General features: G+C 40.6%; 11 protein-coding genes across 19 annotated transcripts; 5 read left to right on the top strand and 6 right to left on the bottom strand.

Annotated features, from left to right (window-relative positions):
- Positions 1-46,336: 46,336 nt before the first annotated feature.
- Positions 46,337-78,273, bottom strand: si:dkey-92j12.5 (multiple PDZ domain protein). Its single transcript, XM_026360059.1, has 44 exons — positions 78,138-78,273; positions 77,145-77,239; positions 75,357-75,523; positions 73,862-74,089; positions 73,472-73,540; positions 73,144-73,266; positions 72,732-72,815; positions 72,158-72,265; positions 71,848-71,950; positions 71,642-71,733; positions 70,997-71,210; positions 70,738-70,812; positions 70,024-70,103; positions 69,681-69,827; positions 68,573-68,758; positions 68,245-68,406; positions 67,695-67,904; positions 66,487-66,657; positions 64,737-64,851; positions 62,475-62,673; positions 59,051-59,377; positions 57,554-57,754; positions 56,794-56,971; positions 55,874-55,984; positions 55,560-55,631; positions 55,324-55,395; positions 54,761-54,860; positions 53,170-53,378; positions 52,705-52,796; positions 52,456-52,585; positions 52,155-52,247; positions 51,537-51,611; positions 51,098-51,445; positions 50,879-50,962; positions 50,230-50,423; positions 49,725-49,872; positions 49,559-49,630; positions 49,301-49,424; positions 49,111-49,154; positions 48,667-48,789; positions 48,107-48,211; positions 47,502-47,605; positions 46,717-46,840; positions 46,337-46,483 (listed from the first exon to the last, which is right to left on the bottom strand). Exons 2-44 carry the CDS (start codon positions 77,158-77,160, stop codon positions 46,337-46,339), a joined length of 5,826 nt encoding a protein of 1,941 aa, XP_026215844.1. The 5' UTR covers positions 77,161-77,239; positions 78,138-78,273.
- Positions 78,274-79,491: 1,218 nt separating this feature from the next.
- Positions 79,492-183,284, top strand: adgrl3.1 (adhesion G protein-coupled receptor L3.1). Of its 7 annotated transcripts, none has more exons than XM_026359774.1 (26): positions 79,492-79,890; positions 90,774-90,863; positions 105,948-106,113; positions 113,354-113,567; positions 128,206-128,315; positions 134,896-134,910; positions 136,043-136,831; positions 147,717-148,136; positions 148,576-148,673; positions 149,495-149,680; positions 151,183-151,221; positions 156,676-156,859; positions 160,424-160,546; positions 160,684-160,889; positions 162,707-162,877; positions 163,865-164,074; positions 167,557-167,777; positions 170,338-170,404; positions 171,463-171,554; positions 174,014-174,182; positions 175,536-175,715; positions 176,251-176,344; positions 178,630-178,668; positions 179,418-179,435; positions 180,116-180,418; positions 180,553-183,284. In XM_026359774.1, the coding sequence occupies exons 3-26, from the start codon at positions 106,059-106,061 to the stop codon at positions 181,191-181,193; spliced, it is 4,644 nt and encodes a 1,547-aa protein (XP_026215559.1). In that variant the 5' UTR covers positions 79,492-79,890; positions 90,774-90,863; positions 105,948-106,058; the 3' UTR covers positions 181,194-183,284. The 7 variants fall into 7 exon arrangements, with proteins under 7 accessions (XP_026215559.1, XP_026215561.1, XP_026215557.1 ...); XM_026359776.1 differs by having other exon boundaries at positions 162,707-162,883; positions 175,536-175,664; XM_026359772.1 differs by having other exon boundaries at positions 162,707-162,883.
- A 32,693-nt stretch (positions 183,285-215,977) lies between these two features.
- gtf2e2 (general transcription factor IIE, polypeptide 2, beta) lies at positions 215,978-227,151 on the top strand. The gene is made up of 8 exons (XM_026359134.1): positions 215,978-216,190; positions 216,859-217,023; positions 223,017-223,099; positions 223,683-223,790; positions 224,217-224,399; positions 224,945-225,038; positions 225,435-225,550; positions 225,706-227,151. The coding sequence occupies exons 2-8, from the start codon at positions 216,864-216,866 to the stop codon at positions 225,823-225,825; spliced, it is 864 nt and encodes a 287-aa protein (XP_026214919.1). The 5' UTR covers positions 215,978-216,190; positions 216,859-216,863; the 3' UTR covers positions 225,826-227,151.
- smim18 (small integral membrane protein 18) lies at positions 217,033-223,009 on the bottom strand. Its single transcript, XM_026359136.1, has 2 exons — positions 221,629-223,009; positions 217,033-219,227 (listed from the first exon to the last, which is right to left on the bottom strand). Exon 2 carries the CDS (start codon positions 219,220-219,222, stop codon positions 218,908-218,910), a length of 315 nt encoding a protein of 104 aa, XP_026214921.1. The 5' UTR covers positions 219,223-219,227; positions 221,629-223,009; the 3' UTR covers positions 217,033-218,907.
- A 155-nt stretch (positions 227,152-227,306) lies between the features above and the next one.
- Positions 227,307-229,751, bottom strand: LOC113161520 (dynactin subunit 6). The gene is made up of 7 exons (XM_026359135.1): positions 229,664-229,751; positions 229,410-229,474; positions 229,141-229,246; positions 228,919-229,004; positions 228,751-228,798; positions 228,497-228,639; positions 227,307-227,588 (listed from the first exon to the last, which is right to left on the bottom strand). The coding sequence occupies exons 1-7, from the start codon at positions 229,690-229,692 to the stop codon at positions 227,496-227,498; spliced, it is 570 nt and encodes a 189-aa protein (XP_026214920.1). The 5' UTR covers positions 229,693-229,751; the 3' UTR covers positions 227,307-227,495.
- A 1,587-nt stretch (positions 229,752-231,338) lies between these two features.
- hgsnat (heparan-alpha-glucosaminide N-acetyltransferase) lies at positions 231,339-238,441 on the top strand. The gene is given in 19 exon segments (XM_026359133.1): positions 231,339-231,666; positions 231,668-231,800; positions 232,678-232,793; positions 232,909-233,045; positions 233,434-233,552; positions 233,687-233,756; positions 233,994-234,063; positions 234,173-234,276; positions 234,632-234,708; positions 234,858-234,888; positions 235,232-235,392; positions 235,555-235,670; positions 235,968-236,089; positions 236,229-236,355; positions 236,556-236,642; positions 236,767-236,844; positions 237,022-237,092; positions 237,793-237,905; positions 238,111-238,441. Coding segments are annotated over 19 exon segments (1,962 nt in total). The 5' UTR covers positions 231,339-231,618; the 3' UTR covers positions 238,293-238,441.
- Positions 238,442-240,242: 1,801 nt separating this feature from the next.
- On the top strand, positions 240,243-248,578 carry LOC113162037 (recombining binding protein suppressor of hairless-like). Its single transcript, XM_026359994.1, has 11 exons — positions 240,243-240,278; positions 241,529-241,573; positions 241,733-241,828; positions 241,929-242,094; positions 242,515-242,689; positions 242,843-242,980; positions 243,207-243,319; positions 243,927-244,067; positions 245,498-245,653; positions 245,782-245,885; positions 245,971-248,578. Exons 1-11 carry the CDS (start codon positions 240,259-240,261, stop codon positions 246,311-246,313), a joined length of 1,497 nt encoding a protein of 498 aa, XP_026215779.1. The 5' UTR covers positions 240,243-240,258; the 3' UTR covers positions 246,314-248,578.
- An 870-nt stretch (positions 248,579-249,448) lies between these two features.
- Positions 249,449-259,851, top strand: stim2a (tromal interaction molecule 2a). Its single transcript, XM_026359993.1, has 12 exons — positions 249,449-250,004; positions 251,823-251,953; positions 253,238-253,349; positions 253,448-253,559; positions 253,659-253,774; positions 254,136-254,313; positions 254,402-254,579; positions 254,673-254,834; positions 254,974-255,074; positions 255,169-255,422; positions 255,659-255,845; positions 255,992-259,851. The coding sequence occupies exons 1-12, from the start codon at positions 249,881-249,883 to the stop codon at positions 257,421-257,423; spliced, it is 3,087 nt and encodes a 1,028-aa protein (XP_026215778.1). The 5' UTR covers positions 249,449-249,880; the 3' UTR covers positions 257,424-259,851.
- Positions 259,852-263,914: 4,063 nt separating this feature from the next.
- Positions 263,915-265,640, bottom strand: LOC113162318. 2 transcript variants are annotated; one of them, XM_026360384.1, is made up of 5 exons: positions 265,590-265,640; positions 265,050-265,436; positions 264,637-264,774; positions 264,379-264,443; positions 263,915-264,273 (listed from the first exon to the last, which is right to left on the bottom strand). In XM_026360384.1, exons 1-5 carry the CDS (start codon positions 265,624-265,626, stop codon positions 264,226-264,228), a joined length of 675 nt encoding a protein of 224 aa, XP_026216169.1. In that variant the 5' UTR covers positions 265,627-265,640; the 3' UTR covers positions 263,915-264,225. The 2 variants fall into 2 exon arrangements, with proteins under 2 accessions (XP_026216169.1, XP_026216170.1); XM_026360385.1 differs by having other exon boundaries at positions 264,379-264,440.
- Positions 265,641-268,923: 3,283 nt separating this feature from the next.
- Positions 268,924-271,452, bottom strand: LOC113162295. 2 transcript variants are annotated; one of them, XM_026360356.1, is made up of 5 exons: positions 271,389-271,452; positions 270,841-271,269; positions 270,233-270,367; positions 269,996-270,057; positions 268,924-269,807 (listed from the first exon to the last, which is right to left on the bottom strand). In XM_026360356.1, the coding sequence occupies exons 1-5, from the start codon at positions 271,423-271,425 to the stop codon at positions 269,688-269,690; spliced, it is 783 nt and encodes a 260-aa protein (XP_026216141.1). In that variant the 5' UTR covers positions 271,426-271,452; the 3' UTR covers positions 268,924-269,687. The 2 variants fall into 2 exon arrangements, with proteins under 2 accessions (XP_026216141.1, XP_026216142.1); XM_026360357.1 differs by having other exon boundaries at positions 270,841-271,257; positions 271,389-271,451.
- A 7,793-nt stretch (positions 271,453-279,245) lies between these two features.
- LOC113162397 lies at positions 279,246-280,995 on the bottom strand. Its single transcript, XM_026360491.1, has 5 exons — positions 280,956-280,995; positions 280,390-280,797; positions 280,069-280,215; positions 279,797-279,852; positions 279,246-279,506 (listed from the first exon to the last, which is right to left on the bottom strand). The coding sequence occupies exons 1-5, from the start codon at positions 280,990-280,992 to the stop codon at positions 279,393-279,395; spliced, it is 762 nt and encodes a 253-aa protein (XP_026216276.1). The 5' UTR covers positions 280,993-280,995; the 3' UTR covers positions 279,246-279,392.
- Positions 280,996-288,358: the final 7,363 nt, after the last annotated feature.

Here is a 288,358-nt window from a genome sequence, read left to right as displayed (position 1 = left end):
GTCTCCATTTAAACATTGATTATGTCATTTCTCTGCTGACCCTAGGACCTTAAGCTCTGACACAGCAGAAAATAGATGCTTAATGTGACCTCACACCGTAAGGTTGGCTCACCCTGTTGAATACCGGAGGTTTAAGAAAATTTATGATGCTGTCTTTCAACTGAGGAAGAGACGACAGCAACTAAACACAGTCATCTTCAGGGCTGGATGCTCTGAGCTTCTCATGTGAAACACACTGTTAGTTGTGTAACGTCTTTGGTCACCCCAGTGTCTACCATCTGTGCTTATGCTGCTACTGATTCATTATTATTAAAGGTGCAATCAGTGAAAAGAAAATGACGATGCAGGTTAGGCCTCTCCAACATCAGACATTATCTATGATCTGAATAAAAGTTTGTGTTGTCACGCAGACAAAATGAAGCAATATGCCTTTTTAAACAGTGACCTGAGAATTATCGGTCAGGTTTCCCATTGTACTTTAACCTCTAATTGTGTATAAAAGACATATGATGCCTGTCATCCGTACAGTAGGTTTATACATACTGTCGTCACAGGTCTCATTCATCTCATTTTCTTCATACGCTCATTATTTTGTCTACCATTGTTTCAGACTCAGCCCCTCCCCTCTTAACGCCTGTGATCTTCCCTCTAGTGTCTGATTCTCCCGCCCTGCCCCACCTCCCACACACACCTGCAATGAGCAGCATGTCCTCGCTTTTTGCCAGGTTGTTCTGTGCGACTCCGGTCTTCAGACCCTTCAGCATCCTCTTCACCTGCTTCTGCTGTCCCTGTTTGTCCTGGACGGCTCCTGCATGTGTTCCTGCTTATGGAACTACTGTGCCTTGCTAAGAGGTTTTATTGCCGTGCTGAGAGACCTGACTAGATGCAATCCCTGTTAATATGTTGTTACTTTCCTGTGACATTAGCTAGTTAGTCAATCAGCTAGTTGAGTTTATCACCCTGTCTGCACATGACATTAAAATAACCATAAATGTTAATATAAAGTTAAAATATATATAATATAAAGTGAATCGGCTGCTTCACTTCAGCGCCCTAGTATATGAACAATGGCTTACTATTACACTGTGATGATGCTTAAGTAACTTGTTCTCATGCTCTGGTCATCAACAGGATCATCATTGATGCTATTAGTTTCAGCAGTGCTTCCCTGGAATAAGTCAGATTTTCTGTTATGAAAAGGGTTTTTTAGCACAAAGCACATGTGGTTCTCACAACATGAGGTTTATCTATTGATTGGATGCCTTTTTCTCTGCTTTGGCTTTTTCCAGCTTAGACACCGCACACAATCGGGCCAAATTAAAGTACAGCAGCCACTAATTTTAACAGACAAAATAAATGATTTTGAAAAGCTGTACTTGCTAACCCCTGCTGATACGCAGCGTTGTGAAAAAATATTTGACCCCCTCCTGATTTCTTCTCTTTTTGTGTGTATCTCATACAAAACTGCTTCAGATTTCCAAACAAAATCTAAATCAGGGGGTGGTCGAATACTTCTTTTTCCCAGCACTTAACTATTTTGTGAACAAATATCCAACTAGCCCTCCAACCTAAATAATCACAAGTCGTTTGTACTGCAGAGAAATCTCTGTGATATACAATGTGAACTTTTTCATAATTACTATGAAGGAAGGAACATAAACATCTTGTTTTTTGGGCGCATACTGGTGCCGTCTCACACAACTGTGAGTTGTTGCCTAGAAGGCAGGCACTCTGAAAATATCTCTACTCAATATTAGTATTGTGTCTTTTAAAATATAACATGACACCACTGCTATTTATTGAAAAGCTGCACATTACTTTATAAAAAATCTCAATAAAAGTTGCTGCTTATCTACCATTAGGATCTGGTTAAGAATCATGTGAATACAGTGTGCGTTAACATGTACGTTGACAACATCGGTGTAAATGGACCAGGGTTAGTCAGCAGCCAAGATGCACTTGTTGTCCCAACGCAGCTACAAATGATAAATGATAATAAGCATTAAACAATACAACCAGACAAGCATAAAACTTTACAAACAAGTTAATCCATCACAACATCAGAGCATGAGGTTCATACTGAGTGACTTTGCAGGGGAAAGAGCTACTATATCCAACACCAACATTCAACACTAAAGCAGTTCTGTACAAAAGGCAATTACTATGTAGGTTGGTGAAACATTAAAACATTTGGACCTGTGTTGGTGGTAGGTTGTGTAACATATTAAACCTTTTGATTGTCGGGATCCATATTCAGTTTTCAGATCAGTAACACCACCACTACCATATTAAAAAGCTTCTACAAAACCAGTTTTGTAGCCTCACTGTTAATCTCACAGAAGGAAAAAGTGTTAATAAACGCTTGTGCTTTAACAATGTGCACATTTGTTGAACTGAGCCACTTTAATATTGTTGTAGTGCTGTATTATTGTTGTTAATGTGTGTAAAGTGAGACCTAGACTGAACTAACACTGCGAATGTCAATGTGATATTCTTATCCTGATTTGGCATCAAATAAAATTTCCACTGACCAAACATCATCAAGAATCTTTCAAAATTTGCACTTAACACTTTTGTTAAGGGAAAATGACCCAAAGTAAAAGAAATGACCAATAGTTGTTAGCAGTGTTTAACTGTAAGAAGTAATGCCACTGACTGCATGTTTATCATACACGCATGGTCACATGCAGTTAAACTGTAGCTGCACTAGAAGTCATTTTATCTGCTTCATATGTTTTGTACCACAGATCCACATCTCTCAGCCATTACCTTTGTCAAATCTCCAAACCTGCTGTGCTGTCAAAACCCAGCATATGTTTGCATCATGATGGGATAGGTGTGCCGATGCCGCTTGCCACCTCCTGCCAAATAATAAAAACATAATCTTTTCTGCTACTGTGTAAATGACGAGTGGCTCAAACACAAAGCTGTTTCAAACTAAATGAGTCGTTACCTCTATGAGGGTACAAAGCACTTTGGAAGAAAAATTAGACGGCACAAGAGAAAGTGCTGGAGAAGGAGCAGATGAGCACATTGGAGCTTGTCTTTGGGGCCTAAGATATCATGTATTAATTCTCTAAGGGCGTCGAGGGTCCCGTTTTCCCATGTTAATTGATTTCCCCATTAAAGACATGAGCAAGCTACGAGAGGAAGAGCCAGAGCCAGAGAGCAGAGGAGTTACTGCAGGGTGGATTCAAAAAGAGAAAGGATAGCAGGAAGGTCAGGAGGAAGAAGACAGGGTGCAATAAGAAAGGAAACAATGCACTGTAAGGTGACCCCGAATGTTTAACGGTTAGTTTTTGAAGATAGGTGTGCAAATGCTTCAATAAATGTCTAAGTAAATAACCCATAATGTATATCTGTGTGTGTGTGTGAGAGAGTGAGAGAGAGAGAGAAGACCAAAGGGAGCAAAAAGACAGAAAGTGTGCTTATTGGCTGACAGATCCGCTCTCACCTAGGTTGTGATGAGTCACAGTTTGCGGGGCTGTTAATTACGCCGATGGCTGAATCAAAACTCGGAGAACGAGAGCAGCTGTCTGCGCATTTACATATCACACAGCCTACATGGAGAGGGAGGGAGAGAGGCACGAAAGAGAGGGAGCGGAGGAAGGTAGAGAGGGACTGAGGGAGAGGAAGGCAACTGATACAGAGGAGGAAGAGGGAAAGAGAAGAGGAACCGAAAAAGATTCAAAGAAAAATTGGAAATCAGGGAAAGGGGGAAAGCTAGTTGAAGGGAGGTGCACTGAAACAGTGACAGACCTGAAGTGATTAGAGGAAAAAAGCAGCGATGATCACCTCATCTGCACCAGTTATGGGGTTTTTACCTTGATTTCTGTGTTGGAGATTTTCTCCAGTTCCTTTTTTTTTTAATCATATAAAAGTCAGATAAGTCGTTTGGACATCTTCAATAGGTCTAAATTTTTTATTTTATTTTTTTTTTTCTGGACCAAACCTGCAGTAAGAATGTCAAGTAGAGACAAGCTTTTAGCACGAGCCCTATAATGACCACCTGGCACATAGCTTACTGAGTCTTATCCAAGATCTCCATTTTGTCAATATCAATAATTAAATTTGGTTTATTTATTTCTTTTTTTTTTTTTTTTTTTTTTTTTATCTGCATTCTTTAAACCGACAGCCTGGAGGCCAGCACTGACCAGAATAAGACTTGCTTTGATTTTCAAAGTCACAAACAAGGCAAGCCATTAGCATACAGCTGCCAACAGGCTAGCCTGCAGCTGCACTTAAAGCCTTTACTTTCCTTCCAAAAATAAAGCAACAAAACAACACAAGAGGCACCACACCATACCCAAGTGGCTGCTTTGCATTGGTCTACCATTTGAATACAAAATACACAGCCTACATTAATACAAGTAGCCGCTGTATGTGGTATCACTGAGTACACCAACATTAAATAACAGTGATTTGAATCACAGCTGCTGAGTCTTTCACTTCTAAAGGCTGCGTTCTGTCCCTAATAAAAGTTTGTTCTTCTTTTTTCTTTTAACTGGTTAAAATTGGTTCAGTGGGTTTGGGAACATGGAGTTTTCTGCAAACAATGTGCCATTGATGCATTGTTGATGGGAAAGCTTTTAAGCCATGATAAGAGAAACAGTACAGTTTCACGCGTTTAGAAAGCTATGAGCTGTGAGTCAGTGATGTTGGTTGCGATTCGCCACCGGGAACAAATTTAATCGAGGTGATTTCTAACTCCAGCTGAAATTTAGAAAGCCGTCTCCGGGAACACCTTAAAAATCGAGTTTATGATCTGCTCTCATCACTCTCATCAGACTAGGGTCACTGCTTTTTGGCCACGGCGTTGACTGGGCGTGAGCTGAAGGCAGATGAGATAGCTGTGTCAATCACAAAGGCTTCGTTCATGACAAGCAGGTGGCCGTGGTGGTGGTGGTGAGTCTCTAGTGAACAGTCTCTCTCAGTCTTAGTCACCACAGAAACTGCACTCAGCTGAGTTAGAGAGAGAGAGAGAGAGAGAGAGAGAGAGAGCATGGCAAGTTAAAAGACATGGGGCCTTGAAACTTAATTGATACTTCCTTTATGCAGGAGATTTAATGCGACATATTTAAAGAACATTCAACAACAGGAACGACAAATAACAAAACATATTTCCATTATTAACTGTTAGACGTCCTTTATTACCTGAGTTGCAAATCTTGAACTACTAACATAAATGTTTTTCTTCTGTCTTTTCTCTTTCTTTTAAGTTAGTCAGGTGGTTTTCCCTCAATGTAAGGATACTGGTTCAGTTATATTTGGGGTCTGGTATTCACTGCCTAAAATTGGCTGAAAAAAAGTGCAATTTGATGACATCAAAAAGCACCTTTAAATACAATGACCTTCCACACACATTGTTCGAACTGTACAAAACGCATAAACATGATTCATTGAGTCCTGAGGCTGGATTCACACAGACATTGGCCCTGTGTGGAAAAAATGCAGCCCAGGAGACGCGCACCACGGGTGGCAGCGCGAAGATGACGCAGTGAGCTGAAGAAAATAAAAATAAATAAATAAAAACAAAATTAGATTTGGTTCAGCATAGTCAATCACTTACAGTACATGTAAGCATGCATTCCTTGTGGATTAGTTTACTGAGCACCGTGTTTCTGCTGTTTAGCTCCAGAACGTCATGGCTGAATAGAAAACAGTTGCTGCAGGGATTACGTTCCAGAGTCATAAGATCTATAATCTCTGTGAGTATTACAAACAACTGTGCTGTGTTTTGGTGTCTAATAATACTTTTTCACACACATAAATCCATCCCTCCAACTGGACTTCCTGGATTATATTTCATTATCTCATTTGCACATGAAAAGACACATCTTCATCTGAATTAATACAACATAATTAAGACAACTGTGTCTTCATTTTTTTAAGACACAGTTGCTGCCAAACTGTCCTTGAGTGAAAAAAAAGCTACGTGATAGCTAAGCACTGTACAAAACAATGACATTGAAAATGTTGAATGAAAAAAAAAAAAAGACATGTTGACTATGTCTAATTACAAGTAGCTCAATTTAAAAAAGCGTTCATATCTAATACCTTGTCACACTCCCTTTTCAAAGACAAAATAATATTTGTTGTTTTAAAGTTTTCTGTTTGTGTGTAATAAAAAAAAACAACTTAAGTATACTATAAATAGTTTTGAATATTTGAGAAAGCCAGGCTATTTCCCCTTCCCTCCATTTGTGTTACAACAAGCTAATTGCCTCCTGGCCCCAGCTTCTAACCAAAGGGCATGAGAGTGATTGACATGTATACTACATGTGATTATACTTCAAGTTAACAGGTAACTATTGTGATGATCAAAGGTATTATGCTGATCTTTTTAATGCTGCAACACTGGATACTTTTCCAGGACTGTGACTGAGGAACAGTAGTGGGATAAATCTCTTCTGATAAAACAAAAAAACTGAAATGACAGAAGATGATGATTGTTATAATGATATTCGAAAACATCAGCTTTCATATAAAATCCTCCAAAAGACCAAATAAACTGCTAAATCAGCACTGTAAATCATACATATTAAAAGAACTGCTTAGGTTTTACTTTCCAGGGCAAAAAACAGATCCTTTGCTGTGAAACTCAGATGATTTTTGGGTTTTGCACTCCTGGATCTAATTTTTTTTTGTTGAATGTTACTTTGGTACCATCACAGCCCTTATGTTTTTTCAGAAGACGTTCCATCTGTTCAGTTTGCTTCTCATCTCTTTGAAACTGGAGCGCTGATGTAAACCCTTTTTGCAAATGATATGCAAACACAATCCATGAACTACTAATCGGGATTTTTTTCTTTTTGTAGACATTATAGTTTTGCATCCATATTTTCACTGATACTGTTTACATTCTGTAAAATCTGCTTTGTTATTCAAGCAATTAAAATGTAAGTTATTCATGATGACTGGTTAAGAGTTGTGGAAATTCACAAAAAAAAAAAAAAAAGCCTTGAGGTTAGCAGTTTTATATTTTTATTTTTTGAGACTGCATCATATAAGTTCATGTATGTTTGACACTCTAACATCCATAAACACAGCCCAGATAAACCCACTACAGAATGTGCAGGTGTAGCACACACTTAACACATTCAACAACTGTTTGTATGCCAAGTAATATTTAAAGAAATAACCACCAACAAAAGGGAAAAACAAAAGTAATAATAAATATACTAAAATTAAAATTTGATGTTGCACACCACCCCTTTTTGCCTGACTCCTCCTCCTGGACTAGGGCCACAATGGTAGTAATGCAGCTGTAAAACTAATTAGTAGTAAATATCTGGACTCATAAAGACCAGCGAAACCAGTGTGCACAAACAGATTATCCCAGAAGAGGCCAGTTTATACCAATGCAAGGCTTTAACCTCAAGGAAACCACAGGTTTAACTAGTACTACATACTGTAATGCTCCACACAAATGAAAGTCAGCTAACATAGTGACCTATGACTATGAATGTCAGGAACAGCTTTCTGGTCATAATTAAGTACATGTTAGAACCCATGAACAGAATCACATTTAAACTCATGAACAGATGAACATTTAAAAAAAAATCTCAGTGATATAATCAAACAGGTTCTAGATAGTTTGGTAATCATTTTGGTCTATTTCTACATTGTAAGTAAAAACAACACTCGCTTGTAAAGAAATCAATCAATCTCCACCCTCATGCTGAAAAAATCCATGTCCAAGTTATTAAAAACAATAAAACATCAAATCAAAAGACCACAAATGTAAAGAAATTGTCTATGTCTTAAATTGTCTATGTTCACAATAATAGTAAAATCAGTTGACTGGATGATTATTACAGACTCACATTTACAACTAGTAATAAAACAATTTATATAGACTTTTACTTGGCTTAGGTTCCTCATACATAATCTATAACAACTAGGGGTCATACAAACTTTGAAATAAAAAAATTCAGCCTTTAAATCAAATAATGTTCTAAATCTCTCCTGAAACTTACTCATTTTAATGAGCTTGAATCTAAATAATTTCTTTACTGTGGGAAGATGCCCACAGCTTGGTAGAGGAAGCCAAGAACGATAATTACAGGAGTCAGGATCAGCGAGAAGAACTCATGGCATGTATGCAGTGAGCTAGATAATGACTTAAGTCAGACATGTGGGTTGTAAATAAAGGGTTCAGATGTAAAGGTTCTTGCAACTTCCTAAAGTCAAGACGAACAGGAAGCAAAGAATAGAATAGAATACAATAGAATAGAAACCAACCACCACTTATTACTTTTTTGAGTAGGTAGTAGTGATGGGAATAACAGCTCTTTACGTGGTTCTTGCTGTTCTCCAAGAGCTGTTCAAAAGCACAACTCATCTCGTTCTTTCTCCTTTTTTACCAGTAGACCATAGAGCAGACAGGTGGATGAAGACTGTACCTCAGTTCCAGAGGTGTGGTCATTCAGCTTTAGAGTGCAACTTCAGTAAAAGAACCATAAAGAACATTTTATTTCTGACACATTCCTCTGTTCTAGCTAATGTCGCTGCCTTGCTTCATTCACTGCTTAAGTCGCTCCAACACCACACTCTAATAAAGCCAGGGATGAGGTGTGGTTCAATGAAAGCAATGGACAATTCATAATCTGCAACGTGTCTTCTCGTAATTCGCTAATTCTAGATGTTCAAGTAAAGCAACTTTTTTAAACAAACAACAAAGGTTCCTCTCTTGGCTATGCTTTCAACCTTTTTAAAGTCACAATGTACTGATTGAAACATCAAATGAACAGATTTGAATATAATACTTTTAAAGATGTCTTTAAAGATTATTCATCCATCTTGTTTACATATTTATTCCTGTCTATAATTTAAATTTTAAACTGTGCTTTTCTTCCCACTCCTATCTTTATTCTCTCTTAAATGGGTCTTGTCATATATATTAGTTGATCATTTGACACTTAACAGTCAACACTTCAATATGATGCTTAATATTCTTTGTCATTCTCAAACAAAACACTTCAAGCTAAATCTAAATTAGATTTTATACATGGTTTCATTATATTATATATCCTTAGAATCAACCAGCTCAGAAGTTTAATCTCTTATACTTGACATGGCCCCTCATAGATGATGTCCAACCAGCTTTAAGTGTCCTAAAAGCTAAACACCCTGTGACTACAGATCCTTACAGCTGTTCTTAGATAAAGGTTTTGAGGAGATCCTTATAGATCCTCTGTGTCCTCTGCCTAGGTCTACACACGGCAAAGGCTCGGAGACCGGGGATCAAATTGTACCACCATGATTTCTCAGAAAATTCTCACTATACTCCATGTTTGCTATTTGTTTGAACACAAATATCTACAGTACAGTAATAGACAGTATCAAATATAAAACAAAATGAATAGTCCACACATGTAATGAAGGTACTCTGAGGGCTAAATAAATTCAGTAAACATAAACCTCAGTTTATGAGTATAAATCATCTAAAAATGACTTGCAAAAAACAGTGAGGTATGATCTTAGAGTCCACAATGGGCATTAAACATACACTGTTTCTCTTAACCTTTAGGAACCTCCGTAATCTGCACGTTTGACATTTGTATGAAGTTTGTGCAAGAATAGGAGGATAGAGCTGTAGCAACAAAACTTTAGATGAGCAATACAGCATTCACTAACATTTACTAAACACTTAATGGATGAACAAAACCTTTGAGACTTTGAATAAGATAACTTTCTCTTTTTAGGCCTCACTGATCACAGTGATAGAGGATAGTTTTACAGCCATTTTGAAATGGAGGAGAATGTGGAAAAGCACACAGTAATAACAAATGTAGGAGCTTGGTCTCTTGAGATTAATGCCCCTATAAGTGTGAGAATGAGTGATCACAATTTAAGGAATGCAATTAATCAATGCAACAAGGGTTATTGAAATAATGAAATTGATGAAACTATTGTTAATCATTCCTCTGTCCTCACTGACTTAGCTCTCGGAATAACAAGCCGGTGGTAAACCTATGGAACAGTTTCCAAGGAAAAAATATTAATAATGAATACAACAAGACAAGCACTGTTGAAAACCCATGCACCAGAAAAAAAAACTTTGTCTTAACAGTAAAGTGCATGTACAATAACTTAGATTGCTAGTACATTTACTATCAGGCACTTAAAGATGTTCGGATTGCCCAGCTGGAAAGGCATAGCTTTCAGACAATAAACAATTAATCGACAACAAACCGCGATTATACACTGTTGTTCCGAATGTTTTCCATAAAAACATATGCATGTGTTTTTTCATGGAAAGAACATTTAATTTCCCCAACGTTTTGAATGGTAGTGTTAGTATGTCTGTTACGGACACAAATGAAATGGCACATAAATCAACTCCATATCCTTTACTATGCCTTGGTAATTATGTTTTACTGTCAAATGATAAATGATCATATCATTGCTGTTGTGTGAAAAGCATGTGCTGTATCAGATATCACCGACTTTGGTGAACCATGGTGCTGTTTCTTGAAATGAAGGATTACACGTGACTGTGAGGGGAAAGAAAATTCTCTGCTGTCTGGGGTTTGTGAAGTACTTTAAGACCTATAGACTGAGGTCAAAATTTCATCAAGCAACCGTGTTTTTTCACGATTTAACTAATTAGAGATGCAAGGTTGTCAGTCAACAGCAAAAAAAAAAATGCACCCAAATGATGAAACAGGTCATTAAAGTATGACTTAAAGGAACTACTGGAGGGGGAGAAGCTGCAAACTGCAGTCTCCGCATATCAAAGTCGTAAATTTTTGCACGTCCAGCCACCCACCCCAACTGCCTCCCTAAGAGGCTTTTGCAATACTGTAACATAACAGGTCAAAAACAACAAAATACATCACTTATCCATGTTCCCTAGAACACTGTTCAATGTATTTTTGAAGCACTTTCTCAACTGACCCCAATGACATCATTTCAATCAAGAAAAACAGCATTGAAAGTGCATCTTGTAAAGTGCTGAATCTAAGTTTCCTGACATTATGTGTAGATTGAAATATAAGAGGAGCATTTTGTGGTTGGACCCCATCAGTTTTAAAAGGCAATGTCAGGCCATGAGCACTACATGAATACCCCCTCTTTACCCATAGTTTTAGGTAGATTGTATAATCAACAAGATGAAAGTGAATCATCCTCCCCAGTCTCCTGTGCTGACTTTGTTGCTGAAAAACGTCACCTAATTTCCTCCTCTTGTCAATATTACTATGGTAACTAGAGGTTTGTCTCTTATTATGGTGCATTATGATATTATATATTATGATGCAAAATATCTGTATTTACATTATCCATGAACACAGAGTCTGATTGAATAGGGGTGAACATGGTTGTGAATAGAAGCATTTTTGTTATAAAACAAAATCGAACCTAATGAATAATACAAACTACTGTGCCACAGCTTTCCTGAAGCAATGGCTGGAGGTGGAGGAAGTGGATAATCAGTAGCAAGTGGTAACAGTTTCAATTAAGAGCAATAGGTAGAGAGATAGCACCTTTTCAGGTGGCAGGTGAGGGAATGGAAGGAGTGATAGGAGTGATCTAAAGCCAAAGACACAAACACTTCCAGACAGACTACACCAGGTGAGTAGTGTTGGGGTTATATCGCAATGCAATGTAATCTGTCTTTTCCTCTGAAATATAACAAGCATGATCCAAGGTCATGCACAAGGTCACAGCCTCCAAGTAAACAAATCCAAAAATCCTCTTTACTGAGTGACAAAACAGAGTTCAAGTCAAAATCCGGACTTACAGTACCAAAGGAGTGGACAGAACGCAGAGGACAGGATGTAGAAAAACGACCTGATTATCAGGGAAGTCCAACAATCAGGAGCAGCAGGCTGGATCACAAAGCAAAAGCAGCAGAGAAGCTTAAATACAGTAGCTCAGGTGACAAGACACACGTGCAACTCATCAGGAGCCAACAAACAAAGAGAAAAAAGCAGCGGTGAGATGATGGTCTGTTGTGAAAACAGGAAGTTGGATTATCCAGACAGGAAGTCCGACAGAAACAGTAAGTTAAACCAATAACAAAGAGAATTGGAGAGCAGAGAAATAATTATTATGTTGACTCAAGTAGGAAATGCTTAGCTTATCATATGAAACAATATTAAAGGGGACAAGCACATGTGTATAAAGTTATCAGTTCACACAAAATGCTCCTCCACTGACCCAGAACTATCCGATCATTATCGACTTATTGAAAAATCTTTTCAGTGCTGGGAACCAAACCTTATCTATCATGTGCTGCCTTAAACTGGTCAAATGACAATATATACTGTATGTCTTTTCTACGTCTGACTATGTTGTATTCATGTTTACAATGTTGGAGTTGTGTGGTTTTTAGAATAAACTCTTAATTCACCCCAGTTTTCAAAGAAATATCATGTGAACTGCTGTTTGTGCATGGGCAAAATAAAAATAATATATACAGTACATGGGAAATAAAAGATTTAAAAACTGAAATGGTGAATACGCCACACAGATGGGCTCTTTTGAGTTGCAGTACTGTACAGCTGCCATTAAATCCTTTACTAGTTAAACAGGCTCAGATTGCCAACAGCAAAGAGGCACTAAAATTATAATTTCATTGCTCTTCAGTGGGACAAAAAAAAAAAAAAAATACGAGAACTAATATGCTTCTAAGAAGTGTATTTTCATGAATACTTCCACCACATCACTCCATCCTCCAACATTATATTGTCCCCAGATAACCCAGATAGCATGAATTTTACAAATAGTGAGTGCTCTCAGTACTTCAGTGTGTGAATAATGTGAGTAGAAGGTTTATGTTGTTATGTTATGTAGTGGTTAAGAGAACAGACATCCAATAAGTAAAGGGCAGAAGTAAATTTGTGTTGTTAATTGTTATGTGTTATTTTAACATATTCAGTTATAAAAACTAAAATCTCCTCAAACATACGTTTATGAAGGTTAATTTTAAGTTCACATTTTTCACGCTCAGAAATCGTATGAAGCATTGAGGTAAATAAGATAATAAAATGTATAAATTTGTAGATGTTCGCTCACCGAGAGCGTTTTGTGGAATTGCCAAGATGGGGAAACAAGTAAACACACACATGCTGAGTGGGAAGAATGAGAAAGCCTCTCTCTTGTGGGCAGTAAGTTTCACTATTTTCATCATTATTATTATCTTGTCAGGGTTGTTTACACCTACATTACTGTTTTCTTCAGCTGCCACCACTAATTTATGACAAAGATGAGTTACATTTCAGTTAAAAACTCCTCCTGAGAGATCAGTGTGTTCAACTTTTGCCATTAAATGTAATGATGAGTAAAGAAGATGCTAGAAACTTTGGTTCCTAACAAACCAGAAAAGATTCATTTCAAATTAGCAAGCGGCCATAATCAACCTTGTTCTGATCGCGATGTTGTTATAGAAGCTCCAGTTGTGGTCTGAATTAATTGCAAATCAAATTTTTATAGCTAGGCAGAACGTTTCAATCCCTTCATGTCTGCACCAGCCCAACATTTTCTACCATTTCGACATGTCAGAGTAGTTGTAATAAAACATGTTGGGCCCCGGAATTGTGTATGCTGTTTTATCTGTATGATTTACTGGCACCGTCATTAGTGTCACAAGCTACACATGTATGTGACCTGTATCCAGGATGAGGTAGGTGAACCTAGTTGGGAATTACATCACATCACCATCAGGAGAGTGAAGGAGATGTCAGTGATCCATACTTACCCACACAGTCCCGTGAGTAGGGTTAATCACGCAAAATCCAGAAGCCGAAACACCTGCGTGGGAATCCCAAGGGTGTGCAGCAGTCCTGCTTCTTAGAAATGATGTCTATATAATACTAATTTGTTTTCCAGATTTTCCACTGCTACATTCATGTACCACACTGGGGAAGTCATTAAGGTGGATGGTGGGTGTACAAAGCACAGGACTCTGACACCAGGTTAACGTCCCCATCCTGTCTGTGGTTATATTTAGGCAGCAAAAGCACAGTCAGTAAACATTTCCCAATATGTAATCGGCATGTAAGGAAATATATGACGGAAGATACATTACCATCATTATATTTAAAAAACAGTAACAGGACAGTTACCGTATTAGCAAAGCTGAGCTGCCATTATTCTAACTCAGATAGAGAAAAGCTCTTTATAATTGATATTATTTTGGTAGTTAATATGCATATGTTGTGAAACCCTTTCTTCTCCAGCAGCACTGCTAACATCCCATTGTCTGTCTTGGTATATCTTACCAGGGCAAGTGTTCATCATGCTTCTGCACCCCGGCCAACTCTGTCAAACACACACAATAGCCCACCCCCTTCAGAGCTTGAGGCTAAACAAGCCCTTTGCTATACATTTTTTATTCTAGTTTTCCTTTCATTAATGATAAACTCTGGGTGGACTTTAACAATACAGTAGATTTATCTTTTGTGCATGATGAGACTTGCTAAAAAATGTTCTTGTTAACATTTTAAACAATGTTTAAAAAAATGTTCATCTGTAAATTAAAAATAAGCGAATAGGGTAAAAAATGTGCGACCAGATAACATCAGCCACCAGCTATTAAATTTACACACAGCCAAATCTGGTGCAAATTGATAATGTGGAAGAGCCTGCATGTTAAAGGTGTCATGCACAGTACAAAAACTCACAAAAACCCTGAAGGCAATTAAGCCGTAGATGGTCTCAAAGGCCGTTTGACAAAGAACTCCCCTCTCTACTCCACTCACTACCTCGTCGAGATGTAGGCAGTGGTAGGAGGACCCTGCATGAAGGAAAGAGAGTAGGCAACAGTGAAGAAGTACTGGGTGGGTTGCATGTAATGCTTCAGGAAAGTTTCTGAGTGGGAGAAAGTTGAGCAGTTGCCTGAAGAAATGCTCATTTCAGCAGCCATTAAAATGTTCCTCGGGTTCTGTGATCTTTAGATTTACAGGGCTCCTGGAGGGGAGATAGAACTGGAGAACTCAACAGTCTGAGATCCCAGAGGCAAGACAGCAACCAGTGTAATTATATGATTCCCATTAGATGAGGATGTGTAACACTTAGCTGGCTGGAGAATCATTATGAATCATTGTAATTATTAGCATGTTACGGAGACTTCTCAGAGAGCTGTTATCTTTTCAGCGTGTTTTGTCTGTGGGCGCCCAGGTAAACTTTGAACAGCCATCGACTCTCCCTGGAAAAATTAGTGACACGACCTGAACCTGACAAAAAACTGTTTTTATTAACAATTGTAAAGCAAGATTTGACTTTCATCCCTGTGAAAAACATTTCTTATTTATTGATTTGAAAAAGTTTACATGTTGTTTTGTAGTGTTAATAAAGCTTGATAACCTACACCACATAACCTTCCTACTGACAAAGAAGCCTTGTTCATTGCTCCACCAGGATCAGGTTAATTTAACTTCGGATCCCCCAATGCAGCACACAACAGATCGAGAACCACTGGGCAAAGGTGACTTTCTGTGCTGTTATTTTTGGTGTGTGCTCATAAATACTTCATAGCAGTTAGTTTATGCATGGTGTGTACCGTTACACAGTTTTCTCAGCACTGAGAAAGTGCATTTCCTAACTAAGTGGTGTTACTGTGTTGAAACCTGGGACCGGCATCATCTACCAAGTTAAAATCCCTTATATGATCTTGACACATTGATTAGATAAGAACAAACAGGAAGCATGGCTGACGTTCCAGTGTTTTCTTGTGCCTTAGATTATTTGTGAGTTGTTGGGTTTTATTTTAGCAGTTTCAAGAAGGAACAGCGGAGAGAAAGTGTTCCACCTGTCTGACAACCATGTTTGCTCCTTTGTGCCGCTGTGTTTTCCCACCCTTCCAAACATAAAGGCAGAATCACCACTTTCATGTTCACTCTGAGCATCTCATTTTGTTAGAAAGATATTATTTAAATATTACCTTATTTAAAATGTAATGCACCAAACATGCATTTGTGTATTTCTCAAAGTTTCAAGTGTGACAGGCCTTTGATTTGCTGAGTTGACAGCTAACTGGTTTACTTTTTACATGTAAGTGATCCATTAGGGACACTAGTCAAACACACACACACACACATAGAGCTACATGCACAAATAGAACGGGCACACACCGAGACACACACGCTGATGTCAGTGCTGCACAACAGTGAATACTGTAGGGAGGGGAGAGAGTGACTGATTGCTTAATTTTTTTATCAGAGGAATTTTAGAGAGAGAGAGAGAGAGAGAGAGAGAGAGAGAGAGAGAGAGAGAGAGAGCAACAGAAGACGAGAGAACTGTCATCGCTCTTCTGCCGGTGACGGGGTATAAATAGCAAGTAGGTTCTCTTAAAAGTCGAGATGAAAACATTTGCTTTGTTTCCAGTGCATAGCTGTAACGCGGCTTTGAAACCTGAAGCAGGGAGAAGACACTCCTTCATGTCTTCCTCAGTAAGCTGGAGAATAACGAACAAGAAGCCTCCTCTGAAATGCCTGACCTAATATTTGACAGATAGTCAAGACATGTGTATCCAGGGACCGAAAACAGATTTAAGGCAAAGATGAGCTCATATTGTATTTTATTGTACAATTTTATTAGGTTGTTGTGTCTGAATTGCCAGCCTGAAAGGGAAACTGTTTCCTTTCTTCTTCTTTTAACAGAAGAAACTCGAGTACGTAATCAGTTATAGTGCTGTGTAATTGTGTGAAACTCTGTTAGAAGATAGAAAAGCACTTTTTTTACTTAGTGGAAAATGTCATGTATACCCCACAACGAGGACGCCCATCAGTGCTCATGACATTTCACAATGGACGATATGAAGTATGTGTCACTCCAGTGACATTTGATATTGTCACTTACTTAGAGGTACCAATAGGCTGTTAAAAGTAAAGGGAACCCTCTCAGAAGAGTAAAGGTTCGGTAGAGGACGTTATGATATTCATGAGCTCCACCACAGTTTTCTTATCATACTCCCTGTTGTGTAATGGGCTAATCAACATCATCCACAGCACCAGTCTTTGTTCTCTGGCTAATGTTTTGTGATGCGTTCAAAGGCTTGGAAAACAGCAAAATGAGTGAGTGAAAAAAGCAAACGTGAGCGAGTGAGTGTGTGTGTGTGTGTGTGTGTGTGTGTGTGTGTGTGTGTGTGTGTGTGTTTGTGTGCAACGCCAAGTGTCAGGAGACCAATTACATTTCCAACTTTCACTTCAAATGAGACACAATGAAACATTGCCCTTTCCTGATTTGGCATTGGAAAAAAAAAAGAAAGAAAAGAAACCACGGTTATATTTCATGCATGCAACACATACACAAACATGTAATTTCTCTACAGTAACTCATCTGTTCATTCTGCTGCGCTCCATGCTGAGTTACATAAGGTCTTTTCCCTGTGATGGAAGATGCTTTGCTTAACAGGTGAGGATGTAACAAAAATATTGATTCTGGGCAAACAAATAGCTACCGACTCACTGACTGGGCAGAACTTGCAAGTAAACAGAATAAAAAATGCCCAATATTGATTCTAACAAACAAATAGCCACCAACTGACTGACACCGGTGCAACTTTTGAGCAAACACCACAGCACGATTCAAATTTGAAACTGAGGGGTAGTATCTCGACAGTTTGTCATTTGTCCATTTAGCTTTGCTGACTAATCTTCCCCCTATCGCATACTGTGTTTGATGGGCTTAAAATGCCCCAACTCTTTGTGGAGGTAATCTCAAGTAAGTGCGAATAATCTTTAAGAATATGGAGGGAGAAAGTCCCAGCTACATGCTGTAAGAACAGTGTAGCCATGCTTCCATTTATCCTCGGTACTGAGTAATCCCAGTGTGTTTGTATGTACTGGGCTAATCTCTCTCTCTTTTACGCTCTGGGACTGAGGAGTAGGCTTCCACTTGCAGGTAAGCCTCATTCCCATACCTCGGCCACAACTGCTAATCCCACTTCCAGATACTGAGGAGAGAAGATGGGATGAGAGAGAGAGAGAGAGTAACTCCAGTGTGTGTGAGTTCGTCAGTTCGTTTGTGTGTCTGACAAGTAGACAACACATTACAACCAAATGAAAGCCCAACTCAGTGGTTGTCAGCAGGTCAGGACCTGTTGGCACCAGAATTCATTTTTAATAATCCCCATACAGAGACTAACACCAGTAATTTCAGTTAAAGTATTACATTCTCCAACCTGGAATTACTTTTGTTGTACTCTGTTGTCAATCACAAACTATTAAAAACACATCACTGAGACTTTGAGCTCCACCGGGTTGAAATGCTTCTTCATTACAGAAGACGTGACCCAAATATGTTGCAACAAAGGCTCGGGATGGCCACAGGTTTTTACAATATCTGATGTAAGCAAACGTCAACGGCACATGTGTAGTACTTCACTACAAGGTAGGTAGAATGAGCCAATTTGTGTTGGAGACATTACCTGCGAGCAGAGGTAATTGATTGTTGGTTTTATTGTCTGTATAGTGACTGAAACTAAAATAAATGTAAATTTAAAATTGAGGCTTTTTCATGTTTTGCTTATAACACTATCAAATTTACACATGCAATTATCTTATCAGCCTCTCTTTTTCATTCAGCACATGTTCCATATGATTGGTCTACTTTAATATCTTAATGAAGTGCATTAAAAACCTCTGTCAAGGTCTCAGTCTAGTTTTAGCCCAATTATTTTTACTTGATAAATAGGTGAGGTGTAGTTCTAATTTCTCCTGCCTCCATGAGGAGATCATGGGTTGGGGTCAAATACAGACATGACTACTGTATATTTACAGGGCAGATGTATTGTCAGTGGCCCTTGGACACAATTCACTCTTGTATTACATTTAAACACAGCTTTACCAGTTTTTGATCTTTGGGACTTCATGCTGTCTTTAATTAGCGCCGGAGTTTCACACTATTCTATAAAAATGCCATCACGCTTAATGGATATTAAATTCAAGATGGTTTAGATTTTACAAGCGTATAGAGATAGTTTATAGGTTTATGGTCACAGTGGGTTTTATTCTTCTAGGTCATTCCCTTGTCTGTAAATCAAACAGAAACTCTGTGTTAATTTGAATATTGCAGAGATCATTCGATGTTAAAATATCATTTTCACAGTCGATACTTGATTTGTGTTTGTTGTGTTTGATTCATTTTCATTTCTTGCTGTTGGTTGCCAGTCAAATGACTTTTACATCTCATGGACATTGTCTTGCCCCACTCAGGTCGTGTGCACACTATGGTTAGTTTAATCCAATCACAATCATTAGTAGTCTATTTAGTGACGCTAGTGCTTTGAGTAATTCTGTGCAAGATACGTTGACCTTTTAGTCCAACTGACAGACAGAGAAAGAGAGAAAGGCCAGTCTTTCTGACTCTGGGGGCCCTGAGGCTCTGTGACCTATTTCTGCCCGGCAGTAGCTGCTTCATCACTGGCAGACACCAGCCACTGCTGCACCTGGATGGTGCATGTGTGAGTGTGAGACGAGGCATTCTGTGTCTCTCAGGTATTATTGTACAGCTCTGTTTGGTGCTTGCTGATGTGAATGTACACTTACACCCTCCTCCCGTCTTCTTCTCCACCTTTTCATAGAGCAGCAGTTTCCCACCACACACACACACACACACACACACACACACACACACATACCCTCTTTCCCTTTTCTCAATCTCTCTCAGGTGCTCGCCCGCTGCGATGTCCAGTACTGAGTGTTGCTGTATCTGCGTTCACAGCAGGACTCGCAGGCTCTCACACAAACCCACACACGCGCACACACCCACACACATCCTGTTACACTAAATGTGTTCACAGCAGGGTAAACTTGATTCAAACAGCTAGTGAGAAAGTCTAATGATTGATGATAAGACCGGAATATCTGCAGCCACAGCAAAATCACACAAACAGGTTATCTGGGACCTCCAGGCGCTGAACTGCTTTCACATGGCAGAGGAAGAACGCTTGGGATCATTAGCCCACACACACACATAGGCCTGTAACACTCCCCCCCAATCCACACTCACATATACACATGTATCAATAAACCTGGGCATGGAATATGCACAAAAGCCTGTTCATGCCAGCATCTTCGCCACCCCCCACCCTCCCTCCCTCCAGTGTACCAACTCACACTCTGCTTCTGCCTCTTTTTTTCCTCTCCCCTTCTTTGCGTGTACTTTGAGACAACTTTCTGCTGAGGAGGCAGGCAGGTAAGCAGGCACATCAGCAGCGGGGCAGAGGTGCTGTTAGTCTGATGAGCAGTAAAGCTGTCTAGAACTCCAGAATAGCGATGAGGAGCTGAATTTGCTCTCACGTTTACATCCGATCCTCCCTGCCTTCAGAACGCCCCTCTTTATGCTGCGGCATCTACTGTACATGTAAAAACGTGACGCGCACGTCAGTTACGCTCCAATCTCATTTGAACCGAAGCAAATGTCGTACACCTTCTGCGGTGTTGAGAGCTGTTAGGAGTTGGAGGACTGCATGCATGTTGCTGTGTGATAGCATGATGAAGGTGTTGCTCCTGTACCAACAGTGTGATTGGAGTTTTTCACACTGACGTAAGCTCGAGAGGAGTATTCTCATAGAGAACAGTGATGTAATGGACTGTGAAGGTACTAGTCAGGCTCCTTCTTTTCACTCCCTCCTCCTCTCTGTCTCACTGTTTCGCCCCCCTCCTCTCTCTCTCTCTCTATGTTCCCATCTCTGTGTTTTTTTTTTTTTCCTCTTTCTTTTTTGTCTTGGCAGGCTACTGGTTTACTCCTCTGGGATCACTGAATTAAAACCCAACAGCTCCCTCGCTCGGTCACAGGAGGGAACTACAGTGCTTCCAGAGATGTCAGCTGATGATTGTGTACTCCCTACTGTATCTCCATAGTCGCATTCATTCCATCTATACATGAATATGTTGGACACTCCTCCTTCCTGTCTTCACTCAGTTGCTTGTCACCATGCTATGATACCCAGGTCGATGCTTGAATGCTTTGTCAGATACTTTCTAGACACAGACGGTTCTTTTGTCACATTAACTGTCAGAAACATGAAACATTTATTAGACTCAAGTCCCCACTAAGGAGTCCCACAATTGTGCTCCTCCTCCTCCTCTTCTTCTTTTCTCTCCTTGTTTGCTGTCTTCTTCAAAGTAGAACCACCAGCTCTGTCTGGCCCCTGAGAGACACCACAAGACAGATAAACCTCCCAGCTCTACCCTCTGCTGGACCATCCCAGCGTGAGGAGGAGAAGAAGAAGAAGAAGAAGAAAAAGAAGGAGAAGAAGAAGAAGAATACATAAACATAAAAATGACTTATCCATCAGTACGCACATTCCGGCAGTCTTGACTCTCTCCTGTGGGGGGCCCTCCTTGACTTTCAATGTCCAGCGGGGATTCAAACTAACATGCAAATAAACATACACACATACATTTGTCCTGTATTGTATTTCTCTTTTTCAATGAATCCCATGTTTAGCAGACTTTCTTCTTTAAGAAAACTACAAAGCAAAAGGAGAAACACATCATACAAACATAAAAGCCAATGAGCACATGTAAATGCACATGATCAGGCATGCACATACATTAATGCACACATTCTAACTACAGCGATGCATGAACTGCTTGCTTCCACAGTATTTCTTCAAATGTAACACTTGTCATTCAAGGCAAAAAGATCCACTTTGTCCTTATCGCCCACAGAACATTGTCCCAGTAGCCCACTGGCTTATCTACATAGCCATAAGCAAACAGTGGGCAGGTAGCGATGTTCTTTTGGTGAGTAGTGGATTCATTCCTCGACTGGTGGAGTCTGCTATAAGAGATTTTATATTATTTTGTAATCTTGTTGTCAAGCTCAGACTTGTATAGTGAATAACCTAGGCCAAACTTGCCTGTCATCACATTGATGGAAACAGCAGACTCTAATTGGTAATCCTAGAGGTTCACATATTTTTGCCACACACACACACACAACTACTATATGTAATATTGGATGATAGCTTTGTTATGCTCGGTTCCGTTTATCTAGTTTTAGGATTTGCATGAAAATCTGGTTATATTTTAGGACTTATTTATGCAGGAATCAGTTTTATCAAGTACAGACAAACATAATTGTTAAGTTCATAACACACAGACAAGTCTTCCTTTCACCGTGCTGTGGAAAAAGTTAGTAACTGGTCAAACCTCCTTTTACAATATTAACCACAAACAAGTACTTCTGGTAACTACTCAAAGAAATTCAGACTATTCTTTATACAGCACCAAGAAAAAGTATTTTAGTTTTCTGCATTAATCTGTCATAAAACATTAACAAATGTAATGTGCCTAAGATAATATTCTTAAAAAATATTCTGATATTTTATGTTTACATTGAACACAACCATTAAAACCTCATAGTGGTGATGGAAAAAAATAAGATACCTGTAAGATTCCTCGTTAAACTTTGGAACTCATATTTCCACAGTGGTGACACTGACCAGAAAAATAAAAAATAAAAAAAGGAAATCATGACACAACCTCCACTGTACGTCACTGTTTGGATGATGTTTATATTTGTTTGGTACGCGATGCCCTACACAACGCATGTTCTTCGCAAACAATTCAGTCTAAGTTTAATTAGTGCACATAACGTTTTTCCCAGTAGCAGTGTATGTGCTGTTTGGTAAATTTCAAATGTTTTATTTATTTATTTATTGCTACTTTCACTTAATTAACTCCATGTTACACAGCAAAGGGTCAACACCATTCTTCCAGCTGCCGATGTTTGAATCAAATATTCAGTACAGACAAGAACAACGCAATGGTTTGTGTGTCATCAGTTAAATAGGTTGTGTTTGTTCCTCATTGTGAGTTAGTTGAGTACCGATCTGCAAATTTATACATAAATGCAGGAAATTCCAAACAGTTCACTATTTTTTATTTCTTGCCACCTTATGTACTATACATACACTCACATACAAAAATACCAAAGTGCAACGGGGGTTTTGAGCGAGGAAGCCCACAACATAAATATCCAATTACCAAAGACATCAAACGCACAGAGGATGAAATATTGATAACTTTGAGACATTTATGTAATCCACAATGGTGTCTTATATAAGTGTTCCATTTACAAGGAGAAGCAGAAATGTGCACGGAGGTATTGTTTTCTTTTTTTAAACACCACGGAAAAAGAAAGAAACTCTTTTGTATGTTGGCAGACAATACTGTGAGCATATGAGAGTAGTGGTTAAAAGCAGATGGACGATGTCCTCCCTCTCTCTCTCTCTCTCTCCTCTCTCACACAGAAACACACATGCACAAACACACCTTTAATGCACACAAGAGGATAATTCTTTGAGGAACTCAACATTACCAGTATCACGCTGTCTGAACAAAAATGACAACAAATGAAACTAAAGGAAAAGGAGCGATAAGCGCTACCAGAGCCTCAGTGTATATTCTGATGTTGGACGTGCATTAACGAAGGAGAGTGACTGGGGTGTTTCATTTGGCAGCTCTTACGCAGCTGTCAATCCTTCAGTGATAATGGCTGTTCCAAGTATATGGAGCTTTGGGTTCCTGTCTTCACTGCGCTGCTTTGAGCTGCAGATCATAGAGCCCCCCCAAAAAGCAAAAAGCATAAACAAGCAAGGAAATATGGATTCTTTCTAATTAATTGTAAATTGTCACAGCTTTAAGTGAGGATGCTGAGTGATGTGTGCGCGTGCAGGGTGTGTGTTTGCGTTTTCAAGCGAGAGAGAAAATAAGAGGGAAAAACAGAGGGGATGGCTGAATAATTTGCCTTAACTTTCGTGCCTTATCAACAAGCCACTCTCCGTGCTTTTTTCCTTTGAAACTGCGGTTCCCCACTAAGGCCGAATAAATTAGAACTCTAAATAGGAATAATAATGAGAGCATACATTAATTCTGTTGTTGGTACTGGTTGATGTTGTTGTTGTTTGTGTCGGCAGGAAGGCTCAGATCTCCATATATGCAAAAAAGGTAACTTCTCTGCATGTTTTATAAGTTTGGAGGATCGTTTTAATGGTGACCCAAAAACATGTCCTACATATTTGGGGAACATCCTTTTGAAAAATTCCTGAAACTACAGGCAGCGAGACAGAGAGCACAGAAGAGCAAAGGAGGAGGAGGGAAGACAGAGAAAGAAAAGAGTAGAGGGAGAGATGAGATGAAATGGAACTCCCTTATTGTGAATGACATATTCAAACATTTTTCTGCTACATCATTCAAAGAAAGGGTTGTCTTTTTACTACAAAGCCGTGTTTTTACATTTTCAAATGTTAAATGTTCTGGAAACACAGCACGGCTGCAATTAATATTAGTAATGCCTTGAGACTCAGACGCAGTCATTGCTGAGTGTGAATGATTGGAGAATAGTTTTAACCATTATAAACCAAACCAACAAATTATTAGATCCCATTTAGAGCCGAGAGACACCTCTGCTGACATTTGACCTCAACCTCAAGAGCCTCTTATTCTCGGTGGGTTACACTGGAATACCGGCTCAAGAAGATCATTTTAACTTTGCATCTTTACATCAACACAGGGGAAATTCTCAGTTACTCCTCTGATAAATCGAGTGGCCTTTTTAACTCTTAATTCTCTAAAGTGCTCCCAAGAGGCAAACTGTACCCAGTATCAGAGGCAGGGTCAGAAGGGGGCAGGGAAATCAGGAGGTGGTAGGTACTTAAAATGAATGTACAAACTTCAACAAAAGGAGAACTGACTGAATTTGAGGCTAAAAGTAATATAGTAATAGTATTATTTATAACAATAAATATTAAGGGACAAGTTGATGTTATTAATCATTAAGGCTGTAATCATGTTTTTCTCACACCACAATTCTGTAGCAGTTGCAGAAACCACGCCAACAGTTGGTGCAGGGGATGGGATGTCACCTCACCCCTAGTGTCAGAAACATGGATGTTTTTCACCCCAATATTTGTGCATAAATTAGCAGGCAAATCATCTGAAGAGGAACACTGATTTATTCTCCCTACATGTCCCTGAACACATACACACTTCTATCTATCTATCTATCTATCTATCTATCTATCTATCTATCTATCTATCTATCTATCTATCTATCTATCTATCTATCTATCTATCTATCTATCTATATTCAAATATACCATAATCTATTGTAGTTGTTGCATTATAATTACATTTACCTGGTGTGGTTCTTTGCAAATTCCACATAGCCACCTAGATTTTGTTCTCTCTGAGTTCTCTTTTTGAATTGTGTCAACAAGTCTAGTCCCCCCAGATTAAAAAACAAAACAAAACACCAACACCTGCATGGTATCCACAGTGAACTTCTGCACAGCCATGCAAATTACTGTGTGGTATTGCAAAATAACAAAAGAAGACAGAAATAAGGCACAAAACGCTTTCAGTCATTGACTGTCTACTATATACTATATGCTTGGGCCGTGGTTCTAGCTGGTGATGGTGAGTACACCCAGTGGGCTAGGCCAAGGTAGACATTGTGTTAGTTGCTTACCTCCAACGCCCTCTTTTCATGGAGAGCACATCTGAAATTCCAACACTGTCATGTGAAATACAGACAGCAAACCCTATAGCCTCACAGCACAGCCCAGCACTGCTCTGGGGATTGCTCCGCGCTGACCTGACCATCCAGCAGAGCCCCTTCAGAAGCTGCACAGCATGCACCAGTTTTACTTTTCACAAACTTTTTACCTTTCATTTTGTTTGACAAAATAACATTGTTAGGATGATCAAGGGTGACTGTGGCCGAGGAAATCGAGCAGTCATCCACCAATCATGAGGTAGGTGGTTCATTTCGCAACTCCTCTTGTAACGTGTCCTTGGTCAAGACACTGACTGCATCAGGCCAGCCTCATTTCAGCCCCCTCTGAGAGCCAATCCAATATAAAAGCGCTACATAAGCACAGTCTATCTGTCTGACTGCAGCGGTACCATGAATATGCATATGCTCCAAATTTATATTACACTCTTTGTAATAAAGGTAAAACATTTACAAATTACGGACCAACATGCAACTAGGCCACAGAAAGATTTGTGTGTAAAATTCCACTTTGATTTAATTTTCTAATACAATAGAGTATGTGTACTGTAGCAGGAAGTGTTCCAGGGTTTGTGTGACTTAGTAAGTGTATAGGTGTGTGTATGTGTGTGATGGTGAAGTGGCAGTAACCCCTCCAGCCCAGTCACAAGCCAAGAATGAAGGGCCATGCCTGGTAGCACAAAGCACAATGTGAAGCTCATGTGACTGTGTTAACCTTTCAGACCTAATCTCCTGCAGTCACGAATGACAGAAAGGAAGGGAGATTAGCGCATTGAAAGTGAGACAAAAATCAAACAGAAGAGGATGAAACAAAGTAAGCAGAGGAAAAAAATGATTCAGATGTGTTTTGTTGCTCCTCGGAGCCCTCAAGTCAAAGTTTCTATCTATGGTTTGTTTTGAGATGTGAACAGAGACTGTTGATATGCATAAGTGCAGATTCGGCACTGAATTGTCAAGCAAATCAAATTGAAGAAAAGATCACTGTGCGACACCCCCTGTGGCTGCAGAAACAACACAAAGGCCACAGAGAATAACACTGACAAGTTCTTATACCAACATTGACAGCAAAAAAAAATCCTCTTATTTGCATAGTTGGTATCATAGCTCAGAGCAGACAGTCAGTGATCCTGCTGAGGAGCCAGCAAGATATTAAGCTGATAGGTCAAGGATTCTCACTGGTTTCATGACAAAGGTTTATAGTTTTGTCATGCTGGTCTTTTGGCACGAGAATCAATGGAGCCTTTGGTCGGGATCATCTGATTTCATTGAAAAGCAGCATAAAGGAAGGCGTCCAACAAGGGGTGCTATTATTGGGCAAATCACAGGGCAACTACATATGATCTATCAAAGGCACATTCTTTTTCCCAAATTGTAGTAGGCCTGCAGACATTTCATTAATGTCTTTACCAGGACAGACATACAAATAAAAACATAAAAATTGCACATTTCAAATTAAGGTTCCTGCTAAATCAATCAAGGTTGCACCAACGTCGCAAAAGCCCTGCACGTTTTGTTGTATCTGTGGCAGGATCACTTTGAAAGCACAGATTTGAAGTGTATCAGCAATCATAAAGAAGGCGTTTGAGTGGTACCTGTGTGAAACTGGTGAACGGGTTACTCATATATGTTGTGCATTATTTAAAATAAAGAAAAACTAACATTAGATTTAGAAATGGTCTGAGCTGACCTGGCTCACCAGTGGCAACTTGGGGTTCAGTATCTTACCGAAGGACACTTTCACATGTGATAGGGGAATTGAACCACTGAACTATGACTGCTCTACCTCCTGAACCAAATTTTGCAAATGCTTTTATCCTATAAGTAAGGTGAGGAAAACATTACAAATAGTTATTTATGTTCAGCACTTAAGAAAGTATGGTTTGACCAAAAATTGTATTGGAAACAACATTTTCCTTAAATTTTGTTGACCAGTGTCTGAACAATATTTCATGACAACCCACCCAATAGTTGCTGATATGATAAGTGATGCAACAGTAGAACATCCCTAGAATGACAAAGCTAGCATGACAGAAAAACCCTTTTAACACCTCATTCCCATTAGCTCTACTATACTGTATGTATACAGCTTTTTGTTTTGTCACGGATCTGTCCTGTTACAGCAACGATCTACATGGTGTCACACACGTGTAAATGCATTCATATTTCCAACATGCAAGGGGAAATTGGTGATTAGTAGTGAGAAAGTAGTCTTTCATAACTAGCTGTATCCACAGAGAGAACTGGAAGTGGTTGTTGTGTACGCTTGGGATGTCTCAGAGATGCTAACCTGGATATGAATATAAATAAACTGCTACACAACAAGTCAGCTGGGGATTTTTCATTGCCTCTAGCAATACGGCACAGCTGACACTGTACATTTACAGATAGATCCCAATTAACGTAACACCCATCGTACCTCCAATTTCCATGTATTCCTACACTAACCGTGCCATTATGAGACTGAACAGGGACATACTCAACATCCATATAACATAGACATTTATTGTATTACATAACATAATAGGCATGGATGTCTTTGTTTGATAACAGCTGGAAACTATCAGGCATTACTGTGCTGTTTTAATTCTAGTTATGGTCATGAGACGACTGTGTCGTGTAGAAGAAAGAAAGGCTATTAAGCAATTAATGAAAATAAAACAAATACAGGAAGTCATTTCACAGGTTGTGCCTGAAACTCAGTGAAATATCCATATTCTGGTGTAAATGTCAGGTGCATTGTGACATTAATTATGGACTTTCGTATTTTGGTGCTGCACTCAGTTCTTCGTTCTACAGTATGTCAGGTCCTAATGGTAGCATCACTCACTCCTCAAACTAACAACCCATCTATAATTGCTCCTTCAGAGTTCACCGTGTGTGTGACATGCCTCCCAAGCTTCACCACAGCCCTTGAAAGGGTCTCAAAAGCATTTAACATTGAAGTGCCACTTTACCCCACGCCCACCTCCAATAGAGACACCTGCTGGTGCAAAGACCCCTCGAGGTGGCAATATTTAACATGGCAATGCTCATTTTTTACCCTCCCTCGTTTCAGCGTCACTTACCAACATCATCATCCCTGCCCAGGCCCAATTTACTGTCCAACCGTCCAGAGTTTACACACTCGGTGAATGTCTTGTGGTAGTGTGCACACACACACACAAGATTGACAGAACGAGAGTAAGTAAATAGAGTTTTCCTAAAAGAGACGGGGTTTGTTTTGGAGTATATTTTTGATGTTTTCTCTGACAACATGGACTACAGCTTTTTGAATGGATTCTTGGTGGTTTTGTTGACACAACACTGCATATGTCAAGGTAGGGTGGCATTTTACAGAGGTTTGATCATTACTATTATCTGATAATAACTATCTAATTTCATGAAAACAAATGCAAACATACCGACTTCAAAACCCAAATTTAGTTGTTTCTTTTAGCTTTGCATCTTCATGTAGTATGCTATGCTGGCAAAAAAAATCACGAAATAAAATGAGCAAACTAACAACTAAGAAGGAATCAATGCATATTTAATCAGTTAGTTGGTGCTAAGGACACTGAATGTCAATACATATGGTGCTAGACTGGTATTAATATTAATAATATTAATACTAATAAATGTACTTATAGAGCATTTTTCTAAACCTGTGTTACAAAGTGCTTCAAATAAGAAACAAAAAACTCAGGTAGCCCAGGTAGGCGTTCAAATACACCATCATTTGTCTTGTTTCCTGTCAGTCCTTCATCAGAAGCAATATATCTAACAAGCACATCTGCTACAAAATACAAAAATGCTTTCCTTCTTAGATCTGCCCACTTCAAACCAGTCCTCATCAGTGGTCAACCTTCAAGATGGCCAGGCCTCACCCCAAGAACCAGAGGTGCCTATTACAGATGTTGTGTCCATAATGGCCCCTTCTAGGCTGAAAGAAGTGCAGCAGGTTATGCAAGAAGCATCAGAGAAAGCGGAGGGTCACAGGGCAGAGGAAGTGCTGAAGGAGCTGTTAGAGAAAGTGGTTGATGCAGCTATGGGGCAGGTGGAAGGAGGGGGTGAAGCAAAAGGAGATGAGGCAGCAGTACAGGAAGCAGTCACAGAGGATGCACTGGGGGCTGAAAATGGAGAGGCTGACACAAAAGCAGAGGTGTTGGAGCAGGGAGTGGAGGAGGAGGGAGAGGGTGAAGCAATGGGTGCCACGGGAGGAGATACTGTTGTTGGAGGGGAGCAGGTGTTTGCAGAGGTAGGTACATTTAAAGATGTAGCTGAGGAGGGGGACGGTGTTGTCAAAGGGAAGGCGGTGACTGCAGCTGGATCTACGGAGGAGGCCACAGCAGGTGTAGAAAATGGACACAGAGATGGAGTGGAGATTGTCAACGAGTACCTACGCACAGAAGTCAGCCAGGTTGTAGAGGAAACAGTAATTGCTTTGGAAGAGATGGGAAGGGATTTAACAACAAGCAGGACAGAAGAGGAGGAGGACATCAGTGAGCAGGCTGTAGTGTCAAAAGAAAAAGGAGCAGCTGAAAAAGAAACACATGAGACAGAGGAAACTGTTGTGAAGGTGGCATTAGGTGGAGAGCAGGAGACTGTGGAAACATCCGATCCTAGCCTGGTGGTGGCTAGTGTGATAGAGCAGATAGAGGCTATAGGGGGAAAGGAAGAAAATCTGGTAGAAGACACTCAAGTAGACAGTGATGACATAGAGACCACACACACTGTATTAGGAGAGCAGGTAGAGGAGGAGGAGGAAGAGGTAATCCGAGTGAATCATGCTGAAGGATCAGAGGTAGAGAACAAACCAGGTCCTGAAATGGTGGAGGGAGTGGTGGCTGGAGAGGAAGTCGTACAAGGTACCATTGTGGCAAAAGCAGCAGGAAGGGACAGTGAAGAGGACAGTGAAGCCAGTGAGAAAATGGTGCACGGAGAGGGTGAGCAACGAGCAAGAGAAGAGGCACATGCTGCTTTGGAGACATCACAAGGCACTGAAACGGAGAATCAAGGTGAGCTACGGAGTTGCAAAAAAATGTTGGAAAGTAAGCTTACAGCATGGTCCTCTGAACTGCACAAACAATGCCTGAAAGATCCCCAACAGATCAAATGGACTAAATACCAACTGCATTATTTGACATTCTAATCTATCTGAAATGCTGAATAAGTAAAAGCGGCTAATAAAATCTGCTTGTGTCACAAAAACTAAACAGCAACAGTATTTGTGTTTTATTTTTTTTCATTTAGTTGTAATAGACTTAGTAGCTTTGGGTGAACATTTTTAATCCATTTTAAGGAAGAAAAGCTCTTAAACGGAGATTACAGGCTCCTATAATAATATAATTTACAAGCACATGGCCTGAAAAACAAATCTAAAAACATAATGTATTAGCTGTGCAAGACTTTAACATTTTTCAGTATCAAAATATTCCTTTTTCAGAGAGTACTTGGTGGAAAATGAATCATTAATCAGTATCATCTTCTAACACATAACTCTACGTTCCATAAGTCAGTCTGACAAATCCTAAACCCCGGCCTCTTGACTTAATTTTCATGTCTGTGTCACATACCAAACTCTTCTTCTAGAGGTGCTGGTGATCTCTGGTCCAGCGTCTGAAGATGGTGCTGAAGCCTTCTCAGAGCAGAGCCCCGAGAACCAAGCTCCCACCCAGAGTTCATCCTTAGGTGGAGTGGAGGAAGGAGAAAATTCCCTTGGAGATGATAAATCCAACCATGGCAATGAGATCATCACCCCCACCGACGACCTTTTGCCACACGACCCTGCTGAGGCCCAACCTACGCTTGATAATGTCCTAGTTCAACATCCTGTGTCAGTAATGAATGAACCAGGGGAGACCAATGAGCTGGTGGAAGATACTGCTACAGGTAAACCAGAAGGAAAACTGTGGTTCTCATGCATTTCACTTCTTTTCAAAACTACAATTAATATGCACAATAGTTCTGCAGGGCAATTTTAGAACTGGCTATAAATGAGTTTGAGTACATAACAGACTTTCACTTGGGTAAAGAAGAAGTAAACAGATCATCACCACGATTCTGCCAAAATGTGCAGGTGGCCAAGTTGATGTTGCATTTGAATAAGCAGTGGAGCGGGAAAACTAAACACTCTGACTGGTGGGGGGGGGGATGACCATCCAGTGACAATACAACACACTATTTTATGCCTCACTAAAGTGGAAGAGAAGTAATTACCTCATATTCTTTCTGTGCCCCTATTCATCACACACATGCCTCTCTGAGCCAGCGTAATGTACAACAGCTGCAAGGTAGACTGTGTTAAATGATAAGCAAAAAGGTTTTTTTGACACTAGAGGATGACGAAGAAAAAAATTGTAATGTGATAGTGGAGAATAGATGGATTGTCAAAGTACAGCTTGTTCTTTTGTGCAGTTGAGGGACAGTTGATTTAGTTGTAGCAAAGCGTAATGCATCAGATTTCATTTTTTTGAGGGGAAACTTTCCGTATATTCACCTCTAAATCCAATCCGTCTCTCTTCTTCTGCTCCATCTCTGCCTCGACGTATGTGTTTTAGAGACAAGTAAGCTGGGCCTGGAGGCATGGAAGATTGGGGCAATATCTGCTGCAGTCCTCTTGGTTGTAGAGACAATTGTCATCATTTTGTATATCCGCAAACGTCATAACAAAAGCAGGTAGGTGCATTAGCATCAATTTCTGTGCACTTAAACTTCAGAAGAACTTATTAAAATGTTGTCTCAGAGCCCTAAATCCTCTAGTAGACTTGAGGTACAGACCAAATATTCAATATTTAATAATACTTATGTGCAATATTTGTTTCTGTAGCCGAGCTGCATAATCATGCATCGTACAAAAATAGACTGACATTAAAACATAAAACCAAACCTTCCTGTTCTACAGTATGGCAACAGTTTGTATTCTGGCTCAGCATTTGTAAAGCAGACCCTTTCCCTCTTTTTATCTTTTAGGAATGGGGATCAAAACAATACTTTTACAAACATTCCCACTACTACCAACCACATCCAAAAGCTTCATCTCTAACAGCTGAAATAAAACATCACATTGCTGTACTTTCAACAGCACTGCAATCACAAATGGGGCTCAGAGCAGCGCTGATACCTGATTGCTTCTGATGATGCCTGAGCTGCAACTAACATTTCTGAATTGATAAATGATGAAGTCAGAGGATGTTGAGCACAGTATTGCTTCAGTATTTTTCTTCACAAGACCAGAATGGTCTTCTTTCTGTAATATGCTGAACCAGTTGTTGTTATTTTTCCATGTGGCCCAACTCAACAAGCAGTTCGTTTGCAGCAATAAAGCTGTGAGCGACAACAACAATATCTGAGATTTGGTGGGTTTGCTTGTGTGTATGTGCGTGTGCAGCGCTCCGGCTCTTCAGCGGGCGTGTGAGGAGGGATGCGTTGAACCAGAGGAGGCTACTGGAGGAGACTGCAGCGATGACACACTGCCGGCTGACAATGGAGACCTTAAACAGTATGTTCCCATTTAACAATATCTATAATGGTGGGAGATACACTACATACATATAGACAGAGAGTGCTAATACTGATGACCAATTCAAGTAAAGAACAACATTAAGTGTAATAAATAAAAAAAGCCTCCATAGTTTTTAGTTCTCCGTGACCATTATCTGCCAGGTCTTTGAAATTTGAAAGAGTTTTTCTTCCAATACATATTTTCCCGTTTACTCTATGTCCTGATGTCTAGATGTCCATGCTGGGGCCATTTAATTTTAATTCACTGATAGTACTGGTATTCAAGGAATATAAGGAAAGACAAAGACCCAGTTGTGAGTCTTCACCAAACTTCATCATGATGGGTACAACTATCTCCAAATGCTGCTAAGTTAGATTTATTATGAGCTATAAATGTGAGGTGCAGGTCATTTTAGGTCATTTAAACTATCTGAAAGGTTTCATGATCTCACTGAGCTCCTCTCTTCTAGTCTCTTCCCTCCTCTCTGTCAGATTTCCTCCTGCAGTCTGATTTTGTGCTACCGCCAAACAGACTTCGGTAGTATCAGTCTACTTGTCACTAACACTTGCTGGATGTCAGCCCCATTGTCAGCCAACTAAAAGTGGTGCACTGACCTGGAAAGCTGTGGTTCACAAGAACCACCCCGGCTGTGTGCTTCTCAGCTGATGCCCTTCTGGCTGTTTTGTAAGCTATGCGCTCAGGAAGCTGCTCACTGTGTCACGAGTGCGTGAGTCCTATAAACCCAGTGCATTACTGGGTAATACTGTTATTTTTCCTAATCAGGCAACGAGCAGCCTTGGATCAATAATAAGCCAAAGATGTTGCCTGTGCAAGTGAAAGTGTGCACAAGCCACAAAATGAAATCTGATGCGTGCCCAGAACAGACGACAACAAGGCAACGCTGAATTATTTATACCAGTCGACAGAGTCATCTGGAAATGTGTCCTTGTTAAGAGACTTTACAGCAGCCGTGACAATCCAGTTGTCATTTGGTAAAGAAATGACTAAATTACTGCCATCAACAACTAAAGTCACTTTTAGAATCTACGAGTCTAATCTTTAGCAGCAGCAGCAGCAGCAGCAGCATCTGAATTAAGGCACAAAGAACGTAAACCGTGGACGTAAAGGCGTAAAAGCATTATGCACATCGTGCACAATTTGGTTCTTTAGCAGTATGTGACAAGCATTTCAAAACACAACTGTGTTCTTAGGCTACTGACCCCAAAGCAGCCCATGAGTAGGTCAATGAATATTACTTAAATGCTTAAAACGTCTTACTATACAAAACATGATTGTACTTTACACTGGAGTTCTTCGTGGGCCTCAAACTACCCAACACTGGCCTTTTCTTTTAGACTAGATCTGTCAGAGCACTTCCAAATTTGACATGTAGCGTGTTACTAGACGGCTTTCATCATGTTTTACAAGCCTTGTCAGGCTAAACGTGATGCACTGGCCCCTTACTTTTTCCTCCTCTCTACTTGCAATACATTTGGTCCACATGCATGGGCACAGACAGCAGGGGACACGTGAACTTTCTTTATAAAGTAGATTTGAAAATAACAAAACATGAACCAAACCAAACCGTTTCACATAATACAACCTCGCTCAGAAACACAGTAGAGAAAGCAACAAATGGCAACAATGCAGTCTGGGTAACGTGCAGCGTTTCATCATACGTGGCTCGTACATCTGGAATGACATGAAGATGGCGATTAGGACATCCTTGAGGATAAGTCAACTAGGGCATGTAAAATGTATTCAGCCCTTGTTGAAATTCTTTCACCCAGGACAGCGTCACCTGCAATTAGTCAATAATGTCAAGTGATCTATTTATATCTTGGTGTGTCATTGCCTCCCAGTGTATCTCCTCTCCAACCCCAGTTTATAAGCTTCTCCATCTGCTGTGCAAGTCATTAAATAAACAGACCTCACGGTGAGAATATTACCATTTGCTCACAGCGGCGTATTCAGCAGCAGTTTGACAGCCATTATGAGCACACCAAATTACACTGTGTTTGGATTTTTACTGGTACCTTAAGCGCTCCATAAGAATGAACCTGTAATTGTTTTCACGTAAAGCAAAACGGATCTTTTCACCATTTTGGTCATGAAATACAGCAGCTTTTCAGGGATTATTCCTGCTCTCCTGCAGTCTAGTTTTCTTCCTGTTATCCATTACAACTATTAAATCTCCAACAACTGCCCCTCTGTCCTCTGTACCAGGATAGCAACACTTGACCCACCTGATGTGACTTCAACCCACAACAAAGAGCATGCAACAGCCATGTCAGACTTCCCATCCACCTCCACAGAAGAGTCGGCCGACACTGGACCAGGGCCAGACTCCTCACAAGACCTCAGGACTTCTATGCTCTAGGGGTTCAACTGTTTGGCTGCTCCTGTTGTATCTAAATAAAACCCAGACAGCCACTCTCAACCCCTGCACCCAGTCCTAATTCACCCAGACATCCAATGAATTACCCCAAATTCTCAATCCCCCTAATTAAATCCAACACAGACTGCGTGGATTCTGATTGTAATAACTTTGTGTGTGTAACCCATTTGTATCTGGTGCGTATGACCGTGCGAGTGCATGTGTAATGTGAAAGAGAAGCGACACTGAAACACATTTGGCATGTCAGATGAGCAGTCTTGTGTGAATGAGTGGAACAGGAAGAGCATGTTTGAAAATGTGCATATTTGTGAGTGTGAATGGGACAAATGGCATGAGTTAAGTTTGACGTCTTTAAGCTCTTTAGGATAGTATGTTCAGATGCATGTTTCATAGAGACCAAATCAGTCAAAATGTACAAAGCTGTTAAAAACGATGTAAAAAGGGGCAACAACAATTTTCCAGCTTTATCAACGATTTTTTATTTTACACTACATTTATTTTTGGCCGTACCATGCTGCTTTGGTACTGCAAGAATTATATTTAAAACACATTAAAATGTACTTTACTAGCCTTTAAGAGAAAAAAAAGTTTCATTATTGAGATCAAAATGTGATGTGATTTTGATTCTAAATACCTTTACTGTATATCATTGTTTTTGATTTTACTGTTGTTGTACCAAATAAAAATGATATTATTGTCTCCCAGTACTTATGATTTTTTTTTCTGCAGATGCTCCAGAGGTTAGGGTTTAAAATCTTTGATAACTCTTTGATGACTTCACAGATCAAAAACCATTATCAAGTTGTTACTTGACTGAAAGTGACTAAATTTAGGCACGACTTAAACAAGGGGGCTATCTTTTAGTTAAGTCTTTTATTGCAGGACTAACCACTCAGGCCAGAGTCATTTGGTTTATGATCACAAGGGATAAGAATAAGAGTTTGAGAAAGCACCCTCAAGAGTATCCATGAGTTCTCTGTGTGTATTGTGTTATTAAGTATGTGTGTGTGTGTGTGTGTGTGTGTGTGTGTGTTATGTGCTTACAAAACCCCACAGAAAGGTCTGGTCATGTGCTTAATAGCTATTTAATCCAGAAGAGGGGAATGGGCTGACTCTTGGGGGGGGCTGCAGGCAGAGAGGAGCAGCATGCAAAGTCAGAGGTAGGTAAAACGCGTTCTGATTTGTCACACAGTGAACGGTAAAATGTTTTACAACTTGAACGATAGTTTCAGGGCGCCACTGCGGTGTGGTGATTAGCACTGTCATTTCTCAGCTAGAAATCTGACTGGGTACCTTTATGCGGAGTATGCATGCTCTCCCTGTGCCTACATATGTTTTGTCTGCGTACTCCGGCTTTCATCCACAGTCTAAAGGGATGCAGTTAGGTTAGGGTTAGGGGTTAGTTGGTGAACCTAAAATGTCCATTGGTGTGAATGTTTGTCTGTTTCTGTATGGCCGCCAACAGCCTCTAGTGCACAGTTTTTAATTACTAACTTTTCTTGGGTGGGTGTCTCTGTTTCACTAAAGAATGAGTGCTCTTTTCAAAGTATTAGTATGTCCTCCATTCATTCTTATTCGGCAGTCTTCAAAAGACAAGTAAATCTAATCTAAAAGGTAGAAGTTGTCTATTTGAAAGCATTTCTGAACTTGTACCAGTTGAAAGTTAATGGCTTTGTGAATTATGAATTATGACTCATACTGTCTACAGGGGCATGTAAGAAGTGAAGTTTCAAAGTAATGTTAAGACACTAACTTCAACTGGAAAGAAAAAGTGTGTTGCTCTTGAGCTTAACTCAAGTGCATGTCTTCAGAGTATTGATCTTTTTTTTTTTCTTTGTCTTTTTACCAAATGTGTGCTGGAACGGGCTCCTGCCCCAGACAAACCTGAACATAATAAGTGCTTTAGAAAAAGATGTAACAGTCGTTCTCAACATGTAAAGTGTGTCGACACTCTCTGTGTTTCTGAGATTCCAGTTTCTTAACCTACTTTGATCTGACCATATTGTCCCAAATAGCCTCACACACCTAAAATACTCCCATCTTTCTTTTCTTTTTCTTCTCTGAACTGTGTTAGCACGTGTATAGTGGGTCTCCTGGTGGCGACCCTGTGTGCCACCCTAACCCTGGCTCAGTTCCCCCGGGAGTGTGTCACTCCCGCGGGGCTGCAAAGTGGCCAGTGCTGCCCGTCCCCTACTGGGCTGGTAGGAGATGAGTGTGGCTCCAGCACGGGGAGGGGCCAGTGTGTGACCATCAACGCGGACAGCCGGCGCCACGGACCCCAGTATCCGTATGCTGGGCGTGATGACAGAGAGAGGTGGCCGCTGAGGTTCTTCAACCGCACTTGCCAGTGTAATGGGAATTTCACTGGCTACAACTGTGGCCGATGCCGACACGGGCTGACTGGTCCGAACTGTGATCAGAGGGTCCCTGTGGGTAAGAGAATGGAGGCTGTCTAAACTCAGCATTAGTGACATAAAAATTCAATGTCTATCATCCTCTGCTCCCTTCATGATGTCTTTGGGCCTCACAGACACAGAAAACTACATCAGCCAAGGGAGTGGAGGCAGCATTTATTGTTGTGGAAAGGAAATGTCTGTGTTAATTTTTAATTAGGTTTTCTTTTCTTGACTGTCTTCCTTGGTTCCTCCCGCACCTCAACAAACCCCAATTCTCTCTCTTCTATCTCCCCTGTATTTCTCCACCCCAATAACCTCTCCCCAGTAAGGAGGAATGTCATGCAAATGAGCACAGCGGAGAAGCAGGCATTTGTGAACGCTTTGGACCGAGCTAAGAAGACCGTCCACCCCGACCTGGTTATCTGTACAAGACGGTACATGAGCAAAGCATTGCAACAACGTTATACTGTATAGGCTTGATTGTAAAAGCACGATGCCAGGAATGCATAAAAATAGATTGAATGAACTAATTTCGAAGGAAGACTGATCTTTTATCAGTTTTTGGTCTTGTTTCAAAAACCGAGGAACAGACAGCCAAGCTTTGCCTGAGGAGCTGCAGGCTCAGCCTAGCTGAGTCTGGCACTTGAAAGCACAGTAAATTACTGTAGCTATGGGTGAACCCATGCTGTGTTTTGAAAATTATCTGTAAAATCGTAAGATGTTTTATGCAGCTTTCTGTTTAAGCTGCAGGTGGAAGAGCAAATTATCAGTTTAGGCAGCAGTAAAGGGATTCATAATCTTTTAAGTAACAGCACATCAATCTATGAATAACCTCCTTCCAAGTCAAAGGAGTGTAGAAGAACCATTTTAACCTTCTTATCAAATCATCACATTTCTCCTGTAGTAATGGCCACACAGGTTATTCGCCACAGTCCCCCATAGATACCAATATGAACAAATACACTGTACAGTACACACAATCTCTACGCTTTTATACATTTATGATAAGAGGATAAGCAGGCTATTTTAGAGCAGTGTGATATGAAAAATCCCAAATTGGTGTTTGTTCATTCCCTATTTAGATACCAGGAGGTGCTCGGGCCTGATGGCAACACCCCACAGTTTGAGAACATCTCCATCTATAACTACTTCGTTTGGAGCCACTACTACTCTGTTAGTAAAACCTACCTGGGGCCTGGCCAGACAAGCTTCGGAGGAATAGACTTCTCCCACGAGGGCCCGGGTTTTGTCACCTGGCACAGATTTCATCTGCTGCAACTGGAAAGAGACATGCAAGTAAGTACAAAACAGGGGGAGGAGAGGGAGGGGGGGTCATGAAAAGGAAAAGCAGAAGCAGGGGAGGCTTTTGGGCTGATGCAGCGATGGAGGAAGTGAGGATGGGAGAAGGGATGATAAGGGGAGGAAGGAAAGATGCGTTTGGGGATTTGAGCTGTCCTAGAGGAGAATCAGGGAGAAGGGAAGGAGGAACAGATAGAGGTAAAAGAGTAATACACTGATGGAAAGTGGGACAAAATACAAAATGAAAATGAAAACTGTTTGAACTACTGAAAACTGAGATCTTTAAATAGCAAAGAAAGTGATAAGGAGTGTGAACATTAGCTTGGGAGAAGTGCCTTTATCTTTACACAGACACGCCGCATCAGATTGATACATGAACACCTGCTTTTCTTCTGTTATTCTGCACAGGACATGCTGCGCGACCCCACTTTCGCCCTGCCCTACTGGAACTTCGCCATTGGAGGCAGCGAGTGCGACATCTGCACCGACGACCTGCTGGGAGCCAGGAGCACCTTCGATGTGAACTCCATCAGTTCCAACTCTGTGTTCTCCCAGTGGAGGGTCATCTGCGAGCATGTTGATGACTACGACACTTTGGGCACCATCTGCAACAGTAAGGACTGTCGCAGAGCCACTGTATCGCACCGAGAGCGGTGTTGATATACAGCACAAGTCTCAGCTGCATCTGAAAAGAGGGCAAAGAGCTCATAAAGAGAGAACGTAGAACATAAGCCGCTATAAATAATACCTCACAGCTGTTGTGCTGCATTTAATATTGCTCCCTATTACTACACTTTGTCTGAAATGACTACTGGTAAACACTGCTTGCTGTGTGCATCTTCAGTACTGCACACTGCATCTTAACACACTGAAATGTGAAACAATTCACAGTCTGGGAGCCTGATTGTTACAGCAGTCATTTTCCAACATTAATTCCAATTGTCCAAGCTGTTTAGGCTGAAATAAGAGACCTCTGTGTAATGCTACAATAGGCTAGACTTTAGGTGATCAGATTTGCAGGGATTGGATCCAGTTCCGCCGTGGCACCAGATTACAACCCCCAAATCACCACCTTTGCTTGAGTTTTCAAATAGACCTCATTCATTCTGCACTTTCCTCTCTTTTTACCTGGAATTGTGGAGTAATTAAGAGTATAAATCCACAGAGTGTAGTGCTCTACTATAAAAGCATAAAAGTAGGTCTTTTTAAAAAAAAAATCCTACACACACACACACACACACACACATATATATATATATATATATATATATATATAAACACACTGAGGGAATTTGGTAACAGGTAGAACATGTGAGCAGCCAACGTGTGAGTGATCTGTCTCATTAATCTCCTTAGAGAGTCATGACAGGCCCGGTATTTCCTGCATCAACAAGCAACATCTCCTTAAATGGGTTACGGGGGGTGGTCTCATTTGTGCGTGTGCTTGTTAAGACAGGAATCTAGCAGTCTACTGATCCCTTTGATCTGAGGGAATAATCATCAAACAGACAGACAACTCAGTTATGCATCCTTCTGTTTGTGTGCTCGCGTGTTACGCGTGTAGGAGAAAAAGGCACCAATAAAGGAAGAAAGAGAGCCGTGCACGGCAGGGAAAAACTTCTGTTCAGTCACAAAGCTCCCACTCACTACTGTTGACTTTTAGTGAATAATTAAAAAATAAAACTGCCATTCTGTCATGTTTCAGACGGATCAAACTAATCTGGTCTCCCACACAGAATTAGAAAGTGGTTAAATAATACAACATTTCTAATGATCTTTCTTTCCGTTCCAGTGGGGACCGCAGAGCAACAAACTGAGTGCTCCGCTAATCAAAACAGTCACTTTATCTTTTGTGTGAGTGTAAAGATAATTCGTCGGCTCTGATCACCCAGGCACAGAGACCGGCCCCATCCGGAGGAACCCAGCAGGCAACGTGGCGCGGCCCATGGTGCAGAAGCTACCAGAGCCCCAGGATGTGTTGGACTGTCTGGAGCTCAGAACCTTCGACACTCCGCCTTATTACTCCACCTCCTCCGAGAGCTTCAGGAACACCATTGAAGGTGAGCAGTTTGTGTGTCACAGGCGACAATCGAAGCCAAAACCTAAGATTCGACAGTCTCAGATGAAGCAAACGGCCTCACTCTGCACCAAAGAGCTGCTGAGGTACCATGTGACGGCACAGCCAGAAATACACAGACACACACTAGATCCTCCACCCACGAGCACATATGGCCTGATCCAACACGGCACTTGTTGTTCCTAATTTTGGTAAATCAGTGCTTTCTTTTAATGGCTTTGTTGTTGTTGTTCTCTATTTTCTAGGCTACAGTGCCCCCCAGGGGATGTACGACCCAGTGATCCGCAGCCTCCACAACCTCGCCCACCTTTTCCTCAATGGGACAGGTGGACAAACTCACCTCTCCCCTAATGATCCCATCTTTGTCCTGCTGCACACCTTCACGGACGCAGTCTTTGATGAGTGGCTCCGCCGGCACCAACCAGGTACAGCCGGACAGAAGTAGATGCAGTTGCAGGAGAACATGAAGGATGGCCAGACAGATAAACTTACTATGTTCTGCTCCAGGTGAAGTAGTGTACCCGGAGGAGAACGCTCCTATTGGGCACAATCGCAAATTCAACATGGTTCCTTTCTGGCCTCCTGTCACCAATGCTGAGATGTTCGTCTCTGCCCCAGAAAACCTAGGATACTCCTATGAGGTCCAGTGGCCATGTGAGCAGCAGCAAAACCACACACACACACACACACACACACATCCACAAAACCCAATAACCCCTGTTCAACTTTCTTTTTCTCTATAGCTCGTGGCTTCACCCAGTCTGAGATCATCTCCATAGGCATTATTTCTGCAGTACTGGTAGTGGTGGTATTCGGCGCCATCATTACCTGTGTCCTGCGTGATCGCTCCTACCGCTCAGCTGAGGCCCTGGAGCCGCTGCTGGGCGAGACTTTCCGACGCTACTCAGAGGACAACCGGAGGTTGGACAAATCACAGTCTGTTGTGTAAATCCTTGCCTTTCTAAAGAGGCCTTAATATGTTGATGCATTTGTTTTGCTTTTCTTAATGCCCCAGTTTCTTCTAATAAATTTGAACTGGTTTCAAACCAAAAGTGTGTCTATCTGTGTTTTTCTCTAAATTGTAGGGCTGTGTCCATGAGGTCAGACTGCCTGGAGCAGCTCAGCTTATGATAATAGCTCTTAAAAGAGTACAAGCAGTCATTTCTTACTGTTGGATATTTGAAGTAATTCACCTGACATCTCTTACATTAATTCTTCCCCTACATTGTCACTTCTTCATACTTCATACACGCATCATCTATGAACAGCAATCATTGTAAGCCGCACAAGAATCCTTTTTCTCTTCTGCATGTGAACTAGGCTTATTCCCATGTCAATAATAAACTGTAACTGTATGAACAGACCACAGACAGGTCTGATTACTAGAGGCCTTTTGCTGCAGGCACATTTTTGCATGTCTGAAGCCTGAGGGTAACTAGCAAAATCACACCAGTTGCTTGTGATCCTTTTGAGTCAAATCAAGAACATGCAAATCTCCTTGTGTTCATTACAGTACACATACTGCCCTCTTGTGGATTGAACACATTATTACATAGGGTTCCATTGTCAAGTAATTTACCATTGTGCATTTCAAATTAGATTAGTCACACGTTACTGCAGAAGTGCAGAACACCGGATGCAAAGGAAATAATGAAGCATGACTGAGGAATGTGGAAAACCACTTTGGAGGAGCATGATCTTAGAGTTGATGGTTTAAAGATCATATCACCACTTAGACACCTCAATGGAATGACTACCCAGCAAACAGACTACTAACTAGTGTCTACGTTATGCTGTTGCATAAAATACAGTCTGCGACAAACTGTCTATTCTAGTTGAGAATAAGCAGGGTCAGAGTCCTTCCTATTAATGTCAGTTTCAAGTTTGAGTTACATTGCACAGTTTAGTGAATGATGGTACTCTCTCTGGTTATGTGTAAAGTATTTTACTTTCCCTAAAACATAGTTTATTGAATGAAGTAATTATCCTTTTGATCCAAATTAAATGAATGACATGATTAGACCACGGGTGTCTTGTTTGAATGGACAGAGCAGTTTTAAAGCTCACAACCTCATGAGCACGGCATGTCCTGTCCTGCTTCTCTGCTGTAGCTGCATCGTTGTGTCTAATTATTTCATGCTTCAGGCTGTGCCACTGAATAAAACACCTGACATAGGCATGAATCCTCCTCTGTGCCAAATGTCCTATCAGTCCAGCTCATTTGCTTGTGAAAAACTGCACTCAGCATGAGGACATAAAATTGGTGACATTTAAATTAAAGCTGCAAGTAGTGCAGTTACCTACAGTATAAACAGTTTTTACATTAAATCCCCTGAGATATTTTTTTATCTTGCTTTAGGGAAAGCAATGAAACTGGAAAGAATTACTTGGGATTGGCATTTTGCAGTGTAGACATGTATCTTGAAAGGGAATCTCATGGGAGTGGATGGAGAAAAAGAAAATACTTTTTTTTTTTTTTTTTGGATCCACCTTCATTTGGCTGTTCTCGCTGTACCAGCAGGTTACACTGACAGTAAAAGGCACAGTCTTGTGGATTTATTAAAATGGAGAGATGTGAAAGTCACACGCAGAACAATCATTTGGCCACTATTACCTTCCCAAGAGAGAGGATCATTTGTGCCTTTCATGTCATCTTATTTTCAACAGCGTAAAGCTGCGTCACGCTTTTGCACCCACACCAGCGAGGCCCGCACTTTTGCGGGGTGAAAAGGACGGCAAGAAAAATTAAAAAAAGGTCCCCGAAGATTGTGGCCTACTGGCACATTCTTCATAAATGTTTGAGGGAAAGTGAATTTGAGCCTGGGTGTCAAAACCAGCACGTCAGTTTTCTCATTTAATGAAAGGGAACAAATGCGTCCTGCTACTTCCACAGGAGCTGTAAGGAAATTCGGTGTTGACACGATTAAAAATAATAACCTTGTATTAAAAATATGTGTATTTCATTTTGGAGAGTTTTGTTTTTCAAATAAGAACTATAATGTTGCAGAAAACAAGTTAAATGCAACAGAACTATTATTTACATACATATTTCTGCATTTATATATATTTCTCCATCTTAAAACCCTCTTCACTCCAGTCTTTAGGCAAGGCAATTGTTCATCTGGAGAAGGATAAACCAGACTGTGATGGCTGAGTTTCAATAAAGCTTGCTATGTGAACAGATGGCTTTGATTAATGTGGAGGCTCCAGACAGGAGCTCCCCAGATACCTCCTATTTCCTAAATGAGACATTTGTGTGCAAATGTATTGTTTGTCAAGTTGTCACCAGTATCACCACGAATTAAAGTCAAAGTTCTGTGCATTTACAGAAAATGGCGCTGGTTCACTCTTCATGGATGTTTCTCTGACGAAGGCTGAAAATGTATTTTTCAAAAAACTATTTTTCCATTCTCCTCTGCTCCCTGAGCCCTGCTAATCAAGGAATCAAGGAATCAAGGAATGACTAAATCCATGATTTAGTGCTGCCCTTGATTTACTGCCTGACATACACACACACACACACACACACACACACACACACACACACACACACACAGCATCTTACCACCTGACTAAACCTGAGTGATTCTCAATATGCATTGTTCCACAAAGACTGAGAGGACGAGCGAAAGATAAAATACATAACCATGACAGGCAAAAAAGCAGCTCACTGGTTTGGAAGTAGATGCAGGAATATGCAAAGATGTGCAATGCAAAAAAAGAGAATTTGTAGTTAAAAATGTGACTTCGGGCCCAGATGTCCTTGTTTAACAGTTATGGAATCAGTTTTTTTTTTTTTTTTTCATTCTGCTCTGCGTCTGTGTGCTTTGAAAGTCAAACAATGTGAGATCACGGGCTTATCTTACTTTTCTTTTTCAAAGACACATCAAAAAGCCTGAAAAGAAAGATTCTTTAGTTTTTGTCATTCATCATTAAAATATGGCCATTTTTGAGGTGACTACTTGTTTCACTATGACATTTTACACAGACATACAATATGACTGTACTGGATTCTAAAAAGTTCTGGAGACAAACTCTAATAAATGAGCATTTAATGGTATCACTTACAGTACATTTAGTTGTACACTGTTACGTGATGCCAACCACACAGATGTGTGTCTTCTGGCTCTGAGGACTACTCACATACAGTAAATGAAATAAAATACACAACAGTGAAGAAAACATAAAGGTCACAGTATAAATAAAGTCATAAAAAAGAGAGGGTTCCTAAATAAATAACTACACCTAACACTATAACAGTACAACTCCCTTGAAATCCTAAAAAACGCTGATTAAAGATTATGAAAACAGGTAACAGCTAATATTGCTTTTGACAGATGTCAGATCGTTTCTTAAAATCTACTTCGTTACCATAAGGTAGCACTTTGAAAGCAGGTGTTTAATCATCAGCATACAACATTAATAAGACACCGACTATTCACAGAATCATGACACATTTCTAATTACTCGAATGTGAGAATGAGGACTCAAGGTAAAAGAGACTTTCTAAGCAAATGTCCTAAAACCTGAATGCCATACAAAAGATTGGCAGAAGCACTTGGCATGTTGTGGGTCTTAGGAGTTGATCACAGTAGTAAATCTATGTCATATTGGTTCTTGAGAGATCTTTCTGCTGCATTCGTTTGTGCAGTCATCAGATTTCGCTGTTTGGAGATGGTAATTTATTCATGAGTGTGTTTACATAGGAAATGATGCATGTCAGAGCCTAACTAGATATACAAGACACAGTCCTAGAGAGAGTGGGGCCGAGGAGGACGTCCACTGCGCGATCATGGTTTCTAATAAATCTTATATTGTAAATATGTTCAGCAGAATTGCTGAGACACGATGTAACATAATGAGTTGGCTTATTTACTATGTACTTTTGGTCCTCTTGTTGTTCCATGGTGAATTCAGAGGTATGTGCGATTGGTATATGGAAATGAATGAAAACACGAGTTCACATATCAGAGTTACAGGAATTTATATTAGGAATACTGTGTGTGTGTTTGTGTGTGTGATGCAGCAACCTCAAACTACATGAAGATAAATGTGCACACACAGTTTCTACTCTTCATATGATTTTAACATAAGTACATGTCCACGTTTACCTCTGCAGGTCTGTGTACAGCAGTTCTAATTGTAAAACAGCTACAACAGCTGCATCGCTTCGAGGCCGCTGTACTAGGAGACAATCAACGGGTCGCGTCTCAGGAGAGCACGGTGAGGACTACAGTTCCTTTGGTCTTCTTGAGAATGTCCACAGCTTCGGCATGAGTAACACCCTCCAGGCAGTGTCCGTTCACAGCGATTATCTGATCTCCACGTTTCAGCCTCCCGTCCTCTACGGCTGCTCCCTGCACAGTGCAGAGACAAAATGTCAAGCGCCACGCTCAGATCAACAAGATATCATAAGACAACATAATAAGACAACACTCTGTGCCAAATAGTGCAACAACTAACATAAAATGTGTGGCAGCGGGTTTAATATTTAATGCAGATGTGTTAAGTGCAGATGAACATTTTGCCACTATAACTAAACATTGATGTGCTGAGATTAGATTTCAGGATGTGGAGGACGTTCTCTCACCTTGTTGAACACAGTTTTGATGTAGATGGGCAGGTCTCCGTGAGGGCTGCCAAACCCTCCTACGATGCTGAAGCCCAGGCCCGAGGAGCCTCTCTCCAGAGTGATGGTCTTATACATACGAGCACTGCGGGGACAGAATGCAAAACTAATTTGGAGGGTTCTTGGGCATACTATGTGCATGCTGCTAAAATAAAGAGTTCTACTAGTTCTGTGCCGAGACAGGCTTTGTGTTTGTGTGAAATGTGCGTGTCTGTAACAGCGGCTTCTCATCTCACCAGCACTTACAGCACATTAGGTTAGAGAATATCTGCTGCGCAGTTAAATGTGATGAATCCTTTAATTATTTTACAGTTTCGACACCTTGGCAGAACTAAAAAGCCGTACTGATGACCACACGTTCTCAATATCGGGATGGAGGTTGCTGTTATATTGCCTGTTTTGTACTTAGCATTTTAGACTGATACAGGTTACTAGTGTCTCTTGAATAGTATTAAAATGTCAGTACCAGATAAAGTCGCATTATTTCTCAAAAACCCTGACACATGATGTTCACAATGAAGCGAAACGAAGACATTTGTCTTCCACATGCTGAGAAACTTGTTAAAAACAGCTGAAAACAGAGCACGTTCATCCCAATACTTTCAACACAGTGTCTGCACTTTGTCATTATTGTCAAGGGGGCCTGTGTTTGCTTTTATCCTTATTTAGTGAATAATCCAGGAGGGAACCAAAGTAAGATCATGAAGTCCAACAGCAGGAGACTATCAGTAAACTCCGAGTCTTACCAGAGGTTGTTGTGAAAACAGGGCAGGCTGCTTGGGTGGCCTAACGACTGCGGATGGACATCGCTGTGGTCCTGTGCATCGCAACCACCAGAACCAGATGCCACCTAGACACACACACACACACACACACACACATGCATATAACCCTTCATTAACCTGGTCATGAACATGTTGGACAGCAGTAATAAGAGGTGTCTGCAATATCGCCTTAATTTGTTCCTAAATCACACACTTGCTCTTGTCAAGAACAACTGACAATCGGTTTCTTACATATTCAGCACATACACACATTCTTTTCACTCTTGCAACAAAAAATCTTTCCAGAATCTTATTAGCATAAAGACAAAGAGTGTGAAACCAGTATTAGAGACATTATTCTCCTGAAATTACAGCACAGCGTTGACGTGCAGAAACTCAGGGACTGTCGAAACAGTGAAATGTCTCATTTAAATTCCTTGATGTTTGTGTTGTTGGCTTGTTCGTAAAATTGTGTCTTGCTGACTTTAGGACACTAACATAAAGCATTTTGGAGAAACTTTCAGCCTTTTTTTTCTGACAACACTGAACAAAAATGTGCTATTGTTAATGTCCCACTGTCAAATTACCAGCAAACTGATGTTTCCAGTGGCGTTCAACAGCAGGGCTCCAGCCTCAACGTGAGTCATTCCCTCTGTGAGCACATCATTGATACTGAGGATCCTGTCTCCTGTCTGATGGACACACACAAACATAAACATGTACTTATTTGGCTGAAGTAAATGCTCGTTCTAAACTATAATTAATACTTGTGTCCCTCAAGCTTTACTTTAAAAGCTTGTAGACATGACTCTGAGCGGATATATTAAAGAGATCTATTCAAACTGCAACATATGAACACAAACCCTGCCAGAGACAGCGTTCTCAAAAATAGTCTTAATAAATATATAACAGAGCTAAGGAGATGTGTGACTTTGGTTCATTTGTGCCATAATTCCATCTAATCATAATTGTGAATTCAGCTCTGGAGACAGATCTTGACCCTAACATAAGTGGTTACACATGGGGACCAAATATTTGTTCCCACGATCTCCTGTAATCATCTTAATAGATAGATAAGTTTGTCCCCACAACATAATGAGCATATAACACACACACACACGGATGTGTACACACAGGCACTCCCCACCTGTAATTGCTGTGTTTTGGCAGCCAGTCCATTGGTATCCATGGCAGCAATAAAAAGAGGTGCGTTGCCATGGGGACTACCCACTCCTCCTGCTACACTGATGCCCAGGGAGTCAGATCGACCCTGTGGTGATACCACACACTCTTTATAAACCCTGTTAGACAATAGCAGTAAATCACAGGGCAGCTTGTGCACCTGACAATAACTCCTATGTTATATAAATCAGGTGTCTAGACACGTAACAAGGTTATATAATATATATAGCTCCAATATGGAGCTTTTCATTTGAAGTGAAAAGAGAAAAAAGGGGGGGAAAATGGGACAAAGAGCTAAATTCTAACTTTCTGAAAACATCACAACATTGAAGTTTAGTTTCTCTAAAACTAATAAGGCACTGATAAAACAATGATATACTTTATTACAACACTTTACTGTGCGACTCACCTTTTTTATTATTACTTTTCTAATGTCTGGATAGTCTTGAAAAGCTATGGGAGGAAACAATATTTATGTCTGCATGTTAAGCTTTAAGATGTTAACATATCACACAACTGAAAGACAAAATTAATTGATTTTAATCTCACTAATACGCAGCATGTTTCTCTTTGCTTACAGACAGTATTTCTACACTCACTGTGGCTGCCTGTTTTATTGTTGGTTTCCCCCTGCTGTCCAAGAGAAGCATCACAACCGCTTGAGGGGGTCAGGGTGGAACAGTCAGAGTCTTCACTCTGGATAAAACATAACTTAAAATACTCCTAGTTTCACAAAGTATTATGGTTAAATTGCAGCATAAGAGTAGTTGGACTGCATTCAAATGAGCTGATTTAAGAAGGTCTATGTTCTGAAACAAGAGACAAGACAAAACATCAGGCACGAAAAAACACTTTACCTGGCTGCGCTGCGAGTACTGCACCCCAGCTTTAAATCGAGCCACCTCTAGGTGGACCGCTCCACTGCAACTCTGAGAGCAAAGTGACACATCACACATGAGACAATGACTCCAAAAAATATAAAAGTACTACTAACTTATTTTCTTATTTTCATATATGTCCGACCCCTAGAAGCTTCTGTGCATGTTCCTGTGATGCTGCGCGGACATCCTCCCCGTTGATTGACAGGATCTGGTCACCTAGCAACAACCTTCCATCTGAATCCGTTACACCTCCTCTGAGGATTTCTGACACAAAGATGCCTGTGTCATCACTGTTGGAGGAAAACAGAGGTCAAACACTGTGTCTTCTCCACACTTGCAGAATCAATAATAAGACCTAATGAAATGAAATGAAAATTTGCATAATAATGATTTATTATAAAAAAAAACACTTTAAAAAGTAGTTTACCTGTCCTTTATATTTTTTGTCAAGATACAAAACGCTGATATTATATTCTCTCTAAATAGATCAACTAATAAAGTAAAAAGTACTGAATTAGATTATCCAAACTAATCAACTTTAGAAAAATAACTTTAAATTACACAACCTCCCATCACCCACAGTGATTTAAGCAGGTATGACCACTTGGCTTTCCTTCACTTGTAAAAAAAAAACACTATTAGCACACCTTTTGCCCACAGTGGTGAACCCCAGTCCCTCTCCAGGACGAGGTCTGAGCTCCAAGCTAAAGACATCCCACAGGTCCTCCTCGATGTAAGCCTCTTGGTGCCTGAAGACACACAAGTGAACGCGCTGGGTGGTGAGCCGCAGCACGCCGATAGCCTCATCGTGAGTGGCCTGCCTCAAGCTTATACCATTAACCTGGGTGGAAGTGAAGCGCAGAACATGAGGTGCAGTGGTGCGAAGGGGATTAAGAAAAGCTTGGAGTAACTTTTCTGGAAATCACAAGTAGCAGAAAGCTTTTAATTAGTTTAATGGCTAAATTGAGGGCGACTGAATCGGCCTATAAGAGTGCTATTGCTTGGAAACATCAATTTCAATTTGTGTTGCTTCTTGTTGCATCTTGTTGCTATTCACAAGGCAGGGCACAAACCTTGCGTTTGTGCCCTGCCTTGTGAATACTGATTTGGTTTTTGTTGACACTTCAGCATCTCATTAAGTTGGTATTTCTTCATTGTGGTCGGCAAACACTGGCCCATTTACAGAAATGTTATCTGTTGCTGGATGAAGAGAAAAACCTGTTTGTGTTTTTGATACAGTATATCTATAATACTCTCAAAAATAATTCTGTTTTTTTTTTTTTTTGGTCGGGCTACCTCTAATATCTGGTCTCCAGCCTGCAGCCGTCCATCTCTCTGTGCTGCTCCACCATCATTTACTTCATGGATTATTACTGCCCCCTGGTGGGAGAATATGAAAGTATTACAGGCACCAAAAGTACAATCGGGCTAAACTGAATCAGAATTGTTATATATATATATATATTTTTTTTTAATTTTCCTTGTTCCTGACAAATGTTAACAGGTTGGTCATACCAGTAGAGTGTCACACCCTCCTACGATGCTAAGGCCCAGTCCTACATTTCCTTTACAGATCTCTATGGTAGTTTCCCTGCCAGCCACCACTGGGCAGCTCAAGGGGTCAGAAACTGTGGGTGCGGATCCAAGCCAATCAGACCATCCCGTGGGAGAGGTCTGCATGGTGCCGAGCGGTGAAGAGGATGAGGAGACAGGGAGGGTTTGTGAGGAGACAGGAGAGACAGAGCCGGGATATGAAAGAGATGCAGGGAGAGGAAGAGTGGAAGAGGAAGAGGATGACAGACTCTTGGAACGGATGATGGAGAGTTTGACAGTGACTTGATGTTTGAGAATCAAACTGGACACCTGCATACAAAGAAGACAAGCAAGTCATAAATAATTACATCAGCTCGACCTTGAAGTGCACATCGCGTGTGCGTGTTTTTGTGTTTTTTACCTTGTCCACCGACAGTCCGGCCACAGATTCATCACCCACTGCTACAATTCTATCCCCAACCTTTATTCTGCCATCCTGCAAAGAGACAGCGATATGAATAAAAAATGGAAGTTAAGCAAAATTTATAAGAGTGTACGTAACAAAAGGATGGAGAGGAAGTGAGATTGAAAATCAAACATACCCTCTGGACAAATATCAGAATAATTGCTGCCTGGGGCCCTACATGAAAGTTTATTACTACATGATGTCATCACTTCAAAACGGAAACCATCATCTCCAGGTTATTCTTAAACAACACCCACAATATTAAGACACTGAAGTCGTTGCACCACAGGTTATATATATATGATATAGTAATGTGATGCTAACTGGTTATGTGAAATTGTATTAAATGATGTGTAACATGCAGATGTTATTTCCCTACAAACTATTATTGGACAAACTCATGTTAGACATTTGCATTATTTTGAGAAAACTGAGGTTAAATTAAACTGCAGAGGTGGAATGCAACTAATTAAATTTGCTCAACTATTGTGCACATATTCTGTACATGCATACATTTAACCCAATTATATATGTTGCTAAAAAATTGTGATTATGCTGATGATGATATCACACCTTACTGGCAGTGCCAGGATGAATCAAGGACTCGACCACTAGTCCTTCCTTGCAGTCATCCTCCACCAGGTAGAGGCCAAGATTTACATGATCCTGGGGGTTGATGTGACACAGAAAAGACAACTTTAACTACTACTCTTACCAAGCATTAGTGAAGCTAATATGAGGCTTGCATGACATATTTGTATTTTCTATCACAGTCACAATAAGATTCTGTTACAACTCAACTATTTGCTCCAACTATGCGGCTGCCTAGGGGCCTGACAATGGATAATGGGAAGATTTACTGGAGGTACCGTACCTGTGGTAGAATGATATGCTGGATATCTCTGGGTAATCCTATGTGCTCTGCAGAGTCTACCTGGGAGCCTTTTGTGTCCTTGCACTTTGTTCTGCATCCCTGGGCCATCTGACTGAGAGCTGCGCTGTTCCTTTTAAAACAACATCAAATCCTGCTATTATCCCTGAGCTGGTCACCGACACCTGCGTGTACAGTAGACCTTGACTGAAGGAAAAAAAGATGATACTAGAAAATCACTCAGCATGTTACCTGATGAGAATGATCTTGACTTTAGACGGAGCGTTATTAATGATGGTGGAGGCGTTTTGGTGACTACGGCCGTATAAGATCTGTCCATTAATCTGAAAGACAAATACCAATTTTACTTTGATTTCATCCATCTCTACATTAATGTGCCTTTCAGCCAGCTTGGCCTTTCTCCCCCTTAGCTTCTCCTCTCCCTCAATTTCCCTCCTCATCTCTATTACATGGTTTCCCACTGCAAGAATCCAACCCAGCACAAACCATCCTTCAAATGGTAATTTGTCTGATCAATCTACTGTGCAGGTACTCAGTGCGCTCTACTCATCCATGACTCCTCCCTACAACCCGCTGCTCTTCTTTTGCTGCTCTCAATTTTGACTCTGGTATTTTGGCTCTTTCAACAACGCCGACCCGTCTTGGCTCCTTAAAATCTGATTGTCCCTTACTCTTCCTATTCACTCTCCTCAGTACCTCTAGTAGCTCGTCTCCAACCCGTATCCTTCCATCCAAACCAGCAGGTCCTTGTGGGTCTATTTCTGCCACGTAGACACTCATCCGTGCCCTGGAGCCATCCTTGTTGCCAGTGAGGGTGATACCCAGGCCGGCAACTGCAGGATCCTTCTCCAGCTCAATCATATGGAGCTTCCCGGACAGGCTGCCATAGCGCTGAAGCATCTTATCTGGGAGAGACAGAGTTAACAAACAGGAGGTTGTTTGGAAGAAGATGTGATGGGGAGGCAAAAAAAAAAAAAAGTGTGGCATTCTGCATGTAATGACTGACACTACATGTGGAGAGGAAGCATTATACCCTGGAGGAGCGTCATTGTGTGTGCTGCTGCTGCCACAATTTGTCTGGAAGGGAGGATGTCACTCATGTTGAGGGAAAGGTGAAGGATGTCTGTGTTACTGTACAATGCACATACAGTATACAGTGGAACTTTAAATAGTGTGTGAATGCTGATGACAAGAGGTATCTGCATGTTTGTGTGTGTTTGTGTATGCACCACTGTAGTATGTGGTGCATTTGTGTGAATGAGGGATTCACATTTCTTGGAAATGTATCTGCAGTACAGTATGTATGCACAAGTGCACCACGCCAATAGCTGTGTGCAATTACAAAATATCTGCATGACTCAAAATGACATATGCGTAAAATGAGCAGTCACACAGATTCCCTGAAAGGTACCATGTGGTAGTTTTGGCCACTTACAGCACCATGGATCATTGATTTTATGAATGTTCCCATGTACACACACACACACACAAGCGTGCGGGTGATATGTTAGCACGTTCCTGCCAATGTTTTCACACTATTCCACTGATCTACATGAGGTGGTACTGTGCCAACAAATGCAGCAGTGTGCCAACAAAGGCGGTGAAGAAGAAGAAGCCTACTAGCCACCAAACATGAATGTAAACAATGCAGTTTGCAGCTTTGCAAATGTTTCCCGAGAAAGCAAATATATTCCAATGCAGTTTTAGCCTTTAAATATACACGCAGTTTGCAGTTTGATGAGTAACACTGGATGTAAACACAAATCTCCACAGGGCACCTTTAATAAGTAAGCGAGCAAAGTGATGTGAAATACATGTTGAATATTTTCTGTGCCAAAGAAAAAACTCTCACTTCCAACTCAGAACTAAAACCCATTCACACAAATGAACACACAGTGCAGTAAAACAAAAGGCTTTATGCTTTTGTATTATTGGCCTACGCAACATGCAGATTTAATTGTGGGTCCAGCCAACTGGCTTCACGTGTGAGTGGCATGAAAATGAATTGCTCATTTGAAATTAAATGACAGACCTTTAAATAATGTGTCCAGAATTGTGAGTGTGTGAGACTCAGGACATGTTTTTTTTTTTTTTATTATAGTATTACAGCCAGTTCTTTTGTAATAGATGTCCATAGCACAAAGATTTTCGGGCCCAGAGAGTCCTCATGAAACCTGCACGGTGATGCTGTGTCCACTATACTAAAAACACCACACAGCTCCTGTCCCTGAGAACTTTGGAGGATTACCCCATATGTCTGTGTGATGTCTTTATAATAAAGACTTACTCCTGCCGGTGTCGTCCTCGCCTTCAGCTCCTGCTGTGATTGGCGTTGGGACGGTTATGGGGCTTCTCCGGTTCTTTCTATCGAAAGTTGGCGAAGGTACCTTGGGAGAAGTTTTGCATTATTGAACAGGCAGAGTTGGAGATGCCTCAGGGGTCCTTCAGGCATGAGTTGGACTATCCCTGAGGCTTGCTCAGTGTGCTTGAAGTAGCAGTGGGAAAAACTGACGAACAGGATGAATTAATGAACACAGTTTTAATGTCAGCTAAAAATAACATGAAAGATGACCAGAATCATGCATTATTTTGTAACCAACTTACAAGTGCATGGAAAAATAACTTCAAAAGAATGCACTGTCTATTTAGAGAGTTATGCATCTCCATCAAAGAGAAAAAACAAAGGGGTTTAAACAAACAAGGTAGCTGCATGGGACTTTGAACTACAAGTATGCACGTTAATTAAGTTTTGGAAGTTGGCTTAGTGCAAAAGCTAACGCAAGGCTGCCTTTAAGATCCTGCATAACTGCGATAACGCACACACACACACACATACAACAATGTACCAACCTTAAAGGGAGTGGGAGTGAAGGGGTTTGTAGGGGAGAGACTAAGGAACAGACCACTGAGAGTCTCTGCATCCTATAGCCGGTGAGGAAACACAGATATAGTCCTACAAACGTCAGCACTGTACCCGAAATCTACCTCTCACAAAACGCTTTAAAGCTTCTTCAGGCTTTTTTGGAATGTAGGTGTTAATGACTCACCGCTGTACAGTATGCTATATGTAATATAGTATAGTATACCTTGCTGCTGTGTGGATGGGACTGCGGTTCTAGAGATGAAGTTATCCTCTCATGATTGGTAAGCATAGGGGACTGTGGGCGACACATAAAGTGCAGAGTATTATATATAGTATATATAATATCGAATATTAAATATATCTATACGCCTTCTCTTTGCATTTACTGAGCACTGAGATTCAATGTGAGAAAATCTGGGGCCTCAACTCATTGCAACACAGTGGAATGTATTCATACCAGCGTATACACAGCACAGTGAATTTTAAACTGGTATGAAAAAAAGTACCACATACTGCAATTTTTTAAAGATGCAGTACCTGAGATCTGTGCTGTCCGCCTTGTACCAGGAAAACCACGGTGTCTCCAGCTCTGCGGATGGCCTCTACTGCCTGTTCATGACTCGCATCTCTTAGGTCCACGCCGCACACCTTTCAATACACAGCAGATATTTGACAACACATTATCATTATCATTATATGGCTGACTAGCAATATAGGAAAAAGAAAGAAAGGATGTGTTCAGGGTAATCTGGTGAAATTAAGTATGAGAAGATCACAATAATATGTCAGACCTGTAAATCCCATATTGTCTATACCCAGTAATGTTTTTTTTTTCTAATGTTGAATAGTATAATGGTTCATTAATGCATGATAATACATTTTAAATTATGCATGTAAACGTGTCTGAATGGAATATTTATCCATACATAACGTGTTTATTTGCAGAACATTTTTTCAGAGTCACTCTTACTATGTCTCACTTATATCCTGGCATATTGTTATTTTTATTTTACTGCTCATATTCTTTTTTTTATATATTCACAAGTGATATTCACAAGTGATGTGTGTACACTATTGCATTGTGTACATTGTACAATCCTGTATTGTGTAATGACAACTCATTTGATCTTTAAATCTTAGATAATGGCTTGGAGTGAATAACATTTTGTAGTTGTTTAGACAACATAATTGTTCATCACAAAATTAAATAATCATCAGATGAATGCAACAGAGACAGCAAACAACACCCAATTACTGCACATGTAGCCACAACACACATAGTATCCAGGATATCCAGGTATGTGCCCGTGGTCATGCAGCAGTTCATTTTTCACCTGTCTCCCTGCTACACAGACACACACATGCACAAGCTTGTTTTCTGCAATATCTAATAAGCGTATCCCTTTCTCTGACTCTGCAATATACACACAGACAGGCCCAAACCCACACACGCATACCTCTAGTATCCTGTCTCCAGTCCGGAGGGTGCCATTATGTGCTGCCGGGCTGTCGGGGCTGATGTGCTTGATGAAGATTCCCCTCATCATCTCGCCGCTGCTCAGTCTCCTGCCCATGCCTCTGCCTCCCATTATGCTGATACCCAGGGACTGGCCTGGTGCTCGTGTCAGCTGCACACTTAAACACATAGCAGAATACAAGGAACATCCACACGTTGTCAAGCTGCAAATCCTTCTTACAACACATACAGCCGTGATAAATTCATTTCTTCTGTATGTCTGATGAGGACCTATTTGGTTTGAAACATTACTGCAAAAAAGCACAAGACAGAGAATTAATCCAGTGGGTGTACTTTTTCTTTAAGTCGTCCTCTATCCTCAGCTTAGGGCTGCGGATAGAGTTTCAGAGATTAAGTCAAAACAATAGAATATTATACCTGCCGGGGAGAGACACACAAAAGCTGGTTTCTGCATGCAGTGCAGCTTATGTGCTTTATCCAAGCAGGACGCAGCCATAAATGTGATAAATACAGGTTGGGAAAGTAGTCACTTTCTAAGGGCCTAAGAAATATGGTTGTGTTGAGTCTGTGCTGCGCTGCTCTGCTCCTGCTGTGAGCAAAACCTGAACACACCAGGATTTTGCAAAGCCTTCTGTGGCACAGAGAGGATAAAGGCCATCGTGGGCAGTGTGTATGTAAAAAAGCAGAAAAAAAAGAAAATCTGAGTCTAATGTCAAAGAGGACATGACTGATTCACAAACCTTCTAGGTTTCTCCCAAGACACAGTGGCATCAGTATGGTGCTCCTCTTTCACCTCCTCTTTACCATCCACCTTTATCTCCACATCCAGCTTTGGTACTTTCAAATCTAAACTAGTCTTGTTCCTTTTCTCTTCCACAGTGTTGTCATCTTCTTTCCTTTCTCCCTTATTCTTCAGTGGTAGATAATTGGGAACCTTCCAACTGATGGTAAAAAACACATGCATACAGGAATAATATGGAATTAATTCATACACATTATCTAAAGGAACAACAGCTTAATAATTACTTTCTAAACAATATTCTATGTGGCAGGCTAATAATCTATGAATCACTCTGAATTTAGCTCTCAGTGTGATGAAATGAACTGGCTCACACTCCTAGAGCTGCCGTGGATAACAAGGTATCTTGGCACTTTGTTATTTTCTCAAGTCCTGACACTTTGTGACACATGGCCAAAAGCGACTTGTACATTGGTGGGTCTTGAGAAGATACACTGCTTTAAGTGAAAGTAGCCCTGAAAATACACATTTTCTGCCAGGGAGGTCAGTGTAAGGCAGTGGTTTTAAGTGTGTGTGTGTGTGTGTGTGTGTGTGTGTTTAACACATATATACAGTATTTCTGTACAAATACACAGTATGTGTGTGTGCGTGAGTGAGAGTCTAAAAGAAAGAAGGTAGAGAAGAAGAGAATTTTTCATGAATATGTTTAACGGTGGAGGGCTGTAATAAGCCCATGGAGGTGAGTGATAGTGGTGCTATCTGCACAGCAGGAGCCTATAGCCAGTTAAGTTCCAGAAGAGTGTAGAACAAATGGTTTCACCAGGGTGAAAGAGAGTGGCCAGGAGACAGTGATGGGAAAGGAGGAGATGGAAAATGAGGTAAAGACAAAAAGACCAGAGCGAGATGACTGAGGGACAGAGAGATGAGAGACAGATGTACACACAAAGAGTCAGGGGAAAAGTCGTGCAGAGAAAGAGACAAAGGCAATGTATTGAAAGATAAGAGTGAAAAAAAAAAAAAAACAGGCTGCAGCGAGAAATGGGAGTGAGCGAGGGAGGAGAAAAGGCAGAGGCACGAAGATGGAGTGAAAGCAGGGACAGACAGAAGCGAAACAATTCATTTTCGCTGACAGTCAGCACTGAGATCCATAAGCGAACGGCTAAATATAACTCAAATATTCAACGTTCAGAGAAGCTTTTGCCTTTACCACAAAGACGAGCGGAGAAGAGAAAACACGGACTGGAAAAGGCTCCCACTGAGCTGCTTGCTCACAGAAACACATTGTTTCCCCATGGATATGGTTAACTAAAGTGTCAGCTCATTAATACCCTGAGGTTAATATGTGTTTGAAGAACTGTGCTGCATTACTATTTTTTGTCAGAGTATAAAGCTGGAGCTTTTCAGTCTCATAAACCATGGGTCAGATTTATCTTGCAAACTGGTGCCTGAGCGTAAGGCATCATAAAGTATGAGCTGAGGCCACAGAATCAGACATTACCTTAAGTCTGAGCCTGGAGTGATGGTGGGGACTATGGGTGGGCCTTTTAATGGAGCTTTGAACAACACAGATGCCGTGACTGGGGCTGGATCTGGCGCTGCAGCTTTAAATTTGACTGAGGCAGACGGTTGGAGGATGGATGAAGATGGAGTTGGAGCTGGAGCTCTGACTGGACCGGGAGATCTGGTCGGGGCCGACAGAGGCTCTGGAGAGGGTGTTGGTGGAGTGGGTGATGAAGAGGCACTGTCTGCTGCAATGGATGCCAGAGGGGGCAAAGACAGACGAGCACGGTGCTCGTCCACCTGATGTGCTGGGACATAAGTTACACTGAGGACAGGGGAAAAAAAAGTGTGGGGGATGGGAATATTTAAAATATTAATGTTACTAACGTTGTCACATTAGTCTGTTAGCACCAACAATGATGAAAAGGAACAAGACAAATGACATGAAAGAGTGAATGGTTCCTATACTGTAGATCAGAGAGTCCCAAACATGGCCCTCGAGGCCAAAGTGAATAATCTTTTACTCATGGCTAAAAGTTTGCAAAACATCAAACTGTTCATATGTTTCTCAGCTGATATCTTACTGATTTTGACTTTTATTTTGGTGACAAACTGAATTTTTAAATTTAATGAGTGCCATAACTATAAAAATGATGCACCACTAAAAAGTGAGCTGATCCAAACGATGGCATAAAAGTTGTCACTTAAATAAAGCGCCACGGACTTCATTTATGCTCGCTCCCTCCCGCTTCCACTGTTGTGTGGTGCTACTTTAAGACGTTCTGCTGGAATCTGCTAAAAGAGCCAATTTCTCCGTTCCACTCATGGTGGCAGATTGAATATGGAGGTCCTCCACGCTAAGCTGTTGTGACTGAGCCATGTGGACAGCCTGTCTTGTCTCAACAGAGGCAGTTTGATAGTGACAAGCCCTCACCCTTCCACGTCTCTCTTATTCTGAGGTTGCCAAAGCAACTCATCTGCCTTCACTCTCTGTTAGTTTGTCTGCAGTGCTGTCAGGAGGAGGCACTGTGAGCGTGTGTGTGTGTGTTTTTGTGTATGCGTGCATGTGATTGAAAAAACATAGAATGCACGTGTGTGTGTTCAGCCGTGTGTGTGTTGCGTGTGCACCTATGAGAGGCTCTTTAAAACGGCCTTTTATTCACAAGCGCACTGTTCAAGGTGAGATGAGTGATGAATAATTCAGAGATATTTCCCATAGCAGGAAAATGGTGTTTTTGGAGGTTAGACCATTGAAAAGCTGCGTATGTGTGTGTGTGTTAGTGTACGTGTGTGTGCCGGTAAAAGCAAGAGAGAGACAGAGAGAGAGAGGTTGAGAGCGAGTGAGTGGGTGTTTAGCAGGGCATCAGGGCGGTGGAGGTGGGGCACATTTCCAATCAGCCAAACAAGCATTGTCAATGTGGAGCCATAACTGCTGATGTTAGAACAAGTAATAATTTACCCAATTTCCCCTCAGGCAATCTTTAAAATTTCATCATCTAATCTAATTTAACATGACTGCAGTGCCTCAGTCAACGACGACTGCAGCGTCAAAAACAAGGCGGTAATGGAGATCCACAGCGAGACAAGATCGTTTATAGGTGATGATGCAGAGAAAGTCACGTTAGCGACTGCGGAGAGCACATATTTACGTTTATGTTTCACTGTACAGATACTCGCTCATTCCAGTCACACACACTGTCAAGATCTGCATGGGTAGATCTAGACATTTTGAGTAGTAGCCAATTACTTTTCTTTTCAGTGGTTGATTGTTCTCTGCATTCCCAAAGGACCTTTCTATCTACTCTCTGAACGAATAACTCTGGGCTTTCTTGTTTTTTTTTCAAGTGAAGATGTGTTTGAACTACGGCACGAGGGAAAGTGCATTTACATGTGCTAAGCTACAAATAACTGACTGGATCTGTTAAAATGTGCCACACAGATGTTCAGCTTTAATGTCGCTGGTATGAAGCCTCGTTTTTGTTTCACGGTTTAGACTTTCTCACACCTTTCCGATCACTAAGTTCGTTTTTTAGACACCAAAGTTCATGTTAATTGTGTTTCACATAGTATAAGCTACATTATTATATCAAAAGGCAAAGCATTGTGCAGCAACAAGCTGCATTTGAGAGTTACACCCAACTAGACTATACAGTATACAGAGAATTACACATTTTTCAAAGATGTTATTTTCTTAAAAAAAGAATGCATCAATGAAATTCATAATTTAATGATGGCTTGCTGGCTCCACGAAAAACAAACCTTTAAAAGGCACATATAAATATGAGGCAGTAAATATTAAATCTGGGGGAAAGAAATCTAAGATTGTGACCTTTGAAATAATAGTACAGATATATAGCTTTTAATGTGTAATGACTTTTATATTGGAATACAAATGTAATACAATATAATAACAAAGGTCCCTTAGATCAACCCAATCAATAAAAGCTAGTTTTTTTTCTGTACTGCGTGTACTGCCACTAGGGTTTGTTCACTTATCATGCCTAACTTAAGGCTGTGTGGGTGTGTACAGTACATATTGCTTGACGTTTTGTTGCAACTGCTCAGCTACACGTGTCATTTTTATCGGGTTGTAGTGTAATGTTGTGGCCTTAGGTAATAAAAATAGACGTACCCAACTTCTACCTGAGCAAAGTCGAAATAGCAAGAAGAAGTGAAAACATCTGTGTTTTTTAAGCCATATGTCTTTTTCACAGTAGAAAAAGCACAGGTGGAAATCAAGTAAATGACTGGTGCTTGGGTTTCATGTATTACACACACTGGCTCACTGTCACACTGGGACACCTGGGACTCTTGAATACAACAGAGCCATCATTAATGTTGTTAGTTAAGGTTGTCCTTCCTCCTCTTTGTCTCCCTCTGTCTGTTCTCCTGTGCAGGCCTCCTTGGCCTTGGAGCTGTATATCTCCAGAGTGCAGTTACTGGTCTTACCAACCTGCCCAGTGGTTGCTGTTGTTTTTGTTGCCTGCTGTTTACTCTCTCTTAGCACTCATCCCAACCGGTCAAGGCAGATGGCCGCCCTCCCTGAGCCTCGTTCTGTTGGAGGTTTTTTCCTCTAAAATAAATTTTTCCTCTCCCCTGTCGCCTAGTGCTGCTCAAGTGGGGCTGTTGGGTTTTCTATATAATTCTGTGTACAGTAATATTTTTGTAAGGTCTTGCAAGTGGCTTGAGATGACTTCTGTTGTGATTCGGCGCTTTACAAATAAAAGTGAATTGAATTAAATTTAGTAGTAACGCTTTTGCCTCCTATGACAAGTCAAAAACGTCTGCAAGTAAGAAAGAACAGTAACACTTAGTCATAGTCACACAGTTGTGTGGACTACGTCATCATGTACTAGTATGTTTCACGCAGTTTTTTGCAATACTAATACTGTTAAAAATACTGTTGGACAGTAACTCCTCACCTCAGCTCTGGCCCTATGACAGAGTGTCTGCGGAGCATGGCCCTGGCCCTGGCGTTGGTCAGGTTGGAGGTAGGTTCTCCATTGATGGCCAAGATGGCGTCCCCCACCCCCAGCCTGCCATCCTGGCTAACAGAGCCCCCTTGGACCACACTGCGCACCAGCATGCCTGAGCCGTCCTTGATAGCACTCACCGACATCCCTGCCAACACCACACACACACACAGCCACACACACAGGTGAGTAGAGGGTTGGCTAAGGCTGCTTTGAATGCATGCCAGACAGACAGACAGTCGCCCAAACAAACACCTGACAGTGGCATAATCAGCATAATCAAGACAGACACTAGGCAGATTAGCACACAAACACGGCTACACATGCTTGACATTTACTCAGTATCATCCTTCACAGTCACACTAGCATAAGGCGCACAAGCGCACAATCGCACACAAATAGGGCAGAGGGCACAGGTGACTGAAGGGGGAACACATGTCAGTCCCACAAACACCTGACTTTAGCATTATTAAATTGGACACTAGGAGGATTACACAAATGCGTCATTAATGCAAACAGGCAGAAGTAGGTAAATTAGACAACACATACACATACGCGCACACCTCACGCATACACACACACACACACACACACACACATCAAACAAATTGGGTAGTCTGGTCTATGGAGCTTACAGTAGTAGTATGTTGTTATCTAATGCCTACGCACATCCACAACACTATGGTCGTACATAATTTGAAGGTGGTCAAAGAAATGACTTTGTGCTTATTTTTGAACAAATAAACAGTTTATTGTTTTTTTTAGTATCACATTCAAATTACAATACAATCATAGTGCCTGGAATACAGTCAACTGGACACACAGCTACTGACGCTGACAGGACAAACAGAAGAGACACACATTTCAAATACATGAGAGGAAGCTGGTTGTTGGATGCGTTAAAATCCAAATCTGCTTAAATATTATAATCCAGCATCAAATTACATGTTTCTATTACAAACTCTGCTGCAAAAAAAAAGGAATAATAGTGATACATTTTCACAGGTAAATGTCTATATTATTAAATCTGTTTGGTTTGAGCTCAACCAAACGTCTTTAGGTTACGTCAAACCTAGATTAAGCGCAAGAGATTCACACCATGCAATGTAAGCAAATACTTCTAAACGGGCTTCTTATATTAACGTTTAACGACAAGAAAGGCAAGAAGAAAAAAAAAAAAACTCATTTTAGTCCATCAAACCTTTTCTTTTCCCAACCTGCTCAAACAGCCTTATAGTAGTTGTAGTAAGAAACCAACCAGTAGCTAAACATACATTTACCATCTCAAGAATTGGGCATTAAGTCATTATAATATCATTGATAGAACTGTACATGGCACCTAATAATTGGAAGAAAGTTAAGCAGTACAAAAAAGATTGTACAATATTACGGTTGCTCATATAAAATCCTCCACATTCAGGCCTTACAGATACAGATGGTAACTCTGCCCACGTGGAAGCTTTTGCTTCAAATTCAAATGTATTTAAATGAACAAAATCAAAACACACAAAATCTGTAAACCCTCCTCATTTGGATTTCCAGAAAACCACATTAATACCTCCACAGGAAGACCTACAATATTTTAAACACATTAAAAAAAAAACCCAAACAATGCAGTGAGACAAAGACGGTATGTTATGACCTTGATTTTTATCTACCTATGAAAATTTACATAATTTAAAACTTTCAAACACACACACACACACAACTAGTGCGGTGCCTTATTAGAGCATGTTCCCAGAATACAAATGAGTTTGTTTCCTTATGATTTGCATAGTGCCCTTAGTTGAAAGTGCAGGAATGCTTTACAACCTGTTGTTTGCCCCCTGCCAAGTTCAAATAGTCAAGCAGTGGACTTTTCTTGGAGCATTTAAGACAAAGTTAGATCAATATTCAAGTGAAAATATACTTATTTATTTCAATAATGTTTTTTATATTATTCCACATAACTTTGACTATTCACGTACTGCTTTACTAGTTTCTTAGACACCCACCCACACACACATACACACACACACACACACACACACACACACACACACACACACACGCTAACACATCATCTCCTCTCTCTGGTCTGAGGAGCAACATCATTTCACCACTCTTCTTCAGGGCGGTTGTCATCACCACCGCTTATTAGCGCCATTATTGCCATACCAGCGACGTACACACACCAAGACACCATTACCACGAGAAAGACGGAGAACATACCAAGGCTACGGTTGCCCCGGACAACAGTGATTGTCCTCTCAAAGCTGGTGCGGGGTGGAAGAGGCGGGGCCCGCTGCCTATCATCATCTTCCATGATGCTGAAGCGATTACGCAGCTGGTTTTCCTACGAGACAACAGAGGGCATGCATGAGTAAGAGCTTGAAGGTGGGGTGACAAATACACATCAAACGAGCAAAGGTTTTCTGCTATGCTAGCAGCTCTGCGAGGCTATATTTAGGCACAGTGGGGCTGATGTGCAGCGGTTATAATGCTTAACATGTACAGCATCTCACTTCAGTGCGTCGTTATTCTAACAAGTGAAGATGATAGATCAGGACTCTGGTAACCACGAATGCCCCTCACTCTTTGTGTAGAAATCTTTTAAGTTGATGTTGTAGTAGATATTTGATTGAATAAGTGAACTATTTAACATAATGGTGCTGCTAGAGGAAAGGTCGGAGGATCACACATTAGATTTCATCCTGACATCCCACACATTTCAGTCTGGACCACAAATGCCAATCTCATGGTGGCACTGCAGAATAAGTTGGAGGATCACCAGAGTCAGTAGGATTCATCCTGTGTGGACCTACAACATTTTAATGCAATGCAATTTATTGGGGTATCTCAGGCTGATTGTTCTGCTGGCAGGCCCACAGAAGTAACCCATATTGTTTAAAGTAAAGTAAAGTTAAGTCCAATGCTAATATCATCACGCTGTCAAATTTCTGGTGTGACACAAAAATGGTTTTAAGCAATTTGAACTGTCCAGGGTGAAGGCCTTTGGAGTAATTCTGCGATGTAAAACACATGGAGAGGAAGACTTCTTTGGTCCTCTGGGGCACTTCACAAAAAAGAAGGGCAGCAAGGAGACGTCCTTTGAACATTCCCAGAAAGTACAAGTAGAACTGAAAGTTCTGAAGCTACCTTTGCAACAAGCCCGTCTTTGATGAGAACACTGACACTGCTGCTCGGAGTCTCTTTGTGTGTGTATAAGTGCAGGGCAAAAACTGTATGTCCTTGTTTTGTACCAGGTGTCAATGCTGTGCAAGCATTAAGCGCTTTCCTTTGAAAGGAATTTGTTGGTAATTAAGTAAGAAGCTAGTACAAAAGGCTGCCTCAGTATGATTGAGGTGAAGCCACAATGGAGGAGCAAGTCTTTGACACTGAACACTTTCTCTGTTCCTGACCCTGTGATACTGATACAGCCAGCTCTAAGCTCCCCGCTGCAGAACGTGAACCAAGAGAACAGACACTGACATGGTAATCTCTTCAGGCCAATATAAATGGCTACCCACAGAATTTCAGGTTTGCATGCTAATGAGCAGTGCTTCCTGCGTGATGGACCACTGCATCACTGTCTCACAAAGATGTTTCCCACTGAACCCACAGAGTCGAGCAAACATTCATCGACAAGAATCCTGTGAGATCCATTATAACACAATGAGTTTTAAAGGTGAAGATTTAAACGAAATCTATTTATTCCAGATCTATGCTCTGCACAGAGTAAACACAAAACAGGTGCTGTAAAAAAAAAGCTGAGAAAAATATTTGCCCAACATCAAAAACTTTTTAAACAGTTTTGCATAAAGTGTAAATAATTCTTCAAGCATCTTATATCAAATCGAAATATTCAAGCTGAAAATAGGGATGTTTTTTTTCCCCACAAAAACTAAAACAGTGAGCATAAACAGTTCAGTAATATAAATAGCTGTTTTCTGACAAATGCAAATTTTTGTGTGTGACATACCGTTGTAGTGTAGCACGGCTGGATGATGCTGTTGTCCTCAGAGATGTAACTATTGGTGTTAGCATCGGCTGCCTCTGCTAGCAGGCTGACCTGAGTGTGACTTTCATTGTCATCGCAGGACGCCCGAGTGCTCCTCTCTGAGATGGGAGTTAAACCACCACACAGCTCCAGCTGAAGACACAAAATCCAAAGTTGGAAAAAAAAAAAAAGGTCTTAGTGCTTCAAAAGTGGGTAAGTAAATTCACATGGAGGCAAATAGGCTGAGGAAAATGACTGTAAATTAGACACCCTCTGTTCCTCTCCTCTGCTCTCCCCATCTGTAGTGTGGTCGAGCATTGTGTTCATCTCTCTGCTGCATTAAAAATTCAGGTGGCCTGTAACTGGATTCTCTGTTCCTTGTTACTAAGCCACAGTCCAAAACAGAAAGGAGAAGAAGCACTGTACTCTCAAGGAAAAACACACATTTGCATAATAATCCTGCATATCTGAGGGAATATAAATATTTTATTATAAAATGTTAGTTTGATAAAGATTTCATGAAGTTGAAAAAATAAATAAATAAAAACAAATCCACAATTTATTGCTTGCATATATGTTTCAGCCCATTATAAAGACACCATTTCAACACAGTCAACAGTCCCGCACATGATGATATATATATATATATATTAAGTAATAATAAGTTATTGTAATATTATTAGAAAAAGGTAATAATAAACATGAGGTCTGCAGCCACACATTTGACTGATATGATAGCTGCACCTTTGCATTACTAAATAAGCAAAAGCAGGCTTGCTTGGTTACTGTATTCAGTAACCGGGTTTTTTAACAACAATAAAACAAAACAAAATGTGCATATCCATACTGCATATCTCAGTACAGACAGGATTTTAAGTGTCTTCTTCTTTTGTTTTAGTTAATGGTATTATGTCTCAAATATTAAATGGACTAAAATGTAAAATGTACTAATTGAAATATACTTTGTATAAAATCTAAATCAAGTTGTGCTAAATTAGCCTAGTGGTTATGATTTCAACTCTGAGCTGCTATGTGCAAAGGTTACATTTAGTCAGGGACCTTTGGTAACTGTCATTACCAATCTCTCCATGTCTTTTATTAAAAAAGAAAAAGAGTAAACAAAAAAACAAATAAAAAACTAAATGAAATCAAGTAATAAAATGAACTTTAATTACTGTATGTTTACATACCGGCAATGGTTTGGCAACACCAATCCGAACAGGGCCATAGCCGGTGGACTTCAGAACGTGTACAGCATAATCCAGGCTGGAGCCTTCCAGGTCAGTTTCATTAACAAACATGAGTCTGTCACCAGGCAGCAGGCGACCATCTTGATCTGCTACACCTCCAGGCACCAGGGACCGGATTACCAAAACTGTTTTCGTGGCATCCTCTGGATCCTAAAGTCAAACATACAGGTGGGGAGGATAGTTTGAGTGAACACATCTTTAGTTATATACAGTTAAAGATATTTTGAAGCCTAAGTAGAGATTAATGCAGGTGAAGAACAGGATAAAATTGGTGTGTAAGAAAACTGCAGCTTGCTAGTTTTGTTTGAGGGGGGTGAATCCTTTTTATATGTACTATACAATACAAGAATTGTCCCTGTGGAATACAGAGGTCCGCCTTTCTGTTTTTCTGTTTAGTCTTCGCCCTGTCCAAGCCAACATTGATATTCTTAGACTGCAGTCTATTACAGTCTGTTCTATTTGTGGAAAGGCCCTGAGGCATGTCTCTGACCTGGTAGTCCAGGATACTGAAGCCCAGGCCTGACTCGCCTTTCTCCAGCTCGACCACCTGTGCATCCTTCTCCCACATGGCCAGAGGAGGTGACATGGGGGGCACACCACGCTTAGTGATGTCCTCAGCCGTAGGACAGGGAATGACACAGCCCTGATCCAACTGGGACAAGCAGAGGGGAGAAAGATGACACAGAAAAGGAGAAGAGGATGTCAGTGGTGACTGTGAGCGTGTCAAAGTATTTCAAAAGCAGAGTAGGTGTCTAATGCGATTTATATTGTATCATTATTATTATTATTATGATAAAGCGCTAATTCCTCCTCTTCACCTTGTCATTGAACTCGGCGAGAAGCTCTTTGAGGGTGAGACAGGCATCGTCATCATCATCCTCATCGCTGTCAGGAACTGACGGGGGTACAATTCGAGAGCACACCAGACACACATGCGTTGGCAGCTCCTTCAGTATATTGACCACCTCCTTATGGGTCTCTCCAATGAGAGGAATCCCATTCACCTGTGCCAGGAGAATTAATTATGTTAACTGTAGAAATTGTTATAGGATCATTATAATGGTAATCTTTTTTTTTCATATAAAAATAACAACATTGTATGTATTAAAGTTAATTAATGTATCTAACTGAAACCCTCAAATGCTGTCTCTGTATATATATTATGTCCATCACTACATCTGTGGACCATTCTGCAAATTAGAAACTTTAGTGATATTTCAGTTTGGGGAATAGAGGAGCAATTAAAAGCCTCAGTACATCAAGTCACAGCAAGACAGTTAAAACTCAAAGTTGTAACTAAACCGAGTGGGGCTCATTTAAAAGCAGAGATGAACGCTGGCTTTGCTATGCTAATGTGGTCTGAAGGACATCAAAGGGTTGAGCTGCGCCACAGATGTTGTCTTGTTCACTCAAAGGCAGCGAAGACAAGAGCCATTTTGCAGTGTTTTCCCTATGCCGTGCTAAGCTGCCGTAAGTTGTCAAAGAGTTCATCCGACTGCTCATCATGATGAGTGATACGTGTGGGTGCGTGAACTTGCTCAGCGGAGCGGGAGGAGGCCAAGCTCTCCCCCTATAGTACAGTCACAAATGCACAGAGGCACACACACTCACATCCACCTCCGTATGACTGCTTTTTGCTGCCTTAAGGGAAAATGTCGAATGCTGCACTTGAAATAGTGTGGTGTTTACTGAAAGGTACTGATTTGTGCTTTATGGCTTGAGTAAAAAAAATCTGATAAATGTGTAATAAAGATCATCAAAACTATGCTTCTGTGAACTAATTAGGGAGCCTTTTTGTTAGTCGTGTATTTACATCCCACAGGTGTAGCAAAATAATCAATCCCACACAGATCACAGAGCTTTTTTCAGACAGCTAAAGATAAGTAGCAGCACTGTCGGCCAGGAGGATCGCTATCAGTTGGTTACCTCCAGTATCTGGTCTCCAGTGAAGATCTTGCCACTTTGACCAACAGGCCCCTCAGATAAGACAGAGCACAGATAGTGATGTCCTGCCCGAGCCTCCAGACTGATGCCAAGACCACTTGTCTCACTGAAACGCTCCAGCTGACACACCTACAAGAGCAATGTGAAAGCTGAGCGCTGGCTGACAAAATACTGTGTGTGTAGAGGCCTTTGGAGGGTATGTGTAGACATCACGCTGTGAGGTAAGTGGGGCTTTCTTCTTTAAATGGGTAATTACATGTAATATAATATGGGGTGTTTTCTCTGCATGTTATAATTGAATCTTATCTTCATTACACAGACGTACAATAACTTCATATCGGGGTCCAACTGCATGCTGCCACCTCTTCCTCAGATCTTCCTCTTCAGCTGGTGTCAGTCTCACACCTGTACAATGTGCACAAACAAATGCAATTACCCTCATATCTCTCTCTCTCTCACACACGCGCACACACACACACACACACACACACACACACACACAATATGCTAAGAAAAACAAAGACATATCTCCATTCACACTGCATAGCCCTAGGTGAGCCAATCAGCAACAAACAGGATACCATGTGAAACCATGAAATCGACTGTTTTGGAGAGAGGCGACGTAATTCTCTTCATGGCAACGCAAAATGTCAACACACAACCACTCAGACAAACACACACGCGCGCGGGCATGCATATTCACACCCACCACCTTCTGATTTCTTGGCAAACGAATGTTTTCTCATTCATCTATTAAAGCCTCACTGCAATCAGGGCTTATTTGACTGTGCTCTCTAATCAAGCTCAAAAATCCATGTCTAAATAAAGCCATATATGCAGGCGGGGCGAGAGACGAATCATCTGGACTGAGCTGAATGAGTTGGATAAACACATGACTGCACAACACTATAAATAGACTCCCATCAAAGAGCATGCTTTGCTGCCACATAGTTTTTTTTCCCTGAGCCCAATCAGCATATTAGTCTAAGTCCCATGATCCAGTTCCAGACTGCAGTGCAGCATGGGAAGGGGAGCTTACCGTTTCTGGAATCATGTCGGGGTCGTCTGTTGGCGTATGCCACTCGCCGAGAGATTTCACGCAGAGAACAGATTCCTGAAAGACAGGGGAAGCACATTTGAGCAGAACATAAATAGACCGAAAAAAATGATAATGTACAATTTCCCAGCAAGCATGAATTAGGTAGCAAAGTTCTTTATGAGCCAAGAGAAGCACTGTAATATGTTTCAGTCAAAACAGATACAGAAATGTAGGAATTTTTTTATTTAACGTGAAGCACCTGTCTCTTGAATCTTGTTGAGGGCCACTTTGTATGGATTGCCCTCGTGGAAGCTGTGGGAGTGTCGCAGGGGCTGCAGGGGAGGAACTGGGGGCAGGATGTGACTCAACCGGACGGCCTTCCTCAGCAACCTCAGTCTGACCAGAGAACCAGTTCTTCTCAGCACCTCCATGGCCCTCTGCTCACTGCAGCCCTGCAGACTCACCCCATCAACCTGAGGGAAGGGGCATAATACGTAAGAGCGAAGGAAAAGCTGCAGAGACGATAGCAAAGTGTGTCTGGAGAGAGTGGATTCATAGATGCAGGGCAAGTGCACGTAAATTAAATAGGTAAGTAAAAGAAATCAATAGTAATCAAACTCAAAAAAATAGAGTGAGATGGAAAGAACAGTTAAAAAACAAGAGATGATGAAGAAATGGATGGAAAAGTAAAACTGGAACAATTCTCCTTCATCAGCTGAAACAGACCCTAATTGGTGAGTATGGAGCTGCTAAAAGTTGCAAACTGTGCAGATTTCAACATGCGGAAATCGTTAAGATTCGGGAGAGAATATATTTCAGACAACAAGGTATTTGTCTTCCGAGAGCACAATGAAAAAAGGCTGTTTTTTTTTTTATTTTTATTTGTATTTTTTGTGCAACTCACAGATAGAATGATGTCTCCTATATGGATGCGTCCATCTTGATCGACAGCGCTGCCCTTTACTATGCTCTTCACTATCACACCGGCGCTGTAGACTGAGAGGGGCGAGAAGAAGAAGAAAACCTAACTGTGATTGTGCAAATGTACCTCTGAACAAGCACATCAGCAACAATGTCTTGCATTGGACAGAAATTCCTCATAATTATTACCTGAGTTTAAGTCGCCTATGTAGCTGGAGATGGTGAATCCCAGGCCACGGCTGTTTTTAGTGAACTGCACACTGAACTCATAGTCATCATTCAAGTCATTGAGCTATAAAAACAAACAAAAAAAAAACACAAGGATAACTGAGAACTCTTATTCTTATCTTTTGGATTTAAAGAATACTGACTAACACATTCATTGTTAGTTATTACCTATAGGATTTGTTATATAAAAGTATTTTCATCAGGTTTGCCTTTAACTGTAATTTTTTTCACTCTTTATACAGAGACACACACTCAAAACAAGTGCACACACCTTGCCGTCAAAACTGTCCTGGTTGAGCACAGGAGAGGAAAGGTGGTTGTCCTTGGTAACATCCCTTGCGATGAGCAGTTTCACCTTGCTACCAGCGTTTCGCAGCACCTGGACCAGATGGTCATTTGTGAAAGGATGAGAAGTGTTGTGTGTGGCAATAAATAACAAAAAATGAAAAATCTGTTATGAGATAGGTGCCCCGGAAAAAAAATAAAAAAAATAGGTGGCATACAGCCCTGCTGCAATTGATAGACATGCATTTTCCAAACCATTTTTTCTAAACTAGAAATAATTCTGAAGCCTCCCGAGGCTAGAAAACACCCACTGGTGCTCGATGGGGTGCAGCAGCAGCTACTTGCAGTAACAGTGAGTTTATCAGACTTTAAAGACAGGCACTAACTAGTTATTTTGGCAAATGCATGTTTGATTCATTTTCCCACCTCCTTTAAAGAGCTTCTGCACTTCCCTGAGATTTTCCATTTAAACCTCTGGGAAATGCTGGGTCGGAAAAGATTTAAAGTGAAAAAAAAAAAAAAACCCCATAATGCTTTCTTTTCGACAAACGGTACCTCACCTGTGCCACCTGCTCGCTGTTCATGCCCGCCAGATCTGTATCTCCAATGCGCAGGATTTGATCACCACTACGCAGGCGCTTATCCTGGAGATGAGTGTCGTAAATGTGTCATAAAAGACATTATCATTATTTTGCAATTTCATTTTTAAGTTGTTTGTTCTAAGATTTGATTCATTAGTGAAAGAAATAACTCTTCATGGAGTCATACTGTTGATGTGATGTTGCCAGGAAATAGTCCATGACATAATATCAAGTCTTTAAGCTAAACTAACTCTTTGATGTTGCTTTACATATAATGACTATACTGATCTACATTTATATATCTTTTGGCATGAAATTGAAAAAAAAAATCATAGATGAAACTCATTTTCAGTAGATCGCTATAGTGTAATTAACTGGCAGGTGGATTTACCCGTCCAGCAGCTCCTCCAGGAAGGATGGTCTTGACCATGACTCCGGTGCTCCGCCCCCCTATTATCCCAAAGCCAAGCCCCTTTCCATCATTGTTCAGCTCAATCATCTCCACATGACGCCTCTGGCACCAGATGTTAGAGCAAGAGAGAGAGAGAGAGAGAGAGAAAGAAGATGGATTGAAAATCTATTCTAATTAAACTTGCAAAAAAAAAAAAAAAAAAAGTGAAACTGCATCAAACAGTTAAAACTGCATTTGATTGTATTGTTTATCTACAACCACACATTTAACTCTACAGTAGACCCCCTCACATGTCACATTACTTTACCTCATGGGCAATGGCAGACAGGTTTCTACCCATTGACATAGTGCGGGAGATTCGAGGGGGAGTGCAGTACTGAAAAATAAATGTCATGTGTAAAACAAAAGCACACCGGAAATGACACTGAGTTAGCTGAGCAGCCTCTTACGATCAGCTGAAACCTTCAGACGACGTGATATCCAACTGCGCTTGGGTTTTATAATCTAATGTAATATTCTCACATATAAAACGTGACATTTCAAATGGTGATATTTTGCATTTTACAGCAAAGAGAAAAGAAAAAAGGCTGATTCATGGGTTAGGTGCTTTAAAAATAAGGTGCTCCCCATTACTTAACCTCTAAAGTATCCTTATAATATTATAATTTATTTACGATGGACGTTTTACATACTGTACCTGTGATTCAGTGTGAATGCAGTTGTCAGAGTACATGTCTGAGAAGGACAGCTCCTCTGAGCCCAGAGAGGACATGCTGCCGTCCCTGTGTAAGGATCTGGTAGTGCCGGGCCTTTGATTTTCCATGGCCCATGTGTACGAGTCACTGTGACTCAGTGTCTTCAAACCCAGAGCCGTTCCCAGGCAGGGGCCACAGTTCAAGGACACAGATTTGGAAATACCCTTCCCCTGATAGGAAAAAGAGAGACAGAAAGTAGCGCACATAGGAGAAATGGATTAGGTTGGATAGAGACGAGCAGACAAATGACAGAAGGATTGAAGGATGCGAGGGAAGGGAAAACGAAAGATTGTGAGGAAAATTAACGAGGGAGATAAAGAGATGTGGGAGGATTGATAGAAAGGTGGACACATTAATTGAAGCAAGGAGATACGGAGACACAGAGGAATAGGATGAGGGAGCGATAGTGATGGAGGAAAACAGAAAGAATAAAGAAGTTGGGAAAGGAGGGCATTGTGAGACAATGAAGGAAAATGTGGGAGGGAGAGGCAGGGGGGGGGGGGTTAATGTGTGTCAGCCAAAAGAAAAAAGAATTACAGAAAGATAGCTTTAAAATGGAACAGTGAGGGAAAAGATAGCAGAGCGGCAACACAAGGATCTCACATCAAGGCTTCTATTCAATACCACGTAACCGCAAAACTGCTCCCTTTAGTCTTTTAGGTTTTCTGTTTCAGTGTTTAAAAGGAAGCTAAAGTGCATGTGTGTATTTCCCGATCTGTAAGCTACTCTTCTAACGACGCCGACACCTGTTGGAACAGCGGCAGGAGAATAAAAGAGTGACACGCACGTATGCCGTTATGTATAAAAACTGTATTTTCATGACGGCGAGATGCTGAGTTAGCACAAACTGATTTGTGCATGCAGACTCCGGAAACCTGCGGCACACTCCAGTGCCACGTTTCCTGGAATGCAGAGATGCTAAACGGCTACAGGATCATGCTGCATTGCTAATGTAATAAAGCTTGTGTGTGTGCAGACAGTGAGGCTTATAGGGTTAGCCTATTACAACACACCACAAAAGGCAATTACCAAGCCATGATGCTTACCACTGACAAACGAGTGTAATACTTTGATGGTGTCATAAATAACAACATGTGCACACACACACACACACACGCACGCGTGCGGACCACCAGGGGCCACATCCATTACACACATCAGCTCAAAACGTATGGCAGTGTTAAAGATGATATCTGCAAACTTCTTGACATGATTTATAGCTATTTCCACCCTTCCTCTGTCTCTCTTCCGCTTGCTCTTGTTCCTCCCTCTCTGCCTCTCTCTCGCTCTCTTTCTTGGGGCTTTAGTGGTAAGCTTAGGTAAGCTGATTACTCATCCAGTTTGGTTCCTGCATTCAGTATTGTGGGAATGATTCCGACTCCTTCCCCACCGTTTAATATACACCAAACACCCACACGCTCACGCTCACACCGTTACCTTCACCGGGGGCTTCCGCTGAGCTTGCTGTAAGCTGAGTATATGATGGAACAGGGGGCTTTGCAGGACAGTCTTTAGCAGGGAGAGCTTCTCCTGTGCGGGGGCCTCTCCTCTCTCTTTCAGTTTGGCTTGCAGTCTCTCTACAGCCTCCAAGGCACACTGAGTATCTGTGGAGAATACATACATGTACTTTTCTTGTGTCATTCAGGAACTGGATTTTTTCCTTCTTTACTTTGCACTAGTTTTAGCATGGCGTGCCAGCTGCTGGTGACCCTAACATTAACCTCAACCTATGATAAAAAAAAATCTACACCTAATAGGAGGGAGTGTGAGTTGTTGATGTTCTGCATATTACGTCTAGACTGGACTTCTGTTAACTCCCTACTAATATAATGTCCCAATAAGTCCTTTAAAAGCCTCCAGTTAATCTAAAATGCTGCAGCCAGAGTTCTGACTGGAATTAGCAAGAGAGATCATATTTCTCATATCCTATTAGCTTCTCTCCACTGAGTACCAGTAAAATCTAGAACACATTTAAAATCCTTACATGCAAAGGACTTCATATCTTAAAGATCTCGTAGAACCATTTTATCCCAGCAGAACACTTTGTTCTCAGAGTGCAGGTGATCTTATGATTCCTAGAGTTTCCAAATGTAGAATGGGAGGCAGAGCCTTTATCAAGCTCCTCTCCTGTGGAACCAGCTCCCAGTTCAGATTGAGGAGGCAGACACCCTCTCTACATTTAAGACTAGACTTAAAACTTTCCTTTTTGATAAAGCTTATAGTTAGAGATGGATCAGGTGAATCATCACTTAGCTGCTGTTTTTGATTAGTCTGCTATGTTGCCTTTTCCTGATACACTCAAATCCTCTTCTCTCTCTATCCATATATATGCCTCCATTGCATCCCTGTTTTATTAGTTGCATGTCTCCTCTCTCCTGTAGTTGTGCTTCTTTCTCCCTGTACCTGTCTCCAGGTCTCGGCCTTGGAGCTGTATGTTTCCAGTGTGCTGTGTCTGGCCCTACCCGCCTTTCCCCATATTTGCCTTGTTCTTTTCTCTTTCACTTTGCACCATCCCCAAGCAAAGGGCTGCCCACCCTGAGCCAGGATCTGCTGGAGTTTCCTCTCCACTGTGTCCTGCAGCTGATTCAACTGGTTCAGTTTTCTATAAACTGTAGTTGTTTGTGTTTTCTATACATTCTGTAAGGTGTTAACATTATCATATCAAGTGCGGGAGGATTTGGCACTATATAAATAAACTATATTGAACTCTGTCTATTCCAAATGCTGTTACATCCTCAATATACAGGCAAAGACATTAAGTTTGCATTAACTGCACATTTCGGCCCACTTGTGACCAAATCTTAATTAAAATCTTAATCAAGAAACTCGACACTAAAGCAGCAGGGGCCCATTCTGCAACACAAAAAATAAAGCTAAAGTAAAAAAAAAAAAAAAAAAACTGAAGTGGTGCGTCAGGTCATATTGACCTTGTTTATTTAGTGGAACAGCAGCTAACGAGCACAAGCCATGGTTGCAGTAATTGTATATGGCATAAGGCTAAGACCCTGTAAACTCCTCACCGCAAAGTTTTGACTACCGACCAGACCGCGAGTCCTCTGCCACCTGCACATGTAACTATTCCCTCCTGTCTGGCAGTTGCAGCCATGCCTGACACCTTAATTGTAAGCCTCTGATAATGGCAGTGGTGGGAGACTTACTGAGGTCACTGGAACACGTTTGGCTTTAAACACAGCGCTGCATCTGCAAGCCAGTGAATGCACTTACCCATAATTCCCGTCATAGTCTGACAGATCACTCAGATGAATTGTTGCTTTGTGACTTCCTGCATTAGTTAGATGTCATTCTTCTCTGTACGGCACCTGCAACACGAATAACAACAACAACAACAAATAAGGCTCCTGCTTTAACAACAACATGTCCAGAGCATCTACTTACATTTTGGTGACGATGTATTTGTGGATGTTGACAGTGTATTTGTGAAATCAGTGTCGAGGTGAGGTGTCTCCTTGAATACATCTCCACTGATTACACCACACTTTGTTACAATTGTGGCAGAACTACGTGCATAAGCCACCTCCCACCCCCCTCCTCCTCCTGCTGTGCAGAGGAATTGTTTGTGTAAGTCTGTGTCTATTTATTTGACATATGTTGGACAGCATCATTTCACCTCGGCATCTTCAATTCCAGGGCCTGTCCTATTGCCTGTTTGCAATCGCCTTGCTTGTCAACTAATGCTCTTTAGCAGGATTTAAATCTTCTCCAAAAGGCTTTATCAGCCAGTGATGGTAATTAACAGCGACACATGGCCTCCCCACCACTCTGTCTTGAGGGGAAGCCTGTATAGCTTCAAAGCATGATACCAATGACATGATTTGATTTGAGAAAAAAAAAAAAAAAAAGATGGACTGGAAATGACAATGTCTCATGTGAAATCTAATTAGGGGAGGCACGATGGGTATCGCAGGAGGCCTACTTATATGCCCTTCATAGCAGCCTAATGAAATCAATGTCTTACACCTGTTGATAGTGAGGCGATGCTGACTTCCTTAGAATAAAAAAAAGCAAATCTGATGAATGATTTACAGGAATTACTCAGGCCTATTAGCTTCTAATTTGATACATAATCAACAAGACAATCTGTTAATTTCTACAAAACGGATCCAGGCACATCAGACTCATCACTGTGACGAACAGAAGGACACCATGGGCAGATCAAAAAAAAAAAAAAAAACACGCTCGTAGCAGAAGCAGCCTCACCTCCATTGCAGCGCCGGTGGGCTATCAACAGGTCCCCACTGAGCTTCAAGAACAGCACATCCACCACCTCCACCGGTCCGCAGGGGAAATTTACCTGTACCGAATACCGCGTTTGACACTTTCCCAGCGGGACAAGTCATTACAGCTTATTGAGAGACGGCGAGATATCAAGAAGCAGGCTGAGCGCTTTATTTTTTCCCAGGCGCTGCGTCCGCGGCTTGTGAGAGCTCCGTGCAGTGCGCATGTCACCCTCTGATCTTCAGGCGCACAGGACTCATCCCTAATGAAACTGAACTAGCCCGAGGTAATCCTGTAATACATTTCAGTGGGACACTCTGCTGCCCACACTGTCCCTGTGCCAAAATCTCTTGGTGGAAAAAAAAAAAAAAAAAACGATGGTGAAAACCACTAAAACAAAGTTTTCAAGAATGTGAGCACACCATAACAATAAGTTACCACAGTGATACATGAAAACGGAACTTTAAAGTCTAATTCAAGGCCTTACAAGGCCAGCTTGCCATGGCAGGACACTGTTTAATTGTATTTATCAGTACGCACATGGCCAATTGTATGTTTAGGTTTAACTGTGCGTGTTTATCACTTTAGGATAAACTGTTAGAAACTCCCCATGTTAATTTTCTTTAATTTTATTGGTTCCAAAGTGACAACAAGTCATTCTGTGAGTTCACTATAATTAAACCTATTAGCTGAGAATATGGTAACCAATGGGGCTGTGCCCACTTTACGCCATTCGGTGTAATATTATACATTGTCACGTCATGTTGGGGCTTCTTGAGTCCTATCCTGTACATGTCGTGTAGGGTGGGGTCCAGGGGGGTGAAAACTTTCGGAACCCCTGTGTGTTTCCACACGGCAGGTGGAGCCCTAGGTCCAGATATTTAGGAGCCAGATCCAGTTCCGTGTTTTCCACCAACCCCCACTTCGTCTCTCCCTCTTTCTCTCGGCATCCCCCAGGCAGGAATCATCACCCCCCCTCCCGCCTCCCCAGCAATCCACCCACCCTCTCCGGCTCCCCGCCCGCCCGCCCGCCCGCCTGCAACGCGACGCTCCTCTCGCCGGGCTGCGCTCTGATCAACCGAGCATCCACCGCGCCTCCAAATTGGTTTGTCATTTCTGACCCTCTCTCTCTCTCCTCTCTCTCTCTCTGTGTGTGTGTGTTGACCACGGTCCTCTGCTCCGCTGCGCTCTGCGCCTGTAGACTTCAGCAGAAGTCAGTAAGAACATAAAGCAAGAACTAGATAAAGGGAGGGAGGGCAGAAGGGATACAGACAGACGGATAGAGAGAGAGAGAGAGAGGAAGAGCGAGAGAGAGAGAGAGACAGAGAGAGAGAGAGAGAGAGAGATACAGCCTGTACGCCTCTGTCCTCCTCCTGCACTCCTCTGGACCTCCTCTCCTCCTGTGTGAGTGCTGATCGGGATACCAAGCACGCAGCCATTGGTTCATCAGAACCTCAGCTTTTATTTCCCATCCTCTCTTTCTATAAGATTTTACCCGCGTCATTATTTTTTATTTTTTTGCGGCAGCAAAGGATCCAACCGCGGAGCCGGAGTCGAGGCGCCAATCAGTGAAATCATTTATCGACTGGGGAAGATATATGCTATCCAACATATACGTGCTGGGGGACTGTATGAAAGAGCGCAGGAAAAAAAAAAGAAAAGGTTATTCCTGACTCCCCCCGTTTTTGCGCTGAATGTGTACATATGCGCCCACGTCGCTGCGCCTGCTGACACGGTAAGGATCCGCTCTTTATGCTCTTTTACGAATTATGGGGGATTTTTCTTTTTTCCATACATCGCCGGCGAGCGATGTTCATGTCACTGACCTGCTCCGAGAGCTACAGACTACTGAGGAACCGACTCCTGTTCTCACGGATGCCCATGGGAATGTGGCCTGCGATTATTATAGTTGAGGGGCGCGGAAAGTAGCCCCTAATGACCGAGGAGGAGGAGGGGGGGTGAGATATGATATAGTTCCCCGTGTTTGTCTAAATGATGCTCCGGCCGGCTTGTGGCTGCTTGGGCGTCGCTAGGATGTGAGAATGTCGCTAAGGAGAAATAATAAGCAATGATGCCTATTACCTCTCCGGCAAATAATCAATGCAATCGCATTATCCCATGACGGCGTCTCGGCCAGGGTTTACGCATAATTATTATTCTGTAGCCGCGTGTATCTGCCTCACTGCAGGGCGCGATGACAAATCACATGCTTCGGCATGATGGATGACAGACAGACTAACTGTTCACCTCCTCAGGTTTTTTTTTTTATGTGGCTGTCATTTGACTATATTGGAATGCAGTTTAGCCTATTTGAGGCTGTGCCGGTTTTGTCAGCCGCAGTCTCAAATCCAGAATGAATCCAGCTACTAGTGTGAGAAAATGAGTATCCACCAGGCCGGTTGCAAACCCCCAGAATACGTCAATCATGCGGATTCATCAGTGAAAGCAGTGGTTTTTATTTACAGGAGAGGTGTCTGGGGTTGCAAATGACCTTCATGTGCAGCTGTAAACTACTGAAGGTTGCACAATTCTTCCCTCCTGGCTTGAACACAGCATGTTTGCACAGCGTGCTCTTTAAAATGAGCAGGCTTACATAAAACAAACAAGCCACATGGACTAAACATTAGTTTTGTGTCATTGTGAACCGTATCACAAGTGGTTGGCCTGTCACAAATCATTTCAGTTATCAGAGTAGTTAAGTCTGTGTCTGTGCCTGTGCCTGCGTGCGTGGCCTGTGCACTGGCCCATTTGAATCACCACACTCCACATCCAAATGACTTTGAGCGAAGAATACCGTGAGTAAACACGCTGTGGAGAATCTCAGCGTTCAGCAGGAGATGAAGGGTGGATGAAGGCTCCGTAGCTTATGGTGGTTGGCGGCACGTTGACTCATCTGTCAGTTCTGTGGCTGTGCAAAGTGTCTCCAAGGAGCCCACTAAGCGGGAAGGAAATGGTCAGCGTTTGGAAGTTTGCTTTATGATCGGACACAAATTTACATAGATTTGCTTGACTGACTGCCATTTTGGCAGCATCTGTCTAAAGCACGGGCCTGTCTCTCATTGTGTGCCTGCCTGAGATGAGCATCCCTACATCGTCTGTCGTCACTGCGTCTGCTTGTGTCTCAATTATTTTACAGTTCCACGGTTGCATTCGAGTGTTTGCTCCAATATTTACTAAGATATACAGACTCACAAACTCTTGTATTTTCCAGTCTGAACCCTGTAGCTGTTGGTGTTTTACATCTAATTTCAACAGTGGAGAAACATGTAGCATCGCTGGTGTTTGTGCTTCCTCTGTAAGTCCAAACTTCCAGCAGCTGCTGTGGATGCTTTTTGGTTTTGTTACCCCCCCCCCGACAGGCTCAGATAACCTCTCCGGAGAGAGCCACGAGGATGTTTGTCAGGCATCACACCATGAATGCAAAGTCTGTCAAAGAGCATCTTGGGTCACGTTCAGTGATGACACCCACACAGTACTGGTGTAGCTGCAGCACCTGAAGCTATATAATGTGCTACAGCAGCAATCAAGCAATCTGCTGACAGTAGGTGGATCTGTGTTCCTTTAATTAGGTCACTGATTCATTTCACTTCTTGGGATGGCACAAGATAAACAGAAGCTTTTTGTTGGGGGGGGGGGGGGGGGCGAGGTGCAAATTAGGACGGTTGTGGTCATTTGGATTGTTCTGCTTGACTGACCAAGTCTTGACTTTCTTTGTTTGGAGCTGTTCATGTAACACAATAGCTAGTTTAGATTTGAATGGCTCCAATAACAATATCTGACCCCCCCCCCCCCCCCCCCCCCCCCCTCGCCAAAACGGAAAGCAGCCTGTGATTTAAATAAAGGATCATATGTTATCCGTCTTGAGCCTCGAGTCGAAGCCTTGAAATAATGAAAATAAACGGCGACATCCACTGCGGGCAGACACTAACAGACACACATACGCAGGCGAATATTAAGACAAGCAGGCGTAAAATCAGTTTTTGTACAAAGTGTAACTATACTTGTTAGTGAAGTCTCTGTTTCCAAGGGTTATTAGAGAGTCTAACTTTAACACTTGTGCAATTAATTCTGTTTTAGCGAGCACATAGAACCTAAGGGCTGATTTCCACAGAAGCTTTTTTAACAAGCGTTTTCCTAAAGAATTTGCAGCGTCTGAATACCGGTTCCCTTTATAGTTAATTTATGCACAGCCAGGTAAAAGGTTTGTGTCAAAGAGCCTTGTAGATAAACAGAAGGTGGTATTTGCTGTGCTTACAGAGACAGCACACACACCTCCCTGCACGAATCACGCTGTCGCTCAAGTGGCTTAAGGTCGGACGCAAAAAGCTCATTTGAACACTACAGTAATATTTCGTTTCAAGGAAAGCAGAGCCGTTGAATTTCACAGCGCTGCATCCTAATGCGACGATGATCAAATTCCTAGTCTCGGCCCCCCACTTTGTGTGCCGAGTTTAACCTAATTCAAAAACCCTTTCCTGCACTAGACGACATCTCTCTCCCATATTGAAATAATGAGGCCAGATCCTTGCCCGTCTTCCTCGTCCACCTAAAGCACCCGGTCATGTGTTAACACATCCCTTTCCCTCCCTCGTAGAGCAACCCTGGCTTTTCCCACCGCTGATTGGAACTATCAGCTCAGTTCACCTCGCTTAATGTGTGAAACTCGCCTCAGATATCGTTCAGTTCTGATAGAGGTTCAGTCCGTGCAGTGGCAGTCGCTATCTGATTAGATAGATGCTTGGGAAAGGGGGAAACTAGTACTAGATGACTGACTGTCAGATCTAAGGACATTCATTGACTCATTGCTCCTAGGGCCTCAGCTAGAACAGCCCTCCAGAGATAGATGTCTTTCTCTCTGCCTAAATATGGAACTGTTGGAAGGCTTTTTACTCAAACCACCACAGCCTATTATCTGTCTGTATTTTGGGGCTGATTGGAGGAAATGTACACTGTTGGCCTGACTGCTCACGCTGTGTGTTGACTGGGCTGTTTGTGTGCAGCCGTGAAAGTGATACGCGCTGTAATCCTGCTCAGTGGCCACTGCATTGTTTAGCAGTAGGTTGTAATCATACTATTTAACATTTTGTCATCGCAGCTCGTCTGTGATGCTCCATTCGCCACTGATTCTGTGGTCGAAGATTCTGGAGAATCATCAGATTCATGAATTAGTTATTTGTTGGTAAATATTTAGAGAGTTGATTGATTTGTTGTTTAAGTCATTTTCCAGCTGTCAACCACTGCTCAGTCTAACTTGCTGTTTTGCTAATTTGCTTGACCTTGACATGTGATAGTTAATTCAGTATTTTTCGAGTTTTATAGTGTTGGTTGGACTAAACAAGCCCTTTAAAGATGCCTTGGGCCTTTGGAAACTATCATGGGCACTGTTCATCATTTTCAGCCATGTAGATAATGCTAATTACCATTACTAAGGCTGTACTACTACTACTACTACTACTACTACTACTACTACTACTACTACTACTATTATTACTACTTCTATAACCAATCCTGATATAGACAAAACCGAGTTTTCCCACAAACAATCCTTGAAGGATCGATTGCCTCTTGTTTTTAATCAAAGTTTTTTAACAACCAAATTAAACAAGCCTGTGGTCTATCTCACATGGGATAGAAATTATTGAGAAATCAATCAATGGAAATCTATTCTGAAATTACCCCTTCAGCCATTTATTGGGATATTAAAATGATCATGATGTCTTTTGCCTCGTCCTTAATTTGTATTTCTTGTTTTCGTACTATCAAAAAACAAACAAACAAACAAAAAAGCCTAATGAGGAAAACTGTTAACCATTTCATGTATGAATTATGAGAAACTCAGTCAAGATTTTCTTGAGTGTTTCTGTTCCTCTCTATGCATGAAAAAAACAATGCAATTGCATTTCTATGAACCTATTTTTAATGAAGTTACAAAAGTGTTTCACTTTTTTAACATATATTAAAGAAACCAATAGCTGAAAATGATATACTGTGTGAAAGCTATGACATGAAAACATTAATAACACTAATCTGATGTTTTCTCACATTCTAACATATTCTAATACTTTTCAAAAATGTTGAACCAAGCTGCAGACTGTGGAGTTTTTAGGATTTTCTACAAAAAGACTGAGAAATATTGTCCATGCTCTACTAAACCTAACCCTAACCAGTGCATATTTGCGAGAACATCTTTTGAATAGCTGCCCCACTGCAGTGACCACTACGCACGAAAGGGTTAAAATGTTATAAATCTCCCATTGTTTTTAAAACCCACCAAACACCACACTTGGCACAATAGTTTGTACTTCACCATGCTGTTGCCTTTTCCTTTGGAGCCATTAATCTGAGGGGGGCTTAGGTGGGTAAAATCAATGTCAAGGTGAATTAATTTCATGTCCAGCTTTTATGTTGATGTCACTGACTTTTATTTATGGCGCCTTCATTGGCGACAAAACAACTTATAATACTGTTTTGAAGAGGCGTGTTAAAAAAAAAAAAAAAAAAAAAGCGAAGATGAAGGTTATTATTGTGCCATTTGAAAGTGGAGTTGGGAGGCTGGAAAAATAAATCTATATCATTTTTTAGTAAATGATTCCACATAACGATCTGGGAAATATTGATGTATGTAACAGCGTGACTTTCTCATCTAAACCCCGTGTATCTAATTTCTTTAAAGCAAGCGAACTAACCTGTGGAAAATAATACAAGGTTAACCTTTGTGTTTCGGTCTACAGGTTTATACTGTTTTATTCCACAAATGGCCTTTTCTATCAGCACTTCATTTGTCTATGAGCTATATGTTTAAGCAGCTGCTCTCTAAATTACCTACTGTATCCACAGCGCATTGTTCTTTTCGAACCTCTCACTCACTTAGTAGCTGTTATCCCTCTTTCACAACGGAGGAAAAAAAAAAAACAAAACACTTGTCCTTCCAGTCGACACATCTCCTGTCCACACTTCTCCTCTGTGCTCTGTGCCTCCCTGTGCACCGCTCAAAGCTGTCACCACTCCGTAGGAACACACACACACACACACACACACACACACACACACACACACACACACACACACACACACACACACATACATGCATTTCTTCCCACAGATATTCTAAACACACATAAGTGCAGTATTACCGCCACCCTCTCTCACACACACACGTTTGCACTTGTATGCTAACACGCATAAGATCACACACCCACAGAGAGCCACACGTAGACGCTGCCTGCAGCTGTATATTTAGTGACACACACACACACACACACACACACACGCACACAAAGTGCCATTAGGGAGCTGAATGGAGAATCAGTGTACAAGGCCAGAGTGATTGTAAGAAGTTCGCTCAAAGGTCTGACAATTATTTTGGTCTCCGCAGGAAATCATTTACAATAGCACTCACCCCCTTCTCTCCTGCTCCAAGTTCAGTTCATTTAAACAGTATGACTGTGCATGCGTGTGTGTGTGTGTGTGTGTGTGCCGTACATATGCAACTCTTAAGTCAGTCACCACAGTGTTGATGGGGAAATTCTTTGCTGTGTTGTTTGGAACTATAAAGCGTGCTGAAGAGGCCTCGCTTGTTAGGAGAATGGGGGTGCTTGGAAATGAGTCATATACAATGTGATGCAGCACAGCGGAGCAGATTTGAATTATGGGGCGATGAACAATGAGGTCATCGCGGGGCTGGGGGCACAAATCTCTCAGTGCCATACATTCCTTATCAATGGAGGAAACTACAGCGGGGCGTAAAAATGTGGTATTGTCTGAGAGGCGGATTCGGCGTCGCAAATAAAGACCAGGGCAAGTTGACTTCAGTGACTAAGACAATACAAGGGGATTTCTTTTTAAGACTGTTTAGTCCAACGGACAACAATTACCGTATGTTTCGTTACTCATTTTAAATAATCACTTTGAAATCCCTGTGTTTTTTCTACTGTTTCCATGCCTCTTTCATCCACAATAATGCACCCAGTGATATTTTCCGTATCTTACCCTTCTTCAGCATATTGTCCACAATCAGCGTCTGCTGTAATACCATCATCCCCAGGCCCCTCTTAAATTTCCTGCTTACTGGGCTTTTACTTTAACTGCATTACATACATCTTCCGCTCACCGTTCATCTGTTTCTTTCAGCCTAAACCAGGCTGAAAGATCTGCCTCGAAGTTCTTCGATTGCGACTGGTCATTTGATGGTAATTTAAAAAAAAATAAAATAAAAAATTAATATTGTCTTTTTTTTTTTGTGCCTGTTCAGTGGCACAGCGGTGATCCTGATTGATATTGAATAGCGTTTTCATTCCGAGTCTTTTGAGAGTGAGAATATGTGCCAGGGCGTATTGATCTGGAGCTTAGTTGATGGTGCAGCGTGATAGGCTGGAGGAGGGCAAGGACGGCTAGATGTTCATGCTTGATGGAACAAAGATATTAACAGATATAGTCGTGATCAATGAGTTGATAATGTATGTTTACATCATTTGCTCTGTTCTGCGTTTTTTCCCCCCCATGTTATCGAGCCGACTAGCCTTGTGTCTAGTATAAATATAGCGCCTTACTCTGCCTAGGGTTAAATCCCCTTTGACTGGCTGGTGGATAACTCCGTGTGAGAACAGTGCTCGAATCTAAACAGTGTGGTTCAGTTTCTGTCTCTGACATTACAACTAATGTCGAGATAAAAGCACTACCCACCATACATGTCAGCACCTGTCAGATCTGTCTCAAATGTATCTATCACATTTTCCAATAAAACCATTTTACCACCTATGTGTTTTGCAAGGGAACCTGATAGTGTCACACTAAGACAGATGAGTACCACTCTGGCCTGTGGGCCTGTAGCAATAACTTACTTGTTTTTCTTTTTAACTCTGTGAGAAATGGTGTGAGTGTTCTCCTGCAGTGTGCTTATGTGTTTTTTTGAACCCTCTCTCTAGGAAAGTATATATATGATAGATGAGATGGCATCAATCACATGTGTTAAGAGTGTGAGGGTATTGGTCCAGGGCTTGTGGAGTGGATGGACAGCAAGCTTTGGATAAATGATATTTGGCATTTTAAAGCCAATGTTTGTGTAACACCAATGCCGAGATGCCACTATAAGTAATTTTTATAGCTGGAATGATATATGGTGGTGTGGGTCTGGGTGTGTGTGTGCATCCTTGTATTGAGGGGTGAAGTACAGTTGGTTCTAGTTCACAACAGTTTACAATAACTTGACGAATCAAGTTGTTTATTTGTTTCTTTGACCTCTCCTCCTCATCCCATGTCTATTTCTCTGTCTTTCAAAGATTTATGTGGGGCACATAGAGAGTCTTTAATTATACGCCTGGGTAGATAGTATAAAGTATTGCTTCTTGTTTTTCACGATTTTATCGAATCCGTCGAAGCCCAGGGGGAGAATCTGGTTTTAAAATGAACATATAGTAGACCCCACCCTTTAAAAAAAAGCCTCATATTGCTTCATTTGGAAGTACCATAAATCTCCACCAACAGCCATCAGCACAATTCCTGGTGTCTCATGCCGTAATCTGTTGTCTGAGGCATAATTACAAAGAGTAATACATGAGAAACCATCATGAAAGCATACTGTAGAATCATTCTAATTACATACGCTGGCCTCATAAGTAATGGGAGTGACACAGCACATCAATACAACCACTGCCTCTTATAATAGAAAACACTATTGTTTTTTACTGTGAGAAAATGGCCAGCATCTATCATGTGAAATCTACTCGTTGTTCAGGAAGACATTGAGTGGAGAGGAAAGAAAAAAAAAAAAAAAACCCTCTTCCTTCTCCTCATCATATCCATCCATTGTTCAGCGAGGCTAAGGCACTCGTCATTGAAAATCCTCTCTGCCAGTGCCCTTCCTTAGCTCTCAGTGAGAACTATGCTGTAAGCGTTCACCATTTCCCAATCTAAACCTTTTGTACTTGTTGTCCTCTTCTTTGATGCTTTGCTGGGGGTTCTCAGAGGAGCATCCCTCACCTTCATTTGATCGACTCCTTTCTTATACTTTACTGTATCTCCTCCTGTATGCTTAAATCTTAACCTGCTGCCAGAATGATAAGTCAGAGGATATCATTTGTGAATAACAGACTGTGCATGAAAAATTATGGAACTGATCAATGCAGATGCAGATAATTCACGGGGCATTGAAAGTCTGTTCATATCGAAATAGACAACCAACCCAGTCACTGGGGTCAACATGAGGGAAACCAACACAAAGGAGAAAGTACTGTGTCCTACTAGCCTAGTCTATCATCCTAGTTCATCCTTTTCCAATCCTATTGCCACACTAGAAAACAAGAAAATGGCTCTTGGCTGATTCTGCAAAAAAAAAAAAAAAAAGCATTAAATTCATTGGCAAATGTAGTTTGGGGCCTATGTGTAAGAAAAGCTTGAAATGTCTAAACACATTAAATATGTTTAAATTTAGAAATAGATATAAATAGAGTATGTTTAAGGCTGGGTTATAAATAGTAAACATATACTGTATATGAATAGGTTTAAGGAAAGTGATTCACACTGGCGAGCTGTTGACCTGTAGCTTCCGACAGCTGAAAAGAGAACGAAATTCTGATGTATTCACGCACTTTCTCAATGGCTGCATCTTTAATCTTCTCTTTCCTCTTTTCCACTTGCTCACGTAAATGAGTCCTAATGAAAAATCTCATTCCACGCCTATTTCCCCTCCTTATACAAATTTGTTCCCTCACCACTTCACCTGAGCATCTCAAATCCATTTCTTTCCCACCTCTCTTCCTCCATTCCCCATTCATTGATCTCTCCACTGTTGACCAACTCCGTGTGAATAATGTATACCATGTTATGTGAGAAGCAACTGAGACATGAATGAAGGTGCTGTATAGGTATCCTGGCTTAGCGCCTTACAGATTTCTCACAAATGCTCTGTTGCCTCTGGCAATTTCCCTGCATTGTTGAGAGTCGCCTTCCCCAAAAGATGTGCCTTTGTTGATTGTGTGGCAGCTAATACCCACGTTTACGTTTTACTGACCTCTAGACGCTGTATGAATTATGATGGGAGCAAAGGAGGGAATGACTTATAAAAAATAATTAAATATAACCCATAACACTATTAATCCGTGAGCCTAACCTAGTTGTTTTTGTGCCTAAACACAATTAAACTGTGACTACTTGAGAGCTGTCTTGTTATTATTGTAATTGTAACAGTCCAGTATGCCGCCATTATTACACTCCGTGTGTTTGTTACTGTAACTATAATTATACTGAAGAGGTGCTGGGAGCTTTTCCGAGGGGTTGCATCAGCAGTTAAAAAAATCTTAAAGTGGAGGTTTAGCTTGACGTTGTGTTACATGTGTATGTACATAACATTGAGGGTTTGCACCCATTCAAGTGCAGACACATGAACGTATGCAGCACATACTGTACGTGTACACAAACAGCACTGTGAATCCATCTCTTGTTGCACTCTATGTGCACCCAACCATAGAGATACTGCTCACAGTGTCCTGTACTGGCTAATAGACCCAATTACTGCACAGCCATGCCTGAGAGCTCCACAGAGGTCCAGACTCTGACACGCTTTATGAATGTATGGGTGTGTGTGTGTGCATTACAGTGTGCTGATGCACATCTTGCATGGCATGCAGACAAAGAATTTGGAACAGAAAACTCAAGGGCAAACACATACTGTTTCTACTACCACCCCAACCCCCCAGTAAACACAATTATACCCATAAATATACACACACACACACACACACACACACACACAAGTATAGTTTGCCAGGAGGTGCACACGCCCAAACCCACGTGCAATGTCAGTCACAACACGCATACCCACATTCAGACTGACCCCAGTGAGATGAGAATGAAAAGTTTGCCCTCCAGAAAAGTAGGTTGCGAAGGAAAGAGCAAACGGGAGACAGATAGAAAAAAGGGAGATAGGGGGTGGGTTATGAGGAAAGTACATCGAGATGGAAAACAGGGAAAGATGCAGAGGGAGAAAGGCAAAGGAGGCACAGCACAAATAGAAAAAGATTTAAGAGACATTCTAAGTGTGAATAACTGCCACTCTGCATTCTAGTAACAGAGCTAACAATTTCCCTTTCAGAAAAGTGTCTCTGGCATTTGGTGGTGAAATGTCACCCATATAAACCAGTTATCATGGCATGAGAGAGCTTTTTAGCTGTAAACTGCCAGCAAGCACAGAGATAGACCATTACAGACTTTGATACCCTGACACTTAAGAGGTCATTACGAGACAGAATACACACACACACACACACACACATGCAAGCACGCACGCACATGCACACACACATAAACAAGCAATCATGAAGGAAAATGGCTTGTGAACTGTCTGGTTTTTGTGTTGGAGTGGGTTATGGCTATTCACACAATCTGGAGGGTGCCATTATTCACATTGCACCCAACATTCACTACATATTATGGCTATCTGTCTCTATTGTGAAAAATGACAGGGACTTCAGTTCGCCGAGCTCGAATAACCCCCCCCCCCCCTCCGCCCTTCTCACCCTCTGTATTTCTGTCTCTTTCTCTCTGTCCCCACTTTTTGTTTTGTCACTTCTCTCCATCTCTCCCTTCTGCTCTGTCTCTCTTTCTCTGCCTCCTCCTCTACAGGACTATTTGGAGTAGGATGTCCAGCTGCCACTGAGATGTGAATCTCTGGGGTTTCGTTTCTCTTTGACAAAGCAAAGTATACTCGAACAGGTAAGAACTATCTGTATGCTTGTGTGCAGGCTTGATTATATTTCCATCCTATGATACATATTTAACCAGGGATGTTGACTCAGAGTACATTCTTATTTACAGCAGGCTTATTCAGACTAGGGGTTAGTCACGCAAATATATACACACACCTGGTGTGTTGCTTTTTGCAAGCTCTACAGTATACGCTATGCTTTTTTAGAACCCCAAATATGACCCAGTGTTCTCCCTGGAGATCACAGGGTTCCATCTGCGCCAGGAAGTGCTCTAATTGGCCCCGACAAATGTGTCCTCTCAAACTGCTAATCCAATCACATATAACCCACTGAGCTTCAAAAAGAATAAAGAACAGCATGCGGCATGCAGCCGAAGCAACAAGGTGTGAAGATAGAATAGAATGAAATAGAATAGAGTCAGTAGCATGAAGACAGTGGCTGCTGTTATCCTGAGGGAGAGTAAACAGACGCCCCCCCCCCCCCCCCAAACAAAAAAATATAAATAAATAAATAAATAAAAAACACACAAATACAGAATTAATTACCAGCTGTTCATTGAAGGCATCAACAGGAGTTTAACCGCAAACGCAGACCTTCATCTGCCCATGAAGCCACTCACTGCAACATATTTACAGTGTATTTACAAGCTGAGCTGGGCCTGTAAAATGCTGAATTTACGAGCTCCTTTTTAATTAGAAATACTGTCTCCTAGAGTTGGCCTGATGAATTGCACGTTCAATTTATTGACAATAGAGGTAGATGCAGCTCTTGAGCATTGACAGCTAGTCGGAGAGAGCATCTCGGTTGACATCACTTTTTCACTGTGCACGAGAAATATGTTGCATCCTTGTTGTGTAAAAAACCCCCGAGGCAATGTTTTCATGTGGGATCCTGTTCTTTATTGACTGAATTGGCTGAGGGCAAAGGGAATAAGGGTGCTCGCTCTCTCTCCTTCTGTGTGATTTTGCAGTTAGGTGTGCAGTAGCTGTGTTTTAAAGAGCAAGGTCATTCCGCTCAAGTATTCTGCAGCTAGAATGCACACACAAACACACAAAAAAAAGAATCAAAATAAAAGAAATACACAAGGACATGTGTGGGACAAGTAATTTCAAAATATCTTCTGTGATTTTCAAAAAATGAACTAGTCATGGTCATGTCAAGTCAAGTTTTACAATGTGGTCAGTTAATGTTTTTTTCAGTTCAAGGATTTTATTTTATGTGTCTATATTTTCTTAGCTTTTAATATTTCTTAATATAACAGTTGTGTGTGTGTGTGTGTGTGTGTGTGGTGGGTGTGTATGCGTGAACGCTCATGTCATTTTAATGCATTTCCTGTCCAGTGTATGTCATCCGGCACGCTTTCCCTCTGTGAACGCTTGCTTTGAAATCTAATTCTGTGATATCAAGGCTGCATTATGTCTTTATTTCAGTGAAACAATGAGTGAAAAGAAAGAACAACAGGAAAAGGGATATATCATTCTTCATATGGGGGATGTTTCTTTTCTTTTTCCTGTGTGAAACAGGTGTTTCCCGCTCTGCACGCACAAGCATACAACCTTCAATTACCACACAGCTAATGAGAGCGCAGATTGAAATACAAACAGTATCAGTTTCATTGCTTAAACAACAATTACATGTAAAGAGAGCCACAATGCCGTTCAGCGCGCGCGAGAATGGAGATACAGGCAGATAAACACACACACACAACAACACAATAGACTCACTCACACCACAGTCAAACATGGAACGCTACGTGTGAAGCTGCAGTGACAGTCATAATATTAATTACATGCAAAACTAACATATAAGTGCATTGTGCACATATTATTTAAAGAAACATTTTAAGCATCAAACGATCAAAATATACGTCCGGCTCTAGCAGTTCTGACACAAACTGCATTTGAAGACACGTACACACACTTTCACAGTCGTGTTTCTTTGACTTCAAAGGGCTTTCCTATGACTTATGTCGTTTTCGGAGACTCACTAACGAGACACGTAACCGCTACTTGCCAAATCTTCAGGCCAAAATTTGGTGAGCTATGATATGGTTGGTTGCATTTTGACCCTCAAATAGACGTAGCCGCAATGTGAATGTGTAAACACATTGACTATGTCTCCAGATCATGAATAATAAGAACACACACACACACACACACACACACACACACACACACACATGCTCTTGTTTGCCCCCCTGTTGCCACCTCCTGTGAATTCAGGCTTATTGTCTTATAATGTGACCTTTTCCCTGAGTGGAGACGCCTTTGTCCTAATACAATAGAGTCCATATTGTAAACCATGCCAGTCAATGCCGACCACACAGCCGCCAGAGAATGGATGCAGATTGTCCAGAGTCCAAGTAGAAGGCTTTGAGGCAGGCACTTGTGGCGTGTGTATGTGTCTGTCTGTGCCTGTGTATTTTTGTACTGTTTGTGTCTGTAAGATGCAAGCCTGTTTTCCAGAATCAGCAGATGGGCCTGTGCAATTAGACTCAGCCTTCTTCCCTTGTGTGCACACATGTACGCGTGCACACAAACAGACACACACACACAAACCCACACAGTCTCTCTCTTTCTCTCTTTCACACACACACACACACCCACACCCCCCACACACACATACACACAAATGCACCCAGGGCTGGGCATGAAGCAGATGTCTCTGAAACACTAGACCTGACAAATACTGTAATGGAGGGGGAAGCTGAAGAATGAGAATAGAGTTCCCAGGGCAACCACTAAACATCATTCAAAAAGTTTTTCTGCCCATCGTACTGATGAATCAGTAGATGGTAAAAGTAACTTCTTACAGAAATATAAAATAAACATTATTAAGGTTAATTATTCATAATAAGAAACTATGAAAAATGTCATATTACATTGTTGTTTTTACACATCTATAGAGTTTTTATCTGTTCTAGTTGGTCATGGTTGATGTGTTGCTGTTAAACAAATGAACAGGTTGATGATTACAAACGAGCTGTGATTGAAAACAGACAACATTCATTTCTGACTATACACAAACAGTTAGAAATAAATAAATTAATTAAAAATCTCTACTCATAAACAGAGGCAGGAGACCATCGGACTGTCTCAATGCACCGTCTCCACTTTTTGCCTCCCCAGTCATGTATTGACCTGCAGTAACAGATAGGCTCAGAGGAAACGAGTTTGCGACTGAAAGGTCACGATTTAAAATCTGAGTAGTAGATGTGAAAGTCCTGGCAGTTTAAATCCCTCAACAACTACTGTGAGGGCTGCGACCTCTGGGCACTTAACCTTTAGCTGTTCCAGTGGAGCAGCACAGTGCCCACTAGTGCGAGACTGTGTGGCTGTGCTGCGCCAGCTCCCAGGTGTGACTGTGTTAATGTGTGAATGTTGCCCGGCCTTCCAGCTACTCCCCCTCAGCCATTCATGCAAAAAGGAATGCGTTCCCTTTTTTAGTCAATGAGCTGCGCTGAATGTTGTTTAGGACGTGATAGCTTGCAAATGCATGGCAGTTTTCAGTTAGTAGTCATGAAATTCAGTTATTAACGACATCAATGCTGCAACGCTAATGTGGTGTCACTGTGCCAGTGGCAGTCAGGCTAAAACCCCCTCTTGGTTTTGCTGTTTGGTGTTGATGTATGATATTAAACCATGTCTGCTGCCTGGTGGCTCAGTATCCTGTTGACGGTGCTAAAGATACCAGTTTGTCCCTCATGCACTCTTTTTCCCTCCTTTGATTGAGATCGGGCACCAGGGGATCGCACACACGCACGCACACACATACGCACACACACACACATTATCACGCTGCACTCTGACGTAAATGCATGAACAAAGCCTCACACATACACCGCTTACAAACACAAATACTGTACGCCGGCACCTGAGAGCAGTGGTACAAACCCCCCACACACCCTGCACATCACACACACACACACACAAGCGTGCACACACACACACACACACACACACACATACAGACTTGACAACAGGGAATTGCCCACAGAGATGCACTTTGTCAACAACTTGCAAGAAAGCATCTATTTAGGGCCACTGTATTCCTGGAAGGGTAAGCCATCTTATTTGTGTGAAGAGCTTGTGTGAAACAAAACAAGTTATGGCAGTTACTATCACTCTCTTTTCCCTTTTGTGTCTCCTCCTATTTGTGTTCTGCTTATGAACCAGTGCTAATTGTCTTAAGTAGAGTACGTTGTGAATGTAGATTTCCAACGGGCTTGGTGTGATGATGAGCAGATGCACCCACAGATGTTTTCCCTCCATGTGTCTGTTTACCAGTTCAATTATCCCTATCGCATACTGTAGAGATTTGTTGTTCTATTTGGGAGCTTCGGCATATATTCCAACAAAAACAGTAGTTAGTGAAGTAATACAGCCCCGTGTTAACTACATTCTTGTTGGGACTTGAGTGTCAGATAATGTTTGCTTGATGCATTTAGCAGAATAAAAAAGGAACAGTACTAATGTGAAATGAATACACATTGTTGCTTTCTGTTGCATTATGCAGGATACAACAAGAAAAATGTATAATTTGGCCAAAGATTAAAACATAATTGGGCTGTACGGTGAAAGCATATGGGTTGTTTGGTCAGTTTGGGGTTTTCAATGATTCTCTTCTACAAATAACCAGCAAGGGCTGAGTATGAACATGCTCTCTCTATTTATTTTGTATACATAGTGAGTTATGGACCTCACAGGCATCCATGTGTAACCCTCACGTTCAACTTGTGTTTTCGGAACTCAATTCTATCTGGATTTACTACATTTTTTAAAGGGGAATCAATGTTCAAGACCTCCAGCTACAACCTGAATATGAGATCTGAACAGCCTAAGATACATTTTTGATCAAATACTTCTTACTGGCACAATTAAGCATTGATGAAACAAGTGCAGTAGTACAACCCCCCCCACACACCTTACTTTTATTTCATTTGGACTGTGTAACTTAAAAATGCACGCTTCTCTCACAGCATGCCAAACCACTGTCTAACATTAGAAAAAAAAAGTCTTTTAAAACTTATTGGAAGCCTTTTTGTGAAATATACCATAGTCGTATCTTATCTTAATGCAAAAAATACTGTACTGTTATTAAACAATGGTATATTCCATGAGTCTCAGTATCACATACAGGGAATGATTAAAACAAATCTATTACAGAATAACAGTTGTGGTCTATCTACTGCTCTGTTGAGTTACTGTATTTACAATGCATCTGCCTGCTCTGATTTGTTATTTGGAATACATCAGCACACCAGGGATATGAAACTGCAATAAGATCCAGACCTCTACTCTGCGTGATTTGAATATGAAATGATTAGATTATTGATTTTGCGTATTTGGATCTCCCGCCCCGAGGCGATATTGTGGCAGTGCAATCACCGTAGCTGACATTTAGCACTGTGTTTACCTTTGCTGTCGCCATTGATTGCTTCGAAATCGCCGCCCCTTCATCCTGCTGGCTGCTTATTGTGGGATCGGTTTTGTGCTATTTCCCCCCCCCCCCCCCAAAAAAAGGTATGAATACAGCTTATCAAAAATGCAACAGCTGTGATCTTTGCTGGTGCAGAAAACGACCACATTGTCTTGCAATCGTGGGGCCGATTCAAACAGTAATAAGTCTTGATTTTTAGATATTATTGTTTCAGGTACATTACAGTACTAAACAACCGCCGCTGTGCCTCTTCAGTCCCAGTAAACTTTGAAGAAAATCTCTCCTTCAGTTTACATTTTCGAATTCGGTAGTGGAGAGAAGTGAAAATGTAAAATCTAACAAAAGGGTTTGCTGACAAATACTCCCATATCACTGTGGACATGTGTCATGAGACATTATACGCACATCATTGCTCTGAGCAGCACAGCCATCACAGCGATTTAAAAGATTGTAGTTTTAATGTTTTTCTACTGTGTTTGTAAAAGAAATATTCCCTTTTGTGCCCATCAGTGTATTTTCTTGTGCAGGAGTCAAGGTGACAGTCTGAAAATGAATGCATTCTCCTCTTAGGTAGATCTCCCTGCATCTCAAATGCCATTTTCTCATAGTTAGACAATCCAGCGTTAAGTGCCTCCTTTTATATTTATATACCAGTGTTGGTGCTTATGCATTATTAAATTATGAACAGGGCCAGTAAGCGCCCCAGAAAGGCCTTTTTGAATAAATATTTCAAGACTCTGATATACACAGTTCATATCTGCTCTGCAATGCGAGAGGCAAAGGCTTGGACCTAATGTCTTATGCAGAAATCACATTTTTTTGTTCCAACAGAATGAAGAAAATCTACATTCGGACAGAGTTTTTGAAGTTTAATTCGCTGATTCTATACAAATGTTGGAAAGTTTAAAAATGTGCATGCGTTTAGGGGCAAGTACTGGGGTCTATCTTGTATTTGGAGAAACAAAACATAGTGCCTTAGTAGGAATCTCATTATCTGGGGCCTGAGAATCTTTCGAAGTCTTTTGTACGAGATTATTTTTAAATGAAGAACAATGGGTGTAGGAGACCTGAAGATGGCAAACATTTTTAATCTTCTTTACAGAGCAACAGAGAGAAGTGGATTGACAGGACGGATGATAGAGGGGACAGTGGAGGCACCATGAGAGAAAAGACAGAATAAAGGGAAATGGCAGCAAGAGAACAGTTGAAGAGCGCAGAAGTAAACAAGACGGAATGGAGGATAACAATAGCCGATGGAAATAAATGGAGGAAGTGAACGCAACTGAAAAATAAAAGTGATTAATGGATAAAAAAGCACAAGAATGAGAGTGCAGTTGAACATTAGTTTATTCTGCTAACCACGCCTGGGCATTTCATGAGGCTTTAAATCTAGGCCATGAGTGTGGTATCCTGCCTGTTTGTCTGCCCGGCCTCCTCTTTAATGTAGCATCACTCACTACTGAGGTGGCTCTTCTCTGTACTATACAGGACAACTTTTGCTCTCTCTCTCTCTCTCTCTCTCTCTCTCTCTCTCTCTCTTCGCCTCTCAAAAACACAAGCTCGAGCACACAGAAACTTTGCCTCTCTCTGCCTCTGGCTTTAAGGCATGGGTTTTTGATGGATGTATTGTGACAGTACTGGGTTTAGAGCACAGTGACAGAGAGGAAGAGATGTGGGGGAGAGAAAGGGTGGTATGAAGGAGAAGACAGATTAATCAAAGGGAGGAAAACAACAGCAGTGGCAGTGGAATCAACATCACTGCATCTCTAGTTGACATAATTGATTGTATCAGAGTCAGTTTTGTAAACCATTAACTTCCCCCTTATGGAGTTACACAGTGGCAATGCCATGCAGGATTGAAAGGCTGACTCAGTGTGTGTGCATGGCTATTTGTATGGTTAATGATTTTTTTTTCTAAAAATAGTAATAAAAAATGTTGTTATTGATTCGTCATTAGCTGTGTTTATATTGTTCTTGCATGAAACAACCTGTCACACAAGTAGAGTGACAAGTAGAAGTAATAGTATAGTATAATACAAATTTTCTCTGAGTTACAAAACTAGATATAAGTAACTAATAAAAAGTAATGTTGACAACATTTCATGCATTTCGCAGGAATGGTTTCCATTAGAGCCCCTTTAAGACATGTACTCCTTCTAGCTCAGACAGTTATTGGAAGCTCTGTTCATTGCTGTCAATAAAAAAAAAAGTCCTTTGACACACACTTACATTCATTTGTCATGTAAACAAATTATAGCCTCATTCATGATACGTCACTTGATATACTGTCAAGTCCCACACGTTATGCATCCCATATCTGACAAAGGGTCATTGGGATATGTTAGGCCACCGCTGTGTTTTTACTGAAACCTGTGCGGAGTAACAAACCTTAAATTCAATTTCAATAACAAAAACCTGGTTGGTCATGATTACATTTAGCTAATTCACTGCCATTTATGTGGTAGGTAATAACAAATCTACATTTTACTGTAACGTAGAGGCTCAAAGAGGCTTAGCTATTATTTAGCATTTTGTTTTAATTGTTTTTCCAACAAAAGTCATTGAAAAATATCATCTGATATTAAGGACTGATATTGAGTTTTGTGCAATTGTATTAATTTAGGTTACATATACTGAAGTGAATATTGTTGTGTTAAGAAACAGTTGATCTTTTCAATATTATTAATAATAATAATAATAATTGATTCTTTATTAAACCCATTGGGGAAAACCTCTATTTTCTGGTTCTTTGTTTTATGATTTCTTGTCCAAATTTTTATGGTACAAATGGACAGGGAGGAATAAGATAAATGCCCTAGGCTGCTAACTTGCTTTAAGATTCTCTTTGACGCTCTGTGATCGCTTTTGGCACTCCAGTCTCACTGCCTCCTGCCATCCCCGCTGTCTTCGTCCCTCTGTCCCTCCTTTAGCTCATCTTTCCATCTTTATCTTCTTCAGCCTTTTTCCTTTCATCCATGTATACCCTTCTTCTTCTTCCCCGCTCTCTTAATGTTAAGCTCTTCCTCCAGTTCTCCTTTTTGCTCCTTTCTTCTTTGCACATGTCTGCCTTAAGCCCGTCTCGTCTCACGAGGAAAGGAGGGCGTAGAGTTGATTAGACTGGAGCATTAGAAAGTTCAGAGCAGAGCACAGCGGAATAGAGCGTGATGTCTAGCCGCTAGGAGGGAATCAAAACGGCAGTGCCTTACAGAAGAGGTCGTCTGCGGTGGATTTTCAGGGTGGCTTCTGTGCATCGGATTTCTGGAAGCGTCCTCAGCAGCCAGAGGCAGCCATGCGGAAACTGCAGTGGTCCAGTCAAAGCTGGAGTCTCCCTAGATGCAATTTTCTGACGGGCACAGAATGTATAACATGGAGGGAGAGGATGAGCCCGGAGCTTTGAACTAATTTGGGTAGAAATGGTTATAAATCGATGGTACTTCTCATGCTGAATGCAGAACAGGTCAAATTCAGCTTTACCTCATATACAGTACACATAACATACATCATAACATGTTGAATTTAAAATGCCCTGATTAAAATATGTAACATAGCATAAAATAGTGTGATGATAATGAAAAATTAAATCCAAGAAAACATGACTAGAAAGTGCTAAACGGCTCTCATTCATTTTTCAACGAGGACTTGGGACCAGAATGAACTAAACATGTCACACTGATGTAGGGTGACCTATACCTTTAAGGCTACACTACAGCACTCTGCGTTTTTTTTTTTTTTTTTTTTTTGCTGTGAAGCCGCACAAAGGATTTACAACCAGCCCTTTATGAAATAAATTGCCAGCCAGGCCACTTGTCTTCAGGGCACGATGACAGTAGTGCACATTTCTACAGTAAACCAGCCCCTCACCGCCCGCCTTACACACACATCTGTGTGTGTGTGTCGTACATTTTTGTGCATGTACGTTTTAGATATTATATCATAAACCATGCTGCATCTGGCTACAGCAGTCAAATGTATAGATTCAAAATGGGAGGCACACACAGACATAATTAGTAATCTCCGTTAGGATTTGGACAGCACAAATTTGCCATTGACTTATATTAATTGGGGTTTTAATGTGGTCCGAGGGGGTTTGAACATAACTGCTCCTCTTAAAACACCCCCGACACATACAACAGTTCTTATACATGTTGTGGCCGACATATCAAGACAGTCACATTGTTGTGATCTGACAGTATTTCTTCTCTGGGCCACTGGTGAAACCGTAGGGCCACTTGCTGTTAATCAGTATTGTAGGCTTCATGAGCAAAGGGCATTTAAGAGGGCCTCCATTCACAATCACTGCGGCTTCAGTGTGTGTATGCATGCTGCACGTGTGTGGGTGTCTTTGTTTGCATTGGGCATACTTGGTATGAGTATCTGTGCACGTGGTCGTGCATGTGTGTGCTTGTGTCTTATGTCTCTCATTACAGGCCACAGGCCAGACTCCCACCAGGTCCTATCCTGATTAGTCATCTCTTCAGCTCCACACTGCCAAATTAGCTACCTGTGTGTTTGCATGTTAGTGTGTGTGTGTGTGTCCGCCTGTGTGTGTGTGTGTGTGTGTGTGTGTGTAGGGTCACTCTAATCAAAATTCTCCCAGCCTGTCTACCTGCGCTGATGATAATTTGCCACACTACCCATACCTACTCACACTCTGTCACCCACACAACCTCATTCCAACCCTCTCCATCACACACACAAACACACTCTGTCACACACTCTCTCTCTCTCACACACACACACACATACACACACACAGAAATAGTCCATGGTGGTTAAACCTACCCTAGCAAGCCAACTGGAGGTAATTTACCGTAGCTTGGCGGACACATGCCATTTTACTGAACACGGTGCATGGCCCCCTGAGCTTTGTTCCGCTCAGACTTCTCTCCAACCAAGCAAAGAATGAACAAGTGAAGAGAGTGAAGAGAGGGAAGAAAATAACAGAAAAACTAAATGAAGCAAAATGGCATGGGTTAAAAAAGAACGCATAAGCTGCTTGTATGTAGACTATTGCAGAAATTGGTATGACTCAATTTACATGACTATGATATAACATTATAAAGCCTATGCATTAGTGTATTATTATCTCTTGGACAACAATTTCAAATGCCTCCTCTGCCTGTTTATTAATGCATATTTTATTTTTACAAATGATTTCTTCAAATTGAGGAATTTTACTAATGAGCCGCATGTTTTGTTTAAACTGTCAAAACAGAACAATCCCTCCTGGTTTCCTTCTTCTCTAATTAGTGTGAACATGTAAATACAGTTACAGATGGACTACAAAATACTTGAAGTTGTGCAGTAAGTCCTCCTTTTTTGTATCATCTAAACTACAATCTGCTATGTTTATATAATGTCTCATCTGATGTCTACATGGAATGAACAGGTATGAAAATGACAATAACATAATCTATTCATCTAGACATACGCACAGGGTAGACTACAAACACCATTATCGCATTTGAGACACTTTGCTTGGAGGCTGAGGGTGTAAGGCATCTGGTCTCCTAGCGATAAGCATGTGTATGTGTGTGTTTGTGTGTCTCTTAGTGTGTGTGTGTGTGTGTGTGTGTGTGTGCGAGATATGCATTGACAAGGTAGCCTAGTCCGGTCAGCACTCATTAGCAAGAGAGAGAATCCCCGAATGAGGAGTGCTGTGACAGGCAGGACTCTCGTTAGGAAACTGCGCGCGCACAAACACACAACACACACACACACACACACACACACACACACACACACACGCACGGATAGAATCAGGCTGCCTCGGTGCACGGAATCAGCCCAACATCAATTAGTTCATGGATGCATGCAATACAGTTTGCGAGTGGAGTGGCTCCACCAACAACTCTGTTAATGTAGAACCCTGTAGGAAATGAAGATTCAGGGCAGGAAAATATAGGCCACTGAAACCAAGTCACTTATGCGTGTAACACCACTTGGAGAGCAGATAGACCAAGTGATACACTAAATAATTGGTTGCCGCCGAAAAATAATTATCTGTGTTACATAAGATACGACATTTGAATTCGAAACTTTTTTATTTTTATTTATTTGTCAAATATATAGTGAATTTCTGATGCAGTGTTATTAACTTTGGTCAGAAAATAATTTAACATATGTTTACATATTTGGAATAATTAATAGATAGTCTCCCGAGCAGATACAAATGGGGCAGAGACGGGTAGAAACAGCAGGTAAATCAAAGGACTTGTATCCAGGGATGGCTATTTCTTTTGGTCTGGTCCTGCTTATTAGCTGATGTTTTGCTCAGTTTTATGCAGATGCTGCTTATCTGCCAGTAAGACTCTCCAGTGAGATACAACCGGCTCGGGATGGGAAATATTGAGTTCATTTAATATATATGGATTTTTTTTTTTCATCATTTTAACAGTGAGTTAATTCAGGCAGGGACATTTTGTGTTTGTCAAACCTTATGTTCATGATCAACTGACGCACATGGGGTGTAAACATATCACATATGTTTTGATAATTAGCACCATTACTGCCTGTAAATTCATAATATAATCACCAATCAACACATTAAGATAATGAAAGGAAACAGGTTAGAGAAAGCAGGGCATTGCTTTGGGCATTCAGCATTGCCTATACATTATGGACAGTGTGGATGGAACATATTTTATGTCGTTATCTGAGCATATGGGAGTGTGGAGCCCTACTGAATAATGAACATAACTTGAGTGATTAGTGTCTGGATTAGTCCTGGATTGCTCGAGGCTGTTGCGCAACTATTGTGTTGGAAGCACCATGTGATGGAAATGAGAGGGTTAATTAACTGATGGGGGAGATGGTGGCGGCGGAGCATACGGGGTGATGAAATAGCCTTTGAATTATGGAACAGTGGAATGCTGTGGCTGGTGGCGTCCGGCCATATGTCAGTGTATGCCTCCTGTGTCTAGCTGGGGACAGCTGGTCAGATTGCTCATGTTCTACTGAGTTAGAGACCAATCAATCAAAAACGGGGCAGCTTGTTGAGCTGTTTAAGCAGAGGAAAGAGTAAAGCACGGGAGTCTATTGTGATTGTATCACTTTGGTGCCAGTAGGGATTTGTCAGGAACTGTTAGCCGATATGAAATCACTCTCCAGTGGAATCAGTTGTACCACCTAATAGACAGAAAAGATTAATACGTTTGCAAGTGCTGCGTTCAAGGTTATTTTGAAAAAGTAAGCTGATCCAAAGTCGTACTTCTGCTCTTCTCCCTTTGGTTTAGTTTGTGTAGTATAACCCTGCTGCCATTTTGACCAGCGCTCTACTGAAAAATAGATTTTGGCTTCAAGAGACCAGGCTGGTTAAGTAGAGGTCATTCAAAAATGAAGAAATGTCAGATTCTGAAGTTGTCCACTATCTTTTTGATATTTCTCCCAAGTACGGGTTGGTATTGTGCGATTTTTTTTTTTAGACCCATGAAAAGAAAAGTGTAAGTAAAACGTGTCGCTACTTCTGAAGAGGGCAAGCCTATACAGACTTGTCAAATAGAATTTATAGATTTGTGTCAGCGAAGTGGTATTTTGAACATAAACTGAAATAATTACCACCCAGTGCATACAGACGTTGTTCTACTGCAAATTATGATCCAAGTCCAGAAGCAATGGAAGAGTGAATTAATTTAACAAAATAAAATAAAAACTACTTTATGCTTGAATACAATTAGACTGTTCACCATACATCACTGCAAAGATTTATCTTAGCCTTTTCAGTTTTATCACAATCATTTTACATTATTTTCAGTTTTATTATGAAATCCAAAACCCAGATGACTACACAGCTCTTACCCATGAGAGTCTGATTCCGCAGCACACATGTGCATCTGGGTTTGTCTGTCTACCTGTCCCGTCTGCAGCATGTGGCTTTTTGTTACTGTCGATGTTCAGAAGAAGCATTTGGTATGTGAAGTATGTCTGTAGTTGTAGCTTCTCAGAAATATCAAAGGAAGAGTCTGTGCCAAATGCGCTATTTGCCTTCACTAGATGGTGTGGCAAAGCTAGCTGGCCATTGTCTTGGTCTCTGCTGGGCCCAAATGATACGTTCACACTGATCAATAGTTTCTGTTAAAAGTGATGTATTTCCCATGGATCTGGCTGTCTGCTTTACGCCATCTGTCCCCGACTGTTGCAGATTTCAGCAGCTTCTCTCTCTTTCTCTCTCTCTCTCTCTCTCTCAGTTAGACCCACATACACACACACACACACACACACACACACACACATGCACAAACTCTGCTAGTTTATTTGGAGCTGGGTATTAGTTCCCTTGAGAACAGTGAACATGAAGGCACAAAAAAAGGCTGATGTTACCTTTGAACTATTCACATTAAAAAAAAATTTATGTTTCACATCAACTAGCATGATTGCATAAGGATTGAGTCTCCAAAGGGGTCATGATTGCAATGACCTCTTTTAATACAGTATATATATATGTATAAACAACTCAACTGTGATGCTTCGAGTAAAGAAATCTGTAATGATTTAAAGAAAGATGAAATCAGCAACACAGAGAGAGCGATGGAGTTATTTGGTGGTCGAGCGAGTGGGTGAGTGAGCAAGTGATTGAACTATGTTGGCCAGCCCAATCAGCTTAGATAAAATAGAGTGAAATGATGCCTCCCAGTCCGACACCGCTATAACTAATGTCAGCGACCATCCTCTTATTAATTGTTTATCATTGATAGACCATGAAATGAACAATTAGATTGCAACACCAATACATTTCACACTTTGATGCTGATGTGGAATACCAAGTGAAGAGAGTCCTAATAAAGACAGCCGCATTATTATAGAAACATTACGCACAATTATGTACATTGTTTTTCTCTATATTTTCCCACAGGGTTAGCACTTAGCATTGAACCTTTCATTTTCTTTTGCATATTTATCTTTATGGATTATTTGGCATAAGCCTTGTGGCATTGTGAACTGTGCATTTGTGTTAAAGTTTTCATGTGTTTTATTCAGCATCATTTCATCACTATTCAACTTTCTCGGGCTTTCCAGCAGAATAGCTCTTGATTCTTTAACAACATGCAACAGAAAAAATGCAACTTGAGACTCCAAAGACAATGGAAGGATGATTTAAGAACAGCTTAATGATGGATAAACTGCTTAGTTGTCTCGAACCAACGGTGCATGTGAAATGAGAAATAGTTGTGCAGTTATTGTGAGCTTCCACGTGTACCATCGTAAACATATGAATATGAATACCTTCCCAACCATTCCATGCTGTCTGTACTTCTCCCAGTATTGTTTAAGTTTGCTTAAACATTATGATTATTGATTACTTGTTTAGTCCTCGGTGACATACAGGAAGCTGCACTGACCTTATTGCTTAGTGCTGTTTGCGAAAGCATCAATCCCCCACAAGTAAACAGAGCGCCAGTGTGGCAGGGACATGCTTTTCCTTTGCTTCATAAAGTCTGTGGGCACAGAATACACAGTTTGTTGTTTATGCAGTTGATCAGTGATCTTGACAGTGCTTTTTGATAAAACTGTTTTTACACCTGCACTTTTAGAGAACGCTGCTATTAGTTTTCTATTGTAAGCTTTTGATAGACTGCTAATAAACCTGTGTTTGTCATACAGTAGTATGTGTCACTCAAATGAACAAATCCTCTCTATGTGTCTCGGTTTGCAGGTCTGTATGGTGTCAGGAACACTAAGCTGTGAGAGAAACAGCTCCCTCTAAGAGCGTCTGGGCTCAGCAGGAAGTCCCTCCATATTTACTTCCAGGTCAACCTCAGACGTCATGTGGATCAGATGCCTGCTCTTCGTCTCAACCCTGTTTGCTCCCATTGCCATTGGTAAGAGACTGCATTTTTTTATTGGTAGTTAACGTACTGTTTGGTTAAACTGTACTACTGTATATGGTGAGGTGTTTGTTGTTCCAATATTTCTGCTCCTTTGTTTATATTATAATAAATTGAACAAAATCTTGGAAACAAGTATAGGCAATTAATTATCTATTGAACATTGCTCATTTACCAAAAGTTGCAGCTCAGTGAAACATTCTCTGAATTGATGTAGAAACAGGAAATGAGACATGTAGGAAATATTTCCTGACCATGAACAACAGCTTGCTTTATCTCTGCCCCACTGACTCCATGCAATAAACCTGTCTTCATAGTGAAGCAATGAACCCTCACAAGGTTCACTCTGTTTTTCTGGGAGTCATTTTCACATGTTTTAGGAGGTAAAGCACAGGTGTTGACAAATCCAATCAATAAATGCATGATGGCTGAATACCATTTAGCTGCTTCAGTTTGCTGGGTCCACGTTGGGTTTCATTAGGGTTGACTTTGATTTTTACTTTGAATGAACCAGCACACAGTTGCACAGTGTCCACCTACAAACACATTTTGACATGCCATATGTTCATATTTATATACTCACAGCTAAAAATTAAAATAATACTGTAAGTGCCTCTGCAGAAATACTGCACTACATTTAACTCAGTTAATTATTCATTTACATGTATTTCTGTGTCCATTTATATCTTTATTTCATTGTAGGTTTTTTCTCTCTCTCTCTTTCTCTCACACTCACAAACACCCCCTCACACACACACACGCAGATGCTGCCCCAGTAGGTTGTCTGTATGTTTCCTCCTCTCCCATGTGACGGTGGGCTTTGAAGAGTCCTAGAGGGAGCTCTGGCCCACTTGGACTTAATCCTATTAATGGATGCTGTCAATCACACTGTTGTGTGGAAAAGTGGCCGCACATGTGCAGACACATAACACACACTTAGGCATGCACTTGTTCACATGCCTGTTCACAGGGACACACACAGACGATATACTTTAAACACTAAAAAAAACTCCTTTAAAACGCGCAATGCATAAACACACTCAAGCATGCGCAGGCAGCCAGACACACTAACACCAAGAGCTTTGCTTTTACACCGAGAGATGAGTTTCAGTCAAAGATATTTGCATCAATGTCTAAAGAATAAGTCGACATATGCAAATCATGCTGTTTATACTTAGTAAGGATTAGCTGAAACAAAGACAGTTTAGCTTGAGGACACACAGCAGCGAGCACTCCATCTTCTCCACCAAACTGTAGCTTGTCATTATTTTGGGGTTATGTGATGACAAATAAAAGAGAATAGGAAAACATGATATTTTGTGTAAAAATCACAGTTGCTGGTTTTAGAGTATATTTCTCCGGTGAATACTGTTTCACCTGATAGTGTGGACTTGAATTTGTTGGAAAGAACCACTTCATCCAATGGACCTCAAACAACCTGTGGCAAAAGACATTTACTAGGGTCAAAGAATAAGAGTTTGCTATTTTTTGACAATCCTACAACAAATACCACGAAACAATCCAGTATCTTTCTATGCAGCTAAACTGCAAATGCAGTTACATTTATTTGTAGCACTTGATGAAGCACTTTTATTGACGGGATTCAAATTGCAAAGAGGTGGTTATGGTGGATGGCAGGCATGCAGAGCATATGCCTGTTACACCACAGCCCCAAGTTTGACTCCAAGGTTTTTTGTGTGGTTAAGTCAAGGGAAGGAAAGCACTTTGGTTATAGTTAGACAACAACTGTGGTTTTGTTTAAAGGTTAATAAATATTCAGAACCAAAAAGATTGTAATTTGTCACCTTTTCCCAGTTGTTTAGAATTGCTATGTCACTGTACAGGCCGCAACAGGATAGAATAAAACAGGTATAAAACAATGAAGGGCTGGGAAAGGGAGACCCATTATGACCTCTTTGGCTTAAATAAACACTGAGTGTGTAAAGATTTTTTTCTGTTATACAAGACTATAATCTTTTTCTAACCTCAACCAAGTGCTCTAAGTGCCTAAATTCAGCCATAAAAAAACTTTAATTACACCATAGTCAGAAAACTGCATGTTGTACCTCAAAATATAATATTGATGTGGCCAAAAACAAATATGTTCTACATGTTGATATCATCAACACGTATGCAACATGCCATTTACTTTAACTGTTAACATATCCTCATTATTATCAGAAAACATACTCAAGTTGCAATCACATTCTCTACAAAAATATTCACACATTTTAGCAGAAAGGGTAAAATAAATAACAAAAATAAATAAATAAATCTGACCTTTCATGTCTTTATTGAGAACATTCAAAAAACCTCATAGTGATAGTGGAAAAAGTATGTAAACCCTTACACTTAATTACTCTTTGACACCTCCCACTCCACCCTACCCCCCTTAACCAGGTCCTTCCTGTAGCTGTGGATCAGACCTGCATATTGTTCAGGAGGAATTTTTGCCCATTCTTACATTATCCTGAAGGATTTTTGATATATTTTGAATTCATCTTCCCCTCAATCACTGCAAGCTGGCCACGTCCTGATGCAGCAAAGCAGGGCCCCAATCATGATGTTTCCTCCACCATACTTACAGTTTCATGATGATATGCCGTGACCTTTTTTATGCCAGATGTAGTGCTTTGTGTTCTCTCCAAATAGTTCAATCTTAGTTTCATCGGTCCACAAAACATTTTTCCAATACTGCTGGGCAGTGTCAATGTGCTCTTTGGTAAACTTCAGATGTGCAGTAATGTTCTTTTAAGTAAGCAGCGGCTTCCTTCGTGTTGTCCTCCCATAGACACCCTGCTAGTTGTTTTGAGATGTTTTATATCCTGTAGATTAATGAACATGGATGTTAGCCAGTTCCAATGAGTGTTTGTTATGTTCTTGGGATCATTTTGACTGGCCGCCCACTTTTTGGTTATGAGTATAGCCAAAGTCCCAAAGTGTCTCCCTTTGTAGATTGTTTGCCTTACTGCATACTGGCAAGTCTTTGAAATCACATTGTAACCCTTTCCAGCTTTATGTGACTCAATAATTCTTGGTTGTAGATCTGCCGAAAGCTCGTTTTGGGGAGGCATGGCTCACCAAAGCATCTTTTTTGGGTTGAGGTCTGGGCTCTGACTTGGCCATTCTTCTTGTGCAGAGCAAACTCAAAAGGTTTAAGTATTTTTTGTCAATCAGAGTAGCTCTAATCTACACCTTAAAAAACAAATGTTTCCAGGCATGCCAATATCTGACTTAGCTTCAAGGGTCCTTATTCCAAGGGTTCACATTAGCACTAGGTTTCCACTAGCACAACAATATTTTTTATGGTTGTTCTTAATAAAGAAATAAAAGATCAGAATTTTTGTGTTATTATTTTAGGCACATTATATTTGTTAATATTCTTGACTTAAACGAAGATCAGATTAAATTTAGGACAAATTAATGCAAAAAAACATAAAATACATACTTTTTTTGCAGCTATAGATCATACTAAACCTGTAGTTAAACCCCTTATAACCAGGTCCTAAATATTTGATTAAATTAAATTAAAATAAAATGCTAATTAATTAAAAGCTGAGCATTTCAGTTTTTGGTAAAGCAATAAATAGTGTATTTGACTGGGTGCATATTATTGTAACCATGATAACAATGGTCTGACACATGACACAACAACCTTTTGAGGAAACTAGGACATGGAGTAATCAGCCAGTGCAACTGTGAAGCTTTATAATTGTTTTTTAATAGTTTTATTTATTTATTAATTTAGGATAGGAAAAACATCTACACACCACTGTGTGTGCAATATTAATTTATCGGGGGCAACTTTTAGTCACAGACCTTCTTTAATGGAAGAGAGTCTAACCAAAAGTTAACCTCAATGAAATTACACATAATGGATTGTGCAGATGGTTTTCCTATTATATTTGTACAGTATAGTATAGTGAATCTCCAGCAAGCCTAAAACATCATTTGCATTGAAACTCTAACTCTAACTCTAACTAAGTCAGAAGACCTACATTTCCGACACAAACACTGGCCAAACACTTTTTGCAGTTCAAGAGAAAGATCACCTTTTAAATCGCTCTCCTCTTCCCTCTCGCCGTTGCCATCTTCTTTCCATCTATCCACCTCTTTCGCCACTCTCTCGTTCTTGGCCCAAATGTAAAAATCAATATCCTTTTGTTTCTGCCCCCTGAGGCAATGGGAGTGTCTGAATAAGACTGCCTGTACTGTCCATGGCTGCCAAGTTTCTGTCACCACTTACACAACTAATGACAGACACATTAACATGAACTTGCCAAATCACAAGTTATTGCATGTGTGTGAAGAATAAAATATGCTTGCATTATCTGTCTGTAATAAGAGGCACTGTTGACTCCATGTTTGTCAGGGGGAAGAAAAGACAGAAATATGTGCGGAATGAGTCAGGTTAACGACAGTGCAGTTTTATGTGCGAGGCAGATGATATAAATAGATAAATTAAAAGGTGACAGATCAGAGAGGATTCTAGATGCGACTCAAAGCATTTACTGCTGCTTATGAAGCCGAGTGGCTTTTAATTGGAATACAGACAGACCCCTCATTTCAACCCTGTGTGTGAGTGTGTGTTTGTATCATAATACCCTCTTTATGCCCAGTGGGCACCCTGTAAGGCAACACTGTAAGACATCTGATACAAAGCCAGTCTAGACAGCTGCCTTACAATACTGTGTATTGATCCCTACATGCTTCAATAACCCTCTCTTCAAAGTTTACATTCATGTTCACAAAGGTGAATATGATGCCATTGAAAAATTATAAACTAACACTTACATTAACACAATAATGACCCTTTGCCCTAAGCATTCCTCTCATAGACACGCAAAAGTGAATGAAATCCCTCAAATCCTCACCGACTACTGAGACACACATCCTATCTGAATGTGTGCTTAAGGTCTAGTCATAGCCTGCAGGGATAGATGTGTGTGTGTGTGTGTGTGTTCATTAGAAGGGACATTTTCAGTAAATGTCATTTATATATCAGGCTTATCTCTAAGCTAGTGCCTGCCATTATCAATGTAGTGCCTTCAGGAAGCAGCACCAAACCGATATTAGCTACACAGACTGTAAATTTTCTCCACATGCCATCACTCGGAGCATTTTTCATTCATGTGTTTGTGTGTTTGTGTGCTTGTGTGCGACGCGGTGAAGGGCAGTATTAAGTTGAGCCCGGGCAGAGTGTCATTGAGCTCATTCAGATTCTTTGCGGCGTTCGTGTAACTGTGATGCCCTGTGCAGCCAATGAGGGAGCCGAGGGAGGTAGGACAGGGTTGCTGTGGTAACCAGGATGGGTAACAGCAAGGAAGGTGGTGCTGTTCCTTGCTTTCCAGAGACGATATAGGTCTGTGTACGAGGTGCAGGTATTTCTCTCTGTCTATTCGGATCTGTGCTGTATGTGTGTATGCGCTTTTAAAAATAGATTTGAAAGACTTTGCCTAAAACATAATTACTCTTTAATAAAAAAAAAGAAATGACGAAAAAGTAGTCAGAATCATCTGACCTATAATATAATGTATTTTAAATTTATATATTTATTCAATGGGGACAATACATATTATGTTTACTGCTTCAGATATAGCTGACATTTTCCAACATGGTGTTTCAGCTGGTGAAGCCACACAACATGACAATGTTACTATGATACATACAGTACAGTTACAATGGAGCCAGGAGATATAGGCAACACTGAAAAACACAAGTGAACACCTCGGCTGATAACCTATCTATCAAGGGATGATGGCTGATTCTCCCTGGGATTGCTGCTCTCAAGAACAGAGAATAACAAGATCCAGGCTACATCACAACAAACAAAACCCCTGGGAACAGCCAGCCCCACACCACTGATATCACATTACCCATTTTAGTCACTATACAATATGTATATGGTGTGTTAGTTAACACACAATTATACAATATGGACGTGTGAAAAAGCTCTGTTTGTATGACAGCTTTCATAAAGTTGATTGAGTGCAGGTACCATGCTTCTTTTAGATTTTGGATGCTGTTAGTAGGATAAGCTAGAATACCAGAATTTTGATTTCGGTAGATCAATAGGATTGGTTGTCAGAAGTTAAAATAAATAAATTATCTTCGACCAGATTGGCTTAGATTAGTTTTCATTTTTAAATACTGCAATAAGACTAAATTCAAAAGAAACACTTAAATAAACTAAGAGACAGACTAACTGCATAAGATAAATGTCACATAGTTGACTTGATAATAATAATAATAATAATAATAATAATAATAATAATAATAATAATAATAATAATAATAATAATAATAATAATAATAATGCTTTCAGAACAGGTATAAAGGACATCACATACATTTAAAACTTGCATTTTAATATCTAAACTCCATGAGCTAGTTTCAAGGTCCTTGTATTTTGCATGCTCGATCAATGTCATTACATTTTGGGACATTTGATGGAACTGAGCCATGAATATCAAACTTGTTTAACCTTTGCTTTACCTGAAATTACCAGCTAAAAGTGTGATCGCAGTACCAAGTTCCAAGGTGAATCATCCTAGAAGCAGAGTTATATTTGTATATTTTTGAAGCCCTCTTTTCGGTTGCAATATGTTTTGTCTTGGAAGTTGATAGGACTACAAAATGAAGAGAACACGCCCTATGAAATTTCCATGCATCTTTGTACCACAAACGAGACGTGTGCTGTAGAAGGTTCTGTGGTTCTCAAGTTATAGGATATCTAGACTTAATAAGTCAATGTCAACTTGATTTCTGTTTGGTCTTACAGACGTTTCATCATCCAAGAGACTTCATCAGTTCTACTCATTAGACCAGGCAGGAAGTATAGCAAGAGCAGAGAAACAATCTGGGATAGATCAGTAGCGTCAATATCATTGGAATTAATGACATGTTTCCTATTTCAGTACAGAATGAAGGGGATGCATGCATCAAATTTACAACTTCTGAGAATAATTAGGCATTGACATCTCTGAATAATCTCTGCATCACTAAATGCCTGTTGAAATTGAGAGGCAATTACTCTCTATCTAGAATGATGTGTAAAACTGCAAAGCAGTAATTATCAAGTCAGTTCTCTTGCAACAGTGGACATGTCCTTATGAAAAAATCTTCTTACTGTTGTATTTCGAGTGTTTCTTTAGACTGGAAACACTTGAACACTTCTCTCATGAAATCAGAGAACGTATCTGACCGATATGTGTTTGTGTATCTGTCTTTCCAGCCCATGGCCGTGCCCCTATCCCCATGGCAGTGGTACGCAGGGAGCTGTCATGTGAGTCTTACCCCATTGAGCTGCGCTGCCCGGGCACAGATGTCATCATGATCGAGAGCGCCAACTATGGTCGCACAGATGACAAAATATGCGACTCAGATCCCGCGCAGATGGAGAACACTCGATGCTACCTGCCTGATGCATACAAGATCATGTCACTCAGGTTAGTATGTACAGTATATGTGGTTGTGTGAATGGTGTGATGTTGAATGTGCGTGTTAAAACCATGTGCTTTGATGGCTGCAGTGGGGACCATAGAGCTCTAAATTTCGAGGGTGCCAAATAACAACATAAGTCACATTAAGGTCCTTAAAAATTAGGTAATTAACCACTATAAATTAAATAGACCATCCAAAAATCTCACATGAGCAAGCACTAGGCGACAGACAGAAGAAAAAGAAAAACGAAAGAAACCACCAGCAGAGTTAGGGTGGAAGGCCATCTGCCTTGACTGGTTAGAGTGAGTGGAAAGAGGAGACAACAAAAAAGAACAACAAGCAACAACAGTTCAATGGTAGGCCAGGAAATGCATACAGAAAGGTACAGACACAAACACTGGCCAAACTGGCCAAGAGGGAGAAGGAGAGAAAGAAGCACAACTACGGGAGAAAGAGGACACAAAGTTAATGAAATGCAAAGGTGGCATATAAATGGATAGAGGAGAGGAGAGTAGCTCAGTGTATCAGGGGAGGTCCTCCAGTAGTCCAGGTGTATAGCAGTGTAACTAAGGAGTGCTTCAGAATCCTCTCTAACTAAAAGCTTTATCAAAAAGGAAAGTTTTAAACTTTAGTTTAGTTTTTAAACTTTGTCAGTCAGAGTTACTAAATGAGTTTTCTATTGTTTGAGTTTTTTTCTGTATTAGTTTCTGAAGTTTTGTGGTCCAAACAGAACAACCTCTCACTTGTCTAAATATAGATGTAGAATATTTGAAAACCACGTCTTCGTATCTGGGTCTTCAAATCTGGAAAACCTTATATTGTTATGAGTGTTTTCTTATAATATTGCCATGAGGAGACATTTATGAAATGAAGAATATCGATCTAAGCACTGAACCTGGTGGAACTCCAAAACGAACCTTTGTTTGCATGGAAGATTCAGAAATTGAACTGATCCTATATGGACGTGCTGATTGAAGGTAAAACATCTATGAGCAGTCTAGTCAGTAGGTGGTCTAACCAATATGTAGATGGTTTCGATTAAATAATGGTTGAAATTAACTAAGTGTGATCTACTGTATGGGTAAGAAGCAGTCTAGATGGGACAGCGGTCTAACAGCTAAATCTAGAGCTGTTTTACATGATGATCCATCTGTGCCAGTGACAGGGAGGCTCTGATTTTTTCTGTATTAGTTATGATTTTATTTGCTGCAGAGAGTTAAGGGGATTCAATAGAGTTATGACTCTTTTATAGCCTGGCTACAGTGCGGAAAAGAAACCTGGGGTTGTTCTTGTTTTGTTCCATTAATGATGAATAATATGATGTTTTAACATTATGGAGGACCTTTTAATACATTAATAAACTGTGTTTGCAGGCTGGGCAAGATTAATCTACATTAGTGGAATGCCACCTCCTTTCCTATGTCTGCTTTAAGTAACAGATTTGTGAATTGTACCGTGGAGCTAGCGCCTCTGATTCAGGGCCTTCTTTTTCAGATGGGCAACAGTATTGCGCATGGTATGAAGGGAGGCAACATTATAAGCTAATAAGATAATCGACTTGTACAGGAGTAAAGTTAAGAAGGCTGCCCATGACTTTGTTTCTGTTTCTGCATAAGAAGAGACATATGTCTCTCAGTCCCAGAGATCCTAACTCCAGTAGGTGTGCAGTGTCAACTGTTGATGTAATAGTCAGCCTGCTGTATCAGTGTTATGTTCTGTGTTACTCACACATTACCCACTTTCACAAATGTATAGTATATAACAACGTTGCAGCATAAAAAGAGTTGAAAGTGGAAAATAGACATAGACATAGAACGTTATCTACAGCTGGCTAGTGCGATCGAAGGCTACAGCAATATGCAAAATACCATTAAACTATAAGTAACTAAAAGATCTAAAATTTTGTGTAAGTGAGGTTTTATTTAAAACTATTGTAACATCCAGTAACACTGGTTAGCTGGTCTGAGAGAATTTCATTTCTGTATGGACACAACAAATCAGAAATGTACTTAGATGCTTCATCATGTGGAGCCTGATGAGTAATAACCAGAACTTTATATTGAATTCTACATTTTATGGAAGCCAATGGAGTGAGGCCGACACTAGAGTATTGCTGTGTTAGCTCCCTGTGCTTGGTCTTTGCCTCCTCGCCTCCCTGGTGCTGAAATTTGCACAGCACCAGCTACTTTTTTATCTGTTTTATCTTATTCTCACTACACCAGGTCTGGAATGTGATTAATTTCTAACGTGTTATTTCATTGATTATTTAAAACCTCTACAACTATTTCTCCAAAATACCTAACAGTGTCAAATGTATAATGCTGTCTCATTGTATTCTCATAGATCCTTACTACTATTACAGATTATATGGTACTTTAATAAGGGATAAGTGTAATTTCACTGATTATTTGAGTGAGCTTGTGTTCATGCTGACTCTATAGTCATTGACTCTATTTACTTTGTTGACAAAGTTGCTAAAGTTATGCTTTGGTAATGCAGCTTTAAGTAGTTGTCTTTTGGCTTTTTGTACTGGAACAGGTATGAGAACTAACTGGAAAATAATAGCAGGCCAAAAATAGCAATGAGGGGAAAGCAATGCTCTATGTAATGAGAATGACTGGATATAAATAATTCATTAATGTCACCATTAGTATCTCAGTTTTTCAGATCACATGTTACTCTGACTTTGAGTGCTCTCTTTCCTGCTGTCCAATTATTTTCACTCTCATCTTTTTTTTTCTGTCTCAATATTGCCGTCATCTTTGTCTCGCTCGCTCACTCCTCTGTCTGTCTCTCTCTCTCTCTACCAAACCACCTGTCTGTGTCATGTGGCGGTGCTCTGATTGCGATTGCTCCGGCGTTGGTTTCGGTCTCTCCACTCGCTCTGGCAGCTGCAGCTTGTGTGGCCACTCTCCTCCAGCCCTTGCCATCCATAATTTATACACATGCACACACACACACACACACACACATACGCGGATACACACAGCGCGTGCCACACATAGCATACACCGCCCAGGGGCTACACCAGACTTTAAGCTCCAATTAGCAGAGCCAGAGGCCAAACTTAATCTTAAGGGATCCTCTGTGGAGGTGACTCAGACCGGAAACAACTGTTTATCACATTGAGTGTGTCTGCGTGTGTGTGTGTGTGTCTGACTTAGCCACTGTTTGTGTCTGTGCACAAAATACTATACTGCGTGTGTAAGTGTATACATGTTGAAGAGTTTTTAGGGGCTTTTTGCTTACATCGCTGTGGGTTTCTGTGTGTGAGTGTGCATTTAGCTCTTTCCCAGTGCTCACACACTCATGTTCTTCAGTCCGTTTCAGTCTGTCTGGTACCCACTCTCTCATTCCCTCTATGTCTGTATCATCTCTGGCTTTCAAGCTCAACTTCACTGGCTGATAAAATCAGAGCATGTTCCGCCTGCCCAGTGTTTCCTCAGTATCACCTTCTCTCTTTGTTTTCCACTCTACCACTCTCCAAGGCCAAGGATCGTGTGTGCATGCATGTGTGTGCATATGTTTGTGTGTGTGTGTGTGTGTGTGTGTGTGTGTGTGTGTGTGCGTGTGTGTGTGTGTGTGTGTGTGTGCACCCATACCACATAATTGGTCTTGATATCAAAGCCTCATATCTCCAGAGGGTCTCACAAGGCTTCTCAGGCAACCTAGAGAGGACCTGATATCGCTGCATTTCCCAGATTATCTTCCCATTGGGATACACTGGGTTGAAGGGGAAACGAAGCCGTGGCCATGAAAGTTACGCCTAATCTGTTTTAGCAATATACTGGCCTCAGTTCAATGACTCACTCAGTTTTATCTGGTTTTGAACTGAAGCACTTCTATTTCAAAATGGCTACTGAGCATTTTTTTTATGTCTGTATTGTTCTATTAGGTTACTGGGAGAAGTGCCCTTCAATGTTTTCCTAAAAATCACGATCAATTTCACCGTATTGTTAAAGCAACTCCTTTGGCTCCAGCTAGGATATGGTAAGGGTGACTGTACATTAAATTGCCACTGGGGAGAGTTATATTTGGACAACCTAAGCATTCGAAGGTTTGAGTTGTTCAATTGTGCACTGAGAGAGAGAGCTGCAAGCCAAAAATGGTAGAATGCTTGCAAGTTATAGCGATCTATTGACATAAAAGTGACTTGATGGGTTCTACGGAGATGCTTCATAGTGCACTCCTTGTCCCTTACTGATACTTGAGTGCTTCATGGACCGAGTACCTTTCAGCACGCTCGCTCTCTCTCTCATTCTGTCTCTCAATCTCACACACATGGATTCGGGCACTTTAGTCTGCAAGTGTGGAGACACTGAAGAATGTGTAGGCAGTGCACACAGGCACATAAAAAAATAAAAAATAAAAACGTGCTTTGCTACCCCCTGCCACAGCTACCATGTTGGAAAATTACTTCTGGACTTCAAACAGACTTTCCCCTGACACCTTTATACTACCTCTCCCACCTTGTCACCTTGTTTGCCCCTTTCGTTCTCTCTATTGCTCTCCCTTTTCGCTCCCTTCCCATTGCTCTTGAAGAAGTCCCTCAACACAAAGGGAAACCACTTTGACAAGAAAGACAAGGGTAGGAAGTTGTTCTCCCTTCTCTCGCGCGCTCCTTTTCTCCCTTGCTTTTGAAAGTGTTAAATAACAACATGCTTCATTTATTATTCTCCTTTCTGTCACATTCTTGATATCTCCATTTGTGTATTTTTTTTTTTTTTTTGGACCACAAATTGCTTTGTATGCCTTACCCCTCGCAGTCTTTTCCTTTATCCTTTACCATCTGTTTTAGTTTTCATCGTCCTTTTCTGTTATTTCATTCACTTTTTTACCTGTCCTAGCCTAGGGGGTTGGTGGAGTTGAGCCTTCAAGGACATGTTTCATGGGATGCACAATGTTTCCTACTTTACAAAATGAAGTCTATATTTTGACTCCATCTTGGCCAAATGTGCCACTCATATATAGAAGATGCTGTAATTCACTTTTGTGCAGATATTCTGAAATACCAGTAGTGTTTTGACCCTTCTTTCTAAACCTTGTTTGTAAATAATACACTAGGACACTGTAACTGGTAATAAGTGGTTTATGGTTTGACTTAAAGGCATAACTTTGTTGTAACCCTTACAGCTTTGTTTGTCTAAGACTGTTGCCTCTGCCACATTGGGGTGAGCTTGCTGCTGTTGTGTGTGACATAACGTTTTATGCAGTTCTCCCAAGATGTCTTTGGGGATGGGATTTCAAAGTGACATTATGCACACACACACACACATGGACTGTTTCCAAAATCACTCCCTATTCACTTCCTACTCCCTATATAATGAACACTAAGTAGTGCACACGAAAGTGAAGAGCAAATTAAGACTTTGGACACTCAATAATCAGCGTCACATTGCGTCTTCACAGATCCGTTTTTGAGCCACGTTATGTTTAAAATGGGGAGCAGTGCATCGTAGTATTGATAGCAGCAGTTGTGCACCATATAGTGAATTCAGAGTCAGCCATAGTGCAGCCATTCGCCATGTTACAAGTCAGTATATCGTCAGAATAATTGTGAAGCTTCTTTTTAATGTAAGAGTGTTACATAATGGGGCTTTCAACCCCAGACTTTAGCTTCTTCTATGAATACATCATCACTATAAACACATAATGGTGCACTAGCCTTTTACACACTCATGATTACACACACACCAATGAATATAAATTCATAGAGAAATTGACGGCTGTGCTCATCAGTTCTCAAGCTCGGTCGAGTTTTTTTCTGGCCGTCTGTCTCTTTAGAGTCTGAGCCTTCAAAGCAGCACTGTATGCAAGTGTGTGAGCAAGATTGTGTGTGTGTGTGTGTATACACACGTGTCCATGTGTGTACATGTATAGTTGTACACACGCCTGTATGTGTGTTAGCCAGTGTGCACCCTCATGTTTCAACCATTCACACTGGAGACTTTAAAGAAACCTCTGAAGTTCTTTTCCTTTGACTGAATTATAGAAAACCACTTGAATTATAGACTGAAATCTAGTGCTAGCCGTATGCTGCAGCCCGGGACTGTGTAACTGTACTATGCCACACTGTCTGGCACTTTCTTTCAGGCATATCTGAACTCTGTATGTCATCCCTGTTTAACTTTGTTGAATTCATCTCTGTAAACACAGAAGGGGAAGAGGAGAGAGATGGAGCAGATAATCACAGGGACACAGTTTAAAAAATGTGCTAACTTTACATAAATGTTCATCATTATTTCAGTCCAGTGACTCTGAGCACAAAAGATATTATCTGCAAAACTAAAGTTCTGCACTGAGGCAGTGTGTGTGTGTGTGTGTGTGTGTGTGTGTGTGTGTGTGTGTGTTATCTATTAGCAGCACTCTCTTAAGATTATCAATTATGTCTTGTTATTACACATATATCTGACTTTTTCTGCCTTCCACCTGTTCATTATTCTCCTTTCCCTCTTCCATTTAATACCATGCTTTCTACTAAATGAGGTCATATCTGGAAACGTCCTACTTAATCTGTATGTGTGTTGGTGGATGCCTGTGTGTATGTGCTGCCACCCATATTCACCACGGTTACATGAGATGCCTTGCGGCACCCTGGGGGCCCAACTGTCACCCTTGCTCAGTGCGGTAATTAGGGCCCACACACATATGCGCACACACACACACACACACACACACACACACACACACAGTTAGATGAATATATTGAGTGGGAACTTGAAGATGAAGAGACACTTAAATATGGACAGATCATTGCGTAGATACTTTGTACAGAAACTTTCCTCCAGATTTTGTGACATCGTTGAACGCAAGTCTTTGTAATCCCGTCATCAAAATATTATTGTGCCTTAACATGGCAGCATTGTCCTCCATCTTCCCCGCTCGCACACTAACATGCCTTTATCCTGACTGACACCTGTGCTGTTTCTCCCACAGTCTCTGTACTTCCACATGTCAAGGTCGCCACTGTGTGACCCTTTTTCCACTGTTGCCACAGCTCTGCTAACCTTAGTTATCATGCTTCACCAAGCACCTAACTTACATGGCTGCCTGAGAATGGTCTAGACACAACATACCCTTTCTCTCTCCTACACACACACACATGCACACACACACATACACAGAAGGTGTGACACATCCAGAGTCTAACATGTGAGTCAGTGCCTCAGACATGCAGTGACTGACTTTCTGAGTGACTTGATACTTTGACATTGACACGCAAAATCAGACTAGGACAAAAGGAGCAGTTCGCGTTCCCCTGCAAATGCACAAACATGCATACACACACACCAGCATGCATTTTGTGCATCGTGATGGGAGGCTGACTAAATCCTACGAGACAGTACCTCGGTGTGGTGTGGCTCAGTCGTCTTGACGGCAATGGTGTCTTACACGCTCCTCTGCTTTTCACCAACCTGGAGAGACAGCCCAGCTGTCTGAAATACTACTCGTCTTTTAGCTTTTAGGAGGATTTGGAGTTTGTGCAAGCAGGTGGACATGGATTAAACAGTGGAAAGAGGGGTGTCGTATAGAGAAACGCACACATGCACACACAGATGCAAGGCACAGAAAGACACAGGGATGTCAGCAGAGGAATGTTGCTTGGTGGAACGAGGGGGAAGACTCCTCTCGTGTCCTGGAATTGGACGACGTGGAAGTTGCCATGGTTACCACTGGAAGAGGAGGGGAGAGGAAAGGAAAGATGGTGAAGCTTAAAAAACTGTATTTGGCCACCAGCCTTCTAGAAAGTTATAGGGCATGAAGTATTTCCATGCATTTTTGTGTGCTATGTGTATTTTTTCCAGCCAGTTGGGATTTATCCTCAGTTGCCTTTAGCCTAAAAAAAAAAATCCCTCTTCAGGAGCCATAGAAAACGTACAGTATATGCTGTCTTGTCAGAGGCATTATGCAGGCTGCAGGAATGGATGCTGATTCTCTATTGCTCGATTGTTTAACTAACATTTTATCAGTTTACCAAAATGTGCTAGGTGAGTGATTCTATTGACATGACTGCAATTTGTTGGACTGGAGTCAATATCAAAATTTTATTTTGTTTTTCAAGCACACTTGTCTGTCTATCAGTTATTTTTCAACACTGACATCTGTCAGCCTATAGTTCATATTCCCGAAGCACATGCATAAGAATACCAGGTGCTATATATACGGCTTGTTTGACACATTGGACACCCAACATATACAGTATACATGGTATACATAGTGTATATTGAATCTTATACGTCAAAAGTGACATACATGTTCAGAATGAAGAGAAAGACACCCTCCAGCCCAATATTAATAATGTAACACATTTCAAAGCTTTCTCCCAGTAGGGAAAACAACATTATTTTACCTGTGGATTGTCTGACAGGCTGTTCCGAGAGCTGACAGAAAACGCATTCAGGGACCGCAGAGGAGTATGTTAGTGTGTGTATGTGTGTGTGGGAGAAAGAGAAAGAGAGAGACAGATCTGTCATTTCTTTATAAGTGTGGTATAGTGGTGCTGGCACTGGATGTGCTGTGTCTGCTTCACTATACCCCATGGTAGACATATACACAGACTTCCTCATACAAACACATATACCCAAACGCACACAGACACCCGTCTTTTGCTGCCTTTTCCTTACCTCTGTCAATCACAATTCCTGCATCACTTTTCAGTTACATACTACAGTACATCCTAGTTCCTCTGCATCTTTCCGCGGTCCCTCTCTCCTTTTTTTTTTTTTTTATTCCTCTCTCCTGTTTTAATGGATTCCTTTGGCAGCCATTCCCACCCCACCATTTGCCCATCTCCAAACAACCTACTGTACTGTATATGTGTGTATAACTACATCAGGGAGCTAATAAAACTGAAATGAGGCCAGCAGAAGCTCATATGTGGTGTGTGTGAGAGCGATAGAGAGAGCATGGCCAGCCTAACAGCTTTTTATCCTGTACCGAGATACAGTAACTATGCTCTGTCTGCCGTCAAATGGGTTTCCTGAAGTCCCACTGGACATAAAGAGCCATGTGAAATCACCTCTCCCCACCCTTTTGTTATTTTCACAAACTTTTTTTTTTATTTTATGTTTTTCCAGCTGCTCAATTCTCTCTCTTCAATTTTTTCCCAGTCTGGGGATTTCAATTAAATTTCTCTTCAGAATGTGTTACAAGCTTATAAACTCTATCTTTATTTTTATCCTGGGAAATAATCTTAGAGTTACCAAAGAGCCAATTTTACAATGCTGAATTTGTTGTACTTTTATTTGAACTACTAATGTTGTGTAATTTATAGTGGCATTATCAACCAATAACCCTACTCAGGTCGTGTTTTATCTGATTGTTTGTGGAACCAAATGCTGCCTAAGGTTTATTTTTGTCCTATAGAACTGCAGCAAAATGAAATGAACAGTAGGGGAACTCTTTATGTAGGACAAGATATTTAAAAATATATAATCTGTAAAGGTCATTTCATTTATACTGCACTGAAAATGAACAAAGACATGCTCACAAGCCAAACACATTCATGTGATACATAACTGAATATCACTATGGTAATATCGACTCCTTTACCTTCTGCTTATTATATTGCTGTTTCAAATAATTGGTATCGTGAGGGAACACAGCCATCCTCACCCATTTCCCCATGTTGCCAGCCTTAGATTTATGTATGAATTCAACTGTCAAAAGCAGAAAATGTTTTTTTTTTTCCCACTCTGTTTTCGACAAGTTACCTCACAGTGTGGGTGAACAGAAATAAGATGGTAGAATAAGTCCACATCGCCTCTTCTGACCATTGCACAGCTGTCAGAGGGAGCTCTACCAAGACATGTCTCCATACAAAGCCATATAGAAAATAGTGAGCTCAGTTCTTGCATATTGAGAGGTTCAGTTTTCAAAGTTGAAAAAAACAAACATTTCACACAGAGAATTCATTAAATTACAATGGTGGAAGATAAATACAGTGCATTACTAAAGCATCTGCTAAAAGGTAGACACGTTGTTCTCTGATAAATGTTTGAAAGCAATATTCTTTGTATCTTATGTTTTGTATTGATGGTAATGTTAATTGGTTGGGATTGGATTTTGAGTAATCAGGTGTAAACAGTGTTTAATCAGTACTGATTCTTTTTTTTCCTCCTTTGCTCAGGAAGTAGTTCTACAATTTGGTTCAAATCACAGGTTTCTGTGTGTATTAGACAATGCTGTAGTCAACGCAGATTAGTCTCAGAATGTGCAATGTAAACCCCGGGAAGGGGTGGATTTTTATTTTTTTTCTTTGAAAGACTGATTTAATAAATGCTGAAAGACAGACTGCACTGAGTCACATAAGGTAGTGGAACAGATGCAAAGATGTCCTGACTGCAAACAAATTCGTATACTGAATTACTCATGAAGCTATGCTAAATCTGTCAAAAACAAGACAGAGACAAAATAGGGAATATTTGAGTAGCTGAACAAAATGTTGTTAATTCAAGTTCTGCTCACTAACTTTTTCTGGTGTTTTCAACCAAATCTTATGGTCTTCATCATCAAATGAACCTAACCTGAGGTGACACGGTAACTCAACACGGTTATTATATTTCAATGTAGCTCAATAAGGAAGACTTTCTTAGTTTTAGCTTCTTTGATGGTTAGTTGGTCATTAATCGTAGGGTTAGCCCCTGACCCCTCTTGTTGTACTTGCATAAGATGCTGTACCCCATATTTGGTGTCTACCAACATGAATGTAATGCAGTGATCAACATGATCATGTTTAACATGTGTCAACATGAGTTACTGAGCATGCAGCATCAATATGCTAATTATGGACTGTGACTGCAGCATTTCTAAGTGTGTTACTGTACTGGGGATGAAATCATTTCCTCATTCACTACTCGCTGAATAATAGACTCTCATACAGTAGTTTACCCAGCCAGGCGCAGTACAGGTAAATTGAGATTGAGGCAATCACTTATCATTATCATTTTGCGTGAAGGCTGTCAGCTGTTGCGTCACACAATAGATGAAATTTATAATAGGTAGAGTGCACAAAGTACTTTTTTTTTTCCCCTGTGGAAATTTTGAGAGCATTATCCCCGGATTTGGATACATGGGTGTTCAGATCATGTAATTCAGCTATAGTGTATATATATATATATATATATATATGTGTATATATATATATATGTGTATGTATATATAGACATCATTCCAGAAAGTTTAAGCATGTTTACCGAGTGTTGTTGATGACTCAGTCAATGTTGCAGGATGGTTTGACTGTATTTCAGTGTTGATTCCTGAGGACTGTGCTGAAGCTTTGTGCGTCACTCACTCTCAGACACCTCTTTCAACTCATGGGGATTAGTTCCCAGCTCTCACTTGCTCTGTAATTATATAGTTCTTCAACACATCTGCACTCGAGCACAAACACGCATAACAGGCACACACACACACACACACACACACACACACACGCACTGAAATATTTATTCCATTTTACATCTGTATGTGCTAGCACATATTCACACACATACCGGCACACATCCAGCGTCAGGCTCATCAAATCATCATTCAGTCGGTTATGTTTATATGAGGAATAGAAACAGAGATGGAGTGAAGGGAGGTCTGCCAAACAAAGTAAAAAAAACATCAGAGACAAGAACAACAGCAGCACCCACTGCAGCGTCGCTGCTTTCTCTTTCCCTGCCTGCCACAGCTTGGCTTTGTTAGTGAATGGTTTGTTTGTGTGCGTGTGTGTGTGTGTGTGTGTGTGTGTGTGTGTGTGTGTTGCACGTAGCAGGGAAGAAAGCCAGCAGGCAAGGCGGTATCCAGGCCACTGCCTTGTTTTGATGTGGTCATACTAATTAAAAAAAGGAGCTTTTCTACCAGCACCAAGGAAAACACAAAAAAAAATAAATATCGAGCCATTTTTGTGTTTGAAAGTATGTAAAAAAATAAAAATAAATAAAAAATAAAACATTTGTAAAGGTGTGTGTGGTGTGAGGATGTGCATATTCTGCATCATATTGCATAGGCAAAGTGAATTGTGACTTTTTGCTGATGTTTTTATGTTATGTAAGGCTGCTGGATAAACACATTGGCAGCGAGGGAGCGAGTGTAATGTAGAAAAAAAAAAGAGAAGGAGCTGGGGACATAAGGGAGTCTTTTTTGGATCTGACTCAGACTACTGGCTCAGACAGAATGATGACGTCAGCACAGGCTTTACTAAGGATGGAGGGATCGAGGGAGAAACAGAGGGAGGCTAGAGATGACGCCCTGAGGGAGGCAGGGATGAGAAAGATATTAAGGAGGGAGAGAGAGGACAGACAGAGAAAGAAAGAAGCCGGCAATAAAAGGCCTACCACATATATCTGGGTGTGACTTCGGAAACTGCAGCTAAGTGGCAGATAAACAGGCTGAAAAAACAGACAGTTGGAAGGAGAGACAAAGAAAGAGGAACAGAGAGGAATAATTCCTCGGTGGAAAGGATAAAGACAAAGACTGAGAAAGAAATTGGTTTATTATCTTGGCTTAGAGTGTGGGGAGAAGGAAAAGAAGGTAGTGCAGGCAAAAATAGACAGAGAAAGAAGGAGCGATAGCAGAGAGATAGAGCGTGCAAGAGACTATATCGAATCTTTGCTCTATACCCTCTATTTAAAATACCAGTCAATAACCTTCTGTGCTTTATGACTCAGCCTTGAAAGTCCAGAGAATGGAACCTTTTCTTTAGCAGTATCATAAAGCGGAAATAAAAACACACACACGCATACCGTATACACTCCTACAGCTAGTACATAACCTAAATTTCTTCGCTTCAAACACATTTACATCTTCAGCTTGATGTCAGGTGCTTTCAGTACCAAATTCAGCAGCATCTTTTTGTGCCAGTTGGATTTTTTTTTCCCCCCTTCATCATCAGATGACACGTTTTTTTTTTTGACTATAAAACCTCTGGGGGGTTTTGTGGTGTCACTGTTCAGGTTTCTTCCCTTACACGTTTGCAATTAATCCTACTCGCGGGCCTGTCTTCATCTCTGAGCGTGATGACATCACAAGTTTGTGCTAGCAAATGTCTGAGGTCACACAAGGGTTTTTTTGCGCTCTGATTCATCATCATGGGCCAGTCACTCGTGTCCATGGGTGGGTGGCTGTTGTGAGCAAAGTTGTAGTGCTGTGTCAGTTTTGTGTCCCCAGCCCTCCCCCCCCACCTCTAAGTCCACAACTTGCACTGATGACAGGTGACCGATGATGAAGGCACCGGGGCAAGAAATTAAAAAGCACAGAGGCGAGTAAAAAGAAGGGGAGGGAGAGGGGAGAGAAGACTGGCGGGTATTGTTATAAGAATATGACAGACGTCGCAACACATAGAGTTTAAAAACCTTTTAAACTCCAGGAAGCCCTCACTTGACGACAGGTGCACTGGTCAGCAATAGACACCCATTCCAGTCTCGGCAATGCTGACGTGTAGCCTCGCTCTCCGTGTTATATGCGAATATTGAACTTAAAATTAAATTAGCTCTCATAAATATTTCATTATGCAAATTGTTGAATGATACTGTAAGAAAAGAGACTGGAGGGATTTGGCATGCTCATTAAAAAATATCTCTATGAGAGAATCTGAATGTTTTTAATGTAAATGTCGCCTGTTTGACAGGTGCGCGGAGACGGAGAGAGGGAGAGACAGAACAGTTGTACTAATTGAAAGGAAATATTCAGATGAGAGGAGAATTGTTTCATCAGCTTCCTTTAAATAGGCCTCTCCTCCTCATGTGTCCCTTGTCCCTATTCTTGCATGTAATATATTCTTCACTCTTGTTGGTTCAATAATTTACTTAAACCAGTAAAGCGCCACTGAGATAAAGCAGTGTTTCATGTTATGACACGAATCTATCACGATAATGTACGGGCTTCAGCTGTCCCCCTAACAAATCATTCTACGAGGAGGAGCAGCTTTGACATGTTTAATTACAAACACTTACACATAAACACCATGTGTGCATAATTATAGCCAAACATGATGATGTACACATCCATAGGAGCACAGACCTTCACATTCGCATAGTAAATATCCGTCACGTGCTGCCTTGCATAACCCGTTTTAATAAAATGAGAGAAATACTTACTTTTTGTGTGTCAGAGGAGAGCCCCTCTGATAATTAGAATTAATTATATGGAGTCTGGGGCAAAATAGTCTTAAAGCCATAGGTTATTTTTCTCGCCGCCACGCACACACTCACTCACTCACTCACTCGCGCACACACTTAACACACACAAACACCAGAAGTGTCCTTGTGCAACAGCTCTTTAGCAGCCATCGTGGATCACCTTGTGTACAGCTGAACTCAATGATTCCATTAGTGTGACGTTCACTCCAGGTGTACCAGTGAGGACGTATTGTCTGCTCTCTTATCAATCTGAAGGGTGCTTGAACGCAGATGACTCTGGAGTGTCAGGGTGAATGTAGGGAATTATATGAGTGAATATAATACATCTCACTGTACGTTACGTCACGTGTCAGGGTCTGTGTGCTGTGTTGGACTTCAAAAACACATGCATGTGCTCTTATTAGACACACACATATATATATCTTTCAGTGAGGGCTGTGAGCAAATCAATTTGAATCTGCATGTGTTCCACTAACCACTAACATATCTGCCTCTTCACCAATCATACCCCCTGTAGATGCAACAACCGCACCCAGTGTGCAGTGGTGGCTGGGCCTGACGTCTTTCCTGACCCCTGCCCTGGCACATACAAATATCTGGAAGTCCAGTATGAGTGCGTCCCTTACAGTAAGTACTTGTTTTTTTTTTTCTATGTTTGAACTACTTCTCTTATATTTAAGGATACTGTGTGTCATCTTTAGTAATTGAATCCACTTAAAACACTGGGATCCAAGTGAGGAAGGATGTGAGAGAAGGATGGACTCAAACAGATGGTCGTATGACCTTTGACTCTGTGACAACACGCTGAGAGGTCACAGTCACTGAAATGAAACGTTTATGGCACATGGTCACAAAGTAACCCAACAACTGTGAAACTTTTTTTTTTCAGTGTTTCCCAAAATCTAGGTTACATCTCACAGCATAATAAATGCATAAGGGTTCAGGGAGACTTAGTGGATTAAAGACATATATTTGCCCTTGATGTTTATTTCACCCTTCATTCCAGCTCCGGGGAGTTTGACCATAGGCAAAACTAAAGCGCAACTGCCGTCTGTTTTATGAAGAATCTAAATCTTTCAGTGGTACCTCTCAAACAAAATGAAATAAAAAGTAGTAGCCTACATTTGAAATGCAGTGTGACAGGAAATGATACTTACTACTGTACTGTATGTGAAGAACAAAGTCACTGAAATCTACAAGATTTCCAAGAAGAAATCCAAGATTTAAACAAAACAAGCAAAAAAAAAGTACTTCCAGATGAAACCAAATGAGAATCAATTTTTGTTATAAAAATTAAAGAAATAATTTGTTTTTTCATTTCAGTGCTTAATACTGATTCTTATTCTGTTTTTGTACTCTTGCACTACTGTGTGCCTAATTTCTATCTCATAAAACAGAGGATGACATACAAAAAACAAAAAAATCAGTTTAATGTCTGTAAAATAGTTCCTTTTCTGAAAACTAGTGGAAAAGTCAGTCTCACTTGATTTGAAGTGAAATGCGTAGGATTTGTCTTGAGATATTGTTAGCACTTACAAAAAAAATAGTGTATTACAGGAACTTTTCATACAATATTCAACATTTTCCATTGTCCTACAATCATAAATGGGTCTGGTCAGATATGAGATCCATCCCAAAAGTGACTGGAACAACTCTTTTTCACTTTACAGTAGTTTTTTACAGTATTCCTTATTCCTCCTAAATCGCTGCATCAATCACTGACAGGTATTTTGAGTTTTTTTGTCTAACATTGTCTGAGTGTACAGCCTTGGCACCACGGTCCATACAGACAGCCAAGGTGATCTCCCACACTGAAGCATTCAATTATGTCTGGCTAAACGGCTCTTGCCTGGCGTCTAAAATGACCAGCAGATTAAATAATAGGACTATCAGAGCCCTCTCTGGAACAGATGGAAACACAACCTGATACCTGCTTAATGCCCCACCAAGCGCGTGCATGCGCGCTCACACGCCACACACACACACACACACACATGCAGGCATCAAAACAAGAGTGTGTGTTTTCACCCTCTCATCCATTCATTTGAAATGGGCCTGCATGCTCTGTCTTTATCCTCGGTATAACTGCTCGTCCGTGTAAACACACACATCTTCTTATTTGCTAGATTCCTCACTGTAAAGAACAAACAGTAGCTTGGGAACAAACCCAAAGAGTACAAAGGGAGATGAGTTGCGTGCTGATCTGATAAACAATGGGTCCGTCAGGGTAACGTTTCCCCCTCGCAAAAATAGACAGCATCTGAAACCAAAGTCATTAGAGAGCTCAGCTACCAGAGGGAGGGACATAAGGAGAGGGATGAAGCATTGGAGAAAAGATAGAGAAGGAGAGAGTACTGTAGAGAGAGGGATGGAGAGAGAGAGCCTTTGACAGTACATTAGCAGTTTCCGTGTACTGACTAAGTGTTAGGCTAGATCAGGTAGCACTGTGATACACTACCTGGCTCCTGTGGGTGTGTTTAGCCACGAGAAATATTGCACAAGAAGAATATGTTGTATAAAATTGAAACAGGTCCTCGGATACCATGATTTCACCCTTGGATTTGTCTGCTTTACAGTACATACAGTAGCTCCACCCTTCGTAGAACCCACTCATATCACATCCTTCAAATATTTATGAAATCAGTTTTCTTTGACAGGTGTAGTAATGTCTGACCCTTAGTGCAGGATCCTCCTGTTCACTGACATTCAGGCCAGAGAACCAGTCATCTACTGTATGTTCAACCTGGTGCGCCTGACACCGCAAATCAATGGCGTCAGCTGCTTTGTTGTGAAAGACATCTTTAGTCAAGAAGTGGCCAAATAAATCAAGGCACTTAAGCACACGAGGTTTGTTTTCTGCAATTCCTGAAAGACTCCCATTCCCAACTCCAACGTATGTACATTGAAACGCCGGGTTTGCTTTAGCGCGCTCCAATGACTGCGACGCCGAGGGACGTCTATAACTGTAGTAGCTCTCCCTCGACGTTAAACACACTGGTGGTGCTGGTTGTCGAGCGTAAACCCCTGACCCCTAATCGCAGACTGACTGCATGGAAAGAAAATGAGCCGCGCTCCGGAGGGGCCCCCGTGTCATTCTCTGGACGTACTGTTATTAAAGCAAAGCTGACATGTTTCCCACCGCGTAGATAATGTAAACAACTCTCAGAGTGGGTTGTAAAACAGGTAATTAAATTATGTGCGGTTCAGTTTTCAGGGAAATTTTGTCCCCCCCCCTCCCGAACCTCCACCCCCCCACCTCCCATCCTTTATTTATTTTTTTTTTCTTGAGGATTTTTGGCTGCTGCTACCTTCACAACTCTTCATCTCTCTTCTCTGCACTGCAGGTTTTTTGGCTGTTTTCCAAAGCTAAAATCAAGTGCTCTCTAGTTTTCTCTCTGCAGCTCTCTGTGGTACGAGTGTGTGGCAGTCGTGTGCCAAACTAGCCGGCTAGGTTTGGCAGTAATTAGCCACCTGTGTATACTTGCTCATAGCACTGCTGGCAGACTATAAATATCCATACATTAGCACACCACTGTACAAAGTGTTTCTTCCACGCAGCTCTCATACATGGATATGTTTAATCTGCAAATAGGTGCTGCAAAAGAGATATATGATGATATAAACTGTTTCATTCATGTTCATCTATTAAAAAAAGGCAGGAACACTTCTGAAGTAATTAGCCTACTGCCACATTTAGTGTATTAATCAGAAAAGCCAGTGATATGTTATGCAATACCCATGCAGCCTATTTTAGACAATAGAACTTGGCTCTGTAGAAAAGCTAATTAAAAGATAAAATCACCTTCTTGTCTGTCCAATTAAGGAGTTTTGTCAGGTTGGACCCCTGGAATAATTTCATCCTGATGACATGAGAAGGGCTATTCTGTGTGTTAACGTGCATATTTTCATGGTAGCAGTCGCTCACACCTAGGATTTGGTTCATGTTATGTTTGTTTGCTATGTACAGTGCAATATATTTGTGTGTTTGTTTGTTTGTGTGCATTCATTTTTTTTTTCTGTTTCCCAGAGAGGGTGAGGGGAAGGTGGAAGGAGAGACCGACTGAGAGAACGACAGCTGAAACAGAGATAGAGAGAAATAGGTTAGATGGGGCCAGCAGACGAGGAACAGAAAGAATGAATTAACAGATAAAAGACACAGTGTGAGAGGTGGACAGGCTTTGGGTTGGGGGAAATGTTGGATATGCAGGATGTAACAGAGAGCATGAACAAGGACAAAGGCACAGCATGAAACAACGAAAGGGAATGGCAGGTGTAGATGAGAGCACGGAGAGACAGAGGAGAATAATGGAGAAAGAAAGGCGAAAACATCTGTGTCCATAAATGACCTTGGGCTTTAGCCGCCCGAGCTGATTGGAGATCAGAGATAATAGCGGTAAGGCTGCTGTCGCCACGCGTTGTCTGCAGGAGCACGAGCACACACACACACTCGCGGGCGCGCACACACACTCGTTGTGTCGTTCCTCCTAGACGAATTCCTCCTTAATAAACCATACGTTTTCAATAAAAATGCTAATTATCTTTACACTGCAGCACAGTCAGGTTAACACCGCTTCTTTGTGTGTCCGTGTGGCGTGTGTGGGGGAAATAGAATAGGAAAGAGGAAGAGAGAAAAAAAAATGGAGAAAAGACGTCCGATGGTACAGTGTCAGAGCTGTTGATGTGATTACACAGTTTTTTAAAAAATTGATAAGATTCTAACACGGATATTTATGAATATTTAAATGACTTTTAATGAACGTGAAACGAGACAGGCGACACACTCTCACAACACAACACGGCAATTAGTGTTATTGTTCTGCTTTTGTTTTCTAATATTCATTTAAAGCTTTCCTGGGAATAAATGAACAATATATTTTTTTTCTCCTGCTGTAGAACTGACTATTCAGTAGTGCAGTCTAAGTGCTTTTACAAATGATCAAAGAAACTCGATAGATAAAAACATGCAGCACCTCTGCAGAGTGACACCGAGAGAAAGATTGAGAGAAGATGCTTTCAGGAAAACAAGGACTTTTTTTTTCTGGCGAGTTGTCAGTGGATATTCGTTTTCTCTTCTTCTTATAGCCACATTCAGCATCCGAATTAGCATAAAAAAGACTTCTCTTCTGTTGCATCATCCTGCACGCTGGAGCTAACCTTGCTAAAATCCTTGAGGTTTCGACAAATGTCTCACCAACCTATATGCACTATGTCAAATCCTGCGCGCTGACAGATGAATGACGGTGGAAAAACTCTGCATACATGCATACGACACACAAGGCAAACACATGTACAGCAAATCTAAGTGTGCCATTAAGGCGTTTAAAAAATCATAATACTAATAGAAATTATACATATTACTATTATATATAGGTTAAAACCAGAGATGCATCAAAAAGCCCCTGCAGTCCTCACTAACATTTTTTAATCTACTGAAACAATATGCAGCAATACAAATTGAATGACATTTGTTTGACATTTCGGGTGCCATTTGGTATACTTGTTGCTGCCACACTTTTTTTCATTTGAAATCTATTACTTGCTGGCAACCTTGAACTCGTGCATGCTTTTTGCTTTGTGTCTGGGAGGTTGTATGAGAGCCTCAGGTGATATGAAGTCCTTGTTGTATAGTTGTCATTAATCCCTGTCTTCTTAACCACAGTGTGTCTCTTCCCATTGTTCATACGTGTGTGTGCCAGTGCATTTGGCACATTGATATCTGCAGTTCCATCGCTCACACCCCTCTGCATAGACACCCTATCTGCTTTCTTTGCCGGCTTTTCTCACAAGGGAGCTGCTTCTTTGTGGTGAAACATTTTTATATCTTAACTCGTAATGGCACAAACACACACACACACACACACACACAATAACATGGGACACGCGCGTATGCGCACGCTTGTTCTTGGTTTAACACGATCTCCTTCCAGAGATTGCTTATTTATCGGGAGTTGTGCTAAGCTGCACCAGTTACCATGCATTTTTCATGAGCCTAGGATTTAATGGCTGCTTGTGTGTGCGTGCATACATCTGTGTGTTCCTGTTTGACACATGTGTATGTAGGTTGGTAATGAGTGTTGGCTTTAATGTGTTAAAGAATTTATACATGTGCTGTGTAATGTGTAGTGCGCTTGTGCTATATATAAACGTGCCATCCGGAAGGCCTTCTAAATGTTTTTCCTTTGAGGGCCCTCTCCTCTCCTCTCCTCTCCTCTCCTCTCCTCTCCTCTCCTCTCCTTTCCTCTCCTCTCCTCATTTCTTCTCTCAGGGGACCAGTTCCATTCAGCAGGTCTCTAATGGTCTCGAAAGACACAAGGGCACTGCCTGCAGGATTAGGTTTCTGCCGTGTTCACATTGTACTCAGCCCCCTGGGGAGCAAGGTGGAATGGAATTCATATGTTTAAGAGACTCAGGGCGAGCGTGTACATTTCATTGTGGGCCGTCATGAACAACCCTCCGTCGAAGCTTTGAGGATAACGTTTTGACGATAATAGACGGGGAATCGGTGTTGGGGTTGTGGGAAACCAGTGCATTCAGTATGCTTCCACCTCCACACACAGATGCTTGCATGCTCTTACACGGAGTTACACAGTAGTAGGTGACACACACAAAGCATTAGCTCACCCACTGTTTGTCAGAAAGCATTTTAATGTGGCAGCTTTGGCTGGTCCACTGAAATGCAATCCCAGCAATCAAATCAATTTTCTGGTTTTCATAGCTCTGTTGCTATTAGCATACATTAAAGAGCTCATTATCTCAGGTCATTTTCTATTGCTGTGTTTTGTCCTCTGCGAGGGGATAGGGCCACCATGGCTACTATGAATATGTGTGTCTGTTTTTTTTTTGCATGATAATGGCCTCGTCGTGCGTTTGCTCTCCGTATCCCCCTCCCCGTCTTTGCACGGCGTTATTTGTGTCTGCTCTCCCATATGTGTGTGCGTGTGTGTGACATATGTGAGCTGCATTGCTGTCAGATAGCTACCCTGTTGCAGTGCAGTCTCTTCAGACGCTTATGTAATGTTATTACCAATCACACATGGAGAACATCCTGGCACTCTCACAAGGTTAGGATGAAATATGAGAATGATTATGGAGATCCAAGATTGTATTATCATGATTTCCTTATTATTGCATCATTAATCTATTTTTGTCTCTTGTCTCTATCTCTTTCTGTCTCTCCCTTCAAATATTTTGCCTATGGCCCATGCAGAAGTGGAACAAAAAGGTAAGTGTGCGAAACAAGGACGCCCACATCCACACGTGCACACATGTTCAAAATCTGGGGTTGGGTGTCACATTTTGATGGCAGCGCCTGAAGCGTTTTGTACCTCGTGGCAGACTGACATCTCTTTCAAAGTCACTGCTTCTATATTAAGACAGTTTGATCTCAGCATATAGAGGCAATTTAGAAACACTGGTTCTCATTAGACACACTCTAGGCTATATTATTCCATGGTATTGTGGAGAATGTCACTTAACAAACTCTCCACGGGTCGAGCACTTTTTTATGATGAGCCAATGAGCAGAGGATTACATTGACATTTAATATTTCAAATGCTTCTCCATGATATGAAAATTCTGCCTGTGTGTTGAATAGCCAATGAAAATTCAATCAATATTCCTAGCCCTTTGTGTGGGATCTGGAATTATATTATTGAGAATAATGGGAAAACCACAATGAACATCTGGCCTGTCTTTGTGTATCTGCTGTGGGTATGTGTGTGCGTATGTGACAACATTCCAGTTAAATTACAAAGGTCCCTATGACTCCGGTCGCACAGGTTTCCCAGAATTTACAGCGTCTCCCCACATCACTCATAAAACATGACCCGAGTACTCCAAGATGGGAATACTGAGCACAGGGTGGGAAATGAATTATTGTAACAATTGCAGAAACAGCAGGCGATAAAAGACGTGTTCGGTTCTACAGTTGGTTGTTCCTGACAGAAATAGAAAGAGAGAGAGAGAGAAAGGAAGAAAGAGCTATGAGACTAATGAGGAGCCGGGGAGGGAGAGGGAGATGGGAATAGAGGGAAAAGGGGGACGTAGAACAAAATGTGCCATTTTCTCTTTTTCTCTTAGCTGTGAGAGCTGGGTATTATATGTTGAATAGAAGGCATGCCGTTGCTGTGCTGACGAATGACAGTCGCTATACAAAATCCAAATCAGACCACAGTAAGTCTATCATGTCATCGTCACTCACTGGTGGTGGATTTAGCTAAAACACAATGTAACATTCATGAAAAGAGGCAAATATTTTGCAGGCGCTGTCAGAAGCTCTAGAGAGAATAGTCCACATTTTACAGCAACTGCCTAAAAACGTATATAATGTGAACATTTTGTCATTTGTTTTGTAGTATTTCTGTGCCCGGGCATCCTGCGAGGAGTGTACCAAAGCGAACATCTCTTTGAGTCAGATCACCAGTCTGGTGCGTGGTGCAAAGACCCTCTTCAGGCCTCAGACAAGATCTACTACATGCCCTGGACCCCTTATCGCACAGATACCCTGACAGAGTACTCGTCAAAGGAGGATTTCATTGCAGGCCGACCCACCACCACCTACAAACTCCCGCACCGCGTGGACGGGACTGGCTTTGTGGTATACGACGGCGCCCTCTTCTTCAACAAGGAGCGCACGCGCAACATTGTCAAATTTGACCTACGCACGCGCATCAAGAGCGGTGAGGCCATCATTGCCAATGCCAACTACCACGACACCTCACCGTACAGGTGGGGAGGCAAATCGGATATTGACCTGGCGGTAGACGAGAATGGACTCTGGGTGATCTATGCAACAGAGCAGAACAACGGTCGCATCGTGGTGAGCCAGCTCAACCCCTACACCCTGCGCATCGAAGGCTCCTGGGACACCAGCTATGACAAGCGTTCGGCCTCCAACGCCTTCATGATTTGTGGAGTCCTGTACGTCGTCAAAACCGTCTATGAAGATGACGACAACGAAGGGACAGGGAACAAAATAGACTACATGTACAACACGGATAAGAGTAAGGAGATGACGATTAACATCCCATTTCCCAATTCCTACCAGTACATCGCTGCAGTGGATTACAACCCAAGAGACAACCTGCTTTATGTGTGGAATAACTACCATGTGGTCAAGTACTCGCTGGATTTTGGCAACAATGGTAGGTCCCACTTTTAAAACCTTTTTTTTCGAAATGACTTTTGACTTAGTTCCATGTATGATAAGAATGAAAAGATGCTGGTTTGAGTATTTCTCCCCTCAATTAATTGGACAGGCTGTGATGTGATTTATTTTCTTTTCTTCACATGAAATACCTTGGCATATTTGCAATGCTTTTAATATTCATTTTAATGATAAATGCTTTTTTGTTATGACATAAGGGATACTTACAGCCACTAATCTTCCTGCAATAATTAATTCTCCCAAATAACTTAAAAAGGAAGAAAAGGAAAAACACCATCTGTGCTGTCACAGTTCTCAATTATGACTAGTCCATCACCACACCCGTGGTATCTGTATGTGTTCAGAAAGAAAAAACAAAAAACGGGAGAACTGATCCTGGAAATACCAGTGCCAGTGAAACTACAGATGTCAGCAGAGCTTTGTTTATTTGTGGAAATGTTTTTACTTTTTTTATCTTATGAAGGAGTAATTCACAATCATTAAGTAGCATCATAAAGGCTACCTTGATTTCTACTTATAGATGGATATGTCTAATGATGTTATGCTGGTGCTGATGTTATGTTTGCCTTTTAACGACTCATGAGTGGAGCCCAAAGCGTGTGATGGTGATTTCATACAGGTCATCCGCATATATTGACAGTCTGCACTTCAACCTGCGTTGGGTGCTTTTGTATAAGACTATAATCAAAGGCTGTTGCCCTTCACAGTGACCAGAATCTGCAGATGTGGCAAATGTAATAATACTTCAACACAATCACACCCTCAGTGCTATTTTTCTCAGAATTACAAAGCAGTTCTGATGGATAGAGGTGACTGCAAAGTTTTAGGATTAACAAGGAGATTTTTCTGAAGAACCATTATTTGCTGTGAATTATTAAAAATCCACACTGATCAACATTTTTATATTTAACAATAAATGTAACGTGGGCATGGAAAGTGCAAGGAGTGATTTGTAGCAACACACTTTCAGATAATTATCGCCCTACTGAGCAGTTTCCCCTAATCTACAAAGCAGAGCTGTAGCATGTCTGACCGGCATTCAACACAATGTGGGAGGCTCGTGAATCTAAGTTTCACATTGACTCATTAAAATCTACCACCAACTTGGGCTTTAACCAACAGTGTCTGAAAGGGCCGGGAGTACTGCCTAATACTGCCTGACTCTTTTTTAAACTCTGGTCTGAGGTTGGAGTCCAGCTTCCCCTCCTCTTTGCTCTGGATGGAAGGGCTTTAAGCCCCAGGAGCCTGAAGGGCTATTTGCCCAGTGTAATTGCCTTTCAGCACCTTTCTATGGAGTGGTCAAGGCAGTCTGGCTGCGTGTCTTATTAAATGATGTCTGAATTAACGCATGCTCTTACACGCAGTTACGAGGAACAGTACAAGAAATTATAGAGAGTAGCAGCATTAAACTTGGTTTCTACCGATCAGTGTGTGTGTGTGCGTGTGTTTCAGAGGAAGCCATGTTGTAAAGATGTGTGTATGACTGTGTTTTTTTAATGCATGCTCTATATCTTTATGCTAATGCGCTGATGAATTTACAGTATGAGTGTTTATGAGTGTGCATATGTGTTTATTGGTGTACGTATGATTGCGTGATCACCTTTATAATAGAGTGCTGGGTGTCTCATGAGGCTCTAAAGGGCAGATCAATGGGGATTTAATGTTGGGAATGACCTCTAGAGCGCCTCAACAAGCCAGACTGCTGACCGTGGGGGCGATAAATACATACAGCCAATGATGCATCGCTCTCCTCGCTTAGCTCCCTCACTCAGTGAAGACAAGGAATAAATTAACCAGCTGACTGCATGATTTTCCCATTCTTCTTCAAAGGAGGTGACAAATCGATTAACTGTAGTTTCATTTAGTTGTTGCATCTGATCCATTTGTTTCTCTCCATTCTGCCCAAACCTATCTAAGAAAGGAGCTCTTCTGTTTTTGTTTCAGTCCTAGTGCTTTTTTTTTTTTCTTCCTTTCCTTAGTTCATTCAGGAAACAGGCCAAGGAAAGGGGCCATTCTGAGGGTTTCCACTCATTATTGATGTAGCTTAATGCTTGCCCTGCTTTTGTTTCAGCTCATATGGACATCTTAAAGATATAAAATGAGACAGGAAATGGGACATGGAGTAAGAGAAGGCCAAGATAGGCCACTGAGGACTGAGTGTAATTGGGGTACAACACAGAGAGCACCAATTACTGGGTAACAAAGTCAGCTCGCTGGACAGTTTAGAAGAGGTCATTGTGAGTCATTTGCTCTTTGGACTTGGGCAATTTAGTTTTTAGGACACACTTCTGTATGTGAACACTTGGATCCTGTTATAAATTCCATATCATTTGCTAATACGCAATAGGACTATATCAAACCAGTTATATCTAAATCTCAATCCTACCTCTGGTAGTCCTGTACTATTCCTAGCATTATTGTGTATACTATTAAGTAGTGGATGGGAAGTTTTCATGTTTTTTATTGTAACAAAAAAGCTCAACTGAATTAATATTTAATTAACTAAGGTATTGAGAAATCTAATGTCACAATGTTTGCTTGAAGTATAACAATTTAAACATCACGGAGAAGAAATAAAGATAGCAAGGTTTAGTTCACCGGAGGCCAACAGATAATAAAATGGTTTACTCAGATGTATTCCATCACACTGTTGATGCAGCACACAGCCGAAAATGATCTTCTGTGAAATGCATATTCTGCCTCCCTTGGTACTTAAGAAGAAAGTGAACTGCTTCTCTACATTTATTGTTTCACATGTCTGTTTGTGTTTCTTCTTTGTCTGTTAGATCCCCATTCATTCTCTCGCTGTCTCCCAGACAAACACTCACATTGTCAGGAATCTAAATATTTCCCCTTCTCGTATATCTTTCTCTTTAACTCCGTGTTTTTGCTTTTTTTTATTATATTTTTTTTTCTGCGTCGTCCTTATCTTCCGTCTAATCTGCCCTGCTTTTCCGCTCCCAACCCTTCCCCACATCACACAAGGCAATTTTATTGAGTGGCTTTGTCACACACACACACATATATAAAGAGAGAGAGACAGAATAAGAAAGACGGAGATGTTTTTAGAGGCCTAGTGTAAGAATGCCTACATAAAGACGGAGTCAAAGTCACTTGTCTCTGCATCACGTCCTCCTTCCACCCTTCGCCCCCCTAACTCTCTCTCTACTGTTTATGTGGTTGTTTCATCATGTCTTCTTACATGCATATTATAGAGGCCTGCCCGACGCAAGCAGCATGGCTCCGATGAAACATTTGAATAATTTATCACCTCCAGTCTGCCTTGCCACACTTTAGAAAGTTTCCCCAACAAAGTCGCAAAATTATTCATGTTATCTGCATCTGTGGGAAAGGAGGGGCAAACAGGACTAAAACTGAATAGATCCCCACACGTACACACTGCTTTTCCTATTAGTGTTTCACTCTTGTTTTCTGTCTCTCCTCATTATTTCTTGCTGCCTCAATTCCCCGTATTGTTTGGTGCAAATTGTCACATGCTCATAGTTTTGCAAGTACTATATGTTCTTCTAATAGCACGGTCTCACTCACGGCAGTAAAGTGCTCATCTACTAAAGGTCTTCAAGTTCAGGTGAGACAGTCTGATTGTCTGTTCTGCAGGTTACAACCAGCACGCTGAAAACGGCAGAAAAAGAAAACTCGTTATTATAAAAGTGTCATTAGCAACCCTGAGTTCTATCGTATCTTCTATATTCTGTAGAAGTTAATCATTGCTACACTTCTATAGCTCAAAGTGAAGCTCACAATTAATCACCAACCTCCACGTAACCTCCAAGTAATGCTATATAAATGACATATAAAGCAATTATTTATTTATTTATTAAGTAAAATAGACACACAAACTTGACGGTACCCAAGAACAGACCTAATTATACCAGCAATCACTGCTTTAATTTTAGTGTTAAGCATATCTCAAAACTCTGAAAAGGTCAAGTGTGACGTCTATGTAACCACAAGTACAAATTATCTTCAAGATAAATATTTAAATTGTTAAAAGTGATATCTTCCATCTTAATTAGAAAATAATCAAGTGCGGGCATCCTATTCTAATCTTTTAAATGCACTATATAAAAGGGAATGACCTCTACTTGCCACTCCGTCAGTTTGCGGAAATTTAAAGGTTGACCTTTGAACTCTTAATGGCTGGAATCACAGAGTCCCATTTCCTAAGGAAGTCAAGCATGGAGTATCTATTGTCTTTAGCTGCTCTCCACTTATTTACTCCGTACTCTTGTCTCTTCTTCCCCTTCCTTCCTCTTTGGCACCAGATTGCAATCAAGCAGCAAGGCGAAACCGTGCAGGAAATGTTGGAAATAACATTTTTTCCTAAAGTGCAGAGAATAACAACAGTTAATGGTTAAAGTGGAGACCCTCTTTCACCAGATCACTGATTAGACTAACCCTCAGCACAAGGCCACACACCAAGTCTGTGTGTGTGTGTGTGTGTGTGTGTGTGTGTGTGTGTGTGTGCAAACCTAGTGCTGTTCTAACCACTTGAGATGATTCAGCTCTGGCAAAATTAAGACATGTTTACAGGGTTTACAGAACATAAATATTTGAAATAGAAATGTCCAATTTTGGAATAGCATGTCAGCAAATACATTTAAAAAGCAATCACGTTGGTGGAATCACAACATTTCATACGTGTCCTTTTGACTCTCATTTCAAAAATAAAATAGTCAGAGGCATATTGCTGAGAGCCTAATCAAAACAAAGTATGCAAAATAGTTGTTTTGCATAAATACAGATGCTCCCTGTGATTCCGCCGTCTCCTAAATGATATTATACCACATGAAGACTAGTGTCTGTATTCCTCTTCTCACTTCTCTCACACCTTTTTCACCTGCATCCATAGCTGGCTCTCCTCCCTCCTCCCTCCCCACCCATCTCCCCCCCCCCACACTTCCTCAAATAGATTACGACACAGCTGTCTCAGCAGAGACTGAAATCTGCTTCACAGAGTCTGGTGCACCTGTTCCCTGCCTGCAGTGTGTCCTTATCGATTGGATTGCCCCAGCCAGGCCCTCTGCGTGCGTTTGGCCTCCGCGCCGCTTCTCTTCTGCCAAACAGCCCATGCCAAATTAAGCAGACCTAGCCAGGACGACAGGGTACAAGGGAAACCCACAGCCTCACAGGAAGGAAATACAGTAGAGATCAGCAAACAGCCTGTGACTGTGTTTAATTCAGATTTCAGTTTGAAATATATGACACCATGTTAATCCCTATACGAAGCAGCCTAATGATATTTTATGAGGAGCAGCATAGCCACAGGGTCACTCGATAGATGCCACAGTTAACAATCTAGTGTGATTTTGTAGGATGCCTGCTATGGATCCATATCTGTAATATAATAATAAATGTCATCAGCAGAGCCCGCACTCTGAACTTTATAGAAGTATGCTGACGATTCCCTTCCATTATTAAATAGGAAATAAATTAATAATTGCTCTGTCCTATTAGCTCTTTGCTTTGAACAAGGGAACTTCCCCTGATTAAGAAAGAAGCATGTAATTGGCAAACTTGCTGCAGGTGCCTCCAACCTCGGCAGAGGGATGACATGATTACGCAACTGGTAAGGCAAGAGGGCTGAGGGGTGATGTGTCTGTGTGAGAAACATTAGCTGTGGAACTTGGTGGTGCCTGGCAGCCATCTTGAGGGAGGCTCTATTAGTTGAGGTTGTTTTCTATCTCCAAGTATCGCGTCTTTGAAGTGCTCCATTCTGTCTTATCAGCAGAGTCGAGCCGCTCGCCACGAGCCCTGTGTTCGTACGGGTGCCGAGTGTGTATTGCATGGCACATAAGTGAGTGAGAAGTAAATTTTTCTCAATGTGTGTGTGTTTGTGTGTGTGTGTGTTCTCTTTGGTGCACAACTGAGCAAAATGCAAGTGTCTGTACAAGTGAGCGTGTGGATTTTGGTGTGCGTGCTCAGCCATAGGGGCAGTGCGTTATCGCAGTATGCAGCCCTATTCAATGTCTGTGCTACTATCCAGCCTAGAAAGCTTTTTGCCCTGCAGTCAGATTATCATTTTGCTCTTAACCCTCTGGATCTATCCCTTCCCCACTCTTTAGGATGGTGCATGTGGCTGTGCGTAGAGGCAAAGAGGCAGTAACTTTTAGGGAAAGTGCAAGAAAGTAATCATCTTGCACACTGAGGAAGTAAATGAGCCACTTTGTCTCAGTTCTGCGAAACTTTTCACTAATTCAGATCGCTCATCACTTTGCTGCTGCTGCACTCCTCCTCCGTCTCGGAGTCTGTCTGTCTGCCGCTTTACTGACAGTGTGGGAAACTTGCCAGGGGAAGTTTGTTTTCCCTCTCCTCACTCCTCCATGCCTTCTACCTTTTCGTGTTGTGGATTTACTATCCCTCTGTTTACCGAGTGAGAAGTCAACAAGAGCATTCTCGGCAACAGAGCAGAGGCAGAGACAGGCAGTCTTACCCACACAGAAAAACATCACTGCAAACAGTCAGACACACACACACACACACACGCTACCACACACACACTCACATATTGTCTGTCTGCATGTCAGATGATCATGCACTAGCATCCCAGGCTGACTGACAGCAACTCTATAGCCCCTCCAGTGTGGTGGTGACAGATAGACAACTCCAGGAACAAGTTTACTTCCAGCCTGCCATTGGCTCACCTTCCCCTGGGCTCGCTACAGGTCAGGAAAACAACCAAAAAAGGGATAAAATAAAATAAAATCGAATTGGATGGAATAGATAAAGCCAATTCATCATCCTCTTAGTAGCTGTCACAGCATTAACAAAAAAACATATTGTCCGTATTAATCATTACAAGTACATTGCCATTAAAAATAAAATGCAACTGTTCGTTAAATTTGACATTAATTAGATGATCTTATATTTGCATTTAATATTAGACTGTAAACACATTTCAACACCAGTTGGACCGTGACTGTGGTAGAGTCATAGTTATCATACATGAAAACATATGTACAGTATTGCAGAATTTGTCATCAGCCAGCATGTGCAGGGCAAACATTCACAGGCAATGAGTTTGTATTTGTGACTTTTTGTCTTTGTGGCGTGCTTGCTCATGTGGCATTGGCCTTGGCAAAGAGCACAACATCTAGGCTAGCTGACATCATGAAGTTGTCGTAAGACATTTACTCAAGGCTTCCCAAGCTTAAATGCAGGGAGATATGTCAGTCCCCATGAGTACAACCTCTAGCCTTTTTTCTCCATAAATGTTTCATGAAGCTGTTATGTCATGTTCCTGTAGTTCCCCGCAGCATCTTTCACAGCATCCTGAGTGATGCCGGTGATGAATTCATGGCATTACAAGCCCCTTTGTCATCTACTGTAAATGCTGAAAAGGAACAAGCACATAAGGACAAAATAAAGACACCGAGGCGAGTTCATCTGAAAGAGACTGCGCTGAGATTTAGAAATTAAAATAGGTAGAGACACGCACGGTACGACAGGAAGGGGAAAAAAAAGTTAGGAGTGAGCGTTCAGATCAGATGGAAAATGTCAAGAGAGCTGCAGAGGGTGGAGGAGAAACAGAGATGCATGAGTAGTGAAGTGCTGTGGCCCCTTGCCTGTGATGCTTGCAGGCTCTTGTGTTACTTCACCTCAAGCTGCCAGCCCCTGTGTTTTCTGCCCTGTACTCAAATGACAGCAGACATCAACCTCAGGCACACACACACACACACACACACACACACACACACACACATACACATACACACACACACACACACATACACATACACACGCCATTACTCTTCCATTGTTGTGGCAGAGCCCCTAATGGAGCTTCCCGTTTGAGTGCAGATAGGCACACACACAATCACTCTATGCTTCATAAGTACACACACGCACACACAGACACACGCAGATTGACAGCTAGTCCCTAGGCCACTGCTGCCACGCATGATTGATGGCAATGTTCCGTGGAGAATGCATGAGGCGGCAGTGATTCAGGAACGGGGAGCAGCACAGTTTAGGTATGGAAACACTCCATTGAGTTGTGGAGGAAGAGAACAGAACGTACAGGAGGAGCGGGATGTTACACGGCTGTCAGTCAAGCAGACAGACAGAGAGATGGAGAGAGAAAGAGAGAAGTGTGGCGTCTTTAATTACTTAAAATCCATGGGAAGGTACAACTTCAATTCACAGTAAATAATATAAACACCCACACTTTCTTACCACCCACACATACACACACATTGACACGTCATTCTCCACACTCACACCTTCCTGTCACCCCTAAAGGAAGAAACAAACATAAAAAAAAAATAAATAACTTTTACCAAAATTGTGCAAGAAGAAGCTAATTTTATGCACGCCACTCCACAAACTGGACCTCACAGAATGATATACTCTTCAAATCAATGCTAATGACTTTGATTACACCCTTAAAGTTCACAGTACATCAAACCCTTCAATGTCAGTGACCAGCATGTAGTGCATATTATAGCCTAGGTGCACCAGCGTGTGCTTTTTCCCTGAAAACATCAGGGACTTTACTTAACAGTTCTGCTACCCCGACTGGCAGGAAATGTGAATTTTTGGGAGCTCAAAGGACTTCATTACCCAGATATCAAGTGGCGTGACGTCGCCAAATTGCACATACTGTACTTCTAAAACTAAGAAGTGTAGTTGCTGCTCTAGATGGTGCGGACAGTCTTTTTAGCAAATGTTTTAGCCCTGTTTAGTATTTCACTGCTAGGTTTGGGTTAGGCCCGCAGAACTTGATATTATAAAATCTATTTTTGTGTCACAGTAGTGACACATATAGCATGAAATAGTGGGATAGAAATAGCTTTGAGATGTAGGAGAATTGCCTCTGTGTCTGTCTCTCTGTTGTTTGAGAAACACACAGAGTGTGGGTTTTTAAAAGGAGGAAGAAGTCAAAGCTCCATTGTTTTCATTTGTGCAATATACGGTGAACCTACAAGCAATGTGTGTTTAGTGTGTGTGCTGAATTAAATTAACAGATTGAAAATACACTGCCCGTCCAAAGTCAAACACTCTAATATTTTGTTGGGCCCCCTTTAGCTTTGATTATGGCACGCATTCACAGTGGCATTGTTACGATAAGCTTCTGTAATGTCATAACATTCAATCCAGTTGTAATAATTTTTTCCCAAGATCTCGTATTGATGATGGGAGAGTCGGACCGCTGCACAAAGTCTTCTCCAGCACATCCCAGAGATTCTCAATGGGGTTCAGGTCTGGACTCTGTGGTGGCCAATCCATGTGTGAAAATGATGCCATGCTCCCTGAACCACTCTTTCACAATTTGAGCCCGATGAATCCTGACATTGTCATCTTGGAATATGTCCTTCCCATCAGGGATTGGGGGAGGGATTGATGGAATAACCTGGTCATTCAGTATATTTACTGGTTCTTTGGGCACAAAACGTTGCTGACCTGAACAACTGCAGCAACCCCAGATCATAGCACTGCCCCCACAGCCTCGTACAGTAGGCACTAGGCATGATGGGTACATCACTTCACCCTCGTCTCAGATTAACATCTTTTCCATGACCACATGATGTGTCTTCTGACATGGTTGTTCAAGAAATGAGAAGCTACTCATCAGTTACAGTTAAATAACTTGTTGCCAGCTGAAACATAGTCATTATGCAGTCAATACATTCTCCAATGGGAGGCTCTTACCTATTTGCTTAGTTAAATCAAGGTGATTACTTTTTTTTTGGAAGGGCGGTGTATATTTTCTACTATAAGTAGAAGTGGCTTTAGAAAATAGCTTTTACATAGCTCAAAATAAAGCGATTTGAAACCAATAAAAAAAAAAATTTAAGCGAAAGAGAATGAAAACCGTAAGTAATCGCTTCTGTCTGCTCAACTTTCGATCCTGTGGTATTGATTTGTACCACGTGCAGCCGAAAGCAACAGAAGGTTAGCAGACACAGAGACACACGCCGGTATTACTATTTTCACAAAAAGGACACTGTGACACTTCACAAACACATGCTCTGTTCCTCCCTCTTCTCGGCGTATGATCCATTCATTCTTTATTTCTGTCCTCTGAACACTGTCATTGTGAATAATTGAGCCTTTTCACAATGAAATATTGACAATAAAACAGTGTGCCATATGAATTTAAGTGGCCTTCCGGCCTTCGTGATGTCATGGTGTTATGAATCATGTATGACATTGAAAGAATGTTTTTTTTTTGTTTTTTTTTTCTGCCAGGTTAGACAGCAACAACTACTACTGCGTACCAATCCCATCAATCCCATAGGAGATGCTAACCTTGTACAAGCCTGCAGGACAAACCAATTGTCTTGCTTGGACTTGTTTGCAGATTTTGCATTTATTGCAATTATTGCACCCCTTGATCTATCACATTTATGTTGATCTGTAATAACTGTTGTTGCCTCTATTATTATAACGTGAATATGGGAACTTGAGAGTAACTGATGAAGATAAAGCAGGCCACAAATATCTGTCATATGACTGCACTGACAAGGGATGAAACACATCATAAACATGAGATACTTCCTGTCAAAGCTGTTTACTGCTGTGTAAATGAAATGGGCTGCAAATGAGCTTGTATCTGTCACTGTAATATTGTTTATGCTTGTGGGCCATTGCTCACGGCACTTGGTGTTTGGTGCAGATGCTTCACTTGATCCATTTTTTTTTAACTCTGGTGTTCTCGCTTTGTCATCATGGACTAAGTTTTCAACAGTTGTCCTGATATTCAGAGCTCATAAAACCTCCCACCATGCTGGGACCTACAAATCTTTACAAAGTGTTTTTAATGTTTGTTCTTAGTTTTTAAATCTTTACGACGTGTTTCTGTCAATTTTAACCATCTCTTCTGTTTCTCACCTTCTCAGACTTTCGCCCACCTCCCATGATCCCTCCTAACCGAGGAGGGGGAGGAGGTCCAATTGGTGGCGGAGGCTCCTCCTCTTCATCCACCAGCCGCACTACCACCACTCGTTCGCCTCCGTACTACACCACCCCAAGGCCTCTCCTAACCACCTCCCCCGGCCAGCGTTACCGAACCACCACCACGATTCGCCAGCCCGTGCTGGTCCCTGCCAGCGGCTCATCGTCTGACACCAATCAGATTCCGGACACCAACCAGAAAGCTGGAGGACGATCTCCACCAGTGCAGGTCCCTCCAGCAATCCCACAGGCTCCTGTCCTGCCTCCACAAGACTTCTGCAGTCCAAGGGTGACAGCCGACATATCGTGGCCCCGCACACAGCAAGGCCAGACAGCCAAGCAGCCCTGCCCTGTAGGGACACTGGGTAAGGAGTAAGACACGAGAGGGTTGAAAGCAGAATGGATAGAAGAGCTGGCAGGGACTTGGTTTCTCTAGTGTAATTTGCTTTTATATGAACAAATGTACTATTATTTTATATTTGCTTTCTGACTTGTTTTCTTCATTCTTAGTCATTTTTTCCTAAATCAAATCAACATAAATTATGAACAGTGACATGATCAAAGTAAAACTTACACACTCCAAAGCATTAATGAAATCAAATCCCAGAATTGCAGAAACGCTTACAACACATACACACACACACGACAAAGATGATTATTCAACCCTTGTTAACTACCATCCACACTCACACATCCACCATACACACACAGTGTGCTTAGTGAACCCCCGGCACCCCAGGAGTCTTCATGTCTCCTGTGTAATGTCAATGCTGTCTTACCCTGTTTGTTTTACTTATCTCGCAGGCGTGGCCACATACGTGTGCCGTATGGGCTACTGGGATCCCCAAGGCCCTGACCTCAGCAACTGCACGTCACCCTGGGTCAATCACATCATGCAGAAAGTGAGTTTGAATGGTGCCGCTGGCCCTTCGTGGCTCCCTTTGAGCTCTAGTGTAAAGTTATGTGTTATGGATATAATCCTTGAGCAATTCTGCATGCATGAAGAGGCATTCACCACAGGGAAAGATTTAGGCCACGCATCTATCTTGATTTATTAATCCTAACTTGTGCTCCAGTGCTGAAAGGTTTTATGTATAAGTATATGTATATATAGCATTTACTCATTCGTTCACTCTCTGTTATCATTCTAACAGACTAATAGGTATTATGATTCAAGATTATTTATTGAAAATAATATTTATTTAAGTTCTATAAGATACTTTTCTTCTGGAAAATATATTACACTAGTAATTTTCCATCGTTAAAATTTCTGGCTTTGTGTCTATCTATATAGGAACAAGGCTTTTAAAGGCTTTGAAAACATGTCATACAAAAATGTCCTTGTGAATTATCATTCAAGTTGGTTTTGTAAAGAAGTCTGAATGTCTTCAGGTAACACAAATTTCACCTTGCCCGTTCAACTAACCTGTGCACTTCTTTTCTCGTGATTTTGCTGCACTATCCCCTCCTTGCTCATGTCTTCCTCATTTCCATTTTTCTCTATATTATACACATCTTACACATGTCCTTTCCTACCCTGTCCTTCCTCGTCTGTCCTGTCATTTTTCCATCCTTCTTTTGCTGCACTATTTTTTCCTCCCTGTCCTTTTCTTTGCGTCCCTGCAAACTCTCCTTTCTCACCTCATCTGACCTCTTGTCTTCTATCATTCTCTCTCTGTCTTTTCACTTTTTCACCCGCCCCTGCGCCACGTTTGACTCCCAGCTCCGTTCGGGTGAGACAGCGGCGATTGTAGCCAGGGAGCTGGCAGAGCAGACCAAAGGGCTTCTGCGCCCTGGCGATGTGCCTTCCACAGTGCGTGCCATGGCCCAGCTGGTCGAACTTCTGGATGTCCAGCTCAGGAACCTCACGCCTGGGGGCAAGGACAGCGCTGCCCGCAGCCTTACCAAGGTACTAACTCAAGAAACAATAGTGCTGGGAGGCACGTTTAGTGTTGGGAGGTACTATGAGTGATTAAGTTAGAATTGCTTGAACATAATGGTTTTGGGAAGGATGCGAGGTAAATGACAATGATCTTTCTCTTAGTTAAATCAAGAGATGGAGGGGTGAGGGAAAGAAAACAGATAGTGGAGCTCCTTCAACTTAACAGTAAAATGAATAGCATCAGCCGTTAGTGTTTTTGTCTTACACTCATTCTTCAGGGGTTAGAAAAGATTATTTTATCATCTTCTGTGTGTGGATCTTTGTAACAAGTTTTGCTCAACATTATGGGTGATAGATAACTGCTTTTAGTGTTTGGCAGGGTTCCTCAACTCTTTTCAGAACAGGACTGAAATTTAATAAAACTCTGGTCTCGCCCAGGGAGTTATTCTCATTAAAACATGCAGTACTTGAGATGAAAACAGACTTGGGACATGTTTTATGTCACAGCTATTTGTTTAATGAACCTCAACCTTTGAGCTACAGCTATGAAGATCCTGTTGACAAGCAGGCTAGAGTGCTTACTTCAGTATTACATTAATGGAAACTCGATCCCGAGTATGCAAAGGGTCTGTTTTACTACAGCAGTAGACAAGGGAAGAATTTAGTTCTGTACTTTGTTCATGTAGGCATTCAATTAAAGTGAGTTAAATCACTGGGGAATGGCTGACTGGCTGGCTTGGCTGGCTAATTGACTGACTGACTGATAGGCAGATAGTTTCTTGATTGTGTCTGCTGAGGTCAACAGTGATAGGCGGAGTTTAGCAGCCAGATAGACAGCTGCTGCCATCTCTTATACAGTCACTTTTCAACTTTAGTCTGTGAGTCACTAGGCCTCCTTTATTTACCCTCCTCCTATCTGCCTTTTTTGTCCTGCTATCGCACACTTGACACATTCTCTGCTCCCAACGAATGCAGTTAAACACGCATGTGGAGCGTGTAGTTGGGTAAAATAATCAGTTTTTTGCTGTTGACCAACTGCCCTGTTAAAGGAAAATTGTACAAAATCCTCCACAGAAGAGGAAAAGCCTTTCCCCTATTTTAGTAATGACCCAATTATATTATATTATATGCACCTAATTGAGTAATATGCCGGCTTATTATGCAAATTTGTGTTTGGAAATCGAATATGACAAATCATGCACGAGTTGTATTGTAATTAATGCCATCAGTTTACTCGACAGTAGATGCTGAGAATAAAAAGGAAAAAGGAAATTATGAAAACAATCTTAAGGAAAAAGAGAAGAGAGAGTAGAAAGAAAGATGCAAGAAAGACGATTATGGGAGAAGGAATTAAATAAAGGCGGCAAGTGAGTGGAATAAGAATATATTTCAGTCGCCTAAGTCTTTTTGTGCAATGTTAATGGAATGGGTGTGACTGCTTTTGTGCGCCTGAGTGTCTATATGTGTTTTAGTGTGTGCGTGATTGAGAGGTGTTACATCGCTAACAGCTGAATTGTTTAAATTTGCAGCTTCAGAAGAGAGAAAGGTCGTGCAGGTTTTTCACGCAGGTACTTCCGTTTCCTGGTATCGCTGATTATTTTGCCACACCATAGTCCCATGTGCTTTACTTTTTTTTTTCTTCACACTCAGCATGTAATTCTCAAAGCGTTGTGTGTGTGTGTGTGTGTGTGTCTGTGATCACAACGCTCTATGTAGAATTCTAATTATACGCTGCAGCAGTTGTCTTATGATGTGCATACCAACCCTTTGAGGAGGACAGTCATTTAAAAGTAACCATCCACCGGCGTCTGCTAACAAAGTTTTAGTCTCCTCAAAGGGTTCATTCTTTGGTTTTCAGTTTCACTTTTTTTTTTTTTTGCATTCAGAATCAATGGTACCGATATGATGCCATGATCAATATCAATAATAGCTCATCTATTTTGCAGTTCTATCTGCAGAATTGTAAACAGGGCTGCCTGGATCCAAATGACTTGCTATCCATCTCAATTCAATGAAATGTCCTCTCTGTTGCTGTATCAGGGAGAAAGAGTATGATGGATATTCTGTTGCATACTGCTTGATCATGGCCTCAGTACCTTAAAAAATACTAGCTTATGTTTGCGGCTCAGTAATAATCCTTCTTTTTTTGTTTTGTTTTTTGTCGTTGTTGGTCTGCTTCTCTTGATGTTTGTTCATGTTGACACCGTGGACTCACACTGTGAACAGTAAATCTAATATCATTTAGGCATGTTTAGGGTCAGCTAAAACCACTTTTCAGACTACCAGAGGACCCTGCCTTCCACATCCATGTGTAGTAGATAAACTGCAGAGTCTCTGTTTTTCCCCTCTGAACCTCCACCCTCACACACACACACACACACACACACACACACACACACACATGGCGCTGATAGGCGAGCTCTTTTTCTCCTGATGCAGGCTTTTTTCCACTCTCCCCTGAAAAGTCTTAATGTCAGCACCAGTCAGCAATGTCACATCATAGAACATGGCTTAGGACTATATGCGAGCTGACATGCACATTCATGCACGCATGCACGCCACAAATATATAAATATATTTTCAAAAATGATTAATCCGGGGAATCTCGAGGAGTCAGTGATTTGAGAGAACTAGTTACAGGTTAAAATCAAAACATTCCACCACACACCTTGGGTACTGCAGGGGGCTGGGAGTGATCGATTATATAATTAGCCTTAGTAATGTGAAACAAAATTATACAAACAGTCCCTTACTCTGCCAGATAGAAATGTGCGTGATTAGGGATGTGGTGTGGTGCTGCCCTCTCCTCGTTAATTATCTACAGCACTAATTGCCAAGTGAGGAGAGTGGGCAGGAGGTTTGGGTTCTTAATAGAGACAAAAAATAATTGAATTCTCTCTCTCACTTTCTTTCTCTCTCCCTCTCACACTTCATCTCTCCTCCTCTCTCCCTTCGTTTGGGGAACTGGGGACTCGTTTCATGTATACTAAATTGGCAATTTATTCATGATGAAGTTGGTGGTGTGAAGAGGCTTTGATGCTGTAGGGGGGATTGATGGAGGGAGGTAGAGTCTGCAAGATAGAATAAGAGAGAGAGAGAGAGGGGGGGGGGGGGGGTGGTGGTGGGTCAGAAATTAAACAGAAAGAGAAGAGAGTCGCAGAAACCGAAGTGGAATGTGAGAGAAAGAGAAAAACAATAAAAGGGGGCAGTGAGGAGGCAGAGATGCTCAATGACAATGTCTAATTTGCCCTCTATTTATGGATGGCGGGTCAGAACATGGCATGCTGTGAATTTAAAGCCTGATTTAGCTGCAAACTCATCCTGTCAGAGAAGACAAACTCCAAAAACAACTGACAGATAAGCCTGCTTCTCTGATGAAACCGGTTTCAAAACATGCACTTTCTTAGAGTTCACCCAAGCAAAAAAACAAAAAACAAAAAAATCTTTCCACTCCCATCATAACTTCATCATTTCATGAAGCGTGTCCTGCTGCGCGTGAGTGTATACATGGTGCTGTACATCCATGCACATGTATTTAGGCAAAAGCCCGTGTTCCCCCTGTGTAGCAGGGAGTAGAAGAAGCAGCCCAGCTCGAGTCTGTCTTGCTGCTGCTTTTTACGCTGGATTACCAGAGCACTTCTAAGCATTTCACTTCTGCCCCATTTACCGGAATGTGTATGTGTGTGTGTGTGTGTGTGTGTGTGTGCATGCTGCGTGCATATGCACGCACATGCACGCTATAATGCATAGTAATACATAGTCACACACACACACACACGCATAAACGACATCCTTATCTGCCTCTGCAGAGTCTCTTCCCTCTTTGAAGACCCCTAAAAAACCTGTCTCCATTTTAGCCCTCAAGTCCTCATACTTGTGCGGATAAAAATGTCACCAGCAGCACCAGAGCCTACCGGCACACCCACCCACCCACCCACACACACACACACACACACACACACACACACACAGCTAAACATACATTCCATCTTTGACTTTCAGATGTGGAGATGTCTGGACCTCAAGGAAATCACACCCCTTCTTCTCCTCACCTATCTCTCCACTCTACAGATACAGATCTCAGCACCAGAGAATTAAATTTCAGTGAAAAAAAAAAAAAAAAATATATATATATATATATATATATATATATATATATATATATATATATATATGAAATTGAAAATGCAAGATAATCAAAAGTTCAATAAAAAGCAATGAAAAGTTTAATGAGAGTAGAAAAGCGAGGGTTATCTGCGACACATCAAAGTGAGCGTTTGAGAGCGGCACCACCAGCGCCACTGAATGGAAAGCGGTGCCACTGCTGTCGGATCTGCTGTGCCAACAGAGCATCCTCTCCTCTGTCTCTCTGTGTTGTGTGGACTGCTACTGTACAGCAAGTGGAGCAGAATGATGCACTGCAACGCTTCTCCCAGCCCCCTGTGTGCACCCTCAGCTGCACACTTAGACGCACATACACACAATTCAATGCCAACACACACTGGAGCAGACATTCCTCCTATCCCATACACTGTGCACCATAGCATGTGTGGCACTGCATACAGTTTAGCCAGACCCTGCTTAGACCCTGTTTACACTTTTGTTTTTAAAATGCATCTTGGGTGGGACAGTTCTAAATAAGAGTGTACATGACCAACCAAAACAGATTGTGACCCAATCACACAAACCACTTGCTCTATTGTAATGTAAATGCTAGTGGATTCTGATGGATCCCTGACAAGGGGTGTTACTGGAAAATATGTCAGCAAGGCAGGACATGGTGGCTGTTCTGGTCACAGCATGCCACGATAATAAAAGAAACACTGATGTGCATGATTGGAGCGTCATTGAAACAAGATACCTAATGGGAAGTGCGATTGCTATTTAATGATAATACAAACCTGGTGCTTGTCTCGAAACAGACCTAATAACCTTTTGACCCACAGTGATGCAGCGGACACAGTCTGAACATAAGATGAACACCACTTGTGTTATCACCAACTCCCTACCAGTTGTGTCGAAATGCTCATTACATTTTTTAAAAGACCAAATTGTTTTATCCAACCAATAGTCCAAAACATAACAGAAAAAAATATATATCCTGCAGCTTCCAACCTGCCTGATCATCTGGCCACTTACGTTTCTTCGTCCCATTTGACTCGTTCTGTTGCCAAATCTCACCTTCATTACTTCAGACAGCGCCGTTTTATCATAATCAATAGAGATGACAGGAGAAGGCTGGGTTGGAATAATCATCGGAATTTGCCTTTAAAGGACAAGCAAAGCTCTTCAGTCAGAGTCAATGAAACGACGGAGAGACAGATCCGCTGCTGTATGTGTGTGCGCACGCGCGTGCTTCAAAATCCACTCCTGCTTATTCTCGTTGTTTGCTGAAGCAGCGGATTAATTAGCTTTGGTTTACATGTAGCCCTCCCAAATTCATCCGATGTGCAGCCCAGCTAATTACGTGCGAGTCCTAAAAGAGGACACAATATTATCATGTCAGCTTGTTGACTAAGCACCTATTCCATGTGTGCGATACGCCGTATCTACATGTGGAGATCAGAAAATAAACAGGTAGACTTAATTCTAATCCCAGAACACAGCTTCACGTTTCGTAGCACATGCCGTCAACACTTGTATGAGTCATCTCACATACACACACACACACACACACACACACACTGCTTCTCAACTTCTCAACAATGTCTTCCCGCCCTCCCTCTTGGTCTCTCACTCCCCCCAAACCTGGAGCAAAAGGGAGCAAAAGGGTCAGGGAGGAAGTCAAATGGTTGATGTGTGAATTCCAATAAACCGATGTCTCTCACTCTTCCTCCCTGCCCTTGCAATTCCCAAATGGAGCCCCCCCCCCCCCCCTTTTTGCTTGTATAATGGCACCTGTGTTGCCTTTTTTCCACTTTCCCATCTACCCCTTCTCAAGAGAGAGAAGCACTGAAAGAGCAAAAAAAATAAAGAAATAAGTGAGGTATGGGAGTGCTTTTTGCAGAATGGCTGGTTTACACAGAGAGAGAGAGAGAGAAAGTAAAGAGACAGACGGGGAGTGTGAGATGTATGTTTGATAGCACCTGTAGTCGCTTTTCCGCCTTCCTTGTTCCCAGTGGACGCCTGTCACCATGGACTCACTGGACTGTTTTATCGCTCTCCCATGGCTCTCCCCCTCTCCACTGGCCCTCTTTTCTCTCTGTTTCTCCATCTCTCCGAGGGTTTTCGCGAAATGTGCGAGTCCACACGTGTGGCGTTCGTGTCTGAAAATAAGGAGGTTATTTCTTAAGAGCATAAAGGAAGGCGAGCTGGAGACAAAACAAGTGTTGTTTCATCCGTGTGAGCCAACTCTTCTCGCTTTACTTTGGTAATATTTTTGGACTTTTAAACTATTCCGCTCAGCTGGAAGTGACCCAGCAGACATTATCTGATAAAACTATAATTTCTTCTCAGACCCTCAAGCACAAGTTTTCCAACTTGAAGATAAGACTGGTGCTTTTTAAAAAAAAAACAACAACTAAAAAAAAAAAAAAAAAAAACGGAATCAGGTTTGGGGGTGTAGACACATGGTGATTGCAATCAGCTAATTAGCTTAGCTTGATTTTCAGAACATCTGTGATGTATTTTTTAGCACGACAACCTTTTCTAAAGACAATTTTGAAAAAAAAAAAAAAAACATGTAATAAACAGTGTGATACACTCAAAGTGTGAATATGACTTTGAAAATGAACTTTTTATTTGATAGATTTTGTGTCTTTGCCTATGTTATGTCTGCATGGGAATGCCCCCATTTGCATCGCTAACAGTTCTTGTCATGATTTATCAACACTGTAAATGAAAATCCATTGCATTCTGGTTCTTGCATCCCATAGACCGCTGCCCTCAGTGGCTATGGCGTAACAATTTGTACTGTGAATGTATTTGCATTCATTCTCACATTAGTGTCATTGACTGAAGTGATAAAGACGTTGGCATTGGCTACCTCCATGTGACCTCCCGTGTTTGTGCTGCTGCCCCAGGCAATGGTGGAGACGGTGAATAATTTGCTGCAGCCACGAGCTGAGGCAGCGTGGGGAGAGCTGCCCACCAGCGAGAAGCTGCACTCGGCAACGCTGCTCCTCGACACTGTGGAGACTGGGGCTTTTATGTTGGCTGACAACCTCCTCAAGACTGACACTGTGCAGGAGACCACTGACAACATCCGTGAGTACATTTTTCCGTTCCTTTCCCTCCTCCAACTCGGTTAGGCTCTGCAACTGTCAAGGAACTTGTTGAGATGCCCTTGAGCAAGGCACTTAACCTCTGTTCACTCCAGTGGATCAGCGCCGTGGCCAAATGTTGGAGGCTGTGTTTGGACTAGACACGCAGCTGGAACAAGAAAAATTAGTACGTTAGTATTAGAAGGAATGTTTCTAAAATGTGTCCTTTTATCACTTTAAGGTGGCTCTTAGATTTCCTAAATTTCACATAATTTTTTTTCAACTGATCCTAAAACACCAGCAAAGGCTGCTAAAGATCTAAGAACGTGATGTAATATCATAGTAAGAGGCAACAGTGACAGCAGACATTAGTGAACCCACTGCCTCAGATCCATATTTTATAATTCAAATGAGAATGAACAGAGAAGGCTATACTATTTATCTTCACTGTGCCTCAGAAAATAACATCATCTTTCATGTGTGCAATTACACACACACACACACACACACACACTCATATAGTACATGTGAATGGACATGAGTGGATATGAATGGAAGTGGGGCAGAATAATGCAGTTGTTTCATTGCTTAGAGGGTAGTGAGAGAAACATATGCAAGAGTTTGTGCACATTAAGCTGAGTCGCAGGGTGAACAGAAACAAAAAATGCATCATGTAAATCAGAACAGTTGTCTAATAGCATGATAAAGTGGTTATTATTGTGCAAGGGGAACAAGTAAAATGAATGTGAAAACCATAAATATTGACTTGTTTGCAGGTTTGTGTGTGTTGTGCTTTAAGTAGTATATAGTAATATGAGGGAATCTGTGTAGCAAACGCTTACAACTGGACTAGCAATGCTTCCTTACTTGCTAACTTACTGTAGATGCTGCTTTTCCGATTCTCAAAGCTATTATTTAAGAGACTGGGTGCACATATTAATGATATGAGAAACAACAATTACAGCTAGTGCACAATAATTAACAAAAATCTCTCCCTGCAAAACCTCCCGGGCTCCTGAAGTCTAGAAACATAGACAGTTGCCAGAGATAATCAAATATTTGTGCAAACATTGAGCATTTTGGTCGCATTCGCTTTACAGCGTGCAGAATAGACTACAGAGTTTGCATCTAGCTCGGTCTATTATGTAGATCAGGCGCATAAATCTGTCGAAGAGGTCATGATGAAGAAATCCAAGATGTTGTAAGAGAGATTTGGAAAGGTCAAACCCAAAGAGACCCATCCTCATCTAACAAAATACAAGAAAAAGGACGGCCTTGAGGATTCTTCAAACTGAATTGTTTGCCAGAGACAATATTTTTTATTTATGTATTTTTCCTTTTTTTTTTTTTCCCTCCACTTGTAGGCAGAATTGACAAAGCAGAACAAAGCTCGTTATGATGGCGTGGTGCACATCACTTTCTTCTCCCTCCATCATCTCCTCTCATCTTCTCTTTCTGATCCTCTCATCACTGGGCCAAGGAATGAGGCAGAAGTACTCGAGAGCAAAAGCCGTCTTTACTTTTCACGCCTCTAGTTGATGATATATCTATGAGCCATCGTTTCATCTGTTCCTCGGCCATTGACTTGCACACGGTTATGTTCCCTTTGATGATGCTTCTATTTACTCCCCTTTTGAATTGATATTTCAGAGTTGCCAGCATATCATTCGCCCATTAGTAGGATCTTATGTTACTCAGTTAGACATGAAAAATCACGTAGAGGAGAAGAGAGGAGCCTTGAGGTTGATAGTAATGGTCGAATCTCCGATGGCGCTTGGAGGGTTTTTGTTGCTCACTTTCACATCACTGAGCAATGAAATCAATAACAAATCACTATTTACTTTAAGTTATGACTTAGTGATAACGTTGCACCATTTTCCCCCCCCTTTCAAAAACAGACAGTACAGACAGCTTCCACAATATGATGTTTTTGCTTGTGTATAAGTAAAACGCTTCATTCTCAACGACTGCCATCCTACACAATTTCACCTTACATAATTTAAGACTTGTATCTCCTCCAATTTTCATCCCTCTGAACGCACCACATAAATACGGTTACATAAACACTCATCGACATGTAGGCTACCACATCCCTGAAGAACTCGAAACAGAAATTCATCTTCTTTGTGGCGAACTTAGTCTCCGCGTTCTTCTTCTTTTTGTTGCTGTTAATCTTCCCTCCCAGCTAATCCAGTGGGCAGATTCTGCCGTGATTATCCCTCCTCTTTATTCACAACTGGCCCCGATACCATCTCTCATCTGTTTCTTTTTCTTCTTCCATTCGTACTACCTCCCCACTCTCCTCCTTTTACAGATGTTTCAGAGAGGAGTGAGTAATGCTAATAAATCACTCGAACGGTGCATTTAAAAAGGAGCCACTGCAGCTACGGAAGGTGATATTATTGTGTTAGATTCCATGTGACTACGTGGCACTGTATTAAGCACATGAATAAATAGTGTTATTATTAGAACCAAAACAGTGATTTGAAGGGATAACACAGCGGTAACAGTGTGCGTGTGTGATAACGATAATGAACAATTGTGTTCCTTAGGAGGAGGATTGTCATGACAAGGATGCTTTAATTAGATTAGACTCAGCGTGTTTTGATATCCCGCTGCGACGTGTGGGTGTGGATGCGTGTGTGCACGTGTGTGCATGCGTCCGGGTGGGTCGGTGTGTTAAAGCGCGGAGTGCACATAGCTCGAAATGTTTAGTTTGGCTCATGTGCAAATGAGGGACACTTAACCAGTGTTTCTCTTTTCTGTCTGCCAGTATTTGCATATCAGTGTCTGTGCGCTGTTCGCCTACTTCACTCTTCTTCCATCTCCTCTCTGCCACGCCATAGTGTCTCTTGCCTTTGTGCCTTATCTTTTGTACTTCGGGAGAGAACATAGCCTTTTTTCTGCTTGAGTCCTCTCCTCATAATGCCTCTTTCCATTTCCCACCTCTCACCCACTAGTCTGTTTCTTTTTCACCTCTTCCCAGCACTTTCTCCCTGACCTCCCCAGCTTCCTCTTCTCCCGCTCCACCTCCTCTTCCACTCTCATTTTCATTTGAGCATGTCCTTGTGTTGTTTATTTGATCAGAGAGCTGTTTTTACCATGAAAGCAGTGTCTAAATCACCAAATCACTCAGACGCACAAGATAACGATACACCAAAGGTATAATTAGTCCTTAATTAGAAACTTTATCTAATACATTACACAGCCGCAATCAGGAATGTACTAACGAACCTGGATGGTGAAATAAGATTCTCACGAAACGAGAGAGGCTGAATTACCTACCTTGATGTGTTGGACCAGTTGCCTGGAGACATTGTTTCCTTTTTTAGTATAAACTCCAAGTTATTTCACTTTGATGCACGTCAGCTTTTTCATTTTCTTTGTTTAGGAGAAGCTAGAAAACTGCTTCAGGATTCATGCTTCTGTTGTGCCGTGAAGCACTTAGTGAGAAAACTAAGTGCTTCACGGTGGTTATTACAAGAGGCTGCAAAACAAACCTGATGCAATGTGTTGTGTGTGTGTGTGTGTGTGTGTGTGTGTGTCTGCGTGTGTGTTTGTGTTTCAGAGCTGGAAGTGGCCAGGCTCAGCACGGATGGGAACCTTGCAGATCTGACATTCCCTCAGTCAGAACTACATGGAAACTCCATCCAGCTGTCAGCTAGCACTCTCAAACAGCATGGCAGAAACGGTATAAGAGAAATTCTCTTCTTCTCACTCTCTCATGTATTCCTCCTCCTCTTCTCTCACTGTGTTTCTCTGTAATCATGGTTTAAGTCAACAATTATCATGTGCACCTCCTTCATGTTTCTGTGCGTTGTCTTACAGGTGAGATCCGGATGGCCTTTGTCCTGTACAGGAACTTGGGTGCCTACCTGTCCACAGAAAACGCCAGCGTCAGACTGAGCAGCGAGGCAGTCTACCCTAATTACTCTGTTATTGTCAACTCCCCAGTCATCACAGCATCCATTAACAAGGAGAGCAATAAGGTTTACCTGTCTGAGCCCGTGGTCTTCACTGTCAAACACCTCCAGGTAAGTGAAGTGTGAAGAGAAGATTTGTTTTTTGTGATCAATAAGAAACAACCTTAATAGGTAATGACTTTGAAAAAACAGGGTTAGCATGAGGCTAGAGATAGTGTCTGTTTTTCTTTTGTCAACAACTATTATTTAATTTTAGAATTGTCTGTATCCCCAAAGTTCAAATTTGAAGTTGATATCTTATTTTTAATATTAACTCCTCTGAATCATAGAGCCCCATTGGTGTTAAAAATATTGAATCCACATCGAAGGGTCACATAAATATGAGTATTTGAGTCATTTTTAATAAGTTAGTCTTACAAACACTATCCAGTTGGAATAAATACTTACTAATGCAGAAAATATGCATAAATTCACAGCTGAAAAACAATCCTGAACTAATGCACTGGAGTCTGAGTAGTGTTTAAAGATAACAAGTAAATAAAAGAAACCAGTACCCAGCTGTTTTAAGGTATAAAATAAACTTGCTGGGTGCCACAAGCAGGGTTAGAGAAGATGGAGCATAACCAAAATCCCAACTTGCTGTCGCTTGTGGTCTTTCCATCTGGTCTTTCCCATCTTGGGAAATCCCATGAAGACCTCATGCTCTTCAAGGGATTTGGCAATTTCAAAAATATAGAGTGTCTGCCTTATCATCAAATGGCAGTTGTAAGTGCTAATAACGAGAGCTGTTGACTTGGAACTTGAATATAAGCCAGAGTTAAGTAATAAAAGGATTTTTGTAGGCAGGGAACAATCATAAAAAGTCTGGAACACAACTGACTCGATATCCAGCACAAACTTCTTCAGACCCTAAAACAAATCACATTATACAGTATATAAAAACTTATATTTATATTTATATAGAAATGTCTGGTGCACATGCCACTTTATGTAAAAATGGGACAATAAATACAGTTTTATGTATGACAAAGTTCCAGTCAGCCCCTACTCGTGTTGACAGCTCAGGATCTGCCCGTCAACTGACTGGGACAATAACTAGGCATACTACCCTGAGATAAAATAAATAGTGTAAACCAAGACTCGGCTGCTGAGAGACTAGACTATCTAAACACTTGGTATCCAATTTGAAAGCAGAAAAGTTCAAATTTCACATTTTGTGGTGAGAAAAAAAAAAAAAAAAAGCCAGTGGCAGGAACGGCCAAGCAGCTATAATCGCTGCAAAGAGTTTTGAATGACTTCTGACCACACGCTGACAAGACGTAACCTGTCTCTCTGGTCTTTGACTCACCCCAGGTGGCGTAAAAAAACAGCTCTGATTTACAACAATGCTTGTAATTGTCTATACTGAGTTTGCTATTAATTGTGCTAATACTGATCCAGTTGGTAATCCAGCTTGTTGGCAGCGCAAAAAAAAATCCTCGCGGCTTCGCTTTGCTCATTTTGAGAATTACTTCGCTAACACAACACACACACACAGAGCTTCATCAGTTTACACAACACGAGCAGCTCCTACACTCCCGAATCTCACACAATAAGCATGGACACAGCGCTGCCACCTCCTGCCATGGCTCCATGTTTGTTTGTTGCTGCGCTCTCTCATTCTGTCCCTTCTGTTTGGTGTTTTTGTGTGTTTTCCTCCCTCTCTGTGTTTCTTCCTCTCCGTCCTTTCTCCATCAATTCCTCCCACCATTTTTCTCACTTCTTTTGGCTTTCCACCACTCTGCATCTCTACCTCCCACCTCCCCATGACCAAGTATCTGTTCTCTGCCTTCCTGCACCCCTCCACCCGTCTGCCTTTTTATACCCTCTCTCTCAATTTCTTCTTTTACGATCTCTCTCTCATCCTCCTCCTCCTTTCTTGCCCCTAGCATTCGGAAGAGAACTTCAATCCCAACTGTTCGTTCTGGAGCTACTCCAAGCGCACCATGACGGGATTCTGGTCTACGCAGGACTGTCGTCTGCTGGCCACCAATCGCACACACACCAGCTGCTCATGCACACACCTCACCAGCTTTGCAGTTCTCATGGCCCACGTGGAGGTAAAGGTAGGCGTTTATTCTGGGGGGGGTGGGCAATATCAAAGGGTCACTTGTTCATCATTTGATTAGGAGTTCCTGGCAAAGCTGGTCAGCAGATTCTGGAAAAAGGGGGGGAAAGAAGAAAGAGAAGATAACCACAACATCTGGAAAATAGATCATAACTCTCCGGAGTCTTCAATAATCAGCCTTGGCAGGAGTCATTTTTACAATGGATTCGTCAAGCCAGATGATGACACACTGTAGGGTAGACAGAAAAATATGCATTTCGTTCGGCTTCTAAAGTCCTGGATTACGAAAACAGACACGTTTTAATTTACCAAGTTCCATCAGAGACAAAAGCTGCTGTCCTATTTTATTTAAAGAACGCTGTTTGATTGATCAGCAACTGAAAGCATTTATTTTGATATCTATGAGCCACAGTGGGTAGCGAATAAAAACCTTATTGTGCTGCCGTGTGTGGGATAAGTACTTTTTGTCTCCGTCTTTTGTTATGTTAAGTCCCCTTCCATGAATTGGCTCTTGTAACTCCAGATATGGTGTGACACCCAGTCTCTCCCTCTGGGCCGGAGGATGTGTGTTACTTCTAAAGGGGTCATGGTCAGAGCTAGCTTGGCAGCCCTGTGTGAACACAGTGTGAGGGGCTTGAGCAGTAGATCCATCACAGCGGTGCTATGTTGAGCATTGCTCTCCCTGCCAGGTTGCGGGACACTGATGGATAGAGCCAGCACACCTGTGCAACACAGCATAACACTGTGGCCCTGAACGCACAGCGACACACGGCCAGACTCACATCAGGCAGGGGAGGGGGATGTCTGTCTCTGTATACTATATGTTCAGTATGTTTCAAGTTACAACAATTTGACTCATATAAACGCTCAGTAAACCGAGGCTACACACGCAGGAGTTAAATATAGTAGCTATAATTAACTCTGAATGTAAATAACCCACTCACGCTCGCCTCTCTCTTTTCTCGCACTCCTCACACAGAAAGCAGGCAGCATGCATGATCTGCTCCTGGATGTCATCACATGGGTGGGGATCCTGTTGTCGCTGGTTTGCCTGCTTATCTGCATCTTCACCTTTTGCTTCTTCCGCGGGCTGCAGAGCGACCGCAACACCATCCACAAGAACCTTTGCATCAGCCTCTTCATCGCTGAGTCACTGTTCCTGGTTGGGATCAACAGGGCCGATCAGCCGGTAAGAAGGGCGGGGCTTTTGTTTGTGTATGTGCTTGTGTGATACAATATCTTCGTGCACCGTCTCTTGACTATATTATATTTATTTTGACAAGCCCATCATTATTAGAGTAGATGGAATAGATCAAGCAAACACACTGATAAGCCGCAACATTAACACCATCTGGTGGTTTTAATGTCGTGGCGGACAGGTCAGCATGAGCACAGCCGCATACACAGAGGTCAGTGATGCGCCATGTGTTCTGACACCTGTCGATCATGGTCAGCATAACTTTTTTTTTCCCATTCTGATCTCTGTCCAACAAAACATTATTAATTCCCCCAGATGGTGTTAATGTTGCGGCTGATTGGTGTATTTTGCTCACATGGTACATTTCAAACTGTGCCTTTTTATAAATGCTGTGCTGGCACAGGCTTGGCATAGCTAACCACTAACACCGCTGATGACACTGGATTGTTGTGGAGAGCAAATTGTTAGCTTTTTGCTAACTTGCTGTCAGTGAACCACACTTCAGTTACGTGAATAAGAAAAAGCTGAACTGGTTCATGCAGCATTTCCAGAATAAATCAGAAGCAGAATTTCCCTGGGCGGTAGTTTAACAAATCTTCTGTGTATTCAAACCAGACCAGCTTGGATTATACAACTATATTCTCACAAATAGCAAAAGGAAAACAGGGGGAAAAGTTTCCTGGCATTGTTTTTACTGTACGTGCTTAGTTTTCCATGACATAATTAATACAGTATATGGAGAGGTTGGGTCACTAGACAGTTCCTCACATTAAGTGTATTACAGTTTTCGGCTATATATAGAGAACTAATTTGGTTCTTTAGTCCAGTCCCAGTTGCAAACGCAATTATTCACCTTGTAAAATGCACATTACATTCACCTGCTTACAGGCTGGATAATGTGTTAAAGCTTAACCGATTATCTTATCTGATATTATGCTGGGCTTCAGTCCTCAGTTGCATTTGTTAGTCATTACCCCTCAGGCTTGCAGGGGATCCTAGTGGTTGTGAGGAGGATGTTTGTAAAGTAATAAAGCTTTCATAAACAAGCCCAATATGAAGGAGGTCTGTGTGAATATGGGTTCAACCTGCATTTCACTATTTGTATGAGAGCCCTGCCAGACCCTGTCACACAAGATATGAGTGTTCACATTCATCACTGTAGAGTTAACGTACATGTATAAATACAGGCAGGTGTACAAAACCTTTCAAGGCACCGTGTCAGTCTCAAGATGCAATGTTAAAGGAGGAGTAGAGTAATCTATGCGCACAGAACCTACTGTAACGTCACTGTTTACAGCTTAATTGGTCACTTTCTGTTTTCCACTCCCACTGCCCAAACATTACCAGATCAGGGTTTTCTATTACAATTAATGATGCATGGCCTCTACTCCTCACGGGGGAAGTGTGCAGAGCTTTTACGGCTCATAACCGAGCCAAAGACAAAGAACAATAACAAAAACCAAAGCTATTGTGAATGAATAAAAAAAAAGAAAATACCTGCCAGACCTCTGCAATGAAAAACCTAGCTCATTACATAAAAGCCTGATAGGTATTTCCATGTTAGCCAATTAACTAGTTAAACAGTTAGGGGGGTTTTTATACTGTAGATAGCATATTGCCCGGCCCCTGAGAGTGTGGAGGGTTGTTTGAAAAGATCAAACTGCTCCGTAGGAAGCAACTTTTGCATATGCACAAATCAACCAGTTCCCCTTGACGTACAGTGCAGTACAGTTTTGGCTCAGGCACCAGGGTCCACGTGGTCTGCATTCCAGTCACATCCCATGATGTGTAATCCATATGGTCTGCATTCAATATGCCAATGGTGGATTAGGACTTTAAACCCCTCTTGGGTGCAAAGCATTTACACAAAATCTTCTGGGACAGGTTCTAAGATGAGACTTTGTTTTTTAATTCCTTTGGGCAAGGTCACCTGAATATCATCAACATAAAAAAGACTTGTATGAAGTACAGTATGTTGACAATGCAACTTTAGATATGTCTTAGTGCTTCACAGGTTGTTTTTTTTTCATGTGTGACTTGTTTGAATCACTATGTCTTTGGGCAAGGAAGCGCTCAGGGCAGTATCCTTTATCTGCTTAACTGTATTCATGAAGCCTTTTAGAGCGGCCCGAGACCTTTGCATCCTGCTGAGCGTTCGATGAGAAAGCCTCCTCGTTGCAAATGAAGACACAAAGCAGATTTGATGTAGCGTGTTTTGACATTGGGCCTGGTGTATTTATCTTGGCCTTGTGTGTGTGTGTGTGTGTGTGTGTGTGTTTGTGAGCGTGATCGTGTTTCTTTGCTATGTATGCGCGCTGCTGTATTTGTGCGTGCCATTCTCCTGTTAATTACTCGTGACTATTTGTGACCTCCATTAACATCTTCAGCATCACTTAGTTCGCAGCCAGTTAAGCCAGTAATTCCAGCAGGAAAACTAAACGACGTCGCATAGGCAGCTACATTTTTACCTGTGTGTGTGCGTGGGCGCGCGCGCGTGTCCGCGCGCCGTCGCTTGTGTGTGTAAGCGACACTGTGAGATCATTAGAAATGGAAATTAGCGACTCCCTTGCCCCCTAAACTCATTGTCTCTCAGACATTAGGTAATTGTTTCTCGCTGCAAACCCCTCCATTATGAAAGCCTGTCTGTTAGCTCTCTCATCCAGTGATTTAGGAGTGACTCTTTAAATTAGAGCATTTCCGTGAATGTGACAGGCCAAATCTCACCACTTATTCTTTCCTAGTCTTAATTTCTTAAGCACCCCTCTTTTCTTCCCATCCTTTTGCAGAAATTGGTAATGAGGTCTTAGGTTTGATACACCTCTTTCATTTTCCTACTGCTCATCCCTTTGCAGTAGTTCCACTTGTTTTGTTCATCCTTGGCACGGACAACAGTCATGTTGTATTTTCAGCAGTGTGCTCCCTCCCCTACACAACCACCACCCCACCTTATTCCCCCCTTCTTCTTTCTTTGAAAGTGCTCTGCTGCTTCTGTTTGAAATGTGGTCAATCAGCCCAGGCTGCAGCACCAACTTGTCACTAACAGTTTTCTGTTTATCTTCTTAGATGACTCGCTGATAGATATTGTAGCCGCGTTATAAAATGTGAAAGAGGCTCGACTAATACTGTCATCCTGAAGTCATTTTGACTCGTTCTGTCACCTGTAATTGCTGTTATATTACACTGTGATTGTGAGTTGCCTTTATTCATCTTTGCCTTATCCTCTCCTTCCACCATCTATCCTGATATTAGCAGCCCGGTTTTTAATCCCGTACACTTCCTTCCTAACTTGGATAAGAAAAATGGTTTCTTTCTATGTCTGACTCATAGCCTTATCTCATGCAGTGTTTGTGTGTTTTTCCACCAATTCATCAGTGCAAATGTCCACCAGATTTAGTAGGAGTATTTCCTGAGGGTTATTGTGTGTAGCGTTACTGTATTTTTAAATCCTCTCCATCTTTTATTTTCCTCTCCAGATTGCCTGTGCTGTCTTTGCGGCCTTGCTTCATTTCTTCTTCTTGGCAGCGTTCACCTGGATGTTCCTGGAAGGGGTGCAGCTCTACATCATGCTGGTGGAGGTGTTTGAGAGCGAACACTCCAGGACTAAGTACTTCTACCTGGCAGGATATGGAGTGCCTGCTGTCATAGTGGCCGTCTCCGCTGCAGTGGACTACAGGAGCTATGGCACCGACCGAGTGTAAGGATAGAGGGGTGGCGAAGAGAGTGTAGCCTGAAGGAAGGATGGATGATGGGGCAGGGGAGGAAAGGGAGGGAGGCTCAAGTGCCTGCTGTCATTTTGGCTGCGTGTGCCACAGTGGACTCTACAAGCTGTAGCACTTCTGAAGAATCAGTACGAAGAGGTTGAGAGGCGAGAGAGGAAGGGAGAGGGGGAGGGAAGAATGGGGACAAGCAGGGGAGGATGCACCACAGAGCGCCTGCATGAGCACAGTGGCGACAATGTGTGAATATGGAAGGATTTAACAGGCGGTATGGACGGAGGGGGGTGCACGGTGGAGCAGATTTAGAAAAAGGAGGTTTTTGAGTGTGAGAGTGCGAGAATAGAAAGACGGAGAAGGAAGTGATGGAGTAGCGTGTCAGCGTGTGCACACATCCACGCTGGTTTGCACTTGTGTGTGTTAAAAAAAGCTGGCTTCCCTTGGGGGAAATGCAGAGTAGTCAGTGGGGACATACATTAAGCACCCGTGTTAACATATTCATGCATGCTTGACTTGTCCAAACTGAGACAGAGGGTGAATCCACAAAAAATGCCAGCATCTCATTCATATGGACTATTTGTACAACAGGCCGTCCACAAAAGCACACAAGTGAACATAATAACATTTTCACGTGCGTGACAAATCGGCTCCATGCATGCGGCCCTGAAAGGAGGCTAACATTTTATTCATGCAGCGCATATACATATTATGTGCATGAAGTGTCATCTGTATGCCGGGCTAGACATGTCTGTGACCTATGCTCCATTGCGCCAGACTATAAAATCATAAGGACTGAAGAGGAGATTAGTAATGTGGATGGATTTAAAAGCATGTATTATTGTATTATAAATGAGCGACTCCGTATAGAAAGTGAAAAATGACAGGTTACTATAGGACTGCTAAATGATTCAGATGCTCTGATGTTCATATTCTCCGCTCCTGATCCTGATGCCATTTGTATTTCAGACCATGCAGCATTCCTCTGGCTACCTATCACCTCATTGAGGTCTAAAAATGAGGAAAAGGGTTGAATTTAGCAGTGTTTAACCATCAAGCCACGCCGCTCTGTATGCCACTTAGATCAATATTTCATTGTTGGATGATCATTAAAACATGAGCCTGAATGGCAGGCTCTGGGTGAATATGAATGCTATCAGCCAACAAACTCAGAGACTTGTTTTCAGACAATAGCCGTGCTTTAACAATAGAAATGGAAGATGTGGTGATATGTTTTGGAAGAAAAATGTAGAGACTATGAAAGAATGTCCATTAAAATCAGTGAGGTTGTAAAAGTTTAATTTTACAGAATATACTGTATATTCTAGTAGTTCAAAAGAATATTTCATCCAAATAACTGATCATTTTCCTTTAAAGGCCCTAGGCCTTGTGGATTTAAAAGGAAAGTGACACAACTATTTTCATAGCAAAGTACTTTTCATTAAAAGCAGTACCTAAATAATATGATTCATTCATCAGTCTAGCCTTGGAAATGGCACTGCTTATCATGTTTGACATAACATACTGAGACAAAAACCTCCGCAAATATCACCCACCATCCCTGCTGTGTCACCTTGTCACATAACGCGCCCCATTCTCCCCTATATTAGCCAGTGGCACTGAGTCTCATTCATGTCCCATAATGAAGGTGGCTATGACTTAGCAAAGGAGCCCTAATGGAGGATACGGTGACACAGTCAGGGACCCATAATGGAGGGCTCTCTAATGTGGTGGAAATTGAAAGATTAATAATTCAAAAGCAGCTAGCCATGAATCAGTCGGCCATTTTGCTCCAGCAGTTTTTCTCTGGCAGTTTTTTTTTTCTGCAACCTGTTGGGTCTGACCTCGGTGGAGGGCACTTGGGAACTTTGTTCCCTCTGCTACAGTTGAGCGAGTGAAGATGTTTGGATGTACAGTGTAATTTAGCATAGAGCAGCATAATACCAATGCTAACTAACCTTATACATATATATGTAGATATATATAGATGAACGTCTGTCACGTCTTACTTTTTCCACCCCAGTATGTGACCATGTTATTTATCTGTGCCTTAAGGGCGATGTAATGGTTTGTTTATCACACGGTGCTCATCTCTTTCTGTCTCCCCCCTTTGTGTGTGATGTATATTTGAGGTATGCGTACTGTATGCTGCGGTCCATTTCTCTCATTCCTGCACCACCTTTCTCACTTTTCTTTATCTCTTTCACTTTTTCATCCACCCCAGTTCCCTTTGTCTTTCTTCTATCGTGATGCATTTGATGTACTGTTACATGCTCTTTTTTTTTTTTTTTTTTTTTTTCTCCCTGCCTCCTTCGCGTGTGTGTAACTGTGATGCATGTCCTGTCCTCTGATGGTAAATCCATGCTACCCTACTGTACATCCATTCCCTCCATCTGAGACTAGAGCATGTTTTTAATCCCTATGTGCCTTTCCTCCTCCTGTTACTCTTTCCTCTGTTTCTCATCCATGATGTCTCTCTCTCACTGTCTCTCCTGACTCACTCTTTATCTTCCTCTGTGTCTGTGCCTATCGCTCTTTTTCTAGGTGCTGGCTACGATTGGATACATACTTTATCTGGAGCTTTATAGGCCCTGCTACCCTCATCATTATGGTGAGACATATGCATAATCACACAGCACAAACTACACATGCAGGGTTGAGGTGGTTTCCACGTGTTTATGCAGGACTGACAGGTTACATTAAGGTTCTTTTTATCTCCTATAATGTTTACTTGAGCTCTTCGGCAGTGTAAGTGGAAGCAGAAGGAATTTTATGTGTCAGTTTAATAATTCCCACTCATGGATTAATGCTCAAGTGGGCACATATTCCAATAAGTCAGACATCTTTCCAGGGACATACTGTAAAGCACAAACTGTTGTACACCACACAGGTGTACACACACACACACACACACATACACAAGAGCTTTCAGGCACTTATTTCAAGATCCAGGTACTGTATTTCCTCCTGCTCTGGCTATTTTATTATAATGCAGGCCAATTACAGAGTAAAAAAAGGGGAACTTGCCATTCACAGAGCATTGTCGATGAATAATACTTCATCAGTCAGCAAACTGTTTTGAGGAGTGGGAGGAGAAACACTTACCACTTTGAACAAACTACTACGACTAGACAGACATAGAGAAAGGGAAAATAAAAAACATTCCCAATTACGTGAATGTCAGCATGTACACTGATGCTCTGTACTCATTTCAGAAATGTCAGTCAGGCTATCACTGATCTAACTGGGGGCTGTAAGTGGGAGCAGTGCAGGTGGGAGTGCTATGTTATGACTCCGTACCCACAGTGCAACCTCGGGAGACCCAAAAAAACAGCAGCACATACATACATTATGAAACCACACTATCTGTGGATTACCAATAGCAATACCAGTAGAATCTGTGACAATTGGATTTCTATTGTAACAATGATTCTCAATAGATGTAATGACTGCTATTTCCCCCTTATGTTCAAGCTGCTGTATTTTGAGTACATAAAGGGCTGTTGATTGTGGGCTGATACTGTGTCCCCAAGCCAATTACCGCTGGAAGGGAAAATGAAATGATATGCACTGTGTGAGAGTGAATTGTTATGGTGACATTGCGTCTTTAATTAGGTTGGTTACTGCAGGATATTAATGTGTATGTCTGTGCTTGTCTGTGTTTTCCAGCTGAATGTAATCTTCCTCGGTATTGCTCTTTATAAGATGTTCCATCACACAGCCATTCTCAAACCCGACTCTGGGTGTCTGGACAACATCAAGTAAGTGCATGTCCGCGTCCTGTTACCACACCTGTGCTCCCTGGTTTTTAAAACAGGTGTGTTTAGAGACGCTTGCGGGTTCAAATCGCTGTAGGCAACCCTCGCAGTACCCACACATACAGGTGTTCATTTTCCATTCCCTTTATGTCTTATCATAAATACTGAACCCTCAATATATAGAAATGTATATTACCTGAGCTCCTGCACATGTATTCTGATAATTAGGTGCTATAGACATGCACACCTGTTTTTATATTGACATAAAGAATAATAATAAGTATGATGTTCTTTACCTAAACAATAAATGATATATTTTATGGAAACATTTTAAAGAAACAAACAATTTGCACCTACATATTTTTAGTTACATTGATATTTGAATTCATCGTTTTAATCTCAGTATGTAGCAGGGGCTAGAAGTCTGTCAGCTTAGCACAAATGATGCAGGAACAACAATATTTCCTGAAAATCACTCAAGCACACTTATTAAGACTTCCTACAGTTACTTGCTTGTTTATGCTTTAAAACCAAACTGTAAGTGAGCTGCGAGCTGTAAGAGTGAGCTTTAGATTTTGTTATCTTTTGTTTTCTAGTCATTACGCTAACACGGTGCCAGCTCCAACTTTATATTTACTGGAAGACACTAGATTGGTATTGATCTTGTCATCTTACTCCTGCGAAGAAAGCCAATAAGTGTATTTTCCAAAATGTCAACTTTTTCCATTTCAATGTAAGGCACAGGATGTTAGCATGACACATGAATCACATTTCCCCTCTTTCTGACATCCTTTCTAGACACTGAATTCATCGTATCATTACATATATCACCGGTGGAGAATGTTGATAAAATATGACTTCATTTCCACAGAGCGCTGGCAGTTTGTCCAAGATAGATAACTAATCAGGATCGTGTTGTTTCTGCATCCAGTGCAGCTCGAGACATAAAAAAAAAGTTCAGTCTGAGCTCACCACCTCGCTGAGGCGCGGCTTCAGCATTAAAGATTGTAAATCATAAACTTATTTGATTTATCATTCATATATCATTGCCAATGTATCTTTCATGACGGCAGTTTTAAGTAGTGACTTTGAGTGGGAAGCATTTTAGAAATAAAGATAAATCAAGCGGATTTCTGCTTCAATGCTGTTCAGGGGAATGTTATCGAAAAGGCTGGATGAGAAATGAAAATCAAAGAACGAAGGAAGATTTTTTTTTTTTTTGTTCCTTTTTAATGACTTTCCCTAGACACACGTAAAGCCGAATAGATTTTTATCAGAATCTCCTCATTCATGTTATTGTGGTTCATTTACTCATTAATCACCATCATCATGCCCTTTTTGTCTTATTATTTTCTCCTCCTTTTTGTTTTCTTTGTCTCTTTAACTTCAAGCCATCCTAAGTTGTCTTTGTTGTGGATTGGCTCTGGTAAGGCCGCTCTTCTGTCAGATGCCTGTCGTCTTCCTAGACATATTTTGATTGGTTTACCTGTCGTCTTATTTTTCTGTAGAACCTGCCTCAAGTCTTTGCGTATCCCCAAATTAACCATTAACCTGTCTTGTAAAATGGATTACTTGTTCGCGTGTGATTTGTGAGCTCCTACGACCTATACACCTTATGTGCTATTGAAATATTACAATGGCGACATACGAGTGTGGGGAAACGGAGCTAAAGAGAGAAACTGTGACTCAAGGGAGCACTGCAAGGAGAGGTGAAATGGAGGGATGGAAAAGAGAGGGATGAGTATACCCTTTATTGAAGAGGGTCGTCAGACGAGCTTTATTGGAGGTTCTGTCTCGCCTGAATGGTGCCACTGAGGGCAACATCGAATCAATCACCTCAGTCTCACTCACTTACTCTCCTCTTCTTTCTCTCTTCCTCCCTCCTAACTCTCCTAATATCTCCCCCTCTGTCTTTTTTCTCTCTCTCTCTTCACCTCCCACCTCTTCCTTTCCTTACTCCTTTTTTTTTTTTTTGTCTCCATCCCACGCATGAGAGGTGATCACTGCCCAGTCAGCCAATCAAATTAACAGCCATCAGTGCGACTGGGGCAGACCCAAAACTGTGACGTTTGGTGGGAAATGTCACCTATAATGCCTGTTATGTCCCTCTACGTACTGCCCAGTGGAGCTGCTCACATGGGCACACACACATTCACACACACACATGCTCACAAACATGGCTCGACATGACCTGATATATCTGACATTTTTTTTTTATTTAATTTTATTTAAATTCCATTATGATAGCAACAACAGACTTTACAGTACTTTGGGAAGTCTTTCCTCTCCTACCCTTGGTGTATAATTCTTTCAGACAAAACCTCCCATCCTTTCCTTCATCCCACCCTCACAGTGCCGCGACTCTAAATTCACCCTTAACCTCATAGTCCTCTATTGAATGAAATTTTGATTCTTGTGGACATATAGAGACATAACAGATTTCTCCCTGTCTTCTTCTCCAGGTCTTGGGTGATTGGAGCCATAGCCCTGCTGTGTCTGCTGGGCCTGACCTGGGCTTTCGGCCTAATGTATATCAACGAGAGCACTGTGATAATGGCCTACCTTTTCACCATCTTCAACTCTCTGCAGGGCATGTTCATCTTCATCTTCCACTGCATACTACAGAAGAAGGTGAGGGAGACACGCGGAGGCAAAGCCGGAAAGAAAAGTACAGACAGTGTGATAGGCAGACAAATACAAACACACCGACACACACACACACACGCACACACACACGCAAGCACTGATCAGCAGGGACACCAAAAATATCTGCAGGCCTGTCACAGGTTTGATTGGTCATTCAGTAACCCTACTGGCTGCTCATTTCTCTCACCTTTTCATTTTCACCGCCTCACTCTCTCTCACTTTCACTATCTTGGCTTGTGACAGCAGGTAACAAGCTGTTAGTCTTCCAGCGTGTCTGTCATCCTCCAGCAGAAAAATGTTTTTTTTGTTTTGTTTTTTTTTTATCATCAGACAGGAGCATTAAGCCTGAAATAACTTGTTGAAAACTTTAATAATATTTATGGTAGCTGTGATTCTTTGAAAATGTGTGCACATGCTGAGGTATTATATGTTTGTGTCAATGGTAACAGATTCATTCCTGATGTTTCCGCTGATTTAATGCATCAACCTCGAGCACATTGACACAGAACCTCTCGTTTCAAAACTCCCCTTTAATTTGATATATTTTGGGTTCGGTTGGCCTAAAGGTTTAGATGCATTACATAGTACATATGTATTACTTTAAATTTAAATTATAAGGCTTCCAGGAAGAGCCTACACATCCTGGGATATTTTACAGAGTCTCCCACACGCTGTCAGGGCCTGGGAGTACCGAAGAGGAGTAGGATATAAAGCAATGAAAATTCATCAAATGCTTAAGACTCTCGTCTGGCTACAGTCCCACAGAGAGATTCTAGTTTTAAGTGTACGACCAGTAAACAAGTGCTGTGTGTGTGTGTGTGTGTACGTGTCAGTGTGTGCTGTACTTAAGTATGTGTTAGGCCATGGGATCAGGTATCCTGAGAGATGTCCTCAGAACAGTGCTGAGGTTGTCTTTGGCTGTGGTCCAACGTGGTTTCTCCCAAGATGCATGGAGCAACTCACCACGCAGCTGTTCAAACAGAGCATGTGGCAATACACGTCTGCCAGTCCAACAAGCTTGTTAAAAAGCAATTACAGTCCTATTTGTTCTGACTTGATTGGGATCTAAATGCAGATGTTCTGTGTGTACGAGTGCATCATATGTTTCCCAAAGGAATATGTCCATTTCAGACGAATATGTGGCAGTAATAACATTCGAAGTGGATGTTGACAGGGGAAAGTTTATGACCTTAATGCTTTAATGTCTACATTTTTATGGAGTTAAAAAAGAAGTTAACAGGAACACTTTGTCAAGTTAAGCCCTTCCAGTCCCGTTTCACTGTGCGTGTTCCTGGTTGTAACTGTAGCTCTCTGTTTCACGCTTTTCTCCTACACCAGGTGCGTAAAGAATACGGGAAATGCCTGCGCACTCACTGTTGTAGTGGCAAGAGTGTGGAGACCTCCATCTCCTCCTCCAGTAAGACCACCACCTCCAGGACTCCAGGCCGCTACTCCACAGGCTCACAGGTGAGCTTACCTGCCTGCACACCTGGACGCTACAGCACAGCAGATTCTCAGGTGAGGCCAGAGAACGCCATGAGGGTCTTGGGTTATCGCTGTTCACTTTCACTTCAATGTAGACTTGAATTATATATATGTATGTATATATATATATATATATATATATATATATATATATATATATATATATATATATAATTCTCAGACCTAATGTGTTGAAAGTGAGATAACCCAAAACCCTGGCTTACACCACTTTTAAATATTCATGCTGACACACAGGTAGATGGAGGATAAGTTGCATTGATGGGTGACTATTTTTTCCTACCTGTTTCTCTCCTGCTGGTCCTTGATTTACTTTTTCCTTTAATGTCTCACCTGCACTAATTTGCCCTTCATTTGCACATTAAACCACTTATGTTTCTTTCCATATTTCTTTCCCTCTTTTGTCATCATGTCTCCCCTCCCATGACTTATTCCTGTTCTTTTATTCCTGCCTTCATTATCGCTGCTCCTATTTGTCTTTGTCCATACTCTCTCCGCCTCTTTTCCTTCTCTTTCTACCTCTCTCTTGCTCCTTTTCTTCTGTGTATAGAGTCGTATCAGGAGGATGTGGAATGACACTGTGAGGAAACAGGAGTCCTCCTTCATCACTGGAGATATCAACAGCTCCGCCACGCTCAACAGAGGTAACCACGGGATATCTAACATTTGCATCCTCATCACTGTCACCATACCTACTTTATTAATAGCAGGAGGTTTAGACAGCATACGCTGTCATTTAGTAAAGTGGTGGGTGTCCAAACTTCTGGTATATGGTACTGTATTCTTGTACAAAGTAAGATTAGCAGCATAGAGATACTTTTTTTCTGCTTCAAAAGATAACTTTACAGATTGGCGAGTTTGGAGCCACACTAAAACATTGACCAGATAAGTCTTTATTGTACATCTACGGGGCCACAGAGGGCTTGGATGTTTCTTTTTTCCAAGGATAGTCAAGCTTTGAAGCAATGTGGCTGAGAAAACCTTAAAATTAAAATGTTCAAGCCTGAATATCAGTGTTCCCTTTATTGTTCTAGTGCTTTATTATCAGCTGAATGCAGCAGGGGGTCACCTCAGGTCAAGATGCTACTTACTTAGCGCTACAATCTTTCAAGTGTTTTTCCATCTGAACACCTAGCTCATCTTAGAATTTAAAGGATAGTGTAGTTACATAGCTTTTCAACGATAGGCTCATTTTTCAGTGTGGTTGCACTATATTCTGAGCTGTCGATTGCTGTCCCTCCAGAGAAAGCCACAGTAAAGGACTGTAAAAACAGAATCCATGAGTATGGCAGTCTGAAGGCTAGGGTAATGAGGACATAGACACCCTAATGGCTAGACATTTTGTCACATACACACACACGCCGAAATGCACACACACACACACACACATACACTGCCATTTGTTAGTCTCTAAGTCGAGGTGTGGCCCTGGCTTCCTTCGGGCCACTAATAAGCTGTTAGCATGACAGATTGATGCTAAAGCAGACACGGTGTGTGTCAGTGCCTGAATTATCACACACTTAGTGAGGCAGAGCTTAAGACACCCCCACCTCCTCCTTCCCTCACACTTTAAAGCATGGTGCAGAGAGCTACTTAGCCAGTAGATTTCAAACAATTACTGTACATACTGTGGCTTAGTGAATAAGGACGGAATGGCTTAAATTGCCTTTTCTGATAGGAGATTGACTTGTTGAAATTAGTGGAGAGTATGATGGAAGAGGAAAGTCTTCATTTTAAGTTTGAAGCACATTTTAAGACATTATCCGATCTGTTCTTGTATCTACTTTTAGTTCTACTGGGGATATTGGCACCTGATATTTTTATAAAATCTCCTTTATTTATCTTATCTAAATAAGCAAATGTCCATATAAAGTTACAGTATCTTTTCTTTTTTCCTTTTTTTATTACCTAGGAAAACTGTTTAGTATGCTGCCACATTCTATTTTGTCCGTTTTACCTAATTGATTCTACTTGGAGCTCTATTTTGTTGGCCAATTTCAGGCCGCTGGCCAGTTTCTAGTCTCTGATAGAGGGTAATGAAGTTTTAGTAATATAAACTGAACTGTTGTATCCTAAAACACAGGAGCTGAATAACAAAATGTTGCTATTTTCCTCTTGCCTTTTATCAAAAAAAGTGTCATCGTTATTCCAACCTATATTTAAACCTTGAATATTACTGGCATACAGTACATCTCCTTTTAGGAGTAGTGGTAGTAGCAATATGAAATTGAATGTACAGGAGCTGTCTTGGTCATTCACCTTCCCTTTTTTTCTGCACTGTCTTAACGTGTACATGATCTGTCTCCCACCTAGGGAAGAAATGCACTGAGAACACTTTTTTTGTGGCCCCTTTGTCCATTAACTATCCTATAATCATGCTTCTCTGCTCAAGTGTATTGAACTGCAGCACAATCTTCTCCAAGCTATGCTGCTCTCTCTCTCTCTCTCTCTCTCCCTCTCTCTCTCTCTCTCTCTCTCTGTCCGTCTCTCTCTCTCATCCCCTCCCTTGGCCTGTATGCAGTGGCTGCAAGAATGACTTGTCAAGCTTTTTCTTGGCTTTCACCTCAAACTATGTTTGCCTGTTTGATTTACTTGTCCTATTCTCTCTCTCTCTTTCTTCCACACACTCACTTTCCATCTCACTCTCGTTTCCTCTTTTTCCTTCTTGCTTACTTCCACTCTGCAACGTCTACATGCTCTCTCCTCCAACCTCTGCCTGTTTTTTTCTTGAGTGCTTCTCTCTTTTTTCTCTCTTGACTTGGCTATTGCTTTTCCTCTCTTTTCCTCTCTCTACTTGCCTGTTGCTCTCCCTCTTTCTTTCTCTATCTGCCTATACCAGGAGCCATGGCTAATCATCTTATAACTAATGCTCTCCTTCGTCCTCATGGTACTAACAACCCTTATAACACTCTCCTGGGGGACTCGGCAGTCTATAACAACCCAGCCGTGGGCATGTACAATACCCAAGGTGTGCCTGCTGTTCCTATTATAAACATTCAACATTTGAGGATGTTAGCTTAGACCTTTTTCCATCACTGTACCTAGACTGTGCATGGTTATTTCATTATAAAATGTTTGCTACCATGATACACTCTTAGCTGCCAAGCTGATCTAGCCGTATTATGGCTCTCAAGTGAGGTGATCAATCACACTGCAATAATCTTTCACAAAAGGCACCCACTGGGCAGTTCTTACAGCACATAAATGTAGAGATGAAATTATGTTGATGATTCCTGTCCAAAGGCTGATTTATTGTGTGCTGTACAGTAGATGCACTCTGCAAATTCACCTTTTCCTTTTAACCTACTTGGGAGCCATGAAATATTTGTACTACTTTGTGTGAATGTACAATTTTACTGCATGTGCTTCATTTTGAACGCCAGTTCGTGTGCGTATTGGACTTGTGTGTATCGTTTGTGGTACTGCATGCCTGCTACTCTCTCTATATTTAAATATACAGTATTATGTTGTAAAGGCAATTTGTTATGTGTGTTTTTTTGCATTAAATATATCATAAAAAGCTAAAATGATAGCAGCCAGTTAACTACAAGGCCCTGAAGAGCGGTCTTTCATTTTAAGAACTAACCAGTTTTCATCAAGCCTCCAATTACTGTGCTGTTCATAACTGTTGATTTTGTAGCTGCTGAAATGTGTTTTTCTCAATATATGAACTCCTGTCTGTTTCTTTTTTCTCTCCTCCCTCATGCTGTCCATTAGCACCTTACCGAGACACAAGTATGGGCTAAATTAATACTCAACTACTTCAATAACATTGACTTTCTTCTCTCTTTTCTTGCTTCTAAAGCACTCTACCTAACATTTTAAGACCAATCTACAGCCAAACAGCAGTTTCTTTTGGCTGTGAGCCATGTAAACACTTTTTTTCCCCCTAAATCATGAGTCAGTTCTTATTTGGTTTGTTACACAGTTTTAGAGTCCCTTTTCTGGAGTACGCCATTTAAAAAAATATTTTCCTGGGGGCAATATATCTATCAAACCAAAAATATTTCCTCTGAATTTAAATATTGCAGATCAAATGTGCAAATTGACATTTGAGTAATGCAATCGAGATGCAATAGGTTTGTCCTTAAAAACACTGTATAACTGTATAGCAGTATAATTGAAGTGTTACTTCAAATCATTTATCTTATTTTGCTGTAAAACTCTTGTTTAGTATTGCTGTAGTGCTGCCTGTAATTGAGAGAAGAAAGTACTTCTGAGGTTTCTCTTAAATTAATTATGGGCGCTTGAAGCATTTTTCCTTCCAAGAAAATTATCATTGTTACTTTTTTAATCCTCAGTTCACAGTACACACTATGATATCAAACAATAATTAAAATCTTTCTTCTGAAAAATCCCCTCAGTTTATTTAAGGATCCTAATACTTATCACTTTTTTAATTATTTGCTCCTCAGAGGGCATCCTGAACAACGCAAGGGACTCCAGTGTCATGGATACGCTTCCTCTTAATGGTAACCATGCCAACAACTACAGCATGGCCAGCAGTGAGTACTTGAGTGATTGCGTACAAATTCTAGACCGAAGTGGCGGCTACGGCACCCACAGCAATCACAAGGAGACAACCCTGGAGAAGAAGATCCTCAAAGAGCTGACCTCCAACTACATCCCGTCGTACCTCAACAACCACGAGAGAGCCACCACCGAGCGCAATCACAACCTGATGAACAAGCTGGTTAACAGCAGCATGGCCAATGGAGGTGACTGGTTTCATTGAAATGATTTCAGATTTCAATTAAAATTTAAACTAGAAATACACTGAAACCACTGCTCTTTGATTCAAATTCATCATCACCAATGTGCTATAACCACTGTTCCTGCTTGATTATTTCAGGGAGCATGGCAGGGGGCAGCAGCAGCAGCAGCAGTGGAGTTAGTGGGTGTGTAGGTAGCAGCAAAGAGGACAATGGTCCCATGGTGATGGACAACCCTGCAGCCTTTCCCCATGAGGAGAATTTGGGTTTGGAGATCATCAGAGAGGAGTCCAACGCTCCACTCCTTCCTCCGAGGCCTCCTCCACCAGACAGCCATCCCCCGCCTCCGCCTCCTCCTCACAGCTTCTCCCGGCCACGGCACATTCCCCAGGAAACCAGCGAGAGCTTCTTCCCCCTGCTGACCAATGAGCACACTAACGAGCACACGCATTCACCCAGCCACAGAGACTCACTCTACACCAGCATGCCAGTGCTGACGGACCTCCCAGACGGGCAGATGAACGGTTTAACAGACGGAGAGGAAGACAGCTCTGGAGAGCTGCAGCCCTGTAAGAGTGCCACTGCTCCGGAGCTGGATGATGTCTATTATAAGAGCATGCCAAATTTGGGCTCCAGGAATCACCTTCACGAGCTACAAAGCTACTACCACATGGGCCGTGGTGGCAGCGATGGATACATGGTGTCTGGGAGCAAGGAGGAGTCTGATTCGTCGCCTGAGGAGCCGCCAGTAGACCCTTCCCACCTGGTTACCAGTCTATAGAGCCAATCAAGAGACTTCTATCCCTCCCCAACCCACTCTCACACTTCCAACCTTCCAGTTAAAACATTCTGTGTTGCTGCCTGACAGACTGAGCTGGCCCACACCTGGACTGGTGTACTGTGTGTGACATTAACCATGGTTCATGACTGATGGCTGAGTTGTCGCTGGTCAAATAAAAGCAGACTGAATGTATTGTCACAAATAGTGCAGATGGTGAGGGAGCTTCTGAGAGACTTTTTCACGAACATTAAACAGGAATGGAACTTTTAACCTGGAAAGGAAAGTAAAGGAAAAAGGGAGGGATTGTGTAATTTTAACCCTACCTGTTACTTTAATTTGGATTCTTGGATTGACTGTAGCCCTACAAATTCCCCAATATGGACCTCTAGCAGATAATAGCATATAGTCTCCACTACCACCACTACATGGGCATGCCCCCCAGCCCTGGTTAAAGGAGCTGCCTTTCTGTTTGTCTGTATGTCTGTCTCTCTGTCTCACTCTTCAAAGATACACACTGGGATGATGTTTCCACCTCTCCAAAGGTTTGAGCAGGATATTAAACTCTGGTGTTCACAACATAAACTGGTCCTAAAGAGGCCTTGACACACTACCTGCCAATCAAGTGGAGGATGTATAATATACTGTATGCCCTCACTACTGATCATCCCAAAAACTGGTATACTGGGCAACTTAATTGCAACCATATCGCGCTGATGTTCTGAATTCTCTTCTCCTTTGTATCTGCTAAATTGGAGCTGCGTCTGGGCTGGTGTAACATTCCTGCAAGTTGTAGTGACTGCGGCTACTGTGTATTTCACTGAAAACAAAGAAGGAAGATCATATTACAACAAACTGAACTTAAAAAAAAAAAAAAAAAATGAAAGAATGGGTTCTGTTTCTTCTCCTTTCTTCCGTCAAAGTTTTCAGTTCTCAAAGGATTATGAAGAAATCACAAACTGTTTCTATGTATTGTACAGAATACAAATACAGATACAAATGTTGCATATGACCAAGTCTTTTATTTTTTAACTTTTAAGTTGCGAACCTTTTGTCTGTGGAACCGTTCTGAAATGTCATGAATTGTTCTGGTCACACGTAGACTACAGAATGAGCAAGGAACAATCTTTCATATCACTCTTTCATAAATACAGAGACAGTTAAGCACTCCTTAATTAATATGCATATAGCCTACACACATTTCATTCTGGTCCTTTTATAGCAACACCACTGTCACTTACATTTTGCAGATCAACTGTTACTATATACTTTACCACTGTGTAGATTAAAAACTAAAAGGGAAATGAAGTGGCCATGTTATGAAGGAGCTGGTTACTGTAGAAATGCAACGTTTAAGTCTTTGCTGGAACTGAGTTTCATCTCATTTGTTTTTGAATAAAGCATTTCTCTATCTTTAGCGAGTTTTGGTCCAAAATGGCAAAAGCTATTTGGAGTTTTTGAAGCATATACTCTCTATTGCCAAATATTCTACCAATTGACATGACCTTGCTGTGCTGGTTGAGATCTTTACTGTACAGAAAAAAGAATGAATAATAAATGTCATTCTCTAAACTTAAATGAGATGTCCCACTGTTTCCACCGTTCATTGAAGGGCGGGTCTCACCTGTGAAATGCCATTGTTACACTATATACGTGTACCGAAGATGTGAAAACTCTGCACACAGCAGCACTGTCCAATGTGGAAAGCCAATGTTTACTTATTTACTGTAGGAGGAAAATTTCATAAGTGTATGAAGTGTAGCTTGCACATGTATCCCACAAGCCCCCTCCATGTCCCCAAGAGAGAAATTATTTATTTATCTGTTTATCAGTTTAAAGACAGTAAAACAAGCTCAGAGGAAAGAAAGCTGGCTTTAGGCAGGAGTAAATAAAGTGGCACAGGGTTTGTTTGTTTTGTTTTTTTTTTGTTTGTTTTTTTATTTCTTTTTTAAATTATTATGATCATGATTATTATTACAATATTATTGCTAATTATTTATTCTTTTTGTATGGGTTCCAAGTTGAATGATCTCATAACTAATATTTGTTGTAACAGTGAAAGTTGTTTGCCAACAAATAAATTACTGACATAGCTTTGCGGTTTTCTGCCTCTTGAGTGTTATCCGTGATGACATCGACATGAAATGCAAACAGAGAATTTGACCAAACAGTGTTTCCACTCTAAATATGCATTTGGGGCCATTTAGGGAGATTACACACCGTACAGTATGTTTTCTAACAGACATTTTGCTGCACGCTTTAATTCTAATTCAGGTAAATCTGTCGAAACGGCTAGTGTCAGTAAAAGGTTTTTTAGTATCCTAACTGGACCTGGACCTGGCCTGGAAGCTTTTACAGAATAAATTTAAACCCTTCATTTTGTAATGATCGTGACTGTTTGGCAGTCAAATATTCATTTGGATGACTGACCCACAAGAGTCGAGTGATAAAAATAATTACATTCAGACAAACCCTGAGTGAAGTGGCTAGGCACAAAATCAAAACAACTGTGCAGGTTGAGCACAGGTTGGCGTGTGTATGTTTGCATAAGAGAGCAGCCATTAGTGCTTAAGTCAAAGAAGCTCACAATCTATGTGAGGGGAAGGACGTCTGTCTGTTGTTCTTCTTCAAATTAGCCAGGGCCTGAGTCTTGGTTGAATGCCTTTCCTTTCCTTTCCTTCCCGTCCTCCCCTCAACCCTTGTGCAAATATTGCAAAGAGAAGGGGCAAGAGTTATATTGACTGTACATGCCATGGTTCTGAGAAATCCTGCAGATGTTACCGTAGATGAGACCACCTGGGACCTGTTAGCTCAGCAAGGCTTTTTTTTTTTTTTTTTTTTTTAAGTTATGGAGCAAGTTGGATTGCCTGGTTTCTGAGTGTACTTGCCGATAGCCACGGTGCTCACAAACAGCAAAGAAGTGGTGATGAAATTGCAGGGGCTTTGGCCACCTCTCACTGGCCCAGTGTTAATGATGCTTTTTTCAGGAAACATGGTCCCCTGACTTGTTTTAAAATTGAAGCAGGCGTTCAGTCTGTCTGCCATGGCTAGTGCTGACTCCTGTTTAAAGATAGGGTGTGGTCCTGCAACCAAGTCCGGCAGCTAGTTCTGTCATAGTGTGACAGTAGGCTGCACATAAAAGACAAGCCTATCTGAAAACAGGCAGGTTTATTGTTTTTTCCTAAAAGCGCACATCTTGTGCCCATCATTGAGATCCAGTCCTTTCTAGTGGATTGTGGATGCTACACAATAGGTCTGCATGTGTTGCCTATTCTGTTTTTGGCACAATGAGCCTCTCCCACCTTCCACTGGGGCTTGGCACCTCCAACCACCTTTGGGGAACATGCAAAAGTGTGAGCGCATAGTGTTGCCCGGCAATAGCCATTCTGAACGATTCCCTGGATGGATTGTGGAAAATCCCAGACGAGGAACATCTAGTTATCTTTTCCAGTCAGTTGTGCCTCTGGAGGGAAGAACTGATCATTCTCTACCTTCCTTCAAGTTGGCAGTAGCGTCTTACAAGATTGATAGAACCTTGATAGCACCTGTCACATTTGCTTTATCTAGCAGGACTTGTTTGTGGCAGCACTTGAGAGACTATAGAGAAGATTTGTGAATAAGTTGTTTGCAGTGGGTTGTATATTTGCCCTTCATCTCTTAGTGGTGCACACGATTTTCATTTTTTTAGTGCTCCGCCTCATTGTGAAGCTTGGCTTTAAACTGAAGGCAGCGTTTGTCGGATTCCTGGCAGTGCAAAGATTCCTACATAAAGTCATTTATATCAGAGTTGTTAAATAAATGATGGCAACACACATTTGCTCTATCATGTTTCATTTTGCTGTGACACATTTCAGTGGACTCCTGTAGTCAGGGTATCATCTTTATCCTGACTACAGGAGTATCCTGCCACCTTACTAAAGAGATTATATGGGCCGTCACTAGAGAAAAAGCATGTTTGCATATCCTAGCATGTTGACAATATGCTGAAAGTGTTTGTTGGGCTTTAGAAAACTTTGGGTTATAAGTTTAGCCATGGTTGTCAGAGTAAGGCGTCTACTTCCACAGCTTGAGGCCACGCTGAGATCCATTCAATCTAAATGACACCCAGTGACAAACTCACAATTGGTTTATGGCCCATCACCTAAAACCAACACCCCAGTAGTACTGGTATTAAAAAAATCTGTAGGCCTACCTACACAAAAAGAAAATGCCTTTACTGAGAGACAGTAAACCACTTAATAGAGTTTTAATCTAAGAAGAAGGAAGTTTAGTTACCATGACTCAACCTGGACGACTGAAAATCTTCACAGACACTCAGAGAATTATGGGTAATTATGTGCAAGTCACTAATAACTATCTTTTCAGCATAAAGATAATACTACTAACATGATGTTGTTTATATCCAGAGTCATTATTCAACAAAGGGTTCAGGTCTCAATGATTCTACATATTTTCTGTGTCACTGTGACATGGTTTGCACCACAGGGCTATTTGTTAATGGCACAAGAACAAATGTAATAACATTGCAGCCTATACGCCACCCACATAAAATTTATCTCAGGCTGATGTGAGGTTGGTGTGTGTTTGCTGTAACTGTACAATAGATTTTTTTGACCAGTGGTTGACTGGCAGTAAATTTTCATTCTATGTGTGAAAAGAAAACATTGTTGATATTGATATTTGTTATCCGGCCTGGGATGCACTGTACCGCATATCAAAATCTTCATGAAATTGCCATGTGCCCTTTTATTTGTAGCAGTGCCACCACAAACACTTCTTGTGAGACAGTCAGGCGTAATCTCCAAACAGTATCTGTGTATTATTGAGGACTTTCACAGTTTCTTATCTGCTTTGATCATAGATTCGGTTTATGGAAAGGGAAGAAAAGAAAATAATGGAGTAAGTGGAGTTGGAAAATAATGAAAAAAATAAAAAAAAAGCAGGGAGACCAGTAAAAAAGAAATGGTAGTGTGAGGAAAGGAGTGAAAAAGAGCATGGAAAAGAAATTGCATTTTTTAGAAATGCATTTTAGTTTTCTTTCAAACTAACTGGAGCCACCTAACACTTACACTCCCTGTGTCTCTCCTTCCCTCCCTCTCCCTCCCTCCCCCACTATGCTGCCAGTAGCAGGCTGATTAAACGAGCATTGGTCTATGTGGGTCATATCTCTGCTGGAGTGCTCTGATCGGTTAGTGCTGCCTGGCTGTGTTATCTTCCCGCTCTCTCTGTTTCCCTCCTTCAAGGGAAGGCATTCAGTATGTCTTACAAGGTGACATGTCTCTCAGACTCTGCTCAGAGACCAAAGGCAGAAGACTGCAAGGACGAGCAGGAGTATAAATTAAAAGGAATCAATCTGTTTATTGTATATGATTAATTAATGACTGTGGCAAGCAGAGGGAATCTAAATGTGGCAACTACAGAATGCAGGGACTACAAAAAGCTCAACCGAGCACGGGGTGCACAATAATGAATCCTTCCTGAAAAGCCACTCATAGCCTAAAATACTCCTGAGTTGCTGAAAAGTACATGTTCTAGACTATTCTGAGAAGCAGCATTATGAAGATTCAAATCAAGGAAGCGAGGTTGTCGTGGAACAATCAGAAGACGTGTTCACACAGAGTTTAAAATAGTCGCTTATTAAGGTATAATATTTTGCATACAGTGTGCTGTTTAAATACGGATTTTGACAAATAATTCAACATTCAGTTATGGAACTAAGTTTGCTAAAACTATACATATCTTGTAATGTTGTTTAGACTAAAGTGAACATTGATTAATTGACTTAAGGTTGATCAGTGTGCTGATATCTCCCAGTGAGTCCCCAAATACTACTGTGATGGATGTAACCTGGTATGCCAGTGGAATGAATGTTGGCAATGACTGTGAATGAATGGCATGGTAATAAGCAGCCCCCATTGTGAAACCGATATTACATTGTGGTCCCCGTTAATTAAAGCAACTATGACATTTAAAGCAGCGTTTGAATTTGATTAAATGTGGAAAATCAGCCCCTCCATATACAGTATGACATTTCAAAATTTCCATCCCATGTCTTTGCTCTGCTATGTTGAGCACTATAAAGCACAAGAAACATACTTCTACTTTAGATTCTGATGGAAAGGAATGGGACACAATCTCGGGCTGTCGTTGGAATTTATTGTATTAAATTACACACTTTTAATTGTGTTGTTCTGGACTTTCATCTGTCGTAATGTAGCCATTCCTGAGCTGATTAGAAGCCCTCTGTAAGAAAAAAAAGTTAATTAGTCTTTCACTAATCCACATCGTATTAGCTTCTGAATGGCTAGCCTTGTCCTGACCTCTGGAAACACATCAAAATGCTGAGTTTCCCCTCGGCTGACCCATATGTGCATGCATTTAGCACACGTGTGTATATGCACAGCCATGTCTGTGCCATCTCAACCTGCTTGCGTCGGCGGGTCCGTGTGCTGCAGCATATGCACCCTTGCTCGTCGTCTCCTCACCTCAATTTTCTGTGAGAGTGCTCAACAGAAGAAAATCAGTTACCAGGTGCACACAGGCCACCCTGAATAATTCACCCCAAATGGCAAAAAGGGAAGACGAAAGACCTTAGCAAAAGAGTGACAGCGGGTGAATGACGGAGGGAACAGACTAGCCATACATCCAATGGCTTTTTTTGAGGTCACATACACCCATGCATGTTTAATTGGCTTTGGGATGGCATGGTGTTTCTGCTGCCTGTGCTGTGAGTCAGACTCACTATGCCTTTTCTGGAGCATGGCTTTTCACAGAGGCTCAGCAATGGAGATACTATTTTGAGAACACATTAGGAGCCCAGAAAACACTGACATTTAGACTATTGCTGGGATGGTTGGGAGCGGGAGAGGGCTAGTCACTAGTGTATATGACAGATAGACACTGGGTTACTGCCAGTGTGCATATGTGGGGGAAGGTAGCACAGTAGGCCAGACCCATGTCAATTAACTTTCTGAAACGGATTCATTTACTTCTTTTAAATGAACTGAGTTTCACTAGCAACAAATGCTGATTAGATTGTCCCAAATGTGCAAATCACACACATTTCTAACTACTAGAGCAGAGGTTCAAATGAGGAAACACTTTAAATTAATAATTTATTGGAGACACACAAGGGGAAAGCCAGTGTAAATGAAAAGATGAACTGTCAGCCCTCTTGGCGCTCAGAAACATTTTCCTGTAGAAACATCCTGGAGTGCTTTTAACACCTAGACTGTGCAGTGTCTTATACCAATACGGGATCTCATTTACATACTGCATGGGAGCGCTGCGATTGTCCATGCAAACAAGGAATCAAAGGTCCCAAAACCGTACCACAACAATGGTGCCTTGCAGGTTCCCTCGACTCGACTGTATGTGTTGCTCTTTGTTAAGAGTTGAGGGAAAGGTGTTACTGCACTGCTGCTCCTGCCAGTCATTACACAGAAGTGCATGGAAAGTCATTTAAAATTGCACAGAGAGGTTATTGGTCAGACACACCAGATTATCAGGTTTAAACTAGAGATCTAAGTGCAGAGAAATGAGAAACCAATGCTTGGTTTGTTTTCTCGGGTCACTATTTCTTCAGGATGCTGAATGTTACCAGTGTGCCTGGCCGTCTTGTGCCTTTTCCACCTTTCTCCAGTTCTGTGATGACACCAGTTTCATACTGAAATTAAATTACACTTAATAAGTATAATTTAAACCCCACTGGTAGGTAATTCACATGTTAGCTAGTGGTAATTCTTGCTCTAGCTGTCTTAGGTCAAGTCACTCAAAGTGTAAAGATATTTTCCAGTGGACCAAAAACTTACTCTGGTGTCATCGTGAACACATAATAGGGCAGGCTGTGCCCAAACAAATAATTACTAGAGGCTGTGTCTTGCAAATGTAAAGGAAACACATTTCTGTCGACCTGTTCTTTATTGTAATGTAGAGACACAGCATGCACCAGGACTTTGCAGTCACCAACATAACCTCTATCTTTATTGGTTATTTTCTAGCCTCGTTTTTCTTTAGATTTATTTTCTGAACTGAACTCTTTGAAACTTTATGTAACTTTCTCCACAATCGTTTGATTGTCAGAATAGTTCAGAACTCCACCTTTAATTTTCCTTTAATGTGCTGTGTTTGCTTTGGCGTTTGTTGCTGCTTATGTAGACTGTGTGTACTTTTGACCCCAATCAGTAACTCACGTGCACACACACACACACACACACACACACACACACACACACACACACACACACACACACACACACACACACACAAACACACTATTAAACTATAAACTCTCAGATTGTTGGGTTCACACTAAAATAAACATCCAAAGCACATAAGCTGCTCTGTCTATCTTAAATAGTGTCTTTCAATGCATTGTTGAAAAGCTTAGTTAGAAATATTAATAAATAAATGCACGAAAAAACTAAGATAAACCATGAAAGGCATGTCAGAAGTACCTGACAAAAAGTAATTAATAATTCCTTCCTGAAAGCGATTTCAAATGTGATGGAGAAGTACTGTACATACCTATGATTTAGTTTTTGATTTATTACATTGAAGTAAAGCAGCAATGTGACTCTCCAAATTGTGTTTAATGTATTATTTTAAAAAAACAACTACAATGTAGGACATATCTGCAGTAGAGCAGACAGGAGTAGCTGTGACAGATAATGTCTTTGTTTTCGTGGGCATCAACTGTGATGGGAAAAGAAAAATACACAAAATCTGCAGAGGGGAATGTAAAAAAAAACTCAAACAAGGGGAAAAAAAAAAAAAAGAATGAGCTGAAACAAAGCCACCCGGCAACAGAGCGGCGAAAGAAGTAAGGTGTGAATGATGTGCAGACATGAAAAACACGAGACAAACAGGACAGAGGAAGCGCTGTATCTCCACATAGCACAACAGTCCAGGCTGGTGTCTCCCAGGAGCCCAATCTCCCTTTTTCTTCTGATTGGTAATGAGGCACAGCTGCCTTATAGTGGGCCCAGCAGGCAGGGCCTTGATTGCTGCCACTTACTTGAGCAGGCAAAATGTGGCAAAGATGACTAGATTGCAAAGCAAGAGCAAGGATGGGGGGACTTTTGGTAATGAAGAGATCCCAATCTTGGTTATTATGATTCAGAACGGTATTCTCCGCTCAACTAAATACGGTACACAAGTAGCTCTGGCTTGCTTGTTCTGTTTTCATTGGCAGTGCTTGTGGTGGATTTTTTTTTTTTTTTTTTTTTTCAGGCTGCAAATGTTGTCGTTCTTCTGAGATAATCACTTTAGAGCAAAAATATAGAAAGTTGCACTCGTGCAGGTCAGAAAGTAGCAGTGAACACAAGAACCCAACTGGGAATACAATGAATTCCCAAGGTTTCTAACAGCATAATGTCAGGAGGGCTGTCTGCAAACTCAAGCTGAGAGGAATGTATGTACCTAAACATCAAACTAAATCTACTACAGAATGAGTTGGGAGACACACATTTCAAAGTTTTAGCAACTTAGATATTTGTGTTTGATGATATTTGTGACTTTGGAGAAGATGGGTTCACATTTCATGACCAATTTATGCACAAAAAGAAAACTGCAAACAGTGCTATTACTTTTTCTTGCGACTGTAGAGCCCATCATAATAACCTCTTAATTTATCCACTTCCTCAGCTGGTGAATTGGAAAATCATCTGTCTCCTGGTGTGAATCCGCAGGAGCTGACTCACTAGCAAAGTTGCAAGTCGTACTTGATTCCATCCTGCTGGCGTGACGAACATATTACTTCTTACCGTCGTGCAGGTTGTCAGTATGAGTCAACATGGCTAAGATCACAAGAGGCAAACAAAAGAAAAAAAGAACAATGACCACAAGTGATACAGTTAGGAGGAAGCGAGCGGAGGACGAAGGGGATTGTTTTTGTTTATTTGTTTTCTGCTTGGCCCCTCCTTCTCACAGCTGTCATCCCGGCTATCCGGGGGTGGCAGTTTACCTCCGTATATTTGGATTCTCAGGCTGTTGTTGTTTGGATATGAATCATGAATCTTTTTCTCATTCCCTTCAGGAGATGCTGGGTGCCAGTTGCTATGGCTACACTACATCGTGGCTCCGAAAGACACCTTGCAAGATAAATTTGACCAGTGAGACTAGGTTCTTTTGTGTGTCCTTCTCTTTTTCGCTCACGCTGTTCTAGTTGCCCCATAGCCTTTTCCACTCCCCAGCACCTTGTGAGTTAGCCTTGTAATAATTTGAAGATGTTTTGTAAGAATTGGGGGGGTTCAAGTGGCAGTTTGAATAGGTTAGGGTTAGGTTTCAAGGTTTTCCTTTTTCTTTCCTTTTACTATTGTACAAAGAACATTGTACTAGAACCTTTCTAAATATTTTAAAAATCCGTTAAGGGAGAGCTTTTAGTATTTTTTTTTTTTTTTTTACTTTGAATGTGATGAAAATTGTGAGCTATAGTTAGTTCACATAAATCAGTGAATGCAAGAATGCTGAGCACCTACGCACAACTCCTGAAAACAAAGTGTTTGGCTCAGTAGTTTTGGCGCTGCGCTGGTTGGGTATGTGGGCTGAATATTGGGTGCAAACATTTACAGGCCCATATCTCCATCCTGCATGTACCTGCATTATTTGCATAGATCACAGATATTTGCATAGACTCAGTGTGTGAGCCGTGTTGGTACAGTAGACTATTGACAATAACCAAAAGGTGTTTTGAATGAGAAGGGGCTGTGTAAATGTTGGAGTCTACAGAAGAAATTGCAAAAGCATCATCAAACATTCAATTTGATTAAATTTCTGCTAGCATGATTACCTGCTATAATGGATGTGCCTGATTGAAAGGCTGTTAATTAATTTCCACAGCCACAACATAACACAAGCACATGGCACACACACACACACACACACGCCGCATATCTCTTACGGCTTTAAAGGGATGTCTAATTATGAAAATCTGGCATGTGCGGTGTACAAAAACGAAGGGTTGTGCATTGCGATCGGCTGGTTGGCGCTTCCTGAACTGGATCTGTAGGAACTAGACACCTCGAGCCCTCCCTCAGTGAACAGGACAACACATTTGTCAGCTAACTGCAACAGCTCATCTAAATTTAAAATGTAATTTAGGAACCATTCAAATGTATAAGCCACAATGCACCTCATAATATTAACAATTTACCGACACATTCTCAGCGTGAATGCCGGTCACTTGGGAAAATGTGTGTCTCTGCTTGTGGGTGTTCTTATATTGTGCACATCTCTACATCCATATTTGTGTGTGTTTTGATGTATTACACTCTTTTTTTTGCATTTCTTCAACATACTCTCGAGATTTGGCCAAACTGACACGTGTTGACACCACTGCAGGTCGGTGGATGTTCAACTCTCACACCGACAGCCAGGAATTAAAAAGCTGACTGTTTGCAGTAGCATCCAAGGACTCTTCATTATGTATCTGCTGCCTCTTTTCAAATCACTGATGCAAAAAGTATACTCTCACGTGACACAGAGCCAGAGAGAGAGAGAGAGAGAGGGAAGGCATATTCAGCATGCGTGTTGTGTGGAGGAATTGAGATCCTTGTACTATTGCGATCAAACAAAGGTTTCCATGGCAACTACATGCACCATTTGTCCCCTTATCAAAACTCAGGGATGAAGTGCCTCAATTACCCCTCATTCTCATGCACATACACACACACACCCTTACGTTTTAGAGCTGAAAGGGTATCACTACCTTTGATTGAGATCTCTTTGTACAAATGGTACTGCTGCATGTTGAGGGGCAATACGAGCGAGTTGATGTCTTGGCTGTTTGACTCAGAGAGACTCTCGAGGACGGGTGACAGTGGCTCATTATTGGAAAACAAGAGGGGAAAAGAGAGTCTATCTCTCTTGCAAGAAAGCACAAATGTGTTTCAAAACAGTGAACCTTATTGCCTTTATAAGATTTGATTCTTCAGATAGTAACTACAATAGAGCTACAGCCACAGTTGGTCTTGACAAACTAACAATGGTTCACTTGAAGTTTCATCTGAAAGTGTTTGAAAGTGCCCACAAGAGACGTCTTGTGGGTAGGGAGCGGAAAATACAATGCTAGATGAGTGGAAGAATGGGAAGAAAAATCCAGTTTGAAATGAGAATATTATTGGTGCAACGTTTGAATTAAAAGCAAAAAATGCAACAGCGGGCCCCAGTATGCAGATTGATTTGTCAACTCACTGATTTGCCAAAGCAGTTCCCAGAACTTTAGATATTATCTTTATTATTTAAGGCTTACAGAAGCTTACGGCTGGGAATTATTAAAAACATAGAGATAATCTGCATTAACTGGATTTGAATTTATATATTGCTAATATGAAAATACCTAGTTGTTTATCTAGAATGAGATAAGTCACTAGAAGAATAAGTAATTAGTGAAGTTATATTAAACTAATTTTGTACAGATGTTTATAATTAGTTTTTATTATTTGTTCCACTACACTCATTATATGTGTTCAAGTAGTGTAGAATGGGAAAAAACATGCAAAAATAAACTCACATGAATAAAATTACTAATCTAAATTCTGCTCTGAATGCTTTTAAAACCACTGTGTTCAATTGTATTTTATTCTGTTGCTTCAACAGGTCAGTTCCATCTCTAGAAAAACACAAGCATGAAACGGTTAAAGACAAAAAGAGAAGAAACAAGATGAAACAGCAGGGGAAATGCAAGGGTCAAAGCTTTTACTTTCAGGTCACATACTCACACATGCACACAGGAAGAGACAACACACACACACACACACACACACACACACACACACACACACACACACACACACACACACACACACACACACACATAGTCCCTAACCTCTTCCTGCTGATCCAATCATAGGGCCTGGAACAGGATGGCTTAGGTGTAGGACAATCTGGGGATTGCACAATCATCAGAACAAATCCAACCAAAAAGAACCCAACTCTCATTGGGACAGACAGTTGTCTCAGCTCGTCAGGTCAGGGGCAGCAGACTGTAGGGCGGAGTACCGATACCCTGAATTCAGAGTGCTAGGCTGAATACCGATAGATATCCTGCTACACTACCCTCTCACTATACGTTACTTCAGGTGAATTAGCATTTTTCATTTTAATGAAAAGTCTTCGCTTAATTGCTGTAAACTTTCTGTTGTTTATTTCTGCATGGTGTTTGCACACTGTATGTCTATAAAGCCTACTTAACATTAGGAATAAAAATAACTTGTCATAAAACACTTACACACATGCAGACATAACGTACACAGTATCACCGTGGAATCTACAGATTGATTGATGGCTCACAGATCTGCTGTGCTAAGCTTCAAATATCACACACTTGTGGGGGTCTCTCATCTTCTGCCACATGTTTATCGACCCGGTGCCCCAGCTGTCATTCATATGTGTGTGTGTGTGTGTGTGTGTGTTTCTTTATGTCTACTTTTGTCATCATCTCCTTATGGTTATTAAGATGAGAGGCTGATGTTGCTGCGTTGCTTAATGCGTGTTTTGTTGTTTACTCTGTGTAGCATTTTGCCATAAATAAATTATTGACCCTTAGAGCTAAGGTAAAACATTAGATCACTTAAAAGAGAGATAAAAAAAAAAAGAAATGAAAATGGAGGAAACCAACCAGCTAGTTTTACAGTAAGTCATGCATTGCACCTTTGCTTTAGCTCGTTTTGCTTTGTAATTAATGCAAAGGGTCATCAGGAGCCTTGTCGTTTCATTGTAATCCAAATTTATATTCACTCTTATCAAGGCCGAGGGAGAAGAAACACACTATTTAATAATATTTTCCTTCACAGATTGCACCTTTAACCCAGAATGAACAGAACGGTTCAGTGTACTTGGCAGTGCTTTCATCGCCTCATTGCGAATTCACTCAACTCTGTGACCTTGTGTATTACAATACAGTGGGATAGAAATAGTCCAGTTTTGCGGGTGTGTGCATGGACACACGTGCATTCACAAATGAGTATGCGCATGAGGCATATGCGCTCAATTGCATGTTTGCTGCAGTTCCAGCTTTAGGGGCTCCGTGCTGGTGGAGGCCTGTGGGTCCGACAGCTGCTCACCACTGGTGGGGGACATGCAGAAAAACCCACAGTCTCCAGCTTACTTCTCTCATCTCCCATCAAGTCACACCACGACATCTCCTCCCATCGTCCCTCTCTCTTTTCTTTAATCCCAGATCCCTGCTTCCTCACTTTACCAAACACTGTGCCTAATGATCTGTCTTCTTTATCATTTTTTTCACTCACGAGCTCCGGAACAGTACAGTGACATCTTTCTTTAATCTAAAGAAGCCACGGAAGAGAAAAAATGATTGGAACATGGCTTTAAATATCAAAACTGCTTCCAGAATTACAGAGAGCAGATGACCTCAAATGTAATATGAAGTCATGGATTGGCTTTTAATGGCTCTAAATCCTCTATGAATATTAAAAAGATTTTTTTAGAGTGTGCCTTTAAAGAGACATGTCATTGTAACTGCTGCCAAAGTAGTTTTCAATGAAAAAGAGACTCTAGTACCATTGTTACAGGACTCTCTGGTGTTATTTAGAAGTGCTGTGAAATAGTTTGACAGTATTCTGTTTTTGACATCAATTATATGGTATGGAAATTTAAAAAACACTTACATAAAATTGCAGAGTAAAGAAGACCCACATGTAAATAGGAGAAAGTACAAAAACCACTTTAGATTGTAAAAGATCCTTCACACCCTTTGGACTTACTGTCAGGCAGGTGGAACTGACGATTACAAATGGTTTCTGTTAAATAGAAATAGAAAAAAAAGGTCAGGGAGTTGTTGATAGCATTTATTGTTGATGGCAAAACAACAGACACCAGTGTAATTGCAAATTGAAGAGTCTGAATTTTGTCTAGCTTTAATGTTGGAAAGTCATCCGAGAATTCATTCTTTGTTTGGAAACCACAAGCAGCTTGGCTGAGCCAAAGGAAGCGTCAATCCAAGCGAATACTCCAGTGTCCATCTGGCCACTGGTCAGCCGGTACCACATGCCTGGAGTGATTTTGTTTTTAAATAACTGCTCTGAAAAGTCAGTCTTACGCTCTTATGCAGCACAAATGCTTGTTGCTAATTTTCACAATGAACTCTGAACAGGATGTATTACGTTATGCATGTGGGTTTGAGGCAATTTATAGTCTACACTCTGTATATCCTTCTCTTAAATAGCTAGAAGTTCAATTTAGTAATTCAAAGGTATTGCTGCATGAAGAGAATACAAACTTTACCCCAGCAGCTCCTGTGAGGCACCATGCTAAAACAAATGTATAGTTCATTGCTGTGTCTTTGCCACATATAGCACAAATAGACTAGCAGTCCAGCTGGTCAGCATAATACAAAATGCATTTAAATTCAGGCTTTTGCACCAGACACTTTTGTCTTCCCACATATTCATTATATGTCACGCTTTAAGTTGGAGTGTCCACCAACACGCAAAAAAAACAACACCTCAGACCTCAAAGAGTCACACCCACAGACACCATGGTTCCCAGCTGGCACATGTGCATTTAACAAAAAAAAAAAAAAACAACTCTATACATAGAGAAAAGATAATCTGTGATTTGCTGTTGCCACGAGCTGGGTGCAACAGAAATATCACAGATTTTAGTTTATTATTATTAAAAATGTCACAGTTTTTTCTATTTTTTGTTAAAGTTTGGTCAGTTTAGGTTGCGGTGGTGGAAATGACCAACATGCAGTGAGCTCCCATTTTATAATATCATCCGACTTCATCCTTTGAATCCTGTGGTTGCTTTGTCACTTAAACATGAACAAATGTTGCTTTGGTGTCTAGTGTTGCGTTTAAAGCCTCAGCCACATCAGCATTTAATATGGTAACATTCTTCAGCAAAATGAATTCATTTTAGTGGAATCACGGCACTCAGCGGACTCACTCACCAGGCTGAAGTGAACTTTGATGTGCAAATTTTCTGTTTATAGCAGAAGCTCCAAATTAAATAATCCACTTTTTTTTAAAAAAACTCTCTGCTCGACACATGAACTGCTCCGAAAAAGAAGCAATGTTACAAATGTGTCTCTTGAAATAACCATGTGAACTTTTTGTCCAAAAACTTATCAACAAGCTCATAGTGTCACAGCAATGAATAGATAACTATTTACTGCACTGCTACAGGAAAGTACAATGCAGCGCTACAAAATTGCCCTGCATTCAATCCCATAGAAGTTCCTCACCAATAAAAAGTTGAAGGTGTTCTGTTCAAGCCTATTCGGAGTGAGCATGTTAAAGACTTTGTGTTCTCTGCTGATGGACTTTCTTAAATTTGCATGATAATGTAAAACCTTCATTTTCACATCATGAAAATTTCAAAAATCATGAAAAATGTAGAGAATGAAGAAGCGGTGCCCCGAAGTTCTAATATAACTGGTGTTGATTACAATCAGTTGATTTTATAACTCTCCCTATGCTATTATCATCCACATTCAGGCGCAGCACACACAATGTACTGCAAGAAGACACATGGACATGGACACACACGCGGTACATAAAATTCAGCATAACCTGCACAGATGGCTGTTGCACAAATCTCCCTCTATCTCCCTCTCATGTTATCCATCCCTCCTGCCCTGCATTTCTCACTCCCTATCACTAGCTCTCCTTTCCTCTTCCCTCATAGGTTCCATCCATCCCTCTTCAAGAGTCATCCAGCACGACACTCTTCCTCCCACCCTGAGTTATCTGCACTCCACCACATAAATTTACTTTTTAGTTAAAGAGAGAAGGAGGGATGAAACAACTAGAGAGAGGGAGGGAGAGATGGAGAGAATGCAGGTAAGAAGGACTGAACGCCTACAGTACATGCATACATAAAGGCACCAGCACAGGCTGAGATACTGACACCCACATCCCATCTGTCACATGAGAACCTTACATCGATAAAGACATTTTTCTCTTGACATGACACTTTTTATTATCTTTTGTAGGGAAAGTTGCAACACACACACACACACACACACACACACACACACACACACATACATACATACACGCACACACAGTAGGAAGTTTAATAATGAAAGCAATGCCTTTGCTTTCAATGTTGATCTATCCATCTATCTATCTATCTATCTATCTATCTATCTATCTATCTATCTATCTATCTATCTATCTATCTATCTATCTATCTATCTATCTATCTATCTGTGTTTGGTATGTTATATTGTTATTATTCCTTATTCATCCAAACCGGTCGAGGCAGATGGCCGCCCACCCTGAGCCTGGTTCTGCTGCTGGTTTCTTCCTCTAAAAGGAGTTTTTCCTCTCCACTGTAACCTAGTGCTGCTCAAGTGGGGTTGTAGAGTTTTCTATATTATTCTGTATTCAGTTATGTTTTGTAAGGTCTTAAACCTTAAACACAGTAAAGTGCCTTGAGATGACTTCTGTTGTGATTCGGCGCTATACAAATAAAAGTGAATTGAATTCAATTTTCAAGGAAGGTCAGATGTTTCTTAATAGCCATACCATTCGGGTATAAATCCTAATTCCTGTGTTTGTATCAGATGCCATTGATAATGTTAGCTTGCCTGGGACAAATCTAGAGCCAGGGACAGTCTGAATGCCATGACGATAAGAAGTCTGGTACGACTTCACTCAACTGAAGAGAGTGAAAATATGTTGTGAATGTGTAAATTCATCACTGTGAGTTTTACTATCCAGTCTGCACTTCTTTTTCTCTTTGGTTCTGAGTGCTTATCAATGCTGAGGATATCTTGCGGTGAAATACACCGCCTCCAGAATCACTGGAGAACATGGTGAACATGGATTGAATCCCAGCGGAGTTAAAAGAAGCACAAGAGGAAGTGACTAATGAAAAAACAGGTAGGTGACAAATACAGCGCAAACAGCTATTGAAATAGATTTTTCCAGACCAACAGGACAAATCTCTAAATAAGTGCCATTCAATCAAAAAAAAAAAGGCTACCGTAATAAAAATAGGAATAACAACAAAAATATAATTGAATGACGACAAATGACCAGCATGTTGGAAAACTATAAAACAACAGGAAAAAGGACATAAAACATAGGGTATGACACCACTAACATGCAGAAAACATCAAAACTCATTTGATTGGGTTTGAAAATTTGGGGGGTTGGGTTTTAATAAACAAAACAACACATTATGAAGTCGTGAAGAGTGATGAAGATAATCTGCGGATTCTCGCTACTGTGTTTTTTTTGTTATCTCGACTAGAATCAACAGTATCTCTTTGACATTTCCAAGACAGAAAGTATGTTACTGCATGTCATACTGTATGTGTCAGGTTAGTTGCTACATCTCTGACTTTTTCTTGTGTTTTTTATGGATCAGTACCCAACAACAAACTGACTACTGTAGCTCTGTGAGTGCCCCCTGTAGAAAGTGAGGCAGTTTAACTGGACTGGGGTGTGTTTGACAAGAAAGAAGAGTAGTGGGAGGAGAGGCTGGCAGAAGGAATGATGGAGGCAGAAAGAGAAGCAGCACCCACTCTGCACCTCATTAAAATTTCGAAACAGAGGGATCAAAAGCAGAAAAAAATAATATTCACAGCTTTTGTAAAAATACAAGAAGTAAAATGTAAATGCCTATATTCTTATATGTTTAATGTAATGACAAAAAAAGCATTTCCTGGGTGAAAATTGCTCCTTTATTTAAATAGCGCTCTCTCCTGCTGTTACCTGGAGCTTCAAGTCTTGCCATGACAACAGCCCAGCATAATATTGTTGACTCACTTGTGTTCAGGTTATTGCATTTGAATGGGATTTGCATATTGTAACACACGTTTTCCCCGTCTTGAACAGTAAATGAACGCGGAGTTGTCATAATGTTATGTAATTTGTCTGCCCCTGTGCAGTGCGAGAGCACGGCATGTCATATATCGGGTGTTTTCGGAGACAGCTTGTAAAGGTTGGCGCTCCAAAAACTAAAAACTAATCTTTGGAAGGCTTTCTGTTTGTCAAGAGCCACTTCTTCACCTCAAACCAAGAGACAATCAGAAGCATATTTGCATCACTGAGTGCCTGCTGGAATTTGCAAAAATCACCATAATCCAGTGTCGGGTTTGTGCGCGAGCGTGTGTGTGTGTGCGTGTGTGTGTGCTTGCCTGTTTGAATTTATGTGCATAAGTGTGTGTATTCACTTACACATTAAGTGGGATTCACCGTGTGTTGTTTCCCCTGACAAATCCCCCAGGTCGTCAGATTACACACCTCTCCTTCTCTGTCACACACACACATGCAGCGCACACATGCACTCAAACACAAACACACACACACACACACACGCGGAGCCGTGATAGTTGACTCACTGAGCTTCCCTGCTCTTTTGTTCCTGATACACCTGCTCAATTTACCACCTCCCACACGCATGCATGCACTAAAACACACACACACACACACACACACACACAGTGGTAAACACTCACAGCATCACCAAACAGCTCAAGCAACTCAAAACTTAGTTCCCATGCGAGCAGCAGTGGGGGAGAAAAAACAAAAGAGAGATTGAATCAAAGTGAGAAGAAATGAGAGCAAAAAAAAAAAACAAAAAACAAACAAAAAAAACCCTTTGCTCCAATGTGTTCCTCTTTTCCCCCCTTTTCCGTTTCCTCTCCTCAGTTTTTCCCTCCTCCGCTGCTCTCCTTTACTCCGCACTATTCCCATCTACTTTTACTTTGTTTTGCCCTCATATCTTGCTTCCTTTATTCCTGAACATATCCTATTTTCAGCTCCTCTCATTGCCTTTTTCACCTCTGCTTTTTCCTGCTGGTTCTCCATACATCACCGCGTTTGGTTTTTCAGGTGATATTCATACATTTATCCGTGACAGAGATTTTCTTTACCTTAGGATCAGAAGTGCCAGATTTAGCCTCTTCTCCTGCAATTTCTCAGGATAATAGGACAAACATGAGCAGAGAGAGAGAGAGAGAGAGAGAGAGAGAGAACCTTGCCACAGCCAGATGTCATCCATTTTATCTGTCACTGTGGCCCTGCTACTTCATATTATGTATGTGTGTGTGTGTGTGTGTGCGCATCCTCTCTGGTGCACAAGATAGCCTGCCCATTTGCTTTGTTGGCTGCCAAACACTTAGGTTTGCTCTCTAAGCACAGACGTTCGTCCGTGCCAGAACAGTTTGTCCCAGTTTCCCACTGAGAAACTCCTATACGGAAACGGCTGCACGCGTGTGGACATGTACAGACATTTAAACGTCTAGATACAGCGCGGCGTGTGTGTCTGTGTGTGTGTGTGTGTGTGGTTGAATGTACACTGAGGTGCCGCTGTGTTTTCTCTCCGTTTAAGCGATGTCAGGTTTTGTGTCCCCAGGGGATCAGGCACAGAAGGCACAAGGCACCTATAGATAAAAAAAAAATCCCAAACTCTCAGAACCACACAAAGTAAGAGCTGCCAGGCATTCATGGTTTCAAGGCTATCTGCGAAAGACTTCAAATTGCAGCTTCAGCCCATACACTGCCATCCTCCGACACTTTATCTCTCTCACACACACACATGCACACACATTTCTCTACCTCGCATTACTGTGTTGTTATATTCCTAACATACCATCCCAACTAGCCCCAAGCTTAACTCATTACAGGTCTTATTCAGTGTTACATCAGCCAGACAGGAATGTAATGGCCAGTGTGGGACATTAATGTAATCACGCTACTCTTTTCTCAGGAGCACAGCACCATAAGCTGTTTTATTTCCAGTAATTATGTTTATTTCCGTTCATTTAAAACCTTTGTTATTGTCTATGAAAGAAAATCTGGTGGACTCGGTTCATTGCTCTGTTACTGTTGTGGAATGTGGCGGAAATGTCATTAGCCTTCTCTGAAAGCTTAGACGATATTAACACAATAAAGTCACCTGTGTAATTGCAACACCTATGTTTTGAACTCGTCTTCTCGCTCCCGTCATTTCCTGCTCGTCCCGCTACTGTCAAATAAATACAGAAGTCTGGTTGAGAATCTTCTGTGGAAACAAACTCAACAAGCAATCTGTTGAAGTACCTCATCAGGAAAACAGCCCACATCACGCTGGTGGTCCTGTTATGGATAACAGTGAGTATTTCTCCAGCATTTCTGAACAGGCTAATATCAGTTTTTGACAGGTGGAGCAGCAGCAACACACAGAGAAATGATGCATTGTGTCAGGTTGCACAGTGGAGGATGTGCTGTCCGTTTCTACACTGTCTGTCAAATTCTGGGCATTGATGTTTAGATAGTGGTAAGTCAGGAGATTATTACAGTTACTTCTACAGTTAGAGTATCATTGCTACACTAGTTAGATAGAGTAACTAGTAAAGATTAAGACTCCATCATTTTGCCTTCAAGACACAACAAACATCTTAAATCTCCTGGAACTTCCTGCACCTTGATAGCTGCTGCACTCCCAGGCACTTCTTACTGATTGGTTGCATGGAGTCCACCCACAGAATGGCAGGAATGCACTGACTGTCCTGGTCTGCTGGATATGCTGGATGTGCCGACAGTTTCCTTTACATCTATTTTGATCAGCCGTCCATCTGTCAGCATTGACTAATTTGATAGTGTGTTAGCTGAGCGAAGGAGATGAGATGACACGCGAGCAGGAATAGATGACATTAAGTGACTAATTGATTTCACTTATGCACTTTTCAAATGACACATTTTCTTGTGTGTAAGTAGGTTTAAAAGATCACATCACCAAGCTTTTCATGTTTCAAATCAACAATTGGAGACATCAGTTCTAATAATGTACCTCTTAGTTAGAGGTAGCTGATGCATTCATCTTACACAACTGCTCACATGTGCTAAAGGCAGCAGAAGGATGGGTGTATTCAGAGAGTTGTAGGTAACCAGAGCATCTAGTGGAAACACACATACAATGTGCAAACTTAGCAACCTTAATTTAAATACATAAATAGTATAAGTGAAAAACTATAACTTCACATCCCATCACTTTCCCAGTGGTGATTTGGTCCAAGTGCAGCAAACCTGCCATTCTTCCTGTGTGATCACAACAATTTGGTTTTCAAATATTTGGTTTAGAGCCTAATGTGATTTAATGTGTTTAACACTGTTAGCAATTTCTAAACATTTGTTTAAAACAACAATAATCTCAGCAAGTCGTCTGTTGCCCCAGTTGCACTCATCTTGGTTGGTATGTATGGTTCACAGAAAGTTGGAGTTTTTTAATCCCTCTGTAATTAACTCTCATAAATATATATTATCTACCAACGGACCACTGCAAGTACAGTGATCCATGTTGCTAACATCAGGATTTTTCTGACTGTTACTAAAGGTTAGTGACTGTTACCAACAGTCACTAACTCAAATAGCTACAGGGCAGTACCCAGTGGGACCTGCAGAATCTGCATTTTCTTCATGTCTGTAGCTGCAGACATGACAGAAATGTAAAGGTGCCGATGGCTGCAGAAGCACATGCTTCATTAAAAAAAATCCTAATTCCTAATAGCAATTCTGACTCTCCTTGATAAAGATGCTGGACAAAAGTCCCTAACACCTTTAGTAAGTGATGCAGTTTCCCAAACTCTCCAAAACTAGTTTTGAATTAGTTCAAAATGAGACGATGACATCTCACAAAACGTCACAAATACATGCTGCACACACACACACACACAGGTATTCTAAAAACCAATAGACTGAAGGTCTTTGAAGGCTCACTGCGTGCGCCTGTTTTCTATATCCAACTCCACCCAACAAAACTGTACCACCAAGTGGGTGCCTGATTGTAACCATGGAGATGAAATGACCCTATCAAAAAGAGCCGTAACCTTATGCGGCCAAGCCGAGCTAGCAAAGAATAACAATATCATTGATCCACATCCTGCACCCTAACACAAACCCAAACCAACGCGTGCCCCGTACACATAATCACGTACCCTTAAAAACAACATACTGACATATTTTACATGCAGAAAGAAAGAGAGAGAAAAAGAAAAGCCATGTGTGTTTATTCGTCCCCCATATTGCTGTAGAATTTAAAAAACACACCCCAACACCTGCACCTGACCTTCAGTGTTATTAAAGAGCCTTCCTGACACTCACACAGCTCTTCCCTGATGAAAGCAATTCATCCATTTTCCAATAACTTACCACCCTAGGCAATTATGTCTGTTTTTCTGCCACCTCTCTGCTTCTCAATAAAGTGCTCATAAATGGGGAGGGCAAAGATGTGAATCAAGGAAGTGATTTTGAAAAGATTGCTGGGTGTGTGAGGAAATGAGACGGTGCGAGCGTGCATGTGTGTGTGTGAGAGAGAGACAGAGAGTGAGAGCGATGGCTGCGTTAAGAGATGTGTGAAGATAGCAAAAGTGAAAGTGATATTAAAAAGCAGGAGTTAAAAAGAGAGAGCGGGAGGAGGCTGGTGGCAGAAGTTGGGAATTTGACATGTCTGTGGCGCCGAGGCTGCGTTCAGCTGTGCTGTGATGAGAAATTGCTTTAGCAACAGATACAGTCGAAGAAAGAGTGTTACACATTTAAAGCGTTTAAATCATGACAAGTGGGCTCATTTTGCTCTCACCCCACTGTTCTATAGAAACCAGCTCAGGTTTTCTCTGTGATTAGAAAAGTGGAAACTCCTGTTCGCTGTCACCTCTGTCTCTCTCAACAGCTGCTGCGTGTTATGTTTAAAGCTGACCGTGCTAAAATGACCAAAGCAGACTCCATTGAAAACATCATGTATAGAGGCCTAAATGTGCCTCTGAAGTTATTATAATGTATTAATTAACTGATAAATTAAGCCATTAATTAATTTGGCTTTAATATTGAGCAATTAAAAAATATTATTGTTAAACTTTAGCAAAAACTATCAAAAACTATCTTTGCACGAGCCAACTGATAAATCCACTTCGTTCTTCTTTCTTCAGATCAAACATAAATTAATTTCAGCTTGCTGCTTTTTACTTTTAACTTAATTTGATAAATAGACAGTGGAGATGAAACATGAGGCCATGAACAAAAGGTGTCCAACTCTTTCTACAATAAGGATAAACAAACTATACAAACCTTATTTCATACTATAATGTTATTTTTTGTATATGTAAACTAATTATATGGTTGTAAAAATACAATATGATATAGTATATTATAAATAGGATGTATAGTATGTAATACTGTATAGTAACAGTTGATAGATTATGTACATTAGTAAATATGTATTATTGTGTACAGCTGATTTTAAGTGCTAAACAGGGATATTTAAAGTGTTACCTATGAATGGTTTTGATCTTGGTGGAAAGCACTGCATGTTAGTAGGATTACTAAACTTATAATACACATTTTATGGTTTATTTTAAATGCTAAATGAGTCTGAAGAAGTCTGAATGTCGAAAAGAGAAAGAAATACCCAGACGATATAATTTCATCAATAGAAACTTTTAGAAAATAAAAGATGAATCAGCAACGTCCTCTTGTCCTGCACTTTCATAATTAGTGACTGAGCATCAAGGAGATTTAGGAGGATTTAGTAGAGATATTGAAAAATATCAGAAATGGCTTCCCCTCTTTCATCAAGTATAGGAAGAGCAATTCGAAAAAAGAAAGAAAAACTCCTGTGCTGCTTTAAGATTTGTCTTGTCGATGGTTATTTTCTCATTAATGTGCCACTCCTGTCGCATCCCGTCGCCGCACGTCTCACAGCTGGTTTCACCTCCTTCGCTGACAATGGCACGACTTGTTTACAGGTGGAGCTCTCTCCAGAGAGACTAATAATACCCACAGCTGAGATATCACTGCTGCCTACACCATGTGCCCATGCTCAGCCAGGAAGAGTGAGATGGGGGGTAAGTGAGGCGGGAAGACAGGATAGCAGCATGTGTGGCGCTAACTTTGCAATACGAGAAAGGAAGTAATATCGAGAGGATGAGGGAAGTGTGGAGACATCGAGAATGACATAGATTTTGCTTTTACAAGCATCTACTATGTGGGTTTAAAACATTTTATGGCATAATGCTGTTTGTTTCGTTCATTGGTGCACTGTATTGCCCACAAATGAAAATGCGCATCTCCGTGTGAGGCCCTCCATCCATGACTTAGTGGAAAAGAAACTTTCAATTGGTATTTTACAACTTTCTTTCAGCTTTATTTTCCGTCTATCTGCTCTTCTCTCGTGTGTCTGCGCACCTGTGCACAAAACCTTCATGCTCCCTCTATACAGTTATCCACTGATGCCAAAGTGCCCGGTGATTGCTGGGACTTAGCTGGATTATTATTATATTTCAGGCTTGAGTGTCACCGCGTGTGTGGAGCGCGTTTGCGTACGTGTGTCTGTTGATCTGTTTTTTTCACAGTAAAGTGTGCGTGCGTGCAAGGGCAAGCTCACACACACATATGCAGTAAATACACCCATATATAGAGCATATAAACACACCAGTGAATGACTAGTTATTGCAGCATCTTCTGAAGGATCTGCGGCTGCATGTGCTCGATGTGCTGCGGAAGCTTCAATAAAGAGGGATGAAGGAGAGTCAGGGAGAAGTGAGGAGCGCTGGACAGGAGCAATCATCTAGCAATCTCCTCCTAATGACTATTAAATCTCACTCAAAATGGAAGGGTGTTTGATCCTCCATATTCAGCCCCCAAATCCAGAATGCTAACTTTAGATGATTGTTTTAATCATGCTGCAGAAAGCAGAAGGCTCATGTTACTATACCCTCGGTGGTCTAAATATTGTTGGTTTTAGTCGTCACTGAATGCTGCCCATGCTGTAGTTACAGCATACCTGAAGACTTGAAGATGCATTCAGTGTTTTGTTTTGCCATGCTGTTGGTTTGGCCTTAGAGATTGTCTTTTTGGATAGCCAGAAAGATAATCCTTGATTCAGACTGAAATAACTAGCTGATAGATGGTTCTTAAATGTCATACAGATATTGATGCTCTCCAGAGGATTAATCCAAATGGCTTTGATTGGCAACAAATGTGAACTTTCTATAAGGAACATTAAGCTTAACAGGTACTTTAATTTGTGCTTCACTTCAGCATGTATGTTTTTTCTTTGCCTTCTTCCCAGCAGCAGCCAAGCACCAAGTGAGTGATAGACCAAGTTAGTGACTAGCTACGCAACATAGTGGAGCATCTAGCATCTATTTCTCTCCGCTAAAAGAGAGAGAGAGAGACTGACTGTTGGACTTACTCAAACAGAAAAACAAAAGACGCCAATTGAATGCTAATGTTGCAAATGTCATAACAACTTTATAAGGTGATATAATATCGGATGTTGTGTTTACAGCTTGTTCCACTGCCCCCATTTGGCCAAGAAAATCAATTAATGCCGTTTTAAAAAGACAGTAATGAATCTATGACTCTCTATGTTGTGATTTACAAAAAAAAGGCAGATAACACAACCAACAAATGGGTGATAGAAAATTTGAATCATACATAGGCCTTTGAAAAGATACCAAAATTATGCAGCTCAGTACTTTATTGTCCTTGACAACAGTATTTGTTGTTCTGCTGATATACCTACTGTAAAGCTCAAATGTCCTCTGGGAAGAAATGCCAGGCCTCAGTGTAGAGCACAGAGTATTATTAAGTCTTCCTGATGTATTATTATATATTCAGTAGATTATGTAATCCATTATTCAATAGCTGTTATTTGATTTAAAAAAAACTATGGTGCTGATATGCATAAATAATGAAATCATTTTCCTCACCAGAATTTGTGTGCTGTAAGGTAGTTCTCACACGCAAAAAAAAGGATGTAAACAAAAGGTCTGGTCGGTTATTTTATGTTGGTAAAGAGGCGTCCCGTGTGCTGGCTCATCACTGTTTCTTCCTAATGAAAATACAGGATAGAACATGAATTTAGATCTTTATATTTATGTATATGCAGATTATAATGTACTCATTTTGTTCTACTGTATAGTAAAAGTGTTCCTCGTTATACTCTTAATATAATTTATACGAGATACTGGAATAGAAAATGACTGTGTCTGGTTTTACAGTTTTGTAAAGGGATGGCCTTTAAACTATCCATTATGTCAACCCTAAACAGCCTATTAAGCTGCACTGTTTGTCTCATTAATGGGAATGATATGAGAGAAAATATGTGAAGTATTGTATCAGATTGTACTTTATTATTCAATTGGTTTTCCATTTTGGTCTGGGAAACACTTATGAAAAGGAAAGAGGATTATGAGAGAGAAGCTGGGAAAGTAATGTGTGCCAGCTGATATCAGGGGAATTCCTGAGTAAATTAAGCACAAAAAAACACACACAGGCACAGATAAACATGCATAAAAATACAAGCACATACACAACGGCTCTCTGTCTTTCTCTCTCAGACACACACACACACACATACACAAATAAATGACCTACCCTTAGTGTTCCCATGACATCTGTTACCACAAAGTGCAGTTGGCTGAGTGGAAAAAGTTACTATGATCCACCCAAGAACATAAGAGGAATTTACAAAAAAAAAAATAGAAACCAGAACATAACCAGATAAGTGGATGTGAGCTGTTTTAGCAAGGTTTAATGATAATAATAATAATAATAATAAGTAATAGTGTACTTATGTACATGCCATGGATGACTCTTATCTCATCACCTAATACAGGAGCCATTGAAAGTGGCCTTTCTCCATATTGTTTTCAGACTGTCAACAAATCCCATGACAAGAACCAAAATAGTTTGATGTGTTCAATCATCATCAAAACCTTCAAATGTCACCACCCTGTCTGTGACACTCAGCTCCAAGCAATATCTTTCCTGTAGCTGATGTACATCTCTAAAAAAAAGAAAAAGAAAAGAAAAGAAAATATATTTTTCCAATAAGAGGAACAATATATTGAAATTAATAATAAACTACAGTGCCCATATTCGTCAGCTTGGCTCGACAAGACATCAGACTAATTTTGGGAATAATACAAAAAGAAACATGTAATGCAGTTTATTTCATAGTTTCAAGTTGTTCAGTGCCTGTATCTATTTCTTTGATCACGTAACAACACGTAAAGGTATTTATTCACTTATTAATCCTCAAAGCTGTGCTGCCTCCAGCAGTACTGTGGCAGTAGCACTGTAGTGGGAGTTGTATTCCTCTAATAATGACAGTATTTTTGCAAGTTGCAAGAATTCAAACACCATCATTATGAGTTCTGCACATGAGTAAGACTACCCGTCATGCTATTATTGTTGCAGAAACTGTTTTATAAGCCGCGCTTTAGCTTTATATGTGCAGCCCCCTGCCACCAGCAGCAGCACAATGCTCCGGTCCCCTGCAGAGTTTGACTCTAAAAGCTGTAAATATGCACCTTTTATCGGGATGAACCGATGAAACATAGAACCACTGGAAACATTAGAATTGTTTTTCACCATGTTACTCGCAAATTAAAGCCTATAAACAGACCACAGGTGCTTTTCGATATGAGACGTAGTTGGATCTGCAGCAACTCGAATCGCTCTGGCTAAAACTTAGTGAGAACAGTTTTTCAGTCTGGCAAAAGGAAAGAAAAATCAATCTTGTATTATACCTGTAATTCTGGACAGCATGATCAGTGTTTGTAACACAAACAACTCTCTCAAATACAGAAACCCATCCAAAGAGAAGAAACAGAAAATGAGGCGCAAGCACTGAACGAGCAGAGAAGCAATACATCAAACATTGCTTGTTTGCAGTTGCTCATTGTCTCAGGTTTTGCACACTCCCAGCTGACGAAAATGTGGTGCTGCTGAAAAGTCTCCATGAATATCAAACATTAGCATCCTAAAGCGAGGCTTGACACATACATTCGCTGTTTCTTTTTGGCAGTGATGGTCAGCTTTTCTCACTGCTGCTGTGCTAATTGTTTTTTGTTTTTTTTTCTGTTTTGTTTTGTTTTGTATGCCGTTAGGAATAAAATTAGGCCGACTGGTGACAGACTGTAGGTGGAAAATGCTAGCCTGGATCTAGCACCGTGGCGCATTCATTTTTTCTTTCACCCACATTAATCACATGTGTCCCCATAAATCTGAGTGAAGACATAAATGGAAATTTCTAAAGGCAAGCCAGACATGTAGACTGTACATATTGAATTTAACAATGATTTTTATACATGTGTGGATTCTTTCATAGCAGGCCTCAAAAAATGCTGTTTGTCTTGGCGGTATTAGAAAAAGTGGGTCTCTCTTTACTTTACTTTATTATCTGACAAGAACAGTGCTTTAACATTTTTTATTCCTAACTTCAAGAGAGTTGTTTTTAAATATAAATCAAGATTTGACTATAAACCACTTGGGAAATATATATGAAAATCCATTTTGCATTTTGGTGGTAAACAGATGTTGTTTTGAAGACTTTGTTTGTGAACTGCACGGTACGGTGGATGACTGTTATAAGATCCAGTGAGAGAATGGAACAGATATAGAGGATAGAGAAGACAGAGTTACAGGCGAACTGACTGCGCACACAAACACGCCTGCACGCACGTACACAAAACTTGAAATGATGCGTTTGAAGGGCTTAATGGTGGAGATTATCAGGCACGCACTCAAACACATGCACACACATGATGTGTAGGTCCACATTACGGGCCTGCTGCTCGGGAGTTGGTCCTTCTGTGACATTTGGAAAGGGCACGGGGAGCATCACTCACCAACACACACACACACATGCACACACACAAACACACACACACACGAGCTGGTTTCCATCACTTCAGAGGACAATACATTAACTTAGATTCATTTCCTGGACACTAGCCTTAACCTTAACCACAACCATAACAGCTCTAACCCCAACCAACCTGTAACTGTAACCAGGTCATCGCTCTAAAATTCAATGCCTTTCCTACAAATAAGCATTTAGTCAGGTTGAGGTCCCCACAGTGTGTGTAGTACCTTGTACACGCACACACGCCCACACACAGCTTTGACCTCCAGGCCATCAGGTGTCAGCATATCCCCCCCACATACAGAAGCTCAATACTCAGATTAACATCAGAAGCCGGGATTAGCTCGCTCCTGCCAGGTTTGGACAGTACACACTCGTTTCACCTGGTTGTGTCCTGTAGTGCTCGAGTGCCACCCACGCAGCCACACAGCACTCGTGCATCTGGTAATAGCACACACAGATGTATCCGCACATGCATGGATAGGATGTTTGGCATTTACTGATGAAGGCTGACATTACAAAATGAAGTTAATGAATGACTGAAAAACTGCACTAATGCTTACGTGTTTGAGAGGGAAACAGCGGAAAAGGCAGAGAGGCCCTTTAACCCTTACTGTAGATTCATGAAACCCCCATTCTCCTGTTACATAAACAGCAGAATAATGCAGTAATGCTGTTTGTTATCTCGTATTCACGAGCCTGTAAGACTCATTCTGGGACACTGTTCTGTACTACAAAGTACAGAATAGCTGAAAAACTGCCTCGGCAACAAAACTCTGCCCCATCCTTGACTATCTGTGCTGTCTTACATAACTATGCCTCACCAGCCACCTCACAGCAAGTGAGCTTGTTCAAAACCCTCAAGAGGCGTCGCTTCCTTCTTTCACATTGGCAGATTTAGCAAAAGCATTGACTGGCTTGACCAGTCTGTCAAAACCAGATGATTGATTTCTTCGATGGGTGATTTGAAGAAAAGGCCACACTAAAAAGTATCCGAACAAAGCCACAGACTTCTGTCCTGGTTTTGAGTGTGACAGCATGTCAGACCTCTACGTCTCCTCTATTAGAGATGCTTTGTCCCATGATCTTGTCTATTATATTTAACAAGGAAATCTGGATGCTTCTGCAGCCACAGCGTGCTTTTCATTCAGTAAGGTTAGCAGATGAGCTACACCCTTGAGACTGGGGTCAATACAGCAGGTTTGTCTGTTTTTATCTCCTCCGACTGTCTGAAATGCTGCAGCTCCTCTGGTTGGATGAGTCACTCGCCAGACTGCAGCAGAAAATAATGCCATTCTACTGCCACCTTGTGGTAACTGCGATTCGATTCAAAACAGACGCTCAAGTCGGTTCCACACAATTACCCTGTTACACTGAAACAGTATTTTAGCACTCGCACCTTTAACAGCTAACATGTTTTCTAACACGAGGTGCCACTGCAAAACAAAATGTCAATAATTACTAATTAATAATATGCATGAATATGAATCATGATTCATTTACAAAATGAATAAATAGCATCTTGAATTTACTTGCTTGTGTATTTTTTAGTTTTAGTTAAGGGAAATCTCAATATCCCGGCATTTAGTGATATTTTAGACAGCAGTGTTTTGTGGCAGCAGTTCGCGGGGCATGCTTCCTCATGTTTCCATGTGCCAGTTACCCCGTGCACAGAGCTGGGTGCATATGAAGAAATGGGTTTTAAATTATGCTGGAAAAGCTTCACTAGCCTGCAGAGATCCCCGACTGCAACCCCATCCAACACCTTTGAGATGAATTGGAACACTGACTGCGAGCCAGGCTTTATCACCCAACATCAGTGCCCAACCTCACTAATGGGCTTTGTGGCTCGATAGGAGCAAATGGTCGTTGAAAAAGCTTCACAGGAGAGTCAAAGCTGCAGCGGCAGATTTTGGTTTTTTGTGTTGGAAGGTTTAGAAATGTTTGTACGCATATATATATATGATTTAGTACAGTTGACTGTGCATTTCTGGCCATGTAGTTTATTTTACAGTAAGATACTGTATGTGTATTAGTCTTGCAGTAATGCCTTCCAGCCCTAGTGCAGATTAGCGTGGCTATTGCATTTCTTATTTTTTTATAATATATAATCCTTGCTTATAGTACTCGTGATCTTTTTCTTCATGAGTAAATACTTCAAAACAACAATCTCAACACTCAGGGGCAAAGATTCCATCTATACACCTACACAATGTATAGCAGTATGCTAAGTTGAGAGTAGCCTTTTCTTTCTTCGGCTTTTATAGCCCAGCAACAGTTTGACCCAGACACCTGAGAGAGCAGCACAGACAAATGTGAGAATGAACCAGAGATGAAGAAACAGAAAATGAGAGAAAAACAGTGTGTCTGTCGGTGTGTGCATGTGAGACACTTTCAATTCAGAAGCTGTGGCATCGAACTGTCAGTGAAGTCCAGAAGTGCTGACAGGTAGTACACACACACACACACACACACACACACACACACACACACACACTCATACTGTTGTAATTGAAAGCTGTCACTTTGAGATTTTCTCCTCCACGGGGATTTGCACAGGTTGGCTGCGGCTCCCCGGACTTTACTCGTCTCTTCTCTTTGATATTACTCCTCACCTCTCGATTACAGTTCTGACTCTTTCTCTCTCTCTCTCTCTCTCTCTCTCGCTCTCTTTGTGTTACCGTGGCACATAATACACAGGCGCCTCCTCTTTCCTCCCTCGTATGTGCACGCACCTGCTAATAAAAAAACACAATTTTATCGGTGAAAAACAACAAACCTCTACAGATTAATAAAGGAAACACACTGAGTCCTAAACTAAATCTGATTCAGTCTCCAGTTCAGCTGTCTCAGCGTCAGTCTAATTGGGCCTGTCTGTACCTTGGCATGCCCGGATTGCTGCGGCTTGAAAGCGACTGCAGCTGAAGCTGGTGAAGTTGGGCTAAATTCATTTGTTTGTCACTTCATAAGTTTCGATATTCCCTGATGTCTAAATATTCTCCCTTTCTCTTCCATTCTCTCTCTGTGCCATGACTAAACAGCGTAATTCATTCATTATGGATCAGGCCCTAAATTAGGTTAGCACATATTTAATCATTCATGTGGGCTCACTTCTTTGACTGGCCTGCTGAATCATTAATTAGGAGTTTTGGAGATGCTAATTCGTTCTACGATCCAGATGAACATCTGAAGAGTTGGATGGACTGATGCCTGTTTTTTTTTTCTGTTTTGTGCTGCACCTGCACGGACACTAAAGGATTTCTCTCAATACTGGTTAAAAATGGATTAAGGATATTTTTTAGGATAATACGCCAAACCATAACTCGTGTCCTACCAACTGTATGCACACAAACACAGCTGAGGTCAAACTGAGATTGATTTAACATCAACATCGCCAGGGTTTTTTGATGTCAAGTCATAGGAACAAATGACAGGTATGAGATACGATGATCAGAAAGGTCCAGTGCACACAAACATGCACAGACACTCCTATTTAAATGTTCAGATCCCAGTAGAGTAGCTAACACACATCATTTAGCACGGTATTTTGTTCACTGGATAAAACCTCTGCCAGAGGTTATTCATTTATTTGAGTTATTTACATACTACATATGCAGAGTCATGTGTACATAGACCTACTGATCACTAAACAGCTAAGAGCTAATTTAGTTGAAAACTAAATATGAATATGAAGTGCACTACCTCTGTGTGCTTCTAATCTGGGGACGGTATCCTGTGTTCCCTTCCTACAGTTTGAGATGAACACCATGGTCAATCTCTATTCTGTGACTTATATTCCCCACTCTGCTGCCCCTGGGTGCTGAGCTCTCTATTTGTTTTGGTGCCCTGGTCATACCGCGGCCTTATCTCATCTCTTCTCTCACCTGATTACCCAGCGGTGGAGCCGCCTTCCTTTCTCAGTCTAGCCTCACTTGGCTGAACTGATGTTCTCTGTTTCATAAGAGGTAATACAGCTGTGGCATTTTGAAAATTGCACCAGCTCCAGCCTCCAATACAGCATGTTTTCGGATGCAGTGAGTGGTGAGAAGAAAGGCTAAATCGTGTCTATTGATCAACGCGCGAGAGAGATCGTGGCTTAGTCACAGCCAAGGCTGCACTATGAGCACATAACAATGGTCGGTTTCTTTAAGGAGTGGAGTTTTTCTCTGGAAGGACTTAAAGTGCTGTAAGGGAGCCTCAAAGCTAAACCCCTTTAGTCCCTACAAACAGAAAAAAGTCACAGCATTCATCCAAACACAGTAGAAGCTCAAGGTTTTCATCATTACAATCTGTAACTTTCCACTAAGTCAAACCGCAGATGTCATGTTTGTACTTTATAAAAAAATATAAATAAATAAGCAAAGACAGGAACACACTTTTGTTGCACTCAGGTTTTGAGGCGCACACACACACTTTAAATGTTTTATGTCTTTCCCTTGATGTTTTTCTGTTTTATCTAATGCATTTGCATTGAATAGCGTTGCCTGTTTGTTGCAGTATGTAGAAAATGCTCCGGACCAGATAGCAGTGCTCTTCTGATAGTAGGCCTTTTTCTCTTTGATGTGCTCGCACAGTTAAAGGTATTCACATTAAGCTTGGATTTATATGTTTATTTTTATCTGAATACATAGCCTCACTGGAATTACTCTTAAATCTTTCATGCGCAGCTAAGTTGGTTCTTTAGTAACAGACAATGTTTCCAGTAAACATTTAGCACATCCAGTCTAATTAACTTGGAAGCGTTAATCAGTTCATTAGGTTGAATTCCATAACCCCGGGGAAGTCCAAGATTATTAGCTGTAATACTCAAATATTTACTCTGCCACTACATTTTCAAGATCATGGACATTCAGAACACCTGGCAGCACTGTTTGAATTCAGACCTCTATTTGCTTTGACTGCAGTTTGCCTGAGTTTGAGGCAGTAGCACGCCCAGACCACTAGGTGGCGCACTGGTGCCATTTACTCCTTAGAGTAAAAACTTGGGTTTTTTTAACTTTTTAATTAACTTCTCATTCACTGTGTTTTCAAAATGTGTGTTTCTTTTTTCACGATATAATTCGCATATTATTTGTCATTTATCTTTTGCATTAATAATAATAGTTATTATTACATGCTATTAATCTGTATCATCACGCTCGATGACGTCGGCCAAGGATTAACTGTCGATATCCGAGAAATCGAACAACAACCGGAAGTGCATCGTGCGAGAAAATGAGATGTTTTGTGTTTTGGAGTTAGTCAGCAAACGTTAACTTACACTGTCTGTTAACGAAGAAGATAAAACAGCGGTTTTCTCAGCGAAACTATTTCTTTCTGTGATATATCCTCCGGAATTTGATATTGCTCCTGGACGAACCCGTCATTTTGTCTGAGAACGGGAACGGTGTGAGGTAACGAACAAACCGTCAAGCTAACGCTAATAAGCCAAGTGTCAGACTGTGTTGTTACGTTTACTTAGTTTGTTGGTTTGCAAACCACTCTGCATGATCCTGTAATCAGCGTAAGACGTGTATGAGTGGATTAACACGATCATACTAGAGTCACGGTGTCAGACGAACTCAGAACCACCAGGCTACCGGCTGGCAAACGAACTTGCTGAAGCTAATGTTGTCATTAGCTAACAGGTAGCTAGCCTAGCTCAGTACGTTTCCCAGTAGACGACAGTTTAGTTAAAATCGCCACAGAATCGCTGATTATTGGTTTCATGTATGAAATAAGGATTTACGTGTTTCTACAGTGCGACTGCTGTCTGTGCGATCGCTGCAGTGGTTCTAGAGAAGAGCACAGTCATGGAAAACCTCACCCCCAAACTCCACTTTCAAATGGTTTTAAGTGGTTTCGGTTGGGGCTGGGTTACCAAACGGACACAACAGGCAACCCCTGCGTTTCTGAACCCAAAAATGAAATGAATGATGAAATGACTTATTGATCAGGTCATGTTTGAAAAGAGAGTGTCATCTGTGATGGTTTAGTACATTTACAAAGCACACAAACATCTCAGGCTTAGCTTAATTTTGTTCAGTCTCGCTCAAATTGTTGTTGTTTTTGTTTATTCCAGCCAGGATGGACCCAGCTCTACTGAGGGAGAGGGAGCTGTTCAAGAAAAGAGCTCTTTCCACTCCAGCTGTAGAGAAGAGGCAGGCGGCCTCTGACTCGGGATCACACAAGAAAAAGAAGCCCAAAGTTGATAAAGACAGCTCATCGGGGTCCAAACACACTGCTGGTAAGCGAAGGAAGGTTTCCCGTAATGGATTATGACATGTTTCAATGCTACAGTAAATAGCTTTTCTTGGCAATGTTAACAGTTATACAAACCATGGTGCTGGTGACATATGTATGCTGTTGATATATATGCCAGTAACAATGATTCTAGTGTCCATCATCATTGTACTTTTCAGTTTCAGTAGGGATGCATCACTCAACATTTATAGAGAAAAGAGATTTTATTGTCTTATTACGCTGGCCAATTTAATACCATTCACTGATATTGTCATTCCATTTTTCTAGAAAGCTCAAATTTAAAAGCAGCAGTCATATTATTGTTCAATTTTTGATAAGACCTGTCAAACTAATTAGCTTTGCTTAATGCATGTGCAGGTTGCTTATTTAATATAAAAATATTATTTTTAAACGTGCACCCTGCAAAATTCTGAATTTAGCTATTCAGGTAAAGCCTCCCTCTCCACCACATGACTTCAAATGATCAGAACAGCTTGAATGACAAAGTGATATTGCATGGAACTGTCATCGGTTGACTGTGTGGGGTTTTCGTTTTGCTGTGTTCTGTATACAACCATATGTCAATTTTTGATGTAAATTGAGTAATCAAGCATTTCAGAATTGAACTTTGAGCAGCAGCTTCTAATGTAAGTTTGCAACTTTAAAACCAGTGCTTCGTGTAATTACAGACAGCCAGCAATTTCATTTATTTGAAAAAAGAAGCCCATAATTCAGTGACATTTTATTAGGCATTTTGTGGTAAGGCATATGAAACCATACACTGTGCTCAGTACGACATGATAAAGTACATTACTGTGCAGCAACAAAGTGTCACTTGTCATCAAATATTGTTGCAATGCTTAACACGCTGACAGCACTGGTACAAAATTTACTGAAGAACAGAGAAACACAGGCTTTATCCAAAGCAGTGATGATGTCAAACTAAGCTTGATAAATGCATTTCTTGTCAGGCCCTTTTGGAAAATTGGGATATTTAAGTCCTCTTCTGTGGTTAGCGTTTTCTGTCTGTGTACAACATTTTTACATAAATGTTGATTTGCATCCAGCATGTGGTATGTATGCACAGCATTCACAGGGTCAATGTAGCTTAACAGGAAAGCTTCAAAAATGCTTATATTAGGATCGATTGCTGTTATTATGTGGGTATTTTGGCCAACGGCATATTCTCTAAACCTCAATGCAATGCATTCAGTGAAAGCCTCCATTGCTAAGTATTGCAATTTTGTGTTTGTTTATCCCACACTATTACAGGATGTTCACACATACAGATACAAAAGCCTGGGCTTGTGACAGTTTCCCATTCATTGTCAATTGAGAGACAGGTTTGCTGTGTGTACCCCCTGTGGAGCATGACAGATTCAAAGTATCAACTTTGTGCAGGTGTCCTGTGATGCAATTCAGCTGTAGCTGTAGTGTAAATTACGTGCTAAACACAACACACCTCTAGAACTACAGATTCGCCAAAGCCCAGGTACTGCCACTGTATGTGTGAACGCACCATTAGTACTGTGTCTACTTATTGGGCTTGCTTTCTCATGGTAATATTTGTGATATAAAATATGCCACTTAGGGTCTTCTCTGTGTGCCAAGTGGTAGTGGATGTAAAAGTGTAAAGATCATCTGCTAATTGAAATGAAATACTATTTAGACTTGTTTCAAATCTGTGAAAAACTGCCACTTTCCTTTTTTACATTGCTCTTTTGTCATGTTTGCTGCTCCACTTCCTCTGCACTGTTACCAACTGAACCACTAGTTGTCAGTTATAGAAGTTCATTTCTGAGGGCACCCATGTCAGCACTGTCACATTGGCCAGTTCAGCAGTGAAATCCAAATCCCCGCTCTTTCCTTTCTTTCATAATTTCTGCCTCTATACCACCTCAGTGTGGGAATCTGGCTTCTGGCAAATGCTGGTCATGAGTTTGCTGCAGCTTCCAGGCCCCTCCTCTTGTAGTTGGTGATGTGTCTTCCCTTTGGCACAGCACCCGCAGTCCAGTAGCTCATAGAGCACAGCCAGGGCAGCCAGAGACAGGACAGTGAGGATGAAGAGCAGGAGGATAACAAAACAGGCCACATTCCAGCCGTCGTGGAACGGGTAAACTTCCTGCACCTGCAGGGAGAGGCCGTAGATGGGGGCCGCCTCTGAGAGATTAGTTGGGTATATAGTGGTGCTGATGTTGGCCATGATATCTGGTTGGAAGCAACAACAAGGGAGAAAGGCAAATTGTTAATACCTGGGATTCTGAGTTTTACTGCAATATGCCGACAGCAGTAGGGAGACCGAATTTAAAAGTGATGTTTTAAAATACTTGTTTCCATGTTCACCATGGAAACGAGTATGAAGGGAATTATCATGAATTGGGCTAGAGTAGGGGTAGAATGGTAGAAGCATTAAATGTTGGAAAAAAAAAAAGCAAAATAAAACAATGTAAAAAAAAAAACAACACTAATATGGTGTTAGATATGGACACAGTGGGAATCACAAACAGAAAAAGAACAGAAAAAAATCATCAGGGTTTAACTTGCAGTAATGTGATTATGGTTGAATTTCATCATTATCGTTATTAGGTATGTCACTTCCTGGAGTGTGAGCATGGTTGTACACAAAAGAAAACCTAAGCTACACCATAGCCATTAATTATTTCTGTCATTAAAGAAGTTTTTTTTTACTTGAAGAACTAGAAGACATTGTGGTATCGGAGCAAAAAGTTATATTACAAAAGAACACAAACCCTGCTGAGACCATCTGGCCACAACAAAAATAGACTTTAAAGGCTGATAGCAGTTGATGGGTGCAGATTGAAATGTACCATCTACTCAATGTTTGCAATTCTTCTGCCACAATGTCTGACAACAGAATTGCACTTTAGTTTTAATTCAGTTAAAAGGTGTTCTGCAGTGTGCTCATTGTCAGGCCAGCTGTCTCCCTTCAGTTATCCTTTAACATTTTCAGCCACCGCCTACCATTTTAAATCCTCAGGGAATAGCCTGCCAGTATCTCTGCCCACACGCACACACTCGGGGACATACAGTACATGCTCCGTACACACACACTCACAACTGCACACATTTTTATATAACGCACCAGGCATAAAGACCAAGGCAACTGACCCAGATTGTTTGAGCGACAGCAGAAATGAGTCGAGCACAGATGCCTCCTTGAGCAGCAGAGTTAAGTATGAAGTTGACTTGTTTTTGTGTGAAAGTATGTTTAAATAACAAAACAAAACAAACATTTGTTTTGTGTGAGAGTGCATTTTATTGCACTTGCAGAGATAGTTGAGTACTTCTTGTGTGACCATACCTTGGTTTTCTGTGTTACCTGAAACTGTTATATGATAGAACCCTTTGTTTCGAGGCTTCAGTTGTCTCAAGACTGAACACATTTTCGCCTTTGTTAAAACCTTGCACTGGTACATAGACACTTTTTGTAAGTAATGCATGAAAGGCAACAATAAAATGTACCTTTCTGTGTAATTATTTTTATTTTATGCTAATTTTTTTACTTTTTTCAAAATCCGAATTAAATGAACTTACATTATTTTCTCTCCTTTAAAAACATTTCGAACAAATACTGCCCCAAAAACATATATTTTAATTTTATATCCTTAACAAAAAATATCTATTGTGCATTTATTTTCCAAATGAAAAATGAATTCTTAACTACATTTATAGTGAGCTTGTAATTGACTGAATAACATCTGTGTACAGTAGATGGATAGTGTTTTGTGGTATTTTGTTCTCAGTTCAACTTTAATTTAACTCCCTCTTCTCTCTTATTGCAAATCCAGCTCATAATATCAGCTTCTCTTCAGCTTATTGCCATGACAGCAGTCATTTTCTTTTTACTACTTTTCCCTGCCTGGCATTGCCCCCCATGGCCTCTCTGCTCATTTCTTTTGTCACAGCAGTCACAATCACGTAACAGATAGGCTCCGTGCGACATCTGTTGTCTCATCCTAAATGAGTCCCAGCCAAGCTCTTAAAGGTGTTGTAGGACTAGATATTGCTCTCTTGCTACACAGTGGGATCCTCTCAGTAGACACACATCCACATCCACATCCACACACACACCAAACAATTACATACTCGTAATGCCCCCAGCTGGCTCCTCACAGCTGTCAGTCCCTCATTGATTGTCTTAAGAGCTATAATTTAAGTCAAGCATCTCCACAAACACCAACATGATGTGTACACACACACACAAACAGATACAGCTTCTGATGTCTAGCATTCAAGCGGAAAACATCCAGACAGACATCATGTTTATTTAATACAGTGTTTGCTCAATCTTAGGCTGATCATTAAAATTGCCACCTAAAAAATGTAAAAACATTTTCATATGTAGCTGTTATATATAGAGAACATGCAGAGGAAGATGTCTCTAATGCCGGGAGAATCGGTTTTGTAAATAGATCTGCTGCTTTTAAAGATGTATGGAGTGCCATGTAGATGCCGGATACTAACACAGTGAGACTAGGAACAGCCCACATCCTGCAGCATAAAATCATATTGTGGATTATTGTGATCTGTTGAGCTCACGCATACACATGAATCTCAGGATGCTGCTCTGGAAAATATGCAGACTCACCTGTCTGGCTCCGTCTTTGGAAGATGCAAGTCAACAGAGGCGCTCTCCTCTTCGCAGTGCTCTACCTAACGCTCTGTGCTTCGCTCTCTCTCCCTCCTCCGCGTTCAGTCCTTGACCTGTTTTGCTCCTAAGCACTCTCGCGCACTTCCAGCCATCGCTCGTGCACTAGCTCGCGCGCTCTGCCACTCCTTGCAGCTCTTCTTGTCTCAGCTGAGCAGGCACAGGCTCTTCTCCATCATTGGCTCCTTTCTTTTAGCCCTGCCTCTGCACCATTCGTTAACTGGCCTGTCACAATTTCGGCATCCCACCCACAGTGCGGCTCATAGCAGCCGAAGTGCCTGCCCACATCATGAATCATTCATGAGTCAGTGTCTGCTTTCAGCTTTGATTGGTAAGTGCTCATTTCAGACCTCAGGCAGTCTCCTTTGGGGGAGCAGAGTTACTGGACCAGCTGGCTGGACTTTTCACATCATACATATATTTCATGATCATTTATTTGTGTTTCTGTATTTTTTGTTTTTGTTTTTTTTGGGTGTCTGGATAGTATAATATCACCACCTTCCATGCGGGAGACTGGGTTTTGAATCCCTGGCCTACCTCCAGTAGGGGTCCTTGGGCAAGACCTCTTTACGCTCACCTTACCTTTGCCTTGTACCTGTGTAAGTCGCTTTGGATAAAAGCGTCTGTCAAACAACTAAATGTGAACGTATCATTATCAAATCTGTTGAAAAGACTAAACACTAAAACAATCCAAGTAATTAACTATGTTCCGGCTCTGCAGCCAAAGCCTGACTTTGCGTATTCCTCTGTGCCACTGAGCTCTATCGTTGTCCAGAAACTTATTAAAAATACATTGGTAAGCACCCATCTTGCGGTAACATTTTCCTGCATTACCACAAACGCATGGACACTGAGAGCTATTTTGAGTGAATCCTACATACAGTGCTGTGAAAAGCATTCTGTTCCTCCTGATTTCTTCAAATAAAATGTTTCAAAAAACATCTATGGAGATTGATGAAACTACTGAAACTGGGTTAAGAACTGTCTAGTGGAATCAATCAAATCAATCAATAAGGGTCAGTGTGTGTAAACTGTTCTGCAGCTGCAACAAATTAAAAGTCTGTGTTTCTACAAGATACTAGTAATGATAAAAAATGTTTTTGATCTAATTTCCATTATCAAAAACTACTTGATCGGTTAATCAGTGCTAGTGGCCTCATAACATTTTTTTTAATGATCTGACAATTTTCACAGGAGCTGAAACAGAAATTATGTTCAAATGATTTTTAATGTGATTCTTTTTTAATGTAGTAAGTAATGTGGCATTTAAATATTTTGATATTTTGTCTCAACCTTTTATTCTTTCTCTCTCTTTTTTTTTTCCACAGAGTCCAGCAATGGGAACTTTAACATCAAGACGAGCTCTGGGTACAAATTTGGCTGCTTGGCCAAGATTGTCAATTATATGAAGGTACACACTGGGCGATGAGGTCTTTCAAAGGAACCTTCTCTAGTAATTTAGTGGCGACTGTATTAATCTTTCCAATACAACGTCCTCTTAGTTGTTAGATTTTAAGCTTGTCGTTATCTCTGTCAAAGCTCTTTAAAAAGCTTGACTTGTTGTCTATTATGTTAATGGAGTGAGTCACTTGTGTCCGCTGCGTAACATTTGGTCCCCAGTCTTTCTTTTGCTATGTAAACAGCTTGTTTATCGTGCTGTGACTCTGCGGAGAAGCAGCCAGGCTCCGTCACACTAGCTGTCTGATTCATTTCTCGCCGCAGAACTCGCACTCAAGTTGACAGATTTTCTTTGAATGTGTGCATTTTTTGGGCCATCTGTTGAATACACAGATTTAAAACCGTGTTAAATAGCCTGACAGTTGGATGCGAGGCACTAAAGTGCTGTGGCATTTGACTAAAATCCTGTAAACAATGCAAGAGTCTAAGAATCGCTACCATTTTAAAATGGGTGGAAAGTAGGATTGTACACTGTAGTCGGTATATTTATTTTTTCTGTACGTAGATTCATGGACTTTTCTGTCTTTAATTTTCAGACCAGACATCAGAATGGTGACACACACTTCCTGACCCTTGATGAGATTCTGGATGAGACCAAACTTCTGGATATCAGCATGAAACAGAAACAGTGGCTCATGACTGAGGTGTGTTTCTGTGTTTTGCTCTATTTCTTCTTAATTACCATATTCGCTTCAGGAGTAAACTTCTATTCTTGTGCCACATTATTCATTGACCTTTTCAACACTTAATATCCACGCAATATACTTAACACTAAAAAACACTTAATACTACACAATACTGTCACAGGCATTTCAAGGCTGATTTGAGCAACTTGCAACAGATTTTTTATGATAGCATCTTGTATTTTGCAAAAGAACGAAACTGCTGAGCAGCAACTGATGGTGCTGATAACACGCACGCAAAATTGATTACAATGTAAATTTAAGATATAGGTGTATTTCTTAAACTGGAGGATGCAAATTAAATGCATACTTGTCTCCTACTATATCTGGTCTGTTAAATCAGACTTCAAGCTTATAATCTACTGTACTTCTTCCTGCCAATGTCAGGCATTGGTCAACAACCCCAAAATCGATGTTCGGGATGGGACATATGGCTTCAAACCCAAGTACAACCTGAAGGATAAGAAAGCTTTACTGAGGCTGCTGGACAAACACGACCAGCTAGGCCTGGGGGGCGTGCTGCTGGACGACGTGGAGGAGGGGCTGCCAAACTCAGCTAAGGCCATTAAGGTAAAACACAATAAATCTGATAGTGTAAAAGGGGATACGCACTCATGTCTCTGCTTGTATGATGAACACTGTGGCAACTGAAAATACATTTGCAGAGAAATGTACTTACAGTGGCAAGAAAAAAGTATGTGAACCTTTTGGAATTTTATTGTTTTCTGCATTAATTTATCATAAAATGTGATCTGATTTTCATCTAAGTCGAGAGTATTAACAAATATAATGTGCCTAAAATAATAACACAAAAACAAAAATAACAAAGCAAGGACCTCAGAAAAACTAAATCTGCTCTTATCAGAGCCCAGACCTCAAAACGCCCCAAAAGTTATTAATTCCAAGGGTCCACATACTTTTTCCTTTAGCACTGTGAGGTTGTAATGGTTGTTATCAATAAAGAAATGAAAGGTGAACATTTTTTGGTGTTATTATTTTAGGCACATTATATTTGTTAATACTCTGAACTTAGATGAAGATCAGATGATGTTTTATGAGAATTTAATGCAGAAAACCTTGAAATTCCACAATTCACAAACGTTTTCAATTCACAGGCCCTGGGGGATCAGATCATCTTTGTAACAAGACCAGACAAGAAAAAGATCCTGTTCTACAATGACAAGCACTGTCAGTTTGTGGTAGATGAAGGTGAGAATTAGTCAGCTTTGTCTGTCGATTGTTATGTGGCTCACACTTTCTCTGTGTCTGTCTCCATCCTATTTGTTATTCTGCCTGTTACTGCCTCTCTGTTTTGCTATATAATACTTACATAATACTACTACTAAAAATGTAGACTCTATAGCTTCTAACAGAAGGAAATGTTAGTTCATCATGCATTTGAGCACATTGAAAGTAGAACATTTAATGTATATAGACTTTAGTTTTTCAGTACTTGACTTTACTTCACTTGTGTTCATTTCATTTGGGAATGGTGACATGGGCTTCTATCTAACCTCATTTACTAGGCACATGTTGATTGAAGTTTCAGTTCATCCAGGTCTGCACTTTCTTTGCTAAAAAACATATTGTATCTCTGAATTGTAGAATTCCAGAAGCTGTGGAGAAGTGTTCCAGTTGATTCCATGGATGAGGAAAAGATCGAGGAGTACCTGAAGAAGCAAGGCATCTCCTCCATGCAGGAAACAGGACCAAAGAAAGTGGTAAGTGTCTGGTTTTCATACCAACTTCCCAAACTTGTATAAGCTCCCAACTTACTTTTTCATTAAATACCTGAACTTTGTCATTTAAGCAGTACATTTTGACATTAATAGTAGTATCATAATCACTCCTGACTGTGTTTCTGTGCTTCATGTAGTTACCGGTTCAAAAACGGAAGAAGCAAAGTGGGAATAGGAAGAGACACTTCAAGACCCACAACAACCATTTGGCAGGAGTGCTGGAGGACTATTCAGATGGTGTTCCTGCAAAGAAGTGAAGTCCGTAACCTCACTGCTGTAGAATGTGTAAATTAGAAACGGCTGCAGATCGAGTCTCCGGCCAGGTCACCGTACAAAGACTTCTCATGGCTGTTATGACAGACTAGCTTCTTTTCCTTTCTTTGCACTCCACTCTGCGATCAGTGGTCATGTATTATGTGGAGTGAATAGCACCTGTGTCGTGGAATCCTTTTCATTTTGTTTGATTGGCGATAGCTGAAGGACAAAGAGGGAAAGACTACTGAGACCATTCACAACATGCCCAAAGTGGCAGTACGCCCTTCTGCAGGCTTACTGTAAAAATGTCAATGGAGCTAAAGCATGTAAGTCCTTGCACAAAAACACACACTGCCGCTTTATTAGGTACACCTGTACAATTTAATGCAACCCAACACAGCAGCTCTGCCATGAATCCAGCTTTGTCAATGATGTGAGTTCTGGGTTTTTGTTGAAACCGTCACAAAGGTGATAATTCTACAGTTTATTATTGAAGTCACAGTGAGAGGTGCAGGTGTACTGGAGAACGTTATTCATCCCAGAGGGAAATGATGTTTTGGCCACACTGTTTACATTAATGAGAAGACCAAAACATTTCAATATGATACACTCCAGTAGGACTCCACGTCCCACTACGACCGTGGTAATAAACATGTTGTACAATTATCATCTTTCACTGTGACACGTTGAACAAAAAATGAGAAATTCAAACCTTTTAAAATTAGAATTCACAGCTACAGCTGCTGTTTTGCGTAGCATTAGATTGTACAGGTGTACCTAATAAAGTGACCGGTGAGTGTGTCTTGGACATACTTGTGGAATTTCAAAATAATTCAACTTTTTACTTTGCAGCCATAGTGGTTTCAAATACTAGAATTTTTGAACTTATTTTAATAAATGACACTGTTACACAATACTGCCTGTTTGCTTGATTTACAAGCCCTGCAGTGACGGTTCACTGATTGATTATTTGTAATACAGTTTTAATTGCCAACATGAAGCATTCGGGATTTTTCTTTAAAATGTTAAATAAGTAGAAATACTTTTGTTTAGTTTTGGTATTTTCCCCATTTGCAGAGTAGTAGTAGATACACACTGACAAGAACAGGTTTGGAAACATCAAGAAACTATTGGATCTAACACTGAATTGGGAAAAAACCTAGAATACAAGAACACAGAAAACATGTCCGTATTCATCTGTAACGATTTAAACAGCAGGTAAACCATCAAAGCTACATCTTTACAAAACAACTACCATTTGATGTGAGTTTGGAAACAGATGCTTCACTGCTCCTGAAGTGCATCATTGAATAAAACAGTAGAGAAACCGGTGTGCACATATTCCTCCTGACAAATGTATTTGTGAGTAGGTGTCTCCATACTTGTTCTTGCCAGTGTACACTAAAAACATTAATGTATATTCTTAAATCATTATTTAAAACTACTGTGGTCATACATTAGTACGGGGAGCACACAATCAACATTTCTTCAAGTTATTTAATAATAGAAAACAGTACATCAGCACAGCGAGATAAAGATGAAATGCTTAATTATCTGTTGTGGTTAGAGTAGAAAATAAATCACTGAGAAAAAGTACTGCTGAAGCTGAGTACATATTATAGAATTATATACATTCATGCCTTCGTAAGCGTTTCATATTTAAATATGCGTTTTAGCTAGCGGTATGCCCTGCTTTAATGGTTTTCTTTAAATGGTGGTAGTTCGGCAAAATCTTCATCAGAAAGTCAAGCTGAAGAGTCTGGGGCTGTGAAGAGAACAAAGCAGACGTATTAAGTAAAATACACAGAGGTGGTGTTTTTCACGATGCATTCAGCAATCTGACTTCCTGTTTATATCCAGGTTGAATGGGAAAAATGTCCCTGTGTGTGTAACTTTGGCTTTGCACGGAGTTGACAGCAGACTGAACTTTTCACCTGCTGTAAAACTGTAAGCCTCTCCAGTGTCTGTCCGTCCAGCTGATTTAAGGGAGGATGTGGTACTGACCTCTCATTCAGAAAACGTTTTTTTTTTTTTTTTTTGTTTTGTAACTATTGCACAGAAAAGACACACAGGAAGTGATGTTTGGCTGTACTGATTGCAATGACGGTGACTACGACATGTACAGACAAGAACATCTTTGCATCTCTGTACAACTTTGTGAACTGCTGTATCTATCCATGCTAGTTGCACAGTTTTTTATGTCCAATGTTGAAAATCTGCAAGTGGCGTATTTGGCAGCAGTACGGCTGTAACACACCTTTTTAAAAGATATTACATACAGTTTAAAATGATCTCAATCAGTTCTTAGAAAAACCTTCATTTAAATCAAGGTTGACTAAACCACACCTCTGACCGGCCTGTTGGAAATCAGCCAAAGAAATAAATGTTCATGTACATTTTAATTTGTTTGACTAATGTGATAACGAGGCCACTAGTAACACATTCACACCCCAGAACTATCAAATGCAAATTGCCTCTAAATGTAAATCCCAGAGGAGGAGGATGCAATAAAACATGTACAATTACTATGTAATTCACTAAAGCGTAGCAGTACACTCTCCAATTACCACCAAGTTACAATTTAAATGAAAAACACTGCCAATAGTAACATCTACACTTCAATGCTTTATTTATAAGCCCAATGTGTGTATGCATTAATGTGTGTATCCGTACCTGTGGTCTCTCTGTTTGAACCCGCCTCATACATCCAGAGCCGTAGATAACGGTGTTCTCAGGTATGACCTCACACGTGTTGACCTGACAGAAGGCTCCAATGATACACCCACTCGTGAGGATCACATTCCTACCAACATCCGCTGGAGAACAACACAGAGAATATTTGATCAGCTGTATTCTTCTAAATGCAATGGGTGGGTTTGTGCACATTGGTGCATAAACACACTGACAGACGAGGACAATCGTCCTACCTTTGGATTCGATCACATTGTTGTCTCCAATTTTCAGGGCTCGTGATGCTGATAGTTGTTAGTTAGGGGAAAAGTGGACTTACAGGCATTTATTCATTCATAACTTAGTAATAATATGAAATAAATTGACTTGAATAAATTAATTGGTCAGACTAGTCAAAAGGATACCACAGCCAACTTCAAACACATTGTTGATGCCAATTGTCATCGTCTTTGGTTCCACCTCAGAATCCGGTGTGATGTTTTCTGGGTAACTGTATGAAACAATTGAAATCATTATTATTATGATGATGGTTACAACCAGAGACAGTCTGTGTGTGCAAAGACGATTTTACCAGTGGTTCACGCCTAAAACATTAAAGCACAGAGAGTCAAATCGTACATTGCTACCTATTAATAATCAGAGCTTGCTCCTCGATCAAATTGCCTTCTCCAATCACGATGGGTCCTGCCTCTGCAATGATACGAGCTTTCGGGTGGACCACTGTCCTGGGACCTGAACAACACAGGGAATACACAAAGGTTCGGTTGGATCACACGAACAGTTACACTAAGTAAATACGCTAAAGTCGCTGTGGCTCTGATCCGAGATTAAGAGCTGCATTATGTTTCAGTTGTGTAGTGTTTAATGACCAATAACCAAAAAGCAAACATCGTACCTATGGTGACATCTCCTCTGATTTCACTTTCAACGCAAACTACGGCTCCAGCCGCTATTTTGACACTGTCAAAGAAAACAAACAACGAGAAAAGTGTGATATGGTTAGCTAACGCTGCTAGCTGTCCACTTGGCTAAACTGTTTAAAATAGCTACGTGGTTACTTCATTGTGACCATATAGTCATGTTTATTTTTATATTATCAACCTATAACTAAGGGGTTGCATGTAATATGTATATTGATATTTAGATTACCTTTTCTGGGCATTTTGTTTATCTGCCATTGTGATAGACGATGTCTGATGGGAGGCGCCGCTGATTCACTCGATCATCGATTTAGAAGCCTAGCTATGAGTATACGTCACCAGCGTAATGAAAAAAGATGGCGTCCGTGTGTCCGCTCTGGTATGGCGATTATTGGGTGAAAGATGATAACTGGCAAAGTTTCAGCTCATTGGGAAAATGTCTGTAGAAAGTCTGTTTAAATGAAGACATTTTTAAACACAGGTGTAAACTAACTAATGTACAGAAAATAGAGTCGTTGCCATAGCAACGGATAGTGTAGCCCCATGCATGACTTAACCTAGCCTAGCTTGTTAACGTTAAGTAAGCTATCCAACTAGCTGGGGTTCGGTTACGACAGCTTTTATTTAGTAGCGGATTATACACTGCCCGGAAAGATAGTCAGGACTCATCGTCCACTCAAGAGTGGTTTGAAGTTGGATATTCAACAGCACATGGTTATACTGAGTTAGGGGCTGTCTGCAAATTGTCATTCTGTCCATGTTAATATATTATCTCAATAACATCCGTGATATGTGACCAGTAGGTTCAGCATCTGTCATGAAATGTGCAGCTGCATATCCCGCAGAGGGAACACTCCTTTATAGTCAATGTTGGTACTTTGCATATTTACGAATACATGTATTGGCATTTGTAGATTAATATAACATGATCACCTGTAGTAGTAGAAGTTATAGTTGCCTGCACAGATATATGGGCAGTAGACCAAAGTTGGGATTTCTATAGTAATTGTAACAATTGTTTTTATTTTATTTTATTTTATTTTATTTTGAGGGGGAAGTGTGATTTAAACCTTAGGTAATGGTCATAAACATATTTATGACCATTAGCCTCTAATTAATCCAAAATACTGCAGCCAGAGTTCTGACTGGAAATAGCAAGAGAGATCATGGAGTAGCGTAGAGTTTAAAACACTTCTCCTCACATATAAAGCACTTAATAATTAAGCTTCATCAGATCCTAAAGACCTGGTAGTTCCATATTTTCCAAGCAGAACACTTTGTTCTCAGACTGCAGGTCATCTTATGGTTCCTAGAGTTTCCAAATGTAGAATGGGAGGCAGAGCCTTTAGCTATCAAGCTCCTCTCCTGTGGAACCAGCTCCCAGTTCAGGTTCAGGAGGGAGACACCCTCTCTACATTTAAGACTAGACTTAAAACTTATAACTTATAGTTAGAGATGGCTCAGGTGACTCTGGACCAACTCTCTTATCCTGCTACAGATGCTGGAGAAACTCTACTGATACACTGAGCTCCTCCTCTCTTCTCTCCTCTCTTTAACTTTCCTCTCTCCTGTAGTTGTGCTTCATTCTCTCTGTCTCCCTCTCTCTTTCTCCTCTGCAGGCCTCCTCGGCATTGGAGCTGTACATCTCCAGAGTGCAGTTACTGGTATGTATGTAGCTGCAGATTTCTGAACAGATTTTTAGAAATTATGTCACATGACATGGATGTTACACAAATATAGTCGTATTTTCATAAAACTATTATTCATAAATATACCAAGTACTAATATTGACTATAAAGGAGTGTTCCCTCTGCGGGACATGTAGCTGCACATTTCATAACAGATTCTGAACCTATTGGTCACTTGACATGGAAGCTGATGAGATATTATATTAACATAGACAGAGTGACAATTTGCAGACAGTCCCTAACTCTGTATAACCATATACCGAGTAGGTGCAGAACAAACACCAGACACAGATCGGTGGATCTGTGTCCTGGACAAGTTTCAGCCGAATGTTTGTTAAATATCCAACTTTAAACCAATTTCACCAAGTTGCCGTTTCTGTTACAGTTAGTAACATTGATCCAAATGTGGCGAACCGCCGACGTCTATGATGGACTTTGTCCTTTCTCGCTTCCACTAGCATGTCAAAACAAGGCAGAGTCGGAAGTGGAATAAATTATGGCAAAAAAGAAACTCAAGAAAAACTGTGGAGACACATCTTCGGTGGTCGGGGCTGAAAGAGACTAGGCAGAACGTAATGACACAACCGGAACAGTTTCATACGTTTTCCTTTGCTGCTGTTGTTTTGGTTGTAGGTGTTTTCGTGGTGCCACTGACAGCTGAAGTATCTAATGTTACCTGTAAGTACCCATGACCGTCCACAGGTAAAGACTCATAGCCGGCTATTGCTTCAAAGCTAACGTTAGGCTAGCGACCTAGCTGCTAACCTAATGTCCAGCAATTTAATACACCCAGTGGGACAATAAAAGGGTCCAGTATATATAAGTGTTGTCAACGGAATAAACTTCACCACGACACATGTGCTTTTTAAATATTTAACGTAACCTATTAACTAAGATAAGCTATAAAGTCTGTTAGCCTAAGGCTAACTATTGGATAGCACCAGTCGGCTAGAAACAGCTGACACTACATGAATGAGCCCCATTGGTTTGAACCTCCCTCCTGGTTGTATTTTAAGGATTAATTCAGCATGTGACCATGGGACTGAAGTCATAACTTCAGCCCTCTCACATGCTCTGAACTAAAAGGCAGCGACGTTAGCTCTCTGGCTGGAGATAGAGGGGCTAACGCTACAGACTGGGCAGCTTTTTCTCTTTAGCCACCATCAAACTACCACACGCGTCGATATGGAAAACCTTTGTCGTTCGTAACGATATTATTGATCTATAGGTTTGAGGTAAGTTACACGATGCTGAACGGCTGTAGCCTCTTCAAAAGCATTAAAAATCAAAGCCATCACGGCGTGATTACCTCCAACCTTTACAATACACGTATGCCCTTGGTTCATATAATAACTAGTGCATATGCACACATGAGATGATTGAAGTATTGTTGATAACTTCTGTTTAGTGAACAGTGGCCTCACAGGGTGTGGTCAGCTACAGAAACGTTTGTAGGCTGTTGTATCTTTTCTGTATCTTGTTTTTGTACAGAAAGTGCATTTTCTCATGCATTTCTACTTACCTGCACACCCTGTACTTCTATTTCTCACTCCAGCTGGCTTCCCTCATCATAAGCACAGACGCCTGAAGATGGATGAGGCATTTCTGACAGTCAAAAATGAGCTGGACACTGAGGTGGTGGTGTCCTGGGTGTCAGAGCACTGCTACCAGGTAGGCTCACCCCAGATGTTCTGTTGTCAAAAAATCAATCCTACTAATATATCATCTATTTTGTTAAGAAAGATTACAATGACTTGATTTTAACCATTGCATACTTGGGTTCCAGTGTTTGTATCAGCAGCTAGGGGTGGCCCCAGCAGCACCGAGTCTTGGCCAGCCCAGCTCAGTGGACTTCATTGTGAGCACACAACATGAAATCACACTACAGCTAAACAGAACACCTGCCACCCAGGAGCTTTGCACGTAAGATAAAGAAGTACAGCTGGACTAATCACAAATGTATGAATTAGTGTAACGTTATGGGCCGTCACAGTTCAGATGCTGCAGAACATCTTAAAAAGAATATTCATTGACTAATTAAATAGTTTATAAAGGAAACACATTTTTCATAAAGATGAGATGCAAATTTCAATGTAACAGTACATATTGTATATAAATTCATCAATCAGTCAATTTTTTTGCACATTTTGTTAATGTCACTATGCTGGGTCAACCTAGCAATCTTGTAACAAAAACATTGTTGAATGACATACTGTTTTAATAACAAATTTAAATAAATATGTGCAAATACTTTAGATATACCTGGGTATCTGTTTTGTTTCCCTGTAAGCATGTTATCTTTGATTCCCAGACTTCCATTCCACTTTGGGGAGCATGGAAACTACTCTCTATGGGTGAAAAATCTGAATGACCGTTCACTGGTCAACTGCACCTTAGTGACTGATGCAGACCCTGCTAACAGCTACATACGTGAGTCTCCCGCATAAACACTATAACTCTATAAGGAGATGTGTCGTGTGTTAAGTGTTTGGATCTCATATTCACCACTATCCAGTTGTAAGGCTTTTGCACTACATCTGATTAATCTCCCACACTTTTCACAGCAATCCTGGTAGCTTTCCTTATCTTTGCTGGACTGGCCTTGGTGTCTGCCATTGGAAGAATAATATTAGGGTAAACTTTTTTTTTTTTATTGTTTTGTTTGTCTCTGCATATTCAGAAAAATTGTAAGTAAAACTTTGAAGGGTTTCATACAAAACCAAGTCTACATACGAATTATTCTCGTGAAAATGCTAAGATCCCTGCTAAAGACGTAGTGCTACTACTACTTGGTTGTTTTCCCAGCTGTGACATGTGAGCGGGTGCATATTATAGAATTACTTCTAAACTGGTTTATTATTTCTTGTTCAGTCTTAGTGTAGTGAGGGGCATCCTCTTCCGTATTAGCGGCTCCATGGAGACAGAGAGGCTCATCAACTCTGTGAGTGTTATATTAGACTTAGACTATCACCAGCATTATCCAGTGTGTGTTACTCTTTGCAGAAGTGTGTATGCTTCCAAATAGAATGATGATTACATTTACTTTCCAGGAACTGGGCTCCCCTGGCAGAACAGTAGCACCAATTACTGACAACATCCTTCCTCCCCCAAACAACCCTAGCAAGAGGCTACGGTCTCTAGACACATTCAGAGGGTAGGCCTCTATCTATCTGAGCCTCACAGCTCAGCTTGCTGAAATAAATGTATTACCTGAACTATAGTCTTGGCCTGATGTGTCCTAATACCTTTATCATATTTCCAGCTGCAATGTGACATATTGGCAGCTAAAAGTGGAACTGTCATTGATTCATGAACCCCTAGTGCTAATGTTAACATGTATCGAAGGACTTGAAGTGGTTTTAAGGCATTTTCTTTAAATTAGCTGTATTTTCATATTTTATCTTTGGCATAATTTAAAACATAATGTATATGTCTGTCTAACTTTGCTTGTCTTGTATAATGTTCTACCTGAAGTTTTTAATGTTTATTCTTTTTCCATTTCTTGTCAGTATCTCCTTGGTCATTATGGTGTTTGTGAACTATGGAGCGGGTCGATACTGGTTCTTTAAACATGAAAGCTGGAATGGTGAGTCCCCAGTTCTACTTTGAGCTTAATTTATTTATGTGACTTATTTAATTTAGTCATTATGTACAGAGCTTTGCAGCCTGTGTTGGTGTCAGCTTTGTTATTGTATTTGATTTTAATATGTGTCTTTTCCTCCTGTCTCTTTGAAGGCCTTACTGTTGCTGATCTAGTCTTCCCTTGGTAAGCACAATTCCAGTTTTCCTCCAACTATATCTTTATCTATGACATAAGATTTTTGCAGGATTTGTTACCAGAATTTTTGCATTCTGCCCAAAATGTTAAAAAGACAGTAAAACCTGAATTGTCTTCTTTGTTTGATTTGACTGATCAGAGTGTCTCTCAAAACTAAATTGAATAGACCAAACAAAAAAATAAACCTTATCAGTTCCCTTGTGCTTTCAGCAAAACGTTAAGTCACTATGTGTAAAACCAGTCCCTTTATTTTGAACGAGCCTTATCTAATTTTTGCTTCACTGCTCTTTTTGTCTCATTTTTTGTGCTTTATGTTTCCCTCCTCCTCCAGGTTTGTGTTTATAATGGGAACATCTACAGCCCTGTCAATCAATGCCTCTCTGCGTGCAGGATCAACACGCTCATCGCTGTTGAGAAAAGTTGTGTGGAGGAGCCTCCAGCTCTTCATCATTGGTGTCTTCATCATCAACCCAAACTATTGCCAGGGACCTTGTCAGTATAAACACATTTTATTGTTGCCAACCATAATGATAATCATATTGTAAAGTGTTTACATGTTTGGGTCACATTATTTAATATTGTTTGAAATTTGGGGTTTGTGTTCTTTGTTCCACTTGACCATGTGCTCACACTCCATGTACATCCACATTGCAGTGTCTTGGGCTAACCTGCGGATCCCAGGTGTGTTGCAGCGCCTGGCCTGGTCATACTTGGTAGTAGCCTGCCTGGATCTATTGGTGGCAAGAAGTCACCTTGACATCCTTACAAGGGTCAGCCAACAGCTCAGTTTCACTCATTCCTGAACTCTCTGTTGAGTATTCAACTGATAAAAGAGCCCAGTCTGTTATAGACTGGCACCCTGTATACATATATTCACCATTCCTATCCTCTAACTCCAAGCAGTTAAGAACTGCTGGATGGATAGATGATACAAGGGCTGAATCAAATATTTACTGTGTTTATATAAAATCATACGTTAATTTTGATGTGCTTATGCTAAATGTATTTTGTGGGAGAATTAAAATTTTATTTATTTATTTATTTATTTATTTATTTATTTTTCTCAGGATGCGTGGTGGTCCCCTGGACTTGACATCTTGCTCTACTGGCCTGCTTGGCTATGTGTGCTTCTCTTAGAAATCATCTGGCTATGCCTGACTTTCCTGCTCCCTGTACCAAACTGCCCAACGTGAGTCAGGCAATGTTTTTTTTTTATATACTATAATGTGAAATAATAATATTTGTTATGTATTTCTATTAAACATTTTTATTACTGTTCTTGGTACCTTTTATTCTAAATTAACAACACTGACCACTCTTTGGCGCAGAGGCTACTTAGGACCAGGTGGGATCGGGGACATGGGCCTGTATGCTAACTGCACCGGCGGAGCAGCTGGCTTTATTGACCGGTGGCTGCTGGGAGAAAACCACATCTACCAGACTCCCTCGTCACGGGTTAGTGACCAGCAAAACAACTGTACCAAAAACAGACGCATTCATTTTTATAATTCAGGATGTAAATGTTGAACTTAGATGTTGCGTATTATGAGATTTCTCTCATAGAGCCCTACACACCTAGGGTTTTGCAAAAGTACACTGTGTCAGAGCTAAAGTATATTTATTAGAATCCCCTTTTGTCTCCACTTTTCACTAAGGTGATTTATGCAACTGACATGCCATATGATCCAGAAGGTGTTCTTGGCAGCATCAGCTCAGTCCTCATGGCCTATCTTGGGTTACAGGTTTGTAATGTCTATTTGTATGTATGTGTATTTTTGACTCTTGCTTTTATTCAGATTCCTGATGTCAAATAAAATACTTACTAAAGGTAATCAATTACTGGTTTTATTGGTTTAACCTCCACAGGCAGGAAAAATAATCTTACACTACAGAGATGTCCACACAAGTATTATATCAAGGTTTCTCATATGGGGTCTCATTTTGGTAAGCACATTAATTAAAATAACAGATTTTGAATCACATCATGTTCTTTGGAAGTGTGTCCCCACAAGAATATCAGTGTATTGTTACTTCTAAGTATAGAGATGACCTATTGCATTGCAAAATAGTATCTCGGTCACACTGTTTACTTCTAGCTAATGAAATCTCTGTAACACACAGGGAGTCCTATCAGCAGTTCTGACCAAGTGTTCCAGAGACCAAGGTTTCATTCCTGTCAACAAGAATCTGTGGTAAAGTTTCCCTTTATGCACTTTCACAACAATGTTTGCTCAGCAGTTGCTTTTTTTATAGTGCAGCTGTTGACTGAATGTTTGGGGAAGTTGCTGCAACACGTACAGAGTTTTAAAAAGTTCAGAGACATTCCTGGCTTCTTTTATCGTCATGCTACCATATCTTATGACTTCAGTTCTCAAAGATCTTTGTTTTGCACTTCACAGTGGCCTAAATCACTTTATAGCTATTCTTTGGTTAGCTGTATGGAGCCAACTTAATTTTTTGCGGGCCAATGACAAATTTCCAGCTTGATGGATAATACATTTTGTAGTCCATTCTTTCCCCAACATTTAAAAACACACAGTCTCAGTTTAGCACATTTGTGTTTCTGAGCAGCCACCTCCCTAAATTTGGTGGGGGTACCAGTGTAGCGCCTGATGTCACATTCTGACATTAGCTAGACTTAGCTGTACTAGGGGGGCTTGAAGGGTAAAGTCATGCATTCTCACATTCAGTTCACCTGGTTAATGGCTAGAGGTTCAGGTTTCCAGTGCATGTCTGAAAACAGCTAGTTGTCAACCTTTAGCACAAGCCAATATAATGGGCTGTAAATCACAGACATGGAGCTGTTACTTGCTACAGCAGCTAGAAAATGTCCACACAATTGATAACTCTCCAAACCTTTAACAACCTTGTTTCTGTCTGTGTGGTTTGTAGGTCTTTGTCCTATGTGACAACACTGGCCTGTTTTGCCTTTGTGCTGCTAGTGTTGGTTTACTACACAGTGGATGTGAGGAAGTGGTGGTCTGGAGCACCTTTCTACTACCCTGGTGAGCTCTACTATCAGACACAAGGGATTGGATTAATGGACAATTTTAGAATTAAAAAATGTATTATAACATGTAACATCAATAGGTCTACAAAACTACTTAACTGGTGATCTGCCTTTTGGGGTGAAAAGAGAAATGAATGGACCAAAATACCAATTGTGAATAATTTCTGAATTTCTCTACTTTCTCACCTGGGTGATTCCAGGTATGAACTCCATCCTTGTGTACGTGGGCCATGAAGTGTTTGAGGAATACTTCCCCTTCCGTTGGCGCATGGCCAACAATCAATCCCATGCTGAGCACCTCACCCAGAACCTTGTGGCTACTTCCTGTTGGGTCTTCATCTCCTACGTGCTCTACAGAAAGAAGATTTTCTGGAAAATTTAGAAGCCTAATCACAATAACAACAATTACAGAGCACATTGTTTACATCTGAATTGCTGGAGTTATAATCTGAAAACACAGAGAAAGTGGGAAACAGGAAATAGATTTATTGTCACAATTGTGGGGGTTTCTCTCTCTCTCTCTCTCTCTCTCTCTCTCTCTCTCTCTCTCTCTCTCTCTCTCTCTCTCTCTCTCTCTCTCTCTCTCTCTCTCTCTCTCTCTCTCTCTCTCTCTCTCTCTCTCTCTCTCTCTCTCTCTCTCTCTCTCTCTCTCTCTCTCTCTCTCTCTCTCTGAACATGTTGGGTTTGTTCTTCTACACAGTGTCTCTTTTTGTGTTTTATGTGTAGTTATTACTTTACAGGAACATAAATGTAGACATGAAGCAGGTGACCCCTGCTATCATAAATGACTCAGGAACAACTTGTCAATGAGAACTATAAAAGCCGGCATTGTTATTCTACTGTTTGTGTGTTGAAGACCCTGGTTTTAGATTTCCCAACATATTAGTTGACACAGTGTTACACTGGTGTGTTAACCAGCCGTCGTCGATTTCATCTTGGAAGAATCTCTAGTGCCATCTTAAGTACTGCTGCATTATTCTGAAAATGTTTTTTTCTTCAGTGAGACTGACTTCTCAAGCAGAAAGAGACAAATGTGCACTTACAAAAAAGCATTGTAATCTTTCATTATTTCTACTACACAGAGAAAAGTGATATTCAAACAAGGGCAAACTGCATTTAGAGGTTTTAAAATATGACAGTTAAACAGTTGCAATACTTCACTCCTGTTTTCTGTGTATATGTCACATTTATTGCTGTCTGTTACTGGGCCTGATAAGATGTTTTCCAGTGGTAGTCCTCTCTTTCTCTGTCACTTTGCTCCCTCTCTTAGCAAGTGTCCAGTGGTGTGACATATGATGCTTTATGTTACCAAGTGTTTCAGGGATGTGAAGGAGGGCTTGGACATTAATTGTTTTTATATATTTTTTAATACAGAGGCATGCATGTATGTTTATCGTCACAGAACAGCACTTTTTATTATTATTTTTTACATGTGCCTCTTTTTGTGTTAGCACTGGTACAAGTGAGCTTTGTATACTGTTGTTGCTCATGTACTGTGGCTTAATTCTGAAGTATGAAAGATCATGACATAAAATGTTCCCTTACACCCACAAAACTGTGCAAATGTGCCCCTTGTACAATTGGAATATTGCATTTATAAACAGATTTTGCTGAATCATATATCCAATCTGCAGAATATCCAAATGCTGTAAACATTTTAGTTCATCTAGTACACTTTTGTATTTTGTAAAAATGTTATACATCTAATTCTTTTTCATTCTTTTTTTTTTTTTTTAAATAATGAAAAACATATTTTTTAACTCGCCATTTAAATACATTTAATAAACCATTCTAAAATATTCTGGCTGTTTGAGTTTGGTGATTGTTATTGTAATAATATTAACGTGTTTATTTCAGATCACTCTAAGAGTGAGAGCAGGGTGCATACAGTTAAAACTCTAGGAGCATGTGAAGGATTTGTATATGTATTTCCAGCGTTCCTATGCAGGTTATACATACGTTCAAGCTTTGCATCTCTGTAGAGCAGAGAGGTGCAGTTTGCTTTATTGCTCAACAAGGCGTGGGAATCGAAGTTGCAGTCTGGTTGCTTTGCAAAAAAAAAAAAAAAAAAAAAAAAGGCAAGTTGTGAGAGCTTCTTGTTCTCGCGATACTGTAGCTCCTCTTCAATGCGTGTGTATTGTGGGACTTTTGCTGTTCTCGCGCGGCTTCATAAGTTTCCCACGCCTGTTGTTTGGCGTCTGCCCCTCCCCCCTCGAGCTCCCCGTTTCCCGTCCAGTCTGGTGGGGGGGGGGGCAGTGAGGGGGGGGGGGGGCAGTGGGAGGGATCTCGCGATTGTTGGACTTTTTTTTTTTTTTTTTTTTTATTCGGGGGAGCGAGTTATTCGGAAGATGGCGCCCGTCGTTACGGGGTAAGTGTTGAAATTCAAAACGCACTGTTACTAAAAAAGTTTTGTTTTTTGTTTCCCCCCCCTCCTCCTCGTCTTAAACTGTCGCCACTTCGCGCTGTTGTGTGAGTGACACCTCAGGAAACTGACCCCTCACGCTGCTACTTTGTGTCCTGCTGTCGGCTCAATGGTGAAAAAAAAAAGTACCTCGTCGCAGGATCGTCTGCTTTCTCTGCCATTTGTTGGAACTGTCGTACGATATTAACGCACTTTCGAAGTTCTTTGGAAACGTTTGTCAGTCCACAGTTTCGCCTTTTTGCCTTCACTGCATCTTTTACATCTTCTGTATCTTGTGCTTGAACTTGCAGCAGCGATGTGAAACATTTGGAAACTCTTCCACTGCAGCATTGTTACATTGTTGTCATGAGCTGTTGAGGTTCATGTTATTAGCAGCTTATTGTGTTGCCAGATTTTATTTTTTCACTCATCAAAAAGTAGCTCAAATTGAGCAACATCAGTGCACGAAGGTTTTGCACATTTCCTCTTTTAAACTTATTATTTGCGTTATCACCTTGTCCTACACTCAGTTGTTGGTTTACTAACTAACTTACATCATTCTTAAATTAATGCAACCCAGTGCAAAAAGTTCTGTGATAAATCAATTCACCGTAAACCACCATAAAGTTGCCATGCTTTGTTTTTGCTTAAATATTTTTCAGTCGCCTGTATTGTCATTTTGGAAGGTGAACTTTGTCATGCTAGTGATTTGAACTGTTATACTGACAGGTGGTCCTGTTATTTTGTCCACCCCATTCTTAAAAGTGAGACAAGGTCAAGATAGTTTTCAGTAGACCACAGTTCAGCAGCAGTACATCCTCCAAAATACTCATACAGTTGAGTCAACACCTCTCTAAAAGTTTGAACACAAACTGGACATTATCACCTTGCAGGATTTATTACAGGAGTGCTGCATTAGACTGCAGTTTTATCATGGTGTACCTTATAAATTACAAGCCCCGTGTATATTGGACAGCAGCTGGGTGCCAAGTAGAAATTCCCAAGGTAAAGCCGCCTCTGAGTCTGCTGTTTATCTATTTGCTTTTTCAATAATATATTGTAGTAGCAAGTACACATGCGTTACAGATGTGACACTGTGCACTTTGCCACTGTTTCTCCTCCCACCTTCAGTCAAGCTCATTGTTTTCGTCTTTGCTACGTTACCAGCACTGAAACCACGTGTAAACACCTTGGGCCCTGATGTTTTTGTTTTGCAGGAAGTTTGGTGAGCGGCCTCAGCCTCAGCCTCAGCGTTTGACAAGGTAAAAAGAAACTTAAGCAGCTGTTCAGTTTCAAGAAAGTCAGAACATTTCAATCAGTGCTGAAAGCAAAGGGGATAAAAAAAAAAAAAAAACCTGATTGAAGTCGATGCTGGAGCAATTTCTTCTGTCAGAATATTAAGATGTGTTTGTCCATTTCAGGGAGGCTATGAGAAATTACTTGAAGGACAAAGACGATCAGACCGTGCTCATACTACATGCAAAAGTTGCTCAAAAGTCATATGGAAATGAAAAAAGGTTTGTATGGGATTCTAAAAGCTATTTTCAAGTTTGTGATTATGTAATACCTATTTTTCAAAGTAGATTGATGAGAACTTTTTTTTCTTGTGTCATTTAGATTTTTCTGCCCTCCACCATGTGTGTATCTGATGGGCAGCGGCTGGCAGAAGAAGTTAGAGAAAATGGAAAAGGAGGGTTGTACAGAGCAGGAGGCCCAGCCATGTGCATTTATTGGCATAGGCAACAGTGAGCAGGAGATGCAGCAACTCAATATGGACGGAAAGGTGTGTGGGCATTCCTAATACCACAATGCTATATCTATTTTTACTGATGATGATGTTAGCGAATGTAAACTGTAGAAAAACTATTACTTCAGTTAGTCTTTGCTTATTATGCAGCAATACTAATTTGCTTGGTTTTTGCTCTGTTTCACTACTGATACATCATGAAAAGTAACCACATAATGAAATGGGAAGGTGCTTTGTTGTTTGTAGTTTGAGCCTATCCCCTGTTTGCCACTACAGAACCATACTAACGGTGCTCACACTGTAACTGATATTCTTGCATTTCCCCATTTCTTTTGCTTATGGCACAAATGTGATTAATGAACTCGTTTTCAGAAGGCGATAAGAGGGAAGTGAAATGAAGACAAATTAAAACTCACTCTTAACCAGCTAACCATTTTTTTTCCCCCTCCATGTTAGCACTTCTGCACAGCAAAGACGTTGTTTATCAGTGACTCTGATAAAAGGAAGCACTTCATGCTGTCAGTGAAGATGTTATATGGAAACGGTGCCAACATAGGAGTCTTTCTCAGCAAAAGGATCAAGGTCATCTCTAAGCCCTCCAAAAAGAAACAGTCCCTGAAAAATGCAGATTGTAAGTTGCACCTTGTGTCGGTCATAAACACCACCTCTAAAGATGCGTTTATGGTTTCACCACATACTTGAATTTGAGTTTAATGTAAAAAGATTAAATTATATTTTGGTTTTCATTTGACTTTGTTATCTATTGTTCTTTCTCTCTCCACAGTGTGTATAGCCTCAGGGACTAAAGTGGCATTGTTTAACCGTCTGCGTTCCCAGACAGTTAGTACCAGGTATCTTCATGTAGAGGGGGGAAACTTTCATGCCAGCTCCCAACAATGGGGCGCTTTCTACATCCACCTCTGTGAGTCTCACCTTGTTATGTCTTTTAAATTCTTTTTACCACCTTTTGATTTTATCCAGTGTGCATTTCTGCTTTTATTGATAAATTACAGATTACCTACTTAGATCTGACTACACACATTGTAATGGTATTGCTATGTTTTTTTTTGTGCTCCTTGATTATGTATATTTACCAAGTGTACTCAGAAGTTGTAGAAATTGTAATTATGTTCTGTCTTTTTTTTCAGTGGATGATGAAGAGTCTGAAGGGGAGGAGTTTGCTGTGAGAGATGGCTACATCCACTATGGCCAGACAGTCAAGTTGGTCTGTTCTGTTACTGGCATGGCACTGCCAAGATTGGTATGTATGTGTTTATGTCATATATTTATAAGAAAGTGAACAGTGTTAAGTGGTTGAAATTTGTTAGTATCCTTCCATAAAAACAGAAGAAATTACAGATTTTCTCTAATAACCTAAACTGTAATACGTTACTATTAAAAATAATACAATATAATATTACAAGAAAAAAAGAATAGTTTACTTAAGAAAAAGCTCCTGAGGAAACTTCTCCAGCAGTCTGAGGTTTGAAGGGTGCTTTGCATGTTTCAAGTCTTTCTTCTTCGTGCTTTAAGCTGTGTTGTGGGTCTATGTTCTGTTGGATAACCAGAAACTAAAATAGAGCTTTTGACGAAAAGAGCAAAGCAGCCTCAAAACATAACCAAACCTGCTCTATGTTTTCTAGTGAGCACATAGTTTTTGTCCTTCACAGCTTTACAGATTTTCATTTGTTTTATTTGTTTTTAAAGTTATTTTGTTTTATAATTTTTGAAATCAATTTTTTCAAAAATTCATTTTAGGTTATTTTAGGCTCTTTTTAGTGGAAGGGTACCAACAAATTTGTCCACATATGTACGTGCACATTCAATATGTGAAACTGTAATGGGGTTTGTGTGCCTCTTTTCCTTAGATCATTCGCAAAGTGGACAAGCAAGCCGCGTTATTAGATGCAGATGACCCAGTGTCACAACTCCATAAGTGTGCCTTTTACCTGAAAGATACAGACAAGATGTATCTATGTCTCTCACAGGAGAGAATCATCCAGTTCCAGGTGGGCACTCACATACACAAACAGATATAAGTGGTTTTTGAGTTGTTGTTTTCATTCCTGTTCTTTTTATATACACTGCTCATCCAAAAGAAAAGTCATCACCTGGGTTTAACTGAGCAAATGGGTAACTGAATAATTACTGCATGGATTATTTTTTTTCAGCTGCCAACAAGTTATTTAACTCTAACCAATGCAGTGAGTAGCTTCTCATTTTTTAAACAACCATGTCAGAAGACACAAACTGTGGTCATGGAAAATATGTTAATCTATTTCAGAAAGGGTAAAATCGTTGACATGAATCAAACAAAGAAAACATCTAAGGACTAATTGCACTGTTTCAATGTAAGAAGGGCATGTGGTCTGATGAATCGAGATTTACCCTGTTCCAGAGTGATGAGCACATCATAATAAGAAGAGTGGAGGGTACAGTTATTCCTCATGATCTGGGGTTGCTGCAGTTGGTCAGGTCTAGGTTCAGCAATGTTATGTATCCAAAGAATGAGGTCAGGTGACTACCTGAATATACTGAATGACCAGGTTATTAATCAATGGATATTTTCTTTCCTGATGTTACGGGTATTTTCCAAGATGACAATGTCAGGATTCATCTGGCTCAAATTGTGAAAGAGTGGTTCAGGGAGCATGACACATCATTTTCACACATGAATTGACCACCACAGAGTCTAGACCTCAACCTGACTTTGTGCAGTGGTGCAACTGTTCCATCATGAGAGGATTTCATGTTGATCCAAGCTAGTTATTAATCTATCTACTGAGAAAATGTAATGATGTTATTATTATTATCATCATGTCATGTCATTTCTCCCATATGCTCCCATACACCCCACCGCGAGCCCTTACTTGAGTTTGATGGGGAATGCAGCGGACTCTGATGAAGCGAGAGTCCACACATTTTCTGGACCCGATTCTCCTGATCTTATCTGTAATTTATGTGAAAATGGTTTATAATATATCAGCTAAAATTAAAAATAGGTTTTTACAATTTTCTCACATCTCTGCAGGGCATGAAGTTAACTGCTTAGTTATAATGTTTCAGAGGTGCTTGAAAAGTTTGTTGTGCTGTATTTTGCAGCACTAGAAATGTAGAAACTAGTATGTTAGTATGCTAATTTGTTGCCTGTCTGATAATTCTGTCAGTGGCGTTTTCAAAAAGTGTCCACCTGGGATATTGTACACAACAGATCATTAACCTATGTGCTTGCCTACAGCAGATGTTGTGGAATAATGCACATACTAGAGGTCTAGACATTAGTTTTAATGAGCATTCCAGTGCAAGGGAAGAGTGTAATCTTTGTCCCTGCCAATGACAAGCTCATACCTGACACCTTTGTTTTGTCCCTGGCAAAGATGATAATGAGAAATGGTTTTTATTTCTTGTTGTTTTATTTATTTTTGTTTTGTTTTTTCAGGCGACATCATGCACCAAAGAGGCTAACAAAGAGATTATTAATGATGGAGCTTCATGGACTATAATAAGCACTGACAAGGCAGAGTATACCTTTTATGAGGGAATGGGCCCCGTCCCCAATCCGGTCACACCTGTCCCTGTGGTGGAAAGTCTGCAGGTATGCGCACAGCCCTCTTTGATGGAAATATGTTTCTTATGCTTTTATCACTAAAAGTGGCATTCTGGTTACTCAGTTTGTAGGGAGATTTTAAAGACACAAAACCTTTTTTGTCGGTCTATGTCAAGTTAAACGGAGGAGGAGATGTGGCAATGTTGGAGCTGACGGGACAAAACTTCACCCCTAGCCTCAGAGTGTGGTTTGGTGATGTGGAGGCTGACACTATGTACAGGTTAGTGTTTACACTTGTGTGTATGCACATTGGTGTGCAATCAGTGAAAATACTCAAACCATGTCTCTCGAATCTTCCCTCTAAGATGTGGGGAGAGCGTCCTGTGTGTGGTGCCGGACATTTCTGCCTTCAGGGAAGGATGGCGATGGGTGAGACAGCCGGTGCAGGTGCCTGTCACATTGGTCCGCAGTGATGGAATCATCTACTCCACCTCTCTCACCTTCACCTACACCCCTGAACCAGGGCCACGGCCTCACTGCAGTGCTGCTGGGGCCATCCTGCGATCGCATAGCACCTCTTCGTCATCACCAGCATCTTCATCTTCACCATCATCTTCACTTGGTGGCCTTGGGGATGGCCAGGGGCCTTACAGCAGTAGTGACTCAGGCATGTCGTCGGGAGTGTCGACCATGTCGGTGCTGTCTTAGCAAGCCTCATTTTCTGCACGTGTTTTATTTTGTATTTCTGCTATTGAATGACTAAATGAGAAACTGTGTGCATGTACTTTCCATGGACCTGTGAAGAATTGCACAGAATCTCACAAACAGAAAAAAACTCTTCATCAAGAGATTTCATAGAGAGAGCTGAAAAAAGACAAGAGAAGTACTTGGAATAGCTGACCCAGCTCCTTAGCTCCCCCTTGTGGATAGATTTGGACATGTCACAAGCTCCAATCTGAAGGCCTCAACCTCCAAGATCTTCCCTTAAGATGATTAATCCGCCTTCTAACTCTCACAACAACCTGCTTTGTAAAAGAACCATTTTGTATATGTACACCTGTGGATTAGAAAGCTTTTTACTCTGCTTTCTTACTATCAAGGTCATGTTTTCTACAGAAAAGCTTGTTGATTTATCTCTTGTGTGCAAGAGAAACACTTTGTTGTAAGAGTAACATAGTTTTTATGGACCAAGGAATATTATTATATTATTTTATTCATATTATATTTTATAAGCTTTTGCTGAGGTACATTTTGAATCTTTTTGTATAATACTGAATAGTAAGTTCATTTTTATTACCAAATAGAGTTGTTCATGTTTTTGGCTTTGTTTTGAGTTGTGCCTTAATGGGCTAGTTGTGGTTTATATATGGTTTTATCTGTGTCAGTGACAGCAGCTTCTCTGCTTTTGTTCTCACCTCAATTTAATCTTCACTGGTGTGTTTTGGAACTAGATACCCAAATGCACACTTACATATATCATTACAGAACTGAAAGCAGTCCTACATACTGTACACAATGGAGGAAAAGATCAGGCTGTGTTCTTAAAGGAGGCACTTTAGAGAATGAACGTATGCCCACATGCAGACACTGGCCTAGTGGTTTAGACGTCTCTTAATACTAATTTAAAAAGACAGTTCTACACCACCTGTACAATCTAAAGTAATCCAGTACAGCAGATCTGCTATCAGTTCTACCTTTGCAAATGTTGATTACACAGATCATAGCAGCTAGAAAGTAGAATTTGTGGCAGAGCTGCTGTAGTGGATTACATTAGCTTGTACAGGTAGACCTAATGAAGTAGCCAGTGAGTGTATATGTCTGATAATACAATATGTATTCAGTATGTTGTATTATGGGAGACAGTGACAAATATTTTTGGAGCTCTTTAAGCCTAACTGGTTCCTCTCTTACCATGATGATGCAGACAGTGGTGTTTTTTTTTTTTTTTTTAATTGTAAGAATCTGGTATTCTAATCTAATCTTATGTTCCTCTGAGTTTTATCCTTTTGGAAGAAGCTCTTCCCTCTAGATCCCAGTGGTAGCTCACGTTGGGTTGGAGCCTTGTTGAAGTTTTGTCAAACGAGATGATTATTTGTACAGATTTGAATTCCTAGTTTGTTCTAACTCATTACCTACGTTGTTCAGTAGGTTGAACCTAAAAATGGAACTGACTTGCTAAGCTAATCAGAAGTGCCGTTATGTCATTGTGTTTTTGTTGCCTTAAAAACAACTATCCACAGTATGTCTTTCTTAAAATAACTCAAACTATACTGACTTTCATCTTGTTTTTTTTTTTTTGTTTTTTTTAAATCATACTGTACATCATGTTTCAAGATTGATCTGAAAGTGCTGTGTGGTAAGTAAAGGCAGTATTCTGTGTTAAGTTATTGCTGATTAGCTGTTTTCCATAACAGTGTGGTGAATCACTTAATATATTGCTTAGATTTCTGGTTTCATCGGTAAGTATTCACATCACAAGCAGCCCGTCAATCCTTCATTCAGCAGCACTCTGAGTCCAGCGCGGTTCTGTTGTGGTGGAGGTATGAGACGTCTGTGTGTTGTCCATATCGTCCACTTATCTCAAATTATTGATTTTCCTTTCTGGTCACTGCAACATGGACTCTGTTGTGCCTTATTAGTGCACTGTCAGCTGTGTCCTGCTTTGATGTTTTCCCCCTTAAGTCCCCATGTGCTACTGAATGTCAACAAGACCAGGTGCACGACTCAGCGGTGTCATGAGGTCAGCTGTGGGCAACATGCTCAAACAGCATCGTGATGTCACCACACCGGCAGCTTTAAGAGCATTCTCATTGTTCCTGTCTTAATGGACTGTATGTCTTCTCCCTCATTCCCTGCCTTCTGTTTCTCACTGCTCCCTCCATCGTTTCCGTGTGCTTCATTATTCCTTCAATCAGTCTGCCATGTAGGTAAAAATAAATAAAATAAAAAGGTCATGAGTCTAAATCAGTTGAAGCTGAGCGTCGCTCATGTTTTTGTAGCCGTTTCATTGAATTTGGGAATTTAACTATTGAGTATTGTTAATGGACTTTTGAATGTAAGTTTCTCTTTCTGTTTCTCAAAGTTACCATTTAAGCAAACTACACAGAGTAGACGTCAAAGCATTTGACAAAGCTATTTTTAGACTGGGAGCAACATTATAGGAATGAAACCTGAAGCGTTGTTACTGTTGGTGTTTGTGTGTGTACAAGAGGAGTCGTGTGGTGCGTTTAAGGCCACCCCTCTCTTAATGTTCCTGCTAATCATTTTATTAGAATGAATGTTTCTTTACGGTTGCAGTTCCGGTCACTTGTAGTCGGATTCACATAGTTTGAAGATCTGTCATCAAAGATGTAACTGTGGGACCCAGACAACCAAGCCAAGCCAAACCATGCTGTTCCTGGCATGGTCATCCTGAGCATCAAGCAGCACCTTAGATAAATAATACTAGATGCTGAGCTTTCTGGAGGTTTTACTGATCCTTTACCCTGATCTGATCAGTTCCACTTTAAAATCAGTGTTTGCAAATCAGCTGTGACCCCCACCAGTGATCACATCCAACAACATCCTCAAAAACTGAACTCCCTTTTTCATTACTGCGGATGGTGCCACAACCAAAAACTCCCAAAGGAGCCTGGGTCTGGTTCCCGTCACATCAATGAGATGTTTCGAAATGAGTTGTCCTTTGGCAGCACCCACAGTCTGTCTTTTGGCTTCCATGTACACCTTTGCGCTGGGGAGAGGGTGGGTGGGGGGTTGTGACATGTAATAGCGTTTGGGGCGCTCGGGAGAAGGGGGTTGAACTGGGGGGAGTCAGTTCCCAGACGATCTAACGTCCCACGACGATCTGTCTGATGGGAAAAAAGTTGACAAGCGACAGAACAGAGAACTGGACGAGCTTAGAAAGAGACCAGAGACCATCAGCCTGGACCAGACGGACACCGAGTGTGTGTGTGTGTGTGTGTGTGTGTGCGCGGCCTCAGCTGGATTCTAGGCTTATTATACTGGATCTATCTCATCTATCACTTCCTACTTTTTTTTTCTGACCCACTGTCTGATTCTGCAGTATCTACGGGCTTGGACACCTTGTTTATTTGGATGATTCTGTAAATCGTTACTGGGAACTTTTTCAAAGCGGTTGAAATATTTTTTTGTGATCCACCTCGCCTGACCTCTCAGGTCTATCGGTCTTGCTTCTGACTGATAGAAACTCAGATTGCCTAACACTTCGGGGTTTAATGCCATACATGAATTGTCTGAGTGTTTCTTTTTGAAGAGATGCTGCCTCTGTCCCCTCTGTTGCTCCTCGTCTTCCCCGCTGCGCTCTTCGTGGCCGCGCACGGCGCCGGGGACCTGCAGGGCTTCAGCCTCCCCGGTGGAAACTCAGGCTTCGATCCGACAGGTAAGAGAAGGCGGGTGATGTGTCGAGCCAGCAGCCTGACGCCTGTATTTTGAGATTAGTTTTACATTTAGTAATCATAGTTTCATAGATCACTTCTTTCTACATTGTATGAGGCTCCTAAATCTTTTCCATGGACTTTTTAGAGTAGTGGGACAAGACTCACTAATCAGTTCACCTGAGAGTTCAACTCAGGTCATATGTAGTGGGGGGGGGGAGGCATACAGACAGATAACACACACACACACACACACACACACACACACACACACACACTGTTCACAGTCCAGCTGAGAGATCACAGCACTATTGAGAAATGCATGTTTCATCATCAACAATGAGAGCAGTGTTGTTGGTTTCTACGTTCATCATAAATGTTCACAGATGTTGGATATAAAACAAGCCAAACGAACCATATGGAAGACATTTCTTTAAGTGTCAGTGACAGCCAATCAAGAGGAGTATACTACACCCTAATTACGCCTGAATATCAACACATACTCCACTTGAAATAGGCAAAACTGTCCAGCACAACAAGGCGTCCAGTACTCCATGGTAGGCCTACATGCTGCTCTGCCGGACAGGACAGGCTTTAAAGAAATAAAGAGATGTGTCAGTGCCACCCGTGCCACCGTGGGATTGTATGGTAGTTACTACATCACATTATTGTCTAAAAATAGCTCTCATATCATGTCATATCATAACAATCTCATGTCATATCATAACAAATCCATGTGCAAAATGAGAAGCAATCAAGCACTTAAGTTATTTCACCACCATCCTATATTTAGATGGTGTCCTTGGCATGCCAGATGTTTACCTAGCTGTATAGTGATGCATGTCACTGGAACATCTTCCAATAGAATAATTCAGTTGTTAAGTGCTGACCTTTAGTGAACATGTCTTGTTTCATGATGATTTGTTCCACATAAGTCACTTTTTCCCATAGCTTTAGTCTTCTGTACATTGTTAGCAACCTGACTATAATATGGGTTTAACTGGCAGACCTCTAACCTTCTGTCCCTTTAGCACCAACTCTCTGGAGTCGCAGAGACCAAAATGGCCTCTGACGCAGACTGACAGATGACAGAAAGCTGTGCGTCATTTTCCCATGCGTTAGTGTTGCTGTGTAGCTCTGGTGCAGACTGAGATGTGCTGCTTGTCTCAGTGGCACCATACTCATATTTAATTTAATGTGATGTATATGGCACATATTCTTTTAGAAATAAATAGAGATTAAATAATTGAGGAGTGAATTCTACTGGAAAATCTCGCTGACAAAAGAATCTCACCAAACTTCTATTTACCAGCCATGGATTTGGAAGTGATAGTGTGATTCTACTAATTATCATATTTACCTTTTACAATATATGTAGATAGAAATTGTTGGATTTAATTTTTGCTTTTATTAGCAACAGATAATAGAGGCAGAAATAAAAGAGAAAGAGGAAAGTTTCAGAATTGCATTTGGAAAGTTTAAATGATGTGTCTTTTAATATATTACATACAGCTTATTACATACATTAGACCAACGGGAAGCTCTATATAGTTGAGAAATAATTAATTGATAGCACAAACAGTAAAATGTTTCGGATAAAGACATCTGTGATGTCACAGGCAAAGAACTAATAATTAAATGTGCACATTATTACATTGCTCTAATTCTGGTCTAAACAGTACAGTGAACATATAGAATTGTGCTTATTTATTGTTCAGGTGATCAACTTGGTTTAGCTGGATTATTAATGAACAATGAAAGCGACTTTATAGATTAACCCAGGTGAATAACAATTAAATCAAATGCCATTTTAACCTATGTAGACCCCTGCATGGCGGTGTCTCCACCATGTATGAGCGAGGCGGATCGCTACAGCCTGGAGGCCCTGCGGAGCATCCATCAGATGATGGATGATGACCAAGATGGAGGGATTGAGGTGGAGGAAAGTGTGGAGGTATAAAAGCAGACTCTATATGAAATGTTTCACCCATTTTCCTAAATGTTGTGTGTCTCTGTGTGTATGTTCGTGCCTGCAAGAGGCAGACAGGGTAAAGCAGTACAACAACAGGTGTCCTGGCTGGTGGTGGAGTCAAGTGCTACTTCAAGGATAGCAACCGTATAACTTTGCTTTTGGCTCAGTGACAAAATTGGACTAGCAGAAGTGGAACACTAGTGACCTTCATAGTCAGTACTTAAGAATTTAACTCTTCTTAATGTGACCTGATTCTTGCTTACCTTCTTCTTCAGTGACTTTGTTATAGTTGTCACAAACAACTTGACAAAATGTGCTGCTTGACTCAGTGGCACAATACTCAAATAAGAGAGAGACTATAGATTTACCAAAAGTACATTATTTGTATTTATGTATTTGCCAAAATGAAAATAAGTATACATGAAAAAAATCAAGTAAATGTTAATGGTGATTGGAATGTCTATATATTACAAAAGGATGTTTAATACAGTATTATACAGTATATTGCCTGTCCCATGCTAATTTTGTTAATGAGCTGAAAAACTGCTGGTCTTACTGAGAACCTACAAAACTGAAAATGCATTTATCTATGTATATCACTCTGTATCTGTGTGTACTACCAAAAGCATGTTCGTGCACACGTTAATAATGTTTTGTTCATTGAGTCACTTTAAATGTTTGTGTTCAGTTTAATATTGCAGAGGAAAAAATGTATTTTGTGCAGAGTCCAGCCTGAGTCCGATTCTCTAGTTCTGTGTGGCTTTGGTCATAAACCCAGAAATCCAGAGCGCCTTAGCCCTCCAGAATGCAGTTCAGGGATACAGTATCCAGGGGTTCAGGTTGCGGTTGCCATAGCAATGTCAGGGTAGGGGCCTGGGCTCATCAGAACATGTCCCCCGAAGATTCCTCTTGCCATCAGAAGAGGCGTCCATTTACAGCCAAGGATACATTCCAAGACAGCGCTAACACACACACACACACGCGCGCACGCAGTCACTGTCACAAGTTTGCAATACACACTCGTGCATCTGCATCCATTCTAAATAAATACAGCCTCAGTCAGTCTCAAAACACCCACTCCTTATTCCTAGTTTGAAAGCCAAGTGCACAACACACCACAACACCCACCCAATTTATTTTGGACAGGAAGGCTGAGACTTCGTGCTTAGCTAATGTTATGTGCTTGTGACCCCTAACCTGGCTATTTTAGAGTCTGAAATGTGTCTGTATTTTCTTTTCCTCTTCTGTATCCCTTCATCTTTGCAGTTTATTATTGAAGACATGAAGCAACAGCAGACCAACAAGCACAGCAACCTGCACAGAGAAGACCAACACATCACAGTGGAGGAGCTCTGGAGAGGCTGGAAGTCGTCTGAAGGTGTGTGTTCGTGTGTGTGTGTAAGAGAGAGAGAGAGAGAAAGTGTGTGTGTTTGTTCCCAGAGGTAACTCTGTCTCACATTTTGCATCATGTTTCAGTACACAATTGGACTCAGGATGAGGTGCTTCGCTGGCTCAGGGAGTTTGTGGAGTTGCCACAGTATGAAAGAAACTTTAAAGACTTTAAGGTCAACGGAAACACACTCCCCAGGTGAGAATAGTCAATGAGCAGTGTAAAAACAAGTTGTTAAGACTCATGTCAAAGTGTCATATCAATCATATATTGACATTGTGTTGCCTTTGTGTGCAGGATTGCAGCTAATGAGCCTTCCTTCTTGAGTGGCCAGCTGAAGGTACAGGACCAGAGAGACAAACAGAAGCTCAACATCAAAGCTCTGGATGTTGTCCTTTTTGGACCACCTACACGTAAGAACAATTTCTCACCCTCTTCCTCCTCCTTACTTTTATGGGTCTCAATGTACATCTCTGATTTCCAAACCTACAAACTCAACTGCTTTCCACTGATTTGCCTTACTAAAGAGAATAAATGACACACTCCCACTGTATTGCTTTTCTTAGGAGGCAAGTAATTACTAGAACTTAATTTAAACATTTCAGCACAACAGAACAAAGCCATGAATAATGTCCTTAACGTTCCCACTGGACACATGCACAGATATATAAAAGGTGTTTTTTTCCTCTAAGTTCTTAAATTAGCCTTATTACCCATTATCCCATCAGTTGTGAAATTCCACATTAGTAATCATAACCTTTTATTTCACCATAGGTATCCCTCATAATTACATGAAGGACCTGCTGCTAATTGTATCTGTGGTGATGGGGGTTGGAGGCTGCTGGTTTGCTCAGGCCCAGAATAAAGCAAGTAAAGTCCACATAGCAAAGATGATGAAAGATTTGGAAAGTCTGCAAAGGGCTGAACAGAGCCTCATAGATCTACAGGAACAGTGAGTAGAGAGTCTTTGTCGACTATTCTAATTTATTTAAAGGACTTTTTCCATCTATAATAACACCACCAACGTTTTCCTTGCTCAGACTGGAGCGAGCTCAGGAGGAGAAGCGCAATGTTGCGGAAGCGAAACAAAACTTGGAGGAGAAGATGAGGGATGAGATCATGGGAGCACAGGAAGAAGCTTACCGTCTGCACGAGCTGAGGCAGGGAGCTGTTACTGAGCTTAGCCGCCTCCGATATGCAGAGGAAGAGCTGGAGCAGGTAGAGACGGGGAACAAACGATTGCTTTAAATGGAGCATCAACTTTGTAGTTTGAACAAGTTGAAAAACAATTTTCTGATTCCATCTCATCAGATCCGTGGAGCTCTGAAACAGGCGGAGAAGGACATGCATGCTAGCTGGACTGTCTCAGAGGCTCTTCAGCAGTGGCTGCAGCTGACACATGAGGTAGAAGTCCAGTACTACAATGTCAAGAAGCAGAGTGCAGAACTACAACTTGCTGCTGCCAAGGAAGAGGTAATGAATGAAGAAGAGAGAGACAAAATAACCTTTATCCTTTTTAATATCAGATTGAGAGTTTCTAGAGTGTTTCTGGATACATGTCTGCTAACTAACTTAGTTAGTTGACTAAACCAGAGCCTCTACTTTCTTGCAGGCAGAGAGGATCAAGAAGAAAAGGAGTTCTGTGCTGGGGACTCTCCATGTTGCCCACAGCTCCTCTTTGGACCAGGTTGACCACAAGATACTGGAGGCAAAGTGAGTCACACGATTATCCTCCCAGACTTTGTTTGTGCTCCAATAAATCTTTAACACATGCTGTATCTTGAACACACCTTTCAACCATCAACAGAAATGCTTTGGCTGAGGTGACAGCCTGCCTACGGGAGCGTCTTCTTCGCTGGCAACAGATCGAGCGCCTCTGTGGCTTCCCCATCATCAGGAACCCTGGCCTAGCAAACCTCACTGCTCAGCTCTACTCAGATTCACTTGCTCCGGGATTTCCCCGACTGCCCCAGTCATCTTGTTTATACCACACTTCTGTTCATGGATCTATGGAGGATCTGTTAGAGCCTTCTCCATCTCCTATGTTGCCACAGATGCCAGGTAGGTGACAGGAATGTTTATTATTGTCTTGGATCCAGTAGTTTCCGCAAAGTATTCAATTACATTTCATTTGTGTGTTGTGTTTAAATTTGATAAACATATATAGCATCCATGCTTTCAGTCAATGATGAATTTGGCTGTGTCAGTTTCTGTTGCTACCTGATCTTAAAGGTTGAAAACTAGAGGCGGATTGATCGGTTTTGCTGAGTTTGGTCTTTGACTTTCTCCTGTTCTAGTTTCACCACTGAAGCGCTCCCCACGATCACGAGGATCCACCATATGTCGATCACGGCGTCACGGTGTCATCCCTCAGCCACCTGTCGCCATAATCTCCTCTGATCCGGATCTTCTCATTCCCATCCGAGCTCCGTACCCTTGCTTCGATGAGGAAGAGGGGATCTTCCTGAAAACTCTAAAGAAACAGTATGTGTGCTTGCCCACAACTTTTAGAGGCCAATTTGCTTTTACACACATGCTAAAACACTATTTCAACAACACATTTACACCCTGTGTTCCTTAATTTACTCCTTTCTTTTCCTTATTCTTCCTTTTCTTTCTTTCATTAATAGAAATTCCCAGGAGATGTTCTCAGACACAGATTACATGACTTCACCTTCTCTCAGCAAGATATACCCTAACCCAACTATTGACAGTTCCCCCAGAAAGCTCTTTCACGATGGAACTGAGTTGCTTACAGACAGCTCCATTACAAAGCCTTTGACAAAAGAAATGGAATTGCCCATTCATAATCTTTCTGTAGAGGAGCCTGATGCTCCTGTAGATATTACCTGCAGGACAATGGCAAAAGACAAAGAAGAGTCTTTAATAGGCACAACATCAAGGAAGATATCCCGAGACAGGATTGAAGTTCCCATAGATATTAGGAGAGCACTATCCAGTGAGTTAGATGCAGAATTTCCAGGTAGGAAATTGGAGAGAGACCTAAAAGCGGATTTGATGGACAATACATCAAAGGGTATATACAGAGAAAGGTGTGATTTATCTCGGGATGCAAGAAAGATTCTTTGGAATGAATTAGAATCATCACCTGATGTGGCACCTAGGAGGATATCAAGAGATATGATGGGAACTTCAATCGACAGCAGCACAAGAAAAATGATGCAAGACGATGGTGAGCATTCATTTGACTCTGTATCCAGAAGGATTTTGAGAGATTCTATGGGAATGTCCCTGGACACAGCTTCTAAAAAACTTCCATGGAATAAAGGAGAATGCCAGCTTGATTCCTCTGTGAGGGCATTAGCAATGGACAAAATGGTCGACACTGCCAGAACACCACCAAGAAAGATATCTAGAGATGAACTGGAGTATTGTACAGGTACCGCTTCCCTAATGATGCTACCCAGAGAAAAACCTGAAGCGCTTATGGATAGCTCTACAGAGAAGGAAGCGTTCGGTTTAGAAGCATCCATCAGTAAGAGGATATTGAGAGATGAACTTGAGATCCCAGCTGGTTCTCTCAGGAGGAGAAAACTACCAACAGATGGTACTGACAGTTCCATAGACAATGTCATGGGCAAAATCTCCTCTGACAGAGTCCATGCTTCAATGGAAATACCTAAACAATCAGTTCAGAGGGAGGAGATGGGAGCATCTGAATCAAGTTCAGCTCCAGGTCAAATTGGACAGCCAGACCTTATGATGACCTCTCAGGTGCCGTGTAAGTCATCCTCAGGCCCATTGAGCCAGCTTGTGTATGATGGAATCCTTGAGAAATCCTACAGCTCCGTGCCTACAACCCCAACAAGCCTCTCTGCCTCAGCACCTAACCTGTCTCAGAACAAGCTGCAAACAGAGGTGGAGCCACCACTGCTACCACCACGAGTGGCCCTCCCATGTCCTACTTGGCCAACTGAGACTAAGGATGAGAGAAGCAAGGATAAAGAAAAGAGCAAGAAATCCCTGAAGCTAAAAAATCTTTTTAAAAAGAAAAATGAAACGCCTCCTGAGAAACTTCAAAGTGGCCTTCAGAAACTCTGACAATTACCTGAAAATGGCTTATTTTCTGTTGCTTTCTTTTATTGATAATATGTTATTATTCAGAAAAATTACATTTCAGAACCTCACTGAGGAAACAGAATGGTGACAAATTAAAGGGAAATCTGGAAATTCTGCAGAAACATAACATCAGATACAACTATACACATCACAGAGTCCCTGAATGCGTTCATTAATATGAAAATGTTAATCATACACTATGACCTTTGCATTCGCCAGATCTCAACCCATGTCAGACAGTGGTGTCCACCACCACCATCATCCAGGAAATATCGTTTGGAAGAATGATGCTCATTACCTCCTGTAGAGTTCCAGAAACTTGTAAAACCTACAAATACTGCCTTGCAGTAAATAATGCCTCCACCAACCAGTCAAGTTGCTGTTTACATGCATGTTTGTTCAGGTTTCATATTCTAATTAGTTCCATGAGTCCAAGTAGACGATTGGGTCAGAAATACACTCCAACCATTCCTGATATATTGCATTAACGAAACCTGGTAAAAAGAAACATGAGGTTACTGTGATCTTGATCTTTGACCTTTGCAGGCCAGGCAACATTTGGGTGGCCATATGTATGCTGGCTCGGAGGTATAACTGTACCAAAGTACAGTGAAATTGTTAGGGCGACATGTGGTGGCCTAAGACCTACTAAGAGATGCTGGGTTTTCCTTTAATTTGCCACCCATTTGTATGTGGGGATTTTAAAAAGCATAGTCTTACCAAAAGATGGCCAGTTTCTGGGCCTGTGGAATCCAGAAAATAAGCACACAAGTGAAGAAAAGAACCATACTGAATAGTATATCAAGTTTCTATTGCCTGAGTGTGTTAAAAGATTTTTAGAGACATGTATAGTATAATGTCTGTAAAAAAATGTCAAGAAGAGTCAAAAATCACAAATTATTCAAGACATGTAATATCAATATGGCACTGAATGGAGAGTTTGATAGTTTTTACATTAAGAATTTATATTTGAAGACGATCTGTTTTCGCCTATCATAGTAAGTCTTATGTAAACATGTGGTTAATATTATATATATTTTAGATGCAGAGTTGTTCATGCTTTGCATATGATTGGCTGTTAAAATTATGTTTAAACTCATGTTGCTCTTCTGTACAACAGATACAATGTTTTACTTCTATAGTCTTAACTGTTACTGTTACTAGAGAGATGTACTGTAGGATCTGAAATCCAGTTTTCAGGGTTGTACAATATTTTGCTTTGCACAACAGAGAATCATTTTTAATACTTTTCTAAGCACTCTTTTCAAAGTTCATGCTGAAATACACACCCAATAACATATTGTTTTTGTAAATTACAGCGACCCTTTGGAATGACCTGGTTTTGCTGAATTAACTGGTCATAAAATGTCACAGGTATAGATCGTGACAGCCCCGTTTACTTCCTGTCTGGGCTGTCTTGTGTGGGCAGTTCTTGGACTTTTTTTTCGCAGGAAGTCATCCTTGCCTTGGCTCCTCCTTCAGGCTTAAAAGCAGGTGGAATCGTATAATTTGTGATTTGGCCTAAGTTGCCTTTTGTTTGTTTTGTTTTCATTTCACTTCATTGTACATGCATACATACACTCACCGCTCCGCTGACATTGCAGATTAGCACATTTTAACGTTTCTGTGCTTGATTTGTGTTAAATTAAATAAGTAGTTGAACTTAAATGTCATGTGTGGTCCTCTTATTTGTCCTTATTTTGAGCCCAGTTGTGACAAGACAAACAAAATTTGCTTAAACTAAAGACACACACATATGATCTTTCGTTTCACCTGGATTACCAGGGGGAGTCACATAGATTACAGGTCGTTAGTATTTACCAATTTATAAACCCGATCCTGATCCTAACTCTGTGACTTGGCTCAGGTCAACCCAAGTTTTATTCAGTATGTTTCGGTTTACTTGCTAAATGCCTTGTTTTTCCCCCAATTGAGTGTATTTTTTATTGCTGGTGTTAATAGCTTAACAGACATGAGCCACAACATTAACACAACCTGGTGATATTAAAGATCACAATGTCCACATTTGCTATGTTAGTCACAACAATTCTATCGACATTTTTTAAGGAAGGAATTCAGGAAGTTTAGTGGATTGGAGTGATGCCACATAATGACAAAACTCATTGTGCTTTACACTCCAACAAAGCAGTGGTCTTAAAAAACTAAATTGGGGCCACATGTTTGACTGTATATATGTGTTATGCTCATTACTGACATGGAAATTGTCAATGTGTACTTTAAATGAACAGATAAACATTTGAGCAATATCTGGGCAATATCACTATGATACTATGAACTACTGCTAATGTTACTATCATGATCCTGGTGTAAGGTAATATAAAAACACATAAAAGTGCTGTTCTTAGTTGTTTTGTTATTTTAAAAACACATATACACTGTTGAGTGACTTTCAGATTACCAGTCTAACTTGTTAAATTGGTTTCTTGGATTGTGAGTTTTTCTAAAATTACTTGCTTTGAATAAATTGCTTCAAAGTTATTTCGGATGTTGTTATTTTTCACTTCAATTGTGTTCAAGCTTGAAGACCCCTTATTAAATATAGCATGAAAGTCAGTATACACTGTTTGATGTACGATGCACGGTATTTTATAACACTGTAAAAACCGGGAACATGCAGGTCACGTTAGGGCATATGACCGGCAGGAACTCTCTACTGTTGAGGAACTTGAGTCATTAGGACAAGACAACTAGTTGAGAGATCATACCCTCTATCTCATTCTGCTATTTGTCCCATGTCCCAAGGTCCCATGCTCTGAATTCTGAATAATTTTTGCCACTTTAATTTGACAAATAGTCATCAATGTGACAGGAAATAAGGAATAAGGAATAGGAAATAAACATAAATTAATAATTAAGACATAATAATTTAGAGGAACAGTGAATCCTGAATATGAACTTAATGGTGCTGGTATCTTGAAGAGTCAGTGTATTAAATCACATACATCTCTCTACAAACAAAGCAGACTTACACAAAGTCTACATAGCACTAATTTTGTTAAGAATCTCTTTTGAACACTTTTGACAAAATACAGCAACCGGAAGAAACTGCATACATTCTGCTGATGTGTTGTTAACATGTAGGATTCTAATCGAGGTCATGTATCAACACCTCGAACAGGCGAGTAATCTGCAGCTTTAATCTGTCTGTGTATTGAGTTCTGTGGTCAGATGAGAAGGTGCTTGTCACTGTGAGGGTTTCCTGTTATACTGATGTTACTGACAGCATAATGTTGTTAACTTCACTTCATTGTACACCTTTTATTTCATGGTACCTATTTGGAAACCACCTGACTCGTGTTAGTAAAGTATGAACACATATTGTAATAAAAAATAACCAACAATAAGGAAAAATGAATGCACCAAAACTCATACAGTACCAATAAAAATGTGGACAACCAACCCACAGTAAATCACTTTAGCAAGTTACGGTATCTGATACTTCTTATCAGGTTTGATCAGCAGTGAGTAAGGCATATCCCTGGTTTCCTGTGTTGGCTGTTAGCAAAAGCTTTTATTAGATCATAATACTCAATGCAGATTTATCACTTGTAGTGCTGTGGGTATTTTGGAGGCTGTTGTTTAGCAAACTGAACTAACTAACTGAACCCTATTGTTTATGTAGAGTGGCAAGAAAACACACGCACAGACGGAGCTCAGACCTCAGGCTGATAGCGATACCGAGAAACCAGATGTGTGATGACATGGACAGGTCTTACCCACAGCTCAATCTTCTGTCTTAATTCTATGTGATCTATCTGCAGCCTTTAACACAATCAACCACCAGATGCTCCTTTCCACACGTTCTGATTTGGGGATCACTGGGGCAGCTCTGGCCTGGCCTGTCCTACTTGACGGGATGTACATTGAAGGTATCTTGGCAGGGGCAGGTTTCTAACTCCCACTGCCTCCCCACTGGTGTGCTACAGGGAACAGTTCTTGGTCCGTTATTTTTTCCATCTATACTACATCCCTACTTTCCGTTATCCAGTCACGGGGCTTTTACTATTATTGCCATGCTGATGACACACAGCTCTTCCTGTCATTTCCACCAGATGACTGCACTGTCTCACTACGCATCTCTGCATGCTTCGCCCACATTACTGCTAGGATGAGAGAGAGGCATCTTCATCTCAACCTCTCCAAAACAGATGTTCTTGTCTTCCCTGCTAGACCTTTAATAAAGCCCAACATCAGTAACAACATAGGGTCTATCCCTATTAAGTCTCGCAGGAACCTGGGGGAGACCATTGATGAGCTTTATCAACCTCATCTCCTCTGTCTCAAGGGCATGCAGATTTGACCTTTTCAACATCAGAAAGATCAGACCCTACCCTCACAACTCATTGTGCATGATCTGGTCATATCTCGGCTTGATTACTGAACTGATGGGGTTAACAGCATGCACCATCAAACCCCTCCAGATATTCCAAAATGCAGCTACACAGTCTCATTTTGATCAGCCAAAAAGGACATGTCACATCACTTTTTAGATCTCTGCACTGGCTTCCTAGCAGACAAACCAGAACATCTGACATCGTCCTCTCCCTCACCTCTCCTCTCTCGATGTACAGTATCTTCATTTTGCCACTGAGCTGTTGTGACATATTTCCCTGGTGTTGCATCAATAAAGTATTATTTTATCTGTGGATGGCATCTGTGATAAAGATAATATGGAAATATTAATCACAATCCAATAGAACTGAATGACTAAATTCTTATATTAATTATTGAACAACAACCATGTTCTCAATGAACCCAAAAAACTAATTAATATCAAAGCTGAATATTTGTGGAAGTAGTTTTTAGTTTGAGCTATTTTAGGACGATATCTGTGTGTGCAGGTGACTATTATTGTGCATAATTATTAGGCAACTTAACAAAAAACAAATATATACCCATTTCAATTATTTATTTTCACCAGTGAAACCAATATAACATCTCAACATTCACAAATATACATTTCTGACATCCAAAAACAAAACAAAAACAAATCAGTGACCAATATAGCCACCTTTCTTTGCAAGGACACTCAAAAGCCTGCCATCCATGGATTCTGTCGGTGTTTTGATCTGTTCACCATCAACATTGCATGCAGCAGCAACCACAGCCTCCCAGACACTGCTCAGAGAGGTGTACTGTTTTCCCTCCTTGTAAATCTCACATTTGATGATGGACCACAGGTTCTCTATGGGGTTCAGATCAGGTGAACAAGGAGGCCATGTCATTAGTTTTTCTTCTTTTAGACCCTTTCTTGCCAGCCACGCTGTGGAGTACTTGGACGCGTGTGATGGAGCATTGTCCTGCATGAAAATCATGTTTTTCTTGAAGGATGCAGACTTCTTCCTGTACCACTGCTTGAAGAAGGTGTCTTCCAGAAACTGGCAGTAGGACTGGGAGTTGAGCTTGACTCCATCCTCAACCCGAAAAGGCCCCACAAGCTCATCTTTGATGATACCAGCCCAAACCAGTACTCCACCTCCACCTTGCTGGCGTCTGAGTCGGACTGGAGCTCTCTGCCCTTTACCGATCCAGCCACGGGCCCATCCATCTGGCCCATCAAGACTCACTCTCATTTCATCAGTCCATAAAACCTTAGAAAAATCAGTCTTGAGATATTTCTTGGCCCAGTCTTGACGTTTCAGCTTGTGTGTCTTGTTCAGTGGTGGTCATTTTTCAGCCTTTCTTACCTTGGCCATGTCTCTGAGTATTGCACACCTTGTGCTTTTGGGCACTCCAGTGATGTTGCAGCTCTGAAATATGGCAAAACTGGTGGCAAGTGGCATCTTGGCAGCTGCACGCTTGACTTTTCTCAGTTCATGGGCAGTTATTTTGCGCCTTGGTTTTTCCACACGCTTCTTGCGACCCTGTTGACTATTTTGAATGAAACGCTTGATTGTTCGATGATCCCGCTTCAGAAGCTTGGCAATTTTAAGAGTGCTGCATCCCTCTGCAAGATATCTCACTATTTTTGACTTTTCTGAGCCTGTCAAGTCCGTCTTTTGACCCATTTTGCCAAAGTAAAGGAAGTTGCCTAATAATTATGCACACCTGATATAGGGTGTTGATGTCATTAGACCAACCCCTTCTCATTACAGAGATGCACATCACCTAATATGCTTAATTGGTAGTAGGCTTTCGAGCCTATACAGCTTGGAGTAAGACAACATGCATAAAGGATGATGTGGTCAAAATACTCATTTGCCTAATAATTCTGCACTCCCTGTAATATAATATAATAACTGAACAAAAGTGTAAAAATACAAGCAATTACTATACACTGATGTTAACTTATCATCAAGGTGTACATTTCTCATATTCTTTATTTTAATTTGCATTAATGTATGTAGAAATATATTGCATTCTGAAATACAGTGCAGTGAAGTGTGTACACAGAGAGGAGGTGTTTGAAAATATTTTATTTTTGTTAGCACAGCTTACAAAAGATAATTCAGTATGTAAGAGCGTAGCAAAACAGTTAGTTAAGTCAGTGATATGATGAAAGTAAAAATATGAACATGTTTTAAATCATGACAGTTGTAATAGGACGTTTTAAGCTATGAAAGTGTGAAAGTGTGTTGTCTACTGGCTGACAAACAAATTCTTAATCTTTTGTTTGCTCACTTAGTTCAGCGGCATGTCTTAAACCACAGGACATACATGCAAGAATACATAGAGCAGGTACCAGGAGTTAAACCATCGACCTAAATTTGAACACTTGGAGTTGAATGGAAATGGAATTGTCCTCCGTCTAATGGTGTGTTTATCAGTGTCGGATGTGAAACACAACTCGAGTTAAACACACGTCTTCATCCTGAAAGAAGGAAGACATTTGTCCTTTAACATATACAAAGATAAACACATAGCAGGTAAAATGAAAAATAATGCTAATGAAAGCATATAATGTACAGACAGTTACCTGATTGTGTCTTGTTGGTCCGTTGGTGCCGGTTCTTTTGTAAAGATCTTGAGATTGTTTACCTGCTAAAATGAATACCGCATTATTTTACAGTAGTTCCCAAGAGACTAAACTACATTTACAAATATAACAATATTTAGTATTGTATCTTTGGTTTTGGTTATATTTACGTCTCTCAAAATAAAAAAATTAACTAATTCAGATAAAAACATCAACTATGCGAAAAAAATAGAGGAAAAACCTAATTAATCTGGTTACCTGTTTTCTGACAGATGTGATAAACCAAAATGAAGGCGAGGTAAGAGGAGAGAACAGTTAAGGCTGGAACGAACGGCATCATGACCCAGGGCACGCCACACACAGTGCATGGGCTGCACTCAGGGTATGGGTCAGTATCTGGATGAAATACAGTATAATATATGAACTACTTTTTATATTGAAAAAACAAAACAATTAAAAAAATAATGTTGTGGTTGCTACAGTACAAACAAACAAACCTGCAACACTGCAAGATACCTCATATCTCTAATTTTAAAGAAATCCCTTGGTGGTTCTGTATACAAGCCTATTAAATATTTCCTTACACAATATGTACAATTTCATATGTTCAACTTAAAATGTAATTTAATGCCACTGAGTGATGAGTCAGTAGTTCGGTGCAGAATACTTACTCAACAGGATCCTTGTTGCCTTTCTGCCATACTTGTAAATAGTTTTCCACTTGATGTATTCTTTATCCTCCACCTTGTTCTCCTCTGTTCCGCAGTAGTAGAGACCCTCATCAGAGTCATTGATGTTCAAAATCAAAAGGTCATAGGAGTCAGAAGAATAGTTCCTCAAATAGTGAAAATTGGGGAACTTCAGGGGATCAGTATAGTTAGTTGTGGTTCTCTTTAATTTAAGAGGAGTAGGATGGTTCTTATGGGAACAGTTCTTGTACCAAACTATGAAAACTCCAGTTGACACTTTGCAGTCACAGTAGAGAATGATGTTGTTGCCTGGTTTGACTGTCATCTCCAACACAGATGCAAAGGTCTGATTAAGATGGCAGAAAACCGCTAAAATACAAAAAAGAAATGAGAACAAGAAAACACAAAATCACGGTTGCAGCTTAGTCTTCAGCATAACACAACACAAAACAAAACATAATGTACGAAACGATGTTATTCGGAATGACTTAATTTTATCTTCACGTATTCAATACAAATTACCCAAGAGAACAGTGAGGAAAATACACAGCCAATCCATATGTTGAGACCAGGGACCGCACGACAAAAGAGATCACGAATTATGTCTTATGCATGCCATTTATACTTGTGCAGTTATTTCCATTAAAGGAAATGCAGGTGGTGATTGGCTAGTTAAATGGCTGCTACAAGGTAAAAGCAGACTTGGTCAATGTAGAGCAAAAATGTTTCAATGAGAACACAATCTACAGCACAATCTACAGCCTTTTTGGTGTGTTTGCTCTAGATGAGAGCCGTGAGTTTCCTGTTAACAGTCTTTATCATAGCCTACGATCATGTTTCCATTGCACAACAAATATATGACACAATAGCAGACTGATTTACACCGATTCTCAGTCATGGAGCTACTGGTTATCCCAAAAATGCTGTTCAGTGGCAACTGGACTTGTTTTAAGTTCATGAAGATGTTTCCCCTTCTATCCAGAAGAAGGGACTAGCTTGTCATGTTTTTTGTTTTGTGATGAACTAATGAGCTGTTCCTGTAATAATGTCTGGTGATACTTTGATAGGTGTTAACATATTGTAATTCGTATTACTGGTTCCTGTGATTTGTTTAGTCACAATGAAAATAAGCATTGCCAGCAGACAACCTATTCTGTTTTAAGGTACAGTAATATTGTGTTGTTACTGCAAGAAATATACTTATTTGTTTTGTCCTTGTTTTGGTGGCAATTTCCACCACTCAATATCCAATCTCTGCTTCATAAACTGAATCTAGTGAAAGATTTAACACATTCTACTGGCTTCATGTATTTCTTCCACTAGGGGCATATATGTTTTTACACTGAATTGCAGGTAGATCATATAAAACTGAGAAATATTTTTTTGTCATGATATTAACTACTATATGTATGTGCACAATATAATTTCGTTTACACTGCCGTGGGAGAAACATTTGGGTTTTGGTGGCTTTTCTGGGTTGTTACTCATCACCTCCACTAGAGGTCAGGAGAGTTTAAAACTTTAACTTCAATCTTACACCATCTGCATGTTTCTGTAAGTATTTGAAATAAGTTTTTAAAAACAGTTCATCTGTAAACTCTTTGTTGTGTGACTCTAAAATAAACTGTGGGCTAGTTACAGATTATAAAAAACAGATTTCTAGGCATACTTTTTTAATCATATAGAGTCTGAAGACTGTACTTTAAATGACATCATTCAGGATTTTATTGTGTCTTGTAATGAAAGCAGCTACATCTGTTACGAAGTATCTCATCTTGGTGCTTGTTATTTCTTATTCTTTACATGTTCATGAACATGACAAATGTCCATGACAGGTTCTGTCACAGTGGTTCCTTGAGCTATATTTGATGGCAATTGATATTAATATTGTTCTATAAATAAATCTCAATGGGCATGTGCTTTATGAAAAACCTGTGACGCTGCAGTTATGCGGCATGCACCTTTAATATTTGACTATGAGGGAGCTCCATACGAGAAACAATTTGACACTGCAATTATTATGCAACTATAATGTAATATCAGTTCTTTTTGGAGGAAGAGCTGCATAAGTAACACAGCATTGTTATACAGCACTGTATACCAACTCAGATCCATGTTTCTTCTTTCTATACAACTGATGCACATTTTAAAGCTCAGATCACATCTTCCACTTTAAAAATGAATATTCTCCTAAAATAAATGTTATACATGGAAGGAGAAGATTAACTGGATCACAAATTTCCAAATGAATGAAATCAGGCTGTAATGAAAAGCATTTAAAGACCCAGAAACCCTTTCTTCACTCTTGGAAAGAGATTATTGTTGACAGACAACTAAAAATCATTGCATCCATGTCTAGACGCAGACGTTCTCTCACGGCCTCAGAGGAAACTGGAGGAGGAGGTGAGATGACAGAAAGAAAAAAAAAGTCTCAAACCTCCTTGGTCATAACTTGCAACAACCACCGCGCTCTTTCATTTTATGTGGAACATAGATAAAGTGATGCAGCCTGTTCCCTGTTGCCTGTGTGCATGCACAAGTATGCTTGAGGTGTGATCTGCTTGTTTTAAAATAGCTCTCTGTTCACCGCATATTCGTGCGAGGTTTGCTGTGTCGGAATAAGAACAAAACGTGTTTTTGACAAACAAGAATCTGATTTGTTTCTACTTGTTTCGCATTTTCAATGAATAATCCCCTCATGGATGGTAGAGACACAAAATATAAGTTAGAGTGAAGACTAAGATATATAAAATGCTGAATACATGTCACAATCCATTCACATTTATTACAAATTAATGCAAACACATTTGTTTGTGCTTCTGATATAAAGAAGCAGACAAACAGCAAACTGTATTTTCACTATGACCTCAATGACTGATGAAACCACTCTCTGCATGTCTCAGCAAACAACTCATATACACATATACAAATACAGTAGAAGTTCTCCCCTCCAAAGACATGCACGTTAGGTTAGGGTTACTTAATCACTCTGTGTGCGTGAATGTGAATGTGAACAGTTGTCTGTCTCTGTAATTCTGCCCTGCGGTGGACTGGCAGTGGTGTCCTCTAAGCTGATTCTAATAAATTCTTTAAATAACATTTAAGTTATAAGATATATTAGTTTATGTGGGTTTTTCTTTTTTTTTTTTTTTGCACAGATTAATTATATACTATATTAACTATAAGTCTTATTCTGTGTCACAGAATCAGCTCCAGCACATTTAAATTGTTCAAAGGGCTGACTGCTAATTTAAGAGAAACAGAAACTCATCTACAGTTCTAGCTAAGGTAAAACAATGTGTTTGTGCAGCACTTTGGTCTATGACCAAACACTTTTGTAACCATACTTAATTATTATTTAAACTAACTAACTAGTGGAGACTAGTTAGTTTGTAAGTGGACACGCCTAATCTTGTTCATTTGTTATTATTGTTAAAATATAACCTGTACTGAAAGCTGCATTTCTTTCTATTGTACATACATTACATTACATTTTATGTCTACATAAGAAGAAAAGAACAAAAATTAAGTGTGATATGAACAGCCAGCAACACCGACAACCAAAAACAGTTTAGATATTTTATGTTAATTTTCAAATTAATATCTTAAGAGTTAGGATTTTTATTTCACCATTGATATTTAAAAAAAAAAATACTATTGACAAACTAGTTTTTAAACTATGCACACATAGCAGGTTTTTTCTTTCTTTTGTTCTTGCTTGCATTAATCTCTCTCTGAGCTCATAGGCAGTTTGGTGCAGGTTTTTCTGACTGACTCTTCTTTTCGTATCAGCTCATTGAGTTTTGTTGCTGATGCCTTCACCACCCAAGCTTCACAGCATTGGAAGTAATAATAGTTTATTAAAGAAACCTCAGGTCAAACAACCACAAACAACAAACAACCCAAGAGCAGACGATATAAGGGGAACAATAAAGTATAATGCGGCATGCAGTCTTACAAAGTGGACCTGGTAGGGTCCATGTGATTTGTAAGATAAGTATAGAAGCTGTGCACATTTGTAAAATGTTATCATTATGACATCAAAGATATTGGTATTCAAACATTTCACTGGCACTACATAAGCCCAAAAAAAATTACATAGTTACATGTGAAATGCATTATTATAAACAACTACATAGTCTACATTTAGTAGTTTTCATAACAGGCACCTGAGATGCAAACAAACAAACAAAAAAAGAAAAATCTGAGAGCAATAAAAAGGAAAAGGAAAGATTGTATCACCTGAGTACTGAGCATTGCCTGAACTTGTATAGAAGTGTATTTGCCCTGGTTCCATGGTCCTAGCACCTAACTGAGCTGCTGTACTATGACATAGACTTGTGTAATGTAATACAATCACATTACCATGGAACTCATATACTGTGTTACTGTTACACAAAGTGATGGGAGAAGGCAAATGTGAAATGCATCTTCAGGAAGTTGCTGAAGTGCCTTTGCTGAGAAACAGAAATGAACATAGTACCTGCATTAAACAGGCAGCCGACTCCTGATTCACTTTAACTTGAGTAGAATTTCATAAATATCAATTATGATTTTACAAAATTTGTCATTTTCATTTCTGTAATAAAACACACTTTACATTTTGTAATCAAACACACTTTACATCCTGCAGGTATTGATGTCGGAATAAGTGCAGAAATCTGAACTCTGGGATTCCGTCTTCTTCACTTTCTTTGACGCCTGTCGGATTTCCAGTGCAGCATAACACACATCTTCATCCTGAGATTTGACATTTGTTGTTTAGATGTATGATCTTGTACTGGTAACACCATAACTTATCTCATTTCACTGATGCTGGTTGTTGTATTGTATGTCTGAAGCGTGTTTTGTTCAACAGTTTCAAAAACAAAACCTATGGCTACTGGTCGAAATAATACTTATTAGAAAGGATAAATCCCATAAATTACCTGATTTTCTTTTGTGAGACCTCTGGTTTCAAATCTTTTCTCATTAAAGTGACCGTCTTTACCTGTAGAAACATATAAAGCATCATTATCAACCTGGAAAACTGTGAGAGAAGCGTAATTATCTGAAGCCAGTTTTGTGTAATAAGTAGAATAAAAACAAAAAATATATCCAGAGAAGAGATCTGATCATTTGCATAACAGAGAACTAAGGGAAGAAGACTACAACGGAGCAGATACCTGTTTTCTTACTGAAGTGATAAACCAGAAGGGAGGAGAGGAGAGAGGAGAAAACAGCACAAGTCGGACACAAATAGAACAGCAGTTTCCAGCACAGACCACAATCTTGAGGATTCGTTTGATAATGCGGTTCAACTGAAAAAACAAAACAAAACCAAACAAAGTTATGTCGATTAGCTGTAATTCTTATCTCATGAAATGATTTATTTTGAATTTTCTTGGTAAAATGATATCTGTGCATTATATATCTAAAAAACTTGTTATTAAATAAACATCCACTCCACAGTAATATCAACATAAATTTGCTGGTTCTAAAATTTTAAAAATAAAACAAAATAGATAAATAACTTTTATGAAATGTGACCCATCAACCCTTTCCTGTTTGATCCACCTTTATTGCTTTTGGCTACTATCAAAGTCTAATTGAACAAATTACATCTGAAAAAAAAAAAAACATTATTTATTAAGTGTATATTGTACATGCAGTATTGTTCGGGAACAGTGCTTTTGCCTTCTCCATTACGTTTTTTCTACCTTTTGGGGATTAATTAATCAAATTGTGAATTATTGCTTAGACAACTAAGAAAAGTCAGACCAGATTTACTTACACAAAAAGATCCTGGTTGTGACATTGCTGTAGCTGTAAACATATTTTTGATTCAGTTTTATCTCATCCTCCACCTTCAGCTGTTCAGTTCCACAGTAATAGAGGCCTTCGTCAGAATCAGTGATGTTCAAAATCAGCAGGTCGTAGGATTCAGAGGACTGGTTTTTCACAAAATGGAAACGAGGGAAGGGATTCAGAAAACCGTTGCTGTCGTCTTTGTCCATTAATTCCATTTCATGTGGGTATCTGGTGCTCAGAACTAGTGAAGGCTGGTTCACATGAGAACAGATCCTGTACCACCTTATGTACACTCCGCTAGATGTTTTACAGTCACAGTAGAGAGTGATGTTGTCTCCTAGTCTGACAGGCAACTCCAGCATAGGTCCAGAGACCTGAACTTGACTGGTAGCATTAACTCCTGAAATAGAAACTAAAGAAGCAGGTATTTATTCATTTTTACTTATTAATGCATTTTACTCAACAACAAGAAAATGTGGCACTAGATTATTCTATTAAATTTAACTTTATAACAAGAAATCAGAAATTTACCTAAGAGAAAGATAATTAAAGTATACAACTTATCCATGTGCGCTGAAGAGCTGAAGTTGTAAGACAGTCGACCTGTTCTAACTCACATGTTAAACCTGCGCAGACGTATCTATTAAAGGAAATGCAAATGTTGATTGGCTGGCTGAATGGAACAAATGCGTCTGTGGTTGTTTGATGCTGTGATGCTACATAAGGTTCTGGCACAGATTTAGCAAGATAAAATCTTAAGAAATTTTACAACACCTTTCACTAAGGGGGGCACCATGTACACGTTACATTATACATTATACATTATACATTATACATTATACATTAAATGTTTCCAATATTAAGTAGGAGCACTGTTGGATGGAAGTATTGACCCAAACAACTGCCTCATCTATGACTGGCTGTGCTTTTGTTCACCAGTAGCTTGTCCTCCCACTGTGTAGGTCACCACAGTTTGCTACTTTCTGTGCATGGTCCTAGTGGCAGAAAAACCTGTGTCTCTGTGTGGTGGTGACTTTGAAAAAAGACAGAGATGCCACTGTTGAAGATTGTCCTGAGTCTCTCAGATGCCGTACCCATGTACAGAGCGACTGCGATGCAGTGCCTGTTCTTTTTGTAGCTGTTTTTACAAAGGCCCACTTTGGGTAGTCACAATCTTTTAAAGCTTCTTTGAGGCGTTTGTTCTCTTCACCAATCGTCTCAGTACTTGTAGGCATATTCATGGCCTGTTGGTGAAAGAAACTGCTGCTTGTATTCCCTTTGGGCGTTGAGAGCCTTTAAATAAATACTGATCGTTATGAGTGGGTTTCCTTTCAACTTCACTACCAAGGCTTCTGTCTTGTTTCATGTGCATTGCTTAGACTAACAAAGCCAGTCTCTATTGTTTTCCTATGTGAACTTGATGTGATGGCTTATATTTTTGGCCCAAGAGTTGTCCAGACTCTAAACTAAAGTGGTTTCACATTGCTTTATTGAAGGATGTGCTCTCTATTTCTGTCATGCATCAGTTAGAAACAAACAGCAAACTGCTTCTGTATGTGGAAACTATCGTCCTATCTGAAGTAGGTAGTGTTTAAGTTTAGGTACAGGGTTCATATCTGATCTGGCGTAGGCATTTCCTTAAAGTCTCCACTGCCCCATATTTGAAATGTATACATATGAAAAGAAAGTTGTGTAAGCATGCTTTCGATCTGTGTCAGATTTTGATTTGGTTTTAGATGTGGTGTACAGCTGATGCTGGTGTTATCATCTGCACCCTCTTGTCTACCCTGTACTGTACATGTGGGGCATTTTCTCCAGGTAAAAGCAATGCTCAACAGATGTCACCTCTGCAAAGAGTAACTGAAACATTTACTCTAAGTATTTCTATTTTCTGATGGACAATTTTACCTAAAGTCAGAAACGCTCTCCAGGACTTTGCTGTCACCTCGTCATTCTTTTTCAGACCATCAGTGGTAAACCGGACTTGCCTTAATCATTCAGGAGTGGTCACAAAAAGTGGTCAGCATAAGCATTTCTTTACAAATAAATTGCACGTCTCTTAGACACCATCCTGACTAGACTGCTGAAAGATATTTTATCTTGATCAGTACGTCCACATTAGATCAGATCAATCTATCTTTACTAACAGGCTACTACCACAGGCAGGGACAGCACTGGGCTGGTTTAAATCTTATCTATCAGATAGATTCCAGTTTGTGCATGTTAAATATAAGTCTTCCATGTACACCAAAGTAAGTTATGGAATTCCACAGGGTTCTGTGCTTGGACCAATTCCTTTCACTCTATATATGCCCCCCTTGGACAATATTATTAGGAAACACTCTATAAATATCCATTGCTATTTAGATGATTGCTATTTTTATGTTTGTGTATTAAAGCAGAATAAGCTAATGAATTAATTAAACTTCAAACATGCTTAAAAGACATGAAGGCCTGGATGTCTTCTAATCTTTTACCTCTAAATTCAGACACTTTGAGATGTGATGACTAATCATATCTTACCCTAGATGACATAACACTGGCCTTAGGTAATACTCTCAGGAATCTCAGAGATATCTTTGACCAGGATATCTCCTTTACATCATATATAAAAGAAATCACTGGAACTGCCTTCTTCCGCTTTGCTAAAATTATTGATTTTTTAAGCTAGTATAAATTCTTAGGCCTTTCCCATGCTAGAGCTCTGTAGTCATGTTAGGGTCTATTTTTCAGTGTGGGTTTCCTGTGATCACATAAGTTACATGATGGCTGAGGTAACTTTTACGATCAGTGCTGTCTTTGAACCTACGTGGTTTGTGGGGGCAGTCAGTAAGCTAAAAGATGTACGGTACATAAAGAAAGCTACAACAACAAAAGCAACAATACATACAATGTGTTTCCTGTCGCTTTGAGTTATGATAACAACAACAACAACAACAACAACAATAATAAATACTTTATTAATTCCCTTAGGGAAATTCTTTGTGGACGGCCCAGCCCTTGAGGCACCAAGGGTTTGGAGTTCAGTGTCTTGTCCAGGGAACTGAGCCTACCAACTGAGTCACAATATTATATTAAATGTTATCATTGTTGATCATTGTTGTTCATTGTTGTCTACATATATGCTTGGGGTTGCTATGCTTTTTTAAAACATTTTTTTTTCTGTTTTAGCCCATGTGTACTCTGGTGGTCTTTAAGAATGGCTTTTAACTGTTTGGTCCATCTTTTCATTTTCTCACCTGGTCTCTGCCACTCATAAATGTAACAATAGCTTAATGCTGCCACCAACGGCTTCACAGCTTATTCACCAGGTGACAAATGGTATTTCCTGATCTAACACTTAGCATTCAAGCAAAAACCTGAGTTTAGTGTCCAAAAAACAATACAATGTGTAATCATATGACCTTTATGTTTGCAAAATCCATGACTGTCTTTCACACTGTATCCAGATTTGGCTTCCAGCCAGCTTCTATAAAAGGATTAACAGAGTGTTGTCAGGATTTCCCCTCTGGCAGGTTCTTCTATCTCTTCAGCTCTGTCAGAGAGACTACAGAGACCAGACAGATTCCAGGAGGTCTTAATGTCTCTGCTTTAGTAATGCTCGCCTGAATCCTTGGTGGTTTGAAAACTTTTTTTTGTTCAGTCTTTCTTCCTAAATGTGCCAGAAGAAGCTTCTTCCATCAGCAAAAAATGCTACTGGTTGACAGAAATAACTTTCAGTGGAAACAGGATGCATCTAAACTGAATTTTAAAATGTCATATCAAAAGAAATTCAACAGAATTGCTTGTAAAATTTTATTTGTGTGGCATGCATGTGACAATGAATAGAAGTATTGGTCCATGTAAATAAGAAAATACATGCAATGAGACCAATACTGAGAAATTTGATGTTATATTTATTTCATATTATAATATAGTATCAATTAACTCAAAGTTATTATTTATAAAAGTATTTCAGTTTGTATGACCTACTTCCCCTCCATGTTTGCGTGGTTTCTCCTTGTGAATGGAAGCAATAATTGGCAAAATCACTTTAATCAAGTCTTAATACCTCCTCCTTGACCTCCTTGATGTCAATCAGTCTGGCTTCAAGAGTGGTCACTCCACAGAAATAGCACTCCTGAAGGTTGTTGAATTCTGTTCAAATCTTACTTGACCTATCTGCAGCCTTTGACATGATAAACCACCAGATCCTCCTGTCTAAACTCGCTCGTTTGGGCATCACTGGTGCAGCTCTGACCTGGCTTAAGTCTTTCTTGTCTGGACAAACCTTCAAAGTATCTTGGTAGAGGCAAGTTTCTAACTCTTACTGCCTCTCCACTGGCGTGCCGCGGGGCTTAGTTCTTGGTCCTCTACTTTTTTCCATCTATACTACATCCCTACTTTCCATTATCCACTTGCATTGTTTTTCCTATTCTTGCTATGCTGATGACACACAACTCTTCCTGTACTTTTCAGAGGATGACTCTATCTCATCTCTGACACTATTTCATTCACATCTCTGCATGTCTTTTTTCAAATCTCTGCTTAAATGAGAGAAAGACATCTTCATCTCAACTTCTCTGAGATAGAAGATCTCTTCTTTCCTGCTAGACCTTCAATACGACACAACATTAGTAACATAAGGTCTTTAGTGATTGTCCTCAGAGAATTTAATAAACTATAACTACTATTGTGCTGTCTCAACTTAAACTTTTAAATCTCATGCAAAAGAATCCCCAGCTGTTTTCCTTGACTCTTGCAAAGTTCACACCCAGGACTACATGTCAATATGAAACACACTATGCTTTTGTGACATGGCTGTTTCTAAAGGTTAAATTGATGATCATAACTTGCAAAAACCTAATTTATACATTTAAACAATGTATACAATTTATATACTTACTCTGTAGCCTCCCAAAAAAATTCCTGAGTCCTCTCTCTGCACAGACTCAATTAAATTGTCCTAAACTATTTTAATTGAACCCCAGAATAAAAATATGACCTCTGTAAAAACATGCCTTTGACAAGAGAACATGTTCTATGGTTAACAGTTGTTTTCATGTCAGAGTAGATTTCTAATAGTTCGATGGTGCACTGAGGTCATTAAGGTGTTTTGATGGTCATATTTTCCATACCTAACCTCTCTCTCACAGTAATCAGTCCATGTATACGTTTGTCACTCACTAAGTCTATATACAACAACACTGAGCTCTGAAACCTCACTGCTACTCTGCTGTCTGCTTTCACAAATCTAATTCGCTGGCTTTGCCAGGGAGATTTGTGAGCTCAGTGACAATCTCTGCCATGGTCGCTCACATTTATTTCAGAGCATTACACGAGCAGAGCACCACCAAACTAAAATGCATGTTGCTGCAATAAATGATTAAAACCTTGACACAAATGTCCCTGCTGAATTAAATAAAATGCCAGGCATCAAATGAGTTTTGTAAAAGCACTGGGCTGTGAATCCGCTAGCCCAACAGACTGCAAGACAATTATTGGTAATATGAAGTTCCAACAGTTTAACCATTTAGAATATAGAAACAATGAACAACAACAACAACAACAACAACAACAACAACAACAATAAACTACTAATACTTTATTGCTTTCCATGGGGAAATTACTGCGGACAGGCAGCTGTGTACAGTGCTTTGGGGGCTCACAATAGTCCAGAAACATACAGCTACTGTAGAACAACCTGTGCTCGAATCTGCCACCTGGGTGCTTTTCCTGTGTCTCCCTGGTACTATGGGTTCCTCTAACTGTTAAAGTGAAAATGGTCAGGTAACTTAATTTGAAAATCCAAAATTATACTGAATTAAAAGACAAATAATAAGAACTAAAACTTGCAAATGCTTCCAATCTTTGTCTGATCAGTGTCTAATATAAAATTTTCGGACACCTTTGTCTTTAACAAAACTTTTGTTTAGGACGGTTGTAGTCGAATTCAATGATTGTGCAGCCACTGGAACATACAAAGGCAGTTTGCAACAAGGGTGCAAACTACATGAATATCGCCATTCAGACATTCAGATCAGTCTGATAAAATCTGTTGCACAAATCAGTGTCACAAATGACTTACCATTTATTACTTTTATTAATTCATAATAAAATTAGTCAAATATAACTTTACACAGACATTACACTAACAACATCCACAATACATTGAATACTGTAAGAGCATAATAAACAAAAGGCAATAATAATCAAATACTTCCCAGGCTCTTACAGGCTAAATGCAGTGTGTGTGTGTGTGTATCCATCAGATAAGGATAAAGATGGAAAGAGATATGTGTGAAGCATAATAAGACTGTGTGAAATACACTAAATTGACTCATTCAGTCAATTGATTCATTGGGTTGTGATGTGTAAAGTAAATGTATATGATTACTGACATAAAATACTGTAAAGTAAAATACCTTTTAATCTGTAGCTAGTTTTCTTTAAATGAAAAAACAAAAACATACCTGTTTTCTGACAGAACTGACAAACAAAAGGACAGGAGAGTATAAAGGGACAACAGCAATAGCTGGACACAAAGAGAAGGGCAGCGTCTTCTGGAGACAGACGATGGGTTGAAGTTGGGCAATGTGTCTCACTGGAGTCTGAATCAAAGCCAGACATGTTTAGGTCAGTCAATGTATGATAAATTGTAATTATGTAATTATATTCATAAAATACTGTAGATAGAGAAAATATAGAGTCATATTAGTCCTTAAAATGTCTCCAATCTGACAGAAATCCCTTTTACCTACTGTTGTACATAATTTTAAGTACAACAACAGTGAGGACTCAATATACTATGAGGATTTTACCTAAAAGAAGGATTTGAAAAATGACCTACTGTTGAGAGACAGCAAAACTAGTCTCAGTTGTCATCATTTTTCCAGGTGTTTCCATTAAAGGAAATGTAAGTAGTGATTGGCTCATTGAATAGAACAATTTTATTCAGTTGTTTTCTATTGGTGTGGTGCTACATGATGTTCTCGATGTAAAGAAACAATTTTTTTTTTTTTTGTGATTAGACAACGTAGATAATAATAGAATAAAAAAATAAAAAAAAACTCTGGCATGTCTGAAATTAGAAGCAGAAAATTAGAGGATATCCAGGCCTTTATGTCTTTTAAACATGCTTGAAGTTTGACTAATTGATTTGTTTCTTCTGGTTTCATAGATTAATATAGCCGGGTAAAGGAAATTTATTGAGTGTTTTATAAAGATATTGCCTAAGGGGGATATATATAAAGTGAAAATAATTGGTCCAAGCACAGAACCCTGTGGAACTCTTTAACTAACTTTTGTGTGCATGGCATTGGCATTGACTCATTCACACTGACATATTCTTCCTGCCACAGCCAGGTTTCGGTGATACAAAATAAATCTATTTATTATAAATACAAAATTATAACCAGATGTAATACAAGGTCAAACACCAGCAAAAAATACCAACCCTACTGTGTTGGATTTTATTAGGTAAATTTAATTTTACAAATTAGGATTTAAAACTTTAAACAACAGCCAAATACTTTTTACAGGTGAGCTGGCAATCCAGCTTGCTGGAATACCCCTGAGACATAAATCTGTTCCAAAGTAGTCTCAGTTTGTAGTTTCAAAAGTTAACAACACAACAACTGCAAAAAAGAAATTTAACTACTTGTATCACTTTGCACATGTGAATGTAATATAACATGTTGCACATAGACATAGACTCAAAACATGAGATGAACATGTGTTTGCATGCTGACTGGTAGTGAAATGTGTCAGTCTGGCAAATCAGCCTTTTTATTTTCCAAAATGCTGCATCTGTAAAAGTCAAGCAGCGTTTGAATTCATAACTGCCCTGCTCCTACACCCACTAAATACACCATCCCGCCCACCCTGTAAGGTTAGCTGCCACAGCTTCACTAATGGCTACAAAGATCTCTTGTTTTGCAGAAAGAGATTTTTTTAAGCTGTGAAGCAAAATTTACTTACCTAATTAACTTTACTTTTCCCAAAGACAAAACTATAAAACAACAATGGATACAGTTACAGGCCAACAGGAGACTTCGAGCAATGGTTTTATCTGTTCATTTAGCTTAAACTGCGGAAGTGTTGGGTTCAAGTCATCACTACCATTATGAAATGTAACATGAGATTTTGTTCAAAAATGAAACAACAAAAAGATTCTCTGTTCTGTGTTTTTTGTGCAGTTAATACATTTTTAATTTGTTATCTAAGAGATGGAAGGAAACAAAACACACCTGTTATTGTTGTAAGTCTAGAAAAAGAAAAATTAAAAGAATACATTTGAGTATGCACAATCTGTAGCAACTACAAAAACATTTTACAAAAAATAGCAATAGCAATAGTAGAAACCTCTTTAACTCCTGTAATTTCTTCCTGGTGTTCATTTAGTCATTTTATAATGTAAGTAAACAATGCACATCAGTAATCTGGTAATTGCTAATATATCTTTACGTGGAGTTAAATGACAGAATTAACACCATGAATACACTTGTGATTAAAAGGAGCTGTTTAAACAGTTTTTATGCTCATTTTGTAGCCTGCTTATGCTCTAGAAGTATTGATAGTAGAATATGTGCATAAGCTCTGAGTTTCCTTCATCTTTGGTCTCTTTGAATTGTGTCGGATTTCCACTGCAGCGTAACACATGTCTTCACCCTAAGATTTGACATGTTGTTTAGCAATTGTGGACTTTTATAATATGTCATGTGCAGTGACAAACATGGTAAATGGACAACATACCAGTAAAGAAACAAACACCTTGGTTAGAGCTAGATGTGATTAAGAATTGTAACTGCATCAGTGTTTATTGATACAATACTAAGGGCCTGTCCTTGGAACATCAGATTAATTGCAAATATTAACTGGTTGAACCTGTGTCTGAAAAAATTATCAGATATTCACCAGAAAATCCCTTTTACAGTGTCTGTGTTCCTGCTGCTAATTACCTGTTTTTCTCTTATTTGCCCTCTGCTGTGTTTCCTGACATCTTGAATTCCTTCAGCTGCAGAAATAACAACAGCATCATTACACCGTGGCACACAACCTTGGACGATACCTCATCATGTGATTAAAAATGAACTTGTTCATAAAATATTGACAATATTTCTGGATAGCAAGTCAAGCTCAATTGGAGAAAATACTGTAAAGAAGGTATTCTAGTCAGGCCAGCAATTTGCTGATCTGACAAAACAATGAAAGTGACAACTACCATACTGACCTTTCTTCTGAGCAAGTTGGTAACCCAGGAGGGAGGAGAACATGGCGGAGATAACGGCAAACGTTGGGCACAGCGAGAACAGTAGCTTCCAGCACAAACCACAGTCCAGTGCAGTCTTGTGGGTGTCATCATGAGGCTGACTAGAGTCTGGATCAAAAACACAACTGTCAAATAGCTGTACGTGTGTATCTGATCTCTACTTTTTTGATTCAGGTACCAGTGAAGCTAACTTTGTATCTACACTTCTACAGTCATCAGCTGTCAGAGATGCATCCACTGACATGTTGACATGTTGAAATCATAAAACATTTGAATACTTACTTAACAGAATTCTTCTCATGATGTTACCATATGTGTAAGTATATTCTTCACAAACTTTTGTGGTAATGTCAACCTTTTCCGTGCCACAGTAGTAGATACCCTCATCAGATTCAGTGATGTTCACAATTAAGAGATCATAGGAATCAGAGGATGAGTTCTTCACAAAGTGAAGACGAGGAAAGGGTGACAGTAGTCCAACATGAGCCTGAGTGAGATATGATGGGTCATACATATATTTTGTTCTGAGAACAAGAGAAGGCTGGTTCTCGTGAGAACAGTTCCTGAACCAAACTATGAACACTCCACTTGATAATTTGCAGTCACAGTAGAGAGTGATGTTGTCTCCTTGTGTGACTGTCATCTGCAACTCAGGTCCAGATATCCAGCCATGACCGCCAGAAACAAGTCCTGAAATACAAAACCAGGTAAAAATCTGTACAGGAATTCACATCACAGCGGGTGCGGGCTTCTTTTCAAACACAGAGAATGTATAAAAACAGATTAAAAGTCACAATGTAACCAAACAATTGTAATTTAATCTTAGAAAAGTTAACAAAACATGTTACCCAAGAGAACAACAAGGAAACCATGTAGCCCATCCATGTGCGTTGATGTCCTGGAGTTGAAAGGCAGACAAAAGACATCTTACTACCGGATGCTGCAACCTATGCAGACCTTTCCATTAAAGGAAGTGTAAGTTGTGATTGGGTAGTTCAATGGAACATTTTCTTCTGCGGTGGTTTTCAAGCTGCTAAGTAGTGGTTTGTGCATTGATATGAAGAATAAGTACGATTTCTTTACACAGCATTTAACCTTAAAAAATATTTCCTCCATATATTACAAAGGATGCTACAGATTGGAACAATACAATTTGAGACATTACACACATGGATATTCTGGTATACCAAGCTGGGCAAAGGTATGAGATAATAAAATGGTTTCATAGCTCATTCTTCACTGCGCTTATTGCAAAAGTAAATATAATCCACTGTGTAAACACAAAGCTTGTTCACTATATTATGCCATTTTATGGTAACTCTCTCAAAATTTTCCTTTTTAAGAGATGGAGTAAGACTAGTATGCAGGAACTGTAAATGGAGGGTGTTAAGGGCACACACAGTGGTACGGTCTTCAGCATTGTTGCTTTACAACAAAAAAGACCCAGGAACTGGGTTTTCTCTAGGTACTCCAGCTTCCTCACACCATTCAAAGATAGGCATTTAGGTTAATTGGTGATTGTCCATAGACGTGAATGGTCACTATACAGTATGTCAGCCCTGTGATACCTGTCCGGGGTGTGCCCTGCCTCTAGCCCAACGGCGGCTGAAATAGTTTCTATCACGCCTCAGAAGGAAAATCAGTTATAGGATAATGGATGGATAGATGTATAGGTATAGGTTAATAATATGCATAAGGGTTTCCAAGTTAAAACCAAAATTGAGAAAAAATGCTGAAGAGTTTAAGAAACTATTATATTTTTGTCATTGTTATTTATATTTAGTATAAAATAATTATTATAATTATACTAATTATACTAATTCTAAAAATTGGTTATTTGTTTACAACTGATCAATGATCGACATTTTAAACAACAATATGGATGAGGAATCAACTTGGTTCCAAGTTGGTATCTTAGAGATGTGATGTTATTAGACAATGCCATGGTTTCCACACATGCATGATGCATGCACAGACAGCACTGCTTTAGTGTCAAAGCACAAATGTGAACTTGCAACCACAGGGCTCGCCTTTTTCTGAAAAAAATCATGTTTTACCACAGCGTGCAGCACTATTCACATGTCTTATGCGAATGCACATTTGAGGTGTGATCTTTAACCGCTGGGGCTGTGTTGTTTAAAAATACACTCAGTTTGACATGCACTGCATGGGTGAGGCTGAGGTTTATGTCCTAGAACAGAACATTTCTGTGTTTACGTCAGCTGTGAGGGGCCTCAACAACATACATATACACAAATCTTTATTGCATTAAATGTTAAAAAACAGTATTTCATAATTTCCTATGCACTTCCAAAAGATCCCGAACTGAATCTGACACTTACCTGTCATGAAACTGAAATAGAGGCTCTCAAACTAGCAACTTGTCAAACTTTTCACTTCAAATGCTGCATACATCCTATTAGCATGAATAGCCTGATAATATAATGTATATAATGTATAAACCTGCAACAATGACAAGGGGCATTTTGTAAGTACATTTGCTTTTGATATGCTACTGAACTACTACTTAAATATAATTTTAATGCAAGTTATGAAGTTGCATTTCGAGTGAGGAGTGCTTGGGATTGAGCAGATGCTCCTCCCACACAGAGCTGCATCAATCTCATCATGTTTTATTCTGACTACAGCTGACTTATTAATGAGCAGAGAAAACACTTACTGCCCTCTCTGCTTCTCCCGGCAAGTGAGTGATGCTTCTTTTTTGGGGAGTGGATGCACTTACTCACCTGGGGTGGTCCCCTGTTGTGCTTCTTTCCCTGGTTTTGCTCTCCTGCAGCTAATGATGGCATTGCCTTTGTATTATGGTGACGTGACAGTAGGTGAAGCCAAGGTGTATGCCAGACCTGTACATGGCGCTGGTGTTGAGGTGTTGCACAAGGACAGCAGCTCAGAAAAAATCCTTCAAGTACAATGAATGTAATGTTATCTTAATGTTGTCTGTATCTTGTATATTATCTATTATCTTGTATATATGTATATGATCCCTGCTTGAGACACAAGCATATTAATTTTAGGTCTGGGTGATGGCGTACTTAACTTATGGTTACTTATCAAACCGATCGAATGACCACTGTTTCCACTGTAACACTGAGGGTGTTTTTGTCACTGTTGATTTCCTGTGAGCAATTGCATCAGACTACCGGTGAAGGGTGCATAGAGTGATGACTAACTTCAAATAAAAACAGGAAATTGACTCTAAGTGGCTTTTGCTTTTGTCGGGCAAGGTGGCTAACAATAAAAAAAAAACATTTATGGTAAACTTGACCCCAGTTGGACCACGATAGGTGTAATATGTAAGATTAACATACAACTAAGTTTAACCATACTGAAAACCACAGACTGTTCTTAAATTAATTATAGTATTGTTTAGACTGATTACAGGCCAGAAGTATTGATTGCAGAATATATCCTGTTTGTAAACTGTACTAGGAGATTAGTAGAAGATTACTACTAAGATTCAACTACCTTATCTCTAACATAAGTACACAATAATGCAGGATCAAGTGTTTTCTGACTGTGTGTTGATGAGTTTGTCCAAAGCCTTAAATTTACTGGAGAGGATTCTGACCAGGATACTTACTAAACAGTGTCCTTCTTGAGACATTTCCAAATCTGAAAATAGTAATAGTTAGAAGTGATTTTGGCCCTATCATTCACCCTCATCTGTTCAGTTCCACAGTAGTAGTAGAGGCCTTTAGCAGGATCGATGATGTTCACGATGAGCAGGTCGTATGATCGAGAGGAACTGTTATTTACCCAGTGAAAACAGGGGAAAGGATTCAGTATATCTAAAACCTCGTGGATAACGCTTCCATCATATTTTGAATAAGAGTGGGTTGGTTCACGAGAGTAGTTTCTGTACCAAACTATGAACACTCCAGTCATAGCAGAGAGTGATGTTGTCTCCTGTTGACTCTCACCTCCAACACTGATCCAGACATTTTAGCATGGCTGCAGGAAACAACTCCTCGACTACAAATAGAAGTATTAGCAGATGAAAATGTGCACAGTGCTAAAAGACTAACATTATTTAAGTGTTGGTTCAGGCAATATTAACCTCTTAATGGATTACTCTCAAAACGGAACCTAACAATTGTAACTCAAGCATCAAAGCACCATATTTTCAGGAAAAGTTGATTTGGTTATACAGTAGATTCTTTCTTCACGAGCAAAATTAATTCATTTCTTTGAAAAAAAAAAAGAAAATTGATGGACGGAATCTTAAAGCCACAACCCTACTCCTGTAACAGTCATTGAGTCTATTCTGATCTAGTGATCTACAATGATGGCTCTCATTCAAATACATCCGCTGACCAAACATTGAGGCCTCACAAAACTAGGACACACAGATGACACCATTGGCCACGCTCCAGACACAAATGCCTTATTGAGGCTCTGTGTTAACATAATAGACAAGTGGGTGTATGGACTCACAAAGTCAATATGCTCCACTTCTACTGTACCAAAATGCTTTTACAGACATGAAAACATAACAGAATTATTTTGTAGCCATAATTTTTTAATCTGAATACTAATGCTACCAAAGGCAAAATACTTGACTTGGCAGTTTATTTACCATATTAGCAAACCTAATCTCCCTGCAACAAAGAGGGCTAAAAAAGTGTGTATCTCTTCCTGTTTGCTCTCTAAGCCTGCATTTCCTGCTGGGTAAAGTTGTAATTTGTTTGTAATTTGTGTTTATCAGAATTCTCGACTGCTGTTTGACTTAAAATACAAGTATCCTCATGCAAACTGTGTTTCCAAAAAGTGAATCTTGAACTGCAGTCCAAGGAGAAATGATGTGAGTGCAGCCTGGAGACTTATTAGATGATGCTGTTTAAAATGAACTAAACTAGGTTGAAAGATTAAGACAACTAAACAACAGGGACAATCAGTGAAACAGGGTGGAAGCTGAACTGAACTGATTATACTTCTCAGTGAGTGTTTGTGTTCATGTGTTGGTTTTGTCTGCATTTCTGCAATTGCATGTACATTTATTTCCACTATACTGCTGCTACAGATGTTGTCCAGAGGATTTTCAGCTTCGCTGCTTTGAGCTCAAGCCCCTCTACAGCATCGAGAGCAGGGCCAGGACCAGCAACCGAAACTGTTTCCATCAAATGTCAATGGCTTGGTCAACCGCTGGCGCACTGAGTTAGTATGTGCATAAAGAATAAAGTTTATGGGATGTGTTTAGCATTGGTTTCTGCAACTGCAGCTACACAGGAAACAGTTTCTTCAGGCCCTCAGGGCAGTGTGAACATTTAGACATCTGTTTGACACATCAATACTGACAGAACAAGCATAAAGAGTGTAATGATGTTGCTTTACCATTTGGCTCTTTTTCATTTGACCTCTGTTTAACCAGGGTGGTCTCCTTGAGCTGCAGTCAACAAGAGTACGTCTGGAACAAAATAAGAATTTGCACAAAAGCGGAATATAGAATAGTGAGGGAAATGTTTATTAAAGGCACACCATTTCTTAAATATAATGTTTATTAAAATACAGAATTTCAGTCATTAGAAAAAAAAGTGCATAAGGTTATAGAAAAGCTTTTAAAGTCACTAGTGTGTCTAATTCAATTTCTTTTTGCAATTCACTCGCTGTCTTCATACATAGCCTTGGAACAAGCAGCGAGCCCTGTGCCCCTGAATGTGATGGTGATGTCAAGTAAGTAAATATGTGAAGAAATAAGATGGAAGGTACTAAGAAACACTCTTATAATTAGAAAAATAATGAAAGTGGACACGACTTTTGACTGCTGAACAAGGTCAGTCATGATTTTCAAATGTAAAACAAAAAACAGATTCTTTAGATTCTTTAACAGTGAACCTTCAACACTTTTTGTTATTGTTTAACTGCACGTATTTGTTTGTGCATGTCTTTATATACAAAACATTGTTCAATATGATGTATCACTAAAATTGAGCTCCCTGTCTCAAAGTGATGCAGAAAAACTAGTTCATGCATTTTTCATTTCTACTCTGGGCTACCGTTAACTCCCCACTAATAAGATGTTCTAATAACTCCTTAAAAGCCTTCAGTTAATCCAAAAGATCATATTTCTGCTAAATTAGCATCTCTCCATCGGCTCCTGCGAAATCTAGATCACAATTTAAAGTCCTTCTCATCACAAATCTTAAAGACCTCATAGCACCACACCACTCTCCTCTCCTCTCCTCTCCTCTCCTCCATACCCATTTTTATGCCACTATTGCACGTCATTAACTTTGTGTCTTCTACCTCCGGTGTTGTGCTTCTTCCTCTCTGTCTCCCTCTCTCTGTTCCTGTCAACAGGTATCCCTGGCCTCGGAGTTATATGTTTCTAGTGAGTGGTTTCTGGCTCCAAACACTTGCCCAGTGTTTGCCTCTTGCTTGTTGTTCTTTTAATGCCTGCAATTGTTTTCTTCCTTCACTTTCCACCCTCCCCACCTGGTCGAGGCAGATGGCTGCCCACCCACCGCCTGTTTTCTTCCGTTAAAGGAAGTCTTCCTCTTCAATGTTCTTCCTTATGGGGGTTCTGTTGGGTTTTCAGTATCATTCAAAATAGTTGTATATGTTTTTCATATCATTCTTTAAGGTGTTAACCTTGCTATGTCAGGTGCTTTGAGATTATTTTTCTTTTTATTCGGTACTGTATAAGTAAAATGAATTGCTACTATCTATAACTCCACACATACTATATTATTATTTGTCTCTAATTCTGATTTCATGCCTGTGCTGACTCTCTTTTAATGTGGATGTTTGAAAATTGACATGTGCGTGTGTGTGTGGTGTGCATATTCATTTGCACACCCTGTCTGTGTGTAGAGTACCTGAACGGATGTTTGTATCCCCAATGACATACACAAGGTCAGCACTGTCCTGCACTGAAGCAGCTGCTAATGTAAATTGTATTTGTTAGCTTGTAATTCCTATAAGTGACACTAGATGGCGGTGTGTCTTTTACAGACAAACTGCCAGTTCATCTATTACACTGACTCACTGTACTCATCTCCAATTAGCTACTAGTGTACATTATTTGTATTTGAGTGGTGAACATTTGTTTTGTGCATTTCAGGCTTGATTACAACCTCTGCTTTGTAATTTCTACTTTTGATAACCCATGGAGGAAGACAAAAGAACTGCAGCTACTTACAATACAATGTAATCAACATCACAAGCTTTGGCCGTAGACATTACCGGTGGGTTATGAAGAAACATTTTCTTTTTATCAGTATGGTTCTTTTATCTTTAAACCATAACCATGTGTGCATAAATGGATTGCTCTTTTCTAATTAAAGTCTGTCCGAAATACATGGAGTTCTTTTTGTTTTTTTTTTCTTTTTGTTTTTGAATAATTATTATTGTACAAAACTTTTGAACAGCCACAAAAAGGCTGACCAAGATGGGGAACTAATTTTAACTAATGTGTTCATGTGCAGCCACAAATATCATACTCGCCTAACCATAAACTGCAGATGAACAAATTAAGTTTTAATAGCTAAGATTAACAATGGCTTCACCATACTGTATATGCCAAATGCACATAGTGATCATCTCACAATGCATCATCAAGTCAACATACGCTAATATGTTTATTTACTTCCAGGACCATTGGCAGGCATAGCTCACTGCACTCCAGACATAAAACTGCACCAAAACGCCAAATTGTACTTAATAACTTCCATGTTCTCAATTGAGAGATTTCAAATTATTTCTAAAGTCCCTCTTACACACTTTTGCTGGACATGACCCAACACATTTTGGAGTGCGGTCACATATGGGTCACCTCTTATTTTTCAAAGACAAGTGTATTTTCTAATTAAACCTTTAAAGAAAACCCAAAGCCGGGTCAACATCAGTCACATTTGTGCTTTCATCAACTATGATCCTGAAGCAAAACCTTGGCAAATCTGCTACTTATTGTTGTTATGATTTGTCATCAAGGTCTGAAAACAATATGTATGTTGTAAATAAATAAATAAATAAATAAAAACAGCCTTTTACCACGTGTGCTTCAGACAAGAGCTCTGTGTCCTTGGAATCCCAATAGATGCCTCAATCTGAGGTGGAGGTTATTCTGCAAATGATTTTTCTCCTTACAAAGCAAAGCAGAATTCGGAGGTTACTCCCAAGTGAATGAGTATCATTTAATTTTGGGTGCATCGTTTGGCAATGGCATTCCTGCTTATTATGCTTGAAACCATGTCAGTGTCTTTTTGCCTGATACAAAAAAAATAAATCATTA

Source organism: Anabas testudineus, chromosome 1 (assembly GCF_900324465.2).
Source record: "Anabas testudineus chromosome 1, fAnaTes1.2, whole genome shotgun sequence".
NCBI lineage: Eukaryota > Metazoa > Chordata > Actinopteri > Anabantiformes > Anabantidae > Anabas > Anabas testudineus.
This window is presented reverse-complemented; position numbering and strand designations above follow the sequence as displayed.

Coding starts and splice junctions, on each gene's coding strand:
- LOC113162318 (XM_026360384.1), bottom strand. CDS start 265,626: ATGGATTGGCTGTGTATTTTCCTCACTGTTCTCTTGG. Junction 265,437..265,589: donor TTTCCTCACTGTTCTCTTGG/GTAATTTGTATT, acceptor TTTGTATTTTAG/CGGTTTTCTGCCATCTTAAT. Junction 264,274..264,378: donor GACCAACAAGACACAATCAG/GTAACTGTCTGT, acceptor TCCTTCTTTCAG/GATGAAGACGTGTGTTTAAC.
- LOC113162397 (XM_026360491.1), bottom strand. CDS start 280,992: ATGGATGGGCTACATGGTTTCCTTGTTGTTCTCTTGG. Junction 280,798..280,955: donor TTTCCTTGTTGTTCTCTTGG/GTAACATGTTTT, acceptor TTTGTATTTCAG/GACTTGTTTCTGGCGGTCAT. Junction 279,507..279,796: donor GGCAAATAAGAGAAAAACAG/GTAATTAGCAGC, acceptor GTCAAATCTTAG/GGTGAAGACATGTGTTACGC.
- adgrl3.1 (XM_026359773.1), top strand. CDS start 106,059: ATGTGGATCAGATGCCTGCTCTTCGTCTCAACCCTGTTTGCTCCCATT. Junction 136,832..147,716: donor GCTGGATTTTGGCAACAATG/GTAGGTCCCACT, acceptor TCACCTTCTCAG/ACTTTCGCCCACCTCCCATG. Junction 151,222..156,675: donor CGTGCAGGTTTTTCACGCAG/GTACTTCCGTTT, acceptor CTGCTGCCCCAG/GCAATGGTGGAGACGGTGAA.
- LOC113162295 (XM_026360356.1), bottom strand. CDS start 271,425: ATGGATAAGTTGTATACTTTAATTATCTTTCTCTTAG. Junction 270,058..270,232: donor TCACTTCAGTAAGAAAACAG/GTATCTGCTCCG, acceptor ATGTTTCTACAG/GTAAAGACGGTCACTTTAAT. Junction 269,808..269,995: donor GTCTCACAAAAGAAAATCAG/GTAATTTATGGG, acceptor GTCAAATCTCAG/GATGAAGATGTGTGTTATGC.
- smim18 (XM_026359136.1), bottom strand. CDS start 219,222: ATGGCCAACATCAGCACCACTATATACCCAACTAATCTCTCAGAGGCG.
- LOC113162037 (XM_026359994.1), top strand. CDS start 240,259: ATGGCGCCCGTCGTTACGGG. Junction 242,981..243,206: donor CGCTTTCTACATCCACCTCT/GTGAGTCTCACC, acceptor CTTTTTTTTCAG/TGGATGATGAAGAGTCTGAA. Junction 243,320..243,926: donor GCATGGCACTGCCAAGATTG/GTATGTATGTGT, acceptor TCTTTTCCTTAG/ATCATTCGCAAAGTGGACAA.
- stim2a (XM_026359993.1), top strand. CDS start 249,881: ATGCTGCCTCTGTCCCCTCTGTTGCTCCTCGTCTTCCCCGCTGCGCTC. Junction 251,954..253,237: donor AGGTGGAGGAAAGTGTGGAG/GTATAAAAGCAG, acceptor TCATCTTTGCAG/TTTATTATTGAAGACATGAA. Junction 255,423..255,658: donor TATGTTGCCACAGATGCCAG/GTAGGTGACAGG, acceptor CTCCTGTTCTAG/TTTCACCACTGAAGCGCTCC.
- gtf2e2 (XM_026359134.1), top strand. CDS start 216,864: ATGGACCCAGCTCTACTGAGGGAGAGGGAGCTGTTCAAGAAAAGAGCT. Junction 223,100..223,682: donor AGATTGTCAATTATATGAAG/GTACACACTGGG, acceptor TTTAATTTTCAG/ACCAGACATCAGAATGGTGA. Junction 224,400..224,944: donor ACTCAGCTAAGGCCATTAAG/GTAAAACACAAT, acceptor TTCAATTCACAG/GCCCTGGGGGATCAGATCAT.
- LOC113161520 (XM_026359135.1), bottom strand. CDS start 229,692: ATGGCAGATAAACAAAATGCCCAGAAAAG. Junction 228,799..228,918: donor TGTGTTTGAAGTTGGCTGTG/GTATCCTTTTGA, acceptor AACAACTATCAG/CATCACGAGCCCTGAAAATT. Junction 228,640..228,750: donor CAATGTGATCGAATCCAAAG/GTAGGACGATTG, acceptor GTTGTTCTCCAG/CGGATGTTGGTAGGAATGTG.
- si:dkey-92j12.5 (XM_026360059.1), bottom strand. Junction 69,828..70,023: donor GACCCCGATATGAAGTTATT/GTACGTCTGTGT, acceptor TTGCTCTTGTAG/GTGTGTCAGCTGGAGCGTTT. Junction 49,155..49,300: donor CAATAAAACAGGCAGCCACA/GTGAGTGTAGAA, acceptor TTCCTCCCATAG/CTTTTCAAGACTATCCAGAC.